The following is a 288,358-nucleotide window of genomic DNA, read 5'->3' on the forward strand; positions in this document are numbered from 1 at the left end:
ATCCAGCCGCCCTCTTGAATGCATTCACAAAAATTCATTCAAATCGATCCGGCCGTTTAGTTGCAGTATAGATAAATAACCTAGGTACCGACTGCAGTGCCATCTGCCGGGCTGATTTGTGAATCTAAATCATCCAGGCGCCCACTTGAATGCATTCACAAAAATTCATTCAAATCGATCCAGCCGTTTAGTTGCAGTATAGATAAATAGCCTAGGTACCGACTGCAGCGCCATCTGCCGGGCTGATTTGTGAGTCTAAACCATCCAGCCGCCCTCTTGAATGCATTCACAAAAATTCATTCAACTCAATCCAGCCGTTTAGTTGCAGTATAGATAAATAACCTAGGTACCGACTACAGTGCCATCTGCCGGGCTGATTTGTGAATCTAAATCATCCAGGCGCCCACTTGAATGCATACACAAAAATTCATTCAACTCGATCCAGCCGTTTAGTTGCAGTATAGATAAATAACCTAGGTACCGACTGCAGTGCCATCTGCCGGGCTGATTTGTGAATCTAAATCATCCAGGCGCCCACTTGAATGCATTCACAAATATTCATTCAAATCGATCCAGCCGTTTAGTTGCAGTATAGATAAATAACCTAGGTACCGACTGCAGCGCCATCTGCCAGGCTGATTTCTGAGTCTAAACCATCCAGGGCGCCATCCAAATGCATACAAAAAAATTCATTCAAATCGGTCCAGCCGTTTATGAGGAATTCAGTGACATACACACGTACAGTAGAATTATACACACAAAGATATTAAAAATATGTACCCCATAGCCGTATGACCGTTCAGTAGAGTACTGTGAAAATTTCAGCACGGATGCGCAACAGGAATCAGGAGCTGCAGAGTGGGGGCTTCATGGGTGAGTGACGCTACCTCAGTAGTGTGTGGCAGGCTGCGAGATTGGGCCGGATGGGAGGTGCGCCAAGATGGCTGAGGCGGATTGAGGCTGCCGCAAGCGCTGAGCAGGAGGTCGGGGTTCGAGTCCCGGTCTGGTGCAAGTTTCCACCTATCACCACTGATTCATTTCAGGGCCCAAATGCGGCTAACATCATTGAGACCTGCGAACATTGCGTCTACGTAGTAGTGTGGATTACGTCTTCACGTCTGTCATCCCCTGGTCGGGTAGCAAAACGGTGGTGAAGCCTCAATTCCTCGATGTCTCTCTACCAGGGCACTGCTGACAGCGGCTGATGTTATCGCTGGAGGTTTCAGATAGCGAGACAACACCTGCGTCAAGTAGCTGGCTGTGTCTTTTTTGTCGAGTCACAGTGAAATTCCACTGTAAAGATAAAATTGCAGACCGTTATCTAATCTACGGTCCGAAAGTGGAGTGCTTCGTCGCAGGGTTTCTCACGGTTGCGCCATCCCGTAAGCCTTTCAGTCGTCCCCACCCATCGGGTGACTGGCTGTCAGCGCGGTCGCTGGGATCCGAGTTTTTGTCAGCGAATTAAAATGCGGACAACTTGAACCACAGCTGCAGCAGGAATGAAGCTGTCCGCTGTAACGTTGCTTCCTTTGGACGCAAACTGAAAATATAAAATAATACCCGAAACCCAATAAAAGTCCCAAAATCCAAGATCCAAATTTCAAGTTCCACTGGAATACCATCACTTGAATAGTAGCAAGTACACTACTGGCCATTAAAATTGCTACACCACGAAGATGACGTGCTACGGACTCGAAATTTAACCGACAGGAAGAAGATGCTGTGATATGCAAATGATTAGCTTTTCAGAGCATTCACACAAGATTGGCGCCGGTAGCGGCACCTACAACGTGCTGACATGCGGAAAGTTTCCAACCGATTTCTCATATACAAACAGCAGTTGACCGGCGTTGCCTGGTGAAACGGTGTTCTGATGCCTCATGTACGGAGGAGAAATGCGTACCATCACGTTTCCCACTTTTATAAAGCTCGGATTGTAGCCTATCGCGATTGCGGTTTATCGTATCGCGACATTGCTGATCGCGTTGGTCGAGATCCAATGACTGTTAGGAGAATATGGAATCGGTGGGTTCAGGAGGGTAATAAGGAATGCCGTGCTGGATCCCAACGGCCTCGGATCACTAGCAGTCGAGATGACAGGCATCTTATCTGCACGGCTGTAACGGATCGTGCAGCCACGTTTCGATCCCTGAGTCAACAGATGGGGACGTTTGCAAGACAACAACCATCTGCACGAACAGTTGGACGACGTTTGCAGCAGCACGGACTATCAGTTCGGAGACCGTGGCTGCGGTTACCCTTTACGCTGCATCACAGACAGGAGCGCCTGCGATGGTGTACTCGACGACGAACCTGGGTGCACGAAACGCAAAACGTCTTTCTTTCGGCTGAATCCAGGTTCTCTTTACAGCATCTTGATGGTCGCATCCGTGTTTGGCGACATCGCGGTGAACGCACAGTGGAAGCGTGTATTCGTCATCGCCATGCTGGCGTATCACCTGGCGCAATGGTATGGGGTGCCATTGGTTACACGTCTCGGTCACCTCTTGTTCGCATTGACGGCACTTTGAACAGTGGACGTTACGTTTCAGATGTGTTACGACCCGTGGCTCTACCCTTCATTCGATCACTGCGAAACCCTACCGCATGTTGCAGGTCCTGTACGGGCCATTCTGGATACAGAAAATGTTCGACTGTTGCCCTGGCCAGCACATTCTCCAGATCTCTCACCAACTGAAAACGTCTGGTCAATGGTGGCCGAGCAACTGGCTCGTCACAATACGCCAGTCACCACTCTTGATGAGCTGTGGTATCGTGTTGAAGCTGCATGGGCAGCTGTACCTGTACACGCCATTCAAGCTCTGTTTGACTCAATGCCCAGGCGTATCTAGGCCGTTATTACGGCCAGAGGTGGTTGTTCTGGGTACTGATTTCTCAGGATCTATGCACACAAACTGCGTGCAAATGTAAAAACATGTCAGTTCTAGTATAATATATTTGTCCAGTGAATACCCGTTTATCATCTGCATTTCTTCTTGGTCTAGCAATTTTAATGGCCAGTAGTGAAATTATTTGAACCCATCGGTATCATTGATACGCGCTCGGCGTGAATATAGTAGAGCAGGACAGATTTTTTTTTTTTTGTTATGTAATGTTCCTCATAAGACAATATTACCGCTAGTCACTCGGAGCATCAACGAACATTTCCAGTATACCTTAACAGGAGCAGTTAGACCGCGCAACGCGCTGCAACACGACCAGGGGCTCATCCACTTCGACATCCGCAAGTGGCGGCACGAGCTGCTGTGACCACTATCATTTAAGGGAACAGGGGGCCGAACGGGGTATTTAATATTTAACAATTTTTGTAAGGTGACGGGACACAAGATAGCAACTCTTAAAGGCATGAAAAATCACACTGGAGTATAATTTCGCGCTCCTTAGTTTAAAGACACTTAAAAATTTACGGTTAGGGTTTTTCACATTTTCTCGAAGAAACGGTTGCGTATTTCCCGTTCTGACAAACTGACGAGACAGAATGGGTTCTACAGGTACATCTACATCTACATGGGTACTCTGAAAATCACATTTAACTGCCTATCAGAGGATTCATCGAACCATGTTCACAATTCTCTATTATTCCCATCTCGTATAGCGCACGGAAAGAACGAACACCTATAAATTTCCGCACGAGCTCTGATTTCCCTTCTTTTATCTTGGTGATCATTCCTCCTTATGAGGTCGGCGTCAACAAAATATTTTCGCATGCCGAGGAGAAAGTTGGTGATTGGACTTTCGTGAGAAGATTCCGCAGCAACGAAAAACGCCTTTGTTTTAATAATGTCCTGTATCATTTCAGTGACTCTCTCTCCTACTTCGCGATAGTAAAAAACGTGGTGTCCTTTCTTTGAACTTTTTCCATGTACTCCGTCAGTCCTATCTGGCAAGCATCCCGCACCGCGCAGCAGTATTCTAAAAGAGAACGACAAGCGTAGTGTAGGCAGTCTCCTTAGTAAGTCTGTTACATTTTCTAAGTGTCCTGCCAATGAAACGCAGTCTTTGGTTAGCCTTCCCCACAACATTTTCTGTGTGTTCCTTCCAATTTAAGTTGTTCGTAATTGCAATTCCTAGATATTTAGTTGAATTTAAGGCCTTTGCAGTTGACTGATGTATCGTGTAACCGAAATGTAACGGATTCCTTTTAGCACTACTGTGGATGACCTCTCACTTTTCATTATTTATGGTCAATTGCCAATTTTCGAAACATACATGCAGTCTGTCTTGATCTTGTCATGACTTTTCTAGTCGATAAACGACAGCGTCATCCACAAACAACCTAAGAGGGCTGCTCAGATTGTCTCCCAAATAACTTTTTTGGGAAATTATTTCGCAGACGTTAAAATAATCAGGAGTTGGGTTCGGTTCGGTTGTTTGAAGGAGACCAAACAGCGAGGTCATCGGTCTCATCGGATTAGGGAAGGAAGTCGGCCGTGCCCTTTCAAAAGGAACCATCCCGGTATTTGCGTGGAGCGATTTAGGGAAATCACGGAAAACCTAAATCAGGATGGTCGGGCGCTGGATTGAACCGTCGTCCTCCCGAATGCGAGTCCATTGTGCTAGCCAATGCGCCACCTCGCTCGAATAATCAGTAGTTCCATCTTAAAGCTGAGACATGGAGTTTGTTAATGAACAGTTTACTGTAATAAATATGCAATCTTCAAGAAATCGTTGTTAAGCAGAACATTTTAATGTCACTTTTAAAAATGCACAGTTATTTGTAATACTTAGGTATCGTCAAACTAGTAACTGCTAACTTGTTGACACTATTCGCAATTAAGAATTTCTTCTCCAGCCTCGCTGTCTGTGCCAAACCAGGAGCAGTGCGCCGCACACTGGAAACACTTGGCTCTTGTTTCACGGCCCCCCCCCCCCCCCCCCGAACGAGAGAGAATGTCAACCCAGTGGAGGCACTCTGCTTCCTCTCCCCCGTATTCACTCCCCTGCACCATCTTACTCCTTTTATTCTTTTCAAGGTCTCTCATCTGCTCTCTTTTGGTTAGATTTATTTGCTTGCAACATTTTCGAAGAGTTTTTTGGCAGTTGAATTTCCTCTCCCGACTTTTATCACCTACACTGAATGTCTGCGAACATGGACAACCGTCAGCTGTACAGTGCGCTGACGACAGTGAGAATTTGTGCTGGACCGGGGCTCGAACCCCGATACCCCGCTTAAAGCGAGTGGTTGCCTTATCATTCGGACATCCGTGCACGACTAACCACGCGATTCAAACTTCCATACATCGTCCGCCATGTGTCTACAACCCATACTCGTATATCCATTGTGTACATTCCAGTACAGGTGAGACATTTCACTTGACAGTCGCTTCCCCGGTGTCGGCGGACAAATAGGATATTGCAGTGCCCGTGTTATTCATAATTGCGACCCAAAGTTCCCTTGGACAAGCAGAGGTTCTGCAATATCGCATTTGTGACCTATTTGCCTCATATTTTTTCCGTTTCTCTGCTTGAGATGGCATCCTGTATCTCATTCTTATGATGACACTTTGTTAATACGACACTTTTTCCTTTTCTTCTTGAAGTCTAATTTCCATTTCGACTGATCACTGGAATTGGTATATCAGCCTGGTCCGATAACTGGAAAGTCCACTTCCACTGTGACCACAGAAACTTTGGTGAAACAGGCGCCCGTGGATATCTGGCCTGGGAGTCAAAGGCTACACTTTGACTGATCTTAGTCTTCTTCGTGAAGATTCAGTGGATACTAGAACTCAGTGGTCGATGTGTGAGATCGTCTGCGAGTAGAGCTCGGAGTAGCACATTCGCAGTTTTCCAACTGACTATCTGTTCGTGCTGCCGGGAGCTAATCTACGTCTCAAAATACATTCAGATCAGATGTCGACGTCCCAGTTCTCTTAAAGCCGTTTGTAGCAGCCGGCATTCTGCCAGCACGTGAAAATGCTCCCCCAAATATCGATGATATCTGGAACAGAGTTACAACTTTTCCTGGATGTCTTCTTACTCACGTTTGTACCTCTTCACCGTAATATCAGCTTACAGGCCTGAAGAACGTTACGCACAGAGGCTGTAACACAGGTGCAGTCTACGGTGATAAGCAAAGTAGGAGTACAACATTGACTCCAGCCATTATCATGCAGCTCCAGGTTTCTTGTGTGAGTTGAATATCCATCACCCGCAAGAAGCACAGATTAATTTTTGTGCCCTTAGAAAATTAAAGACACTCTCTAAACAAAATGGAAATAGTCCAGTAGTGATCCATCTCGAGGAGTGAACTCCGTGGAGACAAACCGAGCCGAAATTCTCGTTTTTACTCTATGAATGGAAAAATAAGCGCTGGCGGCCTGTATAAGCCGTATTCAGACGACTGCTGTAGCTGTTTCTCCCCGTTATGGAGGCGTTAGGGCCTACTGCTCCTGTGGGAACTTTTCTCAGTCCCCTTGTAACACCATAGCTCTACTGCTCTGATTTATTTTGCCTTTTGTTTTATTTAATGTTATATCGTTGAGTTTCTGTAGATGTTCTTGGATTGAATCCATACCATGAGAGTGTGTATTCTTTTCTCTGTTATAAACTTTGATGTCTTTTAGAATGTGGGAAGTATTAAATATGTACAATATGACCAAATGATATGTTTGTCTTTCTCACTTAATATCTTTGGTTATCTTTGATACTGAATAATTTTGCTTAAATAAATTTTTGCAGGAATACCAATATGCGCAAATGTTCTTTTTTAATTAATATGTTTGGCTCTTGTTATGTAATTGCTGATCCTCACTTAGGGTTCTTAGTTATTTTGTATGTGAAAGGTGTTGTGGTTCCCCTAGGGAACGGAACTGTGTAACACGCACAAATTGTGGTTGATCTAGCTAGAAAAGGTGGAACCAAGAGTCAGTTGGGGACGAGCTTCCAAACTGTCAACTGCTCGTGTAAAAGTTGTGTATTGTGCTGGTTCCGAGAGAGGCTTTTCCTGACGCTTTCCAATGCCTCGGATGGATGGATAAAGAGCTGGAACTATTCTGGAATTGGTATCTATCATCGCCACCAAGAAATAACAGAGTCCAGCAATTCTACCTGCAAATCTTCCTTCCAACATGCAATCGCCACCACATTGCGCAAACACTGTAATGGAACAGAAGAACTATAGTAATGTACAGTGAAGGATCAGCTGATAGGATGTTATAACATACTCAAATATAAGGTAAGTTATACTCGAACTCTTATAACTACCTTGATTTTTTATCCCTCTGTCACATTTCCACTTAGGGTCCTTCCCATGCTAAACTGATTACCGAGTGTTCTTACTGAAAGAACATTAAAGCCTAGTGTTTTAACTAATTAATACCTCTTGAACGTTGTAAAAAGAAAGTTAAAGTTAATATGGCAAGAGAGTGAGCCAAAGTACATTATACTTGCTGAAAATAATTTTTCTATCAAAACTGCCAATTAATATGTTGCTGCCGACTTCAAAATTAAAAGTTCTTAAAACTGAGGCTTATAAAGTTTTGCTTAGTAAATGATCACATTGCTGCCTGTTGTAAATGGCAAAAGGTGAGTGAGTTTCTTACAGATATGTCAAGTTGTGTTCTACTGCAGTAAGACTTGAGAACTAATACTATTGAAGGTTACATGTTCATACTTTAGTGTATTGAAAGTGTGTTTAGTATGTTCTGCTACAGTGTCCAAGATTAATGGCCCCCCTCCACTGAAAGTAGTTCAAATGCCCAAAAGTTACTTAATTATAGCAAATTTCAATTACTCTTGCTATTCAAGTGACATTCTGTACAATATTGGGTTCCTCTTGTGTATTAAATGTGCATATTAATGTTGTAACACGGTCCATAGTTTGTCTATTGTGCTCATGCTACATAACGATTAATAGAAAGACAACTGTCTATGAAAACAGTAACTTCTTTATTCAAAAGACAGTGAGAAGTAATCTGTTAGTGAATTCCATTTAATTTTCATTCTCAATAAAAAAAAAAGGTGTTTTGTCGTGAGAGACTTAATCTATGCACAATAACTAATTTTGCTGTACACCATATCTATATTTCATGTCAGACAGGAATATGTTTGAAAAGTAATATTGAACCAATGTCAAATTTTTGATTCTATAGTGCACTGTAATAGTAATATTATTGAAACCACTCAGTTTGACTAATCCCTGAAGATAGTAGTGTGTATCGTTATCTGTTATATTTATGCAAATAGTTTGTTCTGCTCTAACTGTCAACTCCAAACTTAACGTTAGTATATGCTGGTGTCAGAGTTCATTGCACTCGCGTGTGGCAAACTATAGGTTGTGTTTGTCCGTTAAAGTTACTCATACCTACCTTCTTAAACAAGAATATTTATCATTCTCATGCGTAATTAGGCTGGCGACGTTTTTTTTCTTCTTTGAACAGTGTGGATAAGTAAATTATTGTTTGTTACTGTTTGAATATTTACGTAATTCTTTCACTTCCGATAAGCCACCTCCGTTAGGTACAATGAAGTCAACATAACAAAATTCCTCCCGGAGCGTAACAGTGCTCTGTTGTGTTATACCATACTTGCCTTAACAAGATAGTTTTATTTCACGACCTGCCTCCAACTTTAAGGTTATGGTATAGCAATAGCGGACCTTAGTGTTATACTCTAAGTGCCTTTATCCTGGACTGACTTCCAGGATTAACTGACGAGTTCATCACAGTTGACTACTTTGTCAACACTCAGCTTGTGCATAACAATAACTTTGTTAAGAAGAGAAGTGTGGAACTGCTGCTGTAAGTAAACCCACCACTCGTTCATCAGAGGTATTTCCTGGCCTGTGAACAGACAACGTAGGATACCGGATAATAAATCCTTTCACCAAGTCCTGCTCAAGTAGAACAGTTTCTTTGTCAAGTCAGTCTGCTAACCCATTTCTTTCTGCTAGTGGTCTGGCTGACGGTATGGGGCCTTTCATCGTTAGACCACAGAGTCTGCTCCCCATCGACTTCAGGAACACTGTTAGCTCTTCCTCTTGTTCTGCAGTGGACACATTTTTAAAATTTCCGATCTGATTTTTCATCTGTGCACTCAGGATTGTTATTAGCTCTATGAACGTATGTTTCCATCGCTGACTTTCGTAGATTCAACTCATCAGATCCTTTTAAAGTTCCCAATTCCGGATATGAAACGGCTGGAACTGCTATCTCCATTGATTTAACATCCCACTGCTGTCTATCAATCTTCCGAAAGAAAGTTCACACCATCTGTAAAATTAAAGGAAAAAGAGATATATGCTCTGAGATCTACTTGCATCAAAAAATAATGGATCAACATGGGACACTCTCCCATTCTAGCATATCTCGTTCAGCCCAAAAGGACACATTTCAAGTTAACAACACTTATAGAGGATAATAACTGACAAATTTAAGCGTATTATGTAACTAACGTCCAGTGGATGACGTGCAGATTAAGATTACAAGCCATTTGTGGTTGTGCAATTAACAATTAGTGGCTTACGTTGCGTTAAAATTCACAAAAAGTTATAAAAAGTCATAAAAACACGATTCTAAAAGTGAAGGACAACCTTTTGCTTGCAAGTCGCACTCCAAACAAAGTCAGAGTGGCTGCTGCGCCCTCCCTCCTAATCAGAGACACAGTTCCTTGTCACTACAACAACTTCCAGCACTCTCCAGTTGCCACGTACCCAGGTATAGTATTCTGATCTACAGCAGATAGTCATGGGGCCGAGCCATACACGTATGATTTCATGTTCAGCAGTGAAACTCCTTGCAAAATATTGTTTCCTGTGTAATTAAACTAAGCATTAGCGTGTAATGCGAATTATTAAGTAAAAAAAGTTCCAATAATTTTAATAATAATAATAAGTGACAAAGGGTTAAAGTCTAATAAATAAGTGATGAAAAGATTTACAATGAATAAACTGATTCAGTCAGTGAGTGAAACATACAATTTGTTAAGAATGGTGGTCCTACAATGAGTCATTTAAACATGAAATGAAATAATAATAAGTCTGAAATGCTGTTAACTGGAATAGTAGCCCGATCCCCGAATGCTGTGCCAACATCACTGCTATGTGAAAAGCACACTTTCTTTCCTTTAGTTAAAAACAACTTGTTCACTAACTCATAAATATTAGGGTTCACTTTTGGGAATCAACACATTAATGCTCTTGAAATCACGAGCAAATACTATCACTCTAACCAATATGATTTCCAAAAGTGCAATCGAAATAAGTCAAAGTTCAATGTTGCACATCATCTGATGCTCACAAACCGCTGTAGTCAGCTCTGAAAGGTTTAAGTCCAATTTGATTCTATTATTTTATAACTACAGACGAATGTTTAAGTATTCGCGCAGCCGCTTGCCGCCCAGGAACCACCACTTTACCACACTATCGGGTCCAGGGCGCATTTCCTGAAGACTGCTCTACACCAAACGTGACTATGTATCTTACACTGGGTCGGCACAAAGCGTGTCCCAATTTTACTTTTTGAAACCTCCAATGCACCTCAGACAAAATAAATAGCTTAAATGAAAGATCATATTTTCCTGGTTGTTTACAGACCAAACACGACATTCTGTATATAAAAGTTTGGACAAATAATGAAACACAGGTCTAATGAATATATTCTTACAACAAATAATAACGAATACACATTAACACACATAAACTTGTCCTGCTCAACTGATCTGTATCTTCGTACTCAATCTGGAGATGGTATTAAATCTTATGGATAATTTACCATTTTTAATTATCAAATGTTTTTAAAAAAAAAATGGTTCAAATGGCTATGAGCACTAAGGGTCTTAACTTCTGAGGTCATCAGTCCCCTAGACTTAGAACTACTTAAACCTGACTAACCTAAGGACATCACACACACATCCGTGCCCGAGGCAGGATTCGAACCTCCGACCGTAGCGTTCGCGCAGTTCCGGACTGAAGCGCCTAGAACCGCTCGCCCAACCCGGCCGGCCCAAATGTTTTTCATATTAGCCAACTAAACTTTCAGTTAAATAAATCAGAAATAGTTAAAAATTTGGATAAATGTAACGTAGTAACATATGGCAAGATCTGAGAATGACCATACTCCTTTCACTTGTTGTGAAGCTGGGGCGAATTCAATGGTCTGACAAATTTATGTAATAAAAGATACGAAAATGTAATAACTCAATGAATAAATTATGTATGAATGTGTAACTTTCAAGAATGCTAGCAAGAGTCCTATGATATCCTCCAATATCTTGTTTATTCAGGTCATATGAAGCATTCAGCAGTTACTAATTTTCGGATGTGACTGTATGAATATTTATTTACTATTAATTTTAATTTTAATAATCAACAGCCTCAGTTGCACCGTTTACCTGGAATTTACCTAGGTTTCAGTCGGAATACCCCAACCTTCTTCAGAATAACGGTTTGTCCATAGTGATCATCGTCAAGCTAAAACTACAAATCCATAAATTATCGCCAGACTAAAAACTTACCTGAAACTGCCTCGGCCCCACTTCGCGACCGCGATGCGGCAGCCACGAGTGCTGTACTGGAACTGACCGTAGCGTCATGAGGCCTGCCTAGGTGGACACAATACCTTGCGCCTGCGCATTAACTGTGTTATAGTTACTTGTTGGGACAAGACGTGAACTTAACTCCTGACCTTGAATTTACTAGTAAAATGAAATAAAAGGTATAGCTGAGGAAAAGGGCGTATATGTTATCCTGTGGAGAACATATTTAGATCGACTGTCTTAACATTTATGAAGTATTCATTGGTCATGATGTGAGGAAGACATCATGTGCTTACAAGGTATGGCCTGTCTAGGAAAATGTTAAAAACGTCTATTTACTATGACCACCTAACTTCTATAGTTTTTGTGATATTTATATTATTAACATCCCAGTATGTGGAGCTCAGTGCCATGAGTATGATCATGCGATTGGATTTGCGCTACAATGAAACATCAAATTATTACAGAATTAAGAAGCATTTAAATATGGCCACCTTCTGTCATTTAGCGAAAGCCCCTGTTGTACCAGTCTCTGGTCTGGGCGTCAGACCATGCTGGGTCCGACCCAGCCGCTTCTTGTTTCTCAGGAAAAACCTGGCTTCTATCCACAGCTGATGGCTTCTTCGTCGGGGTGCCTGGCTGGAGATGAAAACCCCCTGCTGCAGCCCCCAGCTTTGGCCTTCCATAGCCGAGACAGCTCTTGCACTCCACATCTCAAAACTTCAATCTTGTTGATTACTCGCCAGCATATGGGTTGCACCACACAGCCTGGAAAACAGCTAAATGCTACTGGGTCCCGTTATTCTTTTCTGTCCCAGCTTTCCCTGTCCACTACCCTTTTTCATTCACGAATCGCGTGAGGAAATACTGACAGTCAGCAAACATCCGTATAACCTCTAGTTTCTTTGGCTTTCTCGTAGCGTTCATTTCAGGTGGTTTACAGGGAGGGAGTTGATCGGCTGCCTGACTCTCGTTGGAAAGTACAGTGTAGGAGATTATAAAAGTAAATTTGATTGGGATCCCACGACAGTAGTGTGAATATGGAACCCACTGGTTCAGTAGCGCCACATTGAACGGAATCGAGGGTCTTAGTGATCCCACGCGACTAGCGCACGAGGGACCACACACACTGTTCACTCCGCCGTGCTAGGTGGTACGCCAACGTCACCGAGTCGCGATTTGGGCCTGTTTGCTGCAGGACACGAATCCTCATAGAGAGTGTCGCGATGTCCTGAGCAGCACGGATTGCCAGTATGGTTATCATTGCTACGGATTCCCTTCTAGAGAGAGAGAGAGAGAGAGAGGCGCGCTGATATTCGTGCTCCGACGACGACTACACTGGAAGCGGCAGTGGCATCGCGTCTGACAGATTGCAGCCATGATTGTGATACAGGCGCAGCATCTGCAGTGATGCCCCGTATACGTATATATAGGCAACATTCGTCATCCTCGCAGCATCTACATACTCGTACATCCACCGTGGTGCTGTTCACAAAACCTGCAATGGCTCGAAAAAAAAAAACCGCACGAAAAATTAAAAAAAAGGTTCTGGGTGAACATTTAATATTTGGAATCTGCCTCTGCTACAACTGGCCACCACCTAACCAACAGTCCTACAAGGGTGGCGTCCACTTTGAATTTTCAACTGGCAACGGCCCCCCCCCCCCCGCCCCCCCTCCTCCCAAAAGAATTATTGCGTATTCGGATTCTCCGCAAAAGAACCGGAAGTTTTGCTCAAACCGTAGTTTTCCATTTGTGGAAGATGGCGCTGTAATCGACAAATATCAGGTGTGCCTGTTTTTGTCATTCAGAACCGACGCATTTGATTCTACATTTCATTTACAACATGAATCTGAAGCTTTGTGTGCGGTACGTTACTCTACTAGGGCCAGAGAGTCATTCGATCGCGATTTCAATGGTCAGTGGATCGGCAGAGGTGGTCAGGTAACGTGACCTGCCAGAGCATTCAACCTTACCTCGACGAATTTTTGCCTGTGGGGCTACGTGTAGGACAAAGCGTACGCAGAAGTACTAAGTACTCGACAGAACATGATAAAAATTATCAGAAATGCTTGCGCAAACTTTGCACCAGATAAGCTTGTTAGCTGTGTACGTGCGTTCCACGCACTAGATGTATCGGAATGAAATGTCGTCAATTTGAGCATTTATCGTCAATTACAATTATTGTGAGAATCAGGGGAACTCACCGAAATCAAGCACTCCAGAAGTGACAGGGAAGGGGTCTCATTGAAATCAGTCACTGTCGAACGTCGAGCCCCGTGGCAAACGACTCCCATGTACTCCCAAGTTGACCAAACAACATACTCACTTAAGACTGCAGTGGGCGTGGAATCATCTAGGTTCGGCCATGGAAACGTGTCGTCTGGTCAGATGGTGTGTGAGGCTGTGAAACCTATCAGGATCACTGTAACGGACCTACTCAAACGCCGTCACACTCTCCTTACGACTCCATGTTAACTCTAAATTACACAATGGAATCGATATCTTGAACTGCCCTACCATAGAATCATAAGATGAGAAATAGCAATAATCCTGCTATATCCATGCAGTCAACAGAATAAATTAATCAATTGGAGGGAACTATGCGCTCCTTCAAATAAAATGAAAACGAAACATAAACTGATTATTTATTATATTAAACGGTTACAAACTATTAGCATCAACATTCTATGAAAAACGGAGTTAATCGCTGATGACAGCTGACAAGAAAGACCCGCAAAGGGATGGCTGCGTATTAAGTCATTAATCTTCTACAGCCCAACGGTTCGTTTAGAAACTCCAGTGGTCGATTGAATACCGTATCAAACGATACTAGGGCACGAATCCAGTTTAGCGAAGGTGTGCTTTGTATATAAACATTCAGCTCCAACTGGTGAGCCATGCTGCTCTATACTCTCACCAATGTGCTGTGGTGGTAAATCAGAGGACCGTGGTCGCAGTGGAGACTCAGAATCTCATTCATCAGGACTCAGACACCTCCAAGGGCCACAGTATCTTGAACCAGCGATCTGTCCACTTCCACCAACAAACCAAGAGTGTCTCTTTTTCTTCCACCAGCTTCCTGTGCAACAGTTTGTGACAATCTGTCTGCAAACGCCAGTCAGGAAAACTATTACTCTTTTCCGCCAGTAGCATGTCAATCCCACGTTTAACAAATTCCCATCCCAGAATGTTGTCAGTCACGGTTCAATCAGAACACATCTTCCTCGCTAGTTTGTTCTAGAGGCCGGCCGCTGTGGCCCAACGGCTCTAGACACTTCAGTCCGGAACCACGCGGCTGCTATGGTAGCAGGTTCCAATCCTGCCTCGGGCACGGATGTGTGTGATGTCCTTAGTTTAGTTAGGTTTAATTAGTGCTAAGTCTAGGGGACTGATGAACTCAGATGTTAAGTGCCATATTGCTTAGAGCCATTTGAACCATTTTGTCCTAGAAATTCCTCGTGATGTCAGCCAGCGATGGGTGCCGTTCAACAATTCTGAATTTCCTCAGGCCAAACCGCATTCGAAGGCTTGTACATTTCCGCCATAAATTGTGGTGTTTCAGCAAGCAGATGAAACTGTTGCCGCCAGTCATCTTAAGAGGGGAGTCACGCCACAGGCCACTAACCGCGACTTAGTAAAAATGACCAGTAGGTTCTGTAAGTTACCGTCCACAGCCACTTGACACATGCAAGCCAGCATAAAGCTCTGGGTGGCCACGACACACCTACCACATTCAAAGCAGTGTGCGAGCTGTCCATTTTTCGGGTATTCACGGACTGGAACTATTAGCTCCTTTACCAACGAGCTCCGAAATGTCATAAAATACATTTCCCTGTAATAAGTCAATGTCATGAGATGCACCTAAAGTGTCCTGCCTATCAACAGTCGTGACAAGGGGCAGATAAATGTAATGTAAAAGGAAGGATGCAGACGAGATGGTTTGTAACGTTCCATCCTGTTACACCAGGTCGACAGATGAGTCGGGATATTCAGCCATCCAGCTGAACGGCTGTTCAAAACGTGCAATTCACCTTGGACGCACGCCATTGGGGACAGTATTGTGGTATGGAGGACGTTCACCCGCATCCCATGGCAGTAATTGAAGCCAACGTGGCCGGCCGGTGTGGCCGAGCGGTTCTAGGCGCTTCAGTCTGGTAACGCGCGAGCGCTACGGTCGCAGGTTCGAATCCAGCCTCGGGCATGGCTGTGTGTGATGTCTTTAGGTTAGTTAGGTTTAAGTAGTTCTAAGTTCTAGGGGACTGATGACCTCAGATGTTAAGTCCCATAGTGCTCAGAGCCATTTGAACCATTTGAACCCAGTGTGACAGCTGACAAACATGTGAACATTACATTACAGCAGACCAGCTGCATCCCTTCTTGACTGAAGTCCTTTCCCACGGCGATAGCACCTTCTAGAAGGATAATTATCAGTATTACAAGGCCGGAACCGTGCTACAGTGGTTTGAGGAGTATCAAAGGTAACTCATGTTGATGTCTTTGCTACCAACTTCGACAAATCTGAAACAAAACACATCAAAAAGTTATGCATCACATCGGTTCCGAGAGTTCCGTAACCTGTTCAGAAAACTGGAATATATGAACCAAGAATTTACTTTCAAACCTTTTTGTAATATACTTTATTTACTGGCGATTCATGAAGAACATTGACACATTTAATCACACTAGGTGAGCGTGGAAGTAGTTGCCAGGAAGTAACTGATGGAAAACTACTTTTAACAAATGTGAATTTATTCCTAAAAGCCTTTTCAAAACAGATTTAAAATTATAAGCAGAAAAGCACTCTCGAAATATCAAGTTACCGTTTCATTTAGAGGCAAAGACCAACATTAACAGTAAGAGCCTTCGGGCTGAGAAGCTTGCCTGCTCCCTTTCAACACGGCCGTAGTCATGAACGCTCACAACAACCTCTGAAAGAGTACACTGGTGCAAATCTGCAACTCACCAGATTACTTTAAACAAAACATTTTTAACAACTCACACAAACATGAACCTATGCACCCTGTAAGAGGAATGGAAATGGTACAACCCTCAAATTATTTGCCACCGAATGTGCAATTTTTTTAAACGACTATTACGGTGGAAGGGTGGCAAGCTTATCACCTAAATTAACTATTTAAATAAAACCCATAAACTGCAGACTTACATAAAATGTACAACATTGTCTACATTACACATATACCACCTCACAAGATGATAAGCAAGATAGAAACATATTTCAAGAATTCGGCCTTTAAGGAATAAATTCGTCAACACCGAATCCGACAACCATGACAGAGGCAGCTATTAACGTATGGCAGATTGACGGGGGGGTTACTAAACGCCGGCCGAAGTGGCCGTGCGGTTAAAGGCGCTGCAGTCTGGAACCGCAAGACCGCTACGGTCGCAGGTTCGAATCCTGCCTCGGGCATGGATGTTTGTGATGTCCTTAGGTTAGTTAGGTTTAACTAGTTCTAAGTTCTAGGGGACTAATGACCTCAGCAGTTGAGTCCCATAGTGCTCAGAACCATTTTTGGTTACTAAACAACCTGAACCGCAGATTGCTTTGAACCTCCCCAATTCCACAAGGGAAAACGGACCACCCAATTCACAATAACCACCTTCCTGCGGGTGGGCAAACGAAAAAGAATGGTGACCTCACCAAGAAAACAAGTAGAATTTAACAAGTAAATTAAACAACATATCACCAGTCACTTAACTTCTAATAAACTGCGATTTCTGGTGGAGACCTGGCGCAGCACCCCCAAAAAGCTCTCCCGAACCGTCCGCTGTCAGCCGCTCCAACGGACGCAGGAAGGCGCGCCGATCTCCCGTCTCACGGCGTCGCAGCTCGCGCCGGCCAGACCGATGTCGTGGGCTGACTCCTGTTGCTCTCGTGTCGGCCGCGAAGTCATTACCCTTTTCTATACCTCGCGGCCCACTGGACTCACGTGGCAACCTCACATGCGCCGACGCTCAAGGCGGACAAGTCATCTCGTGTCCCAGTGCGCGACCGACCGACCAATCGATCCAACCGCCAATGCCCATTGCCTGAACAAACTCGAGCAGACTGGCGGCCTAACACATACTTGCACTCCGGACGACAAACAGACACTGACTGCCGCACAAATGCAACTGGTGACGAGTAACTCTCCCACACACACTTCGCCTAACCAACTGACTAGACTCTCCGAGACTGACAGACTGCTCTGGCTGACCAACTGCCTCTGACTGACTGACTCAGATTCCCCGACTGCTGACCTCATAGCGTCCCCTAAATGCACGTGAACAGGCAGCCTTTCCCCTTTTCCACCAGAGTGAGTAACCAAAGCTGCGACTGACAAGGCGGCGCCACCACCAGAAATGGAGGGCTACTTACGCGATGCGGCGCGCTCTTCAAAACAGCAGATTTTACTACGGCTCAATATGGATCAACATACACATAATTTCTGCTCTTTGCATTGCTCGTGAAAACCACACATTGCATGTTGTACCATCATACAGCGAGACCATCAGAGGTGGTGGTCCATATTACTGTACACACTGGTACCTCCAATATGCAGTAGCATGTCCTCTTGCAATGATGCATGCCTGTATTTGTTGTCCCATACTATCGACAAGTTCATCAAGGCACTGTCGGACCAGATTGTCCTATTCCGCAACGGCGATTCGGCGTAGATCCCTCAGAGTGGTTGGTGGGTCACATCGTCCATATACAGCCCTTTTCAATCTATCCCAGCCATGGTCGACAGCGTTCGTGTCTGGAGAACACGTTGGCCACTCTAGTCGAACAATGTCGTTATCCTGAAGGAAGTAATTCTCAAAATGTGCACGGAAGGGGCGCGAATTGTCGTCCATGAAGACGGGTGCCTCGCCAATATGCTGTCGATATGGTTGCACTATCGGTCAGAGGATAGCATTCACATATCGTACAGCCATTATGGTGCCTTCCATGACCACTAGCGGCGTGTGTTGCTCCCACATAAAGCAACCCCAAAACAGCAGGGAACCTCCACCTTGCTGCACTCGCTGAACAGTATGTTTAAGTCGTTCAAACTGACCGAGTTGCCTCCAAACACGTCTCTGGCGATTGTCTGGTCAAAGGCGTATGCGACACTCATGAATGAAGACATCGTGATGCCAATCCTGAGCGGTCCATTCGACATGTTGTTGGGCCCATCTGTACCACTCTGCATGGTGTCATGGTTGCAAAGATGGATCTCGCCATGGACGTCAGGAATGAAATTGCACAGAATGCAGCCTGCACAGTTTGAGTCGTAACACGACATCCTGTGGCTGCACTAAAAGCAATATTCAACATGGTGGCGTTGCTGTCAGGGTTCCTCCGAGCCATAATCCGTAGGTAGCGGTCATCCACTGCAGTAGTAGCCTTTTGGCGGCCCGAGCGAAGCATGTCATCGACAGTTCCTGTCTGTATCTCCTCCATGTCTGAACAACAATGCTTTGGTTAACTCTGAGATGCCTGGACACTTCCCTCGTTGAGAGCCCTTCCTGGCTCAAAGTAACAGTGCGGTCGCGATCGAACCGCGATATTGACCCTGAGGCATGGTTGAACTACAGACAACACGAGCCGTGTACCTCCTTCCTGGTGGAATGACCGGAAGTAATCGACTGTCAGACCCCTCCGTCTAATAGGCGCTGCTCATGCATGGTTATTTACAATTTTTGGCGGGTTTAGTGAAATCTCTGAACAGTCAAAGCGACTGTGTGATACAATATCCACAGTCAACGTCTGTCTTCATGAGTTCTGGGAACTTGGGTGAAGCAAAACGTTTTTGGTGTGTGTATTTGAAATGCTAACGAGTTGCAGCTCCACGCCCGGGTACCACCTGTCCGTAATTCACGGGCACTGCGTGAGCTATGCTTGGAAATCTGGTACCATATACATTGAGAAACCAACCAAGGACTTGACGCATCCAAGTCACGCAGAATCGCTACTGTGTTGCGTTCCTATGGTGGACCATCACGCTATTAAGCAGGTGGTCATAATGTTTTGATTCATCAGTGTATACTCTGTTAACAGACATTACGATATTCATTTATTATATTACTTTGCGTTCACACCTTCATTCATGATAATAACTAAACATACACTGCTGGCCACCGTAAATGCAACAACTTGAAGGAAGCATCCCAATCAAGTGAAATTTACACCATGGGTTTGCAGCGATGAGATATGCAACTGATTAGAATTTCAGCGCAGACGCACATCACGCGCTCCTGTGGCGCCACCTCATAGCGCCATTTAAGGCCTGGCGATTTCGACGAGTGTACGTTCGGCACGTGTGTTTACCTTGTGGTTGTTTCACAAGACGATCAGTTATGCCTCGTAGACAACAGCGAACATCGTTTGATCAAGTATCCGAGTTCGACAGAGGAAGGATGGTGGCTTACCGAGATTGTGGATTATCATACAGAGAAATCGCTAGTCGTGTTGGACGAAACCAAACAACTGTAATGCGGATATGTGACCGTTGGATGCAGGAGGGTACGACGGACCGACGTGGTCGATCGCATTCACCTCGGTGCACCACTGCACGTGCTGATAGGCAAATTTTGCGCATGGCAGTGACGGATCGCTCAGTGACATCCCGAACCATAGCACAGCACACTGCGTCTGTAACGCATCATCCAGTGTCTGCGCGTACCATTCGACGCCGTTTACAGCAGAATGGTCTGTCCGCAAGACGTCCATTGCTTCGTCTACCATTGACGCAGAACCACAGACGTCTTCGTCGCCAATGGTGTGATGACAGACGGATGTGGACGGCAGAATGGAATGACGTTGTCTTTACTGACGAGGCACGCTTCTGTCTGCAGCACCACGATGGTCGGATTCGAGTGTGGAGACACCGTGGAGAGAGGATGCTGGACAGCTGTATTATGCACCGCCACACTGGTCTTGCACTGGGTATTATGGTATGGGGCGGATATTACTCTCGCACGCCTCTAGTACGCATTGCTGGTACTTTAAATAGCCGGCGCTACATATCCGAGGTGCTGGAGCCAGTTGTCCTTCCTTATATTCAGGGCTCGGCCACAGCCATATTTCAACAGGATAATGCGCGACCACACGTGGCACGCATTGTCCAAAGGTTCTTCGTCAATAACCAGATTGAATTGCTTCCCTGGCCGGCTCGCTCTCCGGATCTTTCGCCGATAGAAAACATGTGGTCCATGGTTGCTCAACGAGTGACCCAGATTACATCCCCAGCTGCCACACCAGATGATCTTTGGCAACGTGTGGAAGCTGCTTGGGCTGCTGTACCCCAGGAACACATCCAACGTCTCTTTGACTCAATGCCGAGACGTGTGGCAGCGGTGATCTCCAACAATGGCGGCTACTCTGGCTACTGATTCTGGCAGGAACCACATGTCACAGACGTCTGTAAACGTAATCATTTGATACTTGGTCAACATGTTATCTACAAAATAAATTTTGTTGTGCTACCTCTTGTCTTTCTTGATGTTGCATTTACGGTGGCCAGCAGTGTATTAAATCAGTAACAAATTGTAAAAGACGTAATATTTACAGAAGATATGGTTTGTTTCCAAAATGTACTTTTTCAACAGCTGACGATTTCATAGTCTGTAAGAAGCTGACACATTTCGGCCACGGTAATTACTACTTGTAGCTGGTTCAATCACCAAAGCACACCTGTTACCAGACACCTGTGACTCATAATGAAGTTGTTTGCTTGCTGCCATCCAACTTACATATAGGCATGATAGAAGGTGCTATGTCTCACACTCTGGTTGTTCCTTTCTGTCCTCTATTCTAATCTGAAATCTAGTTATAAACCATTCTTGTGATACCTGCATTTCCCACCCTCTCCAATATTGCGATTTTTCAATACATTGTCCTATACATAATTTCCACTGCATTGGAACCTATCTACTAGTTATTTTGTTAGTATCCAAATTTATGTCTATAAGACACAGCACTTTCTACAAAACCATTCCATGGCCGTTTGATTAACGATTGAGATTTTGTTACTTCTTACCTTTTACATTTTTAACATGATTGTCAACATTAGGACAATATTGTTGAGGGTACGGAGGTTAGTGTCAGCCCATCATTACCTGGCTCTTCAGCATTAGCATATACATTTTTAAGAGGATTCTTTCGATGTCCAGCACATGTGTTATAACTTGCATGCAACAAGCCACTGTAACCAGTTCTAGTGCACTACCCAGTGTTTGCAAACCTTGTTATGTATGCTTGATGCCAGGCAGTAAACGAGTTTTAAGGCTCCTTGCAATGGTTTTAGCAGACAGGTGTTCTGTAGAGGAAAGTGGAACTATATGAATGTGTGGTGTCCGTTTCTTCGAAAGAAAGAGACACCGTGCAGATCCCGCATCTGTGAAACGTTATATGTAAATGGGAGGGGGATCACTGCTGTCAGCTGCAGCGGGTCATTAAACGCAATCAGTGCCGGTGAGCGAAAATGGGTATCAGACCAGGATTCGAACCCAGGATCTCCTGCTTGCTAGGCTTTTGATTGTGTAAATCATGAAATTCTGCTAGACAAGCTCAAGTATTGTGGCATGAGTGGGACAGTGCACAAATGGTTTAATTCGTACCTAACTGGAAGAGTGCAGAAAGTTGAAATAAGCAGTTCTCATAATATGCAAAGTTCAGGACATTCCTCAAACTGGGGAACTATCAAGAATGGGGTTCCACAAGGGTCGGTCTTGGGTCCTTTAATATATATTAATGACTTGCCATTCTATATTCATGAAGTGGCAAAGTTAGTTCTCTTTGCTGATGATACATGTATAGTAATCACACCTGACAAAGAAGAATTAACTGATGAAATTGTCAATAATGTCTTTCAGAAAATTACTAAGTGGTTCCTTGTAAATGGACTCTCACTGAATTTTGATAAGACACAGTACGTACAGTTCCGTACAGTAAATGGTATGACGCCATTAATAAATATAGACCTTAATCAGAAGCATATAGCTAAGGTAGAATATTCACAATTTTTAGGTGTGTCCATTGATGAGAGATTAAATTGGAAGAAACACATTGATGATCTGCTGAAACGTTTGAGTTCAGCTACTTATGCAATAAGGGTCATTGCAAATTTTGGTGATAAACATATTAGTAAATTAGCTTACTACGCCTATTTTCACTCATTGCTTGCATATGGCATCATATTTTGGGGTAATTCATCACTGAGGAATAAAGTATTTAATTGCACAAAAGTGTGTAATCAGAATAATAGCTGGAGTCCACCCAAGATCATTCTGCAGACATTTACTTAAGGATCTAGGGATATTCACAGTAGCTTCTCAGTATATATACTGTCTTATGAAATTTGTTAATAAGAACCAAACCCAATTCAAAAGTAATAGCAGTGTGCATAACTACAATACTAGGAGAAAGGATGATCTTCACTATTCAAGATTAAATCTAACTTTGGCACAGAAAGGGGTGAATTATACTGCCACTAAAGTCTTTGGCCACTTACCAAATAGTATCAAAAGTCTGACAGATAGCCAACAAGTATTTAAGAAGAAATTAAAAGAATTTCTGAATAACAACTCCTTCTACTCCATAGAGGAATTTTTAGATATAAATTAAGAAAAAAAGAAAAAAAAACAAAAAATTATAAAAAAAACAAAAATAAAAAAGTTGTTATATTAACTTAATTATGTTGTTAAATTAACTTAATTATGTCATGTATTGGAAAATTTTACTCGTTCCACATCATTACGAAATATCGTATTCATGATCCATGGAACTAGTATTAATCTAATCTAATCTAAGCACCGCGCCATCCGGGACACAGCACAATGGCAACTGCACGGACTGTCTCGGTATGCTTCACGGCCAACCCACACTCCCACCGAGCGCCACCTATCCACAGACCCTGCCCATTCACTGCTCAGAGAGTCCCACAGGAGGTCGGGCGTCCTTCGTGCATTCATATAATCGATAAGCCGGCGTGGGCAATCGATCAGTTTCCTTCAGTGCGAATGCACGAAAGATGTTTGACCTCTTGTGGGAATCTCAATAGCTAACGGGAATACAATGGACAGCGATAGGACAGATAGGTGGCGCTCGATCGGAGTGTGGATTGGCTGTGAGGCATACCGAGATAGTCCGTGCAGTTGCAATAATGATGCGTCCTGGATGGCGCAGTGATTACCACACCTGGCCAGTAAGTGGGAGATCCCGGGTTCGAGTCCCGGTTCAGTAACATTTTCAATCGTCACCGCTGACTGCGCTTAATGTCCCACTGCAGTTGATAGCAGTGATCCCCTTGTATTTACAAAAGTGTATCTGCTATCGTCACAGAACTTATGTGGGACTGCTTCGAACAAAGGCAACCATCCCGCAAAACCCATTTGGCTGAATATAGGAAACAGGTTTTAAATGTAGAATGTGCATTTGCTAGCTGTTTTGTTTACCTGCACGGCACCTCGAGAAAAAAGATGAAGGACGTAATGCCACATATGGAGAATACAGAGACAATATTTTTCTCTGGCCCTGTTGTGAAAGAAATAAATCAGTAGTGATATGGAGTACGCCCTGGCATTTGTTGTACATTTATCAGGTGATTTTCTGAACGTTTCTGAATCAGCATCTATACTCTGCATGTCACTAAAGTACATGTGAGAGAACTCTTTCCGTGGTACCATCTAGTAAGCTGTTTTCTCGTTTCATTTGGGTGATCTTGTCTTTGCAGTCCCTTGCATAGAGGACATTAATATGGTCCTCTATGCAAGGAACTGCAAAGACAAGATACTGTGCTCCTCAAGTAACACTAGTCCTCGAAGTTTTTTAAGTGTCCTTTCACAGGACAGTTTTTGGCTGTCTTCAGGCATCTGCCACATCAGGCTTTTCAATATTTCCACGATGACCTCTCATTAATCAAACACACCTGTGACCATTCATGCTGCTATTCTTTGTACATGTTTAATATCTCCTGTTTGAGCTATTCAGTATGGGTGTGACATGTCAGAGAAAAAGTACCAGAAAAAGTGTTATGTAAAAAATTTTTCCCAATATTCTGCCAGTGATGGAATGCTTACGCTTACTTTACCTGCAACTGAACCTATATTATCATTCCATTTCATATGTCCACATACTGTTACACCCAGGTTTTTCATGAGTGGGTCTGCTGATTCCAGTTGTTACTCGTTGATACGGAAATCATAGTGTTCTATCTTTTAGCTTCTCGTGTAGTGTACAGTACTGTAGTTTCGAACATATACACTATGTGGTGAAAAGTATCTGCACACCCCAGAAACATATGTTTTTCATATTAGGTGCATTGTGCTGCCACCTACTGCCAGGTACTCCATATCGGCGACCTCAGTAGTCATTAGTCATCGTGAGAGAACAGAATGGGGCACTCCGCAGAACTCTCGGACTTCGAACGTGGTCAGGTGATTGGGTGTCATGTGTGTCATTCATATGCACGCGAGATTTCGACAGACCTAAACATCTGTAGGTCCAATGTTTTCCATGTGATAGTGAAGTGTAAACGTGAAGGGACACTTACAGTACAGGCTGACCTCATCTGTTGACTGACAGAGACCTCCGACTGTTGAAGAGGGTTGCAATGTGTAATAGGCAGACATCTATCCAGACCATCACACAGGAATTCCAAACTGCATCGGGATCCACTGTAACAACTATGACAGTTAGGCGGGAGGTGAGAAAACTTGGATTTCATGGTGGAGCGGCTACTCATGAGCCACACATCACGCCGGTAAGCGCCAAAAGACGCTTCGCTTGGTATAAGGACCATAAACATTGGACGATTGAACAATGAAAAAACGTTGTGTGGAGTGACGAATCACAGTACAGAATGTGGCGATCCGATGGCACGGTGAGTGTATGGCGAATGCCCAGTGAACGTCATCTGTCAGCGTGTGTAGTGCCATCAGTAAAATTCGGGGGCGGTGGTCGTGTTTTTCATGGAGGGGGCCTTCCTCCCTGGTTGTTTTGCATGCCACTATAACAGCATAGGCCTACGTTGATGTTTTAAGCACTTTCTTGCTTCCCACTGTTGAAGAGCAATTCGGGGATGGTGATTGCATCTTTCAACACGATCATAATGCACGGCCTGTGGCAGACTGGTTACACGACAATAACATCCCTGTAATGGGCTGGCCTGCACAGAGCCCTGACCTGAATCCTATAGAACACCTTAGGGATGTTTTGGAGCGCTGACTTCGTGCCAGGCCTCACCGACCGACATCGATACCTCTCCTCAGTGCAGCACTCCTTGAAGAATGGGCTGCCGTTCCCCAAGAAACTTTCCAGCACCTGACTGAACATACGTCTGCGAGAGTGGAAGCTGTCATCAAGAGTAAAGGTTGGCCAACACCATGTTGAATTCCAGCATTTCCGATGGTGGGCGCCACGAACTTGTAAGTCATTTTCAGCCAGGTGTCCGGATACTTTTGACAACATGGTGTAAAGGAAGTATCAATCTTTGCACCACTATCAAACCTTATTAAGGTCTGAATATTTGTCAAGCTTTTTATCAGATTCCACTTTATTACCGATAACTGTGTTATCTACAAAATCCCTGATGTAATTTATATTCTGTGTCATGTTATTAATAAAAATTGTGAACACTTTGTGGGGCACACCTGAAGTTCCGCTTCTGATGATGACTCTCTACCAAGGTAAGATGCTTCACCCTGCACACCAAGATAACATCAATCCAGTCACTGATTTCACTTCGTATGCCATATGACTCTAATCCTGTTAATAAACAGTCCTGTGGCATCAAGTAAAATCCTCTCTAGAAGTCAAGAAATATTGCATCCACCTGACGGCCTTGGTCCATGTTTTTTTTGAAGTCACATGGGTAAGAGTGGGTTAGATTTTACATGAGTGATGTTTTTGGAGTTCATGCTGGTTGGCATGCTGTTCAAGATACTCGTTCAGTGATTACACGAAAGGATGTCAGATTTATAGGTGTCGTCCACGTTTCTTTTTTTGTTAGAGCTTTAGGGCGTAAAAAAGCTGAGATCGTAAGTATCAAATGGTGTTCTAACGAGATACCTTCTGTACATTGCACGCACAAGATCTGATCCATCTTTTTAAATGAAAATTTTTCACCAGGCGTTGAAACAATGGTTGATAACTTACTAGATGAAGGACACTTGTATATAATTATTAAGGTACTGAAGTATGAAAAGCTCACTGCCTGCAGCTGTTGTTGGTTGCACCAGTACAGGGCGTTTCAGACTGGTGGTTTAAAAATTTTGAGACAGGTTCCTTATACAAAAACCAGGAAAGAAAAGTGCATCCCTTGAGAATTATGAGCACTTGTTCATCTTTGGTAAAGTGCGGCGCGTCTCTTCTACTGAGACTGTGTTTATAACCCTTACGGTATGCATTTTAGAGCCCATATTTACTGCACTTTTTTTATTGTTATGCCGTAAGCATCCTGTCCCCAAATTTTTAAAACGTTGTTCTGAATCACCCGCTATGGAACAGCTTATCTTTACCAAAATTCAGAAAAAGTATTCAATTTTAACATCCAACGTAATTTCTATCGATTAAAAAGGTACTCTAGTAAATTATTAAATCCCTGAATGTAAAGAAAAGAATCTAAGCCCCCAGCTCACGCAATTACAGGGACAACGTATGTGACGTAACAGAAGCGGTCATAATAATATACTTCTCGCTTAGATCATTGTTAGATTGTTACTGCGTTTTGCATAGAGTCTGGCAGAAAAGTCTATGCACTTCCAGTCTATTACTAAAACATTAAACGTTATACAGAATGTGTAACTCAGTTCATAAAATCTCTTCTCCGGTCGTTAGTAACGATGACCTAATTTAATACCGTCTCTGGTTTGCGAGCAGTGGTTCAGGTTTCAGCAAAAGTTCACCTCCGTTACAAAGTTGAGATATAGTTTTATTTCTAGAATAGATTTAATAGTGATACAAAGTCATTTTGACTTAATTAGGTACATACATCATGACCACACCAATATCTAGATGACGAGATAGTGTAGACAGATGAACTGTAAAACATAACATATGGCGACAATAATCCTTATTAGTTTCTTCTGACCAGAAGAAAATTTAATTTTGTAGATTAACAATTCTGAATATATTAAAATGTGGTAAACTTTACTGTGAGTCCTACGTGTGGGTGAGCTACTAGAATTTAATGTTTGATAGAAGTTTCAGTACATCAAGATACCAGTATGAACGGTACTACAGACCTCACATTTACATTTGGACAGAACATTCTGAAGATGAAAATTTTTGGAGCAGCCTTTCACTCTGTATTGGGTTAGGCCCGAATTGACTATGCTACACCGATCAAATATTGGTGTTCTCAATGTCACTAGTTTTACACTACTCGTTCTGCAAACCAATTCTCTTCCATGAAGCGTACCTATTAGACATTCTGTAATATTTTTTAAAAACAAGAGATAGACTACAATTTCCTAGTTGGTGCCAGCGAAATCTTACTTTGGTCCACAAAGGTGTTCATTATTCGTAGACACAAATTTTCTATAACTTGCCAGCAGCCATAAAAAGTTTAGTTAGTAACAAACTTCAGTTTAAGAGGAGCCTGAATAATTCATTGGTGGCAAATTCCTTTTACTCCATCGATGAATATCTTAGGAGAACTAAATGATGTGTATATGTTACTAATAATATCAGTTAGTGGGAGTATTAGTACAATCTGACATCTACACATATTCAGCTCAGTAATGCGATCATTGTAAGTATTGGAAAACGATTTTTCTATTTGATGAGGCATGGTTAAAACAGTTTAAGAATCATCATATGCACGTCAGTGCACTGAACATTTACATGTTTTGTAACAAATTATTATTAACTTTTAAATAAAATGTGTTTAAAATTTTGCTCTCATCCTGTAACCACAAGAAAAATTTCACTTGGAATATGCCGAGGTACATTAGCACGTTTTTTTTTTGTAAATATTTATTGTGTATTCATCTTTTTCTGATATATTGTACAACAGGGAGGATGTCCTCACTTTGCATCTATTAAAATGAAAATAACACCTAATTTAATCTGAGGAGGAGGAGGAGGAGATTGTGCAATGTACAAATATCTTATGCATGCCACTAAGTGTATTCTAAGCTGTTTTAATTGCCATTACGCACATTGCAGAAAAAGTTCGAAGTTGTCACTGGGTGAGGATTATCCTAGCCCATAATTTCGGAGACTAGAAAGTGCTAGGAAACGTCAGACTGACTGAAGACACATTCGTATTGCCATCCATAGGAGAACCTTTTTCCACTTAATAAACAAAAGGCATGAGTGGAGCATCCTATATCTGCAAATTTTTTTATTGTGTAGCTATATTGAAGACTTTCTCGTTCAGCACATTTTGATGAACAAATGAGGACACTTCCAGACTAACAGCTTTCTCTCTGGCATCTGTATGCTCTAGAACTAGGCCACATAACAATGTGAAAACGTAGCTGTCATTCTTCGAATAAGCAAGATAATTATATAAATGCTTAATTTATTAATTATAAACACAAATTTCTCTGCTCCTGAAGTCTTGGTATCAGAGACGAGAGGTAATACTTTAATTAATTTCCACTGAAGTCCGACTGCCTTGTTGTAGAATAGGAATCCAGATCCTTCTGCGACTTCGCTACAGTCTGAGGGAGGAGACCACATAATTCCGATGAAAGTATAAAGCAAATACCAATTACGACTTAAAATTAAGCATTAAATTTTCTATTTCATAAAATGAAACACTGTACGAGATTACAGCGTCTGCTGACTACACGTCAAAAAGATTCACATCCAACGTTTGTACTGATTTAGACTTGAGGAGAACTGAGGACACATGAAGTTAAAAATTGAGTATTACCAAGTAGTGGTTGCCAAAGTACTTTTTCAGTGGTCTGTTGAGTAATAAATAGGGAAACAGAAGCTTTAAGTGTAATGTCCAACAATAGCTGGATGATGATCAGTGAGCATCATAGAGGATGAATGTTATTAGAATGAAAATATTAGTGAATGAAGCATGAGCATTTTAATTTCAGAATTGATCAGGTTATTTTATGTGTCTAGAATAAGAAATTTCGCAGTTTGTTTTTATTTGCTTTTAGAAAAAATATTAAAAAATGACTACTAAAGAAGCTGACGTAATTGCCAAGCATAATGATCTTTCTGAAAAAACGGAATAGTTATTAATTAAAAACCACAGTTTCGGAGGAATTTAGCAAAACTGACAGTATTTCAGAAAAATTCAGCAAAATTAAAGAAGAGGTAAATAAAATTAAAAATATTTCAGAAGCAGGAAGCTTATTTAAAAATCTCTGAGAAAATGTTGGCAAAATTAAAGATTGTCAGATAACAAACGCTTCCTTTCGGCAGCAAGGCAGTTCGAACGATGTGTGGTCTATGAATTTCTTAGCTCTTAGCTGTCTAGGATAGCGACTGCACGAGTTACGCTCTGTCCCACTCACGTTCAATGTGTTTGCTTCTAACACATGTGATTATTAAAATATGGGAAGCGAGTAATCAATAACTCTAAGCACCACACCAGAATTTGTTTTAAATCCTATTTAAATAACGAAACAGGCAATAAATATCGGCAGAGCAGGCACATGTGTGTCTAATCGAGCATAATAATGTGCAGGAGTTAGGTTACTTTTCACATATAAGCTGTTGTTTTCGCACAATTTCGCAGATTTCAGCACTGTAAAATAAGCAGACGACTATCATCGGGTAACCAGTATTGTTCAAAGTTCCAATTGTTCACTCTATATCGCTAAATTTCGGTGCCACCGCACGAGAATTCTGCCAAGTCAACTGTAATATGTCACATGAATAATTTGGGGTTTAGTGCCCCTGAATGTTTAGTTTTACTAGCTATGGAACTTACGCTTCCTGACTGAACTGTTTAGAGCTCAACAAAGTGGCATTCCAGCCACCCGGAATCTGTCTCAGTAACTTTAACTAAGCTTTGCAGGTCATATAACATTCGATTCCGAATCAGCTGTCCCCTGGTTCACACATTGCCCACACTCTGCATCTGAGTCACTTACTTTTATCACCCAAATACAAAGAAATAAAAATAGAACCACACCTTACAACCCACATTAAAACTATCGCCCATTTCAGAGCCACATTCACCATACGTGCCCATGTTTGCATTATGTGTTGGTGTTCAGCATTCTTTTATTAATTTTTGTCTTGAGTTACTGTATTTTGATTAATTTAAAAGAGAACGTTAGAACAGTGCAATGAACTCATTCATCTCGGAAGGATTTTTCCTACATTTTCCCTTGATGATGACGATTGGTCTGTAACTTAAATAGTTTGTACTGAATATTCAATTACTTATACCTAAGAGTTGAATTGTAGTTAGTTGTACAAAATAGGCATTACAGTCTCTTCATAGATACATGATGTTTAATGTTACTATGGTGTTCCTTGTTGTTGTTGTGGTCTTCAGTCCTGAGACTGGTTTGATGCAGCTCTCCATGCTACTCTATCCTGTGCAAGCTTCTTCATCTCCCAGTACCTACTGCAACATACATCCTTCTGAATCTGCTTAGTGTATTCATCTCTTGGTCTCCCCCTATGATTTTTACCCTCCACGCTGCCCTGCAATACTAAATTGGTGATCCCTTGATGCCTCAGAACATGTCCTACCAACCGATCCCTTCTTCTGGTCAAGTTGTGCCACAAACTTCTCTTCTCCCCAATCCTATTCAATACTTCCTCATTAGTTATGTGATCTACCCGTCTAATCTTCAGCATTTTTCTGTAGCACCACATTTCAAAAGCTTCTATTCTCTTCTTGTCCAAACTATTTACCGTCCATGTTTCACTTCCATACATGGCTACACTCCATACAAATACTTTCAGAAATAGCTTCCTGACACTTAAATCTATACTCGATGTTAACAAATTTCTCTTCTTCAGAAACGCTTTCCTTGCCATTGCCAGTCTACATTTTATATCCTCTCTACTTCGTCCATCATCAGTTATTTTGCTCCCCAAATAGCAAAACTCCTTTACTACTTTAAGTGTCTCATTTCCTAATCTAATACCCTCAGCATCACCCGACTTAACTCGACTACATTCCATTATCCTCGTTTTGCTTTTGTTGATGTTCATTTTATATCCTCCCTTCAAGACACCATCCATTCCGTTCAACTGCTCTTCCAAGTCCTTTGCTGTCTCTGACAGAATTACAATGTCATCGGCGAACCTCAAAGTTTTTATTTCTTCTCCATGGATTTTAATACCTACTCCAAATTTTTCTTTTGTTTCCTTTACTGCTTGCTCAATATAGAGATTGAATAACATCGGGGAGAGGCTACAACCCTGTCTCACTCCCTTCCCAACCACTGCTTCTCTTTCATGTCCCTCGACTCTTGTAACTGCCATCTGGTTTCTGTACAAATTGTAAATAGCCTTTCGCTCCCTGCCACCTTCAGAATTTGAAAGAGAGTATTCCAGTCAACATTATCAAAATCTTTCTCTAAGTCTACAAATGCTAAAAACGTAGGTTTGCCTTTTCTTAATCTTTCTTCTAAGATAAGTCGTAAGGTCAGTATTGCCTCACGTGTTCCAGTATTTCTATGGAATCCAAACTGATCTTCCCCGAGGTCGGCTTCTACTAGTTTTTCCATTCGTCTGTAAAGAATTCGTGTTAGTACTTTGCAGCTGTGGCTTATTAAAGTGATTGTTCGGTAATTTTCACATCTGTCAACACCTGCTTTCTTTGGGATTGGAATTATTATATTCTTCTTGAAGTCTGAGGGTATTTCGCCTGTTTCATACATCTTGCTCACCAGATGGTAGAGTTTTGTCAGGACTGGCTCTCCCAAGGCCGTCAATAGTTCCAATGGAATGTTGTCTACTCCGGGGGCCTTGTTTCGACTGAGGTCCTACAGTGCTCTGTCAAACTCTTCACGCAGTATCATATCTCCCATTTCATCTTCATCTACATCCTCTTCCATTTCCATAATATTGTCCTCAAGTGCATCGCCCTTGTATAGACTCTCTATACTCCTTCCACCTTTCTGCTTTCCCTTCTTTGCTTAGAACTGGGTTTCCATCTGAGCTCTTGATGTTCATACATGTGGTTCTCTTATCTCCAAAGGTCTCTTTAATTTTCCTGTAGGCAGTATCTATCTTACCCCTAGTGAGATAAGCCTCTACATGCTTACATTTGTCCTCTAGACATCCCTGCTTAGCCATTTTGCACTTCCTGTCGATCTCATTTTTGAGACATTTGTATTCCTTTTTGCCTGCTTCATTTACTGCATTTTTATATTTTCTCCTTTCATCAATTAAATTCAATATTTCTTCTGTTACCCAAGGATTTCTACTAACCCTCTTCTTTTTACCTACTTGATCGTCTGCTGCCTTCACTACTTCATCCCTCAGAGCTACCCATTCTTCTTCTACTGTATTTCTTTCCCCCATTCCTTTCAATTGTTCCCTTATGCTCTCCCTGAAACTCTGTACAACCTCTGGTTCTTTCAGTTTATCCAGGTCCCATCTCCTTAAATTCCCACCTTTCTGCAGTTTCTTCAGTTTTAATCTACAGTTCATAACCAATAGATTGTGGTCAGAGTCCACATCTGCCCCTGGAAATGTCTTACAATTTAAAACCTGGTTCCTAAATCTCTGTCTTAGCATTATATAATCTATCTGATACCTTTTAGTATCTCCAGGGTTCTTCCATGTATACAACCTTCTATCATGATTCTTAAACCAAGTGTTAGCTATGATTAAGTTGTGCTCTGTGCAAAATTCTATCAGGCGACTTCCTCTTTCATTTCTTAGCCCCAATCCATATTCACCTACTACGTTTCCTTCTCTCCCTTTTCCTACACTCGAATTCCAGTCACCCATGACTATTAAATATTCGTCTCCCTTCACTATCTGAATAATTTCTTTTATTTCATCATACATTTCTTCAATTTCTTCGTCATCTGCAGAGCTAGTTGGCATATAAACTTGTACTACTGTAGTAGGTGTGGGCTTCGTATCTATCTTGGCCACAATAATGCATTCACTATGCTGTTTGTAGTAGCTTACCCGCATTCCTATTTTCCTATTCATTATTAAACCTACTCCTGCATTACCCCTATTTGACTTTGTGTTTATAACCCTGTAGTCACCTGACCAAAAGTCTTGTTCCTCCTGCCACCGAACTTCACTAATTCCCACAATATCTAACTTTAACCTATCCATTTCCCTTTTTAAATTTTCTAACCTACCTGCCCGATTAAGGGATCTGACATTCCACGCTCCGATCCGTAGAACGCCAGTTTTATTTCTCCTGATAACGACATCCTTTTGAGTAGTCCCTGCCCGGAGATCCGAATGGGGGACTATTTTACCTCCGGAATATTTTACCCAAGAGGACGCCATCATCATTTAATCATACAGTAAAGCTGCATGCCCTCGGGAAAAATTACGGCCACAGTTTCCCCTTGCTTTCAGCCGTTCGCAGTACCAGCACAGCAAGGCCGTTTTGGTTATTGTTACAAGGCCAGATCAGTCAATCATCCAGACTGTTGCCCTTGCAACTACTGAAAAGGCTGCTGCCCCTCTTCAGGAACCACACGTTTGTCTGGCCTCTCAGCAGATACCCCTCCGTTGTGGTTGTACCTACGGTACGGCTATCTGTATCGCTGAGGCACGCAAGCCTCCCCACCAACGGCAAGGTCCATGGTTCATGGGGGGGATGGTGTTCCTTAACTTTCTTATTAAATTTGTTGTTAATTTACACTAAGACCAATTACTTACCCATAATAACAAACATAAACTTGAATTTTGTACATAGGTCAAACTTTCAATATATCATTCTCTGCCACATGAAACACATCTTCGAATGACATCTTGATTACAGCTGTGATTATTATGAAAATTATAAACTTCCAAAGTAACTGTTAAAATAAAATATTTATAAAATTTATCGTGACTTGCATATTATCCAGCGCAAAATACTCCTTCTTTAAGCAATCAGTATATTTTTTCTGAGTGGATAAATATTACTGGATACTACTAATGTTGGTAAGTTGTTGCGACTTTATACCGACAGGACACTGAAATGGCGACGTTTTGTGGCAGAACTCAGCGCCAGCTGGCTCCCACACTCAAAGTCCTTGCATGACAACATAGTTCTGTTGCACGTCGCTGGGCTGGTCAACTATGCAACACTCACGAACCATTATTCAATGTCATGTCTTAAAAAGTTAAAATTAGAGCTATTTTGGAAGAAATTGGCGAAACTTAACATGTTTTGAACAAAGTGGGCAGTATTTCTACATGTGTTGTATCTAGATTCGAGAATGGACAGAAGAGGCTAAGCAGATGGAAGAGATATTGGATGCGAAATTAAATGCATGAGAGATAATGTGAGGAGCAGAATGGTAAGAGGCTATAGAGAAGCAAAAAACATAAACTGATCAATATATATGACAATTTGTGCATCAGAAATTTGAAGAATATGAAAGCAGTGCCAATAGCAAGGTCAATACGTTTGATATCAAGATAAATGACATCACACAAACTAAAATCAAAACCATGCCTCTTAGTACAGATTTTAAAGTTAACACACCATCACTTTCCGTGGGAGCAATGAAGATTGACATACAGTCCACGTAAAGTCAATTAGACGAACTAAAATATGGAATGAACAGGGCATTAAACAGTAACATAGTTATTTAGATTGTAATTTCAGTAGGTACATCTCCAGGTGACAATCCATGACAGAATTTATTGTTTTTCAGACATGGACAGTGCAATCATTCTTTCATTGAGGTGCCACAACTACAAACCTAACAACTTATGTAATAGAAGATGACATGCTAAACAAACATTCACATTGTGAAGGAAAGGTGTTCATAAAGCCATATTTATCAAATCATTCCATAAAATACTTCCCAGCAACTGATATGACAGCGACAAAATTAAATATTGTAGGAAGATTTCTGCAGGAAGAGCTCCACTGTGGGTTTCCAAAGTCACAGATAGATACAACATCGCGAAATTTTTTCTACAAAAAATACTGGCCTGTGGGAATATAGTAAAGAAAAATGGAGGAGGTAATTTAATTTGTGTGAAGGCAGTCTCCAATGTTATTATGAGAAATATTTGAATAATGTCAGATACTGTGAACAGCAGATTATGCAAACCAATATCCTGAAAATTTTGAAGTACTGGCTCCTCAAAGAGACAAGAGAGAAGTTATTGATGGTACTGGACGAAGATATCGAAACAATCCTCTTCTTTGTAGACTCTTTGGACGTGTTAGAAGACGATCAACGTTTCTTTTTTTAATGGGAAAAAGCAGGGAGCGAATTTCCAGGGAACAAATGATACAACAGTCAGAAATGGCGACCCTGGCAGGTATGACAGACGTTCTATTAAAGCAGAAATGAGAGGAAAGACTTTAACTAAGGAAGAGCATGAAACACACACGAAGACAGAATAGGAAGATGATATGGTAGATGAAATTGGACAGAAACCATACAGTTTTTACCAGTTATTTAAACGATTTGTTGTCTTGTGACATGTGTGAGACTCGAAACTCATTTTAGTGCTGTTACTTGCCTTTGATCACTGCCGTTCCTACAGCTGCATGTCCACTACTGATGAAGATGTTGACTACAGTTGGTTAGTACTTCTTTACTGATGTGGATGCGTGAGCATGTGGCATGCGTATGAGATGTTAACCCCACTTCTCACAGTTGGTACCAGTCAATTACAGAGTTATTTTAATCAGATTACATTTCTCGTGTTGTACTGGTGTCATGCAGCTCACTCGCTACGAAGTAAAGGGAAGTGAATCATCTTAGTGAGCCGGTGTTATGATGGGATAGTGTGGAAAAGCTTTTGACTGGAAAGATTGTCTGTAGTTCTAGCTTATTAAGTATAGGTAGTTGTTTCGTTAGAGAGTGTACAATCTGAGTGAATTAAATAAACACTACCATTCTCACACAGAGGTATTCATTCAAGACGTCTACTTAATATTTAGCACACACCTGGTGGCAGTCATTGTGATTTTTTATATGAAAATACCACATAGCTATTTTTCAAGATGTTTACTTCAATTAGCTTGTGAATTTGGACCTGATGAACAAACTTTGAGCAGACCAACAGCTAACGTTATGCAGAACCTGGAGACGAATATTTAAGAGAAGGTTTCCTACAGTTTTTCTTGACCAAGTTATTCTGTCGTCGTCCTACACCAGGAAGTGAATTTGTGGAGAGAGTACAGAGGTAAATAAATGTACACAAGTGGAGCAAGCATAAGCCGGCCATCTGAGCCCCATGACAGCGTCCACACGTCTGACGTAGCCATACCACTTCATGTGTCTCCTTTCAACTCTCTCTACCAATGGCGTGTATTTCCACCATTCTTTTGATATTTTCATTTCCTGCCCTGTACATTATTGTGGTTCTGCAACACAGTGTCCGGTATATAATTTCGGCTGCATAGATCCTTTCTTGTACTTTCTTTGTCATTGTCGAAGTTCATGCCCCGTATAACAGAGCTTTCCACACAAATCTTCTAGAGTCTGTTTACCTTGATCGTAAGCACATAACGACATTGCGGCTATGCAAGCTGGTGTAAGGATATCCATTATCTAGTTCTTCACCACCAACACAGCATGGGATTCTTAGATTTGTTGGAAGGATTATTAGAAAGTGCGGTCATCTGTTCTGTAACTTGCATACCACAGACTACTGCAACGTACTATATAGCGTTACCCAAAGTTTACAATCCTCAGTATGCAGGCGTGATGCCATATGGTAAACGAGTTTTAAGGCACATTACAATGACTGTAGCTGGTGAGTGCTCTGTAGAGGAGACAGTATCTGGCTCATCAGGGAACTTTTGAAGAGCTGTTTTGAAGAAAGGTAAGTTTTCCGAAAAACTCTTTTGGCTAAATATAGAAAGGCAACGACCTCGCCGCAGTGGATCCACCGGTTCCCGTGAGATCACCGAAGTTAAGCGCTGTCGAGCGTGGTCGACACTTGGATGGCTGACCATCCAGGCCGCCATGCGCTGTTGCCATTTTTCGGTGTGCACTCAGCCTCGTGATGCCAAATGAGGAGCTACTCGACCGAACAGTAGCGGCTTTGATCAACAATACCATCTTACAACCGGTAGAGCGGTGTGCTGACCACACGCCCCTCCTCTCTGCATCCTCCACCGAGGATGACACGTGGCCTGAAGACGGAGTGCTTTAAATATAGAAAACAGCTACTGAAGCTGAAATGTGCAACGCTTTTCTTGTCTGTTCCGTTTACTTGCATAGGTATCTTCAAAACAACAGAGGGACATTATGCCACATATGGAGGCATTACAAACAGAACTGATAAGAAGCAGACCTATGCTGCGGCATTTGCTGTACAGTGCTCAGGTCGGCTTCTGAAAATCTATGTGTCAACATCCATACTCTGCAAGCCATTGAAGTACACGATAGCTGATGCTTTCTGTTGTACCACAGAGCGAGCTGTCTTCCTTTCTGTTCGCGTGTGGAGCTGCTGAAGAATGATCCCATAATTACTTTCTAAGCACCTACAATTAGTCTAACCATGTCTTTGCTGTCCCTTACGAAGAGGGTTGTGGTACATTCTTCTGTTCCTGAACTAATGCCAGTTTTCGAAGTTTTTGTGTGTTCTTTCACAGGACAGTTGGGTCTATTTTCAAGCATCCGCGAGTTCAGGTCATTCTGTGACGCGCTCTTGTGGATGAAACTAATTTGCAAACTTCCCTGCTGCCCCTTCTCTCTACACGTTCATCATCGCCATTTAATTCTGTTCAATGTGGGTTTCACACACTAGAGCAATACTAAAACATACACAAACTAGGTCTTTTGTTACTGTTTTTTCCAGTTTCCTGCCAGTGACCACAAGTGTATTGCCTATTTTATTTACAACTGAAAAGACGTTATCATTCCATTCCATATCACCACAAACTATTGTACCTAGGTATCTGCATGAGTCGACTGATTCCAGTTGTGGCTCACTGATGTAGAAATTATAGGGTGCTATGCTTCATCACTTTGCGGACAGCACAGTATTATATTTATGAACACTTATAGCAAATTATCAAACTCTGCCCCACTTTAACTTGTTATTCTCATCTCAATATTTATGCAGTTTTTTTTGTCAGGTATCACTTCATCACAGACAACTCAATTACCAATGAAACCTCTGACCTTATTGATATTGTCTGCCAAGGCATTAACATAAATACAAAGAACAACAATAACTAAATACTTGTATGGGAAACGCCTGAAGATAATTCTGTTGATGCCTCTCCATCCAATGTAAGATGCCGCTTCCTCCCCTCTAAGAAAACCTCAGTGCAGACGCGAATATCCCACACGACCGTACTTTAATTAATGAACACTGCTCTGGCTATTATCAAAATTGTTTTTTAATGTCAAAGTACACTCTAAGACAGAAACAAAAAAAAAGAAAAGAAAATGACACACTATGAAGGAATTATCCGAATTGGATGGAAATCGATAAATGTGATGTACAATTTTAGAAAAATTGTATGATTTATTCAAGACAAAGACCTTTATATATTGAGCATGTCAGTAACGCATTGGTCCACCTCTGCCCCTTATGGAAGCAGTTATTCAGCTTGTCATGGGTAGACAAAGTTGTTGGACGTCTTCCTGAGGGGTTCTGCTATGAAATGAAGTAGCATACGAGGATGACTCCTGCGTCAGTCATGTTGTTATTCCACCACTGCCTAGGGCATCTCTAGACACGTCTTTGCTGGCCACTGGGGCTCAGTACAAGAGGGAACCATAACGAAAGACAATTCTACTGCAGCCATGGGATTCCAGTCCAAAGACGTGTCTAGAGACGCTGTAGACGGCGATGGGATACCAACCTCACCGTTACCAGCCATATGAATCGACAACCTGGAGTGAAGGTGCCGATTCTTCTGATAGCAGGACCTCTTTTGTATTCATCCACGGCACCCTTAGAGGACAAACTTATGTTGCTGATATGGTTGTTGTTGTCGTGGTATTCAGTCCAGAGACTGGTTTGATGCAGCTCTCCATGCTACTCTACCCTGAGCAAGCTCCTTCATCTCCCAGTACCTACTGCAACCTACATCCTTCTGAATCTGTTTAGTGTATTCATCTCTTGGTCTCCCTCTACGATTTTTACCCTCCACGCTGCCCTCTAATACTAAACTGGTGATCCCTTGATACCTCAGAATATGTCCTACCAATCGAATCCTTCTTCTAGTGAAGTTGTGCCACCGATTTCCCTTCTCACCAATTCTATTCAGTACCTCCTCATTAGTTATGTGATCTACCCATCTAATCTTCAGCTTCCTTCTGTTGCACAACATTTCGAAAGCTTCTATTCTCTTTTTGTCTAAACTATTTATCGTCCACGTTTCACTTCGATACATGGCTACACTCCATACAAATACTTTCAGAAGACGCTTCCTGACACTTAAATCTATACTCAATGTTAACAAATTTCTCTTCTTCAGAAACGCTTTCCTTGCCATTGCCAGTCTACATTTTATATCCTCTCTGCTTCGACCATAATCAGTTATTTGGCTACCCAAATAGCAAAACTCATTCACTACTTTAAGCGTCTCATTTTCTAATCTAATTCCCTCAGCATCATCCGATTTAATTCGACTACATTCCATTATCCTTATTTTGCTTTTGTTGATGTTCGTCTTATATCCTCCTTTCAAGACACTGTCCATTCCGTTCAACTGCTCTTCCAGGTCCTTTGCTGTCTCTGACATAATTACAGTATCATTGGCGAACTTCAAAATTTTTGTTTCTTCTCCATGGATTTTAATTCCTACACTGAATTTTTCTTTTGTTTCCTTTACTGCTTGCTCAATGTACGGATTAAATAACATTGGGGATTGGCTACAACCCTGTCTCACTCCCTTCCCAACCACTGCTTCCCTTTCATGCCCCTCGACTCTTATAACTGCCATCTGGTTTCTGTACAAATTGTAAATGGCCTTTCGCTCCCTGTACTTGACCCCTGCCACCTTCAGAATTTGAAAGAGAGTATTCCAGTCAACATTGTCAAAAGCATTCTCTATGCTAGAAACTTAGGTTTGCTTTTCATTAATCTATTTTTTTAGATAAGTCGTTGGGTCAGTATTGCCTCACATGTTCCAACATTTCTACGGAATCGAAACTGATCTTCCCCGAGGTCGGCTTCTACCAGTTTCTCCATTCTTCTGTAAAGAATTCGTGTTAGTATTTTGCAGCTGTGGCTTATTAAACTGATGGCTCGGTAATTTTCACATCTGTCAGCCCCTGCTTTCTTTGAGATTGGAATTATTATATTCTTCTTGAAGTCTGAGGGTATTTCGCCTGTCTCATACAGATGGTAGAGTTTTGTCAGGGCTGGCTCTCCCAAGGCTAGTTTTGCCAGGGCTGGCTCTCCCAAGGCTATAAATAGTTCTAATGGAATGGTTTCTACTCCCAGGGCCTTGTTTCGACATAGGTCTTTCAGTGCTCTGTCAAACTCTTCACGCAGTATCATATCTCCCATTTCATCTTCATCTACATCCTCTTCCATTTCCATAATATTGACCCTCTATATACTCCTTCCACCTTTCTGCTTTCCCTTCTTTGCTTAGAACTGTGTTTCCATCTGAGCTCTTGATATTCATGCAAGGGGTTCTCTTTTCTCCAAATGTCTCTTTAATTTTCCTTTAGGCAGTATCTATCTTATCTCTAGTGATATACGCCTCTACATTTGTCCTCTAGCCGATATTATACGACCTGTTTTGTTGCCTTTTATGAGAAGACATCCTGGGCTTTTATTTTAGCAAGACAATGCCTACCTGAACATGGCGAGAGTTTCTACAACTTGGCTTCGTGTTTGCCAAACGCTAACTTGGCCATAAAGGTCACCGAATTTCACCCTAGTTGTGAATGTTCGGAAAGAGAAAGGGAAGGGAGATTAGGGTTAACGCCCGATCGACATAGAGGTCATTAGAGATGGAGCATAAGCTCGGATTGTTTCAAGGATGGGGAAGGAAATCAGCCATGCTCTTCCATAGGCACTATCCTCGCATATGCCTGGAGCGATTTAGGGAAATCATGGAAAAGCCGAATCAGGATGGCTGGACATGAATGAATTTTTTTCCAGACGTTTGATGATATACCGCCCATCTCATACATTGTACTATAATAATCGTTTTGTTGCCACTACTTCTAATGAATTCGGAAAGTCCAAGGGAATGTAATCGACCCATTCTGCTTTATTTCATTTTAAGTCTTCCAAAAGTATTTTAAATTCTGATTCTCATAGTGGCTCTCCTATCTCTTCCCTTTCTTTTTCTATGACGTCATCAGAAAAGTCCTTCCCCTAATAGAGGCCCTCAGTGTACTCCACGCACTTATCTGCTCTCTCCTCTGATACCTACACTTTAGTTAATTAAAGTAACACTTTTCCACCTGAAAAATTAATACTGTCAGTTAAAATTAGTTATTTGATCTGTGGGACAAAGTAAAGAAATTTATTTCTTGTACTTTTATGAATTTTATTACTGCCTGACTTGACGATTGTGACCAACGTGCGTCACATCTCGAGTGCAGTGCTATGAAATACGTGCTGTCTTCTTACGGCGGTCACAGTTAACGACATACCTCCTGTCTCAACTGCAACTTCGATTCTCAAGAAAGTTTTCTTTTGATGACTGTTAGTATATATGACAACATTATGAGGATGTAAGTTTTATTTTTTCATCTGCTAGTTTTCATATCTGACATTATATTTGCTTCTGGTCACTTTTTCAACTGTTTTACGGTAAAAAAAATTAATGTTTGGTACATACTGTGTTGCAGTCTGTTTGACTATACCAAGATTCTGCAACTAAATTTATTAAGTTTTGAGTAGGATTATGTAAACTGCTGTTACATTATGGCTCATAAGATAGTCTGTAGTTCCCAGAATGAGATTTTCACTCTGCAGCGGAGTGTGCGCTGATATGAAACTTCCTGGCAGATTAAAACTGTGTGCCCGACCGAGACTCGAACTCGGGACCTTTGCCTTTCGCGGGCAAGTGCTCTACCACTGAGCTACCGAAGCACGACTCACGGCCGGTACTCACAGCCTTAATTCTGCCAGTACCCCATCTCCTACCTTCCAAACTTTACAGAAGCTCTCCTGTGAACCTTGCAGAACTAGCACTCCTGAAAGAAAGGATATTGCGGAGACATGGCCTAGCCACAGCCTGGGGGATGTTTCCAGAATGAGATTTTCACTCTGCAGCGGAGTGTGCGCTGATATGAAACTTCCTGGCAGATTAAAACTGTGTGCCCGACCGAGACTCGAACTCGGGACCTTTGCCTTTCGCGGGCAAGTGCTCTACCACTGAGCTACCGATGCACGACTCACGGCCGGTACTCACAGCCTTAATTCTGCCAGTACCTCGTCTCCTACCTTCCAAACTCTACAGAAGCTCTCCTGCGAAGTTTGGAAGGTAGGAGACGAGGTACTGGCAGAATTAAGGCTGTGAGTACCGGCCCTGAGTCGTGCTTCGGTAGCTCAGTGGTAGAGCACTTGCCCACGAAAGGCAAAGGTCCCGAGTTCGAGTTTCGGTCGAGCACACAGTTTTAATCTGCCAGGAAGTTTCATAGTCTGTAGTTACTACTTTCCTGTTAGCGACAGTCCCCTTGTTGACCATTGAACTGCTTACTATTGTATTTATTTTAGCAAATTGTTCATTAATTCCGCTTGTTGACCATTGCACTGCTTACTATTGTATTTATTTCAGCAAATTGTACATTCATTCCCGTTGATGACCATTGAACTGCTTACTATTGTATTTATTTTCGCAATTGTACATTCATTGTATCTACAGAGTGATTATGTAAAGTGTTACGTTCCCGATGCATAGTACGACATACACTGAAAACTTTGAGAAATGTGAAAAGCTGGAAAGTTTGCTGGAGGGCCCTGTAATGTGGCAATGAAGATAGATTTTACCTCAGAGAAGTTAGTATCGAACTGAAGCATTCAAATGTGTGAGAATGGGATTATCTGAGATGGCTCTTCGATTCTCTGTAATTAAATGTAAACTGATAATACGACTCCAGATTATAGGCCTATGATGTGGAGTGATTACTGTTACCAATGTCACATTGTAAACTAACAAACTATTGAACCATAAGCATGGTAAATTCTGTCTGAGATGCATTCTAAAGACAAAGCTCATATGGGAGTAATCTGGATTTGGTTCAGTTTACACTAGATTAACATAGCACTGTACATGCTCGTACCAAACACATTTCAATAATCATATAATGTAAAGGACTGGTTAGAATAACATACAGGGATCCAAAAAGGTTTAACAGCCATTGATATTTTGCGTTTTTGCGTTGAAAATTGGGTGTTCACTTACCGAATCATCAGAGGCTATTCAGCATCTCACCCAGCTGCATTCAAAAAAGTTACCTGGACATTTTATGTGCAGGGAAATGTTTAAGGTCAAGACAGACAACTGGTGTTTATTGGTATTAAATGGAATGTTTTTCGGTAGTTGATTAATTTTTTGCAAAATTATCTAGAGAAATTAAGCGCAGACTCTTTCCTTAAAAGAAACATTACTTATATTGTTCAGTGACACTCTCGTTGTGGTGTAACTGGTGCAATTACATCTATTATGTATGTAATGATCGGTATAAATGAATGTAGGTAGGATTACTTTTTTGTATTCTTTATTATAAAAATAACGAAAAGTCGTTTACTGAAGCTGTAATTGTTTTATTCCAGATGTTCATACTACAGGACGTTTCGCGTCAGCATCTCTACCAACTGCTGATTGTTTTTCTGCCTGGCGATATGACGTGGGGTGGCCCCACTGTCATCCCTCGCTCCTTTGTCAGCTCCTGCCTCCAGCAGCACAGCCACAACCTCTGGGTGCCCATAGGCAGCGGCCCTGTGTAGCGGCGTCTGCCCATCCTCATTCCTGGCGTTGAGGTCTGCTGAGGCCGCCACCAACAGCCGAACCACAGCTGCGTGGCCATACCTTGTGGCTGTGTGCAGAGGCGTGTTCTGATCGTTGCTCCTGGCGTCCACTTCTGCTCCACCCTCCAGCAGACATCTCACCGCCTCGACGCGTCCCTCCACTGCTGCCCAGTGCAGAGCAGCCATCCCCTCCGAGTCCCTAGCCCCCACGTCTGCCCCTGTTGCGAGCAGTGCCTGCATCTCCCCCACTGCTCCCTGCTTAGCTGCCTGGATCAGCCTGCTACCTCTCTCCTTTCGAGAAAGTGTCCTGCACAAAACATCGAGATTCTTCCACTTTACTGTAATCACACATACGAAATGGAGAAAACTGTATTAGAAGTGACACTGTGTAGTTTTGAATATAGTGAAAAAATTAGAAATCTAGGTTTTTTCCTTCTATTTCATAGAACACTCTGAAAGTCAGTATAGCGGACTCCTCTCATCAAAGTCTTCATCCAACATTCCATCGAAAAAAACTTAAATTTCATCTCATAACCAACATTGCTGTCACATTTCGTCACAGATCATTCTATGTTAATTTTTAATGATTATACGAGCAGCCAACAAACTGGAATTGTTTCTGATTCTCTTAGTGCTTTCCTAAGAGTGATGCTGATGGAGCTAGACCGCCATCATCTGCCTACGGAGTGTGCATTGGTTCACAAAGACCTGCGTTTCACATGAAGTACTAACAGTGGTAATTGTTTTAAATCAACCAAGTCATACAAGTGGTCATACAAGTGTAAGCCAAATCCATGACGTAAGAGTTGGCCAGGTATGGAGCAACCCAAGTGACTCACATACAGACATCGATGTTTGTTTTTGCCACCATTGCTGTTGTAATGGTAATCAGTTGCAAACTTTGGATTAGTGACACCAAAACACATGTAGTCTACATGCTGCCATTTATACTTTGCATTATCTTCAACCAGCACTTTAGTTACCATCTGGTTGTCTCATCAGCATGTAATGGTTTCCACCTTAAAACGACAAGCTCTTGCTATGTATGATGCATTAATAAAACAGACACACTGACTGTGAAGTAGCAGTTTGCAGGAAGTTGCACATCGAGGGCTACAATGAATGAACTGTGAAGGTAAGTTCTACCACACTGCACTTCATTCTTCCCTATACAATCATTGCTTATTTTATCTCTTCTGTAGTTGTGTCAATGTCCTGTCTGAACATCTTCTCTGTAGGCCATGCCTACTGTCATGCAATTTCAAAACATGAACTTTGGCGTGGTGTTTTGGGGGTACTGCTATACTGCTAAAATAAAGTCTCAATACTTGGAATTGCATATAATTCATTAATTCAAACCAAAATGACCGAGACACCACTTAATGATTAATCCTACATGAGAGACAGTCTGAGCTCATAGTCAAAATAACAGAATTAGATGAAACTCTTCTAGCACTGCAATATTTAAAAAAACAACGCAATATATATCTCCATGTTTCTGCAGTTAAAATTGTTGTACTATTCAGAATAAAATTTTACTCTATATATAACGTTCATAATCTATGCATATTCACAATCTGAATGACAGTAATAGACTGAGAAATTATATTTCATATAGATACCAGCAGGGGAGAAGTCTTCAGCATTGTCAGATTGTTTTCTTAATCATTTAAATGGTAAATATTAAGACTGGAAGTTATGAGACTTGGCATCAGATCTAACTGTTTATTGGATACCTACAGCACTGTATGCGTTAATACATCATTACCCATACTGTTGAGCAAATTCCACAATTGATTCGAATGCAAGAACCCCCTCCTCTAGTGCTACACACGGTCTCAATGATTATGTGAAGCCTACATTCAGCATGCTGGGACATTCGCATAGGTGCTTCTGTGGCTCTGTGTAACCTGCTATTGAGAGGAGGGGAACTCTGTGCTTTAAATCTGTAGCTGAACAGCCACATACGTCATCTACAGGAGGAGGCCATTCTTGTACGCATATGGGTGTTAACTATGACTGCCAGTGACGCCAAACTTTGGGGGTGTGCAAGAAGTGTGGATTAAGGACAGCTTCACCCTTCACACTGAGGAATTATGGCAGGAGAAGGCGTACAAACCAGTTTGGTGACCAGCAGTTCTCCCATTCATGGCAGTGTACATAATGGCGACTTATGGATTAGGCGACAAATAAACACATGGATGAATATCGAGACATTCTCAATTCCTGTAACTGAATGTTTCAAAGTATTAAAATTCACTTTCTCTCATCGTTTTCTCTAGTTTTTCTTAAAAACTGCACACGTAAGAACTTCATCAACAACCACGATTCAGTCCAAAACACTGCACTGATATACAGGGTGGTTCATTGATCGTTACCGGGCCAAATATCTCAAGAAATAAGCATCAAACGAAAAAACTACACTGAACAGAACTCGTGTAGCTTGAAGGGGGAAACCAGATGGCGTTATGGTTCGCCCGCTAGATGGCGCTGCCATAGGTCAAACGGATATCAACTGCGTTTTCTTGAATAGGAACCCTCATTTTTTACTACATATTCGTGCAGTACGTAAAGAAATATGAATGTTTTAGTTGGATCACTTTTTTCTCTTTGTGATAGATGGCTCACAATTGTAGACGAACAGTTGGTAACAGGTCGGTTTTTTTAAATTTCGGATGTCCACTGTTCAAAGTGCCGTCAATGCGAACAAGAGGTGACCAAGACGTGTAATCAATGGTACCCCATACCATCATGCCAGGTGATACGCCAGAATGGTGATGATGAATACTCACGTCCAATGTACATTCACTGTGATGTCCCCAAACACAGATGCGACCATCATGATGCTGTAAACGGAACCTGGATTCATCCAAAAAATGACGTTTTGCCATTCGTGCGCCCAGGTTCGTCATCGAGTACACCATCGCAGTGTCAAGGGTAACCGCAAACACGGTCTCCGAGCTGATAGTCCATGCTGCTGAAAACGTCGTCGACCTGTTTGTGCAGATGGTTGTTGTCTTGTAAACTTCCCCATTTTTTGACTCAGGGATCGAGACGTGGCTGCACGATCCGTTACAGCCATGTGGATAAGATGCCTGTCATCTCGACTGATAGTGATGCGAGGCCATTGGGATCCAGCACGGCGTTCCGTATTACCCTCCTGAACCCACAGATTCCATATTCTGCTAACAGTCATCGGATCTCGACCAACGCGAGCAGCAATGTCGCGATACGATAAATCGCAATCGCGATGGGCTACAATCCGACCTTTATCAAAGTCGGAAACGTGATGCTACGCATTTCTCCTCCTTACACGAGGCATGACAAGAACGTTTCACCAGGCAACGTCGGTCAACTGCTGTTCGTGTATGAGATATCGGTTGGAAAGTTTCCTCATGTCAGCACATTGTAGGTGTCGTCACCGGCGCCAACCTTGTATGAATGCTCTGAAAAGCTAATCATTTGCATATCACAGCATCTTCTTCCTGTCGGTTAAATTTCGCACCTGTAGGACGTCATCTTCGTAGTGTGGCAACTTTAATGGCCGGTAGTGTAACTGCAAGTGAGTGGTTCTGATGTGAACTTAATCGAAAGAAGGATGTGGATATGCCTTATCGACACTGACTGAATCCCCATATCGGAATAAGAAATTGTAGAGACGAAATAATTTTTCCTGACAACTGTTCTCTCCGTTTTATCAAGAAATTCAAACGATATTTTCAATACAACAGTTGGTAAACGTCCTGATAGATGGTATTACGAGTGTGAAAGTTGTTCATGTGTAGTGACGTAACTCACCGCAAGCGAGAGACTGCGGCCTCATCAGGTGGAGGGGTGTGGCGGGCAGCTGTGGGTGGAGCAGCTGCGGCAGGAGTCCGGCCGCGGTCGCTGTGGGGCTGGCGGCGGGTGCCGGGGGTGGCCGGCGCACTGTGCAGAGAGGGGCAATGTGTGGGTGAACGTACTCGCACGGGAACCTTCAGGTTGCTTACTACTGACGGCACAGCTGAGGGAGTGCCTCGAAAAGAAAACTGGATACATACTGAAAACAATAGCAGGTTGTCAGTGAACACGAATGACTTAACAGTGAACCAGTTTGTTTCTAAACTCTTTCTCCTGCATTCTGCATACGCATAACTTGCCAACAAACTGTTCAAAATGATGCACAAGCTAAGTGTAATTAAAGAGCCAGCCAAATTGGTGGACTGACAGTTTTACTACATCACTAATAAATAATCGCACAGAAATTACGAGGTCATTCATCAGACTTTCTCACACCTTTAAATGTAGTACTATGCTCGTCAGAGGCTATTCAAACCGTATGTAGTTGATGAGCCAGGAACGGGACTATAAGAGCCACAGAAAAAAAAAAAAAATACCTGGAGGAGAGCAGATTTCAAACTTAGCGTGGATGGTAGTTTCGCTCTCTCACGATGTCTAACGACTACTGAGGTCGCTGGTATGGAGTACCTGGCAGTAGGTGGCAGCACAATGTACCTAATATAAAAGAGGTATGTTTTTGCAGGTGTCCGGATACTTTAGATCACACAGTGTATCTCCAAGTTTTTACATAGCCCATTTTTCCCAGCGTGTCTTCATATCATTTGTGCAGAAGCTTGAGGCCAAAACCAGAGTAACAATAAAATAGAAGTAATGACTGAATAAGGATGGATCATTTAAAGGTCAAAATGGTTTTTGATGTTACGTGATACTTGGTTCTTACCCGATTTTTTATCTAATGTATCAGCTAATAAACACAGTTCAATATAAGAATTGGATGAACCTTTTATGAAAAGTCAGTGAAAGCATTGCCACCTATCAGCCAATTTTAATCAGTGACGGTGTGTTTTACAGGAGAGATTTACCCATGGGCAGTCAGCAGCAAATGCTGTAGCCTTGAAAATACGCACCACGTAGAACCGGGAAACTCAGACGAGTAACTCGTGTCGTGCTAACCTGGGTCCCGGTGGTGCATCAGCGAGCAGCTTGGTCACTACGATCACGTCTTCAACACAGTTCCGCATCGCGTCAGCCCATCCCTCTGTGGCCATCACCTGGATGTTGCGGGCCTTTATGAAGGCGATGGCAGCCGCAGTAAGGTCTGGGCAGGAGTGTCTCACTGCCAGCACAGCCGCGGCTGCCGCGTTCTCGACGGTCAGCTGAGCGACCACCTGCTGCTCGCAGATAGACTTCAAGGCCGACACTCCGTATTTGTCAGCAGCGGCGAGGAGCTGGGGGGCCACGCCGGGCAGCTGGGGGGCCTGCAGGGTGTACAAGTAGCCCAGCAGTTCCCTCAGCACCGGGCCCTCCACGTCTGCAATGCTGACCTGACCGCTGCTGGCCTCCAGCGTGTCGTGCTGGAACATGGCCTGGAACACGGGGCTCCGGGCGGCCAGGACGGCCCGGTGCGCCGCCAGCCGCGTCTCCCCCGCCACCAGCGTCACCACAGCGGCTTCGCCCGCGTCCAGAAGGGCGCCGAGGCCCACGCAGGTGGTCTGTTGAACCTCTTTAACTGCTGCCATTGTGGATGAATCTGAAACACAGCGCCAATGAGCAGCCCTCTGCCCTTCTGCAACACTCCCAGTGCTTGTACGAGGCTACGAGGCTTATGCAGTGACAGTAAAGGCCGGTTCCCACTACAGCGCGGCAGCGTGGCGTGCGGCAACGGCAGCGGCAAGCGTTTTCCGCTTTGACGCGGCAGCTCACAGAACTGGCGTTCCCATCTGGAAGCGGCAGACGCTAGCGGTAGCCAATGACGGACAGCTACTGAGGTACGGGGCGGGACCCACTGAAACGCCCGGTGCATTTGATTAACTGTATCTTGCACTTACGTGAAGGAAAGACGATGTTGGGTGAGGACATACAAATTTTTAATTTTCTGTACAATGTACTCTTTCACATATTTCATTATTCATGTTTTCTCATTTCACCATAAACAGATTTCCTGACTACCGTTCGTGATTGGTCACTATCTCCTAACTCATTGGAACAATGTACGATAAAAGAGATTATTCAGATAGTTAAGTGAGACAAAAATTTAAACTGTGATACGGTAGCAGGTACACGAAAACAGTAAGAACACAAAGGCTAGGGGGAAAGGATGACAGTGGAAGCCTGATAGAATTTCCCACAGAGCATAATGTAATCATCACCAGCACCTTCCTTAAGGATCACGAAAGAATAATATGTATTTGGCACAGAGTTTTCGAAGCCAGATTTTAAGTTATAAGACATTTCCCAGTGCCAACGCAAACCTACAATAATTTATTGGTTACGAGCTGCAGTTTACAGTTGAAGAGACAGTAAACGGTAGCAAATTAAGGAGATGGAACTTGAATAAGTCAAGACCCACAGTTTTTCGATAAAGTTACCGTAAATCAACGACTGACTGAAACAGAGAAAGGAATCCGCTAGAATAAGAATGGATATCTTTGAGGGAAGAAGTGATGAATGCAGCAGAGTATGTGAATGGGAAACAGGTACAGTAGAAATCGTTAGATGAAACGTAATATATTAAATTTGACAAGAGGGAAAAATATAAAAATGCAGCAAATAAAGTAGGCCATGTGAAATAGAAATATCTAAACATGACGTTGACAGAAAGTCTAAAATCGCAACGCGATTTTACAATTGGAAAACATAGGAGAATGAAAATGAGAAAGAAGAAAGGAAACTTTGCTCAGTGGACAAGCAACTGTCAAGAACTCATTTGGCAAGCCAGAACTAAGCAAATAAAAGAAGCTAGAAAGTGGAAGGAATATGTAGAGACAGAGGGGGAGGGGTTGTACAAACTAACATAAGCACAATGTTAGATTCCTGTGAAATGTCTGAACACGCAAAGCAATACTGATCCTACCACTTACCTAAGTAGACAGACTGAAGAACTATGAAACTGTGTTTATAGCATTTGCATGTTCAGAGAAAGGAATCTTAATTAAAACATTCTTTGAAGCTCTGGAGTTGTCATCGATAAAACACAGAGACACGGGATTATTTATAACTTGTCGAGAAACCAAACTACATTTCTAAGACTTCAATGACTTTAAAGGGAAGCAGTGATTGAGAAGGCAGAAGTAGAGAGGATATAAAATTAAGACTGTCAATAGCAAGAAAAGCTTTCTGAAAAAGAAAATGTGTTCACATCGAATATAAATTCTAATGGTTGGGTACTATTTTCCAAAGGTATTTGTGTGGAATGCAGCCTTGTATGTAAGTGAAACGTGGATGAACAGTTCTGTCAAGAAGGCAATGGACGCTTTCAAAACGTGGTGATCAATAAGAATGCTGAAGATTAGATATGAGGATCGCGTAACTAAAGAAGAGGTACATAATTAAATAGAGGAGGAAGAGGAAATTATGGCACAACTTGACTACAAGGGGAGTTAGTGGACAGGACATATTATGAGGCGTCAAAGAGTGAGGACAAAGGGGTTGGGTGATAGTATTCTGGACATATTATGAGGCGTCAAAGAGTGAGGACAAAGGGGTTGGGTGATAGTATTCTGATAACAATCATCCCCTGAAATGCTATTCTAGTATTTTATCTATTAATGTTAGCAGTGAATTTACTCTTCCACGCACTTCTCCACAAAACATTGAAACCAAAACTGAAATCAGCTGAATACCAAATCTTTCAACTGCTGTCTGACAACTACTGTATTCACTTTCAACTTTCTATAACTATCACACATACAGATATAAGGAGGACAGAAATAAACAAAGATTAGTTTTCAGTATATAATTCTTTAGGTTGGCAACATATACATAAACAAACCAAACAGGAAGGGATATGAGATGAACACACTATAGTTACGACTTCAAATCAGAGTTTTCGGTAAAATGTCTACAGCTAATGACAGGAGAAAAAAGAGCGAACATGAAAATGCGCTTATGTTGCATAATCTTAGTTCAACCTCCAGCATGAGACCGGGTGAGGGGAAACGCAGATGTCCGCCAAAAACTCGATTCACTGTAAGTAATCAGTTATTCACGTAAAAAAAGATGTGAACTGCTTTATAATCTGCAAGTATCACATATCAAAACAAAACTGAATCATTCTAGATTCCACCAAAGATGCCTTAAAGTAAAGGGCGAAATGTGTCTTGAACAAATAAAGTATACTGGATCAAGAAAAAAACGTTTGTTACTTACCAAAGGAAATAATCAATAGCTGTAGATACTTAGCAAATTACATCATATGACATACCAGCAAATTAGTTTCGGTTTAACTTCTCATTCCACATGCTATTAAATGCCGTTTAAAAGAATTCATCCATCCCTTCCGAAAAACTCTAGTTACTTTCATATCTCGGTAGATAAATAGATTTTGGATATTTATCATGCGACAAAATACATGACTTTTTACAAATTGCCGTTTGCAAAAAAACACGTTTCGATTTCTTGAACAATTTACGAAATTTGCGGTTGATACAACCATACGATTTACGACGAGCAGGACGCAGTATCGGTCGCATCGCGAGCGACTCACGCGCGTCACCGCAAAGTCTGTCCGCTGACGTATCATTCAATATCTCGTGAACGGTGATAGCTATCGTTCTGCTCTCGGCTTTAAAAACAATTTGGATATATTGACTAAATTTCATACGCAATAATGTATTACCTGAAATGTACTGTTCGCAAAGTCCACACAGTGCGTTTTTACCTCTGCACACTCATTAAAATTTCGTGTAAAGGTTTACGTAAATGCGATACAGCAAGTAACCACGACGAATAACGAAAATAAATTCGATCTTTTATCGAGAGAAGATATTAGGCTGTAACATGCACAAGGATCAATTTTTTCTACCGAATAGTTTTCTTGAAATCGGATGATAAGAATTTCACAGATGCTGCCGCGTCCGCGCCAGCGGTTCGGCGAAAGTTCGTGTGGCCCAGGGTTCCGTACCTGACGTCACGCTCAGCGCGTTCTGTGATTGGCGGCGCGGACCTGGAGCGCGGCACGCGGCAGCGGCAGCGGTTCGACATGGGCAAACCGCGACGCAGACAGCTTTTCCGTGGCAACCACGCCGCTGTCGCGCGATTTTGATGCGCGGCAGCCCTAGTGGGAAACGGCCTTAAATGTTGTCTGTCACAAGTCAGTTGCAATAACATACTGTCCTATCTGTATAAACTTGATGCCACAGGTGAACAGCTGCAAATCTTCAACCACACGATCCTCGAGATTTATGGTTTCCCTTATTTAGCACAATGTACCCTCAGAATGGGTATGAACCTCAATTGCTTAATTTCTTTCAACAGAAGTCTTTCGAAATTAAGTCTTTTGAAATGGAGATACTGAAAAGGTCATACGCAAATATGGCGCTCCTGTACTACACCACTGATCCCTCTAATCTCTCCTGTTAGTGGAACGACATTGTGCAACTAGAATCTGTATTACTCTGCTCTAAGAGCTAGTTCTGCATATTTCCTTGTATGATCTGTTTCACACAGAGCACTGGCCATCCGCTACTTCAGTCTGGGAAGCCTCACCGACAAACACTGCATCGGGGTGGCAGCTACAGTCACACCACAACTCCTTCTCAACATTTCTGACATATTCCAACAATACGACACCAAACTGTGCACAGTGAAACTTCGAGCCAGTGAAAGGGAATATGTGTCCTCGGAGTCTTTCGTGGCAAAATGTTTGAATAAATACTTCTCGGTTTTCAGGCCACATCGATTTGAACAAAATTTTAGAGTTTTTGGTTGGAGATAGCCACCGAAAGCGCAAGAATTTTAGTCGAATTAGTGCAGCTTGAAAAGTGAGAATTTTTATTCAAAGAGAATATGTTTTCCATTTCAGTAAGGCCAGTATTACACTATCAAATTTCTTTGTCAAATATCTTTGTGAAAGATATTTGATGGTGTAATAGGGAACTTTGTCAAATGTCGTCAAATATTTGATCAAATTAGGGTCTCGCTGTCTTCTGTTCGCTGCAGTGTGACATGTTACCACGTGGAGCGCTAGCATCTCTGCAGTGTTCTGTCATCTGTAGTGTTTTTATAAACATTGCCGGTAAATACAATTGGTGTGTGCCGACAACTACAAAATTAATAGAGATGTATGAAGCTGATGAGGTACTTTACAATGTGAGGCACCCTGAATACAAGAATAGATTAAGAAGATTGGAGACCTGACCTGACCTGACCTGACCTAACCTAACCTAACCTAACCTAACCTAACCCTCTCCTGTAGCAAGGAATCGGAGTGTTACAGTGAGCCTGTCTTCTGCAGGTGTAGCAGTTCTTAAGTGAATATTGTGGTTTGTGATATGAGGATACACTTCACTGAGCACATACAGAAATGTATGCTCATCCATTCTTAAGTAATTGATGTACGACTTGACGTCCTTCACTATAAGCTCATGTAACAGGTTTTGTTGAATGCTTTTATCATGTCGTCGTAAAACACAGGGCTTCACCCAGGTACGTTTCCTTTTTTTCCCCCACTTCTCTCCCACATGTGCATACAGTGCAGTTGCGGTACATGTAATTGCTGCGGTTAATAGCAAGTTGATATTGTCAGCCATCTCGAACTTTGACGTAAAATATGATGACAGAGTAATACCCCTTCTAGCGCTAGGTCAAAGATCTTTGACAAATACGTTTGACAGAATATTTGATCACATCTTTGATCAAATCTTTGACAAAGAGATTTGATAGTGTAATAATGGCTTAACACAAATGTTACCTTTTGTTGTGTTCAAGCTCCACCCTCTTCCCTCCCCCCCCCCCCCCCCTCCCGCCACATTCTGTTAGCCGTAATACAAACAACGTTACCAATTCAGAAAACTCATAATAAGCATACTCTCACAGATACTGCGAGATTCCTATTAAAACGAAAAGAGTTTGAGTAACTTCATTCATGTCTAACACTTATCAGCATCGTCCTACCCCCCTAATGTAGAGCATTAAAAAGTGTCAAAGAATATGTAAATATCTTTATTAGTATCAGATAGCTACTGGTTTCATTTCCTACAGTTTTTGTCGGTGTTAGGCACATATGGTTAATTTAATTGGCACTAAAATCTGGTAAAGCAACACACACTGATTGGATGTCTCAAAGCATAGATGACTGAACTGGAGACCTTAATTTTTATCCAGTACCGTACAGATTCCCAGATGATTCAGTCACATAAACACAAAAGTATGTACTTACAATCTGAGAATAGCAGCTGCTACACCGTTTTATAAATTTGAAGTCAGTGTGATACTACGAGTGTCGTTCAATAAGTGACGCAGCACATTTTTCTCGGCCAATTTCGGTTGAAAAATTGGAGAATTTGTTGTGGGAATAGTGGAACATTCCAGTTTCAGCCACTATTCCCGCGTCCGCCCTTGCCGATTTACATTTTCCGTTATTTTCCTAAATCGCTTCAGGCAAATGTCACGATGGTTCCTTTGAAACGGCACGGCCGACTTCCTTCCCCATCCTTCCGTAACCCGATGGGATCGATGACATCGCTTTCTGGTCCCCTCCCACAAATCAAACAACCAACCATCCCCTATACCTTCATCAAGTTCCAGTAAGTGGCGGCTGAGCTGTAGTTGTGTCCGGCTCTTCGAAAAGCGCGCGAGGCGGAGTGCTTTCGCTTCGCGTCTAGTGTTTGCGGTGGCGCTTTCCGCTTGGCGCGCTGTTTGCATCGCTACCGCCCTCTGGAGGGAGGTGGAGCAAGTGTACGGTCGCATGATGATCGAGGGGGACGTACTTGGCGGTGACCGAAGGAGGTGGTGGCGCGAGCGGGGCCCTGCTGTTGAGGGTCGTCAAGTGCTTTGGCTGATCTCTTGGCTGTCAGGGACCAAGTCTGCCTTAGCCGCAAGTATGTGGCTTATGAAGCTTAGAAGCCGTGGTGCAGGAGGCCAGTGCGTGGGACTGTATGTCTTCTTATCGGCCATTGATATCACTGGCAGCAGTTGGCTCTGACAAGCATTTGGAAGTGCGACGTATTCCCAGCGCTGTAGTGGAGTGTGGGAAGTTGAGTACTGTTTTTATGTAACAGAGTTATATATATTACTGGCCATTAAAATTACTACACCAAGAAGAAATGCAGATGATAAATGGGTATTCATTGGACAAATATACTACACTAGAACTGAAATGTGATTACATTTTCACGCAATTTCGGTGTATAGATCCTGAGAAATCAGTACCCAGAACAACGACCTCTGGCCGTAATAACGGTCTTGATACGCCTGGGCATTGAGTCAAACAGAGCTCGGATGGCGTCTACAGGTACAGCTGCCCATGCAGCTTCATCATGATTCCACAGTTCATCAAGAGTAGTGACTGGCATATTGTGACGAGCCAACTGCTCGGCCACCATTGACCAGACGTTTTCAGTTGGTGAGAAATCTGGAGAATGTTCTGGCCAGGACAGCACTCGAACATTTTCTGTATCCAGAAAGGCCCGTACAGGACCTGCAAATTGCGGTCGGGCATTATCCTGCTGAAATGTAGGGTTTCGGAGCGATCGAATAAAGGGTAGAGCCACGGTCATAACACATCTCAAATGTAACGTCCACTGTTCAAAGTGCCGTCAGTGCGAACAAGAGGTGACCGAGACGTATAGCCAATGGTACCCCATACCATCACGCCAGGTGATACGCCAGTATGGCGATGACAACGAATACACGCTTCCAATATGCGTTCACCGCGATGTCGCCAAACACAGATGCGACCATCATGATGCTGTAAACAGAACTTGGATTTATCCGAAAAAAATGACGTTTTGCCATTCGTCGTCGAGTACACCAATGCAGCATCAAGGGTAACCGCAGCAATGGTCTCCGAGCTAATAGTCGATGCTGGTGCAAACGTGTTGTTGGTAGTTGTCTTGCAAACGTATCCATCTTTTGACTCAGGGGTCGAGACATGGCTGCACGATCCGTTACAGCCGTGTGGATAAGATGCCTGTCATCCCTTCACTCACAGCTGCAAGCGGCGCTGACTTCGGTCGCGCAGCTTGAGGCTGTTGGCAATGGGCACCACTGTGGGGGGCCGGACTTGGGTATCACAGGGATGTCAACCTCGTCCCGTCTGTCCCCAAATCGGTCTGCCGCTGTGGTTGACCCGGTTGCTGCCCGCAGTGGGGCTGAGCCCTCGCCTGTGGTCGATTGGGAGGTCGTTCCAAGGCGTGGCAGGCAGTGAAAGACGTCCCCGGAGGCTGATCAGAAAGCCTCCCCGGTGCGTCTGACAAACAGGTTTCAGGCACTGTCTCTGGCTGAGCCAGATGCAGCTGCCTGCCCTGTTTCAGAGGATGATTCTCAGTCTTCAAGGTCCGGGCAATCACAGAGGGTGGGCTTATTGGTAGTTGGGAGCTCCAATGTTAGGCACATAATGGGGCCCCTTAGGGATATGGCGGCTAAGGAGGGGAAGAAATCCAGTGTGCACTCCGTGTGCATTCCGGGTGGAGTCATTCCTGATGTGGAAAGGGTCCTTCCGGATGCCATGAAGAGCACAGGGTGCAGCCAGCTGCAGGTGGTGGCACATGTCGGCACTAATGATGTGTGTCGCTTCGGATCTGAGGAAATTCTCTCTGGATTCCAGCGGCTATCTGATTTGGTGAAGGCTGCCGGTCTTGCTTACGAGATGAAGGCAGAGCTCACCATCTGCAGCATCGTTGACAGAACCGACTGCGGACCTTTGGTGCAGAGCCGGGTGGAGGGTCTGAATCAGAGACTCAGACGGTTTTGCGACCGTGTTGGCTGCAGATTCCTTGACTTGCGCCATAGGGTGGTGGGGTTTCGGGTTCCTCTGAATAGGTCAGGAGTTCACTACACTCAGCTGGCGGCTACACGGGTAGCGGAGGCTGTGTGGCGTGGACTGATAGAAAGAAGAAGATAGATTAGGCAGAATTGCTGGTGGAGTGTTTGTGTCTGTCAGTAGTGGTTTATCTTGTAGTGAAGTCGAAGTAGATACTCCGTGCGAATTGGTATGGGTGGAGGTTATACTTAACAGCCGAACTAAGTTAATAATTGGCTCCTTCTACCGACCCCCAGACTCCGATGATATAGTTGCGGAACAGTTCAGAGAAAATTTGAATCTCGTAACAAATAAATACCTCACTCATACGATTATAGTTGGTGGGGACTTCAACCTTCCCTCGATATGTTGGCAAAAATTCTCGTTCAAAACCGGTGGTAGGCAGAAAACATCTTCCGAGATTGTCCTAAATGCTTTTTCCGAAACTTATTTCGAGCAGTTAGTCCACGAACCCACGCGAATTGTAATTGGTTGCGAAAACGCACTTGACCTCTTAGCCACAAACAATCCAGAGCTGATAGAGAGCATCATGACTGATACAGGGATTAGTGATCACAAGGTCGTTGTAGCTAGGCTCAATACCGTTTCTTCCAAATCCACCAGTGACAAACGCAAAATAATTTTATTTAAAAAAGCGGATAAAGTGTCACTAGAAGCCTTCCTAAGAGACAATCTCCATTCCTTCCGAATTGACTTTGCAAATGTAGACGAGATGTGGCTCAAATTCAAAGATATAGTAGTAACAGCAATTGAGAGATTCATACCTCATAAATTGGTAAGAGATGGAACTGATCCCCCGTGGTACACAAAACAGGTCCGATCTCTGTTGCAGAGGCAACGGGAAAAGCATGCGAAGTTCAGAAGAACGCGAAATCCCGAAGATTGGCTAAAATTTACACAGACGCACGAAATTTGGCACGGACTTCAATGCGAGATGCCTTTAATAAGTTCCACAACGAAACATTGTCTCGAAATTTGATAGAAAATCCGAAGAAATTCTGGTCGTATGTAAAGTACACAAGCGGCAAGACGCAGTCAATACCTTCGCTGCGCAGTGCCGATGGTACTGTTACCGACGACTGTTCCGCCAAAGCGGAGTTATTGAACGCAGTCTTCCGAAATTCCTTCACCAGGGAAGACGAATGGAATATTCCAGAATTTTAAACACGAACAGCTGCTAGCATGAGTTTCTCAGAAGTAGATACCTTAGGGGTGGCGAAGCAACTCAAATCGCTTGATACGGGCCAGTCTTCAGGTTCAGATTGTATACCGATTAGGTTTCTTTCAGATTACGCTGATACAATAGCTCCCTGCTTAGCAATCATATACAACCGCTCGCTCACCGATAGATCTGTACCTACAGATTGGAAAATTGCGCAGGTCGCACCAGTGTTTAAGAAGGGTAGTAGGAGTAATCCATCTAACTACAGACCTATATCAATGACGTCCGTTTGCAGTAGGGTTTCGGAGCATATACTGTATTCAAACATCATGAATCACCTCGAAGGGAACGATCTATTGATACATAATCAGCATGGTTTCAGAAAATATCGTTCTTGTGCAACGCAGCTAGCTCTTTATTCGCACGAAGTAATGGCCGCTATCGACAGGGGATCTCAAGTTGATTCCGTATTTCTAGATTTCCGGAAAGCTTTTGACACCGTTCCTCACAAGCGACTTCTAATCAAGCTGCGGGCCTATGGGGTATCGTCTCAGTTGTGCGACTGGATTCGTGATTTCCTGTCAGGAAGGTCGCAGTTCGTAGTAATAGACGGCAAATCGTCGAGTAAAACTGAAGTGATATCAGGTGTTCCCCAGGGAAGCGTCCTGGGACCTCTGCTGTTCCTGATCTATATAAATGACCTGGGTGACAATCTGAGCAGTTCTCTTAGGCTGTTCGCAGATGATGCTGTAATTTACCGTCTAGTAAGGCAAATCGATTTAGAGAAGATTGCTGTATGGTGTGGCAGGTGGCAGTTGACGCTAAATAACGAAAAGTGTGAGGTGATCCACATGAGTTCCAAAAGAAATCCGTTGGAATTCGATTACTCGATAAATAGTACAATTCTCAAAGCTGTCAATTCGACCTGGGTGTTAAAATTACGAACAACTTTAGTTGGAAAGACCACATAGATAATATTGTGGGGAAGGCGAGCCAAAGGTTGCATTTCATTGGCAGGACACTTAGAAGATGCAACAAGTCCACTAAAGAGACAGCTTACACTACACTCGTTCGCCCTCTGTTAGAATACTGCTGCGCGGTGTGGGATCCTTACCAGGTGGGATTGACGGAGGACATCGAAAGGGTGCAAAAAAGGGCAGCTCGTTTTGTATTATCACGTAATAGGGGAGAGAGTGTGGCAGATATGATACGCGAGTTGGGATGGAAGTCATTACAGCAAAGACGTTTTTCGTCGCGGCGAGATCTATTTACGAAATTTCAGTCACCAACTTTCTCTTCCGAATGCAAAAATATTTTGTTGAGCCCAACCTACATAGGTAGGAAGGATCATCAAAATAAAATAAGAGAAATAAGAGCTCAAACAGACAGGATAGGTGTTCGATTTTCCCGCGCGCTGTTCGGGAGTGGAATGGTAGAGAGATAGTATGATTGTGGTTCGACGAACCCTCTGCCAAGCACTTAAATGTGAATTGCAGAGTAGTCATGTAGATGTAGATGTAGATCTGGACTGCTAGTGATACGAGGCCGTTGGGATCCAGCACGGCGTTCCGTATTACCCTCCTGAACCCACCGATTCCATATTCTGCTAACAGTCATTAGATCTCGACCAACGCGAGCAGCAATGTCGCGATACGATAAACCGCAATCGCGATAGGCTACAATCCGTCCTTTATTAAAGTCGGAAACGTGATGGTACGCATTTCTCCTCCTTACACGAGGCATGACAACAACGTTTCACCAGGCAACGTCGGTCAACTGCTGTTTACGTATGAGAAATCGGGTGGAAACTTTCCTCATATCAGCACGTTGTAGGTGTCGCCACCGGCGCCAACCTTGTGTGAATGCTCTGAAAAGCTAATCGTTTGCATATTACAGCATCTTCTTCTTATCGGTTAAATTTCGCGTCTGTAGTACGTCATCTTCATAGTGTAGCAATTTAATGGCCAGTAGTATATATATATATGTGGTAATTGCTTCTTGGTCGGGCTTTTTTGATTCACACCGCGATTGGGTGATTTAGGGTCGGTGTCGCGGTTCTCTGTGGTTCGGAGACTGTGCAGGCACCGCCCTTGCTCCATCTTCTCGTTTTGAGTAACTCGGGGAGGTAGTGGCTCGTAATGAAAGTTTTGGGGCTGATCTGCTATGGTCCTGTTTACCACCAGTAACTATTTCGCCGCCGGCAGGGGTGGCCGTGCGGTTCTAGGCGCTACAGTCTGGAACCGCGTGACCGCTACGATCGCAGGTTCGAATCCTGCCTCGGGCATGGATGTGTGTGCTGTCCTTAGGTTAGTTAGGTTTAAGTAGTTCTAAGTTCTAGGGGACTGATGACCTCAGAAGTTAAGTCCCATAGTGCTCAGAGCCATTTGAACCATGTTTGAGCTATTCCGCCTATTCTGATTTGGGCCCCTTTACACGTGTCACTCCCTCAGCGAGGTAAGGAAATTTTTTTTTGGGCAGTGCCTTTAATGTGAAGGTTTGTGTGCTGGCTTATTGACATTTATCTTGTAACAAATATAAGTTATGTAACTGGCGAGAGAGAACTATTTTTGCTTAGTACAAGCTAGGTACTTAAAGTTTTTTTCTTGAATTGTTCTCTTATTGATATAACAAGTTTAAAATCTTCTTATTGTTAACGTCAAACCTTGCAATATCCTTTACATAGAGCTATTTTTAAAAGGTTTTTTTAGTTACAATCTCATTATTGGCAAGTTGTTAATGTCATACTTGGTAATCTCCTTTTCACAATGAAAATTGTCAAGCTTTTTGAAATTGTTTTGAAATTATTTTTTTTAAAAATGCCAGGCTTAAATTTTATTATTGAGAAAGGTTAAAATAAAGTGGTATCTTTAGCAGTGTGTGTTACTTCACCAGCACCTCCTGGCCCCTACTTCCACGATAACGTTTTGGGATAACACGTGTACTTGAGTTGTTGGTTGTGAACCGCCCTAACTGCCGGTTCAGCGCTCCAACAGGTGGCCTATAAAATGACATCTGTAATGGAAGCGCGTTCCAAACAGAGAGCTGTCACAGAGTTTCTTTTGTTGGAAAAATTGACCATCGCATATATTCGTAGGCGCTTCCAGAATGTCTGCAGATACCTGGCACTGAACGGTGTGTCGTTGCACGAGGTGTCTGTCACCGTGGCAACAAAATCGCGCGAACATACCCGATCTCCTCCGTGCCGGCGGGTCGCACCCAACCGAGCCTCCCGCCATGTTGCAACGTGCGGTCACGCTCGGCCAATAGTTGGGGCTGCCAGAGGTGGGTGCGCAGTGGGGTCCTCGCTGACTAACACGAGAGCATAAAGAGCAATTAAGCGCCATCTGTGCGTAATAGCTTCTGGGTCAAAGGGCTGATAGTGACAGTATCATGTCGAACATCGCCACAGCCAGAGAAACACGGCTTCATCACTTCGAACCGGAAACAAAGCGGCAATCTACGCAGCGGCGACACACTACCTCTCCTCCGAAGAAGAAGTTGAGAATCGATAAACTTAGGGACACGACCTTGTGTGACTCTGACGGGGTTATTCTGTTTGGTGTCCTGCCTCGTCGTGCTACATGGAACTCGAAAGTATATTGTGATACCCTCAGCAAATTGAAGAAAAGACTTCAACGTGTTCGTGGCCACAAAAATTCAAACCAACTTCTGCTTCTCGGTGACAACGCAAGCCCTCACACGAGCCTGACCGGAGTGGAGGTCGCAAAACTTCAGTGGACGGTTCTTCCTCGTCCATCCCTCAGCCCGGATCTCGCACCTTTACCCCAATGATTGATGAACTCCGGGGGAAGCGTACTTGGATGATAGGGACATTGCCGGCCGAAGTGGCCGTGCGGTTAAAGGCGCTGCAGTCTGGAACAGCGAGGCCGCTACGGTCGCAGGTTCGAATCCTGCCTCGGGCATGGATGTTTGTGATGTCCTTAGGTTAGTTAGGTTTAACTAGTTCTATGTTCTAGGGGACTAATGACCTCAGCAGTTGAGTCCCATAGTGCTCAGACCCATTTGAGCCATTTTGATAGGGACATTATCGATGCTAAAAGACGTCGACCACTAGGACAGAAACGTGTGGGCTTATAAGCACTACCAGTGAGGTTCCACTGAACGGGGATTACGTTGAAAAATAGGGTTTTGTAGTCTGGAGAGTGGGGAATGATATGATGCACCGCATCTCTGAGTGAAACAAACGTGCTTCAAGAAAAAAAATCTTGCGTTACCTACTTGTTGGACGCCCCTCTTATTTTCTTAATGTAGTGAAAGTGGCAGTACTGAGAAGGTAGAAGATGTTCCTATGGTTTTTATGCTTCTGTGGTCTACGTTTTCAGCTACAATTACAGTAACACAAACATACCTGGAACACTGACAGGTTTTCTTGCACATAAACTGACATACTGACTTCCGTTATCATTTAGCTTTTATCAAAGCTAGACATAGTTGTCTCACTGGGAATTCCGCGATCGTTCATAAAATAAAATATGGCGTTTCAGTCTTCGATCGCTATTCTTTAAATAGAATAGCGATCGAAGACTGAAACACCATATTTTATTTAGCTTTTACATTTTTTCGCTATTGTGTTGTGTGAGCTCTTCTGCAGTTCAGTCCAGACTGAAAAATGTGCCTACATCACAGTGTAGGACGTGACGCGTAATGTCTGTTCTCTGCAGAAACATAAACATGTGGAAAGCAAACGCCACGTGTCACGTTCTACGCTGTGCTGTAGGCACATTTTTCAGTCCGAACTGAGACTGCAGAAGAGCTCAGACAACACAGCCTTCCTGGATGACAAAAATTCAAATGAATTTGCTACTGAAGTCAAGGAAAATCTTTCACTGAAAGAGTATAGTAATTAAGTGCCAGATCGGTGAGCTCCCCATCCTAATAACCGTATGCTGCCTGATATCTTCACTACACTGAGGACAAGTTATTATAACTCATATCTTACAGTTTATGAGAACTTTTATTTCAACTTAGATATATGTAACGAGTGGTCGAATACAAAACAGACTTAACACGATGTGTACGGCCCACGGAGGCATAAAACTGTTTCAAACCTTCGACACAATGAGTGCAAACCTGTCACAGGGAGCACTCCGGTAGGTAGAACTGCATATATTATGGTCTTGCACCGCGGTAATCAGCAAATTACACAGCTGTCGCATACACACTTAATCAAGCCTGAAGAGGAATTATTGCCACACAGAGCCTAGTGACGCCTGAAGAAAGAAACACTGGACAAGTGAGTGCGCCGGCCGCTGTGGCCGAGCGGTTCTAGGCGCTTCAGTCCGTAACCGCGCGACCGCTACAGTCGCAGGTTCGAATCCTGCCTCAGGCATGGATGTGTCCGATGTCCTTAGGTTAGTTAGATTTAAGTAGTTCTAAGTCTAGGAGACTGATGACCTCCCATAGTGCTTAGAGCCGTTTGAACCAAGTGGGTGCTGGAGAGTCTCTACTCACCCTTAAGCTTGGGGAGGAGTGACGTCAGGCAGTGAAACCAGCGCAGAAGGCGTCCCAGAGACTGTGCGACCGGCCGTCCTGCCGATACGCTTATGTACCTGACGGCTGATGACAGGGCTGCGTGACGTCACCGCGTCTTGCACTTGCTGCGCGCGTGACCTTCCAAAGGCGGCGCGATTAGATAAGCGGTACCTCGAGTGTGTATTACCAGATGCCACAGCCTTAGTAGTCCGCCCCGATAGCTGAATGGTCAGCGTGACGGACGGCCATCCTAAGGGGCTCGGATTCGATTCCCGGCGCGCAGGTCGCCCAATGTGGCGTCGAATGTAACAAGAGCTGCACCAAGGCGGCCGGACCAGCCCGGCTAATGACGCCAAACGCTCATTTCCATTTTTCCACAGCCTTAGCCAACCAGTGCCCTGTGTGAGCAGGCTTATGTAATCCGTCTACTGACACCTACACAGATATCCGATAACGAGGAATGCGAAACATCAACATGTGTTCCTAAACCGACAGACATTTGGCACTGCGTGACTGAAAATGTTCTCATGATCTCAGTCTCGACAGCATAAAACAGTCTGTTCTGTAATTGCATATAAAATACATCTGACTGTAGTGCTGATGTTGGTTTGTCAGTTGCATTTCACTCGAATCAATAGTCTTATGAGAAACGTACAAAACAGGATACATTTTAAGTGTGTAACATAAAACTTTGTAACTTTAATTAAGATGAAGGTGGCAGGGGTAAATACAGGCGAAAGCTCTTTGCAATTTGTACAGAAACCAGATGGCAGTTATAAGAGTCGAGGGGCATGAAAGGGAAGCAGTGGTTCGGAAGGGAGTGTGACAGGGTTGTAGCCTCTCCCCAATGTTATTCAATCTGTGTATTGAGCAAGCACTAAAGGAAACAAAAGAAAGCCGGCCTGTGTGGCCGTGCTGTTCTAAGCGCTTCAGTTTGGAACCGCGTGACCGCTACGGTCGCAGGTTCGAATCCTGCCTCGGGCATGGATGTGTGTGATGTCCTTAGGTTAGTTAGGTTTAAGTAGTTCTACGTTCTAGGGGACTGATGACCTCAGTAGTTAAGTCCCATAGTGCTCAGAGCCATTTGAACCATTTTTTTGAAACAAAAGAAAAATTCGGAGTAGGAATTAAAATCCATGGAGAAGAAATAAAAACTTTGAGGTTTGCCGATGACATTGTAATTCTGTCAGAGGCAGCAAAGGACCTGGAAAGGCAGCTGAACGGAATGGACAGTGTCCTGAAAGGAGGATGTAAAAAGAAAATCTACAAAAGCTAAACGAGGATAATGGAATGTAGTCGAATTAAATCGGGTGATGCTGAGGGAATTAGATTAGGAAATGAGACGCTTAAAGTAGTAAATGAGTTTTGCTATTTGGGGAGCAAAATGACTCATGATGGTCGAAGTAGAAAGGATATCAAATGTAGACTGGCAATGGCAAGGAAAGCGTTTCTGAAGAAGAGAAATTTGTTAACATCGAGTATATACTTAAGCATCAGGAAGTCGTTTCTGAAAGTATTTGTATGGAGTGTAGCCATGTATGGAAGTAAAACGTGGACGACAAATAGTTTAGACAAGATGAGAATAGAAGCTTTCGTAAAGTGTTGCTGCAGATGAATACTGAAGATTAGATGGGTAGATCACATAACTAATGAGGAGGTATTGAATAGAATTGGGGAGAAGAGAAATTTATGGCACAACTTGACTAGAAGAAGGGATCGGTTGGTAGGACATGTTCTGAGGCACCAAGGGATCACCAATTTAGTATTGGAGGGCAGAGTGGAGGATAAAAATCGTAGAGGGAGACCAAGAAATGAATACAGTAAATAGATTCAGAAGGATGTAGGTTGCAGTAGGTACTGGGAGATGAAGAAGCGTGCACAGGATAGAGTAGCATGGAGAGCTGCATCAAACCAGTCTCTGGACGGACGACCACCACCACAACAACAACAATTAAATAACAAAACTGATAGATGTAAAGGTAATATCCGGAGTAGTACGGGGAAGTGTGATAGGACTGTTGCTGTTTACAGTATATATGGAAATGGAAATTGGCGTCAATGGCCGGGAGGCCCCTTACGGGGCAGGTCCGACCACCTCGGTGCAGGTCTTATTACGTTCGGCGCCACATTGGGCGACCTGCGCGCCGGATGGGGATAAAATGATGATGAAGACAACACAGCACCCAGTCCCTGAGCGGAGAAAATCTCCGACCCAGCCGGTAACCGATCCCGGACCCGTAGGACGGCAACCCGTCACGCTGACCACTCAGCTATTGGGGCGGACACAGTGAATATAAATGAGTTAGTAGAAAGGACCGGAAGCTCTTCAAGGCTCTTCGCAGATGATGCAGTTGTCTATACCAAAGAAGCAACGCCAGGAGATAGTAAGAATTTGCAGAACGACCTGCAGAGAATTGGTGGTTGATGCAGGCTCTGGCAGCTGACCCTGAACGTAAATAAACGTAACATATTGGGCATACACAGGAAAAGAAAGCCACTACTGTACAGCTGCACTATTGAAGACAAACAACCAGAGACAGCGCCTGCCGTAAAATATCTAGGAGTAAGTATCCAGAGCGACCTTAACTGGAATGACGATATGAAACAGATAGAGTTAAAAGCAGACACCTGACAGATTCATCGGAAGAATCTTAAGGAAATGTAACTCATCCACGAAAGAAGTGGCTTATAAAGGACTTGTTCGCCAGATTCTTGAGTACTGTTCATCTGTCTGGGATCCCTATCAGGTTGGACTGACGGAGAAGATCCATCTAAGTGCAACGCGTATCGTCACGGGATGGTTTAGCTGGCGAGAGAGCGTTACGGAGATGCTACACAAACTCCACTGGCAGACGTTACAAGAGAGGCCTTGTGCATCACGGAGAGAGTTACTATTGAAATTTCGGGACAGCACATTTTGGTGGTAGTCGGACAACGTATTACTTCCCCCCCCTCCCCCCTCCCGACAACTATTCTTCCCACGCACTATTTACGAGTGGGACGGGTTTCGAGGGATCAGACAGTGGTACCGAAAGTACCCTCCACCACACACCATTACGTGGCTTGCGGAGTGTGATGTAGGTGTAGATATCTATACATTACCGGCCATTAAAACTGCAATATGAAGAAAGATCACAAATAACAACGTTTGATTTGTTACTTACATATACACAATTAAAACTGTAGGTGATATGAGGGTATGTAAGGTGTGGGATGTGGCACGCAGAGTTGCCACCTCAGTGACAGTCAATAGCTGTGACACGTCTGCGTGTCAAGTCGAAATAAGCTCGACTGACGGACAGAGGTGTGGCTTCAATACTACGTCCGTGTTCACCAGTCACAGAGGACGCGCAGCAGTCGCTACAACAGTCTCTCGGCGACCTGTGAGGTCTGGGGAATGCGCTGACGAGGGCAACAGTCGAATAACTTCCACATCGACGTAGGTGAGGACTGCAGGAGCAACATGTGGTCTTGTGTTACTGTGTTGAAAGATTACAAAATGGAGAGCTCAGTTTCAGCGTTAACGTGTCCTAAATGTAATACCTGCTGTCCAGATTACCTCCTACAATTGTGATCAAAAGTATCCGGACACCGCCAAAAACATACCTTTTTCAGATTAGATGCACGGTGTTGCCACCTACTGCCAGGTATTCCATATCAGCGACGTCAGTAGTCATTAGAAATCATGAGAGAGGAGAATGGGACGCTGCAAGGAACTCACGGACTTCGAACGTGGTCAAGTAGATGGGAGTCACTTGTGACACACGTCTGTACGGAAAATTTCCACACTGCTAAACAGCCCTAGGTCCACTGTTTTCGATGTGATAGTGAAGTGGGAACGAGAAGGGACACGTACAGCACTCAGGTGTACAGGCCGACCTCGTCTGTTGACTGACAAGAGACCGCCAACGGTTAAAGAGGATAGTAATGTGTAATAAGCGGACACCTATCCAGACCAAATTATGGAATGTACTGAAAAACATGGGTGTACCAGATCACCTCATTCATCTGATACAGAGTTTATACCTTGACCAAGAAGCCACGGTGAGAACTACGTATGGAACAACGAAATGGATAAATATTCAGAAAGGGGTCCGGCAAGGCTGCATACTGTCACCGTACTTATTCAGTCTGTATGCAGAACATGTTATGAGGAATGCGAGGCTAGATGAAGAAGAAACAGGAATTAAAATAGCTGGAATAAATGTAAACAACCTCAGGTACGCGGATGATACGATCCTGTTGGCAGAAAGTGAAGAAGAATTGAGAACACTCTTGCTGAAGGTGAAAGACGAAAGTGAAAAGGCCGGTCTTAGGCTGAATGTGAAGAAAACGAATATTATGGCAACTACACCTACCAATTCGTGGGATATAGCAGGAGAAACCATGGAGGTAGTGACCACATTCAGTTATCTCGGCTCCCTGATCTCTGCTGATGGCGACTGCAGCCATGAAATCCGGAGACGCCTGTTGCTCGGTAGACAGGCGATGTCAAACCTTGACAAGGTTATAAGGTCCAGAGATATAAAACTAGCAACAAAGATCCGTATTGTGAGGGCTATGGTCTTTCCAGTTGTGATGTATGGATGTGAGACCTGGACCATTAGAAAGGCTGAACGGCGAAGAATTGACTCCTTCGAATTGTGGTGTTGGAGGAAACTTCTTAGAGTTCCATGGACTGCAAAGAGAACCAACAGATCAATATTGGAGCAAATAAAACCAGACTTCTCCCTGGAAGGTCTAATGTTAAAACAAAAGCTGACCTACTTTGGACACACAATGCGAAGGCATGCCTCGCTGGAAAAAACATTAATGCTGGGGAAGATTGAAGGAACTAGAAGAAGAGGACGTCAGAGGATGAGATGGATCGATGGCATCACAGAAGCAATGTGTTCCAACCTGGAAGGTCTACGGGAGCAAGTGCAAGACAGGAAAAAGTGGCGTGATTTGGTTCATGGGGTCACGAAGAGTCGGAACCGACTAAACGAATAGAGGGAGAGATAGATCCAGACCATCACACAGGAATTCCGAACTGCAAGTACTATGACAGGGGGGAGGTGAGAAAACTTGGATTTCATGGTCGAGTGGCTGCTCATAAGTCAAACATCAGGCCAATAAATGACAAACGACACCTCGCCTGTTGTAAGGAGGGTAAACATTGGACAATTGAACAGTGTAAAAACGTTGTGTGGAGTGATGAATCACGGTACACAATGTGGAGATCCGATGGCAAGGTGCGGGTATGGTGAATGCTCGGTGAAGGTAATCTGCCAGCGTGTGTATTACCAACAGTAAACTTCGGAGGCGGTGGTGTTATGGTGTGGTCGTGTTTCTCATGCAGGGGGCTTGCACCCGTTGTTGTTTCACGTGGCACTATCACAGCACAGGCCTACATCGAGGTTTTAAGCAATTTCTTGGTTCCCACTGTTGAAGAGCAATTCGGGGATGGCGATCGCATCTTTCAACACGATCGAGCACCTGTTCACAATGCACGGCCTGTGGCGGAGTGGTTACACGAGAATAAGATTGCTGCAATGCACAGAGTCCTGACCAGAATCCTACAGAACACCTTTGGGTTGTTTTGGAACGCCGAGATCGTGCCAGGCCTCACCGACTGACATCGATACCTCTCCTCAGTGCAGCACCCCGTGAAGAATGGGCTGCCATTCCCCAAGAAACCTTCCAACACTGATTGAACGTATGGCTGCGATAGTGGAAGCTGTAATGAAGGCTGAGGGTGGGCCAACACCATATCGAATTCCAGCTTTACCGATGGAGGGCGCCACGAACTTCCAAGTCATTTCCAGCCAAGCGTTCAGATACTTTTGATCACGTAGTGGACGTGAACCACATAACATCCTACGTGAACCGCATACCATCAGATAAGGTGTCGCGTCTGTATGATCACGGCAATCCGTCTGTTCTCGTTGATGTGTCCAAACACGCAAATATCCATCTAGACACTGCGCACACATGTCGGACGCCTCAGAAGACAGCACCTTCGTGCGACTCCCGTGTGCAGAGACGACGCTGGCTGCAGCGCTGCTGGTGAGTCTTCCCCAGCTGCCGTGCCTGGGGAGGCTCACAGCCTGTGCTGCTACAGACGACGACACACTGTCCACGTGGACACTCGTCTGGCTATGGATACACGTGACAGGTCTGTACGATGCTGCACGGCTACGTGAACAGCACCTCTGTCCTCTCGGGCGCTAGTTGCGTAGGACTGTCGAGATCCTGAGATCTTGCGTGGCCACGACTCCGCCCGTGAGCTGCAGTCTGGTCGGGACACGACTTCGCTGCACTGTGGGACGTGGCGGCAGGCGTTGCTCATTCTTACACAAAGCACGTCACTACCAGCCACCACTGAAATACGAGCTACGAATGAAGAACGTGGTCCACAAACTGTCCCTACGTAGAGAGTGTGGACTGCGTCACTTGCAATTACTTTGTGTGGTAGCGATGGAACGCCTAACCACCTGTACGTCCAGCGGTGTTGTACAGAGAATGGTTCAAATGGCTCTGAACACTATGGGACTTAATTTCTAAGGTTATCAGTTCCCTAGAACTTAGAACTACTTGAACCTAACTAACCTAAGGACATCACACACATCCATGCCCGAGGCAGGATTGGAACCTGAGACCGTAGCGGTCGCGCGGTTCCAGACTGTAGCGCCTAGAACCGCTTGGCCACTTCGGCCGGCAGGTGTTGTACACTTCACACGCGTGGGCTGAGATGGCAGCGGCGTGCTGCCACACTGGACGCGACTGAGGTGTGTGTCGCAGCTGCCCCGCCACCAACAGGAGCCACACGGCGCCATCTGCGTCGTTCTGTTACTCTGGGCACCACACAGATATAATCCGAATATAAGAGCGACCACGGCCAAACTTGCGGCTGGTCGGATGCGGCCACGGCTGGTCCCGGCGGAGGTTCGAGTCCTCCCTCGGGCATGGGTGTGTGTGTTTGCCCTTAGGATAATTTAGGGTGAGTAGAGTGTAAGCTTAGGGACTGATGACCTCAGCAGTTAGGTCCCATAAGACTTCACACACTCCTGATTTTTATTGTCGGATGCAGCCAATTTTACATGGGAGTGCACCGGGCAACGTGCACGTCGCAGACTGCGGCCAGCCTCTGGCCAGAAACGATACAGGATTTGAGCTGGAAATCATTAAAAGAAAGGCGCTTTTCGTTGCGACGGTATCTTCTCACGAAATTCCAATCACCAACTTTCTCCTCCGAATGCGAAAATATTTTGTTGGGACCGACCTACATAGGGAGCAACGATCACCACGATAAAATATGGGAAATCAGAGCTCGTACGGAAAGATATAGGTGTTCGTTCTTTCCATGCGCTATATGAGATTGGAATAATAGAGAAATGTGAAGGTGATTGGATGAACCCTCTGCCAGGCAGTTGAATGTGATTTGCAGAGTATCCATGTAGATGTAAATGTAGATGTAGATGTCGTGTTCTCAGAATGGTTACGTCATAATCTGTTTATAGCGATACTACGAAACGGTGAATGCCTGGTGGAGAGAGCACTGTACCGAAATAAAACACTTCTTGCTCTGTTTCAATCAGCTGTGGTGGAGCTAGGGGGAAGCAACAGGGTGTAGCTAGTGTGGGTCCCTGGCCACACTGTGACAATGAACAAGCCGATAGATTGGCTAGGAAGGGGGCAACAACTCCATTTATTGGACTGGAACCTGTCTTGAGGCTATGATCAAATTAGAACTACGGAAATGGCTTAGGAAACAGCACGTAGGATATTGGACCCAGGTCAAGGTAATGACGTCCAAGCCATGTTTTAAAAGAAGCTCTGTAATCCTGGGATTGAAGAGGAAAGAGATCAAACTCATGACTGGACTGATGACCGGCCATGGGAACTTCGAAAAACACCTACACACAATGGGTATATCGGAAGAGGACCCTAAATGTAGGATCTGTGATGAGGGCGATGAAACTGCGTCATACCTAATCTTTGAATGCTTGGCATTGGAGAGTAAAAGATACAGAATCTTCGGCACAACTACATCTAAAGAAATTGTGTCTAACAAAAAACTGGTAGAGGAACTCGTTGCACTATTTAAGGGCACTGGTTGGCTTTACTAGATATACAGGGAGCGATACTGCACAATAAACTTAGTTTCGGTGCGGGCAGTAACGGGTCAGACGTAAGCTGTTTTAGGTCTCCTGTTAAAATCAATCAATCAATCAATCTGTTTCATACAAACAGAAAGGAAAAAAGAAAACTGTCCGTGCAGCTCGACACTTGTCGTAGTCACTATCGCCTTGATGCTGGTGTGAGAGACGCACGCTCAGCATAGCAGAATCGTTCCGCAGTCCTCAGCTTGTGCTAAGCCAATAAATGCTGCAAACAATGTTTAGCGAGAAAGGCACCGTCTTTCTTCCAAACGTTCCCATTTAAACCCACAAAGAAATTGCGATGCACTTTCGCACACACTTTTCAAGCAGTAACATTGTACGTCCAAAAATTGCCAAACTGAATTACGATGTTCGCCAGAACAGTTACTTCATTACTTATCACCTGAATAAACATCGTATCTCTAGTACCGCACTCCAGGAAGCAATAGCAATCTTCAGAATATCACAAGTCATCTAAGGAACCGATGAAATGGTAGCACAATCAGAATCGTAATGCTAGTTACAATGTTTGTACAGGGAAAGTTTACTGGTGCGCGGCGTTAAGGTTATATTACGTACCTGCTATAATAGGTATCTCGAATTAAATTTTTTACTAATTATGTAATGAAGTGTAATATTAAAAATGCGGAACCTAATTCAAAATGCTCCTCACGTGTCACTGTTAGAGCGATGGTGCTCCAGTAATAGAAGGAAGATCCATGGAAGGAACAGGAATCCATCCTCATGTACAGTAAATAGACCACAGGAATCTCTCCACAGAAGTTCGACACACAAAGGTCGAAAGAGTGCTCAAGTCTAAGCTAGATTAATGAAACATGGATGCGATTCCAGCTTGTGCAAACTGAAATGTCGTAATAATACAACCTATGAACCCATGAACCATGGACCTTGCCGTTGGTGAGGAGTCTTGCGTGCCTCAACAATACAGATAGCCGTACCATAGGTGCAACCACAATGGAGTGGTATCTGTTGGGAGGCCAGATAAATGTGTCGTTCCTGAAGAGGGGCAGCAGCCTTTTCAGTAGTTGCAGGGGCAACAGTCTGGATGATTGACTGATCTGGCTTTGTAACACTAACCAAAACGGCGTTGCTGTACTGGTACTGCGAACGGCTGAAAGCAAGGGCAAACTACAGCCGTAATTTTTCCCCAGGGCATGCGGCTTTACTGTATGATTAAATGATGATGGCGTCCTCTTGGGTAAAATATTCCGGACATAAAATAGTCCCCCATTCGGATCTCCGGGCGGGGACTATTCAAGAGGACGTCGTTATCAGGAGAAAGAAAACTGGCGTTCTATGGATCGGAGCGTGGACTGTCAGATCCCTTAATTGGGATAGGTTAAAGTTAGATATAGTAGGAATTAGTGAAGTTCGGTGGCAGGAGGAACAAGACTTTCGGTCAGGTGAATACGGGGTTATAAATACAAAATCAAATAGGGGTAATGCAGGAGTAGGTTTAATAAGAATAAAAAAATACGAGTACGGGTAAGCTACTACAAACAACATAGTGAACGCATTATTGTGCCCAAGATAGACACGAAGCCCACGCCTACTATAGTAGTAAAGTTTATATGCCAACTAGCTCTGCAGATGACACAGAAATTGAAGAAATGTTTGATGAAATAAAAGAAATTATTCAGACAGTGAAGGGAGACGAAAATTTAATAGTCATAGGTGACTGGAATTCGGTAGTAGGAAAAGGGAGAGAAGGAAACGTAGTAAGTGAATATAGATTGGGGCTAAGAAATGAAAGAGGAAGCTGCCTCATAGAATTTTGCACAGAGCACAACTGAAACATTGCTAATTCTTGGTTCAAGAATCATAAAAGAAGGTTGTACAGATGGAAGAAGCCTGGAGATACTGACAGATTTCAGATAGAAAAGGTGGGGTTGTCAGCTTCGGTAAATGCTGCTATGGAATACCTCAGACCAGAAATTTCAAGCAACTTCCATAATATGAATTTGACCCTCACTACCTCAACAGAAATAATGTCCATCATAAAATCTTTAAAATCAAAAACATCTAGTGGGTATGATGAAATATCAACAAAGTTAATTTAAGAATGTGATTTTGAGCTAAGTAACATATTAAGCTATCTGTGTAACCAGTCATTTATCAGTGGAATATTTCCTGAATGGCTGAAATATGCTGAAGTTAAGCCACTGTTTAAGAAGGGAGATAAAGAAATAGCATCAAATTTCTGTCCAATTTCACTGTTGCCAGCATTCTCAAAAATTTTCGAAAAAGTAATATACAGTCGGCATTATAACCATCTTATCTCAAATAACATACTGTCAAAGTCACAGTTTGGATTTCTAAAAGGTTCTGATATTGAGAAGGCTATCTATACTTACAGTGAAAATGTGCTTAATTCATTAGACAAAAAATTGCAGGCGACTGGTATATTTTGTGATCTGTCAAAGGCATTTGACTGTGTAAATCACAATATCCTTTTAAGTAAATTAGAGTATTATAGTGTGACAGGAAATGCTGCAAAATGGTTCAAATCTTATATCTCTGGCAGGAAACAAAGGGTGTTATTAGGAAAGAGACATGTATCAAGCTATCAGGCATCATCCTACTGGGAACTAATTACATGTGGGGTCCCAGAAGTTTCCATTTTGAAGCCATTACTTTTTCTTGTGTATATGAATGACCTTTCATCAGTAACATTACCAGATGCCATGTTAGTTTTGTTTTCCAATGATACAACCATTGCAATAAATAGCAAATCAAGTGTAGTCTTAGAAAGATCAGCTAATAAAATATTTGTGGACATTAATCACTGGTTCCTAGCCAATTCTTTGTCACTAAACTTTGAAAAAAACACACTACATGCAGTTCAGAACTTGTAAGGGGTGTCCCACAAGTATATGTTTAACATACGATGACAAGAAGATAGAAGAAGTGGACAGTGTTAAATTCTTGGGATTACAGCTTGATAATAAATTCAACTGGGAGGAGCACACCACAGAACTGCTGAAGCGTCTTAACAAATCTCTGTTTGCAATGCGAATTTTGTCAGACATAGGGGATATAAAAATGAAAAAGCTGGCATACTGTGCTTACTTTCATTCCATATTGTCATATGGGATTATTTTTTGGGGTAATTCATCAAGCCAAGCTAAAGTTTTCGGGGCACAAAAACGTGCAGTGAGAGTTATATGTGGTGTGTACTCAAGAACATCCTGCAGAAGCCTGTTTAGGGAACTAGGAATTCTAACTACTGCTTCCCAATGTATTTATTCCTTAATGAAATTTGTCATTAAAGATATATCACTTTTTCAAACCAACAGCTCAATTCATGGAATCAATACTAGAAATAAAAATAATCTTCACAAGGATTTAAAGTCACTTAGTCTTGTACAAAAAGGTGTGCATTATTCAGGAACACACATTATCAATAACTTGCCAGCAGCCATAACAAGCTTAACATCCAATGAAATTCAGTTTAAGAGAAGCGTAAAGGATTTATTGGTGGCCAACTCCTTCTACTCCATTGATCATTGATGAATTTCTTAGTAAAACCAACTGATTTGTATATATATATAAGTATAATATAACTTCTGCACAATTTCAGTGCAGTAATGTGTTCATTGTAAATATCTGTTTATGTGTGTGTGTGTGTGTGTGTGTGTGTGTGTGTGTATGTGTGTGTGTGTGTGTGTGTGTGTGTGTGTGTGTATGTAAGTACAATCTAACTTCAGGACCATTTCAGTGCAGTAATGTGTTCATTGTAAATAAGTATTATAGTAGTTGTATTACATGTTTATTACCTTATAAATAAATAAAAACTTTTTTATTTTAAATTCAGTGCATTAGTATTTGTAAAATGACTTTCATATAGTGTTCATTAAAAAGTGACGATCATTCCACTTGGGAGCTGTGGAATGGTAAATTAGCTTACTTGTTTTAGTTGTAAATATTTGTCATGTATTGTTGTTTTTCTGACATGTTCCACATCCTGGAGGACCTCCTCACTACAGATCAATTGGAATGAAAGTAAATCTAATCTAATCTAATAGATAATATAATGGTAAGACAGATTTAGGAACCAGGTTTTAAATTTTAAGACATTTCCAGGGGCAGATGTGGACTCTGACCACAATCTATTGGTTAAGAACTGTAGATTAAAACTGAAGAAACTGCAAAAAGGTGGGAATTTAAGGAGATGGGACCTGGATAAACTGAAAGAACCAGAGGTTGTACAGGGTTTCAGGGAGAGCATATGGAAACAATTGACATGAATGGGGGAAAGAAATACAGTATAAGAAGAATGGGTAGCTTTGAGGGATGAAATAGTGAAGGCAGCAGAGGATCAAATAGGTAAAAAGACGAGTGCTAGTAGAAACCCTTGGGTAACAGAAGAAATATTGAATTTAATTGATGAAAGGGGGAAATACAAAAATGCAGTAAATGAAGCAGGCAAAAAGGAATGCAAACGTCTCAAAAATTAAATCGACAGGAAATGCAAAATGGCTAAGCAGGGATGGCTAGAGGACAAATGTAAGGATGTAGAGGCTTATCTCACTAGGGGTAAGATAGATACAGCCGACAGGAAAATTAAAGAGACCTTTGGAGAAAGGAGAACCACTTGCACGAATATCAAGAGCTTTGATGGAAACCCAGTTATAAGCAAATAAGGGAAAGCAGAAAGGTGGAAGGAGTATATAGAGGATATATACAAGGGCGATGTACTTGAAGACAATATTATGGAAATGCAAGAGGATTTAGATGAAGATGTAATGGGAGATATGACACTGCGTGAAGAGTTTCACAGAGCACTGAAAAACCTTAGTCGAAACAAGGCCTCCGGAGTAGACAACATTCCATTAGAACTATTGACAGCCATGGGAGAGCCAGTCCTGACAAAACTCTACCATCTGGTGAGCAAGATGGATGAGACAGGCGAAATACCCTAAGACTTCAAGAAGAATATAATAATTCCAATCCCAAAGAAAGCAGGTATTGACAGATGTGAAAATTACAGAACTATCAGTTTAATAAGTCACAGCTGCAAAACACTAACGCGAATTCTTTACAGACGAATGGAAAACCTGATAGTAGCCGATTCCGTAGAAATGTTGGAACGCGTGAGGCAATACTGACCCTACGACTTGTCTTAGAAGAAAGATTAAGGAAAGACAAACCTACGTTTCTAGCATTTGTAGACTTAGAGAAAGCTTTTGACAACTTTGACTCGAATACTCTCTTTCAAATTCTGAAGGTGGCAGGGGTAAAATACAGGGAGCGAAAGGCTATTTACAATTTGTACAGAAACCAGATGGCAGTTATGAGAGAAGAGGGACACGAAAGGGAAGCAGTGGTTGGGAAGGGAGTGAGACAGGGCTGTAGCCTCTCCCCGTTGTTATTCAATCTGTATATTGAGCAAGCAGTAAAAGAAACGAAAGAAAAGTTCGGATTAGGTATTAAAATCCATGGAGAAGAAATAAAAACTTTGAGGTTCGCCGATGACACTGTAATTCTGTCAGAGACAGCACAGGACTTGGAAGAGCAGTTGAACGGAATGGACAGTGTCTTGAAAGGAGGGTATAAGACGAACATCAACAAAAGCAAAACGATGATAATGGAATGTAGTCGAACTAAGTCAGGTGATGCTGAGGGAATTAGATTAGGAAATGAGACACTTAAAGTAGTAAAGGAGTTTTGCTATTTGGGGAGCAAAATAACTGATGATGGTTGAAGTAGAGAGGATATAAAATGTAGACTGACAATGGCAAGGAAAGCGTTTCTGAAGAAGAAAAATTTGTTAACATCGAGTATGGATTTAAATGTCAGGAAGTCGTTTCTAAAAGTATTTGTATGGAGCGTAGCCATGTATGGAAGTGAAACGTGGGCGATAAATAGTTTAGACAAGAAGAGAATATAAGCTTTCGAAACGTGGTGCTACAGAAGAATGCTGAAGATTAGATGGGTAGATCACATAACTATTGAGGAGGTATTGAATAGAATTGGGGAGAAGAGGAACTTGTGGCACAACTTGACTAGAAGAAGGGACCGGTTGGTAGGACATGTTCTGAGACATCGAGGGACCACCAATTTAGTATTGGAGGGCAGCATGGACGGTAAAAATCGTAGAGGGAGACCAAGAAATGAATACACTAAGCAGATTCAGAAGGATGTAGGCTGCAGTAGGTACTGGGAGATGAAGAAGCTTGCACAGGATAGACCAGCACGGAGAGCTGCATCAAACCAGTCTTAGGACTGAAGACCACAACAACAACATGGAAACAGACAGGATATTTTTGAGAACTTTCGGCAGTTGGAAGATCACAGCAGGCAGCGAGAATTCAGCTGTCGACATGTGAAAAACTGCAACAGAAAACAGATCCGATATGTGACTGGCACAAGAAGAAAAATTTCAAGACTATATTCAGGTGATGGGTGTAACATTAAGGTGCGTCAGAAAATGTTCCTTCATTAGCGCTCTATTGCAGATATGTGAGTGAGGACTACCGTGAAAAAACTGGGATCAGTTGAAATTTTGTTACCTGGTATGAGAGGAAATCATTCGGGAAAGGGCTATACAACACAGCCTCGAATAAAGCATTCAGTGCGATAGCATGTAAATAGCTTCCCTTGTATGCAATCACATTACACAGAGAAAGAAACAAGCAGAGAATAGCCCGAAACCGAACTCAGCATTGCAAAGATGCATAGATTGTCCCGAGAATGAATCAACGAAGGTAAATATGTCTCCTTCAATTCGTGCCACATTAAACCAATACACGGATAGATTCAAACTAGAATAAAACTTCTGATTGTGTCAGTTCAAAATGGTTCAAATGGCACTGTGTACAATGGGACTTAACTGCTGAGGTCATCAGTCCCCTATAACTTAGAACTACTTAAACCTAACTAACCTAAGGACGTCACACACATCCACGCCCGACGCAGGGTTCGAACCTGCGACCGTAGTGGTCGCGCGGTTCCAGACTGCAGCACCTAGAACCGCTCTGCCACTCCGGTCGGCTGTCAGTTCAAAAAGGGTGAGTGTGAAGTACACAAAACAAGTTTTTGTGGAGAAGAAAAGCCAAAGTTGGCAGACAAATACGTCTCTCATTGTCATAGAACTAAAAGAAACACAAGGAAACAAGGTTGACAGTGTGCACAGAACTAAAGGAACGTTATAGAATAGAAGGTGAGCATTCCGTCAACAAAATTTTAACTTGTAATGAAACTTGGGTTCACTGTTATGATCCAGAATCAAAAAGAAAAAGCATTGAGTGGAAGCACACCAACTCACATGTCAAGAAAAAATTCAAAACCCAAACATCAACAGGGAAAGTCATGTTGACGTTGTTTTGGGATAGGAAAGGCCCAGTTTTTTGTGATTATCTCGAAGAGCAGCGTACAATGAATAGTCAATATTACTCGGATTTACTTTTTAAACATGGTGAAGTCAGCCATGAGACAGAGACGTCTTGGATCTCAGAGGAGAGGTGTGATTCTCCAGCAAGACAAAACACATCCTCATAGTGCTCAACTAACGCGTGAAACCATCGACAAAATTGGCTGGGAGGTACTACCTCATCTCCCTCACAGTCCTGATTTAACACCCAGTGATTTCCATTTGCTTGGTGCACTGAAGTAGGTTGCTGTTGTTATTGTGGTCTTCAGTCCTGAGACAGGTTTGATCCAGCTCTCCTTGCTACTCTATCCTGTGCAAGCTTCTTCATCTCCCAGTACCTACTGCAACCTACATCCTTCTGAATCTGCTTAGTGTATTCATCTCTTGGTCTCCCTCTACGATTTTTACCCTCCACGCTGCCCTCCAGTACTAAATTGGTGATCCCTTGATGCCTCAGAACATGTCCTACCAACCGATCCCTTCTTCTGGTCAAGTTGTGCCACAAACTCCTCCCCAATTCTATTCAGTACCTCCTCGTTAGTTATGTGATTTATCCATCTAATCTTCAGCATTCTTCTGTAGCACCACGTTTCGAAAGCTTATATTCTCTTCTTGTCTAAACTATTTATCGTCCACGTTTCACTTCCATACATGGCTACACTCCATACAAATAATTCCAGAATCTATATTCGATGTTAACAAATTTCTCTTCTTCAGAAACGCTTTCCTCGCTATTGCCAGTCTACAATTTATATGCTCTCTACTTCGACAATCATTAGTTATTTTGCTCCCCAAATAGCAAAACTCATTTACTACTTTAAGTGTCTCATTTCCTAATCTAATTCCCTCAGCATCACCCAACTTAATTCAATTACATTCCATTATCCTCGTTTTGCTGTTGTTGATGTTCATGGTATACCCTCCTTTCAAGACACTGTCCATTCCGTTCAACTGCTCTTCCACGTCCTTTGCTGTCTCTGACAGAATTACAATCTCATCGGAGAACCTCAAAGTTTTTATTTCTACTCCATGGATTTTAATGCCTACTCCGAACTTTTCTATTGTTTCCTTTACTGCTTGCTCAATATACAGATTGAATAGCATCGGTGAGAGGCTACACCCCTGTCTCACTCCCTTCCCAACCACTGCTTCCCTTTCATGTCCCTCGACTCTTATAACTGCCATCTGCTTTCTGCACAAATTGTAAATAGCCTTTCGCTCCCTGTATTTTACCCCTGCCACCTTCAGAATTTGAAAGAGAGTATTCCAGTCAAAGTTGTCAAAAGCTTTCTCTAAGTCTACAAATGCTAGAAACGTAGGTTTGTCTTTCCTTAATCTTTCTTCTAAGACAAGTCGTAGGGTCAGTATTGCCTCACGTGTTCCAACATTTCTACGGAATCCAAACTGATCTTCCCTGAGGTCGGCTTCTACCAGTTTTTCCATTCATCTGTAAAGAATTCGCGTTAGTATTTTGCAGCTGTGACTTATTAAACTGATAGTTTGGTAATTTTCACATCTGTCAACACCTGCTTTCTTTGGGATTGGAATTATTATATTCTTCTTGAAGTCTGAGGGTATTTCGCCTGTCTCATACATCTTGCTCACCAGATGGTAGAGTTTTGTCAGAACTGGCTCTCCCAAGGCTGTCAGCAGTTCTAATGGAATGTTGTCTACTCCCAGGGACTTGTTTCGACTGAAGTCTTTCAGTGAAGTAGGTATAATGTGGTAAAATCTTTCAGGGCAACGAGTATGTGAAAAGGTTTGTGGGAAATGGGTTCATACATCAAGATAAAAAGTTCTTTGTAGCCGGAATAAAAACGCCTTTAGCCTCTTGGAACAAGTGCGTAAATGTTCACGGGGAATATGTTGAAAAGTAGAAAAAGTATTTTTTTTTGTAAAAGTAAACGCTTTTTTCCTCCAGACCAACTTGTCTCTTTAATTATTGAATGACCCTCGTATGTCTTCGAAGATGCAGTGAAACTGAGATAAATTTGTACTGTTTATTTAATCTTGTTTTTCTTCTCCTGTAAAGCTGATAAAATGGCGTTACGATGTTAATACTTGGAGCCGTCGATATGACGTATACATCTACATCTACATTTATACTCCGCAAGCCACCCAACGGTGTGTGGCGGAGGGCACTACGTGCCACTGTCATTACCTCCCTTTCCTGTTCCAGTCGCATATGGTTCGTGGGAAGAACGACTGCCGGAAAGCCTGCGTGCGCGCTCGAATCTCTCTAATTTTACATTCGTGACCTCCTCGGGAGTTATAAGTAGGGGGAAGCAAAATATTCGACACCTCATCCAGAAACGCACTCTCTTGAAACCTGGACAGCAAGCTACACCGCGATGCAGAGCGCCTCTCTTGCAGAGTCTGCCACTCGAGTTTGCTAAACATCTCCGTAACGCTATCACGGTTACCAAATAACCCTGTGACGAAATGCGCCGCTCTTCTTTGGATCTTCTCTATCTCCTCCTCCATCAACCCGATCTGGTACAGATCCCACACTGATGAGCAATACTCAAGTACATGTCGAACGAGTGTTTTGTAAGCCACCTCCTTTGTTGATGGACTACATTTTCTAAGGACTCTCCCAATGAATCTCAGCCTGGTACCCGCCTTACCAACAATTAATTTTATATGATCATTCCACTTCAAATCGTTCCGCACGCATACTCCCAGATATTTTACAGAAGTAACTGCTACCAGTGTTTGTTCCGCTATCATTTAATCATACAATAAAGGATCCTTCTTTCTATGTATTCGCAATACATTACATTTGTCTATGTTAAGGGTCAGTTGCCACTCCCTGCACCAAGTGCCTATCCGCTGCAGATCTTCCTGCATTTCGCTACAATTTTCTAATGCTGCAACTTCTCTGTATACTACAGCATCATCCACGAAAAGCCGCATGGAACTTCCGACACTATCTACTAAGTCATTTATATATATTGTGAAAAGCAATGGTCCCATAACACTCCCCTGTGGCTCGCCAGAGGTTACTTTAACGTCTGTAGACGACTCTCCATTGATAACAACATGCTGTGTTCTGTTTGCTAAAAACTCTTCAATGCAGCCACATAGCTGGTCTGATATTCCGTATGCTCGTACTTTGTTTATCAGGCGACAGTGCGGAACTGTATCGAACGCCTTCCGGAAGTCGAGGAAAATAGCATCTACCTGCGAGCCTGTATCTAATATTTTCTGGGTCTCATGAACAAATAAAGCGAGTTGGGTCTCACACGATCGCTGTTTCCGGAATCCATGTTGATTCCTACAGAGTAGACTCTGGGTTTCCAAAAACGACATGATACTCGAGCAAAAAACATGATCGACGTCAGAGATATAGGTCTACAATTTTTGCGCATCTGCTTGACGACCCTTCTTGAAGACTGGGACTACCTGTGCTCTTTTCCAATCATTTGGAACCTTCCGTTCCTCTAGAGACCTGCGGTATACTGACCCGTTATGGCCGTAGCCGCGCGTTCCTCAACTCCGTCGCGTCCTGTTGTCAGTCAAGGTTGGTACGGACTCCAAACACTGGACCACTGTTCTAAAACAGGTCGCACCTCGTTGCCGTCCTAAACTAATGCACTAAAATCTCCCAGACGCACCCGACCTATACAAGTCTTCCATTTAACTCACCTGCTGGCAGTTTCACGCCTTCCTGCATTTCACAGTGATATGTAGTATAGCCGCCAGGTGTTGGCTGCAATGTGGGTAGCTACAGACGTTTGCCCCAAATTTAGCAATCGGATAGTATCAGACTCTTTCCCTTACTTGCAGTTAGTATTAGCTTGGTACGTAAGTTCTTAGCGTTTTTGTTGTGCATGTTGATATTCCGGGTTCTATAGGTTTGTTTCTCGATTATTATTTTTTGTTTGTAGTTGAGTGTGGCTGTTTGAGTTGACATAATTATCATTTTCTCATTTGGAGATGGTGAGTGAAGCTGTGAACGCTAGAAATGGAGTGCCAAGGGCGGAGATATGCTGCCTATGTTGAGTGAAGGGTGACAACAGCGAGGCCAAGCGGAAGCATTTTCGCCGTGTGTAGGGATAGTGACACTGCACAGAGCACGCCAGGAAAATGGTTTTCTTGTTCAAGGAAGATCGTTCCGACGTTACTGACTCACCACGTTCAGAAAGACCTCTGGAGTTTCACGAAGGTCGTTTAAACGCCTTAATCCGCAAGGATCCACGTCTGTGTATTTGAGAACTGGCAAATGTGACGAACTGTCACCATTTCACCCTAGTGCGACACTTAGGGAAGATCTAAAATCGAGTGTGTTGGTGCAGTAAGCTCTAAGCCAAAAGCGCGAAAATCAGCGGGTGGGCCATACGAGCATCTCTGCTTGCTCGTCATCAACTGATTTGTGAACAGCTCCGACCATTCTTATCCTGTGTCGTAACTGGTGACGAGAAATGGTGTCTCACAAGGAAAAGAACGGAATAACTGAGCCCGAACAAAGCAGCAACTCCCCGTACAAAAACCTGCGCGGTTCCTCAAAAGGTAATGTTATCCCTCTGGTGGAACAGCAGCCGTGTGGTGTAGATCGAATTGCTTCCCCAATGCCGACATTTATTTCCCACAACTGAGACGTCTTGCACATGCGGTCCAAGATATCTACCGGGAAGACTGCGTGAAGCTGCACGATAATGCCAGCCTGCATTCTGCTAGACTGACAAAAACCGCTATACCGAAGTTGGGTTGCGAATCATTGCTCATCCACCTTGTTCTCCTGATCTTGCACCTTCAGATTTTCACCTTTTGCGCTCTCTATCGAACAACCTTCAAGGAACTTTGTAGCCTCCCCCTCACTTATCGACCTTAATGTCAGTGAAAAATTAAACCGCGTGTACCTAATGGAAATTTGGGAAAAGCAAATCGTCACTGAAGTTAATCTGTCGGTAAAGAGGGAGGAAAGGGTTGCATCTAAATGAAAGGAAAAATGCATATGAAACTGGTGGAAATTAATTTTGAAAAGGGGTAAAGTTAATAAAGAAAGTAAATGTGCGGCCGTTACGTCAACAATTAACTAGCGGTAATTAGATATTTGAGATTTGGGGGAAATTACGGTCGCCAGTCCTATGGACAATTACTATAGTAACTGAAAAAGAAAGGTTATTACACATATAATTAGCACTAGAAGCGTGGCAACTGAAGGTTGACACGTGTAGTGTGAAAACTGAAAGTTTGTCAGAAGTAATAAATTTCGCTACACTCTGACTTAATTTAGCAAAAGAATTAATAAAACCGGAAAATTGAAAGTTAATTTAGTGACTGAGATTAACAGTGAACTTTGATTCTGAAGCATATCGTAATTCAGTAAAATACAGTTAGTCTTGGGCTACCTCAACAATCATTTCAAAAGCTACTTGAATCTACGCAATTTAGAAATAAGAGATTTAACTTTGAACTTGAATTAAATGATTCTGAACAATTAACAATAGTAACATATAGTAGGTACCAAGCTGAGCTGGAGTCACAGGTAAGCTAAAATATGCAAACAAAAACTCGCACTCTTAATTTGTGCTCATGTAATCTAAATATTGTAGCCAGCTATGAATACCTTAACTGAACTTTGAAATTAAAGCAGTGAAATCGAATGATGCTGGCGATTGAATTTCAACGACACTCGGCTTCATTCCGGAAAAGGAAGGGACCCTGCTTGGTAATGCAATTGGGACAATGAGCAACAAAGGTTCATGCTACGTTGTTGTAATTTAGTTATGAAAGTGGGACAGTTTGAAAAGCTGAGGTCTGCCATACAGTTCTAAAACTTTACGTGCTTCCAGTCTTCCTTGTTGGTTGATTGAACGTTTGAAGCCATCGATCGAGGAGGTGGCGACAGTCACTCATTCTCGGCCGTCGGTGTTGCAGAAGCTGGATGTTGGCGCGCCTTCTTCTCGACACGGTCACCAGGCGAAACGGGGTCTTGATGTGCGCCAGCTAATGCTTCCCGTCCGCGACACCGTGTCGGGAACTATCATCGCAAGTCGAGCGCAATTACATGCTGCCCAACCCCGAAAGCGCGGCAACTCGCGGGAGCGTCACACAACACACCTGGTCCACTGCACCACCCCAGCCAGACTCCCCCTCTGCCCGCGTTCCACGCGACAGAGTTAACACTACCGAACTTTGGTTCTCCACACGACCTATCGATGTATTCGTTCGATAGCATAGTTTTCCCTAGGCCAGACCCAACGTATAAATACAAATAATATTCACAAAACAAACCTACATAAATCCATAAATATATATATATATATACAAACAGAAAAACAATTACAATATATAAAGAGACAAAAATGTCATATCTTCAGGTGACAAAATACGAGGGCGGTTCAGAAAGTAACCTCCGATTGGTCACAGTGCGGGTTGTGGGGGGAGTAGCGACGCCATCTGTGCGTTCACGCACTCAACAGGTCAGTCGGCATCAAGCCGTGGTCGAGTGAACGTCGTACCTGCGCTAGTTTAGTTTTTGTGGCAGTTTGAAATGTGTGCTGCAATAGAAAACCCTGCCAAATGTGAAGTGCGTGCTGTCATAAGGTTTTTTACAGCCAAAGGATATTCTGCAGCAGCTACCGGTATTCATCGTGAGCTTTGTGCCGTGTACGGACCAAGAGATATGAGTGAAGGAGTTGTCCGTGAATGGGTACGTTTATTTAAAAGTGGACGAGAAAACGTTCATGATGAAGAGAGAAGTGGTAGACCATCATTGGTGACTGACGAACTCGTTCAGACAGTTGATGCAAAAGTTCGTGAAAATCGACGTTTCTCAATGTCGGAGTTGTCTACTGGTTTTCCACAGATTTCTAAGACTCTCTTGTACGAGATAGTGACAGGAAGATTGGGTTACCGTAAGTTCTGTGCACGATGGGTGCCCAAAATTCTTACCGACCACCACAAAACTCAAAGAATGGCCTCTGCATTAGACTTTCTGTCACGTTATGAGGACGAAGGAGAACCATTGTTAAACAGAATCGTGACCGGTGACGAAACCTGGATTAAGTACGTGAACCCTGAGACAAAAGAAGAATCAAAGATGTGGGCACATTCAAATTCGCCTACCAAACCAAGAAAAGCCTCGCAAGATTTTTCTGCCAGAAAACTGATGGCAACGGTGTTTTGGGATGCCAAAGGGGTGTTGTTGGTTGAATTCATGGAACGTGGTACGACCATTAATCAAGACGGGTACTGTGAAACAATAAAAAAGTTACGACGGGCTATACAGAACAAACGCCGTGGTATGCTGACTTCCGGTATCGTTTTTTTGCACGATAACGCCCGTCCTCACTCTGCTCGCTTGAGTCCTTCAAGTGGGACGTTATCAACCATCCACCTTACAGCCCAGACCTGGCGCCAAGTGATTATCACCTCTCCATGCATTTGAAGAAATGGCTCGGGTCACAGCGGTTTGATGACGACGAAGAGCTCAAAGATGCGGTCACAGGCTGGCTCCAGGCACAAGCGGGTGATTTTTATGCAGAAGGAATTTCAAAGCTTGTGAAGAGATACGATAAGTGCCTCAATCGCTATGGAGACTATGTAGAAAAATAGTGCAAAGATGTAGTTGTAAGATGTATATATTAAAATATTTTTATTTAACTTGGTGTATTTTTTTTAAATCAACCGGAGGTTACTTTCTGAACGGCCCTCATAAGGAAAAATCTATAGTACAATAGATGGAAATAGAAGGATATGCATTTCCGGCGTTACAACTTCTTTTTAGGATGAAAATCCGCTCTGAACATGATTCGACGAGTTCCTCGCCTGAAAACCACGTGATTTCTACAGTCGCGAATCGGAAAGTACCTCAACGTTGGCAGACTGTTGTGCCTAATAAAATAGAATATACACTGAAGAGCCAAACAAACTGGTACACCTGCCTAATATCGTCTAGGGCCTCCTTGAGCATGCACAAGTGCCGCAACACTACGTGGCATGGACTCGACTGATGTCCGAAGCAGTGTTGGAGAGAACTGACACTTTGAATCGTGCAGGACTGTCCATAAATGCGTAATAGTACGAGGGAGTGGAGATTTCTGAACAGCAGGTCGCAAGCCATCTCAGATATGCTCAATAATGTTCATGTCCGGGGAGTTTGGTGGCCAGCGGAAGTGTTTAAACTCAGAAGAGCGTTCCTGGAGCCAATCTGTAGCAATCATGACGTGTCGCGTGTCGCGTTGTCCTGTTGGAATTGACCAAGTCTGTCGGAGTGCACAGTGGACATGAATGGATACAGGTGATCAGACAGGATGCTTACATATGTGTGACCTGTCAGAGTCGTATTAGGACGTATCTTGGCTCCCATATTACTCCAACTGCATACTCCTGACATCATTACAAGGTCTCCAACAGCTTCAGCGGTCCCCTGCTGATATGCAGGGTCTGTAGATTCTTGAGGTTATCTCTATACCTGTACACGTCCATCCACTCTATGCAATTTGAGATAAGAGTCGTCCGACCAGGCAACATGTTTCCAGTCATCAACAGTCTAATGTCGGTGTTTACAGGACCAGGCGAGGCGTAAACCTTTGTGTCGTGCAGTCATCGAGGATAGACGAGTGGGCCTTCGGCTCCGAAAGCCCATATCCATGATGCTGAATGGGTCACACGCTGACACTTGTTGATGGCCCAGCATTGAAATCTGCAGCAATTTGCCGACGGGTTACACTTCTGTCACGCTGAACGATTCTCTTCAGTCGTCGTTGTTCCCGTTCTTGCAGGATCTTTTTCTGGCTGCAACGAAGTCGGAAATTTAATGTTTTACCTGATTCCTGACATTCACGGTACACTCTTGAAATGGTCGTACGGGAAAATCCTCACTTCATCGCTGCCTCGGAGATGCTGCGTCCCATCGCTCGTGCGCCGACTATAACAGCAGGTTAAGACTTACTTAAATCTTGATAACCTGCCATTGTAGCAGCAGTAACCGTTCTAACATCTGTGCCAGACCCTTGTTGTCTTATATAGGCGTTGCTGGCCGCTGCTCTGCATTCTGCCTGTTTACGTATCTCTGTATTTGAATGCGCATGTCTCTACCAGTTTCTTTGGCACTTCAGTGTATTGTTGATGACTAAAGTCTGTGTTACCTGTACCTATTGTATTTATTAAACTTGCAGAGAAACCTTAGGAACTTATCCAGCAACCTAATATTACTGCCTTGATACGTATGTATACAGAGTTTTCCGCTGTCCCCCTGAGTTGAGTGTCCCCTGTAGACGACGACATCATCTGACAACGCAGCTGCTGGTCTTTAGTGAAACGTTGACGTATGCTGAGAATAGTAGCGCCCTACTGAACCTTGTTTTTGAGCAACTTAGAGGTCTTTAGTTTCCACTGAAACGTTGCCACTGTGTTGTATCAGTGAAAAATTCTCTGATGCAAGAGCATATCTGACAATATAAGCTGTAATATTGTCTTGTAATAACCTCTACACACTGATGTTCCGTATGGAATGCCTTTTTGTAATGTGAGAAAACTACGAGGTGCTATCCAAAATTTTCGAAACTGGTGCTGCCATCTGTTGAAAACCTTACCTTTGGACTAATGATCACCATAACCCTCAAAGTAGTTCCCATCCACACGTACACACCAGTCCCAGAGCTTATCCCACTGTCAGACGTTTTCTGGAAGTCCTGTCCTTTAGCGTGTTTATCTCCACCAGCGATGCTTCTTAAACCCTCTCTAGAGTGTCGAACCTTTCAATTTAAGTTTCAGTTTTGGGAATAGCGCGAAGTTGTAAGGTGCCAAATATGGCGAGTACGGTGAGTGGGGTACAACCGCGGTGTTGTTTTTTACCAAAAAGGTCCTGGCGAGCAAGGACGTGTGACAGGGTGCGTTGTCGTGAGACAGCAGCCAGTTGCCTTGATGCCAAAGTTCGGGCCGTCGTCGCCGAACGTTTTCACGGAGCCGTTGCAAAACGTCACAGTAGTATGCAGATTTCACTCTTTGGTTGGGTGGGACGAATTCTTTGCGCACAATTACCTTGCTATCAAAGAAAACGATGATAATGCCCTTGACTTTGCTCTTCATCTGTCTCGCTTTTTTGGGTCTTGGAGAGCGCTGGCCAGTGTGGCCGAACGGTTCTAGGTGCTTCAGGGTGGAACCGCGCGACCGCTACAGTCGCAGGTTCGAATCCTTCCTCAGACATGGATGTGTGTGATGTCCTTAGGTAGGTTTAAATAATTCTAAGGCCAAGGGACTGATGACCTCAGATGTTAAGTCCCATAGTCCTCAGAGCCATTTGAACCATCTTGGAGAGCCCGGGCTCTTCCATTGGGACGATTGTTGCTTTGTCTCTGGGTCATAACCATAAACCCAGCTCTCGTCACCGGTGATAACCCATGACATGAAGATCGGATCATCAGATGTGGACTGATGAAGGTCCGTGCCAACACACTATGCCTTCTGATTGGCAGTCAAGATCCGTGGCACAAATTTTGCAGCGACACGAAGGATACCCAATTCATCAGTCAACATTGGTTGACATGTCCCATAACAAATACCCACTTCATCCACAAGGTCTCGAATGGTTCGAGGTCGATCTGCAGGAAGCAACTGTTGAAGTTTCAAAAAATGGCTCAAATGGCTCTGAGCACTATGGGACTTAACATCTGAGGTCATCAGTCCCCGAGAACTTAGAACTACTTAAACCTAACTAACCTAAGGACATCACACACATCCGTGCTCGAGGCAGGATTCGAACCTGCGTCTGTAGCGGTCGCGCAGTTCCAGACTGAAGCGCATAGAACCGCTCGGCCACAGCGGCCGACTGTTGAAGTTTGGCAACAGTGTCTGGCGTTGTGCGGCTAATGGGCCTTCCAGTGTGAACATCACCTTAGACGTCAGTACGGCGCGCCCTGAACCGGGCATGCCACTCAAACACACACGTACGGGTCACACTCTGTCCCCCAAACACTTGACGAATCATTGCAAGGGTCTCCGTAGCACTTTTCCCGAGATTCGCGCATAATTTGATACACATGCGCTGTTCTGTTTGCGGATCCATCGTAAAATCGCCACACACGAAACAGCGTATTATGGAAATCACTGTGGACATTCAACACGTCCTCCCAGCTGAATGCCACTCCGCACACTGACTCATCAGATATGCAGCTGTCGCCACCTAGCGGTGCAAAGATCTACTACTCCAACTTTCCAGATGGCAGCACCAGTCCCGAAAATTTTGGATGCCACCTGGTAATGTAGGCACTTTACAAATATGACGTGGGAACATAAGAGAATGGTGCATCACCTGAATGGAGTTCGTGAACAAAATCTCTGAGAGGTATTTATTTTTGTTGAGGAGTTGGTTTACATTCTATTTTAGGATTTAGCTGTTCGATTTTCTACTGAATATCTCGTCTGCCTGCCCCCTGCTCGATCACCCCCCTCCCCCCTGCCACCCCCCCCCTCCCTGTGCACCCAACAGGCAGCCACAGTGAGGGCTGGCCATCCCGTGTAGATGCTGACCTCTTCAGCTGTGTGGTTCTTCTAAGCCACGCAGGGAGCCACACACCTGTCACAGTAACCCTCACTCCCCTCTGACTGACCCTCAGCTGCTCACAAATCACGCAGGACAGAACATTTACCGGCTGATTTCAAAAGTGTGGAGATCCGATAAGGTGAACTTGGCTATCACCTTACCATTTATTTTGTTTGTCAGTGTACTGAAGTTTGTACATAAATCCCTTTTAGTTTGGTAGAAAACTCCGTACATTGTGGACAGTGTATATTAGTCATTTGTTATAAGTACACTACTGGCCATTAAAATTGCTACACCAAGAAGAAATGCAGATGATAAACGGGTATTCATTGGCCATATATATTATACTAGAACTGACATGTGATTACATTTTCATGCAAGTTGGGTGCATAGATCCTGAGAAATGAGTACCCAGAACAACCACCTCTGGCCGTAATAACGGCCTTGATACGCCTGGGCATTGAGTCAGACAGAGCTCGGATGGCGTGTACAGGTACAGCTGCCCATGCAGCTTCAACACGATACCACAGTTCACCGACTGGCGTATTGTGACGAGCCAATTGCTCGGCCACCATTGACCAGACGTTTTCAATTGGTGAGAGATCTGGAGAATGTGCTGGCCAGGGCAGCAGTCGAACATTTTCTATATCCAGAAAGGCCCGTACAGGACCTGCAACATGTGGTCGTGCATTATCCTGCTGAAATGCAGGGTTTCGCACGGATCGAATTAAGGGTAGAGCCACGGGTCGTAACACATTTGAAATGTAACGTCCACTGTTCAAAGTGCCGTCAATGCGAACATGAGGTGACTGGGACGTGTAACCAATGGCAACCATACCATCACGCCAGGTGATACGCCAGTATGGCGATGACGACGAATACACGCTTCCAATGTGCGTTCACCGTGATGTCGCCAAACACGGATGTGACCACCGTGATGCTGTAAACAGAACCTGAATTCATCCGAAAAAAAAAAAAAAAACACGTAACCGCAGCCACGGTCTCCGAGCTCATAATCCGTGCTGCTGCAAACGACGTGGAACTGTTCGTGCAGATGGTTGTCGTCTTGCAAACGTCCCCACCTATTGCCTCAGGGATCGAGACGTGGCTGCACGATCCGTTACAGCCATGCGGATAAGGTGCCTGTCATCTCGACTGCTAGTGATACGAGGCCGTTGGGATCCAGCACGGCGTTCCGTATTACCCTCCCGAACCCACCTATTCCATATTCTGCTAACAGTCATTGGATCTCGACCAACGCGAGCAGCAATGTCGCGATACGATAACGCGCAATCGCGATAGGCTACAATCCGACCTTTATCAAAGTCGGAAACGTGATGGTACGCATTTCTCCTCCTTACACGACGCTTCACAACAACGTTTCACCAGGCAACGCCGGTCAACTGCTGTTTGTGTATGAGAAATCGGTTGGAAACTTTCCTCATGTCAGCACGTTGTAGGTGTCGCCACCGGCGCCAACCTTGTGTGAATGCTCTGAAAAGCTAATCACAGCATCTTCTTCCCGTCGGTTTAATTTCCCGTCTATAGCACTTCATCTTCGTGGTGTAGCAATTTTAATGGCCAGTAGTGTAATTTACTGTGTTTACCGTTAAGGTCGATGTTATAAAGCAATTCAAATGTCTAACTGTCTATCCGTCAGTCAGAGCCGACGGGTAAATTTTCAGGAATGCGAAATGTCGGAATGCCTTCAGTATCCCTTTGCAGCTTGGCGCTTTGTGAGTGAACACTCGAAGCGTCGCTGAATGTGAACGCCAGTCACCAGAATGATGTCTGGAAGGTAGGTGATGAGGCACCGCTGCAGGTAAAGCCGCGGGAACGAGCCGTGCCACGTGCTTGAATACGTAGGTTGAAAGAGCGGTTGCCCGCGAAAGGCAAAGTGCTAGCATCGTACCCCAGTCCGGGGCACACTTTTAATGCGGTAGGAAGTTGCCAGTTCAGTTAGGCAGTTCTGACGGCGTCTGTACAACCTATAAAGGCACATTTGCATGCCGTGCGTGAGTTTCCTCGGAAACGCGAAATCTTAATTAAATAATTAATCTCTGACAAATAAATAAAGCCTATGGCACAGAACTGCAGCGCTATGTCGCTGATAAAACAAAAAACACAATTACGATACTCTTATGTTTCATTAAGAAGAGAGAGGTCTTGGATAAGTGGTGCGGGAAGCACGTATATTTTATTAACTGGCACACCGCCAAATTTGATGTTATATAAGAACACTGCGAGTTGCAATCTTACTAGGCACTCGATTCTGTAAAGAATTTATATTTATGAAAGTAAGTAGAATTATTTAACTGTAGGCTTATTCGTTCAATATATCTGATTTAACTAACTGTGTAAACTTTTTATGTTTAGTAGACAGTCACCTCTGTACGACGTATTGACATGGCTGGCAAAATTACTCTAATATTGAGAATTTAGATCTGAGTCCGCACCTACCGCAGCAGTCTTTGGAAACGATTTAAATACGAAGTCCGATTATTTGAGTCTTATTTCACGGTCAACTACGAATAACATTGCATTTACGAAAAAGCCATTGTCAAGCGTCTGATACCAAATAATTAAACGTCCACGTTCCAGATAAGCAAATATTAATTACAACCAATCACTATCATACAGATAGAAAAATTAACATAATATTTTATTTTATTTTATTTTATTTATTTTATAAACCGGTCTCATTGTAATCCGAAAGTCAAGGCGAATTCGGTTTGACATTTGACGAAAAACATAGAACAGGTGACACCTTTTCAGTAAACAACGTAACAATCTTCTACGTTAAATTCAATGTATTCAAAATTTATAGGTGCACTGTCGGATCGTTTCGCTTTAAACCTTTTCTTTTAATGTTTACGTTCGTATTTGAGATGTAACACTTTTAAGTTTGCGTCTTCAAAAGCCTTTGAGGCGAGTATTACGTATATCAAATTCCAGAACCTGTAATGTTTCCACATGTTTGTCGGTTTTGTTACAAAATCAGAGATACCCTTCATGGAGTGAAAATCTCAGCCACGGGTATGATGGACTTCTTTTCCATTTTCCCAACAGTCTGCAATTAATTGTATACAATCTTGTGGTCCAAAAGTACACAAGATGTTTGCCAGTAGCCTAAACTACTTTTGGCCAGCAATACCCATGTAGGTTACAGGGAGGGATGTTCGCCACCAATTTACAAAACAATATTTGAAATTGTTTTCATTTGTGAAAACATAATAAAATATTTTTAATATGATAATTTTACTTCTACATATGAAATAAAAGCTCCATTAACTATTCTTAGCGACGTATTAAATGAAAGGAAATTTTTTCTGTACAATGTAGCCAACTGGCGAACTTCCCTACCTGGGAGAGAATTTCGCCTGAAATCAAATTCTGTTGCTGTTTATAAAAAAAGACACTTAAAAGTTCTACAGGACATACAAATAAAATTTTAGATAATTTTTGTGATATTTCCGTGCACGTTAATTTGTATCAGAGTCCAAATCATTACAAACAGTACACAAGCCACACTTCTTCACAGACTGATTGTCACAGTCTTCGTGAAACCAGTTCTGGCAACTTACACACTGGTACCACTCCACTTGCCTTGCTCTTGGATCGTAGTAATCTTCTCCATAGTCTTTGCAGGTAGAAGATGGGCACATTTACGTCTCTTGGGATTCACTGTTACTCCACTGCTCTCAGGCTGCAGCTCCTTGTTTTCGCTGTGTCTACTTATTTTTCGAACGGGTTCCGACGTACTTGCTTGTTCATTCCTACTGCTCTCTGTGTTCATTGTGGAATTATTTCCGTCTTCGTTGGAACAGATGAGCTTCCGAGTGCTCAAAACTGCCGACGAATTCATCGGTTGTCCTTTTCCTCTGGCTATTAGGAGTTGACACCAGGTCATGAAAAGAAACATTGTGAATGTCGTTGCTCTCCAGGTCATTTTGAGATGTGCTTGCAGAACCCTGTTCGAGAGGAACTAGATTATCTGAGACAGTGCTTGGTGCCAAAAGCTTCCTTTGGTATGGCTTCCGGATTAAAAGGGTGAATTCCGGTTGCCTTAAAACCGGAAATAGCGTTGATTGGGACAGCCGTCTTCAACCAAGCCTCTGTAAATATTGTAGGAAGAATAGATCTTCGACACAGGGCGTCCAGGGTATCGCCGTCTAAAGTTGTCTCCAGCTTTGTTGCAATAAACTTTGAGTGCTCGGAATAAAGTTTTATCCAGGGGTTGCAGCTCATGAGAGCAATGAGCAGGCAGACAGAGAATTTCGACGTTGGATCTTTCCGCTATATTAAAGACTGTGGCTTTTGTGTCCATCCAGAATGAGCAGTGCTTTTCCTGGCACTCTGTGGCGCTTAAAATGTTCCATGAATCTGCAGAATAAATCGACAGTGATGTAGCCTTTAGGTGTCATTTCAAATATCGAGCCTGGTGGCAACCCATCACCCCAAATGTTCTTCCTGTTCTTTCCCTTGTATAGAATCATGGGGGGGGGGATGAAATTTGTTCCAGTGGCATTGACACAGGCCAAGACTGTCGCAGTTTCTCCCTTTTCCCCGTGTGTTGCCACGTGAACACTCTTTGAACCTTTCAAATCTAAAATTTTCTCCTGTGGATTAAGAGTGAGTTGCAATCCTGTTTCATCCACATTGTAAATCAGCAGTGGGGTAGATGAAAGATTCGTGGCATCATAAACTTTTCCCGGAAGATTATAAAACTGCGATACTCTTTCAGCGTTAAAACGCATCAATGTTCCATGATTCAAACTTCCTCCATTTCAGGGTGGCGTGCACGAAATCCTTGAAACCAAAATTTCCTTGCACGGTCATTTCTAAACATGTTTGGGATATTTCTCTTTGCACGATATTCAGATACCATCGCCTGTAGTTTTTCTTTTGTAATCCCAAATCCCACAGTCTGATGATGCGGGTAACAAGTTCATTTTCTGGATGCACTGAAAGAGTTGGTGGCTTGCCGAACATCTTACTTGGTGATCTGCTACCAACACGTTTTACGTGGTCTTCAAGAGTTTTCCTCGGAATCCCATACAATTTAGCGGCAGCATACACAGATTGTCCATTGTGAACAGCTGTAACAGCACTTTTTAAATCCTCTTCCTTCCATTTACCGTATAGACCCTTCGATTGTCTAACCATATTGCCTCGAAAGTCAATAGAGAACGCCAATTTAGCTATTTTTAAACAGGGTAACAGAATATGAAATGTGCATCAACTTCTAATTTCCCTCAAAATTATTGTCAACATTAAAATTGACGAATATTAATAAACATTAATTAAGTGGTCAATTAAAGGAAAAATTCTCAAAATATAACGTAAGGTAGCTCTTCTACAATAGTCTCTTTTATTCTTCACGAGTCTAGTCTAATAAATTTCGATGAAATGCGCCAGACGTGAACGGGAGGGAAATTCGCCACACTAATGGCGAAATTCCCTCCAGAAGCATGCTTTATTACACAATAATATATCACAACATTGTTAAGTAATTTAAAATTAATTCTTTGTCTTTTCACTCGCAGCACGTACTTATACACTTTACCACTCAAAATACTAATTTATTTATACATAAAGTAGCGAAAACGGATCTCAAATGGTGGAGATGGAAAAAAATGTCCTCTGTCTCAGTACCATTTCTCTCAGGAGATGTGTTCCACTACTGATTGTGAGGACAATACGTAATTTTTCGTGCTACCACCAGATGTCAGGTTACGCGTGCTTGCCATAGAGAACCTGTATACAGAGAGAGTGGCCATAGGTGAAGTTGCCCGTGATTGGTTGATTAGCTTCGGCGCCAAACGTCTCTCGCGCTTCCTATGTTCGCCGTGCTTTTTTGAGTTGAAGTTCAGAGGACGTTCGGAAACGATTAAAAGGTATTTGAATTATTGAGAGACGTGTTATGCGTTGTGCGTACATGATCGATTTAGTTGTATATCGTTTTTAGTACGTAATTAGCGTTTGCGATCTTAAATACGAGTCGAAATAATGAAGTGTTTTGCGATGAAGTCGGTAGGCCTACATGTTTGAAGTAAACACGTTAGTAAATGTACAGTATTGTTTTTAACTTCTGTAATTCGTTCTGCAGACGTTCGTAAACGATGCCAGGTTGTGCTGCATTTGGTTGTTCCAATAGAGGCGAAGATGGATTTCGCATGTTAGGCATTATTTTGGTTTCAGTATCATTGCCTGATTGTTGACGCAGGCAAGTTGTAAGCAAGTTTTCCGCACTTGTCGTGGTTGCTGAAACATTATTCGTAGTAAATAATTGTAGGTACTCTTGAAGACAGTTTTTAATAGGCCTACTTACTGTGGGGTAGAAGGGATACGATAGTTTTCTTGTTATATTTGTTCGTTATTACACTAGCCTACATTTAACATTACCTGATTTTTGTGATCATTTTCGCTTGTTATCTACGAGAGGTATTCAGTATATACATATATATATACATAAGAAAGACGTAAGCAGTTGTTTACTTGTGGCAAGCAAAAAGTTTGAAGACGTGACAAGAAGTACTATTACGTCTCACACTTTTTGCATGTCACAAGTAAACAACTGCTTACAACTTTCATTCATCTGACGCAATACAGGTATGTTAAATCTTTAGCGTTATGCACTTCCGATACAAAACAAATGCTATACACTATATTTTTTTATTTACGTTACTTTTATTGCAATATGTCTAGTAAACGAACTTCAAAGGAGATAAATGCAGGTAACAAATAATTTTTACGGCCACTATCAAATTTTCCTGTGCTGTACGTAGTAGGCTACTGTGAGTGTATTATAGCTGTAAAGAAAGGCATTTAACGAATGATTTCGCCATATTGTCTTGTGCTTTTGATTCGGTGAGTGTGTACTCAACTACTCCACGACTGGCCATTCAAAAGTCCCGCCCGCAGTTTGGCAGAAAAATGGCCGCCGTATCGTCCGGTTGGCCACTCTCTCCCTATATAGGCTCTCTAGGCATGGTTTGAATCAGTATTTCTCATGATCGTCAACAGATGGCAGTGAGTGCTAACAGATCTGTTGCAATAGAAAGGCAAATACGGAGAACTTGCCTCCCTGGCGAACATCCCTCCTTTTATGTCCGCCTTGCTTCGGCCAACAAGTGTTATTTTGCTTCCAAGGTAGCAGAATACCTTCACTTCGTGTACTTCTTGGTCTCCTGTTACGATGTTACAAATGGGTTCAAATGGCTCTGAGCACTATGGGACTTAACTTCCGAGGTCATCAGTCCCCTAGAACTCAGAACTACTTAAACCTAACTAACCTAAGGACATCACACACATCCACGCCCGAGGCAGGATTCGAACCTGCGACCGTAGCGGTCGCGCGGTTCCAGACTTACGATGTTACATTTACCATTCATTTCATTTCTGTTATCCTCGTTACTTTCGTCCTTCTTTGGTTTACTCTCAGTCAGTAGTGTCCGATCATTAGCCAACTTATTGTATTCACCAGTTCCTGCAACGTTTCTTTGCATTGCCCGAAGCTAGTGACGTCATCAGCGAAATTTATCATCGACTTCCTTACATTAAGTCCAGAACCTTCTTTTATTTCCACCACTGTTTCTTCGGTGTATAGATTTAGCAGTAGAAGCGCAAGACTACATCTCTGCCTCATATCATTTCTGATCCGAGCACTTCCTTCTTAGTACTCCGTTCTTATTGTTTCCCCTTGGTTATTGTCCATACTATACACTGAAGCGCCAAAGAAACTGGTACAGGCATGCGTATTCAAACACAGAGATACATAAACAGGCAGACTATGGCGCTGCGATCGGGAAAGCCTATATGAGACAACAAGTGTCTGGCGCAGTTCTTAGAACGGTATAGCTGCTACTATGGGAGGTTATCAAGATTTGAGTGAGTTTCAGCGTGGTCTTATAAACGGCGCACGATCGATGGGACACAGCACCTCAGAGCTACCGATGAAGTGCGAATTTTCCAGTACGATTGTTTCATCACCGAACCGTAAATATCAGGAATCCGGTGAAACATCAAATCTCCGACATCGCTGCGGCTGGAAAAAGATACTGCAAGAACGGGACCAACGACGACTGAAGAGAATCGTTCAGCGTGACAGAAGTGCAACCTTTCCACAAATTGCTGGATTTTTCAATGCTGGGCCATTAATAAGTGTCAGCATGCGAATCATTCGACGAAACATCGTCGATACGGGCTTTCGGAGCCGAAGGCGCACTCGTGTACTCTTGATGACTGCACGACACAAAGCTTTACGCCTCGACTGGGGCCGTCAACACTGACATTGGACAGTTGATGACTGGAAACATGTTGCCTAGTCGGACGAGTCTCATTTCAAATTGTATCGAGCGGATGGACGTTTACGGGTATGGAGACAGCCTCACGAATCCATGGACCCTGCATGTCAGCAGGGACTGTTCAAGCTGGTAGCTACTCTGTAATGGTGTGGGGCATGTGCAGTTGGAGTGATATGGGACTCCTGATACGTCTAGATACGACTCTGATAGGTCACACATACGTAAGCATCCTGTCTGATCACCAGCATCCATTCATGTCCACTGTGCGTACCGACGGACTCGGGCAATTCCAGCAGGATAATGCAATACTGCAAACGTCCAGAATTCCTCCAGAGTGGCTCCAGGAACGCCCTTCTCAGTTTAAACACTTCCGCTGGCCACCAAACTCCCCACACAAGAACATTATAGAGCATATCTGGGATGCCTTGCAACGTGGTGCTCAGGAGAGAACTCCACCCGTTCGCACTCTTGCGGATTTATGGAGAGCCTTGCAGGATTCATGGTGTCAGTTCTCTCCAGCACTACTTCAGACAGTAGTCGAGTCCATAGCACGTCTTTTTGAGGCACTTCTGCATGCTTGCTGGGGCGCTACATGATATTAGGCACGTGTACCAGCTTCTTTGGCTGTTCAGTGTAAATAAATAAGCTTATTACCGCCAGAAATAAAAGTGGTTACTTGGCAACATTTATTAAATATGATCACTTTTCCCTGTATCGATCCCCCCCCCCCTCTCTCTCCCTCTGTGTGTGTGTGTATTTCTCTCTCTCTCTCTCTTTCTCTCTTTCTCTCTCTTCAGTGACTTAATTCATTTTCTTATTTCCTTAGTTGAACGGTTCCTGCGTTTCGTTTGAATTTTATTTTCTTTAAAACTGCGCCTCGTTTAGCGCTTTCAAACGCCTTTATTACACGTAAAAACATAGACCAACCGCCGTCTGAAATGCAAAGAATTTGTAGCGTCCACAAGGCGCAGGTAATGATTTCCATCTATGTTTATTTCTCTCTTTCTAGAAGGAAAACATTGTAACTGGTCCGTACTTCAGATATTTGCTGTGTGAATCGATAACGGTAATGGGAACCACTTGACTTTTGGCTTGTTTATACAGACTTGTTTATTCAGTGGGAATCTACAAACCGCTTCAAAACACTTACCCGATAAGAAACCTAACTACGCAGTTCTTTTGCAGTTTTTCAGGCACTAAGAGATTTCAAATGGTCCGGACGCTCGCGGACATAATTTGATGGCCTTCCACTTCTCTTTGGCAATTTCAACGGAATGGCAGAGCCACTTCTGCCTCTATACAGCAGAATTTCGTTTCTGTGCCTGTTACTAAGAAGGGCGTTGTGCTTTTCATCAGACAAAGTGCCTCTTATTTTACTTACAATTCAGTATTCCTGCACTATAGCAGGTCTGTATGCGCTTCAGTCATGGTACTCGGCTGTGTGAGTACTGGTAATATGTGGGCGGATCCGTTCATTGACTACAATAACGATTTCCGCATGAAGGAAAAAGGAAACAGAAGTTACAAAAAATGGCGCACGATGTGCTTTCGTAGACGGACTGTCGTGCATTCACGTAACATTGTTGTTCTAATTATTCGTGCCGACTGCGTTCATTGACCTCATATGTTCGTAATAAATACTCGTACAACTACGTACAATAACTATCTTCCAATATTTAACAGCTGTTGGCACTCGCCTCACAATAAGCTCTAAATTTTCCTTTCAGTCTCGGATGAAGCTTCAATGCAGAAACGTAAAGGCTACTGAAAAACGTTTGCAGAAGATACACCATGTGATCAAAAGTATCCGGACACCCCAAAAACCATACGTCTTTTCATGTTAGGTGCATCGTGCTGCCACCTGGTGCCAGGGTCTCCATATCAGAGACCTCAGTAGTCATTTGAAATCGTGAGCGAGCAGAATGGGGCGCTCTGCCGAAGTCACGGTCTTCCAAAGTGCTCAGGTGATTGAATGCCACTTGTCATACGTCTGTACGCGAGATTTCCACGCTCCTAAACATCCCTATTTCCACTGTTTACGATGTGATAGTGAAGGGACACGTACAGCACAAAAGCGTAGAGGCCGACCTCTTCTGCTGACTGTCAGAGACCACCGTCAGTTGAAGAAGGTCGTAATGTGTAAGAGGCAGACATCTACCCAGACCATCACACAGGAATTCCAAACTGCATCAGGATCCACTGACAGTTAGGCGGGGGGTGAGACCACTTGGATTTCGTGGTCGAGCGGCTGCTCGTAAGCCACGCATCACGCCGGTAAATGACAAACGACGCCTCGCTTTGAGTAAGGAGCGTAAACATCGGACGAATGAACAGTGGAAAAACTTTGTGTGGAGTGACGAACCACGGTACACTATGTGTCGATCGGATGGCAAGGTGTGGGTATGGCGAATGCTCAGTGAACGTCATCTGCCAGCATGTGTAGTGCCAACAGTAAAATCCGTAGCCGGTGGTGTTACAGTGTCGTCGTGTTTTTCATGCAGGGGCCTTGCACCCCTTGTTGTTTTGCGTGGCACTATCAGAGCACAGGCTTACACTAATGTTTTGAGCACCTTCTTGTTTCCCACGCAATTTGGGGAAGGTGATTGCATCTTTCAACACGATCGAGCACATGTTCTTAATGCACGGCCTGTGGCGGAGTGGTTACACGACAATAACATCCCTGTAATGGACTGGCCTGCACAGAGTGCTGGCCTGAATCCTATAGAACACCTTTGCGATGTTTTGGAACGCCAACGTTTGTGCCAGGCCACACCGACCGACATAGACACCTCTCGTAAGTGCTGCACCCCGTGAAGAATGGGCTGCTATTCCCCAAGAAACTTTCCAGCACCAGACTGAACGTATGCCTGCGAGAGTGGAAGCTGTCATCAAGGCTGAGGGTGGGCCAACACCACATTGAATTCCAGCATTACCGATGGAGGGCGCCACGAACTTGTAAGTCATTTTCTGCCAAGTGTCCGGATACTTTTGATCACATAGCGTATTTCGTTGTTAAGTGGACTTGTGACGATAAAGCGATCTTTTTAGAGGGGAGACGAGTACGGCCGTTAGTGTAGGTCAGGCTCATCCAAGAACTGAGCCCGGCGCCGGGCGCAAGACAGTTTAGTTCAGCGCCCTGTACACGACCGTGTGTCGCTGGTGTCGGCATAGGAGCGAGAGAGAGAGAGAGAGAGAGAGAGAGAGAGAGAGAGAGGGAGAGAGGGAGAGAGAGCTGCGGACCGAGTGAGACCGCACAGCACTGCTCTGCGCTGGAATGTCCCGTGGTCAGATGTAATGTAAACAAAATATTATATTTTAGAAATAATTTTATGTAAGGGATATAGAGTTTCATTCTTACCGTTAGTAGTTACAAGTAAATATTTTTTGTTATACTTCGTGCTACAGCTTTTTGTATCCCTTTTCAGAGTTTAGAAATCGGATCCTTAGTTTGCTGTTTTGTACATAATAATTATAACCGACCAAGTTTGAAAACTTATTAAAAACGGAGTTAATGTTATAAAGCTCTGTAATTCTTACAGTCAACATTGTTAAAGAAGACAATTAACATTTTACACGTTTCTCTTTTTCCTGGAAACGATTTTGTCTAGGTTTGGTACAATATTCCTTGAGACTGCTAACCTCAAAGTATTAGTCAAATTTTTATCGCCAAGTAATGAACGGTTCTCAGTTTTAGCAAGCTTTAAAAGAGAGAAAAAGCGCTCAAAAATATACGTGGAACCAAAGATTGAGAGAACTTTGGCCGCGTGCTTGTGCAAAAGAGGATATTTCTCTCGTGGAAGACAGCTGTAAAATTCATCCAGAGTTTTACACATAAGAAAGCGGTCCTTCAGGCGGATATCGCAGTGAAGGTCAATCACCTCTAGTTGAAGCACTTGTGAGACTTCCTCTGCCCGAAGGGAAAAAAGGCGAACAAATATATCTAAGGCCGGTTGAAGCTCACTTATCTCCAAAAATCTGTTTTAAAACTGTTCTTGTAATTCGCAAATGATTTGAAAAAAAAAATGGTTCAAATGGCTCTGAGCACTATGGGACTTAACTGCTGAGGTCATCAGTCCCCTAGAACTTAGAACTACTTAAACCTAACTAACCTAAGGACAACACACACATCCATGCCCGAAGCAGGATTCGAACCTGCGACCGTAGCGGTCGCGCGGTTCCAGACTGTAGCGCTTAGAACCGCTCGGCCACCCCGGCCGGCAATGATTTGAACATAATCTGAATAATCCACATCTTCTTTAACACTGTCTCGTGCAGGAAAGTGTCCACAATTCTTCTCGTGCGACTGTCTTTACCACAAAATAAGTGTTTTTTTTTAATGCTTGAATCGTCTGCACTAAATCAACAACAGAGTGATTTTCGCCGTGGAGTGAAAAGTTCAAAGTATATAAGTGACCAGTAAGGTCACTCAAAAAAAGCCAAATTCGCTACCCACTTAGGATCACAAAGTAATTTCTCCGGACGTCCTTTCATTTCCAAAGAGGTATTTATTTCACCCCTCAAGGAGAAAAACCGATGAAGCGGCTTTCCTCTGCTCAGCCATCTTACTTCGGTGTGGTAGGGCATGTACAGGTATTCGGCTTCGATATCAGCCAGAAATTCTTTAAACTGGTGATTCGTGAGTCCATGGGATCGAAGATAATTAACAGTTCGAAGAACTGTGTCCATAACATTTTTTATGTTGACAATCTTCGTACAAAGTGCCTCCTGGTGTATCAGACAATGGACTGCCGCGAATAAGGAACAGCCGACTTCAGCCATTTTTGACCTGACGTAATCCAGGAATCCAGTGCGTATCCCTCATAGCGCAGGGGCTCCATCCGTTGGTTACACTGGTCAGGCTTTGATATCAGCCAGAAATTCTTTAAACTGGTGATTCGTGAGTCCATGCGATCGAAGATAATTAACAGTTCGAAGAACTGTGTCCATAACATTTTTTATGTTGACAATCTTCGTACAAAGTTCCTCCTGGTGTATCAGACAATGGACTGCCGCGAATAAGGAACAGCCGACTTCAGCCATTTTTGACCTGACGTAATCCAGGAATCCAGTGCGTATCCCTCATAGCGCAGGGGCTCCATCCGTTGGTTACAGTGGTCAGGCTTCGATATCAGCCAGAAATTCTTTAAACTGGTGATTCGTGAGTCCATGCGATCGAAGATAATTAACAGTTCGAAGAACTGTGTCCATAACATTTTTTATGTTGACAATCTTCGTACAAAGTGCCTCCTGGTGTATCAGACAATGGACTGCCGCGAATAAGGAACAGCCGACTTCAGCCATTTTTGACCTGACGTAATCCAGGAATCCAGTGCGTATCCCTCATAGCGCAGGGGCTCCATCCGTTGGTTACAGTGGTCAGGCTTCGATATCAGCCAGAAATTCTTTAAACTGGTGATTCGTGAGTCCATGCGATCGAAGATAATTAACAGTTCGAAGAACTGTGTCCATAACATTTTTTATGTTGACAATCTTCGTACAAAGTGCCTCCTGGTGTATCAGACAATGGACTGCCGCGAATAAGGAACAGCCGACTTCAGCCATTTTTGACCTGACGTAATCCAGGAATCCAGTGCGTATCCCTCATAGCGCAGGGGCTCCATCCGTTGGTTACACTGGTCAGGCTTTGATATCAGCCAGAAATTCTTTAAACTGGTGATTCGTGAGTCCATGCGATCGAAGATAATTAACAGTTCGAAGAACTGTGTCCATAACATTTTTTATGTTGACAATCTTCGTACAAAGTTCCTCCTGGTGTATCAGACAATGGACTGCCGCGAATAAGGAACAGCCGACTTCAGCCATTTTTGACCTGACGTAATCCAGGAATCCAGTGCGTATCCCTCATAGCGCAGGGGCTCCATCCGTTGGTTACAGTGGTCAGGCTTCGATATCAGCCAGAAATTCTTTAAACTGGTGATTCGTGAGTCCATGCGATCGAAGATAATTAACAGTTCGAAGAACTGTGTCCATAACATTTTTTATGTTGACAATCTTCGTACAAAGTGCCTCCTGGTGTATCAGACAATGGACTGCCGCGAATAAGGAACAGCCGACTTCAGCCATTTTTGACCTGACGTAATCCAGGAATCCAGTGCGTATCCCTCATAGCGCAGGGGCTCCATCCGTTGGTTACACTGGTCAGGCTTCGATATCAGCCAGAAATTCTTTAAACTGGTGATTCGTGAGTCCATGCGATCGAAGATAATTAACAGTTCGAAGAACTGTGTCCATAACATTTTTTATGTTGACAATCTTCGTACAAAGTGCCTCCTGGTGTATCAGACAATGGACTGCCGCGAATAAGGAACAGCCGACTTCAGCCATTTTTGACCTGACGTAATCCAGGAATCCAGTGCGTATCCCTCATAGCGCAGGGGCTCCATCCGTTGGTTACACTGGTCAGGCTTTGATATCAGCCAGAAATTCTTTAAACTGGTGATTCGTGAGTCCATGCGATCGAAGATAATTAACAGTTCGAAGAACTGTGTCCATAACATTTTTTATGTTGACAATCTTCGTACAAAGTTCCTCCTGGTGTATCAGACAATGGACTGCCGCGAATAAGGAACAGCCGACTTCAGCCATTTTTGACCTGACGTAATCCAGGAATCCAGTGCGTATCCCTCATAGCGCAGGGGCTCCATCCGTTGGTTACAGTGGTCAGGCTTCGATATCAGCCAGAAATTCTTTAAACTGGTGATTCGTGAGTCCATGCGATCGAAGATAATTAACAGTTCGAAGAACTGTGTCCATAACATTTTTTATGTTGACAATCTTCGTACAAAGTGCCTCCTGGTGTATCAGACAATGGACTGCCGCGAATAAGGAACAGCCGACTTCAGCCATTTTTGACCTGACGTAATCCAGGAATCCAGTGCGTATCCCTCATAGCGCAGGGGCTCCATCCGTTGGTTACAGTGGTCAGGCTTCGATATCAGCCAGAAATTCTTTAAACTGGTGATTCGTGAGTCCATGCGATCGAAGATAATTAACAGTTCGAAGAACTGTGTCCATAACATTTTTTATGTTGACAATCTTCGTACAAAGTTCCTCCTGGTGTATCAGACAATGGACTGCCGCGAATAAGGAACAGCCGACTTCAGCCATTTTTGACCTGACGTAATCCAGGAATCCAGTGCGTATCCCTCATAGCGCAGGGGCTCCATCCGTTGGTTACAGTGGTCAGGCTTCGATATCAGCCAGAAATTCTTTAAACTGGTGATTCGTGAGTCCATGCGATCGAAGATAATTAACAGTTCGAAGAACTGTGTCCATAACATTTTTTATGTTGACAATCTTCGTACAAAGTGCCTCCTGGTGTATCAGACAATGGACTGCCGCGAATAAGGAACAGCCGACTTCAGCCATTTTTGACCTGACGTAATCCAGGAATCCAGTGCGTATCCCTCATAGCGCAGGGGCTCCATCCGTTGGTTACAGTGGTCAGGCTTCGATATCAGCCAGAAATTCTTTAAACTGGTGATTCGTGAGTCCATGCGATCGAAGATAATTAACAGTTCGAAGAACTGTGTCCATAACATTTTTTATGTTGACAATCTTCGTACAAAGTTCCTCCTGGTGTATCAGACAATGGACTGCCGCGAATAAGGAACAGCCGACTTCAGCCATTTTTGACCTGACGTAATCCAGGAATCCAGTGCGTATCCCTCATAGCGCAGGGGCTCCATCCGTTGGTTACAGTGGTCAGGCTTCGATATCAGCCAGAAATTCTTTAAACTGGTGATTCGTGAGTCCATGCGATCGAAGATAATTAACAGTTCGAAGAACTGTGTCCATAACATTTTTTATGTTGACAATCTTCGTACAAAGTTCCTCCTGGTGTATCAGACAATGGACTGCCGCGAATAAGGAACAGCCGACTTCAGCCATTTTTGACCTGACGTAATCCAGGAATCCAGTGCGTATCCCTCATAGCGCAGGGGCTCCATCCGTTGGTTACAGTGGTCGGGCTTCGATATCAGCCAGAAATTCTTTAAACTGGTGATTCGTGAGTCCATGCGATCGAAGATAATTAACAGTTCGAAGAACTGTGTCCATAACATTTTTTATGTTGACAATCTTCGTACAAAGTGCCTCCTGGTGTATCAGACAATGGACTGCCGCGAATAAGGAACAGCCGACTTCAGCCATTTTTGACCTGACGTAATCCAGGAATCCAGTGCGTATCCCTTGTAGCGCAGGGGCTCCATCCGTTGGTTACACTGGTCAGCCGTTCCCATTTTAAACCCATTGACTCTAACGCGTTTTCCACGGCTAGAAAAATATCCAAACCCGTGGTATAATGGTATAAGATCGAGAAATTCTTCTGTGACGCGCAGATTTTCGTCGACACCTCGAATGAATATGACGAGCTGAGATGTGTCCGCAACGTCCGCGGACTCGTCAAGAGCGATAGAAGGTGAAATGAAGTTTGCCGCTCTCTCCATTAACTGCTGCTCCATATCTTCGACTCGGTGAGCAACAGTTTGGGGCGAAAGAGCTATTTTTTTCAAATTTTTCTGTGAGGTCTGCAGGATAAATACAAGCCGCCGAGTCGACCAAGCAATCCTTGATGAGATTCCCAGCTGCAAAGAGTTTCCCTGCTTTCGAAATTCTCAGCGAGCATTTGTAACTTGTGCGCAAACTTGGCCCACCTGTTTCCTGCTCCTACCACGGCAAGAAAAGAACATACAATTAATTTTGTACAATCCTGTTTTTTAAAACACTTGTCATTTTAACAATTAATTGTTTCATTCATTGAAATTCAAATAAAAAACTAACTAAAAAAGGCTCGTTTTAGGTTCGTTTTCCCCCAGTTCCTCTGAAAAGCGGCCTCAGACGCTAGCAAGGACAGCAAATGTGGTCGCAAAATAAATTTTTATCTATTGAAATATTTGTGTTTTAATTAATTGAAAACATAGATCAAACTACAACATATGTTTTCCCATCCATAAAAACACAAATATACACAAACAATGAATGACTCTTAATGACACTTTGCTGCCCGAGAGAGCGTTTGTGACAACTTTTCAGAAAGTGGCAAAAAATGACGCACACGAAACTTTTCTTATGTCTGTGTGACGCCATTTAATGCAGCCCAAATATAAAAATTAACCGAAAAGAAATGTTCCTTCTGGCTGACAATCTGATATTCGATAACTGGCGCATTGCTAAGTGACATCAAATTATAAAATGTAGTTTTATTTATCATCTTTATAAATAATAAAGAGTCACATGATAGGAAACAATTCGCTGTAGTGCTGCTTGAAATTTACTTTCAGTTCTTTAAGCTTTGACTGGCGTTCCTCTTGCGACAAATTTTCGAACTGATATTTGTGACAGGTATTAAAATGCCATTCAATCGAGTACTTTTTTTTAAATACATGAGGTTCCGATGACATACTAAACATTTTGCATGATTTTCGACAGCAGTACAAAGGAAATTAATGTCCCACTCGGGTTTAAATAGTGCAGACGCACCGCTCCTGTTTCTTTTTGTCTGCTGCTGTTGACCATCCATCTCGAGCCACTGTAGCCTTAAGCCGTCGGCACACGGACCGTGCATCCGAACGTTGAGCGTTGAGCGTGCCGAATTTCTGGCGTCACAGCGTAGAATAGCACGTTCGGGAGTCTTTCCGAACGTGCAGGGCAATATCTGGCATGTCAGATATTCTGAGCGTGCGTCTGAGCGTTGACCAATGAGATGGCACAACGCCACCTACGTCACAAGCACGCCGTCTCCCTTCAGTACAGAGTTGTGAGACGCCATATTGGCATTCATTTCAAGCCTATACGTATACATGCCGTTCCGAGCACCAGCAAATTGAGAATCACTGGAAAACCCATTGTTAACTGTGTGATTCGTTCCAATAAAACAATGAGAAACATCATATTCGCGGCAAAAGAATTATTGTAACTTGTGTATAATGAGAGTAGGCTATTTGAAGGCAGCGACACACTGAAGATCCACCCAAAACGCATTGTTCATGGTACAATTTGTTATAATTAAATTTCAGTTAGTAACGTATCTACGATTAATGTTTTTAGCATGCGCTAAGAAACTATGATCAGTGCCAATATGTGAGGTGTTCGGTTTAGCGTAATGAAGAGCGTCAGAGTTCTTTTTGTTGGGGAGGTGGTTTGCGTCCTGACACAACCATTTTTTTTTCTTAACATTCACGTTTTTATTAGGTTCCGATACTTTATTATTAGTTTAATACAAGTGTAGACTATAATATTTGATGTTATGTAAATACAAGTTCACCTTTTTTTGGGGGGTGACTTTGTTCAAAAAAATGGCTCTGAGCACTATGGGACTCAACTGTTGTGGTCATCAGTCCCCTAGAACTTAGAACTACTTAAACCTAACTAACCTAAGGACATCACACACATCCATGCCCGAGGCAGGATTCGAACCTGCGACCGTAGCAGTCGCGCGGTTCCGGACTGAGCGTGACTTTGTTCGATTGGCTTAATCTAAAGGACAGCTTGCGCTACTTGTTTAAAGATATTTTACTCCTTCTTCTTTTACGCTTCATAATTCACATGTTGCAAAGATTCTGCTACAGTGTAGGAACAGTGATCAAGTAAGACTGACCTTGGAGTTTTACTAAAATGTGGGAATCATGAAATAACGTTTATCTTATGCGGAGAAGTATTCCAAATTTGTAACGCACTGTCTGTAACGGAACTTTTATAAGCCTGTGTCCTTGCTGATTGGACATGGTACTTTCCTTTTCGTGGACGATGGAAGAAATGTGCGTTTTAATAGAGCTAACATGGGAATTACGCGCACCCGTTGAGTAAACAGTGTGATTTACGAACTAGAAACATCCCTCAACTGTCGCTGGAGTGCGTTGCGATCGCGTATACCACGCTGAGGCCCACGTACCGTATGCACGAGTCGCATCGTTCCTGAGCGTTCAGCAGCAGCTTTAGGTCTGTTGATTAACGGCTCTGTGTCGTATCAATGCTTTTGACCGCTGCTGGCGCGATGTTGTTAATGTGGGGAAGACAGGTTGCTCCTCTGTGCTCAGCACACGTTGTCCTGTAGACGCGACCCTCCGCCTGTAGCTGTATATCTGGGAGAGTGGCGGCATAGGGCGAGGCCGGCGCCCCGTAGTAGGGCCGTAGCGGAAGTTCTGGAGGGCTCACAAGGGAACCTCCCCATCACACCCCCCTCAGATTTAGTTATAAGTTGGCACAGTGGACAGGCCTTGAAAAACTGAACACAGATCAATCGAGAAAACAGGAAGAAGTTGTGTGGAACTACGAAAAAAATAAGCAAAATATACAAACTGAGCAGTCCATGCCCAAGATAGGCAACATCAAGGATAGTGTGAGCTTAGGAGCGCCATGGTCCTGTGGTTAGCGTGAGCAGCTGCGGATCGAGAAGTCCTTGGTTCAAGTCTTCCCTCGAGTGAAAAGTTTACTTTCTTTATTTTCGCAAAGTTATGATCTGTCCGTTCGTTCATTGACGTCTCTGTTCACTATAATAAGCTTAGTGTCTGTGTTTTGCGACCGCACCGCAGAACCGTGCGATTAGTAGACGAAAGGACGTGCCACTCCAATGGGAACCGAAATCATTTGATCGCAAGGTCGTAAGTCAACCGATTCCTCTACAGGAAAACACGTCTGATATATTCTATACGACACTGGTGACGGCATGTGCGTCACATGACAGGAATATGTTGTCGACCCACCTAACTTGTACACTTGGCGAATGGGTAAAAAGATTCTTCTACCTTGCCCGATTTAGGTTTCCTTGTGGATGTGATAATCACTCCCAAAAAATGATGAAAACATAAGAGTTTGTCACATAAACTGCAACAATGAATGCAACAGTTTCGCAGTTTTCCCTGTGCTCTGGCAAAACATATGTTTTTAACGTTTTCAAATTTTTCCGTGTGTAGACCGTCAAGTCCTGCATAAGTCCAAGCAAATCTGAACATGTCCTGGAATTTTGGAGAGCGAAGTTGATTATGTGTGAGTGCCTGAACTTTGATAATTGTCTGAAAATAAAAAATTAAACTTCCCACTCGAGGGAAGACTTGAACCCAGGACCTGTCGTTCTGCAGCTACTCACGCTAACCACGGGACCACGGCGCTCCTGAGTTCACACTCTCCATGATGTTGCCTATCTTGTGCATGGACTACTCAGTTTTTACAACAACTTCAGTGAAAAAAGCCTGCTGCTTCATCTTTGCAACGGCGTCCAACTTCACCATAGCAACCAGTGGTTCCAAATGGTTCACTGACAGGCCTTGAGAGGGCAACCCATGTACTGTCAAACCGAAGTTCATTTTCCTAAGCGTTCTCGCTTCCCGCGCCCGGGTTCCCGGGTTCGATTCCCGGCGGGGTCAGGGATTTTCTCTGCCTCGTGATGACTGGGTGTTGTGTGTTGTCCTTAGGTTAGTTAGGTTTAAGTAGTTCTAAGTTCTAGGGGACTGTTGACCATAGATGTTAAGTCCCATAGTGCTCAGAGCCATTTGAATCCAATTTTTTCATTTTCCTACATATTTAAATATTTTTAACGCTTCTTAATTGACAATGGCTGTTTAATAAGCTAAGTTTTAGTGTGTATTTATTTCTAATTCTTGACAATGTTCTTTTAACTAAGAAATTTTAAATTATAATTCGACTTATAACTCATTGGTTAGTAATGACATCATGCAGTCAGAAGTGGGTGGAGCCTCCATTATATATAGTAAGACGTGCACTGGTTTCTCCAGTAGTGATTCTCCAACAGAAAGATGTTCCTACTCAATGGAAATTCAACGTTTTATAGCTTTATAACTTTATGTATTTTCTTTAATGTATGTAGCCCTCTAATTAGAGCTTTGTATACAACTTGTAGGTCTGAAGATGACCACAGTAGTGGTCGAAACCGGTCACCTTGTTAAATAAATCGTGATCAAGACTGTTTTTAATAGTAATTATTGTATATTTTGCTTATTTTTTCATAGTTCCACACAACTTCTTCCTGTTTTCTCGATTGATCTGTGTTCAGTTTTTCAAGGCCTATCCACTGTGCCAACTTATAACTAAATGTGAGGGGGGTGCGATGGGGAGGTTCCCTTGTGAGAAGGGCTTTGCGGCTGCTCGCACTCACCGGTCTGTCAGCGAGGCCTTACAGCGGAGGCGTGCCCGGCTGGCTGCTCCTCCTGGAGAACCACTCACACGCTGGACGACGCGTCATTCTTCTATTTCCAGTGTTGCACTTTCCAGCTTTCACGCATGTCTCTCAGTTCCCTTTCTGTGACATACAGAATGTAAAAGTGATACCACGCAGTAAAGAACAGAAATCTCAAATAACCTTTGGTGTTTACCAGTGGAACATTTAGATGCACAAATCCTATTTTGCTTTTATTAAGAGATCGGCGTTACGTGATCTTCCACCGCTACACTGCCCAATTGTCTACTTAACTCTTCTTGGTCACCACGTAAGGTTCCCACCTCTATAGCTATGAATGTCAGTACCATCTTTGTGTACCACGCTGTAGCGAACAGTAACCTAAAATAATCTGGTTGTGTCAAAAAGAATCAAACGATTTGGCACGTCTATATTTCTGAAACTCATAAACATATGCTCTGAATTTTGTTTTTTCGTGAACGGGAAACTCAAAAAAAAATTTTTCTCATACCTTTCATAGGTGTTCACCACTCTCCCCTTGAGATGCAAGGCGTATGTAAAGGCGGTATTCAAATTGCTCCCACACTGCAGCGAGTCTTGATTTACAGCTTCCTCAGCTGCATTTACGAGATGTCTCAGTTCATTCGTTGTTGTTGGTAAAGGAGCAACATAAACAGTCTTTCATAAACCCCCACAAGAAATAATCACAGGCAGTCAGGCCTGGTGACCTTGGAGGCCAGTAATGTGAGGCTGAATCATTTGGTCCAGTGCGATAGCTCCATCGTCCAGCAATCCTTTGATTTCAAAATTCCTGCACATTCAGATGCCAGTGTGGCGGTGCCCCATCCCGTTGTTGTATGAAGTCGTTCGAATCAGTCTCCAACTGTGGGAACGGAAAGATCTCAAGCATATCGAGATATGTGCTTCCTGTAACAGTGTTCTCGGAAAAGAAAAACAGATCGTACACCTTTCCTCGTGAAACTGCGCAAAACACATTATATTATGGAGAGTCCCTCTGATGTTGTATGACTGTGTGGTTGTTCTGTACCCCATATTCTCACTTTATAACGGTTCACCTTTCCATTTAAATGGAATGTTGCCTCGTCACTAAAGACTAAGCGTGGAAGAAAACTATCAGACTCCATCTCGCCAAGAACGAAATAATAGAACTCCACACGTTGTTGTTTGCCACCTTCATGAAGAGCTTTCAGTAGCTGAATTTCGTACGGTTTCACGTGTGAAGGTCGGCGCAACACACGCCACACGGACATCAGGGTCATGTTGAGCTGTCGAGCTGCACGGCGAACGGAGTTCTGCGGACTCCTTGTGTAGACGCATTCGACGTCTGTGTCAGACACTCGAGGACGACCCGTCAGTTTGACTTCACTGAAGTTAAAATCTTCTGGGTTATTAGGCAGCGTCATGTTTCTTCTAAAATGATCGACGTTTCGACCCTTCTGCTGGGATCTTCCTCAGGATCTTCTGGTGTCCACTACTGCTAGAACACTGTCAAAAAATGGCTCTGAGCACTATGGGACTCAACTGCTGAGGTCATTAGTCGCCTAGAACTTAGAACTACTTAAACCTAACTAACCTAAGGACATCACACACATCCATGCCCGAGGCAGGATTCGAACCTGCTACCGTAGCGGTCTCGCGGTTCCAGACTGCAGCGCCAGAACCGCGCGGCCACTTCGGCCGGCAGAACACTGTCAGAGACGAGTGTCGCGTCCTCTTATAAAGGGGGAGTTTTCACGCGTTCGTGTTGCAGAAGTGATGGTATTGGTTGAAATTCATATGGTTACCATTGGTGGGCCATAGTCATTGGATAGAAAGGCACTATTCCACACTTATGCCGGAGAAGGGTTATTGGTTGGAATGGCTGCTACCGCTATTGGTTGGTCGTCATCAGTGGCTAGATTCGAGACGGGCAGAGCAAGAGAGGGGGAATGTTTACCCAAAATACACTCCTGGAAATGGAAAAAAGAACACATTGACACCGGTGTGTCAGACCCACCATACTTGCTCCGGACACTGCGAGAGGGCTGTACAAACAATGATCACACGCACGGCACAGCGGACACACCAGGAACCGCGGTGTTGGCCGTCGAATGGCGCTAGCTGCGCAGCATTTGTGCACCGCCGCCGTCAGTGTCAGCCAGTTTGCCGTGGCATACGGAGCTCCATCGCAGTCTTTAACACTGGTAGCATGCCGTGACAGCGTGGACGTGAACCGTACGTGCAGTTGACGGACTTTGAGCGAGGGCGTATAGTGGGCATGCGGGAGGCCGGGTGGACGTACCGCCGAATTGCTCAACACGTGGGGCGTGAGGTCTTCACAGTACATCGATGTTGTCGCCAGTGGTCGGCGGAAGGTGCACGTGCCCGTCGACCTGGGACCGGACCGCAGCGACGCACGGATGCACGCCAAGACCGTAGGATCCTACGCAGTGCCGTAGGGGACCGCACCGCCACTTCCCAGCAAATTAGGGACACTGTTGCTCCTGGGGTATCGGCGAGGACCATTCGCAACCGTCTCCATGAAGCTGGGCTACGGTCCCGCACACCGTTAGGCCGTCTTCCGCTCACGCCCCAACATCGTGCAGCCCGCCTCCAGTGGTGTCGCGACAGGCGTGAATGGAGGGACGAATGGAGACGTGTCGTCTTCAGCGATGAGAGTCGCTTCTGCCTTGGTGCCAATGATGGTCGTATGCGTGTTTGGCGCCGTGCAGGTGAGCGTCACAATCAGGACTGCATACGACCGAGGCACACAGGGCCAACACCCGGCATCATGGTGTGGGGAGCGATCTCCTACACTGGCCGTACACCACTGGTGATCGTCGAGGGGACACTGAATAGTGCACGGTACATCCAAAGCGTCATCGAACCCATCGTTCTACCATTCCTAGACCGGCAAGGGAACTTGCTGTTCCAACAGGACAATGCACGTCCGCATGTATCCTGTGCCACCCAACGTGCTCTAGAAGGTGTAAGCCAACTTCCCTGGCCAGCAAGATCTCCGGATCTGTCCCCCATTGAGCATGTTTGGGACTGGATGAAGCGTCGTCTCACGCGGTCTGCACGTCCAGCACGAACGCTGGTCCAACTGAGGCGCCAGGTGGAAATGGCATGGCAAGCCGTTCCACAGGACTACATCCAGCATCTCTACGATCGTCTCTATGGGAGAATAGCAGCCTGCATTGCTGCGAAAGGTGGATATACACTGTACTAGTGCCGGCATTGTGCATGCTCTGTTGCCTGTGTCTATGTGCCTGTGGTTCTGTCAGTGTGATCATGTGATGTATCTGACCCCAGGAATGTGTCAATAAAGTTTCCCCTTCCTGGGACAATGAATTCACGGTGTTCTTATTTCAATTTCCAGGAGTGTATTATTGTCTGCCGAGGTGAGTTGCAGCGCGTTGTTTACACCGCGGCCGCGTATTTACTTCCTTGATGGCGGGGAGCCACGATGCCGGAAGCCTATAGCCGTCGTCTCTATTGAAGTTAGATGCATTTCTAGAAATTTCAAGCGCTTCTTGGACCTTTCTTCTATAAATGTTTGTTTTTTTTTTAGCCAGTACGCGTACGTTTTTAAAGCCGATGTCAGAGCCACAATTCTCATCTCTCTTGACTTCACACAAGCCACCCGTTTCATGGAATTGTTCACGCCATCGCCTAATGCTCTGTGCCGTAGGAGGGTCCACACCGTGCCTAGTACGAAAGTCATGCTGAACAGTTATTACTGACCCGCACTGCTTTCTGCTGTCCCGACATCATTTTTACTAGAACTGACGTGGGCACACACTGCCGCTACTTAGAGGGAACCATGTAAAACTCGAGAGTTTGCTCTTTCCGACAGTACGTTGTTCACGCACATATCTCAAATAACGCAACAGTTACGACTTTTTAAAAATTGGATGATTCTTTTCCATACACCCTTTGAAATAAGGTCTATTTTGCTTCACTTTCCAGAATATCAGCGACACATGATCTTCCGATCAGACAAAAGCCCAACGTCACTGGCAATACTAGTCATATCAACGCTGGACACGTTCCTTAGATGCAGTGCTCTGTTATTGTTATTCTACTGTGGCAGTTCGTGTACCCATCTGCGACTCATTGTTCATGTACAAGTTCAAACTTTCCGTTCCCTGAATACATTTTTTTTTTTCTAGACAGGATTGGCTTCTCCAGAAGAAATTGGATCATTAAGGGGAGGTTTACTATCTTTCGTTAAAAAAAATAGATTTTTCTCAAACTGCGTTTTTGGATCCATAAAGGTATTTAGAATCCACCCCTGAAACGGTTTTTTCCGACTACGACACGGAAATGTTTGTTATTCGCGGTTGAACAAGCAAATGCACCTGTCTGAAATCGGCACTTTTTCACGCACAATCTTTTTTTTTTTTTTTTTGGGAGGACGAGTTATTGTACCGGTGCTTGGGAGCAAACAAGCAAAATACAAATGAAAGTTTGAACGCGTGTGTTTGGAAGTTAGCCCCCAAGCATTTGCATTCTGGTGCGAAGACTGTGGAGATTGCGACTTTCCTGGCAGTGAGCAGCTTCGGCGAAGGGTATTCGGCAGTTCTGAAGACCAAGACAGCGATGGACGTCATCCTGGGACGCAGTTCGCCAAGCATTCGGACGACCACCGGATTCGAGCGGCCGAGAACCGCTTGTCACCGGCCGTACGAGCGGCTCTGGAGCAGCGCAGGATGGCCCAGACGGAGCAGAACGCCCTCTGTGAGGAAGAGGAAGGACTAGTTTATGGACCCGGAGTAGCGGTTTGAACGTACGTTGCGTAATATTGCATTTATATGTAGTCAAAACTTCAAACGCGTTTTCTCGAAATAACTTTTTTTTATCGCGCGGTATGGTAACTTCAAATCTACTGAACCGACTGGCATGATTCTTTGTTTTCGACGAAGCGAACTAAATTGTCTAGGGGTTGTACCACTTTTATTCTGATCCACCAACTATAAATACAGGGTTATTACAAATGATTGAAGCGATTTCACAGCTCTACAATAACTTTATTATTTGAGATATTTTCACAATGCTTTGCACACACATACAAAATCTCAAAAAGTTCTTTTAGGCATTCACAAATGTTCGATATGTGCCCCTTTAGTGATTCGGCAGACATCTAGCCGATAATCAAGTTCCTCCCACACTCGGCGCAGCATGTCCCCATCAATGAGTTCGAAAGCATCGTTGATGCGAGCTCGCAGTTCTGGCACGTTTCTCGGTAGAGGAGGTTTAAACACTGAATCTTTCACATAACCCCACAGATAGAAATCGCATGGGGTTAAGTCGGGAGAGCGTGGAGGCCATGACATGAATTGCTGATCATGATCTCCACCACGACCGATCCATCGGTTTTCCAATCTCCTGTTTAAGAAATGCCGAACATCACGATGGAAGTGCGGTGGAGCACCATCCTGTTGAAAGATGAAGTCGGCGCTGTCGGTCTCCAGTTGTGGCATGAGCCAATTTTCCAGCATCTCCAGATACACGTGTCCTGTAACGTTTTTTTCGCAGAAGAAAAAGGGGCTGTAAACTTTAAAACCGTGAGATTGCACAAAACACGTTAACTTTTGGTGAATTGCCAATTTGCTGCACCAATTCGTGAGGATTTTCTACCGCCTAGATTCGCACATTGTGTCTGTTCACTTCACCATTAAGAAAAAATGTTCCTTTATCACTGAAAACAAGTTTCGCACTGAACGCATCCTCCTCCATGAGCTGTTGCAACCGCGCCGAAAATTCAAAGCGTTTGACTTTGTCATCGGGTTTCAGGGCTTGTAGCAATTGTAAACGGTAAGGCTTCTGGTTTAGCCTTTTCCGCAAAATTTTCCAAACCGTCGGCTGTGGTACGTTTAGCTCCCTGCTTGCTTTATTCGTCGACTTCCGCGGGCTACGAGTGAAACTTGCCCGCACGCGTTCGACCGTTTCTTCGCTCACTGCAGGCCGACCCGTTAATTTCCCCTTACAGAGGCATCCAGAAGCTTTAAACTGCGCATACCATCGCCGAATGGAGTTAGCAGTTGGTGGATCTTTGTTGAACTTCGTCCTGAATTGTCGTTGCACTGTTATGACTGACTGATGTGAGTGCATTTCAAGCACGACATACGCTTCCTCGGCTCCTGTCGCGATTTTGTCTCACTGCGCTCTCGAGCGCTCTGGTGGCAGAAACCTGAAGTGCGGCTTCAGCCGAACAAAACTTTGTGAGTTTTTCTACGTATCTGTAGTGTGTCGTGACCATATGTCAATGAATGGAGCTACAGTGAATTTATGAAATCGCTTCAATCATTTGTAATAGCCCTGTACGTGTTAAGTGTACACACTTTAGTTTATTAATGTCTTATATACCTATTATGTTTTGGAATAGTTAATTTAATTCTGAAGACGACGCTCATAGTAGCGCTGAAACCTGGTCAATTTTGACTTAATATTTGTGACCGAGGGCTTATTTGTTCTAATATAGTTTGGGTGGATTTGGGACGTAAAATTTCGTTGGAATGGTATTCCATTTTAGCAGTCTTCTCCCATCAGCTCTCGTTAACTCCAACTGTGAATCCTCGAAGTGAAACTTTTAAAAAAATCGTAAAAATATAAATTATATAGAAAACATACGCTATTTCAGCTGTAATTCTTTTAACCGATAATTTAGTTACCTCACACAACTTGGAATGTGTTGTTGGCTTCCATTTTATCTCCCCTACAGTTCTGTAACCATTTAGCTCTCTGACCTTTGTCTGTAGGAAATGTGAATAATCTGTTCCTTTTAGACGAATTGCTGCTACAATTCGGTGCAGCATAGCAACCCATTTCTAAATACCACACCCTTTCTGGCGACAAACGCTATACCCAGTACAAAAACAGTCCGCTGCAGTCGGGTAAAAGGCTAGACCCAAAATGGCCGCGATCGCAAAGGATCATGGTAGGGTGGCCAGACCTGTCCTAAAAAATGGTTCAAATGGCTCTGAGCACTATGGGACTCAACTGCTGAGGTTATTAGTCCCCTAGAACCTAGAACCAGTTAAACCTAACTAACCTAAGGACATCTCAAACATCCATGCCCGAGGCAGGATTCGAACCTGCGACCGTAGCGGTCTTGTGGTTCCAGACTGCAGCGCCTTTAACCGCAGACCTGTCCTATATAGACTATGTGACAGAGAAGGCAATGAGCGCACGTCACTGGCCAACTGTCTGATGTCAAGAGTAGTTGTTGTGGTTATTACACTGTCAACAGCGTTCTTACGGTGTTGCTATCGAAGGGACTGAAGTGCACGGAATGTCTACAGAAAAGATCCCCGTCAAACCAGTAAGGGGACACACTTTGTAGCAATGTAGCGCATGCTCTTTAAAATATCTTCATTGGTTATTGTCATTTTCTGAGTCACCTACAGAAGCCATAGAATAAATATTGTGAGTTTCGGAAACGAAAGTCGAAAAATAAGGACATTTCATCTTTGGGCTATTAAGACTATCAAGAAAGAGGACAACATTTTCGCATTAGCTTTATTCATGAATATTAATATTTCTATACATACCTATGGTGTGCGTACTGTAAGACCTTCGGTACACACACCATCAGATTATTTGACTTGTCGCCCTAACGAAGTGGGCGAGTGTCAGCAATATGTCTCGTGGTCTTCTGCCGTTAGGTCAGACGATAGAAATGCCACTTGCACGCTTAGAGTAGCAGATTGACAGTGACCAACTTTAAACAGAACTTGATTAATTTTCACACACATTTATTAAAATAATAAAAAGGCATAGATATTACGTAACTTGATTCTGGATGCTGTTTACAATTGACAATCTGAAGTCCCTTTGGTCTTGGTACGTTAATCTTATTCTCACATATCTCTGATACTTGACTAAGTGTCTATTCATTTATCTTCATGGGTATGTACAGGAATATGATAATCTTATTAGGCGCAGACTGAAACTTGAGTACAGACAATTGCAGACTAATGGAGACAAATGCAGACTGGTACAGACTGCTGCAGACTGACTCATCGGAGGTCTGTACACTCGTTATAATACCTCGAGTGTTCAGGTATCACTGCGTGAGTGTGATCCGCGAGGAGAAAAGGTTCTACGTTAGCAGCAATCTCATTGGCTGCGTTACATATTAATACGCGGATTGGCGGAAGCAGAATTTGGTCGGTCTCTAAGGCAGCGCCATCTCGTAGTGCGGAGACGGACGAGTGCTGCGCCTGCACTGTTGTGGTTAGCGGGGCGCGCTCTAGTGTGAAAGTTGCGTACGCGCTGACGCGGAACTACACTCCTGGAAATGGAAAAAAGAACACATTGACACCGGTGTGTCAGACCCACCATACTTGCTCCGGACACTGCGAGAGGGCTGTACAGGCAATGATCACATGCACGGCACAGCGGACACACCAGGAACCGCGGTGTTGGCCGTCGAATGGCGCTAGCTGCGCAGCATTTGTGCACCGCCGCCGTCAGTGTCAGCCAGTTTGCTGTGGCATACGGAGCTCCATCGCAGTCTTTAACACTGGTAGCATGCCGCAACAGCGTGGACGTGAACCGTATGTGCAGTTGACGGACTTTGAGTGAGGGCGTATAGTGGGCATGCGGGAGGCCTCGTGGACGTACCGCCGAATTGCTCAACACGTGGGGCGTGAGGTCTCCACAGTACATCGATGTTGTCGCCAGTGGTCGGCGGAAGGTGCACGTGCCCGTCGACCTGGGACCGGACCGCAGCGACGCACGGATGCACGCCAAGACCGTAGGATCCTATGCAGTGCCGTAGGGGACCGCACCGCCACTTCCCAGCAAATTAGGGACACTGTTGCTCCTGGGGTATCGGCGAGGACCATTCGCAACCGTCTCCATGAAGCTGGGCTACGGTCCCGCACACCGTTAGGCCGTCTTCCGCTCACGCCCCAACATCGTGCAGCCCGCCTCCAGTGGTGTCGCGACAGGCGTGAATGGAGGGACGAATGGAGACGTGTCGTCTTCAGCGATGAGAGTCGCTTCTGCCTTGGTGCCAATGATGGTCGTATGCGTGTTTGGCGCCGTGCAGGTGAGCGCCACAATCAGGACTGCATACGACCGAGGCACACAGGGCCAACACCCGGCATCATGGTGTGGGGAGCGATCTCCTACACTGGCCGTACACCACTGGTGATCGTCGAGGGGACACTGAATAGTGCACGGTACATCCAAACCGTCATCGAACCCATCGTTCTACCTTTCCTAGACCGGCAAGGGAACTTGCTGTTCCAAAAGGACAATGCACGTCCGCATGTATCCCGTGCCACCCAACGTGCTCTAGAAGGTGTAAGTCAACTACCCTGGCCAGCAAGATCTCCGGATCTGTCCCCCATTGAGCATGTTTGGGACTGGATGAAGCGTCGTCTCACGCGGTCTGCACGTCCAGGACGAACGCTGGTCCAACTGAGGCGCCAGGTGGAAATGGCATGGCAAGCCGTTCCACAGGACTACATCCAGCATCTCTACGATCGCCTCCATGGGAGAATAGCAGCCTGCATTGCTGCGAAAGGTGGATATACACTTTACTAGTGCCGACATTGTGCATGCTCTGTTGCCTGTGTCTATGTGCCTGTGGTTCTGTCAGTGTGATCATGTGATGTATCTGACCCCAGGAATGTGTCAATAAAGTTTCCCCTTCCTGGGACAATGAATTCACGGTGTTCTTATTTCAATATCCAGGAGTGTATGTACACAACAATTCCCTACGACGGTTCACATAGAACAGGAGTGAGCCGTGCGTGGCTCGTGTTCCCACCATCATATATTTTACAGCCTGTTTTTACGTACTTCCACCTCACTACCTTAATTCAAATTACCACTGTCACTGAGTTGCTGCTTTGCCTGACGTGAGCGGCGCTAGCAGCACGTATCGATGTATTCCCTGCCATAGTGTCTTTGCTCGACTACTATTACTTCGTGGTCGTTGTCGGTCGTAGGCCAGTTCGGATATGGAGTTCGAGTCGTGAGTTCGGGTCTGCCAGTCAGTTGGAACTCGTCTGTAGCGCGGTCCGGACCTGCCACTCGGGTAGTTGCAGTGCGGCACTGGTGCAGTCGGGTTGGATCAGCAGTTGAGGCCTGCATCTACGTGGCACGCCCGACCATTGCCGCCACGCATCACTTGTGCCGGGCCACGGTCTTGGTGGATCGTCGGTCGGTCGTCCAACCGGACGACGGGTTTTGGCTCGCCGATCGTTCATGAGTCGGCTGTGTGTGTGTGTCTTCGTGCGTGCTTAGTTGCTGTTGTATCGTTGAGGTCTTCCTGCAAGACATGCCACAGATCACCATCCACCCTACTTTACAGAACGGACGAGCCTTCATAGCCCACGGTCTGCGCCTAGTGGTACTCACTGTCCTTCCATAGATGCTCACGACAGTAGCACGTGAGCATTCGACCAGCTTCCCCGTATTCGAGATACTCGTTCACAGGCTGCGTAATAATAACCTGCTCTTTGGCAAACGCGCTTATCTCAATGGATTTCCCCATTGGCGGTCCATATCTTCGCTGGGGCAATCTCCTTTCCGTGCCTGCTACACTTACGTACATTTGTTACGCGTCACGCGCCCACAACGCCATCAGGCGCCGTCCAACTTCGCCGTGGGCGGTTGTCATAATGCTTTGCCTTATCAGTGTATTGATAAATGTTGAGTATGCCTACATGGTACTTGTGAACGAGTTTTGCAACGGAAACGCTGCTCCTTCCTGTAAAGAATACAGTAGACGATTTAGCGTGTTCAGAGTACCAGATTTAAGTGTGTGTAGTCGCGTTTCCACTAAACTGCGCGACGTGACTTTTGCAGTGCCGAGCTGTGACATCTCACCCTAATGTGCAAATGAAGAATGTGTACACGAAACACACGACGTTGTTAAGCTGGTGCGCTGCAGTCTTTCAGCAAACACACGCGGAATTTCTACACTCCTCAATGTTGCACGTGCTCGATGATGGCTGATGCTGCGTACGCTCAGTCTCTGTGCTGATAATTTACAGCTGATTCAACTCCTTTGAGAAGCAAATGGAGGCAGACGTTTGATTTTTGTGGTTGGAAATCGCAGTGCAATGACTTTAATGCAATCTGCTTACGAAAGCACTTTCACTTCGGACTAATCAGTTAACACTCGTAACCCACATCGGTGGTCCGACTAAGATCCTTGTGCCTTTGTGGAGAAACACTATTGAGCCCTGGTAAAAATTTTCTATTTTGAAGAGTGCGCTGCACCGCGTAGTGTGAAGCAGTCGCCCACCGTTTCTGGTGGTGGCGCCACTGTGGCAATCGCAGCTTTGGTGTCTCCCTCTGGTGGGAAAGCGGAAAGGTTGCCTGTTCACGTGCATTTAAGGGGCGCTGTGAGCTCGGCAGTTGGTTAGTCTGAGTCGGTGCAGTCTGGGAGAGTCTGGTCAGTTGGTCAGCCGGGTCAGTGTGGGGCAGTCAGTGTCTGTCTGTCGTCCAGAGTGGTAGTATATGTTAGGCCACCAGTCTGCTCGAGTTTGCTCAGGCAGTGGTCATTGGCGGTTGGATCGATCGGTTGGTCGGTCGCGCACTGAGACACGAGATGCCTTGTCCGCCTTGAGCGTCGGCGCATGCGAGGTCGCCACGTGAGTCCAGTGGGCCGCGCCGTATAGCGAGGGGTAGTGGCTTCGCGGCCGACACGAGAGCAACAGGAGTCAACCCACGACGTCGGTCTGGCCGGTGCGAGCTGCGACGCCGTGAGACGGGAGATCGGCGCGCCTTCCTGCGTCCGTTGGAGCGGCTGGCAGCAGACGGTTCGGGAGAGCGTTAGGGGTGCTGCGCCAGGTCTTCGCCAGACATCGCAGTTTATTTCAAGTTCAGTGATTCGTGACATGTTGTTTCATTTACTTGTTAAATTCTACTTGTTTCCTTGGTCAGCCTCTCATCCCCAGCTTGCTCGTCTGTCTCTCGTCCGCATTTGTTAGGCAGCTAGTGTCTGTCTGTCTAACTGTCGGTCTGCCGTACGTTAGTAGCTGCCTCTGTCATGTTCGTCGGATTCGGTGTTAACGAATTTATTGCTTGAAATGTAACCACCAAATTCCTGAAATATGTTTTGATCTTGCCTATTATCGTGAGACGCGGTATATGTCTAATGTAGAGTATGTTTATATTTTTATGTAAGACTGCATTTAATGGTTTTTTTTTATTTAAATGGTCATTTTAGTATATAAAGTTGCCACCGTTCCACCGTAAGAGCATTTTTTTTTAAAATCAAGTTGCATCTTCGATGGCAAGTTAATTATTTTAATGTTAGTGTTTTGTACCATTTCCAACCCTCCTACGGGGTGGACAGTTTATGTGCTTGTATGAGTTGTTAAAATTTTTAGTATAAAGTAATCTGGTGTGTTGCAGATTTGCACCAGTGTAGTCTTTCAGAGGCTGTTGTGAGCGGTCGTGACTACGGCCGTGTCAAAAGGGAGTGGCAAGGTTCTCAGCCCGAAAGCTCATACTGTCAATATTTGTTCTTTCTGCCTCTGAGTAAATTGTAACTTGATATTTAGAGGGTGCTTTCTGATTATAATTTTAAACCTATTTCAAAGAAAAGAGGGGGCTTTTAGGAATAAAATTTCCATTTGTTGAAAGAAATTTAATTTGTTTTCATCACTGACCCACTGGCAACTACTTCCACGCCCACATAGTGTGATTAAATGTGTTAATGTTCTTGATAAATCGCTAGTAAATAAAGTAAATTCTTTAAGAAAAGGTTTTGAAAGTAAAATCACGGTTCAACTATCAAGAAAGCTTCTGCACACGTCTGCGTTGAGGTGAGGCAGTCGACCAGTTTAGTGGTCCAGCTCTGTTACCGCATCGTGTGACAGGCGCGCCTTTATCTGAACTTCCTTTAAAAAGTGCTTCCAGCTTTACTGCAAGAGGTTCCTTTGGCTACGAGGATAGGTATTCTCTTCCAGTGTGACAGGGGAGCCCTTGCACCTTCAGTGTATCAGGTAACACATCCTCTAAATCTGACATTACTCGGAAGGTGGATCGGCGGAAATGCTTACGTTTGTTCGACATCGTGACCTTCAAGACAGTACCTATGTACATTTCTGCCCCTGGGGGTGGTTGAAACACTAAAACAGAAGAGTGAACACAAGAGTCATCCTGGTCGTCCGGGTTATGAAATGTGCTGTAACACATAAAACAATGCCTAGAGGAGCTCAAAAGAGCTACACTTGCTAAATTGCACTGAAGTCGAAGGTGGAATTTATGAACGTCAGCCTTGACTAATACCTTCTGTGACAATTTGTTTGGGTTGGATTGTAATAACTGAACCTCTTTAACCAACAAAAATTGGACACGTGTCGTATGTAACGTTTTATTCCAAAAAGATCTATGCTGCCACCTCCTGAGGTACTTGCTGTTCCTGCTGAAACACGCTTTACATATTGCACGTAAAGTCGATGCGACTGTTCGTTAGAAATACTGACAAGGAAATGAGCAATTTCGAGGCGACATTCTGGGTGATACAGTTCATTCGCTCAGCTACGTTAATGTCTGCAGTTGTGTTTCGGCCCACAGGGTGCAGTCAGAGGTCTAGAACCGTGACGCCACCGCCGGCTGTGGCTGTGGATCCGCTCAGGGTCTCTAAATATGGCCGCCACCAGCAGCCGAGACTGAAAATTAACGCTGCGTCGCTTGTGACAGAGAGAAATAGAAAGGCATTTGTTAAGCACACAGAGCCGTGGTAAAAATTGCTGTTTTGAAAAGCGCGCCGCAGCGCGTAGTGTGAAGCAGTCGCCCTCCGTTTCAGGCGGTGGCGCCGCTGTGGCAATCGCAGCTTTGGTGTCTCCCTCTGGTAGGAAAGGGGAAAGGTTGCCTGTTCACGTGCATTTAAGGGGCACTATGAGCTCGCCAGTGGGTAAGTCTGGGTCAGTCTCTCGTCCCCTGCTTGCTCGTCTGTCTCTCGTCCGCATTTGTTAGGCAGTTAGTGTCTGTCTCTCTGTCTGTCTGTCGGTCTGCCGTACGTCAATAGCTGCCTCTGACATGTTTGTCGGATTCCGTGTTAACGAATTTATAGAATCAAGGTAAAGGCCGAATTCCTGAAATATGTTTTTATCTTGCCTATCATCTTGAGAGGCGGTATATGTGTAATGTAGAGCATGTTGTACACTGTATGTAAGTCCGAATTTCATGGGTTTTATTTAAATAGTCATTTTTATAAAGTTGCCACCATTCCACCGTAAGAGCCCTTTTAAAAACAAATTGCACGTCGGTGGGAAACAATTTCTTAGTGTGATTGTTTGTACCATTTCCATCCCTCTTACATAGTTAATGTGTTTGTGTGAGTTGTTAACATTTCTAGTTTAAAGTAATCTGGTGTGTTACAGATTTGCACCAGAGTAGTTTTTTCATAGGTCGTTGTGAGCGGACATGTTGAAAGGGAGCGGAAGCTTCTCAGCCCAAAGGCTCCAAAAAAAAAAAAAAAAAAAAAAAAAAAAAAAAAAAAAAAAAAAAAAAAAAAAAAACTACCTCTGAATAATTGTAACTTCATATTTCGAGGGTGCTTTTCTGCTTATAAATTTTAATTTCTGTTTCTGAAAAGGCTTTTATGGATAAAATTTCTATGGGTTGAAATTTAATTTGTTAAAGGTGATTTTAATTTGTTTCCATCAGTTACTCTTTGGCAACTACTTCCACACTCACATTGTGTGTTAGTGTTCTTGATGAATCGCTAGTAAATAAAGTAAATTCCTTAAGAAAATGTTTTGAAAAGTTAAATTCACGGTTCACACACATTTCACATAATACCTCTACGCGGGAATAAAAGTATTACAGTGCACATTAAACGATTCAAACGTTGTCATACAGCAGCTAGCGAGCCTGTGTGAGAATAGGATATGTACTGTAATCTCCTTACCTCCCTTCTCTCTGTCCATCCCCTCCTTCCTCTCTTTGACCATCTGTTCCTCCTCCCCCTCCCCCTCTCTCTGTCCGGCACCTCCTCTCCACCTGTATGTCGATATCCTCCACAAACACTGAACCTCGAAAAAAACTGGTACAGGCACGCGTATTGAGATGCAGAAAATGGTTCAAATGGCTCTGAGCACTGTGGGACTTAACATCCGAGGTCATCAGTCCCCTAGAACTTAGAACTACTTAAACCTAGCTAACCTAAGGACATCACACACATCCAAGCCCGAGGGAGGATTCAAACCTACGACCATAGCGTTCTCTCGGTTCCAGACTGAAGCGCCTAGAACCCCTCAGCCACAACGGCCGGCCTCAGATGCAGAGATATGTAAACAGGCAGAATACGGCGCTGCGGTCGGCAACGCCTATAGAAGACAACAAGTGTCTGGCACAGTTGTTAGATGGGTTACTCAATGGCAGGTTATCAAGATTTAAGTGTCTCTAACCGTGGTGTTATAGTCGGCGCACGAGCGATGGGTTCCAGAATATCTGAGGTAGCGATGAAGTGGGGATCTTCCCGTAGGACTAGTTCAGAGTGTACCGTGAATACCAGGAATCCGGTAAAACGTCAAATCTCCGAGATCGCTGCTGCCGCAAAAACGTCCTGCAAGAACGGGACCGACGACGACTGAAGAGAATCGTCCAGCATGACAGAAGTGTAACCGTTTCGCAAATTAGTGCAGATTTCTATGCTGGTTCATCAAGAACCGTCTGCGAGAGAACCATTCAACGAAACATGGCCTTTCGGAGCCGAAGCCCACTCGTGTACTCTTGATGACTGCACGACGCAAAGCTTTATGCCTCGACTGGGCCTGTCAACACCGACATTGTACTGTCGATGACTGGAAACATATTGCGCGGTCGTTTCAAATTGTATCGAGCGGATGGACGTGTAAGGGGATGGAGACAAACTCACGAATCCGTGGCTACTCTACATCAGCAGTGAACTGTTCAAGCTGATGGAGGCCGTGTAATGGTGCGGGGCATCTGGAACTGGAGTGATGTGGGACCCCAGATACGTCTAGATTCGACTCTGACAGGTGACACGTACGTAAGCCTCCTGTCTGATCACCTGAATCCGTTCACGTCCATTGTGCATTCCGATGGTCTGTTGTTGAGTGAGAGCACGTTCTGTCAAGGAAAAATGTAAACACTACGCAACTGAGACACCTCATGGACAAGTAAAGCAAACAAAAGCTGCATAATGACTTCCTAATAATCAGGCTCGACTTCCTTATTTCCTGGCAGGAAATACAGACTGTACATACGAATAAACAGCACAGTAGGCGTAAACGTGTACGCATGTTAGTTGTAAATAAGCTGGAAAACACTATTGCTGGACGAACAGATAGGCAAGTTTACTTCCACATCTCATTAAGCTAGCTTCTCCGACTCCAGATTCTCTACCTCAATTTGTTCAATGGAGCATTCTGTATGTCCTATTACATTTTGCGCGCTGTTAGGGTAATACCGTTATTTATTTATACAGTATAACTAGCAGACCCGACAGACGTTGTCCTGCACTATATTTCAAGCGATTAGAATACCAGAAATATCGAAAGACACCGTATAAAAAAATTAAAATGTAAAAATAACGAAAGACACGTAATATAATACACTCAAATTAAAATGTCGAAAAATAAACGAAATCCTATGCACGTAACTTATATCTGAATATTGTTGTTGTTGTGGTCTTCAGTCCTGACACTGGTTTGATGCAGCTCTCCATGCTACTCTATCCTGTGCAAGCTTCTTCATCTCCCAGTACCTACTGCAACCTACATCCTTCTGAATCTGCTTAGTGTATTCATCTCTTGGTCTCCCTCTACGATTTTTACCCTCCACGCTGCCCTCCAATGCTAAATTCGTGATCCCTTGATGCCTCAAAACATGTCCTACCAACCGATCCCTTCTTCTAGTCAAGTTGTACCACAAACTTCTCGTCTCCCCAATCCTATTCAATACCTCCTCATTAGTTACGTGATCTACACACCTTATCATCAGCATTCCTCTGTAGCACCACATTTCAAAAGCTTCTATTCTCTTCTTGTCCAAACCGGTTATATAATACGCTCAATATTGCACACAAAAATGCAACGCCACCTACCGTGCTGATTTAAGAATGCAAATTTTCCAGGCGCCCACTTGAATGCATACACAAAAATTCATTCAACTCGATCCAGCCGTTTAGTTGCAGTATAGATAAATAACCTAGGTACCGACTGCAGTGCCATCTGCCGGGCTGATTTGTGAATCTAAATCATCCAGGCGCCCACTTGAATGCATTCACAAAAATTCATTCAACTCGATCCAGCCGTTTAGTTGCAGTATAGATAAATAACCTAGGTACCACTGCAGTGCCATCTGCCGGGCTGAATTGTGAATCTAAATCATCCAGGCGCCCACTTGAATGCATTCACAAAAATTCATTCAACTCGATCCAGCCGTTTAGTTGCAGTATAGATAAATAACCTAGGTACCGACTGCAGTGCCATCTGCCGGGCTGATTTGTGAATCTAAATCATCCAGGCGCCCACTTGAATGCATTCACAAAAATTCATTCAAATCGATCCAGCCGTTTAGTTGCAGTATAGATAAATAACCTAGGTACCGACTGCAGTGCCACCTGCCGGGCTGATTTGTGAATCTAAATCATCCAGGCGCCCACTTGAATGCATTCACAAAAATTCATTCAAATCGATCCAGCCGTTTAGTTGCAGTATAGATAAATAACCTAGGTACCGACTGCAGTGCCACCTGCCGGGCTGATTTGTGAATCTAAATCATCCAGGCGCCCACTTGAATGCATTCACAAAAATTCATTCAAATAGATCCAGCCGTTTAGTTGCAGTATAGATAAATAACCTAGGTACCGACTGCAGTGCCACCTGCCGGGCTGATTTGTGAATCTAAATCATCCAGGCGCCCACTTGAATGCATTCACAAAAATTCATTCAAATCGATCCAGCCGTTTAGTTGCAGTATAGATAACTAACCTAGGTACCGACTGCAGTGCCATCTGCCGGGCTGATTTGTGAATCTAAATCATCCAGGTGCCCACTTGAATGCATTCACAAAAATTCATTCAAATAGATCCAGCCGTTTAGTTGCAGTATAGATAAATAACCTAGGTACCGACTGCAGTGCCATCTGCCGGGCTGATTTGTGAATCTATATCATCCAGGCGCCCACTTGAATGCATTCACAAAAATTCATTCAAATCGATCCAGCCGTTTAGTTGCAGTATAGATAAATAACCTAGGTACCGACTGCAGTGCCACCTGCCGGGCTGATTTGTGAATCTAAATCATCCAGGCGCCCACTTGAATGCATTCACAAAAATTCATTCAAATCGATCCAGCCGTTTAGTTGCAGTATAGATAAATAACCTAGGTACCGACTGCAGTGCCATCTGCCGGGCTGATTTGTGAATCTAAATCATCCAGGCGCCCACTTGAATGCATTCACAAAAATTCATTCAAATCGATCCAGCCGTTTAGTTGCAGTATAGATAAATAACCTAGGTACCGACTGCAGTGCCACCTGCCGGGCTGATTTGTGAATCTAAATCATCCAGGCGCCCACTTGAATGCATTCACAAAAATTCATTCAAATCGATCCGGCCGTTTAGTTGCAGTATAGATAAATAACCTAGGTACCGACTGCAGTGCCACCTGCCGGGCTGATTTGTGAATCTAAATCATCCAGGCGCCCACTTGAATGCATTCACAAAAATTCATTCAAATCGATCCAGCCGTTTAGTTGCAGTATAGATAAATAACCTAGGTACTGACTGCAGTGCCACCTGCCGGGCTGATTTGTGAATCTAAATCATCCAGGCGCCCACTTGAATGCATTCACAAAAATTCATTCAAATCGATCCAGCCGTTTAGTTGCAGTATAGATAAATAACCTAGGTACCGACTGCAGTGCCACCTGCCGGGCTGATTTGTGAATCTAAATCATCCAGGCGCCCACTTGAATGCATTCACAAAAATTCATTCAAATCGATCCAGCCGTTTAGTTGCAGTATAGATAAATAACCTAGGTACCGACTGCAGTGCCATCTGCCAGGCTGATTTGTGAATCTAAATCATCCAGGTGCCCACTTGAATGCATTCAAAAAATTCATTCAAATCGATCCAGCCGTTTAGTTGCAGTATAGATAAATAACCTAGGTACCGACTGCAGTGCCACCTGCCGGGCTGATTTGTGAATCTAAATCATCCAGGCACCCACTTGAATGCATTCACAAAAATTCATTCAAATAGATCCAGCCGTTTAGTTGCAGTATAGATAAATAACCTAGGTACCGACTGCAGTGCCATCTGCCAGGCTGATTTGTGAATCTAAATCATCCAGGCGCCCACTTGAATGCATTCACAAAAATTCATTCAAATCGATCCAGCCGTTTAGTTGCAGTATAGATAAATAACCTAGGTACCGACTGCAGTGCCATCTGCCGGGCTGATTTGTGAATCTAAATCATCCAGGTGCCCACTTGAATGCATTCACAAAAATTCATTCAAGTAGATCCAGCCGTTCAGTTGCAGTATAGATAAATAACCTAGGTACCGACTGCAGTGCCATCTGCCGGGCTGATTTGTGAATCTAAATCATCCAGGCGCCCACTTGAATGCATTCACAAAAATTCATTCAAATCGATCCAGCCGTTTAGTTGCAGTATAGATAAATAACCTAGGTACCGACTGCAGTGCAACCTGCCGGGCTGATTTGTGAATCTAAATCATCCAGGCGCCCACTTGAATGCATTCACAAAAATTCATTCAAATCGATCCAGCCGTTTAGTTGCAGTATAGATAAATAACCTAGGTACCGACTGCAGTGCCATCTGCCAGGCTGATTTGTGAATCTAAATCATCCAGGCGCCCACTTGAATGCATTCACAAAAATTCATTCAAATCGATCCAGCCGTTTAGTTGCAGTATAGATAAATAACCTAGGTACCGACTGCAGTGCCACCTGCCGGGCTGATTTGTGAATCTAAATCATCCAGGCGCCCACTTGAATGCATTCACAAAAATTCATTCAAATCGATCCAGCCGTTTAGTTGCAGTATAGATAAATAACCTAGGTACCAACTGCAGTGCCACCTGCTGGGCTGATTTGTGAATCTAAATCATCCAGGCGCCCACTTGAATGCATTCACAAAAATTCATTCAAATAGATCCAGCCGTTTAGTTGCAGTATAGATAAATAACCTAGGTACCGACTGCAGTGCCACCTGCCGGGCTGATTTGTGAATCTAAATCATCCAGGCGCCCACTTGAATGCATTCACAAAAATTCATTCAAATCGATCCAGCCGTTTAGTTGCAGTATAGATAAATAACCTAGGTACCGACTGCAGTGCCATCTGCCGGGCTGATTTGTGAATCTAAATCATCCAGGTGCCCACTTGAATGCATTCACAAAAATTCATTCAAATAGATCCACCCGTTTAGTTGCAGTATAGATAAATAACCTAGGTACCGACTGCAGTGCCATCTGCCGGGCTGATTTGTGAATCTAAATCATCCAGGCGCCCACTTGAATGCATTCACAAAAATTCATTCAAATCGATCCAGCCGTTTAGTTGCAGTATAGATAAATAACCTAGGTACCGACTGCAGTGCCATCTGCCGGGCTGATTTGTGAATCTAAATCATCCAGGCGCCCACTTGAATGCATTCACAAAAATTCATTCAAATCGATCCAGCCGTTTAGTTGCAGTATAGATAAATAACCTAGGTACCGACTGCAGTGCCATCTGCCGGGCTGATTTGTGAATCTAAATCATCCAGGTGCCCACTTGAATGCATTCACAAAAATTCATTCAAATCGATCCAGCCGTTTAGTTGCAGTATAGATAAATAACCTAGGTACCGACTGCAGTGCCACCTGCCGGGCTGATTTGTGAATCTAAATCATCCAGGCGCCCACTTGAATGCATTCACAAAAATTCATTCAAATAGATCCAGCCGTTTAGTTGCAGTATAGATAAATAACCTAGGTACCGACTGCAGTGCCACCTGCCGGGCTGATTTGTGAATCTAAATCATCCAGGCGCCCACTTGAATGCATTCACAAAAATTCATTCAAATCGATCCAACCGTTTAGTTGCAGTATATATAAATAACCTAGGTACCGACTGCAGTGCCATCTGCCGGGCTGATTTGTGAATCTAAATCATCCAGGTGCCCACTTGAATGCATTCACAAAAATTCATTCAAATAGATCCAGCCGTTTAGTTGCAGTATAAATGGTTCAAATGGCTCTGAGCACTATGGGACTCAACTTCTGAAGTCATTAGTCCCCTAGAACTTAGAACTAGTTAAACCTAACTAACCTAAGGACATCACAAGCATCCATGCCCGAGGCAGGATTCGAACCTGCGACCGTAGCGGTCTTGCGGTTCCAGACTGCAGCGCCGTTAACCGCACGGCCACTTCGGCCGGCAGTTGCAGTATAGATAAATAACCTAGGTACCGACTGCAGTGCCATCTGCCGGGCTGATTTGTGAATCTAAATCATCCAGGCGCCCACTTGAATGCATTCACAAAAATTCATTCAAATAGATCCAGCCGTTTAGTTGCAGTATAGATAAATAACCTAGGTACCGACTGCAGTGCCATCTGCCAGGCTGATTTGTGAATCTAAATCATCCAGGCGCCCACTTGAATGCATTCACAAAAATTCATTCAAATCGATCCAGCCGTTTAGTTGCAGTATAGATAAATAACCTAGGTATCGACTGCAGTGCCATCTGCCGGGCTGATTTGTGAATCTAAATCATCCAGGTGCCCACTTGAATGCATTCACAAAAATTCATTCAAATCGATCCAACCGTTTAGTTGCAGTATAGATAAATAACCTAGGTACTGACTGCAGTGCCACCTGCCGGGCTGATTTGTGAATCTAAATCATCCAGGCGCCCACTTGAATGCATTCACAAAAATTCATTCAAATAGATCCAGCCGTTTAGTTGCAGTATAGATAAATAACCTAGGTACCGACTGCAGTGCCATCTGCCAGGCTGATTTGTGAATCTAAATCATCCAGGCGCCCACTTGAATGCATTCACAAAAATTCATTCAAATCGATCCAGCCGTTTAGTTGCAGTATAGATAAATAACCTAGGTACCGACTGCAGTGCCACCTGCCGGGCTGATTTGTGAATCTAAATCACCCAGGCGCCCACTTGAATGCATTCACAAAAATTCATTCAAATAGATCCAGCCGTTTAGTTGCAGTATAGATAAATAACCTAGGTACCGACTGCAGTGCCACCTGGCGGGCTGATTTGTGAATCTAAATCATCCAGGCGCCCACTTGAATGCATTCACAAAAATTCATTCAAATCGATCCAGCCGTTTAGTTGCAGTATAGATAAATAACCTAGGTACCGACTGCAGTGCCACCTGCCGGGCTGATTTGTGAATCTAAATCACCCAGGCGCCCACTTGAATGCATTCACAAAAATTCATTCAAATCGATCCAGCCGTTTAGTTGCAGTATAGATAAATAACCTAGGTACCAACTGCACTGCCACCTGCCGGGCTGATTTGTGAATCTAAATCATCCAGGCGCCCACTTGAATGCATTCACAAAAATTCATTCAAATAGATCCAGCCGTTTAGTTGCAGTATAGATAAATAACCTAGGTACCGACTGCAGTGCCACCTGCCGGGCTGATTTGTGAATCTAAATCATCCAGGCGCCCACTTGAATGCATTCACAAAAATTCATTCAAATAGATCCAGCCGTTTAGTTGCAGTATAGATAAATAACCTAGGTACTGACTGCAGTGCCACCTGCCGGGCTGATTTGTGAATCTAAATCATCCAGGCGCCCACTTGAATGCATTCACAAAAATTCATTCAAATAGATCCAGCCGTTTAGTTGCAGTATAGATAAATAACCTAGGTACCGACTGCAGTGCCATCTGCCGGGCTGATTTGTGAATCTAAATCATCCAGGCGCCCATTTGAATGCATTCACAAAAATTCATTCAAATCGATCCAGCCGTTTAGTTGCAGTATAGATAAATAACCTAGGTACCGACTGCAGTGCCATCTGCCGGGCTGATTTGTGAATCTAAATCATCCAGGCGCCCATTTGAATGCATTCACAAAAAGTCATTCAAATAGATCCAGCCGTTTAGTTGCAGTATAGATAAATAACCTAGGTACCGACTGCAGTGTCATCTGCCGGGCTGATTTGTGAGTCTAAACCATCCAGCCGCCCTCTTGAATGCATTCACAAAAATTCATTCAAATCGATCCGGCCGTTTAGTTGCAGTATAGATAAATAACCCAGGTACCGACTGCAGTGCCATCTGCCGGGCTGATTTGTGAATCTAAATCATCCAGGCGCCCACTTGAATGCATTCACAAAAATTCATTCAAATAGATCCAGCTGTTTAGTTGCAGTATAGATAAATAACCTAGGTACCGACTGCAGTGCCATCTGCCGGGCTGATTTGTGAATCTAAATCATCCAGGCGCCCATTTGAATCCATTCACAAAAATTCATTCAAATCGATCCAGCCGTTTAGTTGCAGTATAGATAAATAACCTAGGTACCGACTGCAGTGCCATCTGCCGGGCTGATTTGTGAGTCTAAACCATCCAGCCGCCCTCTTGAATGCATTCACAAAAATTCATTCAAATCGATCCGGCCGTTTAGTTGCAGTATAGATAAATAACCTAGGTACCGACTGCAGTGCCATCTGCCGGGCTGATTTGTGAATCTAAATCATCCAGGCGCCCACTTGAATGCATTCACAAAAATTCATTCAAATCGATCCAGCCGTTTAGTTGCAGTATAGATAAATAGCCTAGGTACCGACTGCAGCGCCATCTGCCGGGCTGATTTGTGAGTCTAAACCATCCAGCCGCCCTCTTGAATGCATTCACAAAAATTCATTCAACTCAATCCAGCCGTTTAGTTGCAGTATAGATAAATAACCTAGGTACCGACTACAGTGCCATCTGCCGGGCTGATTTGTGAATCTAAATCATCCAGGCGCCCACTTGAATGCATACACAAAAATTCATTCAACTCGATCCAGCCGTTTAGTTGCAGTATAGATAAATAACCTAGGTACCGACTGCAGTGCCATCTGCCGGGCTGATTTGTGAATCTAAATCATCCAGGCGCCCACTTGAATGCATTCACAAATATTCATTCAAATCGATCCAGCCGTTTAGTTGCAGTATAGATAAATAACCTAGGTACCGACTGCAGCGCCATCTGCCAGGCTGATTTCTGAGTCTAAACCATCCAGGGCGCCATCCAAATGCATACAAAAAAATTCATTCAAATCGGTCCAGCCGTTTATGAGGAATTCAGTGACATACACACGTACAGTAGAATTATACACACAAAGATATTAAAAATATGTACCCCATAGCCGTATGACCGTTCAGTAGAGTACTGTGAAAATTTCAGCACGGATGCGCAACAGGAATCAGGAGCTGCAGAGTGGGGGCTTCATGGGTGAGTGACGCTACCTCAGTAGTGTGTGGCAGGCTGCGAGATTGGGCCGGATGGGAGGTGCGCCAAGATGGCTGAGGCGGATTGAGGCTGCCGCAAGCGCTGAGCAGGAGGTCGGGGTTCGAGTCCCGGTCTGGTGCAAGTTTCCACCTATCACCACTGATTCATTTCAGGGCCCAAATGCGGCTAACATCATTGAGACCTGCGAACATTGCGTCTACGTAGTAGTGTGGATTACGTCTTCACGTCTGTCATCCCCTGGTCGGGTAGCAAAACGGTGGTGAAGCCTCAATTCCTCGATGTCTCTCTACCAGGGCACTGCTGACAGCGGCTGATGTTATCGCTGGAGGTTTCAGATAGCGAGACAACACCTGCGTCAAGTAGCTGGCTGTGTCTTTTTTGTCGAGTCACAGTGAAATTCCACTGTAAAGATAAAATTGCAGACCGTTATCTAATCTACGGTCCGAAAGTGGAGTGCTTCGTCGCAGGGTTTCTCACGGTTGCGCCATCCCGTAAGCCTTTCAGTCGTCCCCACCCATCGGGTGACTGGCTGTCAGCGCGGTCGCTGGGATCCGAGTTTTTGTCAGCGAATTAAAATGCGGACAACTTGAACCACAGCTGCAGCAGGAATGAAGCTGTCCGCTGTAACGTTGCTTCCTTTGGACGCAAACTGAAAATATAAAATAATACCCGAAACCCAATAAAAGTCCCAAAATCCAAGATCCAAATTTCAAGTTCCACTGGAATACCATCACTTGAATAGTAGCAAGTACACTACTGGCCATTAAAATTGCTACACCACGAAGATGACGTGCTACGGACTCGAAATTTAACCGACAGGAAGAAGATGCTGTGATATGCAAATGATTAGCTTTTCAGAGCATTCACACAAGATTGGCGCCGGTAGCGGCACCTACAACGTGCTGACATGCGGAAAGTTTCCAACCGATTTCTCATATACAAACAGCAGTTGACCGGCGTTGCCTGGTGAAACGGTGTTCTGATGCCTCATGTACGGAGGAGAAATGCGTACCATCACGTTTCCCACTTTTATAAAGCTCGGATTGTAGCCTATCGCGATTGCGGTTTATCGTATCGCGACATTGCTGATCGCGTTGGTCGAGATCCAATGACTGTTAGGAGAATATGGAATCGGTGGGTTCAGGAGGGTAATAAGGAATGCCGTGCTGGATCCCAACGGCCTCGGATCACTAGCAGTCGAGATGACAGGCATCTTATCTGCACGGCTGTAACGGATCGTGCAGCCACGTTTCGATCCCTGAGTCAACAGATGGGGACGTTTGCAAGACAACAACCATCTGCACGAACAGTTGGACGACGTTTGCAGCAGCACGGACTATCAGTTCGGAGACCGTGGCTGCGGTTACCCTTTACGCTGCATCACAGACAGGAGCGCCTGCGATGGTGTACTCGACGACGAACCTGGGTGCACGAAACGCAAAACGTCTTTCTTTCGGCTGAATCCAGGTTCTCTTTACAGCATCTTGATGGTCGCATCCGTGTTTGGCGACATCGCGGTGAACGCACAGTGGAAGCGTGTATTCGTCATCGCCATGCTGGCGTATCACCTGGCGCAATGGTATGGGGTGCCATTGGTTACACGTCTCGGTCACCTCTTGTTCGCATTGACGGCACTTTGAACAGTGGACGTTACGTTTCAGATGTGTTACGACCCGTGGCTCTACCCTTCATTCGATCACTGCGAAACCCTACCGCATGTTGCAGGTCCTGTACGGGCCATTCTGGATACAGAAAATGTTCGACTGTTGCCCTGGCCAGCACATTCTCCAGATCTCTCACCAACTGAAAACGTCTGGTCAATGGTGGCCGAGCAACTGGCTCGTCACAATACGCCAGTCACCACTCTTGATGAGCTGTGGTATCGTGTTGAAGCTGCATGGGCAGCTGTACCTGTACACGCCATTCAAGCTCTGTTTGACTCAATGCCCAGGCGTATCTAGGCCGTTATTACGGCCAGAGGTGGTTGTTCTGGGTACTGATTTCTCAGGATCTATGCACACAAACTGCGTGCAAATGTAAAAACATGTCAGTTCTAGTATAATATATTTGTCCAGTGAATACCCGTTTATCATCTGCATTTCTTCTTGGTCTAGCAATTTTAATGGCCAGTAGTGAAATTATTTGAACCCATCGGTATCATTGATACGCGCTCGGCGTGAATATAGTAGAGCAGGACAGATTTTTTTTTTTTTGTTATGTAATGTTCCTCATAAGACAATATTACCGCTAGTCACTCGGAGCATCAACGAACATTTCCAGTATACCTTAACAGGAGCAGTTAGACCGCGCAACGCGCTGCAACACGACCAGGGGCTCATCCACTTCGACATCCGCAAGTGGCGGCACGAGCTGCTGTGACCACTATCATTTAAGGGAACAGGGGGCCGAACGGGGTATTTAATATTTAACAATTTTTGTAAGGTGACGGGACACAAGATAGCAACTCTTAAAGGCATGAAAAATCACACTGGAGTATAATTTCGCGCTCCTTAGTTTAAAGACACTTAAAAATTTACGGTTAGGGTTTTTCACATTTTCTCGAAGAAACGGTTGCGTATTTCCCGTTCTGACAAACTGACGAGACAGAATGGGTTCTACAGGTACATCTACATCTACATGGGTACTCTGAAAATCACATTTAACTGCCTATCAGAGGATTCATCGAACCATGTTCACAATTCTCTATTATTCCCATCTCGTATAGCGCACGGAAAGAACGAACACCTATAAATTTCCGCACGAGCTCTGATTTCCCTTCTTTTATCTTGGTGATCATTCCTCCTTATGAGGTCGGCGTCAACAAAATATTTTCGCATGCCGAGGAGAAAGTTGGTGATTGGACTTTCGTGAGAAGATTCCGCAGCAACGAAAAACGCCTTTGTTTTAATAATGTCCTGTATCATTTCAGTGACTCTCTCTCCTACTTCGCGATAGTAAAAAACGTGGTGTCCTTTCTTTGAACTTTTTCCATGTACTCCGTCAGTCCTATCTGGCAAGCATCCCGCACCGCGCAGCAGTATTCTAAAAGAGAACGACAAGCGTAGTGTAGGCAGTCTCCTTAGTAAGTCTGTTACATTTTCTAAGTGTCCTGCCAATGAAACGCAGTCTTTGGTTAGCCTTCCCCACAACATTTTCTGTGTGTTCCTTCCAATTTAAGTTGTTCGTAATTGCAATTCCTAGATATTTAGTTGAATTTAAGGCCTTTGCAGTTGACTGATGTATCGTGTAACCGAAATGTAACGGATTCCTTTTAGCACTACTGTGGATGACCTCTCACTTTTCATTATTTATGGTCAATTGCCAATTTTCGAAACATACATGCAGTCTGTCTTGATCTTGTCATGACTTTTCTAGTCGATAAACGACAGCGTCATCCACAAACAACCTAAGAGGGCTGCTCAGATTGTCTCCCAAATAACTTTTTTGGGAAATTATTTCGCAGACGTTAAAATAATCAGGAGTTGGGTTCGGTTCGGTTGTTTGAAGGAGACCAAACAGCGAGGTCATCGGTCTCATCGGATTAGGGAAGGAAGTCGGCCGTGCCCTTTCAAAAGGAACCATCCCGGTATTTGCGTGGAGCGATTTAGGGAAATCACGGAAAACCTAAATCAGGATGGTCGGGCGCTGGATTGAACCGTCGTCCTCCCGAATGCGAGTCCATTGTGCTAGCCAATGCGCCACCTCGCTCGAATAATCAGTAGTTCCATCTTAAAGCTGAGACATGGAGTTTGTTAATGAACAGTTTACTGTAATAAATATGCAATCTTCAAGAAATCGTTGTTAAGCAGAACATTTTAATGTCACTTTTAAAAATGCACAGTTATTTGTAATACTTAGGTATCGTCAAACTAGTAACTGCTAACTTGTTGACACTATTCGCAATTAAGAATTTCTTCTCCAGCCTCGCTGTCTGTGCCAAACCAGGAGCAGTGCGCCGCACACTGGAAACACTTGGCTCTTGTTTCACGGCCCCCCCCCCCCCCCCCCGAACGAGAGAGAATGTCAACCCAGTGGAGGCACTCTGCTTCCTCTCCCCCGTATTCACTCCCCTGCACCATCTTACTCCTTTTATTCTTTTCAAGGTCTCTCATCTGCTCTCTTTTGGTTAGATTTATTTGCTTGCAACATTTTCGAAGAGTTTTTTGGCAGTTGAATTTCCTCTCCCGACTTTTATCACCTACACTGAATGTCTGCGAACATGGACAACCGTCAGCTGTACAGTGCGCTGACGACAGTGAGAATTTATGCTGGACCGGGGCTCGAACCCCGATACCCCGCTTAAAGCGAGTGGTTGCCTTATCATTCGGACATCCGTGCACGACTAACCACGCGATTCAAACTTCCATACATCGTCCGCCATGTGTCTACAACCCATACTCGTATATCCATTGTGTACATTCCAGTACAGGTGAGACATTTCACTTGACAGTCGCTTCCCCGGTGTCGGCGGACAAATAGGATATTGCAGTGCCCGTGTTATTCATAATTGCGACCCAAAGTTCCCTTGGACAAGCAGAGGTTCTGCAATATCGCATTTGTGACCTATTTGCCTCATATTTTTTCCGTTTCTCTGCTTGAGATGGCATCCTGTATCTCATTCTTATGATGACACTTTGTTAATACGACACTTTTTCCTTTTCTTCTTGAAGTCTAATTTCCATTTCGACTGATCACTGGAATTGGTATATCAGCCTGGTCCGATAACTGGAAAGTCCACTTCCACTGTGACCACAGAAACTTTGGTGAAACAGGCGCCCGTGGATATCTGGCCTGGGAGTCAAAGGCTACACTTTGACTGATCTTAGTCTTCTTCGTGAAGATTCAGTGGATACTAGAACTCAGTGGTCGATGTGTGAGATCGTCTGCGAGTAGAGCTCGGAGTAGCACATTCGCAGTTTTCCAACTGACTATCTGTTCGTGCTGCCGGGAGCTAATCTACGTCTCAAAATACATTCAGATCAGATGTCGACGTCCCAGTTCTCTTAAAGCCGTTTGTAGCAGCCGGCATTCTGCCAGCACGTGAAAATGCTCCCCCAAATATCGATGATATCTGGAACAGAGTTACAACTTTTCCTGGATGTCTTCTTACTCACGTTTGTACCTCTTCACCGTAATATCAGCTTACAGGCCTGAAGAACGTTACGCACAGAGGCTGTAACACAGGTGCAGTCTACGGTGATAAGCAAAGTAGGAGTACAACATTGACTCCAGCCATTATCATGCAGCTCCAGGTTTCTTGTGTGAGTTGAATATCCATCACCCGCAAGAAGCACAGATTAATTTTTGTGCCCTTAGAAAATTAAAGACACTCTCTAAACAAAATGGAAATAGTCCAGTAGTGATCCATCTCGAGGAGTGAACTCCGTGGAGACAAACCGAGCCGAAATTCTCGTTTTTACTCTATGAATGGAAAAATAAGCGCTGGCGGCCTGTATAAGCCGTATTCAGACGACTGCTGTAGCTGTTTCTCCCCGTTATGGAGGCGTTAGGGCCTACTGCTCCTGTGGGAACTTTTCTCAGTCCCCTTGTAACACCATAGCTCTACTGCTCTGATTTATTTTGCCTTTTGTTTTATTTAATGTTATATCGTTGAGTTTCTGTAGATGTTCTTGGATTGAATCCATACCATGAGAGTGTGTATTCTTTTCTCTGTTATAAACTTTGATGTCTTTTAGAATGTGGGAAGTATTAAATATGTACAATATGACCAAATGATATGTTTGTCTTTCTCACTTAATATCTTTGGTTATCTTTGATACTGAATAATTTTGCTTAAATAAATTTTTGCAGGAATACCAATATGCGCAAATGTTCTTTTTTAATTAATATGTTTGGCTCTTGTTATGTAATTGCTGATCCTCACTTAGGGTTCTTAGTTATTTTGTATGTGAAAGGTGTTGTGGTTCCCCTAGGGAACGGAACTGTGTAACACGCACAAATTGTGGTTGATCTAGCTAGAAAAGGTGGAACCAAGAGTCAGTTGGGGACGAGCTTCCAAACTGTCAACTGCTCGTGTAAAAGTTGTGTATTGTGCTGGTTCCGAGAGAGGCTTTTCCTGACGCTTTCCAATGCCTCGGATGGATGGATAAAGAGCTGGAACTATTCTGGAATTGGTATCTATCATCGCCACCAAGAAATAACAGAGTCCAGCAATTCTACCTGCAAATCTTCCTTCCAACATGCAATCGCCACCACATTGCGCAAACACTGTAATGGAACAGAAGAACTATAGTAATGTACAGTGAAGGATCAGCTGATAGGATGTTATAACATACTCAAATATAAGGTAAGTTATACTCGAACTCTTATAACTACCTTGATTTTTTATCCCTCTGTCACATTTCCACTTAGGGTCCTTCCCATGCTAAACTGATTACCGAGTGTTCTTACTGAAAGAACATTAAAGCCTAGTGTTTTAACTAATTAATACCTCTTGAACGTTGTAAAAAGAAAGTTAAAGTTAATATGGCAAGAGAGTGAGCCAAAGTACATTATACTTGCTGAAAATAATTTTTCTATCAAAACTGCCAATTAATATGTTGCTGCCGACTTCAAAATTAAAAGTTCTTAAAACTGAGGCTTATAAAGTTTTGCTTAGTAAATGATCACATTGCTGCCTGTTGTAAATGGCAAAAGGTGAGTGAGTTTCTTACAGATATGTCAAGTTGTGTTCTACTGCAGTAAGACTTGAGAACTAATACTATTGAAGGTTACATGTTCATACTTTAGTGTATTGAAAGTGTGTTTAGTATGTTCTGCTACAGTGTCCAAGATTAATGGCCCCCCTCCACTGAAAGTAGTTCAAATGCCCAAAAGTTACTTAATTATAGCAAATTTCAATTACTCTTGCTATTCAAGTGACATTCTGTACAATATTGGGTTCCTCTTGTGTATTAAATGTGCATATTAATGTTGTAACACGGTCCATAGTTTGTCTATTGTGCTCATGCTACATAACGATTAATAGAAAGACAACTGTCTATGAAAACAGTAACTTCTTTATTCAAAAGACAGTGAGAAGTAATCTGTTAGTGAATTCCATTTAATTTTCATTCTCAATAAAAAAAAAAGGTGTTTTGTCGTGAGAGACTTAATCTATGCACAATAACTAATTTTGCTGTACACCATATCTATATTTCATGTCAGACAGGAATATGTTTGAAAAGTAATATTGAACCAATGTCAAATTTTTGATTCTATAGTGCACTGTAATAGTAATATTATTGAAACCACTCAGTTTGACTAATCCCTGAAGATAGTAGTGTGTATCGTTATCTGTTATATTTATGCAAATAGTTTGTTCTGCTCTAACTGTCAACTCCAAACTTAACGTTAGTATATGCTGGTGTCAGAGTTCATTGCACTCGCGTGTGGCAAACTATAGGTTGTGTTTGTCCGTTAAAGTTACTCATACCTACCTTCTTAAACAAGAATATTTATCATTCTCATGCGTAATTAGGCTGGCGACGTTTTTTTTCTTCTTTGAACAGTGTGGATAAGTAAATTATTGTTTGTTACTGTTTGAATATTTACGTAATTCTTTCACTTCCGATAAGCCACCTCCGTTAGGTACAATGAAGTCAACATAACAAAATTCCTCCCGGAGCGTAACAGTGCTCTGTTGTGTTATACCATACTTGCCTTAACAAGATAGTTTTATTTCACGACCTGCCTCCAACTTTAAGGTTATGGTATAGCAATAGCGGACCTTAGTGTTATACTCTAAGTGCCTTTATCCTGGACTGACTTCCAGGATTAACTGACGAGTTCATCACAGTTGACTACTTTGTCAACACTCAGCTTGTGCATAACAATAACTTTGTTAAGAAGAGAAGTGTGGAACTGCTGCTGTAAGTAAACCCACCACTCGTTCATCAGAGGTATTTCCTGGCCTGTGAACAGACAACGTAGGATACCGGATAATAAATCCTTTCACCAAGTCCTGCTCAAGTAGAACAGTTTCTTTGTCAAGTCAGTCTGCTAACCCATTTCTTTCTGCTAGTGGTCTGGCTGACGGTATGGGGCCTTTCATCGTTAGACCACAGAGTCTGCTCCCCATCGACTTCAGGAACACTGTTAGCTCTTCCTCTTGTTCTGCAGTGGACACATTTTTAAAATTTCCGATCTGATTTTTCATCTGTGCACTCAGGATTGTTATTAGCTCTATGAACGTATGTTTCCATCGCTGACTTTCGTAGATTCAACTCATCAGATCCTTTTAAAGTTCCCAATTCCGGATATGAAACGGCTGGAACTGCTATCTCCATTGATTTAACATCCCACTGCTGTCTATCAATCTTCCGAAAGAAAGTTCACACCATCTGTAAAATTAAAGGAAAAAGAGATATATGCTCTGAGATCTACTTGCATCAAAAAATAATGGATCAACATGGGACACTCTCCCATTCTAGCATATCTCGTTCAGCCCAAAAGGACACATTTCAAGTTAACAACACTTATAGAGGATAATAACTGACAAATTTAAGCGTATTATGTAACTAACGTCCAGTGGATGACGTGCAGATTAAGATTACAAGCCATTTGTGGTTGTGCAATTAACAATTAGTGGCTTACGTTGCGTTAAAATTCACAAAAAGTTATAAAAAGTCATAAAAACACGATTCTAAAAGTGAAGGACAACCTTTTGCTTGCAAGTCGCACTCCAAACAAAGTCAGAGTGGCTGCTGCGCCCTCCCTCCTAATCAGAGACACAGTTCCTTGTCACTACAACAACTTCCAGCACTCTCCAGTTGCCACGTACCCAGGTATAGTATTCTGATCTACAGCAGATAGTCATGGGGCCGAGCCATACACGTATGATTTCATGTTCAGCAGTGAAACTCCTTGCAAAATATTGTTTCCTGTGTAATTAAACTAAGCATTAGCGTGTAATGCGAATTATTAAGTAAAAAAAGTTCCAATAATTTTAATAATAATAATAAGTGACAAAGGGTTAAAGTCTAATAAATAAGTGATGAAAAGATTTACAATGAATAAACTGATTCAGTCAGTGAGTGAAACATACAATTTGTTAAGAATGGTGGTCCTACAATGAGTCATTTAAACATGAAATGAAATAATAATAAGTCTGAAATGCTGTTAACTGGAATAGTAGCCCGATCCCCGAATGCTGTGCCAACATCACTGCTATGTGAAAAGCACACTTTCTTTCCTTTAGTTAAAAACAACTTGTTCACTAACTCATAAATATTAGGGTTCACTTTTGGGAATCAACACATTAATGCTCTTGAAATCACGAGCAAATACTATCACTCTAACCAATATGATTTCCAAAAGTGCAATCGAAATAAGTCAAAGTTCAATGTTGCACATCATCTGATGCTCACAAACCGCTGTAGTCAGCTCTGAAAGGTTTAAGTCCAATTTGATTCTATTATTTTATAACTACAGACGAATGTTTAAGTATTCGCGCAGCCGCTTGCCGCCCAGGAACCACCACTTTACCACACTATCGGGTCCAGGGCGCATTTCCTGAAGACTGCTCTACACCAAACGTGACTATGTATCTTACACTGGGTCGGCACAAAGCGTGTCCCAATTTTACTTTTTGAAACCTCCAATGCACCTCAGACAAAATAAATAGCTTAAATGAAAGATCATATTTTCCTGGTTGTTTACAGACCAAACACGACATTCTGTATATAAAAGTTTGGACAAATAATGAAACACAGGTCTAATGAATATATTCTTACAACAAATAATAACGAATACACATTAACACACATAAACTTGTCCTGCTCAACTGATCTGTATCTTCGTACTCAATCTGGAGATGGTATTAAATCTTATGGATAATTTACCATTTTTAATTATCAAATGTTTTTAAAAAAAAAATGGTTCAAATGGCTATGAGCACTAAGGGTCTTAACTTCTGAGGTCATCAGTCCCCTAGACTTAGAACTACTTAAACCTGACTAACCTAAGGACATCACACACACATCCGTGCCCGAGGCAGGATTCGAACCTCCGACCGTAGCGTTCGCGCAGTTCCGGACTGAAGCGCCTAGAACCGCTCGCCCAACCCGGCCGGCCCAAATGTTTTTCATATTAGCCAACTAAACTTTCAGTTAAATAAATCAGAAATAGTTAAAAATTTGGATAAATGTAACGTAGTAACATATGGCAAGATCTGAGAATGACCATACTCCTTTCACTTGTTGTGAAGCTGGGGCGAATTCAATGGTCTGACAAATTTATGTAATAAAAGATACGAAAATGTAATAACTCAATGAATAAATTATGTATGAATGTGTAACTTTCAAGAATGCTAGCAAGAGTCCTATGATATCCTCCAATATCTTGTTTATTCAGGTCATATGAAGCATTCAGCAGTTACTAATTTTCGGATGTGACTGTATGAATATTTATTTACTATTAATTTTAATTTTAATAATCAACAGCCTCAGTTGCACCGTTTACCTGGAATTTACCTAGGTTTCAGTCGGAATACCCCAACCTTCTTCAGAATAACGGTTTGTCCATAGTGATCATCGTCAAGCTAAAACTACAAATCCATAAATTATCGCCAGACTAAAAACTTACCTGAAACTGCCTCGGCCCCACTTCGCGACCGCGATGCGGCAGCCACGAGTGCTGTACTGGAACTGACCGTAGCGTCATGAGGCCTGCCTAGGTGGACACAATACCTTGCGCCTGCGCATTAACTGTGTTATAGTTACTTGTTGGGACAAGACGTGAACTTAACTCCTGACCTTGAATTTACTAGTAAAATGAAATAAAAGGTATAGCTGAGGAAAAGGGCGTATATGTTATCCTGTGGAGAACATATTTAGATCGACTGTCTTAACATTTATGAAGTATTCATTGGTCATGATGTGAGGAAGACATCATGTGCTTACAAGGTATGGCCTGTCTAGGAAAATGTTAAAAACGTCTATTTACTATGACCACCTAACTTCTATAGTTTTTGTGATATTTATATTATTAACATCCCAGTATGTGGAGCTCAGTGCCATGAGTATGATCATGCGATTGGATTTGCGCTACAATGAAACATCAAATTATTACAGAATTAAGAAGCATTTAAATATGGCCACCTTCTGTCATTTAGCGAAAGCCCCTGTTGTACCAGTCTCTGGTCTGGGCGTCAGACCATGCTGGGTCCGACCCAGCCGCTTCTTGTTTCTCAGGAAAAACCTGGCTTCTATCCACAGCTGATGGCTTCTTCGTCGGGGTGCCTGGCTGGAGATGAAAACCCCCTGCTGCAGCCCCCAGCTTTGGCCTTCCATAGCCGAGACAGCTCTTGCACTCCACATCTCAAAACTTCAATCTTGTTGATTACTCGCCAGCATATGGGTTGCACCACACAGCCTGGAAAACAGCTAAATGCTACTGGGTCCCGTTATTCTTTTCTGTCCCAGCTTTCCCTGTCCACTACCCTTTTTCATTCACGAATCGCGTGAGGAAATACTGACAGTCAGCAAACATCCGTATAACCTCTAGTTTCTTTGGCTTTCTCGTAGCGTTCATTTCAGGTGGTTTACAGGGAGGGAGTTGATCGGCTGCCTGACTCTCGTTGGAAAGTACAGTGTAGGAGATTATAAAAGTAAATTTGATTGGGATCCCACGACAGTAGTGTGAATATGGAACCCACTGGTTCAGTAGCGCCACATTGAACGGAATCGAGGGTCTTAGTGATCCCACGCGACTAGCGCACGAGGGACCACACACACTGTTCACTCCGCCGTGCTAGGTGGTACGCCAACGTCACCGAGTCGCGATTTGGGCCTGTTTGCTGCAGGACACGAATCCTCATAGAGAGTGTCGCGATGTCCTGAGCAGCACGGATTGCCAGTATGGCTATCATTGCTACGGATTCCCTTCTAGAGAGAGAGAGAGAGAGAGAGGCGCGCTGATATTCGTGCTCCGACGACGACTACACTGGAAGCGGCAGTGGCATCGCGTCTGACAGATTGCAGCCATGATTGTGATACAGGCGCAGCATCTGCAGTGATGCCCCGTATACGTATATATAGGCAACATTCGTCATCCTCGCAGCATCTACATACTCGTACATCCACCGTGGTGCTGTTCACAAAACCTGCAATGGCTCGAAAAAAAAAAACCGCACGAAAAATTAAAAAAAAGGTTCTGGGTGAACATTTAATATTTGGAATCTGCCTCTGCTACAACTGGCCACCACCTAACCAACAGTCCTACAAGGGTGGCGTCCACTTTGAATTTTCAACTGGCAACGGCCCCCCCCCCCCCGCCCCCCCTCCTCCCAAAAGAATTATTGCGTATTCGGATTCTCCGCAAAAGAACCGGAAGTTTTGCTCAAACCGTAGTTTTCCATTTGTGGAAGATGGCGCTGTAATCGACAAATATCAGGTGTGCCTGTTTTTGTCATTCAGAACCGACGCATTTGATTCTACATTTCATTTACAACATGAATCTGAAGCTTTGTGTGCGGTACGTTACTCTACTAGGGCCAGAGAGTCATTCGATCGCGATTTCAATGGTCAGTGGATCGGCAGAGGTGGTCAGGTAACGTGACCTGCCAGAGCATTCAACCTTACCTCGACGAATTTTTGCCTGTGGGGCTACGTGTAGGACAAAGCGTACGCAGAAGTACTAAGTACTCGACAGAACATGATAAAAATTATCAGAAATGCTTGCGCAAACTTTGCACCAGATAAGCTTGTTAGCTGTGTACGTGCGTTCCACGCACTAGATGTATCGGAATGAAATGTCGTCAATTTGAGCATTTATCGTCAATTACAATTATTGTGAGAATCAGGGGAACTCACCGAAATCAAGCACTCCAGAAGTGACAGGGAAGGGGTCTCATTGAAATCAGTCACTGTCGAACGTCGAGCCCCGTGGCAAACGACTCCCATGTACTCCCAAGTTGACCAAACAACATACTCACTTAAGACTGCAGTGGGCGTGGAATCATCTAGGTTCGGCCATGGAAACGTGTCGTCTGGTCAGATGGTGTGTGAGGCTGTGAAACCTATCAGGATCACTGTAACGGACCTACTCAAACGCCGTCACACTCTCCTTACGACTCCATGTTAACTCTAAATTACACAATGGAATCGATATCTTGAACTGCCCTACCATAGAATCATAAGATGAGAAATAGCAATAATCCTGCTATATCCATGCAGTCAACAGAATAAATTAATCAATTGGAGGGAACTATGCGCTCCTTCAAATAAAATGAAAACGAAACATAAACTGATTATTTATTATATTAAACGGTTACAAACTATTAGCATCAACATTCTATGAAAAACGGAGTTAATCGCTGATGACAGCTGACAAGAAAGACCCGCAAAGGGATGGCTGCGTATTAAGTCATTAATCTTCTACAGCCCAACGGTTCGTTTAGAAACTCCAGTGGTCGATTGAATACCGTATCAAACGATACTAGGGCACGAATCCAGTTTAGCGAAGGTGTGCTTTGTATATAAACATTCAGCTCCAACTGGTGAGCCATGCTGCTCTATACTCTCACCAATGTGCTGTGGTGGTAAATCAGAGGACCGTGGTCGCAGTGGAGACTCAGAATCTCATTCATCAGGACTCAGACACCTCCAAGGGCCACAGTATCTTGAACCAGCGATCTGTCCACTTCCACCAACAAACCAAGAGTGTCTCTTTTTCTTCCACCAGTTCCCTGTGCAACAGTTTGTGACAATCTGTCTGCAAACGCCAGTGAGGAAAACTATTACTCTTTTCCGCCAGTAGCATGTCAATCCCACGTTTAACAAATTCCCATCCCAGAATGTTGTCAGTCACGGTTCAATCAGAACACATCTTCCTCGCTAGTTTGTTCTAGAGGCCGGCCGCTGTGGCCGAACGGCTCTAGGCACTTCAGTCCGGAACCACGCGGCTGCTATGGTAGCAGGTTCCAATCCTGCCTCGGGCACGGATGTGTGTGATGTCCTTAGTTTAGTTAGGTTTAATTAGTGCTAAGTCTAGGGGACTGATGAACTCAGATGTTAAGTCCCATATTGCTTAGAGCCATTTGAACCATTTTGTCCTAGAAATTCCTCGTGATGTCAGCCAGCGATGGGTGCCGTTCAACAATTCTGAATTTCCTGAGGCCAAACCGCATTCGAAGGCTTGTACATTTCCGCCATAAATTGTGGTGTTTCAGCAAGCAGATGAAACTGTTGCCGCCAGTCATCTTAAGAGGGGAGTCACGCCACAGGCCACTAACCGCGACTTAGTAAAAATGACCAGAGTAGGTTCTGTAAGTTACCGTCCACAGCCACTTGACATATGCAAGCCAGCATAAAGCTCTGGGTGGCCACGACACACCTACCACATTCAAAGCAGTGTGCGAGCTGTCCATTTTTCGGGTATTCGCGGACTGGAACTATTAGCTCCTTTACCAACGAGCACCGAAATGTCATAAAATACATTTCCCTGTAATAAGTCAATGTCATGAGATGCACCTAAAGTGTCCTGCCTATCAACAGTCGTGACAAGGGGCAGATAAATGTAATGTAAAAGGAAGGATGCAGACGAGATGGTTTGTAACGTTCCATCCTGTTACACCAGGTCGACAGATGAGTCGGGATATTCAGCCATCCAGCTGAACGGCTGTTCAAAACGTGCAATTCACCTTGGACGCACGCCATTGGGGACAGTATTGTGGTATGGAGGACGTTCACCCGCATCCCATGGCAGTAATTGAAGCCAACGTGGCCGGCCGGTGTGGCCGAGCGGTTCTAGGCGCTTCAGTCTGGTAACGCGCGAGCGCTACGGTCGCAGGTTCGAATCCAGCCTCGGGCATGGCTGTGTGTGATGTCCTTAGGTTAGTTAGGTTTAAGTAGTTCTAAGTTCTAGGGGACTGATGACCTCAGATGTTAAGTCCCATAGTGCTCAGAGCCGTTTGAACCATTTGAACCCAGTGTGACAGCTGACAAACATGTGAACATTACATTACAGCAGACCAGCTGCATCCCTTCTTGACTGAAGTCCTTTCCCACGGCGATAGCACCTTCTAGAAGGATAATTATCAGTATTACAAGGCCGGAACCGTGCTACAGTGGTTTGAGGAGTATCAAAGGTAACTCATGTTAATGTCTTTGCTACCAACTTCGACAAATTTGAAACAAAACACATCAAAAAGTTATGCATCACATCGGTTCCGAGAGTTCCGTAACCTGTTCAGAAAACTGGAATATATGAACCATGAATTTACTTTCAAAACCTTTTTGTAATTTACTTTATTTACTGGCGATTCATCAAGAACATTGACACATTTAATCACACTAGGTGAGCGTGGAAGTAGTTGCCAGGAAGTAACTGATGGAAAATTACTTTTAACAAATGTGAATTTATTCCTAAAAGCCTTTTCAAAACAGATTTAAAATTATAAGCAGAAAAGCACTCTCGAAATATCAAGTTACCGTTTCATTTAGAGGCAAAGACCAATATTAACAGCAAGAGCCTCCGGGCTGAGAAGCTTGACTGCTCCCTTTCAACACGGCCGTAGTCATGAACGCTCACAACAACCTCTGAAAGAGTACACTGGTGCAAATCTGCAACACACCAGACTACTTTAAACAAAACATTTTTAACAACTCACACAAACATGAACCTATGCACCCTGTAAGAGGAATGGAAATGGTACAACCCTCAAATTATTTGCCACCGAATGTGCAATTTTTTTTAAACGACTATTACGGTGGAAGGGTGGCAAGCTTATCACCTAAATTAACTATTTCAATAAAACCCATAAACTGCAGACTTACATAAAACGTACAACATTCTCTACATTACACATAAACCACCTCACAAGATGATAAGCAAGATAGAAACATATTTCAAGAATTCGGCCTTTAAGGAATAAATTCGTCAACACCGAATCCGACAACCATGACAGAGGCAGCTATTAACGTATGGCAGATTGACGGGAGAGGGGGGGGGGTTACTAAACAACCCGAACCGCAGATTGCTTTAAACCTCCCCAATCCCAAAAGGGAAAACGGACCACCCAATTCACAATAACCACCTTCCCGCGGGTGGGCAAACAAAGAAAAATGGTGACCTCACCAAGAAAACAAGTCGAATTTAACAAGTAAATGAAACAACATATCTCCAGTCACTTAACTTCTAATAAACTGCGATTTGTGGCGAACACCTGGCGCAGCATCCCCAAAACGCTCTCCCGAACCGTCCGCTGCCAGCCGCTTCAACGGACGCAGGAAGGCGCGCCGATCTCCCGTCTCACGGCGTCGCAGCTCGCCCCGGCCAGACCGACGTCGTGGGTTGACTCCTGTTGCTCTCGTGTCGGCCGCGAAGCCACTACCCCTCGCTATACGGCGCGGCCCACTGGTCTCACGTGGGGACCTCACATGTGCCGACGCTCAAGGCGGACAAGTCATCTCGTGTCTCAGTGCGCGACCGACCAACCGACCGATCCAACCGCCAATGACCGTTGCCTGAACAAACTCGAGCAGACTGGCGGCCTAACACATACTTGCACTCCGGACGACAAACAGACACTGACTGCCGCACAAATGCAACTGGTGACGAGTAACTCTCCCACACACACTTCGCCTAACCAACTGACTAGACTCTCCGAGACTGACAGACTGCTCTGGCTGACCAACTGCCTCCGACTGACTGACTCAGATTCCCCGACTGCTGACCTCATAGCGTCCCCTAAATGCACGTGAACAGGCAGCCTTTCCCCTTTTCCACCAGAGTGAGTAACCAAAGCTGCGACTGACACGGCGGCGCCACCACCAGAAATGGAGGGCTACTTACGCGATGCGGCGCGCTCTTCAAAACAGCAGATTTTACTACGGCTCAATATGGATCAACATACACATAATTTCTGCTCTTTGCATTGCTCGTGAAAACTGCACATTGCATGTTGTACCATCATACAGCGAGACCATCAGAGGTGGTGGTCCATATTACTGTACACACTGGTACCTCCAATATGCAGTAGCATGTCCTCTTGCAATGATGCATGCCTGTATTTGTTGTCCCATACTATCGACAAGTTCATCAAGGCACTGTCGGACCAGATTGTCCTATTCCGCAACGGCGATTCGGCGTAGATCCCTCAGAGTGGTTGGTGGGTCACATCGTCCATATACAGCCCTTTTCAATCTATCCCAGGCATGATCGACAGCGTTCATGTCTGGAGAACACGTGGGCCACTCTAGTCGAGCAATGTCGTTATCCTGAAGGAAGTAATTCTCAAAATGTGCACGGCAGGGGCGCGAATTGTCGTCCATGAAGACGGGTGCCTCGCCAATATGCTGTCGATATGGTTGCACTATCGGTCAGAGGATAGCATTCACATATCGTACAGCCATTATGGTGCCTTCCATGACCACTAGCGGCGTGTGTTGCTCCCACATAAAGCAACCCCAAAACAGCAGGGAACCTCCACCTTGCTGCACTCGCTGAACAGTATGTTTAAGTCGTTCAAACTGACCGAGTTGCCTCCAAACACGTCTCTGGCGATTGTCTGGTCAAAGGCGTATGCGACACTCATGAATGAAGGCATCGTGATGCCAATCCTGAGCGGTCCATTCGGCATGTTGTTGGGCCCATCTGTACCACTCTGCATGGTGTCATGGTTGCAAAGATGGATCTCGCCATGGACGTCAGGAATGAAATTGCACAGAATGCAGCCTGCACAGTTTGAGTCGTAACACGACATCCTGTGGCTGCACTAAAAGCAATATTCAACATGGTGGCGTTGCTGTCAGGGTTCCTCCGAGCCATAATCCGTAGGTAGCGGTCATCCACTGCAGTAGTAGCCTTTTGGCGGCCCGAGCGAAGCATGTCATCGACAGTTCCTGTCTGTATCTCCTCCATGTCTGAACAACAATGCTTTGGTTAACTCTGAGATGCCTGGACACTTCCCTCGTTGAGAGCCCTTCCTGGCTCAAAGTAACAGTGCGGTCGCGATCCAACCGCGATATTGACCCTGAGGCATGGTTGAACTACAGACAACACGAGCCGTGTACCTCCTTCCTGGTGGAATGACTGGAAGTAATCGACTGTCAGACCCCTCCGTCTAATAGGCGCTGCTCATGCATGGTTATTTACAATTTTTGGCGGGTTTAGTGAAATCTCTGAACAGTCAAAGCGACTGTGTGATACAATATCCACAGTCAACGTCTGTCTTCATGAGTTCTGGGAACTTGGGTGAAGCAAAACGTTTTTGGTGTGTGTATTTGAAATGCTAACGAGTTGCAGCTCCACGCCCGGGTACCACCTGTCCGTAATTCACGGGCACTGCGTGAGCTATGCTTGGAAATCTGGTACCATATGCATTGAGAAACCAACCAAGGACTTGACGCATCCAAGTCACGCAGAATCGCTACTGTGTTGCGTTCCTATGGTGGACCATCACGCTATTAAGCAGGTGGTCATAATGTTTTGATTCATCAGTGTATACTCTGTTAACAGACATTACGATATTCATTTATTATATTACTTTGCGTTCACACCTTCATTCACGATAATAACTAAACATACACTGCTGGCCACCGTAAATGCAACAACTTGAAGGACGCATCCCAATCAAGTGAAATTTACACCATGGGTTTGCAGCGATGAGATATGCAACTGATTAGAATTTCAGCGCAGACGCACATCACGCGCTCCTGTGGCGCCACCTCATAGCGCCATTTAAGGCCTGGCGATTTCGACGAGTGTACGTTCGGCACGTGTGTTTACCTTGTGGTTGTTTCACAAGACGATCAGTTATGCCTCGTAGACAACAGCGAACATCGTTTGATCAAGTATCCGAGTTCGACAGAGGAAGGATGGTGGCTTACCGAGATTGTGGATTATCATACAGAGAAATCGCTAGTCGTGTTGGACGAAACCAAACAACTGTAATGCGGATATGTGACCGTTGGATGCAGGAGGGTACGACGGACCGACGTGGTCGATCGCATTCACCTCGGTGCACCACTGCACGTGCTGATAGGCAAATTTTGCGCATGGCAGTGACGGATCGCTCAGTGACATCCCGAACCATAGCACAGCACACTGCGTCTGTAACGCATCATCCAGTGTCTGCGCGTACCATTCGACGCCGTTTACAGCAGAATGGTCTGTCTGCAAGACGTCCATTGCTTCGTCTACCATTGACGCAGAACCACAGACGTCTTCGTCGCCAATGGTGTGATGACAGACGGATGTGGACGGCAGAATGGAATGACGTTGTCTTTACTGACGAGGCACGCTTCTGTCTGCAGCACCACGATGGTCGGATTCGAGTGTGGAGACACCGTGGAGAGAGGATGCTGGACAGCTGCATTATGCACCGCCACACTGGTCTTGCACTGGGTATTATGGTATGGGGCGGATATTACTCTCGCACGCCTCTAGTACGCATTGCTGGTACTTTAAATAGCTGGCGCTACATATCCGAGGTGCTGGAGCCAGTTGTCCTTCCTTATATTCAGGGCTCGGCCACAGCCATATTTCAACAGGATAATGCGCGACCACACGTGGCACGCATTGTCCAAAGGTTCTTCGTCAATAACCAGATTGAATTGCTTCCCTGGCCGGCTCGCTCTCCGGATCTTTCGCCGATAGAAAACATGTGGTCCATGGTTGCTCAACGAGTGACCCAGATTACATCCCCAGCTGCCACACCAGATGATCTTTGGCAACGTGTGGAAGCTGCTTGGGCTGCTGTACCCCAGGAACACATCCAACATCTCTTTGACTCAATGCCGAGACGTGTGGCAGCGGTGATCTCCAACAATGGCGGCTACTCTGGCTACTGATTCTGGCAGGAACCACATGTCACAGACGTCTGTAAACGTAATCATTTGATACTTGGTCAACATGTTATCTACAAAATAAATTTTGTTGTGCTACCTCTTGTCTTTCTTGATGTTGCATTTACGGTGGCCAGCAGTGTATTAAATCAGTAACAAATTGTAAAAGACGTAATATTTACAGAAGATATGGTTTGTTTCCAAAATGTACTTTTTCAACAGCTGACGATTTCATAGTCTGTAAGAAGCTGACACATTTCGGCCACGGTAATTACTACTTGTAGCTGGTTCAATCACCAAAGCACACCTGTTACCAGACACCTGTGACTCATAATGAAGTTGTTTGCTTGCTGCCATCCAACTTACATATAGGCATGATAGAAGGTGCTATGTCTCACACTCTGGTTGTTCCTTTCTGTCCTCTATTCTAATCTGAAATCTAGTTATAAACCATTCTTGTGATACCTGCATTTCCCACCCTCTCCAATATTGCGATTTTTCAACACATTGTCCTATACATAATTTCCACTGCATTGGAACCTATCTACTAGTTATTTTGTTAGTATCCAAATTTATGTCTATAAGACACAGCACTTTCTACAAAACCATTCCATGGCCGTTTGATTAACGATTGAGATTTTGTTACTTCTTACCTTTTACATTTTTAACATGATTGTCAACATTAGGACAATATTGTTGAGGGTACGGAGGTTAGTGTCAGCCCATCATTACCTGGCTCTTCAGCATTAGCATATACATTTTTAAGAGGATTCTTTCGATGTCCAGCACATGTGTTATAACTTGCATGCAACAAGCCACTGTAACCAGTTCTAGTGCACTACCCAGTGTTTGCAAACCTTGTTATGTAGGCTTGATGCCAGGCAGTAAACGAGTTTTAAGGCTCCTTGCAATGGTTTTAGCAGACAGGTGTCCTGTAGAGGAAAGTGGAACTATATGAATGTGTGGTGTCCGTTTCTTCGAAAGAAAGAGACACCGTGCAGATCCCGCATCTGTGAAACGTTATATGTAAATGGGAGGGGGATCACTGCTGTCAGCTGCAGCGGGTCATTAAACGCAATCAGTGCCGGTGAGCGAAAATGGGTATCAGACCAGGATTCGAACCCAGGATCTCCTGCTTGCTAGGCTTTTGATTGTGTAAATCATGAAATTCTGCTAGACAAGCTCAAGTATTGTGGCATGAGTGGGACAGTGCACAAATGGTTTAATTCGTACCTAACTGGAAGAGTGCAGAAAGTTGAAATAAGCAGTTCTCATAATATGCAAAGTTCAGGACATTCCTCAAACTGGGGAACTATCAAGAATGGGGTTCCACAAGGGTCGGTCTTGGGTCCTTTAATATATATTAATGACTTGCCATTCTATATTCATGAAGTGGCAAAGTTAGTTCTCTTTGCTGATGATACAAGTATAGTAATCACACCTGACAAAGAAGAATTAACTGATGAAATTGTCAATAATGTCTTTCAGAAAATTACTAAGTGGTTCCTTGTAAACGGACTCTCACTGAATTTTGATAAGACACAGTACGTACAGTTCCGTACAGTAAATGGTATGACGCCATTAATAAATATAGACCTTAATCAGAAGCATATAGCTAAGGTAGAATATTCACAATTTTTAGGTGTGTCCATTGATGAGAGATTAAATTGGAAGAAACACATTGATGATCTGCTGAAACGTTTGAGTTCAGCTACTTATGCAATAAGGGTCATTGCAAATTTTGGTGATAAACATATTAGTAAATTAGCTTACTACGCCTATTTTCACTCATTGCTTGCATATGGCATCATATTTTGGGGTAATTCATCACTGAGGAATAAAGTATTTAATTGCACAAAAGTGTGTAATCAGAATAATAGCTGGAGTCCACCCAAGATCATTCTGCAGACATTTACTTAAGGATCTAGGGATATTCACAGTAGCTTCTCAGTATATATACTGTCTTATGAAATTTGTTAATAAGAACCAAACCCAATTCAAAAGTAATAGCAGTGTGCATAACTACAATACTAGGAGAAAGGATGATCTTCACTATTCAAGATTAAATCTAACTTTGGCACAGAAAGGGGTGAATTATACTGCCACTAAAGTCTTTGGCCACTTACCAAATAGTATCAAAAGTCTGACAGATAGCCAACAAGTATTTAAGAAGAAATTAAAAGAATTTCTGAATAACAACTCCTTCTACTCCATAGAGGAATTTTTAGATATAAATTAAGAAAAAAAGAAAAAGAAACAAAAAATTATAAAAAAAACAAAAATAAAAAAGTTGTTATATTAACTTAATTATGTTGTTAAATTAACTTAATTATGTCATGTATTGGAAAATTTTACTCGTTCCACATCATTACGAAATATCGTATTCATGATCCATGGAACTAGTATTAATCTAATCTAATCTAAGCACCGCGCCATCCGGGACACAGCACAATGGCAACTGCACAGACTGTCTCGGTACGCTTCACGGCCAACCCACACTCCCACCGAGCGCCACCTATCCACAGACCCTGCCCATTCACTGCTCAGAGAGTCCCACAGGAGGTCGGGCGTCCTTCGTGCATTCATATAATCGATAAGCCGGCGTGGGCAATTGATCAGTTTCCTTCAGTGCGAATGCACGAAAGATGTTTGACCTCTTGTGGGAATCTCAATAGCTAACGGGAATACAATGGACAGCGATAGGACAGATAGGTGGCGCTCGATCGGAGTGTGGATTGGCTGTGAGGCATACCGAGATAGTCCGTGCAGTTGCAATAATGATGCGTCCTGGATGGCGCAGTGATTACCACACCTGGCCAGTAAGTGGGAGATCCCGGGTTCGAGTCCCGGTTCGGTAAACATTTTCAATCGTCACCGCTGACTGCGCTTAATGTCCCACTGCAGTTGATAGCAGTGATCCCCTTGTATTTACAAAAGTGTATCTGCTATCGTCACAGAACTTATGTGGGACTGCTTCGAACAAAGGCAACCATCCCGCAAAACCCATTTGGCTGAATATAGGAAACAGGTTTTAAATGTAGAATGTGCATTTGCTAGCTGTTTTGTTTACCTGCACGGCACCTCGAGAATAAAGATGAAGGACGTAATGCCACATATGGAGAATACAGAGACAATATTTTTCTCTGGCCCTGTTGTGAAAGAAATAAATCAGTAGTGATATGGAGTACACCCTGGCATTTGTTGTACATTTATCAGGTGATTTTCTGAACGTTTCTGAATCAGCATCTATACTCTGCATGTCACTAAAGTACATGTGAGAGAACTCTTTCCATGGTACCATCTAGTAAGCTGTTTTCTCGTTTCATTTGGGTGATCTTGTCTTTGCAGTCCCTTGCATAGAGGACATTAATATGGTCCTCTGTGCAAGGAACTGCAAAGACAAGATACTGTGCTCCTCAAGTAACACTAGTCCTCGAAGTTTTTTAAGTGTCCTTTCACAGGACAGTTTTTGGCTGTCTTCAGGCATCTGCCACATCAGACTTTTCAATATTTCCACGATGACCTCTCATTAATCAAACACACCTGTGACCACTCATGCTGCTATTCTTTGTACATGTTTAATATCTCCTGTTTGAGCTATTCAGTATGGGTGTGACATGTCAGAGAAAAAGTACCAGAAAAAGTGTTATGTAAAAAATTTTTCCCAATATTCTGCCAGTGATGGAATGCTTACGCTTACTTTACCTGCAACTGAACCTATATTATCATTCCATTTCATATGTCCACATACTGTTACACCCAGGTTTTTCATGAGTGGGTCTGCTGATTCCAGTTGTTACTCATTGATACGGAAATCATAGTGTTCTATCTTTTAGCTTCTCGTGTAGTGTACAGTACTGTAGTTTCGAACATATACACTATGTGGTCAAAAGTATCTGCACACCCCAGAAACATATGTTTTTCATATTAGGTGCATTGTGCTGCCACCTACTGCCAGGTACTCCATATCGGCGACCTCAGTAGTCATTAGTCATCGTGAGAGAACAGAACGGGGCACTCCGCAGAACTCTCGAACTTCGAACGCGGTCAGGTGATTGGGTGTCATGTGTGTCATTCATATGCACGCGAGATTTCGACAGACCTAAACATCTGTAGGTCCAATGTTTTCCATGTGATAGTGAAGTGTAAACGTGAAGGGACACTTACAGTACAGGCTGACCTCATCTGTTGACTGACAGAGACCTCCGACTGTTGAAGAGGGTCGTAATGTGTAATAGGCAGACATCTATCCAGACCATCACACAGGAATTCCAAACTGCATCGGGATCCACTGTAACAACTATGACAGTTAGGCGGGAGGTGAGAAAACTTGGATTTCATGGTGGAGCGGCTACTCATGAGCCACACATCACGCTGGTAAGCGCCAAAAGACGCTTCGCTTGGTATAAGGACCATAAACATTGGACGATTGAACAATGAAAAAATGTTGTGTGGAGTGACGAATCACAGTACAGAATGTGGCGATCCGATGGCACGGTGCCCAGTGAACGTCATCTGTCAGCGTGTGTAGTGCCATCAGTAAAATTCGGAGGCGGTGGTCGTGTTTTTCATGGGGGGGGGCCTTCCTCCCTGGTTGTTTTGCATGCCACTATAACAGCATAGGCCTACGTTGATGTTTTAAGCACCTTCTTGCTTCCCACTGTTGAAGAGCAATTCGGGGATGGTGATTGCATCTTTCAACACGATCATAATGCACGGCCTGTGGCAGACTGGTTACACGACAATAACATCCCTGTAATGGACTGGCCTGCACAGAGCCCTGACCTGAATCCTATAGAACACCTTAGGGATGTTTTGGAGCGCTGACTTCGTGCCAGGCCTCACCGACCGACATCGATACCTCTCCTCAGTGCAGCACTCCTTGAAGAATGGGCTGCCGTTCCCCAAGAAACTTTCCAGCACCTGACTGAACATACGTCTGCGAGAGTGGAAGCTGTCATCAAGACTAAAGGTGGGCCAACACCATGTTGAATTCCAGCATTTCCGATGGTGGGCGCCACGAACTTGTAAGTCATTTTCAGCCAGGTGTCCAGATACTTTTGACAGCATGGTGTAAAGGAAGTGTGAATCTTTGCACCACTATCAAACCTTATTAAGGTCTGAATATTTGTCAAGCTTTTTATCAGATTCCACTTTATTACCGATAACTGTGTTATCTACAAAATCCCTGATGTAATTTATATTCTGTGTCATGTTATTAATAAAAATTGTGAACACTTTGTGGGGCACACCTGAAGTTCCGCTTCTGATGATGACTCTCTACCAAGGTAAGATGCTTCACCCTGCACACCAAGATAACATCAATCCAGTCACTGATTTCACTTCGTATGCCATATGACTCTAATCCTGTTAATAAACAGTCCTGTGGCATCAAGTAAAATCCTCTCTAGAAGTCAAGAAATATTGCATCCACCTGACGGCCTTGGTCCATGGTTTTTTTGAAGTCACATGGGTAAGAGTGGGTTAGATTTTACATGAGTGATGTTTTTGGAGTTCATGCTGGTTGGCATGCTGTTCAAGATACTCGTTCAGTGATTACATGAAAGGATGTCAGATTTATAGGTGTCGTCCACGTTTCTTTTTTTGTTAGAGCTTTAGGGCGTAAAAAAGCTGAGATCGTAAGTATCAAATGGTGTTCTAACGAGATACCTTCTGTACATTGCACGCACAAGATCTGATCCATCTTTTTAAATGAAAATTTTTCACCAGGCGTTGAAACAATGGTTGATAACTTACTAGATGAAGGACACTTGTATATAATTATTAAGGTACTGAAGTATGAAAAGCTCACTGCCTGCAGCTGTTGTTGGTTGCACCAGTACAGGGCGTTTCAGACTGGTGGTTTAAAAATTTTGAGACAGGTTCCTTATACAAAAACCAGGAAAGAAAAGTGCATCCCTTGAGAATTATGAGCACTTGTTCATCTTCGGTAAAGTGCGGCGCGTCTCTTCTACTGAGACTGTGTTTATAACCCTTACGGTATGCATTTTAGAGCCCATATTTACTGCACTTTTTTTATTGTTATGCCGTAAGCATCCTGTCCCCAAATTTTTAAAACGTTGCTCTGAATCACCCGCTATGGAACAGCTTATCTTTACCAAAATTCAGAAAAAGTATTCAATTTTAACATCCAACGTAATTTCTATCGATTAAAAAGGTACCCTAGTAAATTATTAAATCCCTGAATGTAAAGAAAAGAATCTAAGCCCCCAGCTCACGCAATTACAGGGACAACGTATGTGACGTAACAGAAGCGGTCATAATAATATACTTCTCGCTTAGATCATTGTTAGATTGTTACTGCGTTTTGCATAGAGTCTGGCAGAAAAGTCTATGCACTTCCAGTCTATTACTAAAACATTAAACGTTATACAGAATGTGTAACTCAGTTCATAAAATCTCTTCTCCGGTCGCTAGTAACGATGACCTAATTTAATACTGTCTCTGGTTTGCGAGCAGTGGTTCAGGTTTCAGCAAAAGTTCACCTCCGTTACAAAGTTGAGATATAGTTTTATTTCTAGAATAGATTTAATAGTGATACAAAGTCATTTTGACTTAATTAGGTACATACAGCATGACCACACCAATATCTAGATGACGAGATAGTGTAGACAGATGAACTGTAAAACATAACATATGGCGACAATAATCCTTATTAGTTTCTTCTGACCAGAAGAAAATTTAATTTTGTAGATTAACAATTCTGAATATATTAAAATGTGGTAAACTTTACTGTGAGTCCTACGTGTGGGTGAGCTACTAGAATTTAATGTTTGATAGAAGTTTCAGTACATCAAGATACCAGTATGAACGGTACTACAGACCTCACATTTACATTTGGACAGAACATTCTGAAGATGAAAATTTTTGGAGCAGCCTTTCACTCTGTATTGGGTTAGGCCCGAATTGACTATGCTACACCGATCAAGTATTGGTGTTCTCAATGTCACTAGTTTTACACTACTCGTTCTGCAAACCAATTCTCTTCCATGAAGCGTACCTATTAGACATTCTGTAATATTTTTTAAAAACAAGAGATAGACTACAATTTCCTAGTTGGTGCCAGCGAAATCTTACTTTGGTCCACAAAGGTGTTCATTATTCGTAGACACAAATTTTCTATAACTTGCCAGCAGCCATAAAAAGTTTAGTTAGTAACAAACTTCAGTTTAAGAGGAGCCTGAATAATTCATTGGTGGCAAATTCCTTTTACTCCATCGATGAATATCTTAGGAGAAATAAATGATGTGTATATGTTACTAATAATATCAGTTAGTGGGAGTATTAGTACAATCTGACATCTACACATATTCAGCTCAGTAATGCGATCATTGTAAGTATTGGAAAACGATTTTTCTATTTGATGAGGCATGGTTAAAATAGTTTAAGAATCATCATATGCACGTCAGTGCACTGTACATTTACATGTTTTGTAACAAATTATTATTAACTTTTAAATAAAATGTGTTTAAAATTTTGCTCTCATCCTGTAACCACAAGAAAAATTTCACTTGGAATATGCCGAGGTACATTAGCACGTTTTTTTTTTTTTTTTGTAAATATTTATTGTGTATTCATCTTTTTCTGATATATTGTACAACAGGGAGGATGTCCTCACTTTGCATCTATTAAAATGAAAATAACACCTAATTTAATCTGAGGAGGAGGAGGAGGAGATTGTGCAATGTACAAATATCTTATGCATGCCAGTAAGTGTATTCTAAGCTGTTTTAATTGCCATTACGCACATTGCAGAAAAAGTTCGAAGTTGTCACTGGGTGAGGATTATCCTAGCCCATAATTTCGGAGACTAGAAAGTGCTAGGAAACGTCAGACTGACTGAAGACACATTCGTATTGCCATCCATAGGAGAACCTTTTTCCACTTAATAAACAAAAGGCATGAGTGGAGCATCCTATATCTGCAAATTTTTTTATTGTGTAGCTATATTGAAGACTTTCTCGTTCAGCACATTTTGATGAACAAATGAGGACACTTCCAGACTAACAGCTTTCTCTCTGGCATCTGTATGCTCTAGAACTAGGCCACATAACAATGTGAAAACGTAGCTGTCATTCTTCGAATAAGCAAGATAATTATATAAATGCTTAATTTATTAATTATAAACACAAATTTCTCTGCTCCTGAAGTCGTGGTATCAGAGACGAGAGGTAATACTTTAATTAATTTCCACTGAAGTCCGACTGCCTTGTTGTAGAATAGGAATCCAGATCCTTCTGCGACTTCGCTACAGTCTGAGGGAGGAGACCACATAATTACGATGAAAGTATAAAGCAAATACCAATTATGACTTAAAATTAAGCATTAAATTTTCTATTTCATGAAATGAAACACTGTACGAGATTACAGCGTCTGCTGACTACACGTCAAAAAGATTCACATCCAACGTTTGTACTGATTTAGACTTGAGGAGAACTGAGGACACATGAAGTTAAAAATTGAGTATTACCAAGTAGTGGTTGCCAAAGTACTTTTTCAGTGGTCTGTTGAGTAATAAATAGGGAAACAGAAGCTTTAAGTGTAATGTCCAACAATAGCTGGATGATGATCAGTGAGCATCATAGAGGATGAATGTTATTAGAATGAAAATATTAGTGAATGAAGCATGAGCATTTTAATTTCAGAATTGATCAGGTTATTTTATGTGTCTAGAATAAGAAATTTCGCAGTTTGTTTTTGTTTGCTTTTAGAAAAAATATTAAAAAATGACTACTAAAGAAGCTGACGTAATTGCCAAGCATAATGATCTTTCTGAAAAAACGGAATAGTTATTAATTAAAAACCACAGTTTCGGAGGAATTTAGCAAAACTGACAGTATTTCAGAAAAATTCAGCAAAATTAAAGAAGAGGTAAATAAAATTAAAAATATTTCAGAAGCAGGAAGCTTATTTAAAAATCTCTGAGAAAATGTTGGCAAAATTAAAGATTGTCAGATAACAAACGCTTCCTTTCGGCAGCAAGGCAGTTCGAACGATGTGTGGTCTATGAATTTCTTAGCTCTTAGCTGTCTAGGATAGCGACTGCACGAGTTACGCTCTGTCCCACTCACGTTCAATGTGTTTGCTTCTAACACATGTGATTATTAAAATATGGGAAGCGAGTAATCAATAACTCTAAGCACCACACCAGAATTTGTTTTAAATCCTATTTAAATAACGAAACAGGCAATAAATATCGGCAGAGCAGGCACATGTGTGTCTAATCGAGCATAATAATGTGCAGGAGTTAGGTTACTTTTCACATATAAGCTGTTGTTTTCGCACAATTTCGCAGATTTCAGCACTGTAAAATAAGCAGACGACTATCATCGGGTAACCAGTATTGTTCAAAGTTCCAATTGTTCACTCTATATCGCTAAATTTCGGTGCCACCGCACGAGAATTCTGCCAAGTCAACTGTAATATGTCACATGAATAATTTGGGGTTTAGTGCCCCTGAATGTTTAGTTTTACTAGCTATGGAACTTACGCTTCCTGACTGAACTGTTTAGAGCTCAACAAAGTGGCATTCCAGCCACCCGGAATCTGTCTCAGTAACTTTAACTAAGCTTTGCAGGTCATATAACATTCGATTCCGAATCAGCTGTCCCCTGGTTCACACATTGCCCACACTCTGCATCTGAGTCACTTACTTTTATCACCCAAATACAAAGAAATAAAAATAGAACCACACCTTACAACCCACATTAAAACTATCGCCCATTTCAGAGCCACATTCACCATACGTGCCCATGTTTGCATTATGTGTTGGTGTTCAGCATTCTTTTATTAATTTTTGTCTTGAGTTACTGTATTTTGATTAATTTAAAAGAGAACGTTAGAACAGTGCAATGAACTCATTCATCTCGGAAGGATTTTTCCTACATTTTCCCTTGATGATGACGATTGGTCTGTAACTTAAATAGTTTGTACTGAATATTCAATTACTTATACCTAAGAGTTGAATTGTAGTTAGTTGCACAAAATAGGCATTACAGTCTCTTCATAGATACATGATGTTTAATGTTACTATGGTGTTCCTTGTTGTTGTTGTGGTCTTCAGTCCTGAGACTGGTTTGATGCAGCTCTCCATGCTACTCTATCCTGTGCAAGCTTCTTCATCTCCCAGTACCTACTGCAACATACATCCTTCTGAATCTGCTTAGTGTATTCATCTCTTGGTCTCCCCCTATGATTTTTACCCTCCACGCTGCCCTGCAATACTAAATTGGTGATCCCTTGATGCCTCAGAACATGTCCTACCAACCGATCCCTTCTTCTGGTCAAGTTGTGCCACAAACTTCTCTTCTCCCCAATCCTATTCAATACTTCCTCATTAGTTATGTGATCTACCCGTCTAATCTTCAGCATTTTTCTGTAGCACCACATTTCAAAAGCTTCTATTCTCTTCTTGTCCAAACTATTTACCGTCCATGTTTCACTTCCATACATGGCTACACTCCATACAAATACTTTCAGAAATAGCTTCCTGACACTTAAATCTATACTCGATGTTAACAAATTTCTCTTCTTCAGAAACGCTTTCCTTGCCATTGCCAGTCTACATTTTATATCCTCTCTACTTCGTCCATCATCAGTTATTTTGCTCCCCAAATAGCAAAACTCCTTTACTACTTTAAGTGTCTCATTTCCTAATCTAATACCCTCAGCATCACCCGACTTAACTCGACTACATTCCATTATCCTCGTTTTGCTTTTGTTGATGTTCATTTTATATCCTCCCTTCAAGACACCATCCATTCCGTTCAACTGCTCTTCCAAGTCCTTTGCTGTCTCTGACAGAATTACAATGTCATCGGCGAACCTCAAAGTTTTTATTTCTTCTCCATGGATTTTAATACCTACTCCAAATTTTTCTTTTGTTTCCTTTACTGCTTGCTCAATATAGAGATTGAATAACATCGGGGAGAGGCTACAACCCTGTCTCACTCCCTTCCCAACCACTGCTTCTCTTTCATGTCACTCGACTCTTGTAACTGCCATCTGGTTTCTGTACAAATTGTAAATAGCCTTTCGCTCCCTGCCACCTTCAGAATTTGAAAGAGAGTATTCCAGTCAACATTATCAAAATCTTTCTCTAAGTCTACAAATGCTAAAAACGTAGGTTTGCCTTTTCTTAATCTTTCTTCTAAGATAAGTCGTAAGGTCAGTATTGCCTCACGTGTTCCAGTATTTCTATGGAATCCAAACTGATCTTCCCCGAGGTCGGCTTCTACTAGTTTTTCCATTCGTCTGTAAAGAATTCGTGTTAGTACTTTGCAGCTGTGGCTTATTAAAGTGATTGTTCGGTAATTTTCACATCTGTCAACACCTGCTTTCTTTGGGATTGGAATTATTATATTCTTCTTGAAGTCTGAGGGTATTTCGCCTGTTTCATACATCTTGCTCACCAGATGGTAGAGTTTTGTCAGGACTGGCTCTCCCAAGGCCGTCAATAGTTCCAATGGAATGTTGTCTACTCCGGGGGCCTTGTTTCGACTGAGGTCCTACAGTGCTCTGTCAAACTCTTCACGCAGTATCATATCTCCCATTTCATCTTCATCTACATCCTCTTCCATTTCCATAATATTGTCCTCAAGTGCATCGCCCTTGTATAGACTCTCTATACTCCTTCCACCTTTCTGCTTTCCCTTCTTTGCTTAGAACTGGGTTTCCATCTGAGCTCTTGATGTTCATACATGTGGTTCTCTTATCTCCAAAGGTCTCTTTAATTTTCCTGTAGGCAGTATCTATCTTACCCCTAGTGAGATAAGCCTCTACATGCTTACATTTGTCCTCTAGACATCCCTGCTTAGCCATTTTGCACTTCCTGTCGATCTCATTTTTGAGACATTTGTATTCCTTTTTGCCTGCTTCATTTACTGCATTTTTATATTTTCTCCTTTCATCAATTAAATTCAATATTTCTTCTGTTACCCAAGGATTTCTACTAACCCTCTTCTTTTTACCTACTTGATCGTCTGCTGCCTTCACTACTTCATCCCTCAGAGCTACCCATTCTTCTTCTACTGTATTTCTTTCCCCCATTCCTTTCAATTGTTCCCTTATGCTCTCCCTGAAACTCTGTACAACCTCTGGTTCTTTCAGTTTATCCAGGTCCCATCTCCTTAAATTCCCACCTTTCTGCAGTTTCTTCAGTTTTAATCTACAGTTCATAACCAATAGATTGTGGTCAGAGTCCACATCTGCCCCTGGAAATGTCTTACAATTTAAAACCTGGTTCCTAAATCTCTGTCTTAGCATTATATAATCTATCTGATACCTTTTAGTATCTCCAGGGTTCTTCCATGTATACAACCTTCTATCATGATTCTTAAACCAAGTGTTAGCTATGATTAAGTTGTGCTCTGTGCAAAATTCTATCAGGCGGCTTCCTCTTTCATTTCTTAGCCCCAATCCATATTCACCTACTACGTTTCCTTCTCTCCCTTTTCCTACACTCGAATTCCAGTCACCCATGACTATTAAATTTTCGTCTCCCTTCACTATCTGAATAATTTCTTTTATTTCATCATACATTTCTTCAATTTCTTCGTCATCTGCAGAGCTAGTTGGCATATAAACTTGTACTACTGTAGTAGGTGTGGGCTTCGTATCTATCTTGGCCACAATAATGCATTCACTATGCTGTTTGTAGTAGCTTACCCGCATTCCTATTTTCCTATTCATTATTAAACCTACTCCTGCATTACCCCTATTTGACTTTGTGTTTATAACCCTGTAGTCACCTGACCAAAAGTCTTGTTCCTCCTGCCACCGAACTTCACTAATTCCCACAATATCTAACTTTAACCTATCCATTTCCCTTTTTAAATTTTCTAACCTACCTGCCCGATTAAGGGATCTGACATTCCACGCTCCGATCCGTAGAACGCCAGTTTTATTTCTCCTGATAACGACATCCTTTTGAGTAGTCCCTGCCCGGAGATCCGAATGGGGGACTATTTTACCTCCGGAATATTTTACCCAAGAGGACGCCATCATCATTTAATCATACAGTAAAGCTGCATGCCCTCGGGAAAAATTACGGCCGCAGTTTCCCCTTGCTTTCAGCCGTTCGCAGTACCAGCACAGCAAGGCCGTTTTGGTTATTGTTACAAGGCCAGATCAGTCAATCATCCAGACTGTTGCCCTTGCAACTACTGAAAAGGCTGCTGCCCCTCTTCAGGAACCACACGTTTGTCTGGCCTCTCAGCAGATACCCCTCCGTTGTGGTTGTACCTACGGTACGGCTATCTGTATCGCTGAGGCACGCAAGCCTCCCCACCAACGGCAAGGTCCATGGTTCATGGGGGGGATGGTGTTCCTTAACTTTCTTATTAAATTTGTTGTTAATTTACACTAAGACCAATTACTTACCCATAATAACAAACATAAACTTGAATTTTGTACATAGGTCAAACTTTCAATATATCATTCTCTGCCACATGAAACACATCTTCGAATGACATCTTGATTACAGCTGTGATTATTATGAAAATTATAAACTTCCAAAGTAACTGTTAAAATAAAATATTTATAAAATTTATTGTGACTTGCATATTATCCAGCGCAAAATGCTCCTTCTTTAAGCAATCAGTATATTTTTTCTGAGTGGATAAATATTACTGGATACTACTAATGTTGGTAAGTTGTTGCGACTTTATACCGACAGGACACTGAAATGGCGACGTTTTGTGGCAGAACTCAGCGCCAGCTGGCTCCCACACTCAAAGTCCTTGCATGACAACATAGTTCTGTTGCACGTCGCTGGGCTGGTCAACTATGCAACACTCACGAACCATTATTCAATGTCATGTCTCAAAAAGTTAAAATTAGAGCTATTTTGGAAGAAATTGGCGAAACTTAACATGTTTTGAACAAAGTGGGCAGTATTTCTACATGTGTTGTATCTAGATTCGAGAATGGACAGAAGAGGCTAAGCAGATGGAAGAGATATTGGATGCGAAATTAAATGCATGAGAGATAATGTGAGGAGCAGAATGGTAAGAGGCTATAGAGAAGCAAAAAACATAAACTGATCAATATATATGACAATTTGTGCATCAGAAATTTGAAGAATATGAAAGCAGTGCCAATAGCAAGGTCAATACGTTTGATATCAAGATAAATGACATCACACAAACTAAAATCAAAACCATGCCTCTTAGTACAGATTTTAAAGTTAACACACCATCACTTTCCGTGGGAGCAATGAAGATTGACATACAGTCCACGTAAAGTCAATTAGACGAACTAAAATATGGAATGAACAGGGCATTAAACAGTAACATAGTTATTTAGATTGTAATTTCAGTAGGTACATCTCCAGGTGACAATCCATGACAGAATTTATTGTTTTTCAGACATGGACAGTGCAATCATTCTTTCATTGAGGTGCCACAACTACAAACCTAACAACTTATGTAATAGAAGATGACATGCTAAACAAACATTCACATTGTGAAGGAAAGGTGTTCATAAAGCCATATTTATCAAATCATTCCATAAAATACTTCCCAGCAACTGATATGACAGCGACAAAATTAAATATTGTAGGAAGATTTCTGCAGGAAGAGCTCCACTGTGGGTTTCCAAAGTCACAGATAGATACAACATCGCGAAATTTTTTCTACAAAAAATACTGGCCTGTGGGAATATAGTAAAGAAAAATGGAGGAGGTAATTTAATTTGTGTGAAGGCAGTCTCCAATGTTATTATGAGAAATATTTGAATAATGTCAGATACTGTGAACAGCAGATTATGCAAACCAATATCCTGAAAATTTTGAAGTACTGGCTCCTCAAAGAGACAAGAGAGAAGTTATTGATGGTACTGGACGAAGATATCGAAACAATCCTCTTCTTTGTAGACTCTTTGGACGTGTTAGAAGACGATCAACGTTTCTTTTTTTAATGGGAAAAAGCAGGGAGCGAATTTCCAGGGAACAAATGATACAACAGTCAGAAATGGCGACCCTGGCAGGTATGACAGACGTTCTATTAAAGCAGAAATGAGAGGAAAGACTTTAACTAAGGAAGAGCATGAAACACACACGAAGACAGAATAGGAAGATGATATGGTAGATGAAATTGGACAGAAACCATACAGTTTTTACCAGTTATTTAAACGATTTGTTGTCTTGTGACATGTGTGAGACTCGAAACTCATTTTAGTGCTGTTACTTGCCTTTGATCACTGCCGTTCCTACAGCTGCATGTCCACTACTGATGAAGATGTTGACTACAGTTGGTTAGTACTTCTTTACTGATGTGGATGCGTGAGCATGTGGCATGCGTATGAGATGTTAACCCCACTTCTCACAGTAGGTACCAGTCAATTACAGAGTTATTTTAATCAGATTACATTTCTCGTGTTGTACTGGTGTCATGCAGCTCACTCGCTACGAAGTAAAGGGAAGTGAATCATCTTAGTGACCCGGTGTTATGATGGGATAGTGTGGAAAAGCTTTTGACTGGAAAGATTGTCTGTAGTTCTAGCTTATTAAGTATAGGTAGTTGTTTCGTTAGAGAGTGTACAATCTGAGTGAATTAAATAAACACTACCATTCTCACACAGAGGTATTCATTCAAGACGTCTACTTAATATTTAGCACACACCTGGTGGCAGTCATTGTGATTTTTTATATGAAAATACCACATAGCTATTTTTCAAGATGTTTACTTCAATTAGCTTGTGAATTTGGACCTGATGAACAAACTTTGAGCAGACCAACAGCTAACGTTATGCAGAACCTGGAGACGAATATTTAAGAGAAGGTTTCCTACAGTTTTTCTTGACCAAGTTATTCTGTCGTCGTCCTACACCAGGAAGTGAATTTGTGGAGAGAGTACAGAGGTAAATAAATGTACACAAGTGGAGCAAGCATAAGCCGGCCATCTGAGCCCCATGACAGCGTCCACACGTCTGACGTAGCCATACCACTTCATGTGTCTCCTTTCAACTCTCTCTACCAATGGCGTGTATTTCCACCATTCTTTTGATATTTTCATTTCCTGCCCTGTACATTATTGTGGTTCTGCAACACAGTGTCCGGTATATAATTTCGGCTGCATAGATCCTTTCTTGTACTTTCTTTGTCATTGTCGAAGTTCATGCCCCGTATAACAGAGCTTTCCACACAAATCTTCTAGAGTCTGTTTACCTTGATCGTAAGCACATAACGACATTGCGGCTATGCAAGCTGGTGTAAGGATATCCATTATCTAGTTCTTCACCACCAACACAGCACGGGGTTCTTAGATTTGTTGGAAGGATTATTAGAAAGTGCGGTCATCTGTTCTGTAACTTGCATACCACAGACTACTGCAACGTACTATATAGCGTTACCCAAAGTTTACAATCCTCAGTATGCAGGCGTGATGCCATATGGTAAACGAGTTTTAAGGCACATTACAATGACTGTAGCTGGTGAGTGCTCTGTAGAGGAGACAGTATCTGGCTCATCAGGGAACTTTTGAAGAGCTGTTTTGAAGAAAGGTAAGTTTTCCGAAAAACTCTTTTGGCTAAATATAGAAAGGCAACGACCTTGCCGCAGTGGATCCACCGGTTCCCGTGAGATCACCGAAGTTAAGCGCTGTCGAGCGTGGTCGACACTTGGATGGCTGACCATCCAGGCCGCCATGCGCTGTTGCCATTTTTCGGTGTGCACTCAGCCTCGTGATGCCAAATGAGGAGCTACTCGACCGAACAGTAGCGGCTTTGATCAACAATACCATCTTACAACCGGTAGAGCGGTGTGCTGACCACACGCCCCTCCTCTCTGCATCCTCCACCGAGGATGACACGTGGCCTGAAGACGGAGTGCTTTAAATATAGAAAACAGCTACTGAAGCTGAAATGTGCAACGCTTTTCTTGTCTGTTCCGTTTACTTGCATAGGTATCTTCAAAACAACAGAGGGACATTGTGCCACATATGGAGGCATTACAAACAGAACTGATAAGAAGCAGACCTATGCTGCGGCATTTGCTGTACAGTGCTCAGGTCGGCTTCTGAAAATCTATGTGTCAACATCCATACTCTGCAAGCCATTGAAGTACATGATAGCTGATGCTTTCTGTTGTACCACAGAGCGAGCTGTCTTCCTTTCTGTTTGCGTGTGGAGCTGCTGAAGAATGATCCCATAATTACTTTCTAAGCACCTACAATTAGTCTAACCATGTCTTTGCTGTCCCTTACGAAGAGGGTTGTGGTACATTCTTCTGTTCCTGAACTAATGCCAGTTTTCGAAGTTTTTGTGTGTTCTTTCACAGGACAGTTGGGTCTATTTTCAAGCATCCGCGAGTTCAGGTCATTCTGTGACGCGCTCTTGTGGATGAAACTAATTTGCAAACTTCCCTGCTGCCCCTTCTCTCTACACGTTCATCATCGCCATTTAATTCTGTTCAATGTGGGTTTCACACACTAGAGCAATACTAAAACATACACAAACTAGGTCTTTTGTTACTGTTTTTTCCAGTTTCCTGCCAGTGACCACAAGTGTATTGCCTATTGTATTTACAACTGAAAAGACGTTATCATTCCATTCCATATCACCACAAACTATTGTACCTAGGTATCTGCATGAGTCGACTGATTCCAGTTGTCGCTCACTGATGTAGAAATTATAGGGTGCTATGCTTCATCACTTTGCGGACAGCACAGTATTATATTTATGAACACTTATAGCAAATTATCAAACTCTGCCCCACTTTAACTTGTTATTCTCATCTCAATATTTATGCAGTTTTTTTTGTCAGGTATCACTTCATCACAGACAACTCAATTACCAATGAAACCTCTGACCTTATTGATATTGTCTGCCAAGGCATTAACATAAATACAAAGAACAACAATAACTAAATACTTGTATGGGAAACGCCTGAAGATAATTCTGTTGATGCCTCTCCATCCAATGTAAGATGCCGCTTCCTCCCCTCTAAGAAAACCTCAGTGCAGACGCGAATATCCCACACGACCGTACTTTAATTAATGAACACTGCTCTGGCTATTATCAAAATTGTTTTTTAATGTCAAAGTACACTCTAAGACAGAAACAAAAAAAAAGAAAAGAAAATGACACACTATGAAGGAATTATCCGAATTGGATGGAAATCGATAAATGTGATGTACAATTTTAGAAAAATTGTATGATTTATTCAAGACAAAGACCTTTATATATTGAGCATGTCAGTAACGCATTGGTCCACCTCTGCCCCTTATGGAAGCAGTTATTCAGCTTGTCATGGGTAGACAAAGTTGTTGGACGTCTTCCTGAGGGGTTCTGCTATGAAATGAAGTAGCATCCGAGGATGACTCCTGCGTCAGTCATGTTGATATTCCACCACTGCCTAGGGCATCTCTAGACACGTCTTTGCTGGCCACTGGGGCTCAGTACAAGAGGGAACCATAACGAAAGACAATTCTACTGCAGCCATGGGATTCCAGTCCAAAGACGTGTCTAGAGACGCTGTAGACGGCGATGGGATACCAACCTCACCGTTACCAGCCATATGAATCGACAACCTGGAGTGAAGGTGCCGACTCTTCTGATAGCAGGACCTCCTTTGTATTCATCCACGGCACCCTTAGAGGACAAACTTATGTTGCTGATATTGTTGTTGTTGTTGTGGTATTCAGTCCAGAGACTGGTTTGATGCAGCTCTCCATGCTACTCTACCCTGAGCAAGCTCCTTCATCTCCCAGTACCTACTGCAACCTACATCCTTCTGAATCTGTTTAGTGTATTCATCTCTTGGTCTCCCTCTACGATTTTTACCCTCCACGCTGCCCTCTAATACTAAACTGGTGATCCCTTGATACCTCAGAATATGTCCTACCAATCGAATCCTTCTTCTAGTCAAGTTGTGCCACCGATTTCCCTTCTCACCAATTCTATTCAGTACCTCCTCATTAGTTATGTGATCTACCCATCTAATCTTCAGCTTCCTTCTGTTGCACAACATTTCGAAAGCTTCTATTCTCTTTTTGTCTAAACTATTTATCGTCCACGTTTCACTTCGATACATGGCTACACTCCATACAAATACTTTCAGAAGACGCTTCCTGACACTTAAATCTATACTCAATGTTAACAAATTTCTCTTCTTCAGAAACGCTTTCCTTGCCATTGCCAGTCTACATTTTATATCCTCTCTGTTTCGACCATAATCAGTTATTTGGCTACCCAAATAGCAAAACTCATTCACTACTTTAAGCGTCTCATTTTCTAATCTAATTCCCTCAGCATCATCCGATTTAATTCGACTACATTCCATTATCCTTATTTTGCTTTTGTTGATGTTCGTCTTATATCCTCCTTTCAAGACACTGTCCATTCCGTTCAACTGCTCTTCCAGGTCCTTTGCTGTCTCTGACATATTTACAATATCATTGGCGAACTTCAAAATTTTTGTTTCTTCTCCATGGATTTTAATTCCTACACTGAATTTTTCTTTTGTTTCCTTTACTGCTTGCTCAATGTACGGATTAAATAACATTGGGGATTGGCTACAACCCTGTCTCACTCCCTTCCCAACCACTGCTTCCCTTTCATGCCCCTCGACTCTTATAACTGCCATCTGGTTTCTGTACAAATTGTAAATGGCCTTTCGCTCCCTGTACTTGACCCCTGCCACCTTCAGAATTTGAAAGAGAGTATTCCAGTCAACATTGTCAAAAGCATTCTCTAAGTCTACAAATGCTAGAAACGTAGGTTTGCCTTTCATTAATCTATTTTCTTAGATAAGTCGTAGGGTCAGTATTGCCTCACGTGTTCCAACATTTCTACGGAATCGAAACTGATCTTCCCCGAGGTCGGCTTCTACCAGTTTCTCCATTCTTCTGTAAAGAATTCGTGTTAGTATTTTGCAGCTGTGGCTTATTAAACTGATAGCTCGGTAATTTTCACATCTGTCAGCCTCTGCTTTCTTTGAGATTGGAATTATTATATTCTTCTTGAAGTCTGAGGGTATTTCGCCTGTCTCATACATCTTGCCCACCAGATGGTAGAGTTTTGTCAGGGCTGGCTCTCCCAAGGCTAGTTTTGCCAGGGCTGGCTCTCCCAAGGCTATAAATAGTTCTAATGGAATGGTGTCTACTCCCAGGGCCTTGTTTCGACTTAGGTCTTTCAGTGCTCTGTCAAACTCTTCACGCAGTATCATATCTCCCATTTCATCTTCATCTACATCCTCTTCCATTTCCATAATATTGACCCTCTATGTACTTCTTCCACCTTTCTGCTTTTCCTTCTTTGCTTAGAACTGTGTTTCCATCTGAGCTCTTGATATTCATGCAAGGGGTTCTCTTTTCGCCAAATGTCTCTTTAATTTTCCTTTAGGCAGTATCTATCTTATCTCTAGTGATATACGCCTCTACATTTGTCCTCTAGCCGATATTATACGACCTGTTTTGTGGCCTTTTATGAGAAGACATCCTGGGCTTACATTTTAGCAAGACAATGCCTACCTGAACATGGCGAGAGTTTCTACAACTTGGCTTCGTGTTTGCCAAACGCTAACTTGGCCATAAAGGTCACCGAATTTCACCCTAGTTGTGAATGTTCGGAAAGAGAAAGGGAAGGGAGATTAGGGTTAACGCCCGATCGACATAGAGGTCATTAGAGACGGAGCATAAGCTCGGATTGTTTCAAGGATGGGGAATGAAATCAGCCATGCTCTTTCATAGGCACTATCCTCGCATGTGCCTGGAGCGATTTAGGGAAATCATGGAAAAGCCGAATCAGGATGGCTGGACATGAATGAATTTTTTTCCGGACGTTTGATGATATACCGCCCATCTCATACATTGTACTATAATAATCGTTTTGTTGCCACTACTTCTAATGAATTCGGAAAGTCCAAGGGAATGTAATCGACCCATTCTGCTTTATTTCATTTTAAGTCTTCCAAAAGTATTTTAAATTCTGATTCTCATAGTGGCTCTCCTATCTCTTCCCTTTCTTTTTCTATGACGTCATCAGAAAAGTCCTTCCCCTAATAGAGGCCCTCAGTGTACTCCACGCACTTATCTGCTCTCTCCTCTGATACCTACACTTTAGTTAATTAAAGTAACACTTTTCCACCTGAAAAATTAATACTGTCAGTTAAAATTAGTTATTTGATCTGTGGGACAAAGTAAAGAAATTTATTTCTTGTACTTTTATGAATTTTATTACTGCCTGACTTGACGATTGTGACCAATGTGCGTCACATCTCGAGTGCAGTGCTATGAAATACGTGCTGTCTTCTTACGGCGGTCACAGTTAACGACATACCTCCTGTCTCAACTGCAACTTCGATTCTCAAGAAAGTTTTCTTTTGATGACTGTAAGTATATATGACAACGTTATGAGGATGTAAGTTTTATTTTTTCATCTGCTAGTTTTCATATCTGACATTATATTTGCTTCTGGTCACATTTTCAACTGTAAATAAAATTAATGTTTGGTACATATTGTGTTGTAGTCTGTTTGACTATACCAAGATTCTGCAACTAAATTTATTAAGTTTAGAGTAGGATTATGTAAACTGCTTCCTGTTAGCGACAGTCCCCTTGTTGACCATTGAACTGCTTACTATTGTATTTATTTTGGCAAATTGTACATTAATTCCGCTTGTTGACCATTGAACTACTTACTATTGTATTTATTTTAGCAAATTGTACATTCATTCCCGTTGATGACCATTGAACTGCTTACTATTGTATTTATTTTCGCAAATTGTACATTCATTGTATCTACAGAGTAATTATGTAAAGTGTTACGTTCCCGATGCATAGTATGACATACACTGAAGACTTTGAGAAATGTGAAAAGCTGGAAAGTTTGCTGGAGGGCCCTGTAATGTGGCAGTGAAGATAGATTTTACCTCAGAGAAGTTAGTATGGAACTGAAGCATTCAAATGTGTGAGAATGGGATTATCTGAGATGGCTTTTCGATTCTCTTTAATTAAATGTAAACTGATAATACGACTCCAGATTATAGGCCTATGATGTGGAATTATTACTGTTACCAATGTCACATTGTAAACTAACAAACTATTGAACCATAAGCATGGTAAATTCTGTCTGAGATGCATTCTAAAGACAAAGCTCATATGGGAGTAATCTGGATTTGGTTCAGTTTACACTACATTAATATACCACTGTACATGCTCGTACCAAATACATTTCAATAATCACATAAAGTAAAGGACTGGTTACAATAACCTACAGGGATCCAAATATGTTTAACAGCCATTGATATTTTGCGCTTTTACCTTGAAAATTGGGTGTTCACTTACTAAATCATCAGAGTGTATTCAGCATCTCACCCACCTGCATTCAAAAAAGTTGCCTGAACGTTTTATGTGCAGGGAGATATTTAAGGTCAAGACAGACAACTGGAGTTTATTGGTATTAAATGGAATGTTTTTCAGTAGTTGATTATTTTTTTGCAAAATTATCTAGAGAAATGAAGCGCAGACTCTTTCCTTAAAAGAAACATTACCTATATTGTTCAGTGACACTCTCGTTGTGGTGTAACTGGTGCAATTACATCTATTATGTATGTAATGATCGGTATAAATGAATGTAGGTAGGATTACTTTTTTGTATTCTTTATTATAAAAATAACGAAAAGTCGTTTACTGAAGCTGTAATTGTTTTATTCCAGATGTTCGTACTACAGGAAGATTCACGTCAGCATCTCTACCAACTGCTGATTGTTTTTCTGCCTGGCGATATGACGTGGGGTGGCCCCACTGTCATCCCTCGCTCCTTTGTCAGCTCCTGCCTCCAGCAGCACAGCCACAACCTCTGGGACCCATAGAAAGCGGCCCTGTGTAGCGGCGTCTGCCCATCCTCATTCCTGGCGTTGAGGTCTGCTGAGGCCGCCACCAACAGCCGAACCACAGCTGCGTGGCCATACCTTGTGGCTGTGTGCAGAGGCGTGTTCTGATCGTTGCTCCTGGCGTCCACTTCTGCTCCACCCTCCAGCAGACATCTCACCGCCTCGACGCGTCCCTCCACTGCTGCCCAGTGCAGAGCAGCCATCCCCTCCGAGCCCCTAGCCCCCACGTCTGCCCCTTTTGCGAGCAGTGCCTGCATCTCCCCCACTGCTCCCTGCTTAGCTGCCTGGATCAGCCTGCTACCTCTCTCCTTTCGAGAAAGTGTCCTGCACAAAACATCGAGATTCTTCCACTTTACTGTAATCACACATACGAAATGGAGAAAACTGTATTAGAAGTGACACTGTGTAGTTTTGAATATAGTGAAAAAATTAGAAATCTAGGTTTTTTCCTTCTATTTCATAGAACACTCTGAAAGTCAGTATAGCGGACTCCTCTCATCAAAGTCTTCATCCAACATTCCATCGAAAAAAACTTAAATTTCATCTCATAACCAACATTGCTGTCACATTTCGTCACATATCATTCTATGTTAATTTTTAATGATTATACGAGCAGCCAACAAACTGGAATTGTTTCTGATCCTCTTAGTGCTTTCCTAAGAGTGATGCTGATGGAGCTAGACCGCCATCATCTGCCTACGGAGTGTGCATTGGTTCACAAAGACCTGCGTTTCACACGAAGTACTAACAGTGGTAATACTTTGTTTTAAAACAACCAAGTCATACAAGTGGTCATAAAAGTGTAAGACAAATCCATAACAAGAGTTGGCCAGGTATGGAGCAACCCAAGTGACTCACATGCAGGCATCGATATTTGTTTTTGTCACCATTGCTGTTGTAATGGTAATCAGTTACAAACTTTGGATTAGTGATGCCGAAACACATGTAGTCTACATTCTCTCATTTATACTTTGCATTATCTTGAACCAGCACTTTAACTACCATTTGGTTGTCTCATCAGCATGTAATGTTTTCCACCTTAAAACGACAAGCTCTTGCTATGTACGATGCATTACTAAAGCAGACACACTGACTGTGAAGTAGTAGTTTGCTGGAGGTTGTACATCGAGGGCTACAATGAATGAACCGTGAAGGTAAGTTCTACCAAACTGCACTTCATTCTTCCCTATACAATCATTGGGTATTATATCTCTTCTGTAGTTGTCTCAATGTCCTGTCTGAACATCTTCTCTGTAGGCCATGGTTACAATCATGCAATTTCAAAACATCAACTTTCCAGTACTTTTTTGGGAACACTACTATGATGTTAGAATAATGTTTCAATACTTGGAATTGCATATCATTCATTAATCCAAACCAAAATAATAAAGACACAGCTTCACAACCAACCCTAGATGAGAAACAGTTTCAGCTCATTACTCATAGTCAAGATCACAGAATTAGATGAAATTCTTATAGCACTGTAATATTTAAAAAACAATGCAATATATGTTCCATGTTTCTGCAGTTCAAATCGTGCACCATTCAGAATAAAATTTTACTCTATTTTCGTAAGTAAAATGTATCCTTCATGATCTATGCGTGTCACAATTTGGATGACAGTAATAGACTGATAAATTATAGTTCATATAAATACCAGCAGGGGAGAACTCTTCAGCATTGACAGATTGTTCTCTTAATCAGTTAAATGTTAAACGTTAATACTAAAAGCATACCGCTTGGCGTCAGATCTAATAAGGTATTGGATACCTACAGCACTGTACACATTAATATGTCATTACCCGTACTGTTGCAAAAATTCTACGATTGATTCGAATGCAAGAGCCCCTTGCTCTAGTCCTAAGCACACGGTCTGGATGGTTGAGTTATGGGAAGCCTACATTCAGCATGCTGGGACATTCGCATAGGTGCTTCTGTGACTCTGTGTATCTTGCTATTGAGAGGAGGGGAACTCCATGCTTTAAATCTGTTGCTGAACAGCCACATACGTCATCTACAGTGGGAGGCCATTCTTGTACGCATATGCGTGTTTACTAGGACTGTCAGTGACGCCAAACTTTGGGGGTGTGCAAGAAGTGTTGACGAAGGACAGCTTCACCCTTCACGCTGAGGAATTATGGCAGGAGAAGGCGTACAAACCAGTTTGGTGACCAGCAGTTCTCCCATTCATGGCAGTGTGCATAATGATGACTTATGGATTCGGCGACAAATAAACACATGGATGAATATCGAGACAGTCTCAATTCCTGTAAGAGAATGTTTCAAAGCATTAAAAATTAGCTTTCTCATATCGTTTTCTCTACTGTTTTGCTTAAAAACTGCACACATACGAACTTCCTCGACAACAATCATTCAGTTCAAAACACTGCACTGATATATATTACTATGACATATATTTCTACTATATCTAAATTACTGTGTCTATGAATTCGTAAAAAAGTACTAACAGGAAATGGCTGAAACTCAGGAATTCAAAAGAAGAATAAAGATTAACTGGTCCAATTCAGATGAAGAGTGTGCCTCAACTGGATGTGTGTGTATGTTCATATAATCTCAGTGTTTCCCTCATGCAGTTCCATGTAGCCTCTTATCTACTAAATGTCTTGATGAGCATTGCAGACATGGAGTTAACTAAATCTTGTATAATTTCTCTCTGATTATGATCATATTACTAATTGCTTCCTAACAACTGGCTGTGATTTCTCTGGTCAGCATGCAATGCTATGTTAACAGCTGATGTCCACATAATACCATCAAACATAATCTAGTTGGTGATTTATATGACCTACGTTGATTCGAATCTGTTTCCTAGAGGTATACTGTGTCACACACAGACACACATCTGGATGTAGAGTTACATTTGTTTTGAAGTACTTTCAGCAGTATGTGGTGCACTATATTAAGTTATACTTATGCAAGTGTGGCTGACTGTCGCGTAATTTCTGGAAACTGCCTAAAAAGTGTAATATATGGTGAATCTCCTGTTACCATTTGTACTCCAGGACAGTCATTGCGACGAAATCGACCGTGGCTGCTTAGGCAGATCGTCATGTCCAGAAGATCTGGGAGCAGCAACCTCTCCCTCCACCTCCCCCCCAGATGCCACAGACATCTCCCCACCTGCCTCTTCTGCTCCCCCCTCTCCCTCCCCTTCCCATAAATACCTCCTGTCCAATCTGGACCTGACCATCCCGGAGGCCCAGAACCTCACCCTACTCTTAAGCAAACACTTCCTGGGAGCCACTATCTCCCTCCTCACCCCCCGTAGGTACTCCGTCCTCATCACTTCCCCTAGCCCCACCCTCCATACCCACATCCCCTCCCGAATCCCTATTGCCTGTTTTGGCCCCAATGCCTCCCTCACCCCAGCTCCTCCACCTTCCTCTTCCTGCCAACCGCAACCCCCGCATCACCTGCTGACACTCACCGCTGTGATCACTCGGCTTAGTCCGATGATCACAGAGGAGGAGGTGTTGGTGGAGCTCCAGGCACATCCCTACCTGGACGTGTGTGCCGCCTGTCGAATCTACAATCCTACCGGCCCCACCCACCTCATGCGGGTCTTCTCTGAGCACGCCCCTCCATCGACATTCTCCTAAAAGAGGGTGACTCCTGTTCCACCACCGGCATAAAGTTGACCCCTCCTGATCCCCTCCCCAATCTGTCCGTTGCCAGAGGTGCTTGAGTCATAACGCACATCAAACATCACAGTGCCGCAAGGTCCCTGTCTGTCCACACTGTAAGGAAGTGCACTTACTCCGGAAGTGTCCCAACCTACAGTCCCCCCTTCCTGTAACACTGGGAGTAGGTGGGGTGGGGTAGGTGCAAGGCCTGACCCCCCCTCCACTCTTGAACCCACCATCCCTGTCCACCCTCTGGATGCCCCCACCCCTCCTGAGAACTCCCTCCCCCCCCCCCCACTGCCGAGGACATCATCAGATTTATTACCATCGTCCTTCAAAACGTCCATCCACCATCCATTTTAGCGGCCCCACACCCTCCAACAAATTTCCCTCATCCCCTGCTCCACCTTAATACCTATGCCACCTACTTCCATAACCAGACCCACTTCACCTTCTACCACCTCAACACCCTCGTCTAAGTTCCCACCATGGCGTGAGAGCACCATATCTTGCTCAACAATATCCGCTCCCTTCCTGTTAACAAGAACCACCTCATGCATACCCTCACGACCCACCACGTGGATGCCTTCCTCCTGAATGAAACCCTTCTCCAGCCCCAACATACCGCACACACGACACCCTACCTCCTTCACCGCTCCGATAATTCCCTCCCGATAGTGCGTGGTGGGGTAGCCATTGGCCACCACTGCTAGATCCCTGTTCGGCTCCGACCCCTCCTTCCCAACACCATGGAACACCTGATGCTAAGTCTCTTCTTCCCCGGCCTTACCATTACCTGCGCCACCATGTATGTCCGCCCCTTGACCTCTGTTCCCTTCGACTTCCTTTCCCACATGGTGGCATTGCTGTCAGGGTTCCTCTGAGCTATAATCTGTAGGTAGCGGTCTTCCATTGCAGTAGTAGCCCTTGGGCGGCCAAAGCAAGCCGTGTCATCGACAGTTCTGAACAATGTCGCTTTGGTTTGCTTCGAGATGGCTGGACATTTCCCTTGTTGAGAGCCCTTCCTGGAACAAAGTAACAATGTGGACGCGTTCGAACTGCAGTACTGACTGTCTAGGCACGGTTGGACTACAGACAAGATGAGCCATGTACCTACTTCCTAGTGGAATGACGAACTGATCTGATGTCGGACCCCTGCCGTCTAGTAGGTGCTGGTCATGCATGGTTGTTTACATCTTTGGGTGGGTTTAGTGACACTACTAACTAGTACTAGTCAAAGTGACTGTGCTTGTGATACAATATCCACAGCCAACGCCTATCTTCAGGAGTTCTGGGAACTGGGGAGATGCAAACTTTTTTTGGTATGTGTATTTATTACACGACATTCATACTAATTCTCATTTCAAAATTACGACTCCGGCAGACTAAGTTTCTAATAATTGTAACAGGGCGATTTCACTTACTAACGCATGGAGTGTAAAAATAAAACAACTATTCCGTTAATTAAGTAGAAAATAACGGAAAACAGACACCCTTACGACACATGTGACTGACTGCTTTCTCACTGTTTGGAGCGTTAATGTCGCTCCAGTTGTTAAACGGTAACAACTTTCGCACCTGGGTGTCGTGAGTGTAGTTATTAGACTGTGGCGTTGCTTTGCAGGAGATTTATCGGTAGATAAAGTTAATCGTTAAGCGCCAATACTTAATAAGTATACTTTATGTCCTGGGTGTAGCGAAATGAGCAAGACAAAAGAAGCATATGACCATTGCTTAAACGAAACCGTTCGGTTGGGGAGGTTATTGTAGGACATCAAAGATAAATGAAGAATAGTTTAATTATATTATCACTTAGTTTTATAATTATTTACTTATCAAAGTTAAATCAGGGGAGAATGAAATACAGGAGACGTAAGGTGCATATTTACCTTCATGACGCTCAACACTTTTATCAGAGAACGAGGCTCGTTTTGGAGACAAAATGTCTTTACTCGCAGCAAAAAAAGTCGTTTGTCTGCAGCACTCGAGGGTACAGAGGTATTAGATTTGAGAAATAAATTCACTATCCTTTACCTTCCCGGGTAATTTTTTTTTTTTTTGTCACACTCTGTCCCAGGTGACGTCTGACAGACCGCTACATTTAAATAACTATAAAAACTGCATTTAGCAATTTTCAGTAAAATAACTCAGTTTTTAATGTAACAGGTTACATTAACATCACACAAAAATATGCTCAAATACGTTTTCCACTTTATTTTTAAAAAAAACGCATTTGAACAAAAAAAAGCTGCACAAAATGGAAATAATGTTAATGATATAAAAACGCAAATGCCCTGCACACTAAATTTTACTTCTTGCCTTATTTTTGTTGTTTGTCGTACCTGTAAAAATAAAAATATAAAAACTCCCATATAACATTCCAAAATATCAAAGTTACACTAGTACTTTTCAGGTTTTTGGTTTCCTTCTCAGAGACTTCCTTTGCACTCGCTGGAAACTTTTGTAGAGAAATCAAGCTATACTAGCTCCCTGCAACAATGACAAATATAAGACGTCTTTCTCTTCTCTTTTGGGTCACAAGTGGAGCATGTTTTACGTTCTTCAGTGACTTCTAGTCTTGGTTCTGCTACACTCAAAACGCAATGAATGGATGCACGAAGCTCATGGGGTATACCTTATTGACGACTTGCTTTTTATCTGTGGAGTCACCAACGAGTTCGCAAGCTTCTTCAAAAAATTAAAGCAGCTCACCTGAGTATCGTCTTTGTAGGAGCTGTCAAGGACAAACGTATTCACCCCACTTATATCCAACATGCACAAAAAATGAGGAAAAGCACCAGCATGGCTGTATCTTGAGAAAGTCTTTACTCTGTCATACGATCAGTTTCGGCGGCACATTACCGCCAACCTCAGGCCCCACCACTGCCAAAAGAGTATTAGTTTTCCTTGCCAGATATACTTTAGGATCCTTGTCACCTGCACACTTGTGCTAGCTGTGATCAGGAGTCAATACTCGACACTATTTTATCTCCAATGTCAATGGGGACTTTAACAGCTTACTGTTGTTGTTGTTGTTGTGGTCTTCAGCCCTAAGACTGGTTTGCTGCAGCTCTCCATACTACTCTATCCTGTGCAAGCCTCTTCATCTTCAAGTAACTACTGCAACCTACGTTCCTCTGAATCTGCTCACTGTATTCATTTTTTGGTCTCCCTCTAGGATTTTCATCCACCACGCTGCCCTCCGATACAAAACTGATGATCCCTTGATGCCCCAGAACATGGCTTACCAACCGATCCCTTCTTCTAGTCAAGTTGCGCCACAAATTCCTCTTCTCCCCAATTCTGTTCAGTACCTCTTCATTAGTTATGTGATCTACCCATCTAATCTTCAGCATTCTTCTGTAGCACCACATTTCGAAAGCTTCTATTCCCTTCTTGTCTAAACTATTACTCGTCCGTGTTTCACTTCCATACATGGCTATGCTCCATACAAATACTTTCAGAAAAGGACTTCCTGACATTTAAATCTATACTGGACGTCAACAGATTTCTCTTCTTCAGAAACGCTTTTCTTGCCATGGCCAGTCTGCATTTCATATCCCCCCTACTTCAACCATTTTGATTCCCAAACAGAAAAACTCGTTTACTACTCTAAGTGTCTCATTTACTAATCTAATTCCCTCATCATCACCTGATTTAATTCGACTACATTCCATTATCCTCGTTTTGCTTTTGTTGATGTTCATCTTATATCTTCCTTTCAAGATACTGTCCATTCCATTCAACTGCTCTTCCGAGTGCTTTGCAGTGTCATTGGCATACGTCAAAGTTTTCGCCATGGATTTTAATTCCTACTCCAAATTTTTCTTTTCGTTTCCTTTACTGCTTTCTCAATATACAGACTGAATAACATTGGGGAGATGCTACAACCCTGTGTCACTCCCTTCTCAACCACTGCTTCCCTTTCTTGCCCCTTGACTCTTATATCTGCCATCTAATTTCGGTACAAATTGTAAATAGCCTTTTTCCCCCTGCCACCCTTAGAATTTGGAAGAGGGTATTCCAGTCAACATAGTCAAAAACTTTCTCTAAGTCTACAAATGCTATAAGCGTAGGCCTGTCTTTCCTTATTTTCTACAGGAAGTTGTAGTGTCAGTATTGTCTTGCATATTCGTAGATTTCTCTAGAATCCAAACTGATTTTCCCAGAGGTCGGTTTGTACGAGTTTTCCATTCTTCTGTAAATGATTCGTATTAGTATTTTGCAGCCATGATTTAATAAACTGATAGTTCAGTAATTTTCCGACATGTCAGGATATGCTTTCTTTGGAACTGGAATTATTATATTCTTCTTGAAGTCTGAGGGTATTGCATCTGTTTTGTCATGGCTGGCTATCCGAAGGTTATCAGTAGCTTAAACGATACATTGTCTACTCCTGGGGCCTGTTTCGGTTTAGGTCTTTCAGTGCTCTGTCAAATTCTTCATGCGGTATCATACCTCCCTTCTCATCTTCCTCTATGTCCTCTTGCATTTCCATAATGTTGCCCTCAAGTACATTGCCCTTGTATAGATCCTCCTTATACTTCTTTGTGTGGGACTGGTTTTCCATCTGAGCTCTTGATATTCATTCAGGTGGCTCTCTTTTCTCAAACGGTATCTTTAATTTTCCTGTAGGTATTATCTATATTACCACCTAGTGATATATCTTCTACATCCTTACATGAATGGCATCCTTACAGGAATGGCTAGAGGACAAATGTAAGGATATAGAAGCAGCTTACTGTAGCAGCGATTTTGTGCTTTGTAGTGTCTGTCAGAGTCATGTGGTCTATTACGTGGAAGTGTCATTCAACAGACGATGCAAAAGTTTGTTCCTGAACGATGTGTTGTAAACAAAAATAAGGACCTCAAAATTATGAAGTAAAGTCTTCGAAAAATTCTACCATAATTAATTTCTGGTGTTCATTATGCTGTGAACATTTCCTAGATCTAAGAACATTTGCCTATACACTGAAGAGTCGAAGAAACTGGGACACCTGCCTAATATTGTATAAGGGCCCCGTGAACATGCAGCAGTGCCATAACACGACGTGGTATGGACTCGACTAATGTCTGAAGTAGTGCTGGAGGGAACTGACACTGTGAATCCTGCAGGGCTGTTCATAAATTCTTAAGAGTACCAGGGAGTGGATATCTCTTCTGAACAGCCCATTGCAAGGCATACCAGATATGCTCAATAATGTTCATGTCTGGGGAATTTGGTGGCCAGTGGAATTATTTAAACTCAGAAGAGTGTTCCTGGAGCCACTCTGTAGCAATTCTGGACGTGTGGGGTGTCGCATTATCTGGCTGGAATTGCCGAAGTCCGTCAGAATACACAATGGGCATCAATGGATGCAGGTGATCGGATAGGTTGCTTATATACACGTCATCTGTCAGAGTCGTAACTAGCCGTATCAGGGGTCCCACATCATTCCAACTGCAGATGGCCCACACCATTACAGAGCCTCCACCAGCTTGAACAGTTCCCTGCTGACATGCAGGCTCCATGGATTCGTGAGGTTGCCCCCATACTCGTACACGTCCACCCGCTTGATACAACAATTTTAAACGAGACTCCCCGAGCAGGCAACACGTTTCCAGTCATGAACATTGCGATGTCGGTGCTGACGGCCCCAGGACAGGCATAAAGCTTTGTGTAGTGCAATCATCGAGGGTACACAGCGGGGCCTTCGGCTCCGAAAGCCCATATCGATGATGTTTCGTTGAATGGTTCGAACACTGACACTTTTTGATGGCCCAGCATTGAAACCTGCAGAAATCTGCGGAAGGGTCGTACTTCTGCCACGTTGAATGATTCTCTTCAGTCGTCGTTGGTACCCTTCTTGCAGGATTTTTTTCCGCCGCAGCGATGTCGGAGATTTGATGTTTTACTGTATTCCTGATAATCACAGTACACTCGTGAAATTGTCGTACTGGACAGTCCCCACTTCATCACTATCTCAGAGATGCTGTGTCCCATCACTCGTACACCGAACACCACGTTCAAACTCACTTAAATCCCGATAACCTGCCATAGTAGCAGCAGTAACAGATGCAACAACTGCGCCAGACACTTGTAGTCGAGTATAGGCGTTGCCAACCGCAGCACTGAATTCTGCCTGTTTACATATCTCTGTATTTGGATACACATGCCTATACTAGTTTCTCTGGCGTTTCAGTGTAGTTTAATTCGCACCAAGCTCTCTCTTGCCCCCCCCCCCACCCTCTCTGTCTCTTTCTCACACACTCTCACAGACGCACATACACACACTCTTAGCATCTAGAAATCTGGCCCAGAGTTATCTTCACGAAACGACACTCTTTGGCAGCTGTAGCAACATAAGCTGGATACACGATAGCAGTAGCTCACCTTCTCACCGTGTAGATCATTTCCGGCTATTGATGACTGGCACTGCAATAAGCTTGTGTCTCTTGACCTGAGGTAAATTATTCGATGAAACTACGTGAGTCTGTTATTCTTTTATCTCCTGTAAGCGAACGAGGTCCTACCCCTATCCTTGCTTTCCAAGCCTGACGATGAACGTTTGAAGGTACAAAAGGTGCCTGAATTGCACGACACAATGTAGAAAAAAAATCGTGTGCCTTCTTAATGTTGGAAAATCCCTGTATGTATCGAACACTGAAGTAACAGGAGGTCGTGAAACCACATTATAGAGAAAGCTATCTTGAAAACCGGTCCCAGCTGTAGCAAGGAGTGTCGAGTTAAAGTTGTTGCAGTACAACGCAATAAGTAGATAAAAAATGGCAACTACCTTTAGGTTGCTATGGTTGTCTGCAGTTGGATACAGAACGACAGTCGACACGATGAGTGCATGCACCAATCACAGCTGGGCTAGCGAAGGTCGGTTTCCGATCGCAAAGCTATATATGTTAGTGAAGTGGGTCCCACATTATTGGAAGAAATTACGTTTAGCTTTTCGATAAAACTCTTGGGATGGTATCAAGAATTGTGATCCGAACTGTCATCAGAATACTAGGGAATTCGTATATTCTCTGTAGTGATTGGAATTATCTCATAAACTATTATCTGCACAAAAAACTCATTAAATTTTGTGTAGAATTCTTCGGGAGCTATTTAGAATCGTGATTATTAATGTTTGTTGAAAGTCTGGCAATTAATTTTTTTGTACAAGATTAAAATTTTCCCAAGTATTGCGTTCTTCGCGAAATTCTGCAAACTGTTCAAATTACGTACAGGGAACTCTAGAACAATAGCACTCGGAAAAAAATATTCTCGAGAGTCGGGTGCCAAACTCCACCAGACTCAGCGCCGCGCCAAACGTGGAACGCCCTGGGTGACATCACACCCAGCGCGCCGCGGCGTTGTCTTCACACGCTGGCGGTCGAAGGCGTCGTTCACCGAGCTCTGTGATAAAACCGTGTCGGCTGCCTGCACTGCAGCAAGCAGCGTGGTACCAATGTGCCAGCGCGTCGTGGCGACTGCTGAGACAGGATCCAAGACAGACTCAAGGAACATAGAATAAAAAGACAGGATCCAAGACAGACTGAGGAGGGTGGCGAGCGGCGCATGTCGCAGCCAGTGCCATCTGTCGGACGGGTAGTACACTGAGTAGCCGCGAGGTCGTGCCAGCAGCGGCACTCCGTCATGTCAGGTGTGCGCGTGTAGGGAACTGCTATACCGGCATCCGCAAGTCGTATACGAGGTGTGGCTAGAAAAAAACCGGACTGATGCTGGAAAAAACATTTATTTACAATTATTTACAATTTCATGTTATCTCCTTCAATGTACTCTCCTCCTCGGTCTCTACACCGCTCCATACGAATTTTCCACTGTTCATAGCAATGCTGCAGATCGTTTTCGGTAAGTCCATACATTACTTCCGTCGCTTTTTCTTTTACTGCTTCAACAGTCTCAAATCTAGTTCCTTTCAAAGCTGACTTGACTTTAGGGAAAAGAAAAAAGTCACAGGGGGCCAAATCAGGTGAGTAGGGTGGATGATCTAAGATGGGAATGTTGTGTTTTGCCAAAAACGTCTTCACTGACAACGCACTGTGAGCTGGGGCATTGTCTTGGTGAAGGATCCATGACTTTTTTCTCCACAAATCGTTCCGTTTTCTCCGTACTCGCTCACGTAGGGTAGCCAGGACGCTAATGTAGTAATGCTGATTCACTGTTTGTCCCTCTGGTACCCAATCAATGTGCACAATCCCTTTGATGTAAAAAAAAAAACAATCATCATTGCCTTGAATTTCGATTTTGACATTCGTGCTTTTTTTGTCGTGGAGAACCAGGAGTTTTCCAATCCATCGATTGGCGTTTAGTTTCGGGATCGTAAGTAAAAAACCACGATTCATCGCAAGTAATAACATTTTGTAAGAAGGGGTGGGATCACTTTCAATGTTTTCCAGGCTGTCAGAACAAATCATTCTTCGGCGTTCCTTCTGTTCAATTGTGAGACACTTTGGAACCATTTTTGAACACACTTTGTTCATGTTGAAACTTTCATGAAGAATCTGCCTAACACTTTCCTTGTCAACTCCTGTTAACTCAGACACTGGTCTGATTGTTAAACGGCGATCTTGTCGAACAAGTTTACCGATTTTTTCAATGTTTGCATCAGTTTTTGCTGACAATGGTCTGCCAGTGCGAGTGTCATCACTGGTGTCTTCGCGGCCATCTTTAAATCGTTTAAACCACTCAAACACTTGTGTTCGCGATAAACAATCGTCGCCGTACACTTGTAACATTACAAACGTTTCACTTGCAGATTTTCCTAGTTTTAAACAAAATTTGATGTTAACACGCTGTTCTTTCTGTACACTCAACATTTTCCGACGCTCAGACAAAACGTCAACTACTTAAAACAGACGCCATGGGCAGACTGAGTGCAGGAGGCACATGAAACTCGAGCAGTAGGCGGAGCGAGAGTCACGTGACAGGCCATGCGACTTTCAGCCTTATTGCATTCGTTTTATTGTTTCACCAGTACTAGTCCGGTTTTTTTCTAGCCACACCTCGTACACTCACTCGCATGTACGAAACCTTTCCGTACGCCGGGAACTCTTCACTGTTGGTGTCCACCAGATCTGACGTTTGGTCGGGAGACGGCGGACTTCGTAATTAGCATTCCCAGGGACGGTTGGAGAATATTTCTCTCAACAAGCAAGAACATTTCATTTGGCTTCAAAGTTCGTCTCCCTCTGACACAAATTTTTCGCCTCATGGTAAGACCTTTAAAAATAATTACAAATCTAGTGTTCGTCGAAGTGGGTTGTTTCTTTCTTTTAGAATAGCTACCACAAAGACATTTCTCCGTAACAGAAATGAATTTCGAAAATTTATTGCGTTACGAAATACTAAGAAACGAAACAATCCATTGCCATTTAATGTATTTGCTAAGACTTCTAAAAACTGTTCTAAAAAATGTTTATAATCATACATACAGGGTGTATCGCAATGGAAGTAAAAAGTAACACTGTCTAACTGCACAACTAAAGCAAAAATGATGGAACAAACATGGGTCGTAAACAGGACATTTGCGAGGTAACTGCAGAAATGTTATTATGAGCCATCACTGACTCCAATATAAAATAATACCAAAAAGAACAACTTCGAGATGTAAATTTCTCCATCAGGTGGTCATTTACACTACCCAATCACCAATATTCCAACGTCTACTACAGTCCGACTAGTCCGACTGAAATTACTTGACACTTGACACATTGTAGCTGGTTTGCTGAAATCAAGAGATCTGAACGTCACGCCCGAACGCTTTGCCGTTGCCGAACTGCCTCAACAATTAGTCCACATCCATTTCCTTGTCTGGATTTCTTACTTGATGATATGTTTGTATCCCGAATCCTGCATCCGGCTCTTTATACACACACACGCGCGCGCACACACACACACACACACATGCACGCGCGCGGATTTTGAGAGAAAAAGATCAGTACAAATGTCCTCAGGGACGGAGGAAATACAATCTGATCCATTAAATGCCGAATAAGCACTAACAGTGTTCGGCCGTGGCCGCCAAAGAATGCGCCACGAACTTCTCTTAGACGCTGGCTGATACTGGACGAAACAGCTGCGTAGTAAAATCACATGTGTCATGAATAGCAAAAAAATGGTTCAAATGGCTCTTGAGCACTGTGGGACTTAACAGCTATGGTCATCAGTCCCCTAGAACTTAGAACTACTGAAACCTAACTAACCTAAGGACATCACACAACACCCAGTCATCACGAGGCAGAGAAAATCCCTGACCCCGCCGGGAATCGAACCCGGGACCCCGTGCTCGGGAAGCGAGAACGCTACCGCGAGACCACGATCTGCAGGCTGAATAGCAAGGGAAGTGATCTTCAAATGAAACACGGCTACTAAACATCAAAGTACCGTCATTATTCAACAAAAGCGTAGAGTTTACACAAATGGCACGTGCACAGCATATCTCGGTAGCGGAGGACAGAGGAGAGAAAGAGTGAACAAGCCGCGTTCCGCTTTTTTATATCGCTAGGGAAACGAATGTGCCTCCTTCATTTTGTTTCACATAATTTTCTTTACACATTTAACTCTTAGAAACTTCTTCACAAAAAAAAATTCACGAAAATTAAAAATTAGTACAACGTTTCTTTCAATTAATGTACAGTTTAGGGAGCAGCCTGATGAAACATCGGATACTGTTGTCGATTATTTGAAGGAACTATTATCGTCCAATGATTTAAAGTGAGAAAATAGTGGCATTTTGTGAAAATAATACTAACTGCAATTTTGGAGGATAGAATAGTAAAGGGAGTTATAATGTTTAAGCAAAATTCAATCTATCACTCAGTCGCAACTCACCGGGATTGGATATGGCGCCCATATAGTTCACGACGCGATTAGAGCAGCTGCAGATTGTCTCCCTGCTGACTTTGAAGGTATGATGGCTCGCGTTAATGGCGGCGCTTGAAACAATTTTCTAAATATTTATGCCATGAAAAACCTATCTTCTGAACAAAAAATTTCATTCTCCTGCAAAAAATAAAAAAAATTAGAGACGACTGTGCAAAACTTTTTGAACGCCCTTTGTTTTTAACCGCTCATATCTAGTAGATGATGGGGTTAAAATGGACTTTTATATAACGAATTATTGCTGATTTATTTAGGAACAACGTACGAAGTCTGGTCAAATAATTTTGGAACATTCGTAACTTCACACCAATGGTATGTTGGAGCGAAATGCGGTTGACATCCAGGACATGCCTGTGTTTAAGGGGACCTCACATCGCCTATCTAACCCATGTTCATTTAGTCAAGTATTTGACCCATTTCTGAAAAAAATTGTTTGATGCAGGACCTTAATATTTTCTAATAGAGTCCACTGTACTAAAATCCACTTTTTCCATTTTATAGCTTTTAAGAAATACTTTTTTTTAATTTTATACAAAAAATAATAAGTTTTTCTTCAGAAAATATTTTTTTGCGAACTTCCTATTGGGGGAATATTAATGAATGTAGCACCAGAGGTGGATTTTTGTGTTGTGCAGAGTCTGAAATTTTCATTCATTTATCTATGATAGATTCTGATATAATGAGGTATATGTACTGAAAATTTTATTTTGCGGGAAATTGACTTTAAAGAAGAAACTTCGGAAATTTGTTAGTTAATTAAAACTGTCCTGCTGCATATGATGGCTCTTCTTTGGCCTCTTACAGGTCTTCCAGGTTCTTTTTCACCTTCCTGGATGTATGTCTTGTTTTCTTGTCCGTATTTGATGCAGACCTGTATGCATCGGCTATCCTCATTTTATCGCAGTGTTGCAGCCCAGTGATCATATTTTCACCAGGATTAATTCCCAGCTTTTTCAGTACCCAACTCTTTCCAATATTACCACAATTGAACGTAATAACAGCATCATGAACTCCTAGTTTCATTGTATCCATGCCTACAAATACAGTTTTAGGAAGGCGGTTGCAAATTATGCTGTTGAAACATTCATTTGGGTTCTGTGTCATTTCCTTAGAAGGTTAGGATGAGCCAAGTCTCTGAAAATAGGTTTAAGTGCTGTAACAACAGCAGCAGGAAGAGAATGCTGGTGAGAATAAGATTTTCCAGTTGCCTGAGCCCTATTGTATTTGCACCAGGAATTTTTTCCTGATGGACACAATCCATGACGTGCTTTATCATCAGTAGAGGACTTATGGAAGAATTTGGCCCAAACATCTCTCTTCATTACCTCCAGATTTCCTTTATTTCTCCTAATTGCCAGCCCATAGTATACCTGCAAGTTTTCTATTTCCGTTTTAGTTAACTGACCCTGTCCAGTCAACAAATCTTCATCTTCTAATTTTTTTCCTCTCATATCAACAGTTAGTTTTCTCATCCTTGTTCTCAAACGTTTTTGAACATGGCCTACACATTCTATTTTACTAATAATGGCATCTCCATATGGCTTAGAGTTCACCACATTCACCTTACTGTCACCATCGCCAAAATATTTGGTGTTTCTTATGCCTCTTGTTTCTACAGAGCGATGAAATATTTGTTGTACTCCATGAACTACCATACCAGCACTTGTTCCTCTAAAATTAGCCACACTGTTGTGTTCTTTTTGCTGGCCAGGGTGGCTGAGCGGTTCTAGGCACTACAGTCTGGAACCGCGCGACCGCTACAGTCGCAGGTTCGAATCCTGGGATGGATGTGTGTGATGTCCTTAGATTAGTTAGGTTTAAGTAGTTCCAAGTTCTAGGGGACTGATGACAGAATTTAAGTCCCATAGTGCTCAGAGCCATTTTTGTGTTCTTTTTGTTCATTGACTTTACAATATTTGCAACATTTAGACATTATCTCCACATCAAGCATTTTACTGGTGCCTACACTCGTTGCAGTCACTACGCCATTCAGAGAAGTATGTCCTCTTTTCTGCCAACTTCCATCAAGTGCAACTGCAATATCCAAATATCCATCAGTTTCTTCCACTGCTTCCCTAGCAGCCAGTTTCATACTTTCCTCCCTGACCTCACATACAGCTTTCTCTAATATTGCAGTCAGTTTTTCAAATTTATTTGGTGGTTGATGTAAGTTCATCACTGAACAAAATGTTCTCCCTGCAGCCATGCCCTTTGAAATGGATCGTAAGGCATAAACTAATATAGTATTGATTTCATAAGGGACACTTGCATCTGGTTTTGAAAAACTCATAAATGAAGTCACAGCTGAGCATTTAGTGCAAATTAAATCCAAATCAATTGCTAGGCCTTTTCTCCCACTAGCACTCGCACAATTTTTCACACTCTGTGACTCACCACACTGTCTACATTGTACAAATTTAGAAATTACGTCAGACAATGTTCTCAAATTTATAATAATGTTACTGCACCCATTGTCACTTACAGTAAATTAGTTGTAACTCTCTTGAAATGGTGAGAGCTTCTTTGATGATGCACTTGTTGAAGAATTACAATTAGAAACATCGTTGCCAGGCTACATAACCTCTTGTACAGAAAGCTTTCTAAACTTGTTTCCTCTAAATTGTCGTTTTGAAAATGCCTTTAAGTTTCGTCATCTTTGAAAACACAACAAAACACACGTAAACGAGCACTGCATATGTAACTGTAACAACTACTTGCAATCACACTTGAACAACACTAACCATGTGTTTGAAAGCGTGTTGTTTACAAACAGCAGAAACAAAGGAATACCGACCGTTGCATTCCAACGATAGACAACACACTCGGGAATACAAAAAAATCCCTAACATGCAATGTAGGGGATACAAAGATCTAAAATATATGCAGAAAAGTGGATGACATAAAAGTGGGCATTGCACATAAACACACATGGTCGGGAAATGCTCTTTAAATGCTCGAAAAAAATTTTTTTCAGCAAAATTCTTTTCAAAGCACTTAAATAAAACCTTAGTCTATCGAAATATGATGAAAACCGAAAATCGATTTTTTTCGACCTGAACCACTGTGTGGTCCCTTAAAGGGGCCTTCACTCTGAAAACCAACTTAAACAAACTCGGCTGACAACTGTTATCAGCTCGAAGTTTGACTTAGTTTTCAACTGTTGTCAACAGTTGTTTAAAGTCGCGAGTCTGAACAACTGCTTGAGGGAAGTGGTGTCTCGAGTTTGTAGTTGAAGGTCAGTGAGCAAAAACACGTCAGAGTTGTGTGACCTGAGCATGTGCATCTGCTGTATCGTCTGCTGTGTTCCTTTCTTCGTCTGCTGCGTTTGTTTCGACAATGGCAAACCAGGAGCCGTCAACAGATCTAACAATTCAGTTCTTGTTAGAAATTGAAATGCACAAATCTCTGTAGGACGCTTCTGATTCTGCATATAAAGACAGATATAAAAGGAAAGATTTGTTGAAAGACGTTTCGGATAAAATTGATGTGCTGCTTGTGGAGTGTGAAAGGAAATGGACAAATATGAAGACACACTACAATCGTGAGCATTGTAAAATGGTCAAAACTAAAAGTGGGTCTGGGACAACAGAGATCTACGTTCCAAAATGGATATTTTACGAGCATATGAAGTTTTTGCAAGGTGTGGACAAGCCAGGGAGAAAAATATTTACAATCGTAAGTAAAATATCAATCACTAACTTAACTGAGGCTGTAAGACTTTTGGTCGGAAATTCTGTAATTACACCTGTATTTTCGTGCGGAAATTTATTTATTTCTCTTGCCATTTCATTTTGTTAACATCTGATACAAAGTAATTTGCGAATTAATGGCTTATATTGTTAATAACTAAAGCTATAAGGGTTTTGTTCAGAAATTTTTAATTACATTTGTCTTTTCACTTGATATTTATTTATGCATATTTCTCTTGCCATTTCACTTTACCAACATCCGATACAAAGTAGATTGCAAATTCATGCCTTATGTTCTTTGCAGTTCTTCCTTCGTTGCCTCCCTTTCTCTGAAGTCATTTATTTTGCGGAGACATCCTCCAACTGCCATCTGAAACCCTGCCTGTTTCTGGATCATGCATGTCGAAACTGCTAGGTGGTGAGTAAACGGTGGCACTTTCTTTATTTCTTCTAAGATAACTGTGTAAAGACACAGTTGCAGAAGTCACATGGGAAACATAGGTGAACTGGATAACGCTGACCACTATCTTTTATCTCCACTTTTGCAAAACTCTATGAAATGACAGTAAGTAATGGAATTGTAAGTTTTATAATTAAATTTTTAGTAGTATACTTTTCAGAACTTGATGTCAGAGAAAGGAAGTGAATGATAGTCTCATTAACAGATTTAGCTGAACATATTCTGAGCTCTTTTGACTGACAACAGAAGACTTGGGATCTTCATGGTTCTTTCTAAATCATCCTGATCTAATGGAGAAACTTTACCAGAATGGGTTTCAAAGGAAATACAAAGAATAAACGAAAAAGTTATAGTACATTATGAGTTGGAAACAGCACATAGAAATCAAATTACTAGAGGGGGTTAGTTGGTTGATTTGCGTGTAGGGGACCAAACAGCAAGGTGATCAGTCCTATCGGATTAGTGGAGGATGGGTAAGGAAGTCGGCCATCCCCTTTCAAAGAACCATTTTGGAATTTACCTGAAGCTATTTAGAGAAATCATGGAAACCTAAATCTTGCCATATCCAGGTCTGAAACTTCGTTCTCCTGAATCTGAGTCCAGTGTGCTAACCACACCTCGCTCAGTAGTAGAGGAAGAAACAGAATCAATCACAGACCTGAATTATACTGTCCAACATGGTGTGCTACAAGGTTCCATAGTCGAGTCAATGGGATTTATTCCCTACATAAATGATTTAACTCTCTCAGTCATTGCGGATCATGTGTTCCTCACGAGTTTGTATACCTGTGTTTCGACTCTGAATGCGGTAACTCTGCTTGTTTTGTAAAGTATTTTAAAGATGCATTTTATGGTACAACCCTTCCCCAGCGAAGAGTACATATTCTTGTTGAAAGACTACAGCCTACAGGAAGATGGATAGACGTATCAACAGAGTGCTGCACACGTTGGCAACAGTGTGTTTGTTATATGTCGCTGCTTTCATCAGTGGGCTGTAGAACATTCCAACACCTGTAGAACACGAACTTATCTTCAGCTTTGTAGAGATCGACATAAATGTCGATAAAGTGTGTGAAGAGTGGTGGCCAGCCAATCATCATTAAGGGAAGAAATCTGGGCTCATGTTGCATGTGCTGTGTCATAAGGGCATCATTGGGAACCAACTGCTTGCAGCAGGATAAAGCCAAATATGCTGCTGGTCAGGTTACCACAAACTCCATGAAATCACCAATCATGCCTACTAGTACTCAGGTGTCATGAAGGTGTTGACTGGAGAGTGGAATGGCACTGTTGTCTTCAGTGATGAGAATAGGTTGTGTCTGTATGCAAGTGACAGACATACACCTGTAATGTACAGGTCTTGTGACACACAACGTCCCTTTCCAGACTCCATGGTGGGGGTTGGGGGAGGGTGATCAGTTACAATTCATGGTCATAATTGGTGTTTCTGTTGGATAAAATAATCAGTGCCCAATACATTGCATAGGCGCATTCCATTTCATGCTTTTCTTCAGCAGGACGATACATGTCCACATAAGGCTTCTTTGATGCAACATGCTCTTCGTGGTGTGGAACAACTGCCCTGATCAGCAACATCACCACATCTCTCGTCTTTATTAGATGTGTAAGATATGATGACACAGTAATTTACTTATTCTCCAGGGCTTGCAAGAGCCATTGCCGAATTACAATAATAGGCAAAAGATCATTAGGACAGTTTATTGCACCATACCATGTGGCACCTTTATGATCGTTTGCATGTGAGAGTTCACATCTGCGTGTCTGCCAGAGGGGGACACATTGTGAATTGATGCCACTGTTTGCCCACCCTTTGCTGTGACATGTGTGTTCATTTGATCAAAAGTTGTTATCATATACTCCTACAGTGAATAACTAACTACCTGTCAACTCACTTGTCATTAAAAAGATTTTGTCCTTGGGGTGCTGCATTTTTGTACCATCAGTGTATGTCGACAATTTATTTACTGTAGGTATATATATAAAAAGCACCTGGAACACAAATAAATAAAGATTGTACAAGAAAAACACATTTCAGACTCTAAAACCAATATTTATATATTTGTTGTGGATAATAGCCACACCAACAAATTTATTTTCCAGGCAAAACCTGTATTTTTTCACCTGTCGTCATAGGTTAGAGGAACTATCACTTCACTTAGTTGATCAAATGACAGGAAACGCAGATTTCGGCCGGAAATAGGAAGAAATTTATTAATGTAAAAACTGTGGCGTGTATCATTTACCGATCAATCAGTATCTTATATAAAAGTAAAACTGTGTTGTTCCTTAATGTAAAAGGCGAAACTAGACTGGAGTATAGTTAGATATAGATTGCAGCAAGAAAAATACGTTTCAGTATATAAATTGGATGTCGGAATATTATGGCTCCTATAAAAAGACATACATGGACATAACACAAGAAAGTATTACACGAGACAGCCAAAATTGAAACTAACGATGAGTGTACCAAGTGAAACAGTCAAAAGACTTAAATAAGCAACCGAAATCAGTTATTAGATATGTCTGTAACATGAGCAAGTATTTAAAATTAGACTAAATTTTAGAGATTACATTGTAACTGAAAATATTTAATAAATTTTTATGTGCATGTTACGTGTAATTCTGTTTTCTGTAATTGTACATTTGCTTTATTCTGGATATATATTGTATTTCAGTCTTGTTATAATATAACCTGGTACATGCTGTCAGAACACATATATTACAACTGTCTGAGTGTGTCTGCCTTTAAATTTGTATAATGCGTCCAACACTCTTATTTGAAAATTATCAGGTGGCCTTAAAACAAAAAACCAAAGATGTATGTATTAGTTCGACCATATAGGAAAGAAGTTGGTAGCAATTCGCATTGTAGAAGACACTCTGGTCATTTCCTCGACTCTCGTGTTCATTTGTTTTGCGGTCGTCGATTTGAGTAGCAGAAGAGGAGTTTCTGTTTGGCGTTCGTTTTTCGCTGTCTGTATTTCTTCATTCATTGTAACTGGTAAGTCCTAATGGTTTTAGTCGCGCTATTAACTTTTTGTTTATGACGCGAAAAAGTGTTTCAGTGTTCTGCTTGCAATACATTGTAGATTAGTTCGCCGCAAAAATATTGTGTGCGCATGAAACAGTATGCTTGCCCTCAGTTTCACGTGGTAGTAACTGTAGATGATGTGATGTAAGCTTCAAGGAAGCTGTGCATTCTAATAGTAGGCTTTGGAATAATTTGTTAGTTCATGTGTATTTTTCTTTAATTGCAGATATTGTATTGACCATTCTAGCAAGTAAGAATATTTTCTCGCCATCGGTAACGTTGTGAGTGATTGAGAACAGTTACTGTTGAACACATTTTGCAGCCCAACTGTTTCGAACAGCATGTGGTATTCCAATTCGTGTTCGGGAATGAAGTTGAATGTGTGAATACGGCGGATTTTCGTTAAGATTAATAATCGTAAAAGAGTGAAGTTAGCTGCAATGTTTGCTTAAGGCATTGCATTCATATACAGCTTTTTATGTCTTGATTTCTTAAACATTGGCAGTAGTTGTAATGGACCCTCTTGCATTTCTCGTAGTTTTAGTTGTACGTACATTATATGCGTAAAAAGAGTAGTTGGGGTCTTGTCCAGTATTTACTGTGAGTTCTCTGATTTTGCCACGTAAGTTTTTTGAATAAAATGTTAAATAGGCTATGCTGCAGAGTAGTGTTAGCACTTGTTTTCAATACACAAGACTGGTTTGGTGCAACTCTCGATGATACTCTCTCCTGTCCAAACTTTTCCATCTGAGTAACTACTGAAATCTATATCATTCTGAATCTGTTTACTGTGTTTATGCCTTAGTCTCCCTCTACGATTTGTATCCTCTGCGCTTCCGTCCTTTACTAAATTGGTGATCCCTTGATTCCTCAGAACGTGTCCTACCAACCCCTTCTGTTGTAGTCAAGTTGTGCCACAAATTCCTCTTCTCCCCAGTTCTATTCATTAGTTCATCAGTTATGTGATCTACCCATCTAGTCTTCAGCATTCTTCTATAGCGCCACACTTCGAAAGCTTCTATTATCTTCTTGCTTAAACTGTTAATCGTCCATGTTTCACTTTCATGCACGGCTACCATCTATACAAAAACTTCCAGAAAAGACTTACTGACAGTTAACCTGTATTCGAGGTTAAGAAATTTCTCTTCTTCGGAAATGCTTTACTTCCCATAGTCTAAATTTTATATCCTCACTTCTTCGACCATCAACAGTTATTTTGCTCCCCAAATAGCCAAACTCATTTACTACTTTGTCTCATTTCCTAATCTAATTCCATCAGCATCACCTGATTTAATTCACTAATTCCATTGTCCTCGTTTAGCTTTTCTTTTTGTTCATCTTACATTCTCCTTTCAAGACACTGTCCATTCAGTTCAACTGCTCTTGCAGGTCCTTTGCTAATGGAATTAGTGTCATCAGCAGACCACACAGTTTTTAGTTCTTCTCCTTAGGTTTTAATTCATACTCGAAATTTTTCTTTTGTATCCTTTGCTGCATGCTCAGTATACCGATCTAATATTGGGGACAGGCTACCCCCCCCCCCCCCTCCCACACACACACACACACACACACACACACACACACACACACACACACACACACACACACACGTCATTACTGTGTGTGCGTGCGTGCGTGCGTGTGTGTGTGTCTCGTGTGTGTGTGTGTGTTTCCGATAGGTGTTACTGGTTTGTTGTTTGTACTATGGTAAGACGTTCAATATGCATGTATATGTGGGGGGGGTTTGCCGATCTAGTCTCAGTGCAGGAATTTGCTGGTGGTAAGTAAATGGTTTTGTTGTCTATTCTTCTCGAGTTGTGATGTTTTGTGTATTAATGGTGTATTGATTTGTTGGATGTTTGATTTTTGGATCTTTGAGGTTTTGATTTTATTTCTCGTAGTTGTAGGTGCTGATTTTTTTTGATATCAAGTTAAGATTAACTTATATGGGTCACTTGAAATGACTGATTCCCGTTTTTGTAATTGTAGGTGTTGTTTTGGTATCGTCATTTGTGGTTGATGTATATTGGTAAAGGGAAATGTCCGATGCCAATTTTCATTGTTTTAGTTGTAGGTATTGATGTTTTGGTATCTTCACCTTCATAGTTCAAGGGAAGTGTCAGATTCCTGCACATTTTTGTTGTAGTGAAATGTAGTAAATATTTTCTTTTCGTTTATAATTTTGTCTTTTGGGATCATGGTGTTCTTTTTACTGTTATATTTAGCTTGCCCTCACCCTAAAACCCTCAGTTTCCTGTGGTTGTCCCCTTAGTATGATTGTACTTTTGGGGAAATGTAATTGTCTTATTTATATGTATTTTCGTGTTTGTTGCTGTGTGTATGTAGTGGCATCATAGGCGCCACATTGGAGACTCTTGGAATAGCTATTTCTGCCAGGTTCATGACGTAATGGGTCAAAGCAGATGGGTGGAATCGCTCTTCTATAATATCCCCTCTAAAACCTCTTGTTCTTTCAGTTAATCCAGGTGTAATCTCTGACCGTAAATTTCTGGCTTTTTGAAGTTTCTTCAGTTTTTATGTACAAATCAAACAACTGTGGTCAGTCCACATCTGCCCCTGGAAATGTATTAAAATTTAAAACTTGGTTCCTAGATCTGTCTTACCATTATATAATCTATCTGAAACCTTAGTGTCTCCAGGCCAGTTACAGCTACTAGTGCAAATATTTCATTGTGGGAGGGGGGATTGCGGTGCAGCAGTGGCAGTATCACACTATAGTTCACTTGCTGAGGGTTCTGCTGGTTATTTGCAGATGGTATTCTGGATCCTACACGTGATGCAATGTATCATAGTTTACTCACAACCAGTAATTCCTTTATTATCGAGCTGTGGGTAACAAATGGGTTATCTTCTGTGGCATAGCATCATTGTAAATTGAAATAAATGAATGTTTGTAAAGATAGAGCTGGACATTGTGTAAGATTTTTGCCACTTGTATTAAACCATCTGTTCATTCCAATTCTTTCAGTACACATTTTCATTCTTAGTGCACATGAGATTTTTACGGAGACTGTTTTTCATTCTGAGCAATTTTTATTTTTTGTTTTTGTTTGTAGGTTTGGATTTTATCTGTTCCTATCAATATGGAAGACTTAGGGTAGGGTGCGTCAACTGCAATATGGAATACGAATTTTACAGCTGAAGTTTTTCACCTATGCTAGTATCTTATTCTTTAGTTGACCTAAATAAACTGAAATACGGGCTACAAATTTTACTGTTGGTTTTTTCACTGTCACTAGTACCCCTATGATAATTTTCATCTGATAATATTAGTATCGAAGGTCGAAAAAATTCCTACCACTTAACTTCAGCTTAGCTGTTAAGGTCAGTTGAAGTGTGGGATACAGATTTTATGTATCGCTTTTTTTTTTTTTTTTTTTTTTTTTTTTTTTCCCTTCGCGGTTTTCAACTGAGATACAGGATGCCAATGTTACTTACATAGATTTTTTGTCTTTGCTAGCATTAGCAACCTGGGATACAGATTTTACATATGTCGATATTTTCACTTCTGCTGCTACTAGTATCAGCTGAAGAATAGGTTGCTAGTAGTAGCAGAGGCGAAAAAAGCAACACCTGTAAAATTTGAATCCCATGCTCCAGCTGACCTACATAGGATACTAGTGCTAGCAAAGTCAGAAAAGTTGCAATGCGTCTAATTTGATACCGCACTGCAGTTACTCTATGAAGATCAGCTCAAGTTCGGGATACAACTCATATGTCAACAGAGGTTAATGTTACTTGTCTCTTTTCTGTTTTGCAGTAGTATCTCATTCTTCAGTTGAGTTATGTAGGTCAACTGAAGAATAGGATACTATAGGTTCGTATGAGCAGTGCCTTCCTCCCGCTTGTGGCTTCTTGAAGTGTGGCTGTTTGCCGTATGAGCAGCAGCAGCAAGGAGCCAGATGCTGGTGCACCCAAGCTGCCAGATTTGCACATGTGCAGTGTGTTACAGTGGGGGGAGGGGGTCCTTCCACACATGACCCGTGTATATGTTTCGTGTCTTCGTAATGTTGCTGGTCTCTTCGTTTACAGCTCCCACGTCAAATGAAATCAAAACAGATTTCTGTGGCTGGGAGCCATCAAGTGAATTATTATACATTCTCATAAGCATGAAAGACCAAAATAAGTTAGTAGTTTCGCTTTTCTTATTTTATATTATTTCCACGTTATTAGCAATCAACCATTAATGTCTTAAAGAAGCTATTTGTCTGTTTTATAGATAAATTTGCTTCTACTAATTTTTTTCCGCTGAGGCAGTTAATTTGAAATGAAGTGTTTCATTCAGCGCTATTGGCTACTTTCAACCTCGTTCAATTTCAAGTGGAAATTTTCATTTTCTGGGATGAATGACATTATACTGTAAAAAGAACCAAACATGAGAATACAGTACTGGACCTCCAAGAAAATTGGTATCGCGAAAACCACATGAAAAGCTGAAAATCAGGTACTTCAGAGTGCATCTGGACATAGAAACGTGTAATTAGAGTGGAATGAAGCATTTTAATAGGGTTTATGAAATTCCGATGTTGCTGGAGTAGTCTCTGAAGACCTGTTCCTTTCATGACACTGTAAGATCTCTTAATGCTATATACGTACGAACATGGTAAACATTGACTTGAAGCTGACTAATAAGGCAAATTTGGTCAGTAGTTTTGAACTAAATATTTTGTTTCAAATATGACAGCTGTAGCAGAATTGTACAAATCTTCCTTCTGTGAAAGGGTGTTTGATCACTAGGCACTTGTCTAGTACTTCCTCGAGGCCTGAAGTTTTCTTAATTTGTGTTTGTCTTAAATTCTTAGAATGTCATTCTATGCTAAATTGTAGACTGGCAGCATATTGTGTTTTATTGTTTTAACTCCCCACATGGCTTCATATTTATTCCTACAGAAGAATATAAACTGCCAGTTGTACAGTTCCTTTGCCTCACAGACAACCATGTTAATTTTTTTACACTTTTTGAAATAGTTATGAAATGTATTGTCCATTATTGTGGTGTAAGCTACACAAGAAACATTTTTTCCCAAGAATTTTGTATTCAGTCCTACTAGCTTTTTGCAGTACTGTGTAGATGTAAACCTGTTGGAAGTGCTACATAACAATATTGCAGAGTACGAATTAAAAATCTGTCAGTCACCCTATAGACAGACAATATACAGACAATATGTATATGTGCTGATGGATGTGTGTGGTTTTTTTTTTATATATATATTGTCTCTATCAACATACCAACACTTTCGTTTAGTAAGTTACAGCATCTGGTATGTTGATAGACAATACACACACACACACACACACACACACACACACAAATTTATTTCAAGCTTGGGGGACTTAAACCCCCCTTAACCCTTTGTTGGGTGGATTGGTGGCAACAGGCAGAGGCACTGTCACTGAGAAAGTGTTGGCACAGCTCGACCTTTCTCTATTAATGCCTCCACACATTTCAGTGTGACACACGGCATGTACTCGGCCATCGACCTTTGTCTACAGCCCCAGCCTTCTACCGTTTGTCCATTGGAGTGTGCATGACAACTTGTGCGGTAGTGACCACTTTCCAATCTTTCTGTCACTGCCCCAGCGCCACTCACCTCGGCGCCTCCCCAGATGGGCTTTGAATAAGGCTGACTGGGACTGGTTCACCTGCATTGCCACTCTTGAGCCTCTTTCTCGTAGTGACATTGATGCGGTGGTTCTCACGATCGCCACCGGCATCGTTTCTGTCACGGAATGTGCAATCCCCTGTTCTTACTCTCGGGATCATTCTGAACGATGCTCATAACCGTCTGGCTGCAGTGTTTTCACTGCCAAGCTGGTCGCCATCTCTCGCGCCCTAGAGTATATCCGCTCCTGTTCAGGTGAGTCCTTAATTATCTGTAGTAACTCGCTGAGTAGTTTACGGGCTATCGACCTGTGTTTCCCTTGCTCTCGACTGGTGACGGCTATCCAGGAGTCCGTCCACTCTCCTGCCCATTCCGGCCGCTCCGTGGTTTTGGTGTGGACCCCAAATTGTGTCGGCATTTCGGGTAATGAACACTGGCCAAACCGTCTGTCGGTGCACCAGCTTTGGAGATCGGCCTTTCGGAGTGTGATCTCTCTTCAGTTTTGTGGCAGAAGGTTCTCGGTACCTGAGCTTATGAGTGGCGCACCCTGCCTTCACTCGGCAAACTTCGGATTGTCAAGCAGACTACCGGTGGGTGGCACTCTTCCTCCGGGTCTCTCGCAAGGACTGTTGTGCTCTGTCGGCTGCGCATTGGCTACACCTGGATGACGCACGGTTATTTATTGTGACGCGAGGATCCACCTCTGTCGCTACGGTTCAGCATTGACAGTGGTCGATATTTTGTTGGACTGTCCACGTTTAACTGTGCTCGGGCAGACATTTGCACTGCCTGATGTGCTCTCTGCACTTCTAATGAATGATGCTGTCATGGCAGGCTTAGTTTTGAGTTTTATTTGTGCAGGGGTTTTTTATCGCTCAATCAAAGGGTTTCTCTCTTTTGTTGTATCTCACCTTTGGGTTATGCTTTTAGATTGGGCTTTTTAGTTCTTGGTGGTTGGCTTTTCCCCTTTTTTTTGTTTCTGTGGTTGGCCAACTACTGTAACACACTGTGTGTTTTTAATTCCTATTTTCTGGTCGTTGTCTGTTTTCTTGTTCTGTCATCCCTTGTCATCTCTGTTGCTTGTTTTTGTTCCTTGTGGGTGTTTCATGATTGTGGAAAAAGGGACCGATGACCTTTGTAGTCTGGTCCCTTCAACCACCACAAACCAACCATCTTGACAGGCTTGTGTTGACTCCAGTTCATTGTAGATCTCACGTTATATCTGTTACCGTGACAAAGATTTTGTTAACTCCCAAACAACTTTGGGGGGGAGGGGGTATCGTTTCTGATTAAATCCTTGACGTATGGACTCTAGTTTAATGTAACATTTAGTTTGCATGTCAAACCATTGTGAATAGGTGTCACAATACATAGTGCACACAGTCAGCTGCACTTATCTTGTGAGGTAGTGTATTGTTCCCTGTGGAGAATCCTGCATGAATGCCAGACGCACACAGCTAAGTTTCTGTTTGATGAATGGGTGTGTTGTATCCCAGGCTATTTTCTCAAAATCTTTTTGAAAAATATATATAGCTGGGTGTCAATGCAGGATATGACGTCCTGTCAGTTATGCCACGAGTCATTAATAACAGAGATAGCTTAAGGTTATTTCTAGGAACCTCCACAACATTTTAAATAAACTATGAACACCATTAGAGCCAACACAGTTACAACACTCTGTTTATCTATTGTAATTTTGAGACTACATGTGGGTAGTACGTGCCTTGTGTCAAAAGTAAAATTAATGCATCTGCATTTGCCAGTTCATTATTGGTACCAATGCTTGCTGCTATGTTGAAGTAATTGTTAGTTCGCTGGTCCGTGATGGAATTTTCACTGCTGTCGGCAGAGCTTTTATCTCGGTCAGATTGTTGTATCACTGCTTTTGTGTCTTGTTTAAGAATGATCTGAACTGCTCATGCCTAAAGCCTGGAGTATTATAGATATTGAGTATAATGTAAACATTTCGCTTTTTAAAAGTAAGGCTGGAGGATTTTTTATATTTGTGGTGGCAGTGGACTTTCCTCAAAACTACAGCTTGTTCTCTAGCTCGGATATCACTGAGACCTGTGCAACCTGCTTTCTGTCTTTAATTGTATTTGTTTATAGGTGCTGAAGGTAAAGTGGTGAAATTGAAGTGTTTGTTCTAAACAAACTCGAATTGGGATTATCGAGTTGTTGAATTACTGTATCAGAAACTGGGCAGCTTTTAATTTGTCGTTTTTACCTCCCAATTTCAGTTGCTAAATATGGCCAGTAACAGAGGCAGTTTGGTTCACGCTATGTCCGAGCTCCTGACGAGGGGCACGGGTGCCGACGTTACGCTGTGTGTCCGAGATGGTGAAATAGAGGCGCACAGCTTAATACTCGCCGCCAGGAGCCCGGTCTTCGCAGCTATGTTACTGCAGCACGACACGGAGGAAGCTGCCAGTGGCCGTGTCCAGATACCGGACGTAGAGGCTGCCACTATGCGGCAGCTCGTCCGCTACGTGTACACGGACGAGGTCCCGGAGGGGAAAGAATCTGCGGCAGAGCTACTCTCGGCTGCAGACAAATACGGCCTCCTCCTGCTGAAGGAGGCTTGCGAGGACCGGTTGCTGCAGAATTTGTGTCTAGAAAATGTGGCGGAGTGTGCGGTGCTGGCTTCGCAGCACTGTTGCTCGCGCCTGCTCGGTGCCGCCGTCGAGGTGATCTCCCGGGACCCTCTGGAGGCCCGCAAGACGGAGGGCTGGCGAGAGGGAGTGGCCTGCTGCCCGCAACTGATGACGCAAATCTCTGAGTTGGTTGAAGCGAAAATCAGGTTAGCTGGAATTCTAATTTCGTTTGTCTTTGTAAGTAGCACCTACAAAGTAGTGAGCCTTCTCCTGACACTTCCAAAGGAATGGCTGGAGGTATGCATTTCACTAGTGTAAATCTCGCATATTCCACATGATCTGCACTCAGGACTCAGTGTGCATATTCTGTAAGGAGACACTCAGTAAGCATTTTTGTGCTTTGAAGATATAATGGAAATTTCACATCCTTCTGCTGTAATTTTGAAGGCAGTGTTGCAGTTTACAATCAGTTGCGGAGAAAATTTAGTGCAGATTTGGGACATAAATGTATACTTGCCTAGTTAGACCCAAAAAAATTTAGCAGAATTGTGCTTCCTTATATACAGTAATATTATTAACCTGACTGCTGTGAGTGCTATGTATATTTTGCATGTGCACTTTTCTCCATTTTTGTTTTAACTGAATGTAGTGATTTAAAATGTTACATTTGTCATAGAAAACCTTGTATACAAATGCAGTATACTGTGCTGGAATTAAATTTTGGATGACATTAGCTCAAATGAGCAGTTGGCTAAAAGGTTTACAGGGCTGGATATTTCAATATAAAAAATACTTCCATATAAGATAGGCTTCAGAATAACATGTTCCCATCTACCACAATTGCTGCTGTATACAAACCACTTGCTTGATATGTTGCCAGGAGAAGTGCGTGCTGTGGGTGAATACACCAAATAGTTCTTCCTGCTCATCTTTCGCTTACTTTTTGCTGTGCTTCTTACTTAAATCTCTCAAAAGGTGCTCTAATACTGTACATTGCCAAACAATTTTCAAGAAACAGCGGGAAAGTTTCACGATCCTGTCGAATACCGTCGGATGTCGCTAGTCATCGGGCAGCAGTATTTGCAAAATTAGAGGTGGTGGCAGCCAACAGTCTTGATATTCATTTCTTCTTCTGGGCTTTTATTTAACAAATGTCTTCTTTTGTTATGATGCACATTTGTTTCTAAGGGGGAAAATATTATACCAATAATCATTGTGGTATATTTGTCGACATCTATAGTCGACCAAATAGATAACAATGGAATGAATATTTATCTGTAAATCATGTAGTCAGGTATAACTTGAGTGTGATATGCTCAAGTGCATTGAGAGAAAAATAACTGTCACAACTATTTATTTAATCTTGATAGTACCTTCCCACAGGTGTATTTTTATTATGTAAGGTTAAACATCTGTCACAGCAACGAGTGTTCGGTGAAAGGGTAGCGTGAAGGACTGGACTGATAAGCAGTACGAGGACACGCTGCCGTAATCGGTAGCATTAATGTAACTTGTCAGATGGCTGGCTTTCTTGTGTGGTACCTCACAGGCTAGTGAGATTTAGTGCCAGTTTCTCAAAAAAGGCTGAGCAGCACTTTGTACCAGAGCAGTAGTTGTCAGATCTGTGTATCTGTCTGGTTTCTGCTTCTTGTCAGGTCTAATTTGGTACACCACCCTCTGACGTTTCTTAGAGTTATAAAAATGTCAAGTAATTCTGTGTAACCTCAAAATCTCCTTCCCCATCTTGGAGCAAACTTACAAACCTTAATACACATTTCTCACTGATCGTGTGGGCTTATAGCATTCAATTGGTATAGTTAATAATTTTGCGACTATCTACTGTGACAGTAAATTTCTGTGGAAAGTACTCTCTCTCTGTTTTCCAGTGCCGCAAAGGACGTCGCCTTGAAGAAGTGGCTGCACGAAGCTGCAGAATGTGGAAATGTGGACGAACTCCCAGACATACTGGCACAGGGAGTGGACATAAACTGCCGGTGTGAGAACGGTTACACGGCACTTCACAAGGCGGCGAAGGGTGGCGACGTCTTGGCCGTAAACTGGCTGTTGGAGGCGGGTGCCGATGTCAGTGCACGGAATAACTGGCAGCAGACGCCCCTCCACGTAGCAGCGGGACAGGGCAGGCAGGGAGTCGCCATGACCTTGCTGTTTTACGGGGCAGACAAAGACGCGTGGGATGGCAGCGGGCAGACAGCTCTGCAGGTTGCTGCCGCGTGTGGTGAAGCGTCCGTGGTCAACCTGTTGTTGCGGCTGGGAGCAGACCGATCTGCTGCCGGATACGGTATGACGCCTCTACAACTTGCCCAGGCGTACAACAGGAGGACTGTCGTCGGTATTCTGAGTGGGATTTGTCCGGTGTAAGGTGGACCTTTCGTACCATTTTTGATAAAGCTAATAAACTTCTGGTTTACTGTGAAACGTGTCATTGAATTCAAATATTTACCTGCTCTTCCTTCCCACTTCTAGTGGTCCTCCTTCCGCAGGTGAGACTTCCTAAACTACTACCATCAACTACCCTGAGATTCCCAAACAGTAGTGTTTTACACTTACTCTACTGGCAGTAGATCAAATGTTTGACTGGCACACGAGAGCAGAGTTCTATTGAAACTGCTCCAGAGCAGCAATCATTAACATTTGATCTTGGCTATGTTCCGAATACACATCATTTTCAGTGAGCTTCCAGTGTGGTATTCTTGTAAACCAGTTTCAAGAATCGTACACCACATGCTCTTCCCAGAAGCGTCCAGTACTTCTATTAACACAGCCTGAAATTTGTGTGTGTACTGTTAATCCAATGGTTAGTGGTGAGAATATAGGCGCCCATACTTCTGCCAACACTTCATGAACTATGGAGTTGCTGCAAACTTCAGCATATAGGACACTAACGTACTGAAATTACATCAGGTTACTGACAATGTCCCAGGCTGCCTAGTTTGTCAATCTAATTTTGTAATGGTAAATGTAAATACTGCTGACGAAGCATACTGCCGTGGGACGTTGTGACTGTGTTGCTGGAAGGTTAATCAGCAGATTGGGCATAATACATTCAATTGATCATTATATTTATCAAGAGATGAGTTATGGCCAACCGCAAACAATTCAGTTACTGGAAATCACAAATGTCATGAAATTTACTCACAGACTGTAGAGAAGTTTTAAAATGTGAATCAGTTTGCCAACTTGCTTAACATACTAAATACATTTACACAACAGAATGAAGAGTGGAAGGTAACACCAAAGATAACATGTCAAATTTAAGAGCTGTTATAATGATATGATTCTAAAGATTGTAAATCATAATGCAGATCTCAATGGTTGATTGCTCGTGAGGCTCTGACACGAGCAGGACCTGGTACTCCTGGAAATATTTCCCATCGGACAACTAAATCAGTAATTATGAATGTTTAAATTTTTTGGTGAACTGCAGTCACTGCGACACCACATTGTGCGCTTGGAGACATCCTTAATTTCACTGAATCTGACAGTTTGATCAATTGAAATGAGGACCATATGGATTGAATACAATTTTAACCCTTACACGAATCACATCTTAAATGTGCGTAAGTAAAAAGATGAGACTTCTCACAGACCTCGTAATATTTTCATCAGGTAACTACATTAGCTGAATAGTAAACAATTTAATATTAAGAGCAGATTAAATCCTGTTTAGCTTTTAAGACAGGATTGCCACAGGTTTTGTAAATCAGGAAATTTCAAATGTGTCAGGGAAATTTGAAAAAAATAAATCTCATCTTCGTCTCAGTAGATAAAATGGTTTGTTCACCGAGATGTCGTGCATCGTCGCTGGCTAGGTGCTGCTTCCTTACCCCCTCATACTTGCTGCTTCTCCCCTTCGTACCCATTCCCTCAGGAAGCAGTCGGAGCTGCCACCATTTACTGCTAGCTTAGCAGCTGCCAATGAGAGGCAGGCAGACATGAGGAGTGGTTTGTCTCGATCTGATTCTCGGAGACTGGCCCTCGAATCATGAAACGATGCAGTCATGTTTTCGATTCATGAGGGTCAGCAACTGATAAAAAAATGGGGCCCCCCCAGGGGTCCCAAGGTCGCGATGGCGGCGTCACTGTCCCGCCGAGATAATTTGTCCTTTCAGGACAATTATCTGAGCAAGCACCCACGCCAGCAAAAGGTTGCCCGACACGTGCTGTTTGATAACGTAATGTATATAAAAGGTGGTAATAATTTAGTGTAGTCAGCAAAATGTCTTGGGTAAATCTATATTTAAGCATGGGCAACCATGGCTCTATACAATACGATGGAGGTGTTTTATATCCGGGACCTGAGGAAGACATTGAAATGGCAGAAAGAATTCCATTAACAAATGTTAATCGTTCACGTAGCAGTAATAATATTCGAACAGTGCAAAGAGAGGATGCTACTACTCGTATACGGTATGGAGATAATCCAACATTCGACGATTTGGATACGAGTGGCGAAACAGCTGAATTTGAACGGGTGCCAGAACCAAGGCCAGAAGAAAGTAATCTTGGCGTGCGACAGCGCCGCCCAAATAGACCACGAAATCGTGGCCGAGGTCACCAGAGTTCAGATATAGAAACTGCTAGCGAAACAGTGCACTTGTTATCTGAGAGTGTCACGGACGGGGCCGCAATTAGCACAGCTGGTGTTAAAAGTTCAGGGCAGATAGCGATAGCGGCTGGCGCGACAACTGCTGCCACCGCAGGTGCTGCTTACGGCGTTAAAAAAGTAGTTGAATGCGTACAGAATAAAGGATATACTTTACCTGGCAGTGATTACGTAGGACCGGGAAATCCTATAAATATAGACGCACCGCACAGTGGAGCAGATTGCTCAGACAATTGTCCTAAAAGGACAAATAATCTCGGCGGGACAGTGACGCCGCCATCGCGACCTCGGGACCCCTGGGGGCCCCATTTTTTTATCAGTTGCTGACCCTCGAATCACGAAACGACGCAGTCACATTTTCGATTCATGAGATGGTAATGTGTGCACGAGTTGTCCAAGTAATTGTGTGTATGTGTGTGCCCGCGCTCATTTTCTGACATGAGCTATGGCCAAAAATTCAGTTGTGAGAGTGCGGTTTGTCTTTCCTACGTGCCTGTCTGTAGCTCAGTGGCTGTCTTCACAGTGAGTTACTACCTCTCCTCACCAGTACTGATTCTCAGAGTATTTGCTCCAGTTATCTGTTGCACGGATTCAGCACTGCGGTCTCATTTCATCGACATGGTGTCTGACACACGAATAGCTGGCTAAACGAGTGGACTTCTGCGACGGGCCAAAACTGCTGGTCATTTCTGAGGGTATCTGTAACAGATTAGGCCTGCCGATACGAAGCGCGTCATTTCCCGCTGACGTGTGAGCCCTTCCCTTCGGGTCTAGTCTCACCGATCCGGCCGCAGGTCCGGGTCTGTTCGTGTGTGGCATAATGGAGCAGATTTACACGGTTTATCCGTGGACCGAGTACTGGGCTCCTCGGTGGGTGAGAGGCCACACACGATGGGTTTCAGGAATTGACTCTCATAACAAGTACATTGTACAGTGCAGTGTTTCTTAAACTTTTTATACTAGTATATTTTGGCACCACAAAAGTAGTTTAGAAAGTATCAACGATAAGAAAATTGTGTTAGTCACTGGTGGTTTGTATGTTATTGAGTCAGATATCTCGAAGAAAGATTACGCAATAACTGTAAAATGAGACAAAGCACTGTGGTAATAACTGACAATAATGAGCCTAGTAGAACCAACATCTTACAGGTGTAGTGTTGGTTTACACAATTCTTCCACACTTTACACTTCTTTCTAGATGCCTACATTTTTCTGAGGTTTTTACTGAAATCAGTGAGGGTATTTTAAATCTGGCTTGCAACTCCAAGGAAATGCATATTTTTATCACCAAAGGTTTTGTTTTATTGAAATAAGTGGTTTTGATGAAACACGTACCATTTGGGTTGCTTTCTCCATCTAAAAGCAGTTCATTACAAAAGATGTTGATGTTAGTACTTAAGATTTTTGCTCACACAGGAGAGAAATACAGACAACCTTACATATTTTGTCAACTTGGGTCTTTACTTACCCTTGAGATCTCAGAATGTCAGGGAAAAATCGGGTAATTTCTCTTCAGGATACTTGCGGCAACCCTGTATAAAGACTTCGTTGATCACGTTAATCAAAATGAGCATATGAAAGAGTGTGTGTGTGTGTGTGTGTGTGTGTGTGTGTGTGTGTGTGTGTGTGGTCACTTAGTACTGGTCTTGAAAGACTGAATATACTATGATCCCCTACTTATGTAATTTAGGGATCATATAATTGGAAACATGGCATTCAATCACTCTTCCTGCACTCCATGGGAAGAAATCCAAATAACTGGTGCATTGGGATGTATCCTCTGCGGTGCTGGATGTAGCTGTAGAATTAAATGAGACTGCAGAAAGTGTAAACGTCGGTAATAATCAAATGATCTGAAAATACTAATTTGCACAACTTTTGCACAGTGGACGCACATCTTTCTACTACATTCCAGACAATTTGAGTGACCCTGTTTGGTGCATTTATGTGCTGATTTCTTTTTCTATGATGCACAGCACTTCGTACATATATTCTTTTCTGTTCTATCAGTTGATATACATGCGACATGTTGTCAGACGATTCTCCTATATGAGATTTGATAGGCATCTGTACCAAAATTCAACTTTTGCCTCTAGTCAAAGCATTCCTCCTTTCGAAATATTGTGTTGTGTTTTTCTTGCTGTAACACAGCAGATTTGAATGTCTTCACTTGTAATTATTTTGGCTATAAAAGACTATCCCTGATATGAGTAATTATCTGTGGAACTGGTCGTATCAGAAAGAAATTATCACCCTGCACTAGAGTGTGTGCCAATACGAAACTTCGTGGAAGATTGTGTGGTGGACCGAAACTTGAGCTCGGGACCTTTGCCTTTGTCTGCCAGTACCTCGTCTCCTGCCTTCCAAACTTCACAGAAGCTCTCCCGTGAAACCTGCAAGAGTAGCACTCCTGAATCCAGCCAATTGACCAACTGGCACTCCCTGAAGTTGGGAAGGTAGCAGACGAGATGCTGGCGGAAGTACATCTGTGAGCAGCACAGGTTGTGAGTTGTCGGGTAGCTGTCAGTTGAGCCCTTTCCCACAGAAGGCGAAGGTCCCGACGAACTATTGGACTGACAGCCTGTGTTAATCTGCCTGGAAGTTTCAGGTCACAACAGCCTCTTTTACCAAAAAACCATTTTCTTTGCTAGTATCCCTCTGTTTTGTGGTAACCATCAGCTGCAACAAAATCCGAATCGTCAGTCGTCATTCCAGTGTTAGATTTCACCTAAATAATAACTGATTTGCTCCTGAGCTTCAAAATCTTGATAAACTGAAGACGTCTTATTCGTCTTAGAAAGTCACCCCATGCTATAGCTGAAAAATAAGTTTCATGCACATAATATAATACCTGTTAGGCACCTAATTTCACAGTGACTTCTGAACAATATACTTTATCGTTAGAATGACGGTCAAATTAATTGCTGAATGTTACTTTACTCGCGGCACATATTAAAATGAAGGTACTGAAAGACTATTATTTCTCACAGTGCTATGACAGTCATTGTTCGCAATGAGTGACGGGCATGAGAGATCGCTGTATTGGTTTGAGGGTTAAGCCAGGTTTGTGGTTAAGAGGAGACTGGTCCTGAGAGCATGGTGTACAGGTTAGAAATGAATTGCAGTGTCATACTTCTAGCCAGTGTTGGCAGCTATCAAAGCTGAGATACAGCGGGCGTGACGTGCTGTCGAGAAGTGAAATACGGTGGCACTGGGTAGCAATTAACCTACTTGTCAGACTGGCAGGGTAGGTGTGAGTAGACAGTGTGCCCATTTCCTAATGGGAAAATCTGTGCAACTGAGTCTTTTTGGGAGGGGGAGGGGTGATTTGATCACTTAAGGACTTGAGTATTTATTGGGACAGATTCATTTCTGAAATCTCTGCTTGCTTACTAACTGCAGACAACATGAATATTATTGAAATGGGAGACTTGTCTGACTCGGGTCACTACATCTATTGCTTCCAGACTGTTGTCACTTAAGGCTTTATGGGAATGAACAGTCTACAGCTGCACAGTACTGACAATTCTTCTTCTATAGGCCACATCGACACAAGACCAACAACAAAATGCTGATGTTTAAACCTTGTGGATTTATCACAGAGCAGGAAACACATGAAAATAAGCAGCAATAAAACATGTTCAAGCTAAGAATAACCATCACACACATTTAGATACAGCAAGAGAATGTATTTATTAATTTGGTAGGAATTCGGAAAGAGATGTGAACGTCGAACATACGCTGCACATGTAGAATGATAGGTCTTTAAATGGAAGTGGGCTTCATATTAAGCATGAGGAGCACTGCACCAAATTCTCTTTAATAATGTTTGTTTGGAGCAATTAATGACTTTTTTCTTCAATATAATGAGGTGGTTGGGCAGACCATTCTTCTATCAACTGATGAGCACTGCATCTCAACCCGCACAGTCTGGAGAAATATATGTAGAACATAAAAGTGACAGTCTTCAATTTTGGAAAAGATAAACTGTGTAACATTTATTTAGATCTTAAATCTGAGCATTTAAAATACATGTATAATACATGGCTACTCCGCAAATCAGTTAACTGCCTGGCAGAAGTTCATGAAACCCACCTTCACAATAATTCTCTATTATTCCACTCTCGAACAGCTGTATCTTTCTGTGCAAGCCCTGATTTCTCTTATTTTATTATGATATCTGTTTCTCCCCATGTAGATTGGCATCAACAAAATGTTTTTGCATTTGGAGGAGGAAGTTGGTGATGGAAATGTAGGGAGAAGATTCTGCTGCAACGAAGAATGCCTTGTTTTAATGGTGTCCATCCCAAATCCTCTATCACATCCGTGACTCTTTCTCCCTATTTCACGATAGTACAAAATGTACTGATCTGTGAACTTTCCCGATGTACTCTGTTAATACTTCCTGGTAAGGATCTCCCAGACTACACAGCAGTACCTAACGGACAAGTGTAGTGCAGGCAGTCTCTTTAGTACATCTGTTACATTTTCTAAGCTTCTGCCAACAAAGCACAGTCTGGAGTTTGCTTTCCCCACAACATTAAGGCATATTAATCCACATGTTTTTGCTAAATGTATGTATAAATTTAGAATAACAAGTTTGTGTTCAAACGGTAACCAAAATTTTCTTTTGTACCCAAAATACAGAAAAATGTTAAGTGGCCATGTTTAAATTTGTTCTTCATGTGGTTGGTTACAGAATGAAAAATTTAGAAAAACTATACGCCGTCTATTCAAAAGAGATTTAGGTATGCGCAGTATAAAAGTTCCTTCGCGTACTGAAACCATTCATCTTTTGTTCCAACTGAAATCCCAATGAAATGCATCTATAAGACCCGTACATGCAACTTGATAGTATGTCATACTGCCAAAAGTTGCTCTCTACACCTGACATAACATATGCAGTTCAGAATTTTGTTATAGGGCAGGAAGAGCAAAGGTGTCAAGTTTTGGTTGCTTTGACTTTTAGTAGCTAATGCAAAAAAAGGAAATGAGTTAATTCTGGCATAGAAATAGTTAGTGGATTGTCATTTTTACTCTCGGCTGCTTTCACATTATCTCTATGCAGCCACATTCCCGTATGTGAGTGGTCTTTGGGTACGCTTTAAATGACAATGCATACTGCAGTTAATTTGTAAATAATTCTCTCCATAACTGCTCACTAAATTTATTTTCATTTCCCTATCCCACACATTAATATGCCCAGAGTAGTTACCTGTAGGATTGTATTACTTTTTCTACAATCTTAAACATTTACATTGTAGCGGTTCCACCTGCTTTGAATTTCTTTGTCTGTCTTCGGTGTCGACGTATTGTGTTGCTACACTGGCTCAAAATGGGTTGTGGATTCTGACACACACTACTGTAAATCATGTAGCCGACAGGTGCACAGTTCCGTTTCACAGTACTTTAATATTTGGTGTTATACAAAAGGAAAATTAAAATTATACAGTCAGTGCACTATTATTTAACCTTCGATAAGCCTCATTAATTGTAAGCAGGCGAAACTCCACATACTGCTTCAATCGTTTCTTGTTGAACATCTACGAGCAGTAAAACCTAACCACAAAGTTCACAGTTCTTGAAGAATAATCAGGTACGTATGAAGCATACACTGTCACTGTTTTTACACGTGGCCTAATTGTTTAACAATTGTTCCACAGTTAATTTGAAGCATTGTTGTTCTAACCAGCACAGGTTACTCATCTGAAACTCTGCTGTGGTCTGTCTCATGACCAAAAATCGGGCCCTTATACAGGGTGTTACAAAAAGGTACGGACAAACTTCCAGGAAACATTCCTCACACACAAAGAAAGAAAATATGTTATGTGGACATGTGTCTGGAAACGCTTATTTTCCATGTTAGAGCTCATTTTATTACTTCTCTTCAAATCACATTAATCATGGAATGGAAACACACAGCAACAGGACATACCAGTGTGATGCCAAACACTTTGTTACAGGAAATGTTCAAAATGTCCTCCGTTAGCGAGGATACGTGCATCCACCCTCTGTCACACGGAATCCCTGATGCGCTGATGCAGCCCTGGAGAATGGCGTATTGTATCACAGCCGTCCACAAAACGAGCACGAAGAGTCTCTACATTTGGTACTGGGGTTGCGTAGACAAGAGCTTTCAAATGCCCCCATAAATGAAAGTCAAGAGGGTTGAGGTCAGGAGAGCGTGGAGGCCACGGAATTGGTCCGCCTCTACCAATCCATCGGTCACCGAATCTGTTGTTGAGAAGCGTACAAACACTTAGACTGAAATGTGCAGGAGCTCCATCATGCATGAACCACATGTTGTGTCGTAAAGGCACATGTTCTAGCAGCACAGGTAGAGTATCCCGTATGAAATCATGATAACGTGCTCCATTGAGCGTAGGTGGAAGAACATGGGGCCAATCGAGATATCACCAACAATGCCTGCCCAAACGTTCACAGAAAATCTGTGTTGATGACATGATTGCACAATTGCGTGCGGATTCTCATCAGCCCACATGTGTTGATTGTGAAAATTTACAATTTGATCACGTCGGAATGAAGCCTCATCCGTAAAGAGAACATTTGCACTGAAATGAGGATTGACACATTGTCGGATGAGCCATTCGCAGATGTGTACCCGTGGAGGCCAGTCAGCTGCTGATACTGCCTGCACACGTTGTACATGGTACGGAAACAACTGGTTCTCCCATACCACTCTCCAAACAGTGACGTGGTCAACATTACCTTGTACAGCAGCAACTTCTCTGACGCTGACATTAGGGTTATCGTCAACTGCACAAAGAATTGCATCGTCCATTGCAGGTGTCCTCGTCGTTCTAGGTCTTCCCCAGTCGCGAGTCATAGGCTGGAATGTTCCGTGCTCCCTAAGACACCGATCAATTGCTTCGAACGTCTTCCAGTCAGGACACCTCTGTTCTGGAAATCTGTCTCGATACAAACATACCGCCCACGGCTATTGCCCCATGCTAATCCGTACATCAAATGGGCATCTGCGAACTCCGCATTTGTAAACATTGCACTGACTGCAAAACCACGTTTGTGATGAACACTAACCTGTTGATGCTACGTACTGATGTGCTTGATGCTAGTACTGTAGAGCTATGAGTCGCATGTCAACACGAGCACCTAAGTCAACATTACCTTCCTTCAATTGGGCCAACTGTCGGTGAATCGAGGAAGTACAGTACATACTGATGAAACTAAAATGAGCTCTAACATGGAAATTAAGTGTTTCCGGACACATGTCCACATAACATCTTTTCTTTATTTGTGTGTGAGGAATGTTTCCTGAAAGTTTGGCCGTACCTTTTTGTAACACCCTGTATATCATCACAATAATACGTGCTGAAACAGCACATTGTTCGAAGTTAAATTTACAGAAATTACAATTAAAACTTAACTCATTAAATTAACTGAATATACCAAAAAAATTGGTTCTTTTTAGCAGTTTCTTCTACTACGTGGTTTAGGCCCAGTTATTTGTTTAAATTATGGAATTAACAAATATAGTTATGCAAACAATACCTTTGTCAAAACTTATAATTACTTTGGAATTAATGAAAGGCTGGGTTTGCTAACATGTTTTTGAATAGAGCTAGATAAATACTTTAAGATTACTGGTACTTCATCTTCCAAATGTTAACGGTTATTATATAATTTATATTTGCTTATATGTCAATAATAGAATTTAAGTTACAAAATGATCACTGATTTCACCCTATAACATGATACTAACTATGAATAGACAAAATAAGTTAGAACATCAATTACATGCATAAAACTAAGCACAAAATTAGATCAGTTGTTATTTGCTTTAAAACTGAGGGCCAGTCTTTATCTTTCATGGAAATGCAGATTATGTTCTGTATGTTAATGATAATTAGTTAAGAGTAACAAAACGAATTTAAGGAGGCAGATGGCTAAACAAGAGGTGAATTAAAATTATCCCAGCTTGCTTCGTCACATCAGTGTACAGTATACATTTTCTTGCCCGATTTGATAGGTCCAGTACATCAAACCATTAATCGGGTTGATAATATATATTGGCAGTGCGCCACTGGTTGCCAACGATTATGACTCCTATCATAACTAATATGCACTTTTGCATTGTGTTAATTGAATGGAAATGAATTGTCAAGAGGAAGGAGCCTAGTAAATGGTGGAGTAGCTGGCAAGACAAATTATATCGGCTACTTATTCTATCAATCAATCAAGGCTCCATTTAAAATATCATGGGCTTCATAGGAATGCAGGGTGCTACAAATCAGCTTGCTACACAGACAGCGCTGTTACACACCTTTGTTGCAAGAGCTTCCAGCTGCAATGTTCAGGGCCACCTTGTACACTGCAGTCCCCCTGATTGTTGACTAATCTGTTCACAAGAGCCCCTACCTCTACTCTCACCTGGACCTTCTGTGTAGACTTGTGGAATATATGGAAAACTAATTCTGAAAATTTAACATCTAAAGTCAATAACTATCATAACGCAAGTGTGTGCATTTACATCACTACTAAAAAATCCTAAATTCTCATCCAAGTGATTTGTATGGTTAGTGGCAACTGCAAAACCATTACTTTGCGTTTGTCATTTCTCGCCGCACGTAAAAACCACGCTGTCTCAGTGATTTCCATTCCTGGCTAATAGACATTTTAAGGCTTGTGCCTGTTAGTGAAACTTTCCTCATAATAATCATATAAAGGTGACTGATCAATGAGTATGTAGTGTCGTCACTTAGCCAACATAGGTCATAAATCAGTTATTTAGCAACAGTTTCATTACGAAGTGTAAGTCTTTCCAGTATGAACACTAACTTACAAAAGATAACTGTTACATTAAACGTTAAAACAATATATACTGCCACAAAAAAGTTTAGATTTGTTCACAATTGCCAAAAAGAGACACTACAAACAACTGATAGTTTTGTAAACCAGGAAGTGACAAAATTGATACCTACAGAAATGCTGTAATTCGTACCTTAAACTGTGACTTGACTATTGTTGAACAGCACTTTCTCCCCATATCTCATTATTTAATAGAGGTACTCTTGGCATTCAAGTACATCAGTATTACTGGAAAAACTAAAACGTTTAAAATGAAAAGGTTGAGGAATGCTGTGTCAAGCAATTTATTATGTTTAGGAATATTTCGATAATGTTAAGTCATTCCTTGTGCTAAGAAGTGCATCTGTAATTGTAATGGTTTTAAAGAGAGTTACAATCCTTGCAAGTTGTTACTGGCATAAGTTCAAAATTGTCGAAAGATACACACTGGATGAGATTTGCCTTGTGATTTTTTTTTTGAAACCATCTGCGGAAATAGTTAGGAATTGAAAAGCAAATTATAGTTTAATGCCGAGGTGTCAATATTTGCTGCTCTGCACACAAGCTAAAACCAACATGCATGTTAAAAGTGGAACATCAAAAATTGTTGCATGTACCACACATTAGATTTAAGTCTTGTCAGATGTCAAGTGCGGATCAGAGCAGCCGTACATACTAGACTTATGCGCGGAGTGTTTTCTTATATGACTTGGATTACAGAGAGCCACAAATGCCGCAGGTCCCAGCTGTTGTCGCTGCACGGTCCTCAGTCAGAAATGGCAGGTGATGAATCGGTGGCGGTTCATCTCATGTATTCGGCAAATTGCCTTTTACAGTACTCGAGCTCTGTTACAGTCCTCCAATACTTCTTCCACTGCATTTGTTATTTTGAGCATTTAATGGGACCTTTCTCTACCCATATGGTGTACATGTTCCTTCATTTGTTCATTTAGGTCATTTATACCTAGACAGCCAGACGGGTGGACCGGTACTGCCCTGGATTTCTCACTTGTGTTGTCACCACTCGTGCCTCACTTCTGTAACTTAGGCTCAGTACTACTGTGGTGCTTTTAATGCATTTTCCATCTCCAGTAATACTTAGGCTAACGAGATTTCTAAGAGAAAACTGGGACACTTTGGTTTACAAGTAACTTCTTTACTACAGTTATATTTACCACTGTAAGTTGATGTGATATTTTAAAATCAACAATATGACAACGCTGTGGGTGAAAGATCTATAGTAAGAATGCATCTTCATTTTGTGAATTGGAAAGTAAAATGTTGGTACATAACATAGAAACAAAATTCTTTTCTTCAGAAACAATCACTGGCATACTATTTTATTTTAATAGCTTGGATATATTTTTCTACAATGTTTCGTCACATACTTCGTACAATTTGTTAATCCTAAAAGCTATGTAATGTAATTGGTAATCGGATACAGATTATATCTTCTTACTAAAATTTTACATATTGTTTGACCGCAGATTGTCAAGGTAAGTGTGTATACATGCTGAACAATATTTGATGAGCACTGCTAACACACTCTGCATTACTCACATAATTCACAAATTTAACTTCCATACGGATGCAGTCACATTAGGAGAAATGTAAATCAGGCTCCTTTACGCCTTTGGTTTTGCTTTTACTTGTCTTGAAGGTCATAAAGTGGATTATCAGTACATTAGAGGTGGGATAGGTAGTACCCACTTTTGTTTTGAGCATCTCCTACTCTTTTTTCTGGGAGAGGGCTAGTAAAACTAAATGTCGTAGGCCTATGTATTGTGAAAATATATATTTCTATAATGTTGTACTACAAAATTTGTTTTCAGAAATGCTTAAGTGAGAAATATTATTGCACTCATTTTGTTTCTCAATTAAAAAGCAGGACAGCTGTGTCCCAAATGATTTTCTGGGGGTAGCAGGACTTCTGGTCAGCCTAATAATATTAGTGTAGTTGAACCTGATGAGTACCTCTGTTAATGGAAAAATGCTGTTTAATAATGGGGAAGTTTTAGTTAAGGTATGAATTACAGTATTTTGGCAGTTGCCAGTTTTGTGTCATTCGACTGTCCGCAAAACGATTGAGTTTTTGTCCATTTATCTCTTGTGCTGGTTGAAAAAAAAACTATTTTATGCAACCATTATATTATCTTTTGTAACTTTTAGTACTGGAAATAAAAATTACTGTAGAGAACTGTTGCTAATATTGGCTAGGTGATATTAGACATTCTTACATTTCACTTGCCAATTGACTTTAAATGAATATTCTAAGCAAAGTTTCGCCAACAACAGTGACAAAACAGAGAACTGTCAGTTATGAGGGGAAGTCATTGAGATCGGCATGGTTTTCATGTGGGACAAGGAGTGACCGACAAAATGTAATGAGGAATGGAAATGAAAGTTTACATAATGGGAGCAAGGAGTGGTGGTGGTGGTGGTGATCTTCACAATTATGTTGGTTTGTGGGGCGCTCAACTGCATGGTCACCAGTGCCCGAACAAAGTCCTAATTTTGACAAAGTCCAATTTTTACACAGTCCAATTAGCCACCGTCTGGGGGGGGGGGGGGGGGGGGTGAAATGATAACACAAACTCCCAGTCCCAGGGCAAAGAAAATCGCCAACCCGGCCAGGAATCGAACCCGGGACCCAGTGGTATAGAGGCAGCAACACTAGCCACTAGACAATGAATTGTGAATGGGTGCTAGGGAGAGAACGATTTACAAGTGAACTGGTGGACACCCTATGTCTTTCAAATCACGCGCAAAGGTCACTTGTAGGTGGGAAGAGGTTCCACAGTAATCTGGAAACAGCTGAGGTTTACAACAGGAAGGACAATCCACTGACTTTTCTACACTTGACTACATTTAGTGGTTTCTTTGTGTGAATATGCAGCTGCATCTCTTTCTCAGCTTGCTTCTGAAATTTATTACTGTTGTTCCACATATGGAAATTAATTTAATTTTTGGTAAACATTGTGGTTGTATTCCTATGTGATGTTTAAAAAGATTAATTTGCTCCAATATTTTATTTTTGAAGACTAATTATGCTCTTACTGGTTGTATGTGCAGGAATGTGTATCAGTTTTAACCATCAAACTAGGTGAGTCGGGAGTGACCTTCAAGAGAAGTCACTGAGCCTGAGCCGTTCATTCCAGACTTCGGGTCAGCAGCACCAGTTCACACTGAAATCTCGTAGAGTGTAACAAGACAACAGACCATTGACATACTGTCAGCTATATGACTGGCTACTGCAGCTTCTTCACGGTGAAACTTCGTTACGCACGTGCTTATTCCTTTTCTACATTGAGGCACAGCTGCCATTATTAGCCTGTGTGAACTCTCAGAACAGTCAGTTTGAGTTTCTCAGTATTCTCATCAGCTACATCGAGAGACTACGAGATGTGGAAACACGGATGTGACATGCCATTAGTGTGACAGGTATTATTGTTCCAAACACTCTCCACCAAACTTATTTCTGACATATGACACAGGACAGAAAGTTGGTCAGCATCAGTTGTAATCATCTTTTTTAGTGTAGATCTAGTATTTTAACAGCGCAAAATCAGTGCTATATATGCGAATGCTACAAGAATCAGCTAAACAGTACACTGAACAAAAGCCATCTCACAATTGTGCGTAATTCCAATTCCGTGATTACATACTGTTATAATGGTGTAGAGTCAATGTAATTATACCACACATTGCCAGATAACTTTGGCATGTACGAGCGTGAGTCCAACTGATGCTGCTCTTATTGGTACATTCACACAGCTAACCTGTTTTCACACTGGATAGCAAACATCGATTTTACTGCCCATCATAGAACCTCAGATTAAAATTGTATATAAAAATGTAATGAATTCAGAAAACAATTACAATAAAATGCTATTTTATCTATAGCCACATAAATTCAAGAATCCTTAAAAGTGTTACATTGCATGGAATCACTTATTCCCATGAAATTCAACATGAGATATTTTTATATACTAAAACCTTTATTGAGAGAACCAACCAAACAACTAAGCCTGTTCACACACCACTAACATGTAGGACAGTACTAAAAGCTGTTATCCACACACGGGTAAAAGATACATCCTGTTTTCCCAAAAATTTTGGTGTGATTTAGAGAACACAAAATAACTGCAGGACATTCTTTACGTCCCGCAGATCTCATCAATGAGGATGTACGCATTAACGAAAGAGAAGCAACCCTACCAGATTATCCTGCACATTGCATTAGCAGTTATGGCAGAAAAAAGGGGTGGTTGGTAGTACGTCATAAATCATATAGTGGTGTACTTCACCTGCTGTTTGTGTTTGCTATGCTTTGCCCTGTTGGGTCTGCCACACACTATATTATTTTGGATTGTTTGCCTTTATGAATTTTTCTAACAGTTCCACTGCATTTTACGAACTTTAGAGAGGAAATGAAAGTAGCTTTCTCCACTAACAACAACAGAACTTAGTCTGCACCTTAAACAATAAAAATGTTAAATTATGGACTCAGGAACATAAAAAAGCACATTTAAAACCTTTAAGCTACTACATAGGGGGAACTGTCAGGAATTAGCTACAGTAAACACAATTGTTAACATACATAACCAATTTACAAAATCAGCAATAGAAAAAAAAAAAAAAAAACCACACACACACAATTTAATGGAGCAGCTTAAAATTTTTGTGCACCACAGAAAGCAATGAGAAAAATTTTCAATGACAAATTGGAGAGTTACTTTTTCTCATGTTTACAATAATTATAATCCATATCATCAATATGTATTTCCACATATGTATAAAATTTAATGGCTAATTCGGTACTTAGTAGTGCTAAAATAAATTTCATAACTGACAACTCTATATAGCCTATGTAATGTAATCCAAAAACACTAACACCTCTGAACAAACACTCTGTGGAACCATAGTATCTTTGTAGTATGTTTCGTTTCCTAAAACAAAAAGTGTAAGTGATGATTTGCACATGTGTGACATTCTGTGTAATGGAGGTAGCACAATACCTCTAAGAAAACAAAAATGCCATTTCTAACATCAGAATTTAAAATACTCAGTTATTTTGTCTAATTTTGCAACTGCAGTATAACATCTTAAGACACCTGCAATGGGAGGCAATCAGAAAATCATACATGCAAACATCAAAAATATTCATGCAAATAAATGAACTTTAAATTGAGAACACATTCTCAAAATGAATTGCGCTAAGCATAAAAAAGTAAGTACAGTAACTGGTGGAGTTTTTCCACAATTTAGATCATCAATGACAACTACAGACTTAACATGAAACATTGAATATGATGAACGAAATTAACTCAGATGACATTTTGAATTCCAAATGTCTTTCCTTTTACACACAAACATCGGAGGTTCTGGCATTTATTTTTGCACATGGACTTTGCGAATCCTTGTCCAGTCCCTGTACAATTCCAAATTGCAGCTGACCTGAGAAGTAAATGTGAACTGGTGTACAACTGCATTAGAGTTCTGTCTTGGTATCCTATATATATATAAACCATAATTTGTCACAACAGCAAAAATGTAGTAAGCATTCCCACAACCTTAATTTAGGAGCACGAACTCTGATGTAGATCCTTTCTTGATAAATTGCAATTCTTCACTTTCTCCTGACATATTTGTTGATCAAACAGTCCACAGGTGTACTGCTGATTCGTAGTGTCCATTAGGCACTGAACCGCCAGTATACCCACGGACTGTTCGATCACACTTGTAATGCCGGTCTTTCCAGTATCGTGTAAAAATCATTCTTGGAGTTTGGTATTTTAATAATGTACCCTTCTAGCATTTGTCACTGCTATTTCAGAACATATCTGTCCTGCTTAACCAAAAGTTAGATGAATAAAAATGTAAAAACATTGTACAAGGCTTTTCAGCTGTCCACGTCTCAGGCTTATCGTATTCTCTCTAGGTGTAGATCAGTTACTGGCTCTGAAATAACAAAGTGAAAATCCTTCTGCACACTATCGTTGCACAGGGTTTATTCCACATGCTGATTTATTAGAACAGTAAAAAATGAAATTGTTCCTCTTCTAGAATCAAAGAGAGTACCCCCACATGTGCCGTCATACAAAACAAGCACTACCTGCGCAGTTTATGAACAAGAAGTGTCTACTGAAGTCTTCTCTTTTGACACAAAACTCAAATAATAAGTTAAATCACGTTCATCCCAAAAGCATTGAAAAGCTTCTCTTAGTCAAACTGATAAAATAGAGCAGTTTCTGCTTTTAACAATACAGACAAATATAAATGAACTTACATTTTTATGATTTCAAACTTCTGAGACATAAAAGATATATAGTTAGGAAAATAACTTTAATAATTTTGAAATGTGCAATGAGTAAATGACAGTGTGTACTTAGTTGTTACAAAATAAATACATTATGATTAAATGACAGTGCACACTTAGTTTTTACAAAATATAGAGATGTTTATGAAAAAGCTAAACACATTTTTGAAATGTAACAATTTTGTTTTATTTATTTTATGAAAAATTGCATTTGGAAAAATATTTGTAAAGTAGAATCTTCAGGGCAACTAATTTTTATGACCCAAAAATAATTTTTTAATATATTACGGATACTTTGGAAAAATGTATTTTCATATATATTTTTGTATCTTGAATTAATCCATTAGTCACACCTGTATTCTATACAAGGGGCACTCAGTAAGTAACACAACACATTTTTTTCTCGGCCAATTTCAGTCAGAAAAAATGCTGATTTTGTTATGGGGGAATTGTGGAATATTCCCGCTTCAGCCCCTATAGTTGCATGAAGGTCTGATAGGTGGTGGCACTATACATAGCCTTCAAAATGGCATCTGTAATGGAGGGGCCCTCCAAGCAGAGAGCTGTCATCGAGTTACTTTTGCCGAAAACCAGAGGATAGCCGGTATTTACAGGCACTTGGAGAATCTCTTCGGAGACCTGGCAGTGAACAGAGGCACAGCTAGTCACTGGGTGAGGCATCCACCGTCATTGCAACGAGGTCACGCAAATATCCTATCTCCCGTGTGCCAGCCAGCCACACACATCTGTGACTCCTGCAGTGTCGGAATGTGGATACTCATTTGAGGAGATCGACAGATCACTATCAAACACCTCGCTGCACAACTGGACATCTCAGTTGGTAGTGCTGACATTCTCACCCACCAGTTGGGGTACTTGAAGGAGTCTGCCCACTAGGTCACAAATAGTCAATTGCGTGTATTTGTGTGTCCACAAGGGAGCATTTTGAGAGAGAGAGAGAGAGAGAGATAGATAGATATGCAGGAATGCCTCCACTTCCTATGGATGAAGTGGTGGAGTGAACTGCAGCCACTCTACAAATCAGCAAACAATCAGTGATAAGGATCTGCAAGAACAAATTTATAGAAGGATCAGGTGGGTCATCCAAAATGGAAAAACCTGGAAGAAGAGGGACCTCTAGAAGCGGGTCACAAATCTCAGCTCTTTCTCGGGAAGTGCGATTTGTCAGCAGATATATCCATATTATTCTTGGAAGGAGTACCTGACACAAAAAGCCACATGCTACCATTGTAGCAGCGGATCTATTTCAGGATAGTTTATCATCCTTATTAAGAGTCACCATCAGGTTGGTATTCCACTATAATTCAATTTGTGGCCACGTGCTATTAATGGAACACCAAATTATTGTAGCCTGGCAATGCCATTTTCTTAGAGAATTAGTAGGGACAAATTTAAACTGTATCTTTTGGCTTTTTGGAACATGGGTAAACATGGGACACAGTTTCAAAAAGCTGAAGAGATGATATCAACGGTAGCATGGCAACTCCAATTGGCAGAGGAAAAACAATTGTAGCACACGCTGAGAATTCAAACTGTTTCATTTCTAATTGTTGACTGTTATTCACTTGATAAAAGACCTCTGACTACCATGAAGACACTAACCAAAATACTTTTGTGAAATTGTTGCAAGAACTGTGCTTCCAAACTTAATGAAAAACTCATTGCCATGGATAACACTCCATATCATTCTGTAGGCAAGACAAACTGCCCACAAAGGCAACAAATAATAAGACATTGTTTACTAGTTAGAAAATGTAAGCTACCATTTGACAGTAGATTGATAAGTGCAGAATTATTAGAACCTGAGTCACAACACATGCCACAGAGCACAATTTATATTGTGGATGAAACATCAACATAATATGGGTATAAAGTGCTCAGATTTCCTCCCTGCCATTACGACTTCAATGCAATATGACTGACATGGGCTCAGATTTAATGTCATATTTCTGCAGAAAATTTAAAAAAAAGTTCATTGACTGAGGTGAAATGACTTCCGAAGGAAGCAGTTGTAAAAGAGACACCAGAAGACTGGCAAAAAGTAGTGCACCGTGTGAAAGGAGTGACAGCAGTGTGTCAAAGAATTGATAATATCTGCCACTACAAGCAGTGACTCCGATAGTTCCACTGACTGAATTATGTGGTGCCTCCCCATCGTACGATTGGTACTTTAATGAGCATCTTACTTCCATTAATTCTTGTGTTTGCAACTATTACGATCAGTTTCTCATTCCTGTTGTCAGACTACGGAATACTGTTCAGCCACCTCTCATCATCTCCTTATGGTAAGGCAGACTGCATTTTAAATATATTTCACTTCATGTAGACACCAAGATGTTGTTTCATGTGTGTAGTAGTTTTACAGATATGCAATGATAGGAGAAATTTCAGATCCGGGAAAGTTTCCTTCTATTTCAGTAACCAATGTAACACTGTTTCCAATGAAACTTAAGAAAGAGATTTCTGCTGTGTTTAGAGAGACTACCGAGACCAATACTAATTCTAAATTTCAGAATCCTTACATTATTTTTGTAGAGGATAGAGACTTTAAACTTCCTACTTGTTATGAGTTAAATAGCAAAACAATTGCGTAAAAACACCATTTTCAGTAAAAAACGTATTGCTCATAGAGCATTTGTTTTTGGGCTTATGGTGTGTTAAGTTCAAAGCTGCTTGTGAATGTGAAAATTTAATCTATTTCACAAAATTTAATGTAACTCTTTCCCTCACTAAAACTGAAAACAGAATTTTGACATGCTGAGGTCTACGTAAATTTTAGATTTTTTAAATTTGATTTTTGTGAAAGATGCAGGCTTTAAAGTGATTTTCTGTCACTCTGGAGATCAATGTGGTTTGGCGGCTGCCTCCGGACTGTACTTGACACAACAGAGCTACAACTTTGGAGCCTAGATGTCGAGTGACAACTGGTTTAAACCAGACTGTAATGAGGTTTGTACTCTGTGTCCTTTTGAACTGGTAAGGATTCCCACCTCCTTGCTTTATGTAGAATGGCAAATTGTGGAATACCTTTCCACAGAGTACGTGTCTACACTCTGAAACCTAAGAGAAGGGCAAAGTCTACACGGAAATTGTCTTGCTCTGCAATTTTGACCATCATCACTGTTCTACCACGAAATTGCTATAATTGACAACTAGCACTGTTATGGAGAAAATGTGTTGGGAAATGAAAGAATTGCAGGATTCTTAACAAGGCCTCTGCAAGCATAACCGTTATCTGCTTTACACAGTAGTCTTTCTGCCTAATAAATGCTTTTACACCAGGTGCACTACCCCAGAGGATAACTCCACAAAACAGGGAGGGACAATGTGTAAAATGTCAGAATGCTCCTCTTTAGGCCAAAACAATGATATGCATCTAAATATGAAACAGCCTGAACACAGCTTCTTGACAAGTTTGTGTTGACTCCAGTTCAGTGTATATCTCATGCTACACCTGTTACCAAAACAAAGATTTCATCAAGTAACAAAGAACTTTGGGGACCCTGTTTCTGATTCTCAATCTCTTGACATACTGATTTACATACAACACCATCACTCTAGGTCAGTGGTCATCAGACTTGTTTGCTCAAGAGCTTACACACACATTGTGGGACAGCACCTCTGTGTCATGAGCCCCCAACTGACTAGCTACAGTAGGGGCAAACAAGGTGGTCCCCATCCTCCCCATAGTTCACAGCAGAATTCCCCAGCCAACCAATCATCTTAAAACACAGGTATGACTGCCCCTGTATTTTTTATTGTCAGTGAGGAAGAAAACTACAGTTTTCAGAAGCCGTTAGGGTCACTTGATACTATTCAGTTTGGTGGTTTTGTGTGTGTTGGTGCTCCAGCATGCCGGCAAGTGGCGTATGGTGCTTAAACCGTTTAATTTATATGCAAGTGGTGATATTCAGTCACCTATAGTTGTTCTCTGAATTTTAATCACAACTATAGACAGTAACTCAAAGACAAAATAGCGCTACGCCAAACAAGTTGTCCGTCTTTCTTTATCATCCCACCTGGTAAGTCTCCCCGACCCGTGGTTCTGGGTGACTTTTCCAAAATCTACCCTCTTTCATAAACCTCTCCAGTCATCTTCCTTCCCCTTCGACCCTTCTGCCAGAAGAAGAAACCACTGGCTCCAAAAGCTTGCATAAGAATAACCTTTTACATGCACGTTCTGCTGCCTCCTGGTGAGTAAATTACATTATATAGACAAGTTGTCTGGTTGTTGATAGTTACTGCTACCTGTCCAAAGTCATGGCAGGTCCTAGTCTTAATATAAAATACCATGGGTCACACAAGCATTTCATTCAGGCTGCATGTGGCTCATGGTTTGATGACCACTATTCTATGTTATTAATATACTACATATCTCCCATGTTAAACAATAATGAAAGGATGTACACACTATGTCTGTCAGCACTTAACTTGTAAGTCATGTGTTGATCCCTGTGGAGAATCCTGTATGAAGGCCAGCCCAACAGACAGTTATGTTTCTGCTTGATGAATAAGCCTGTGCTTTACCACAGGCCATTTTCTCAAAATCTTTTCAGAAGATTTATAGCTGTGTGTTACTACATAATATTAAAGCCTCTCAGTTATGCCTCGAGTCATTGATAAACATAGCAACCCTTTCAGATCTGGTGGTCTCAACTGTGTACATGAAGTTTGTTCACTAATATTTCTCTTGCACAAAATATCAGGTGCATCCAAACCCATTGTACAGATTTGTGTACATTCGTTTTAGCTATGTTCAAGCAGCTGCTGCACTCATGTGAGCAGTCTGTGAACTACATAGTGAATTTTACTCTGGCATTTTCTCTCTGTGGGAAGCCATTACTGCTTCATTTTATTGCTATAATAGGCATGTTTAAAATTTTGTTTATGGATGTTTTATATAGTTTACTTCTTTTGTAAACACTTAGCAGTAGTTTAGTGGAATTTTCAGCAAATTCATTCTGTCTGCATTTAAATACAATGTAAACATTTGTGTACAACCTGGTCCCTAGTTGTTTAAAATAGATATCATAATCTAAAATGTGGATCAGATGTGTTTGCATGCCAGTGGGAGTTTTGTTTGTTTTTTCCACTTAATTTCAAGATCAGCAGCGGGGAGGAGAATAACTGGCATTTACATATGATTTTATTTTCTATATTGGTTCTGTCTGACTTACAAGTATGAATAAGAAACATCTCTCTGGGACTTGTTTTTAGGCGTGATTGAAAATAGCAAAGTTTCTGACATTAGTTTGGAGGGAAGATGATAATGATGATGATGTATTGCTTATTCAATGCCATGTCCCACAAATACCAGAATGGAGAACAGTGTGAAAAATTTTGGAATACAAAACTGTGCTTATGTTTCAGAAATAAGGGGGTAGTGGGACCTCCAGACCAGATGAGAGGAAACAGATTGCAGCAAACTGTAAGAGATTACTTATTTACATAAAAAAAAGGCAATGTGAGCAGTCTGATAATCTAAAAGTAACAAAACTGTATAGTTATAGGTCTCACTGAAACAAAACAAGTAAAAACAAAATGTGTTTGAGTAGACAAAGTGGATAAGAATGATATATGTACAGACACCATATCTGAAGATGACGAATGGTGTCGAGTACCGAAATGAACATTTTATGCAATGGAAACAACTCAGAATCAGATAATCAGAGACAACATAATGGTTACACCTGAAGACTCCATAAAGTGGAAAAACAAGTATAAGTATCATTGCAGAAACTTACAAAGCTCCAAATTTTGAAGAATTTGTTGTGTGTTCACCAATACAGTACTTCAAAAGATATGTACTTGGTGATCTGTTCAGTAGCATGGCAGTGTATACCAATACTTATGCATTACAAGGCAAAGCCTCATTCAAATAGACTGGAGAAGCCACCTGAAAATAAGGACAACTTTTACAAAGTCAGGCCAATCTATATAGCCATTTGGAAACACTGCAATGAACTTAATACAGAAGAAACAAATTGTGTGGATGAAGGAATTATTCTTTTCACTGGGAAGTACATCAAGGCCAAACCAAGCCCATTGGGAATCAAAGTCTCCATGCTGTATTGAAATAGTGAACAGTGCACCATTTCTTTTGTATCAAGGTGCTACAAGTGAACTAAATACTACATGCTATAGAGAATTTGGATTAGGTCATGCTGTTATAGGATTTTTTGTTCCACTCTCAAAAGGTGAAGGTCATAAATTGTAATTTGCCAACTCCTTGTCTTGTAATCATCTGTTTCAAGTTCTGAAATCTCAAGGTATCTAGGTGTCTAACAAAACTGGTTTGAAAAGAAATTGCCATTTTCAGATGATAAAAAAAAAATGAAACAAAGCAGAGGTTTCTATGAAGAAATCAATAGTGCTGATGCCATTACTATATGTAAGTGGGCAGACAGTACACTAGTTGTATTGTGTTCAAAGGTGTTGGTAAAGGCACAGTGAGTGAAGTTGAGAATTTGGATACAGGCCATAAATATGTGACAGTCAAAAGACCTGAAAAAGTGAAAAGATAACCATGCAATGGGGGATGGGGATCTGTTTCTTTTTTCTTTTTTTCCCTCAGAAGATAAGCTATTACTGAGTGTTTATTACAAATTTATTACAAATATTATTGCAAGATGATTTTTCATGCTGTTGACCTTGTGCCATTGTACAAAGTTGTTTGGTGTATACACAAGATGCAGAAAACTTGCCCATCCACAAGAAAAAGCAGTTGGACCTTCTCCCCTTTATTGCGAGGGTAGCAGATGGACTCACACTATGCCAGGAAAAAGTTCCTGGGAGAATGAGTGAGAGGGGGGTGCCCTTATGATAAAGGATCTGCCTCAGACTTCAGAGCCATACCTAGAAAAAGAGGAGAATTACACCCAGCAGAAGAAATACAGTTTTATTGCACTGATTATTTACCATTCATTCATTTAACGCAGAAAATGTGAATCACATTTCTTTCTCCAAAAGGACAAAGTGTTTTGTGCAGTTACATATTAAACCCGAAGTTCAAGGTGCTGATCATACTTGTTTAATTAATAACTGTAATTTGGAATGATTTTTATTATTTCTTCTGTTTAAAGTGAAATAAAGATTGGCTAATTTGATCCTTAGTGCTAACCTCATTAAGGTGTGACAATGCTTGAGATGTGATGTACACAACTGTGTTCATTAAATATCTAGAAAAGCTGGGGTCACATAAAAAAATGTTCTTAGAAAAAATATTTTCAAGAGAATCTCCTGAATTTAGAACTTATTTTTATAGGTAAATGAAAATAAAGATCTGAAAGTGTTAAGGAACACGATCAGAGCCAACAGAATTGCAACTCTCTCATTGCACGATGTAATTTTGAGACTACCTGTTGGTAGGTTATGCTTTTGCCAAAAGTAAAATTTGTGCATCCACCCATCTACATTTGGCAGTTTATTATTGGGTCCAATGCTTGCCACCATGTTTGAAGCAGGAGTGTTCAATGACCAATTATCTGAATTTTCACTATTTATGGCAAAGCTATTATCTTGATCAGTTTTATTTTTGTTGCTGTTTTTGTTTCTTGTTTAACGTTCTGGACTGCTTGTGCCTTAAGCCCGGAATATTAAAGGTGTTGAGTACAGTGTACACATTTCACTTTTTTGGTAGGACTAGAAGATTTTAAGATTTTTGGTGGCAGTGGACTTTAAAAATATTACATCTTGTCTTCTTAGCTCCAATATTACTAAGATCTATGTAATCTGCTTTTGACCTTTCATTTTATTTGTATTAGGAATGTCATAGGTGTTTTAAGTAAATTGGTGAAATTGAAGTGTAGTACTAGTAAATAAAACTGAGTTGGCATTACCAAGTAGCACGAAGTGACTTTATCGGAAGTTGAGAAGCTTCTGATGGGCTCTTTACCTCCCAATTTCAGGTGCCCAAGTATGGCCAGCAACAGAGGCACTTTGATTCGTGCAATGTCAGAGCTCCTGGCATTAGGCACAGGTGCTATTTACCCCTTTGATGCACAGTGGCTTTGTTTGAGTTCACCTAGCCTTTTCAATTTTTTGTTCAGCTGACTGACACGGCTTGAACCAAATCCACCTTCTCTCAGTCCTACACAGGGCTGCCATTTGCAGGAATACGAAGAGAAGAGACGTGCGCCGCCTAGCCCAGGTAGGTTAGTTTGTGTTGACGTACACTGGAAAAATAGATACAGATGAGGTTAATGTAGGACAAAGAGTGGTACTTTATTTGTGTGAGGGTCTGGAAAGGAAAGGTTATCATATGTTTGCCATTAGCAGAAAAGTTAAAACAACATGACATAGACAGTTACGGTACTTTCAGGTATGATCGCAAAGGTGTGGCACAAATGAAGCACGGTAAAGAACTCAGTTGAGTGGAATTTGATTGGTCAATAAGAAGTGATGCAATACCCTGTTTAAAAATCAAGGACTTTTTTTTAAAACTACTATCAATTTTCAAGGTGATTTCTCTGTTGTGAACAGAAAGGAGGCTGATGGTAGCATAAAGCATATTGCTTATCCTAACACTGCTAAGGCATATCATGGGAATACAGCATGCACTGTCAACTCTTATGTCTTATAGAACTGGTAGGAAAGCAGCAAGCAGGTCCTCGTTGAGACTGTTTTGGTATTTTGTCGGTGTAGCAGTTGTGATGTTGAGTGAAAGGAGTTTATGACTAAGAATTTAGAAGTTATGTTTTAACTGGTTTGGTACATACTAGAAGTGTGACTGGCTTATCAGGTTCATAATGTAATACATCACACCCTGAGAGATAGAAACCACAGTTTCCCACTGGTAAGAGAAATTCAGAAGCAAAACACATGCTGCAGCATGGGCCTCCAAAATGTTGCGCATATTGTGGTGCGGAAAAGCCCTTCGTAGATCCTGTGGAATTGTAAAATGTGATGCTTATGCTTGTTACTGGTAAGACTTGTTTCATTCCTTTCCGTAATTAGTTATGTTGAGTCCCTCCAGGGTATATTGCCTGTCGTGTATTTCGCCAAGATTTGCCACAGTATATGAAAAAAGTAATAAATTGTAATTTTCATTTCCTTACTGCGTATTTGATTTAATTTAATTGTGCTCCGTTCCTCACACAGTTGCCAGAGATGGCAAGATGAGGGCACACAGTGTAATACTGGCAGCCGGGAGGCCCGTCTGCTGCAGCACGACACCGCAGAAGTTGCCAGTGGCTGTGTCCCCACACCAGACACTGAGGCTGCCACTATCCACCATCTCCTCCTCTAAAGCATGTACATGGACTAGGTCCCAGAGCGCAAGGGAAGTTGGCAAAACTACGCCGAAGTTAAGCAACATCGGGTCCGGTTAGTACTTGGATGGGTGACCGCCTGGGAACACCGGGTGCAAAAATATAGAAGACCAAAGGAAATAATTCCATGGACACTAACAGAAAAATAAAAGCACAGAACGGAATGTCTTATCGAAACAAGTAAACTGTTTTTCTAAAACGAAAATTCCTATTATGTAAATAAAAGTTTATAAACATAAAAAAAAGGCTCCTGTAGGCTCCCCTTAATTTTTTCCTTTTTATGTCACTACCCCTGCCAGCCCTCTTTTCATACTACTTTTCTGTTGTGACAAAGATGCTTCCTTAAGCATTTTAAACTACTGTAACGATACGAAATTGCAGTAATTAACTCAGTTTGAGGGAGAAGGTGCTAACGAAGTTTGCGAGAAAGTCTTTGAAAATGGCAAAACAGTAGAAATCGGCAGATACGTTCTGAAATACGTCAGCGCCTAATGTTGTGCATTATTGTACAGTTCCAAATTCGATTTGTAATCATAAATTTATTCTTTAGTCGTCTCGTCTCCTCTCGCAGACGTTTCTCGTGCTTGCGCTGTCATATGGACCACGGCAGTGAGCGGCAGTTGAGCAAAGTCGGGACAAGTCGGGACGGGGATAGGGATAGGGATAGGAATGGTGCGAATACACTGCAAATGACGCAAACATTTCGTGTGAGGCGAGGAAGCTCACATCGCTAGCAGCGGCGCCTTCCAACACGACACTGCCACACCCCGCACAGGCCATATGCCGGTCGGCCGCGTGCCAGCCATCCGCCGGACACCAGGGACAAGATGCGTCTTCGGCGAGTGTTGAAGGCTGCACGCACCAAGCGAAGACAGGACTAGAATCTAGCGACAGCGAAACACAGTAAGTGACGTAGTTGACAGACGTTACCCCAGTTGAAGGCGTTGCAAGTATTATCTTTGAAGACGAAATTTTTGGTGGGCAGAAAGATTGTGTTTGTTATTGTTTTGTCGAGGTGGTATATGCCTTGTTGAACTTTTGTAGTAACTAAGTAATAGGCCTTGTGGTACTGTGATTTCTAAGAGACAATGCCAGAACGCAAAATTGTTGGAGAAAAAACAGCAAACGTAATATACATTTGCATTCTGGTAGGCAAACAAGCTGATCGGTTAAAATGATTGTGATTTGAATATTGTATTTTCACATAGAATATAAATGTATAGGAGTTATTTAATACTGAGATGTATGGTCTCAAGCTGCATGTGTAGTGTTGTCCTTATGAACGTTATAAACGGCAGATTCAGTTTCATAGCTGTGTTGTATGCAACCTAGTACTGTTGTAGTGGCTGGTGGAAGGCTTCTTCAAAGGTAACTCTCGTAAAACATGTTGAGATATTAAGCAATGGAGTTGTTGAACTTTATTTTTAGTCACTGAAGTATATAGCGATGAAACTCGCCAGAAACAGAAAGAGAAATGTTGCAATACTGGAGATACTGTGGGAAATTTGCATTTGCAAAACAAGATGCTGAAATAGCAGGTAAGGATTCATATGAATGTCTCATCCTACATCCAGAAAATTTGTAAATCAAATCAGTTTCTAGTAAATTCACTCTTCATTATTAATCGTAAGTACCACTAGGGAGTAAATGGTTCAGGATGTAAGTATGAGAATTTCAATGCTAGAATGGACAATTTTTAGTTCTAGGTGCGCTGCTTAGAAAGAAAATGCTGTAGGACAGACTGAATAAAAATATGCTGTCAGTCCTGTTTGTGGGTCAGTACAGTGAGAAACATCTCTGAAGTGCAAAGCAGGCAGTTCTGGCGTTCTTGGGTTGAACCAAAAACATGCAAACTCTGAACAAATGTTCCAACAGTAATTAAGTTTCGTTCTTGATAATTTAGTTCTGTTTTTTTGTCAATTGGCTGTCATGGCCTCATTACTATTTTCTACCCGAGGCCAACGTGAGGTTATTTGCACAAGGTCAGGTGCTGATGCTACACCCATCTGTTTTGACCTGTAATGTCGTGGTGAGCCTTGAAGTTTTTGAGTCTTTGTGTTTGTAAATTGTGTGTTGTAGTATTTGGTGGCTCTCTGTAATGCTGTATGTTTTTTAGTTAGTAGTTTGAGATAAACTGAATGTTTGATGTTGGTATTGAAAGAATTTGTGCTGGCATTCCAGTGAGTTACTTTGAATTTGCATATTTTGACTGATGGATTCATTTTTATGTCTGGAAAATTAGTGCTGTGTGTTTCTTGTGGTCGGAGATCTAATATTTTTCTTTTTTTTCTGTGGTGAAGATGATATAGATATTTATGAGTAGCTCATTGCTTGTTGCAATGGGCAAAGTTGTTTGTGTATATTGAAATTGGTGGTGGTGAAGGTTTTCATGAATTTTCGGGATTTCCTTGTTAATGTTCGGTAATTTTGGATTGTTAGTGGTAGGTATGATGGCTACTGATGTACCATCATTGTTTAGGATACATTTCTGATATTAGTCATGTGAACATGGTTTGGTATGTTGTGCTGAGAACTTTGGTTTAGATAGAGTAAGTGAAAATGTTGTATCTAGGGCTTTGCTTCAGCTATGTGGATGGAGTGAAATTTACATCACCATTTTTTAGAGTAGTCGGTTCCTGGTATCGAGGGCTTTGTTGCAGATGTGTAGCTCAAGTGAAAATTGTGTTGAGTTTCTGAGTTCTGTGTGGGTTAATGGTATTGAGGTCTTCATTTGAGATATATAGGTCACGTGAAATTTACCACTCCAATGTTTTCATTTCTATAATTTTTTTGTTAAATTTTGAGGATTTTGTTTGCCTGATTTTTGGGTGAATATTTTTTTTTGCAGTAATGTCGTTATTCTTACTGTCGTTTATTAGTTTGTCCTCTTCATTTGGTTGTTCTGTTAGTTTCATTCTGTTGCTGGAGTTAAATACTTCACATGCTATTTGTTTGTTCTCAGGTGTAATGAGTGATGTCGTGGGCTCCATATTGTATGTGTTTGAAATGGTGTACACCATGTTGATGGCATTACTGGTAAAAACAGGCAGGTGGAGTCATGACTTTACGCCAATCTACCTTTTATAATTGAGAAGTAGATCACTTTATATAAACTGATTTTGCTCTTCGGATATAGTTTTTGTGTGTTTTGATTAGTTAAAAATAATGCTGTGTTCCAAGGACCATTGGTCTGCTTCTATCAAAATGGTGTAGATTACTTTGGATTTACACTCTGTGTCTTTGTTTATGGCTACATACTGGCTATTTACAGATTACCAGCTAGCTTATTGGCTGAAAAGTAATGATAATGAACATATTGGTCTCTGTCACTGCTCATGTTACTGTTACAGAATGCTTACATCTACTTTTAAATAGCACAAGCGATCATTGTAGTCTTTTTATACCATAAGGTTTTTGTTAAATATCCATCTTTAGAGCAGAAGTTACCAGAAGAAACAATTTCAGTTCAGATTTAAAGTTTTGTAAAAGTTTACAGCAGCCAGTTGTCTTTGGTGTTATTCTTCAATTTCTAATTACCATGACTGGTTTTAAGTTAACAAACGATTTATCATCATATGGTACATATTTGTTGCATATTTGCAGTATTATTGTGGCGGGTCGACAGAAGCGTCCGATCCCACGTGTCGGCTTTGACCTGTGACGTAAGGGTGTTGTTGTGTGTGACGTCATGACGGCGCGGAGTTTGGTTTGAGTGTGGCTGTCTCCAGTTCTGTTTTATCTTATTTTATTTACTTTTCTGATCTGTTAGCTACTGAAGCATCTTTATCTTCCATGGGTTGCAGGGGTTACGACCCCTGGGGAGGTGGGTGGGTATTCATGCATGGCTGTCTTCACTTACGCAAGGCATCTAAATTTGTTTATATTTAGTTTGCCCCCCACCCAAAACACCCCATTTCCTGCGCTTGTCCCGTTAGTGTCATTAGGTTTCTTGTGGAAAGTGTGTGTGTTTGTTTTTGTTTCCGCCATATTTGTGATGTCATGGGTCAAAGCAGACGGGCGGGATCGGACGTTTCCGTATTTCCTATTGTGGCTTATGTAGTTATGGCAAGAGCACGAAACATATACACACCGAATGTGGTGCGAAGTATGTACAGTTCACACCTGGCCACAGCTTCACAACTCAACAAAGCTACAAACATGCAATAAATATGTGCCATCTGATGATAGTGATTCAAAACTGGTCTTGGTAAATAAAGATCGAAAAATAATACAAAAGGTGGCTTACAGTAATTTCTGGAAAGTTATTTTAAGGATCTCTCAGATTATATTAGTAGATAGTAATAAAAAGCTTTTGTGCCCATTGTTGAACACTTTTGTGAACCTATGGCAGACTTAGTAATAAACAATTATTATGTTTTCTTCTAAATTTTGATTAAAATAACCTCTTGGTTGACAGACAGCTATGATGGCACAAGGTTGTTTGTTATATACATCATTCCACATACTTAGAATGAGCAAGAGCTGCACATGCAATTCAAATAGAGCAAAATATACATTCAGATTACTTTTATTGTTGTCATTGTCAGCAGCAGTGGGAAGTACATCAGTGGGGATGGTGGACAGAGCAACAGTTGGCTCTCGCCTTCCTGTGCATCGTACTGCAGCTGAGAAAGCTGTGTGGTGCCTAAAAAATCAGGCATTATAGCGGACACATGGGTGTCAAGAAAGAATGGCCATTGGCTGACTTAGCCACTGCAAAATAACATAGTTATTTTAATGAAGGTGTAGTGTATGAAAAAAATCAGTTCAAGCTGAAATTTGATCTGCACTATCAATACAAGACAGAAATATAACTTTTGTGTAAACTTTGCATCCTTAACTAGGATTTAACAAAATTATGTACTATGGTATGAAGATATTTGAGAAGTTCCCATCTAACATACAACAAGTAGTTAGTTATCCCAGCAAATTCAAAGGAAAATTTAAAACATATCTCATTAATGACTCCTTCCACTGATTATCTTAGTGCAAGGATTTGATTCCTTCTTTAGATGGATGGCAGGTAGTGTGTTGTAAACTATCCTATGTAGCCTAATTACATATTTAGGTTACGGTTTTCTTTGAAAAGATACTTGATTAATGAAGTAAATATTAAGTTTCTTATGAGACATCACTCAGCTACCTGATATAACTGAAGTAGCAGCAGGTTTCTTTCTAATTCACTAGAACACATTTAACTGGCACAAACAGAACTAGCATTAAGCAGTATTGTGATAGTTTCTTGTCAATATAGTGTACAGCTTAAGCAATGTTTGGTTGTCTTTTGCTAATGTTTACCTTTGTGGCATAGAGCGCCATAAATATCGATATTTGTTCTGTGCACAAGTGTGCTATCTTTGAGGGGAGGGCTTTGGGGAGGATGTTGGACGCTAACGGCAGTTAGCCTCCGGACTTGTATCGGTGTAGAAGCTAAGTGTGAATAAATCTGTATATGAGAGAATTCTAGTTGTTTACCTACAACTATACCATATTCCCTCACTGGTGACCCCGTTTTTGTGTAATACGCGTCCGAGTTACCGCCCGAAGGTTATTTACGCGCCTACCGCGCCAGGTTTCTCCGCAATCGCGAGGGCCTTTGTTCAGCTCCAGACAATGGCCTTTCAACATTCACTGCCGCCTGGATTCCAGCAACATCTCTCCAGCACTCCTGCCGTCGTAGTGGACATGCCGCAAGAATCTTCGGAATCCTTCAGCCAGAACATGCAGTGGAATTCATCGAGTGCCGCCAGTATCTTCCAACCACCAACGGTCGTGGACTCTGGCTTTGTTAGCATGGACCTTCCCACGTGTTCTCCACAGCGTGTTGGTCGGAACATTCCTACTCCTGTGTCGAACACACAATTCAATACAGTTCGTGGCGTCAAGCGAGGTTTTGCTACTTTGGAAAATCCTGTAGTAAATTCAAACTCGAATCAGTTCCCGCCACGTGTGTATCCTTCCGTGCCGGCTAGTCAACAGGTGTTCAATGCTCGGCGTCAAGTGAATTTTGCGATTCCCGCATTACGGGACGCCAATAATTCGGACTCGCTATCTTCTGCATGCTCTACTTCTGTCCAAAGTAATAGGCGCACCTCCACAGTGACTGCAGTGCCAAATCTGCCGAAATTACCAGACTTCAAACCCGCTCACCCGGAGTTCTGGTTTAACCTGGTTGAGCAAACATTCAATGTCTGTGCTTTGGATGACAACGCACACATCGCCTGCCTCATGAACCATCTTCACGCCCGCGTCGATTTAATTTACGATCTGGTCAAAGCACCCCCCCTAGCAGGGAAGTATGCTGTGGCGAAACAGACGATACTGGAGCGCGTCTCTAAAACCAGGAGAGAAAACGTGCGACAGCTCATCTACGAAGAGCGTCTCGGCGACAGGTCTCCGTCCCAGCTGTGGCGGTGCATCCGTCTTCTCATCGATGAGTAAGTTATTCCTGATGATACGCTCGCAGAAATCTGGACTGAAAAGCTGCCTTTGCCTGTCCAGACTGCAATCTCTGCATATGAAGATAGGCCAGTACATGAACGTTTACGCGCCGCCGACAGAGCATACTCCGCCAGGCAACGTGAGCTCCGTGCACTGCATTCTGGACGTGACCGCACTAAGACACTTTCTGACGCCACGCCCTTGTCTGGTGCTGCTAATAACAAGTTTGTTAAACTTGCCGCCCAGCCTGCACCTTCAACTCCTCGCAACGACAGTGCATCGGCCTCTGTGGAAGACTCTGGGGCACATACTCCGTCACCTAGCAACTACCCACAGGAGCACAGGCCCGCTCAACCTTACTGTTTCTTCCACGCGAGATTCAGGGAGCAAGCTCGCAAATGCCAGTCACCGTGTTCTTACCCAAACTCCAACCGCAGGTAGGCTACGGTGCCACCTCCTGCGATGTAAACAACGGGCACCATCCCACGTTGCACTCCGTTTCGGACAATAACAGTAAGTGTGGTCGAGTCTATGTTCGCGATTTACGATCAGGTGTATGTTTTCTGGTAGACACTGGCGCAGACGTCTCTTTGCTGCCGGTTCGCCTAGCAACCAATAAAGTGCAACCACACAAAACAGTACTTCGTGCAGTGAACTTGTCTACCCTACAGCGTTCGGGTTCCACTTTGTATACAGTGAAACTTTCGCCCGAGTGCAAGCTGGAGTGGACGTTTCTAGTGTCAGCAATTGAAGAACCTATTCTCGGAATTGATTTCCTCAAGCACTATCAGTTGTCACTAGATTTTGTGCAAAATGCTGTGTTTTACCCCGCCCTTAACAAACATATTCCTTTCGCTTCGCCGAGTGACAGTTCGGCTAACACCAAACATGTCTGCTGTGCTAAGAAGTGTGTAAACCTATCCTTGGAGCTGCAATCTTGGACAAACAAGTGGCTAGTGGAGTGCGCCAAGTCTTCGAAGTTGCGGATGGAACGTATGGAAATGCTGCTGCATCTCCGCGACGTACACCACGAGTTGGCCTCCACACAACAACGCCTCACGGCACTACAAGCAGACGACTCGTCGGCTACAGACGAGGTCAGTCCGTGCCAATCTGGTGTTCCCGTGCCCGCGCACGTTAACGACAATGTTGTGAACTCTGTAAACTGTGTCAGCACCCCCTTTTGTAATGATAGGGTATGCCCGAGTGCTCATGCTCCTTGCGTTCCGAATGGACATTTAACTTGCCAAGCTGGTGGCAATGAACGACAGCCATCTGCTGTCCGGCCACACCCACTCGTGCCTACAGCGCTCGTAGCGGCACGGCCCGCTACCAAGAACCAGTGTACCAACCTCGCCCATGTTAGCACGTGTGCGGCCTTTACACAGCCTACGAGTGGGTGGCACACCTGTACTTCCGTGCCCTCAGCGCCACAGCTTGGCCGGTCCGCCACTGCCTGCTCTGCTTCACGGACATCTGACTGTCGTGCCGCGCCACATATTGCAGTAGTCACTAACGGCACAGTTCATCGGTTCAACCGATGGGCCGCCCATATCGCAACGTCCACGCCGCCTCAAGCCGGAATTTATGAAAGTTGCAAAGGAACAATTGGACAATCTGTTACAAAAGGGAATAATTGAACCTTCTTCCGGTTGCTGGGCTAGTCCTTTCCTGTTTGACCAAAAGAAAGACGGTACTTGGCGTATGGTTGGAGACTATAGGTGTTTAAATTCCCGCACCATCATTGATAAATATCCGGTCCCACACATCGCAGAATTCAATCATGCGCTCGCAGGCGCAAAGTACTTCTCTGTTTTGGACTGTAAGCACGCATTTCATCAGATTCCTATGGCTCCGGAGGACATTGAGAAGACTGCCATAACCACTCCCTTCGGGCTATTCCAATACAAATTTATGCCGTTTGGGTTGAAAAACGCCCCCCAAACTTGGCAGCGTTTCATCAGTCAAACTTTATCCCATCTAGACTTTTGTTTCGTATACATGGACGACATATTGGTTTTTGCTTCTACTTTGGAACAGAGTGAGGAGCGTGTTCAAGTTGTGACAGATATTTTAGCGGCCGCTGGTATTGAACTGAACAATAAAAAGACTCAATTGCACCAGTCATCCGTCACATTCCTAAGTTATGTTGTTGATCGGACGGTCTGACACCACCATAGGACAAGATCAAGCCTGTTCTCGAGATGCTACGCCCTCAGACCTTTAGGGAATTACGCAGGTTCATCGGAACAGTTAATTATTACCGGAAACATTTGCCAGCCGCTTCTGCGGTGCAGGCTCCTCTCCCAGATGCTCTCGCTGGCCCACAAACTTCTGGCACCCGCCAGGTACCATGGACACCAGACATGGACAAGGCATTTAATGAACTCAAACAGCTGTTGGCCTCCGCTGTCACTATTGCTCACCCACGGGCGGACGCCACAATGTTTATCACTACTGACGCTAGTGACAATGCTATCGGCGCAATACTGAGTCAGACATACAACGACGTTATGACCCCCCTGCAGTTTTTCTCAAAAAAGCTAAACAAGGCGCAGAAGAAATACTCAGCATTTGACAGAGAATTACTTGCAGTTTACGAGGCCATAAGACACTTCAGGACTGATGTTGAGGGACGAGATTTCTATGTGCTCACTGATCACAAGCCGTTGGTTCCTGCCATAAAAAATCCTGCGGCTGATCCGCCCCCACGACACTTTCGTCACATCGATTACATCTTGCAATTTACAAATGACATTCGCTACATCTGAGGAGCGGACAATGTGGTCGCTGATTTTCTCTTGCGTGTTGGTGCTGTCACAACCTTAATTGACTTAACAGACCTACCTCGGTTGCAATCGGCAGACCCTGATACCATGCAGTTAATTTCAGACCACAGCTCCTCTCTCCAACCGGTACGCTCTACTTTCCCTGGCATAACTGACTTAGTGTGGTGTGATGAATAGACTGGTACGTTGCAGCCATTCATTCCTAAGCCCCTTCAACGCCAGGTCTTTGACAAACTACACACATTAGCACACCCCGGTGTCAGAGCTTCCACCCGTCTGGTAGCTGAATCGTTTGTCTGGAGAGACATGTGCCGTGACTGTCAGTATTGGGCAAGGGCATGCATGGTGTGTCAACAGAACAAAGTTTCCAGGCACAGTTCTCCACCCTTTGGCTGTTTTGCCCAACCGCCAGGCCGGTTTCACAACGTTCATGTCGACCTCGTAGGCCCTTTGCCCCCCTCCGAGGGTTTCCGTTACTAGTTTACAGCTATTGACAGGATGACTCAGTGGGCTGAGGCTGTGCCTATTCTGAACATTACCTCTGAGACAGTAAGTCGAGCATTCTTAGATTCGTGGATCTCTAGATTTGGCTCACCTGTTTACCTCACCACTGACCAGGGGCGACAATTCGAGTCTTCAGTTTTCTCTGACTTTATGTAAAATGTGTGGTATTGTCAAAATTCATACTTCTGCATACCACCCCCAAAGCAATGGGCTTGTCGAGCAATGGCATCGCACCTTAAAGTCTGCGCTGCGTTGCCATGACTCACTATGGACAGAGGCACTGCCCTTCGTGCTCCTTGGCCTTCGTGCGACTTTCAAGGAAGACCTCAAGGGTTCCGTAGCCGAGTTTGTGTATGGCCAACCTCTGGTTTTGCCTGGAGAATTAGTCACTCCGACCCCACTTCCACGGCCCTCTGAACTCCCTTCACTTCTCGAGCGGGTGCGCTTGCACTGCAGCAAAATTCAGCCGCCACCTCCGGCTGCTCATACACCTCCGCGCGTGTACGTACCACGCACGCTTGACTCTTGTGATTACGTGTTTCTCAGAGACGACTCAGTCAAAGCCCCGCTTCAGTCGCGCTACACAGGTCCTTACAAGGTCGTCAAACGGTCTGAGAATAACATGGATCTCCTCATAAAAGACTCTGTAACCACGGTCTCACTCAACTGAGTGAAACCAGCTTTCATTGAGCCTCAGGTGAACCTCCCTGATTCTGCCCCTATTTCTCCCACTCCTGCTTCGAGCGGCCATCCATCTTCCCACACCATGCATTGGGGTATTGATTCTCCACAGCGTGCTTCTCTGCCGAGCACTGCTCCTTCTCCGTGTTCATCTAATTCGAGTGGCCAATCTTTTCGGGGCTTCACTCCTCACCGCCCTCGCAGTCGAACTGCCAACCACTCGGATTCTACTATTGTGTTACCATCTTCGTGTGACAGCTCTTTGTCACACCGTTCAATCCAAGCTGGCTCCTCGTTGCCTTCGGTCACGCTCTGTCGTCTGTCAGCTGATCGCCCGAGGTTGTCTCCTGCGCAGTCCAGTGCACCTGCCACCCCACTCTTAGCAGATGCTTCCCCCTGCCATGGCTTTCCCACACCTCCCTGCCTCCCTACCATTGCTCGTACAGGTGCCATCCAAGAATTCACAACACATGTGCACCCTGATGACATACATAAATTATCTGTTGTCGTAGATGGCGATATGGTGTGTGTGGTACTCGCGTGTGACAATACTGAGGGAGGAAGTGCAGAATCTCGTGTGGTGCACCGCTTTAAATAGAGCAGAAGTGCTGCATGTGGCAATTTGCGTGCCTTTGTTAGGCCTTCTGGGAAGGTGATTCTCCGTCTGCCGGCTGATGAAGTGCTACACCTCCACTCCAGGACGGTACATCGTCTTCAGCCGCCGGCGTCGCTTGCTGACTTCACTGTCGACGTACCGGGTTTCACCCCCCGGTCTCCTACCAGTCGACCGCTTCTGCCTGACGCAGAAGAACTGTGTGTTACCTTCCTAACTTCTCACCCCCCCCCATTCACAGGGACGTACTCCATACTGGACGTGTTCACCTTCTTGGTGGGATGTACAGAATATGATGAATGAGTAGACAAAATTTCTATTCTTTTGAAATTGTGATGGTTTACTTATGTCAAGCCACATTAGTAAATGTATATAATGTGAATGATCTATTAGAATGCTTAATGCCTTGAACATGCACCTACGTAATTACTGTCGGTAAATTCGTATCATCACTATCTTCAGCTGCCCAGTTGCAATGTGACTGCAATACATGATGAGATTAGCTGATTATATGTTCCACCATGTAAAAACTTAATATGTACTCAAATGTAGGAGTTTTTACTCCTAGGTACTTCATTTGAGATTGGTTGGCACCTCATTGGTGACAGAGTGGTGTGTTCTACATACAAAATTCATTTTACTGATCTCTACATACTTCATTCTTTTCTTATTTGACATGTGGTGATGTTATTCTAATTTGACATCTAGTGATGTTATTCTACTTATGTTAGTTCATTCCATTACTGCTAGGTTCTATCAAAAAATATTCAATAATTCATTCAATATATCTTTGATTTATTTTCAGAAGCACATTGCAAATCCAGTACCACAACAGAGTAACTACAGGATTGCACAACCAAATGTTCTCTGCCACCACCCTATATTTTCTGTGGTGGTTACTACAGATGGGCAACAGCCAGTATCCAAGATCATTGTTTTTATTTTACCATCTGTGCCAAATTAATGTGTCTAGTCGAGGTGGCGCAGTGGTTAGACACTGGACTCGCATTCGGAAGGACGACGGTTCAATCCCGCGTCCGGCCATCCTGATTTAGGTTTTCCGTGATTTCCCTAAATCATTCCAGGCAAATGCCGGGATAGTTCCTCTGAAAGGGCACGGCCGACTTCCTTCCCCATCCTTCCCTAATCCGATGAGACCGATGACCCCGCTGTCTGGTCTCCTTCCCCAAACCAACCAACCAACCAATATATTAATGTTATGTCCCTGTCTGTAGTAGTATCATACATACACTTTAAGAAAATGAAATGGTTTACATTCCACTGTGAAAACCCACTGTTATAAAATGTTTATTGACATGGATAACGCTTGTTGGAGTTACTGTTGCAATGAATGTGATTTTTTTAGTATGACATGTTAAAAACAACTGCAGTAAAATAAATTTGTTTATTGCAAAAGGAGTTATGTCTTTTACATATGTTGTATTGTCCCATTTTATATGTGTGTTGTTCACAATCCCTGCTCCCATCCCCATCCAGAGAAAGTTATTACAGAATCAAGACTCATTGCATAATGTGTGTGTGTCCTGGAAAAAGGGGGGGGGGAGGGAGGGAGGGGAGGAGCACGCACTTTTGAGAAGAGTTCAATGGTCATCCATTAATGATTGTAGGGCCAAGGATAATATTTTTTGGCTGACTTGCTTACATTTCTCCAACTGTAAAACTGTGAAAAGTATGAAATTAAAATATTTTGTAATTGCTTCTGTATGGAATGTTAAATGTTTTGTTATAATATATTCAATTATTCAAAATTTATTCGCTTACTGTGAACTATTAGACATCAGCTGTATTAGGCATATTAGGTCCGCTGCTCGTGGTCTCGCGGTAGCGTTCTCGCTTCCCGAGCACGGGGTCCCGGGTTCGATTCCTGGCGGGGTCAGGGATTTTTCCTGCCTTGAGATGACTGGGTGTTGTAGTGTTGTCTTCATCATCATCATTCATCCCCATTACGGTCGGAGGAAGGCAATGGCAAACCACCTCCACTAGGACCTTGCCTAGTACAGCGGTGCAGGTATCCCGCATCGTTCCCCCACGCTCTGTCACGGAGTATGGGACTTCATCATCATCATCAGGTATATTAGTGACATCTGAAAATTTCTGCCAGACTGCAACTTGAGCCTCACCAAAGATTCACTGTGTATATGTTCAGAATAAGCTATAATGAGCCAATTGTAACACATTTGGCCATTGATACACAGCTTCTTATTTGTCGTGTGTTCTATTCTTTTCCTTTGATTCTTTCCACACATCACCTCTCCTCTGCTTGTAACTTCAGATTGATCAGTCTGTGAGAGTACATAATGGGCTATGAAAATGAACACTTGTTTACAACAATTTCTTCTGGATATGTTCAGTTTGGTTTGACATTTTGGATGCGACATGATCTTGAAGGAATAAAACAAGTAGAAGTAGTAACTGTTATGGCCAGTGCTTGATTTATAAAAATGAAGAGGTAGCAATACCAGAGGTATTGGTACGTCATACCATCACAAATCGAGCACTGGTTATAACAACAAAAGCAGTTTGGTTTAAGATAGTGATGCCAGTAATTGTACCTGGATTGCTTTGTCTTCTCACAGCAATGAAAATGGAAGATTTATGTTTGACAGTATTATGAAAAGGATAGTTGCTACCCACCACATAGTGGAGTCACTGATTCGCAGATAGCCACAACGAAAAGACTGTCAAACACAGCTTTCGGCTAAACAGGTCTTCATTAGATTTAGACAGCACACAACACAACACACAAGCGCAACATGTACAGACGTGGCCACAGTCTCTGGCTGCCAAGGCAAGACTCTGAGCATCTTGTACTGCTGCTCACATTCTCGCAGTGGCAGCCAGAGACTGTGGTCAGGTATATGTGTTTTGAGTTGTGTTTACACACCCTGCCACTGCCACCCAAAGAAACTGATAAACAAAATTGGTCTTATCAATTTCTGTGTGGTGGAGGGGAGGGGGGGGGGGGGGGGAGGAGGAGTGTTGGAGGCAGAGGGGAAGGTTTGCACTGCTCACATGGAAAAGTGTATCTTAGTATGTGTTAATTAAGAAATCCCAACCTAATCATGGATCTGCCATTATAGATTTATCATTGAGTCAACATAGCATAATTAAAAAATAATTTGAAAGTGATGAATGAAATCAAAATATTTTGTGATTGGCTCTGCATGGGATCTGAACCTTGTCACATTTGTCTTTTTTTGTTGTAATATATTCGGTTACACTGAGGCAAAACTTCGGAATGAGTACACGGGATGAAAGCTCCATGAAAACAAGACTGATGGAAAAAAAGTAAGTTAACTGTTTAGTATTTGAAAAGTAATCACCATAGCTGTGAATACATTTTTGCCCCTGTGAGTCAAGATGGTTAATTGCTTCATGGAAAAATGTTTGCTGTGTTCTACGAATCCGTGATTGTACCATGTGTGCACCTCTTGGTGTGAACCAAACAAATGGCCAAGAATGTTTCTTTAGGGCTCCAAAAATATGGAAATCATATGAGGAGAGATTGGGGCTGTATGGAGGTTGTGTGAAGGCTTCCCAGACAAAACTCTGCTGCATAGTTTAAGCAACCTGCCAATAAAACGCCTGCCAAGGCTGTGTAGAGTACACCGTAGAAGTTTGACTGGGAAACACATATTCTCCATAAAGTCCCAATCTCTCCCCATGTGATTTCCATATTTTTAAAGTGCTGAAGAATGACATTCATGGCTGTCCCTTTGCTTCAGATGAAGAGGTGCGTGCCTGGCAACATTTTTCCACAAAGGCGTTGACCATTGTAAGGCAATTACAGTGGAATAAATGTATTAACAACTATGGCAAGTACCTCAGTATTAATGAATAGTTTACTTACTTTTTTTCCACCTTTTTCATATTAATTTGACTGCCCTTGCGTGCACCTCTCTTAAGTTTGCTTTTGTAGATCTGTATACTATGTACACAAGTGCTCTATTATTATTTTACATCATTTTATTTTTTTTAATACCGTGTTCCCCTCAGAAACTTGCAGCTGTGTGCTGGGTTAAAGATATCCCAAATTCGGTAGGTTTTCATAATCCAGCTAGATTATCTGCAGTGCTAAAGCAATCAAGAGTAGCTTCATAAACACTGATTGACATGCAACAATTTGGATTTGTGAACTGTACACTTCATTTTTTAAGGTGGGGACAGCAGAATACATACTTCCATAGTACAGATGAGGAACTTGAAACTTAGCAAGTTGGAGTAACTCCATTTGCCTTAAGTCTACTTCTTAGACTACTTTCTTACTTCATTTTTATATTTTGCTGGCAGTAGATGTACCACCTTTACATAAAGCACCAAAATTTGTATTTAGGTAATGTTTCAGTAAAATCCATTATCTATCAGTTTAACTGAGTTCTGCTAATTGCAATGGTATAGTTAATTTTTCCTGTACATGTTCTTTTAAGAGAAATCTGTAATTTGCTTTATTCAGAAGCCATATGCTCAGGAACATATTGTGAGCTATTGTTTATTTCCAGAATGACATAAATAATTTGAAAGCCGTCATTTCACTCTATTTTATTATTTGTGAAAAGTCATTAACTAAAACGTTATTCATCATTAGAGTTTCCACACCCAGAAAATAATATTATTATTTGGACCTTTATGTTTATAAAATCATAGGTGTAGTTATAATTTTCTTGCTGTAATTTTTCTGAACTAGAAAATAGCTTTGGTTATCAGATTAATTTGACAATTAAGGAATGGAGACAACTACTATCCTGTTAAATTTGCAAGAGGCTCAGTAAATTCCCACGGCACTGCGTATGATATGAATAAAATAATCCACCAAACTTTTTTTATTTCCCAATCATCTATCACATAGATAAACCAAATTATTAGTTGCTTCCCCATAATGTCATTGCCACTAATTTCAAAATTGTTCTCTTTATAAAACAATAGGAATTTAGGTCCTAGTAATCATTACAGTAACTTCTCCATGGCAAAGTCATGATAAGCTATTTTCATCTTAATATCTCAGTGTAAAAATCTGTAGAGTGCACTCATCCATTCGATATTTCAATGACAAAGTCACTAATATGAGCAGATCTTACTGTTACCGTCACTCAGTGTAATTATTTAATGAACTTGTTTGGAAAATCTGTCTTTAGTCATCCACATAACTTCTCTGTGTTAAAATGTTAGCAAAGCTTCAGTGACTGAGTTCTTTCAAACTCTATTTTCTGAAGATTTTCATTTTTTTTTTAGACTTGGATGACGACTTTGCCATGGAAAGAACCTGCCACTGTTTAGAGTTCAAGTGTAGTAGCTGACTTGGTCTATTTGAACTATAAAAATAGTTATTGCAGAAGTTAATCTTCATCATTGTGTGTTTTGGCACTACGAAATGTGAAGTAATCTCAAGTTTAAATCAATGATGTCATGTCCATCACTGAACTAGACTACATCTTCAACCAACTTCAGAGAATGGGACTTAAAAAGTTTAGCATTACGAAAGAATACCAGCAATATAACCAGGTCAGTAATGTTACATATTGTGGTTAGCTTTTCACCGGGCAAATGTGGAATCCCTGATGATGATGAAAAGTTTCCTAATGATGCACTAAACATAAAATGTGGCTACGCATACAACTAAAATGAGAGGAGTGCACATTAAAAAAAACATTTTGTAAGCAACTTCCTTTCCAACTGGAAAAACAGGCTGCCCCAAACTCCAATACTAAATGCTATACTGTACATTGTACTCATTGACACTTGAAGTGTTTGTTTCCATTTCGTGAAGTAAACAAATCATATGAGGAATGAGTCCATTTTGTAAATATTTCTATTCTTCATATACAAGATATGCCTGTATGAGTTTCTGTTACGTCAATTATAAGTTCATCAGGCAAATTTAGGAAAACTAAAATTACAAATGGGGGCTAGATACCCATACAAAGTGTTAATATGCACACCTTACAATGAAATTATGGAGTAGTCTACATACTAATGCAATGAGTTTGTTGAGGTGATGAATCCATAAACAATAAACACATTCCAAGTACAGGAAACCTTGGCTAAATAGTGTTATACTGCTGAAGGCTAAATAGAATAAATAAAAAGGTACATGAAACCTTTCACTGCATTTGCGTAACTTTCTGGATTAAAATTATCTTTCACAGTTGAATAATATTGAATTCAGTTTGTGTTAATCACCAAAATTTTAATTAATTCAGGGATAAGCATTACAGCTCTTGGATCAAAGATAATTCCTTCCTTTTGACAGAATGGTAGAATGTTCTAATAATAATATTTCTTTGGGTTAGTACACACAGTAACAGAACACTGCTGTTGTAAATAAGAGCAGTAACGCTTGCAACAGATCTACATCCACGAAGGTGCTATCTAGCATAAATATTTTGTGATATGTACCTAAAACAAAGAGCTACAAAAAGGACTCTGGGTTAAGTAGGTATAATCTTGTCTAGGAAGGACCTCATGTCAGGACATAATACAAGAAAACATAAAAAAGGTATTTACTTTCACAGTTACTTTTTATTTTCTGTGTACCATTAAGATTAATCAAATATGTGTAATAAGATATCATTACTTCAGACAAACAAAAACTTATGAATAAACACAACTGGTAGAGCAGCCTGCCGAGATATTTTAAGAGCAGTAACTGAAATTTGTACAGGCAGTGAACAAGCAACATGGATTGTGAACTCCTCATTACTGTACGGCATAGTCCAAAATAAAAGAACTTTGACTGTACAATTGAGAGATAGCAGAATCCAAAAACTGAATCTTACAATTCTGCAAGCGGCACCAGTTGCACTCCTATTGCAGTAAACTATACATTACATCATGATCTCAGTTTCAGATATCACTATGAGTGATTGACACTTATAATGAAAATCAAATTATGTGCATTTTATGTACTCATGTAGAACTGACAAAAATTGTTCGTGTAAACATTTTGAAATCCCACTTGTGAAATGTGAACAACAATATTTTAGAGTCATTGGCAAATCTAGAAAATGGAAAACGGAAACTGAGCAGGCAAGAGAGAGTGTGGGAGCATGCTGGGACATAGTAGAGACAGGATAGCGAGCTGCTAGTTGCAGCATCAACAGGCTATGCTGGGGCTGTGGGGGAAGTGGAGAAGAGAAAAGGATTCTGCCAGTGTGCCAGTGGGGTAGAAGGTTGTGTAGGGCTGGGGAATCCCAGTGGGAGCAGGGAAGGTTAGAATCAGAGTGGTGGTGTGGGTGGAAAGAATCCAGTCACTGAAGAAGTCATTGAATTCAAGCATATCCTGTTGAGTGGCATGCTCAGCAAATGGATGATCCTGCTGTCTCTTGGCCAGTTTGGCACTAGCCACTCATGTGGCCACACAACTTGGCAGTGGTCATGACCGTGTAGTATGACAGAATGTGGTTGCAGATAACTGGGTGGAACACATGACTGCTTTCACATTTGCCCCTGCCTTTCATGGGATGGGAGATGCCTGGGATAGGACTGGAGCATGTTGTAGTAGGGGTCAGGTTTTGCATCTATTACAGGATAAGCCCCATGGGACAATTGGTTCAGAGCGGGGGTGGAACAGGGTCAGAAAAGGATATCGCATAAGTTGAATAGGCAGCGGAATACCTCTGTATGTGTTTGTGTGTGTGTGTGTGTGGGGGGGGGGGGGGGGGGGATATTTTTCATTTCAGGACATGATAGGAGGTACCCGAAACCCAGCCATTCTCTGAAGTATCATTAATGAACCCTGATGATGACAGAACAATTGTTATGAACTATCATTAATGCAGTGCAAGTCATCCAGTCTTAGCATTTTAAGAAAACTAAATTGTGTGGTTGCCTTAGTCTTAAATCAGTATTTATGTCTCCAAGAATATATATCCTTTCCTTAGACCATTTTGCAAAAAAATTAGTTAATTTTTCTCCAAGGACTGCCCAAATGCTTCAGTATTAGTGTCTGGCATACAGTAAAAAAATATAGTTATGATTTTTAACATGGGCTATAACAGTGCAGCTGCTTCCATTGCATTTTTTAGGCTTGTATCATCCACACTGAGGACACTGTATTGCACAAGTACTGTAAGCCCACCAACCTGATTTATGTAGTCTCTTCTATGATGTCTCTTCAGTAGCACATCATTCTGAAGTCATAAAATGGAAAATCTTAATGAGTTCAGGATGGTGTTTGCTCAAAAATTTACACACCACCACAACTTTGGTTTCGCTTTTTCATATATTATCTTCAAGGTCCCATTGTTGGATGATGAATAATGTCTTAATGTCATATGAAAAAAATACTACTCAGGATAGACTGTAATTATTAATAATAATTTGGTTAGTAAAAAGTGTAGTGATCTAGGACTTTTGAATAGTATATGGAATCATTTTATGCATCTGCATTGGCACTAATCTGTTTATGGGTACGAGCACAATACTGAACATTATGGGAGATCACACAATTTTCATAACTAATGGCTCAATCAGTTAATGAAGTAAGCCACCATGTGCATAAAAATTGGAGTAACAGAAGTACAGCACTCAAAGATGAAATCTAATAAGCACAGAGTAAAAATTTGCAATTTAAAATGTGTCTACATCAGAACTTTAATGATGATATCTTGTAAGTTAATTTTTTCCACAAAATTTTAACTACGTTAATGAAAAGTAGGAATGCTAGTCTTTACAGTGAATGGTTGTCATCCTTACCAGATCTGTTTATTAGCCCAGAATATTTTCACTGCTATTTACTATAGTAAAATTTTTAATCAGATATAACTTTTAGTTACCATTGTTTTAAACAAAACTAATTGTATTTTTACTGTCAGATACTGAGACTACAACTGTACTAATGAAACCTGAACTAAATAATAAATGGGGAGATTTATGCCTACATCACATACAAATATTACTGAAAATCAGAATCAGTAGAGACAGAAGAGAGAGAAAAAATTATTGGTAGTAGTTGGGGTGTAATTAGAGCAGGTGGTGGATGCCAGCTTGATATGCTGCGGCATGCCAGGACCATCCCCCGTGATATGTACAGTTGTAGCTTATCTTCACTGAGCCAGTGCTTATTAACACATAATGTAGTCTTCTTGTTTACACCTAACAGAATACTAAGAATACCAATTTTATTTTTTAATGACCTGACATCTATATGTAAGAGTAATCATGAGTCATCACCACAAAGGGGTAAAGGTGGATTCTTAGGCAGCAGCACATCATTGTCTTCACATTATACACAGTCTTCTGTTATAAGGACATTGCACACATACAACAGCAGCTAGCTCCTTGATTGCATTGAATCCAGATGCTCCCAGCAAAGTAATTTTCTCAGAACCACCCATAAAAATATCACTGTTGCTTTCTTGTTCTGGTAGACTCTCATACAAGACTTCTTTGTTTTTATCCATATTCTGTGCATTTGTTTTTTTGCAATGTCCTACTAATATAATTGAACATTTGTAATACTGTCCTATGAAAGAAATGTATTGTTTCCTTTTTCATAGATTTGTCTATGCATTTGTAGCACTAACAGTAAATATGAAAACATGACCAAAGAATGAAATATTTAAGTTTTTAGTCATTGCATGGAATATAAACAAACAGTGATATACTGAAGTGATTTAATAATACCAGTTACATCTTATAAACTATTTATCATGAAATAGACTACAACTATTTATTGTATGTGGTTAAAACATAGTATGACATTCCCCCACTGCATTTTTTTTTTGTAGATTATGTACAATGCATGTCGTGCACTCACGAGATACATGGTTGTAATCCCGTATGTGCTTTCTGAATTTACCTTGCAGTTCATTTTTATAACAAAGTGCACTAAATAGGGCATGAACATAGACATCATGCTGCTCTACAGATCAATATGTTACATCTAGCTCCAAATAGCTTGGCAGCCACACAGCCCCAGGTGTGTCAACCTTTTTGTTACAAAGGAGTGACCATCTTAGTATGCAGTAATCTGCTGAGAAGTGTGCTTAGTACACTATCAGCAGTTGTATTAATTGTTAATGGGGTGATTTTATTATTATCCACTTCAGTCAGTTATATTATTAGTCATACTGGGATAAGCTGTCAGTATGATCTTTTGCAGACTCGCTAACTGAAGCTTAGGAGTTCTGCTTTTGAGTAGGCCTCATTCATTGAACTGAATCCCAACTACCAAATAGTGCTCACACACAACGAAACCCCCAGCACTTCTACTGTACCCACCCATACAATACTATCTGCACAGGTATGGGGAAAATACTTCACTCTTAGCACTCTGCTTTCATATTCAGCTTAGCCACAAGTAACAGAATTGTCGCCTAGCCACCCTAACCAAATCCTCTGGTCACACTACAGATCAGTCGTCACAACAAAACGCCTATTCAATCTTGTTATGTCAGTGTTAGGGTGATAAAGTAGGTATTTACACAACCTGAAAATTAATTTGCAATAGAATAAAGAGTCTGAAATGTAGTGTTACAGAAGAATGGTGAAGATTACATGGGTATACCAGATAACTAAATAGGTGGTACTGAATAAATTTGGTAAGAAGAGAAATTAATGGCACAACTAAAAAATGGGACTGACTGTTAGGACACATCCTGAGGCATCAATGAATCATTAAGTCAATTTGGTACTGGAGGGAAGTGGGTGGGATAAAAATTACAGAGGTGCACCTAGCTTTGACTACAGTAAGCAGATTCAAGTGGATGGAAGTTGTGCCTTATAACAAAATGTAATGGAAGCTGTGCCTTATAACAAAATGTATCCAAGTTTCCTGAATAAATTGATTACAGTTACAGCCAATTCAATTCAATTCAATTTTTATTATCACATAACATGCCTCATACAATCAAAGATTGTGGCATAGGTGACTTGTCAGTTTTTACACTATATATAACAATACTAAAAATAGACAATAAACTAATAATATACATGGTGTAACATCTTCAAAGAGGTATGCTTTTAAGTGTGATATCCTCGCAGATTTGTGCTACAGTACAAATTGTCAGTATTGCTTCTAAAGGGTATAAAATATACATTTGTATCATTATTATTTTCAAATAACTATTCTCATTCCAATATTTACTATCAACAAACATTTGATATAATAGACAGTGAATGTAGACCCATTTATAACATGGTTCTAGCATGTTCAAGAAAGTACATAAAAAATGACCATCCGAACAGCCCTGGAAAGTCCAACGGTACTGACTGGCTGCTGTGTCATCCTCAGCCCTTAGGCATCACCAGGTGTGGATACAGAGGGGCGTGTGGTCAGCACACAACTCTCCCAGCCGTTGTCAGCTTTTGTGACCAGTGTCGCTACCCCTCAGTCAAGCAGCTTCTCAGTAGGCCTCACAAGGGCTCAGGGAACCTTCTTGCCAACAGCACTCGGCAGACCCAGATGGTGACCCATCCGAGTGTTAGCCGAGCCCAAAAGCTCTTAACATTGGTGATCTGACAAGAACTGGTGTTACCACTGCACCAAGGCCACTGGCCAAGAAAAATATTGGTTTCAGCTTTTATTGTGTTCTGACCAAAGTGAAACTAGGGTGCAACTGTCTTGCACATGTTCCTTGGTGTATTACATAACTCAGACTTCAGCATGTTTACACAAAAAACATTAAAAATTATTTTGTATTTAAGCATTATGGGCTACAAATATTTAGGTTTTCTGTGTAGTATTATCACTCCTAGCAGATTTGTATGTTTGTGATATTTTTTATTTCAGTGTTACACAATCACTGACTAAACAACTGGCTATTTAGAAATTGCTTTCCCACGAATAAAGAGTATTAGATATGTATTCCAACACAGGAAGGAAGCTGTACAGATTACTCCCTGAAGGCAAAATTCACATCCTTTGGCAGTACTTTGTCAGTGGTGTTACTAATGCAATATACCTTATGCCCTTGGTCCCTGCAAACCAAGCTGAACCTGGAATATTAGACAGTGAATGCCAGTGCAATAAAATCTCAATCAATATTGTAATGTTTAATACAATTATAATTCCACATTTTGCTCATCTTTACCCTCGGTGCATTTCCTTTGCCACAACTGAATAATAAATCTTTAAAAATGTAATTGTAACGATCTCATTACAGTGTGCAGATATGCTATCAATACTGTACAAATTACAGTGAGTACTGTTATTAGCTAACAAAAATAAACATTACATTAACCATTGTTGATTAGCATGTTTATGACTTTAATGTAGAATAGAAGCAAATTGTTCAGAAAATGAGGCACTAATTCAAAGAAAAATCTTTATACACATGTCAAAATAAGACTTTAAAACTTCATCAGTATAATGGCCACAAAGGATGAAACTCAAGAAATGTACCAAAAACTGTTCTTCACTTGTTGCTAGGTAAAATAAAACTACCTTAAATGAGCACATTGTAAGCTCTTCATTCTACAAATCTCATATATTTTACTTACCATCCCACGATTGGTATACAGTCATTTTTTGAGCACTGCCGTAACGTACTCTTCCTGCCCACGTATCTTAAATAGGCCAAAAATCTGTAGCCATTCTTAAAGCACTTAACGATGTCTTCTGCTGTATTTTATGCACATTCCTCATGTATCCAGCATCAGTATTTGGGCAGAGTCTGACAGCATTGAGACAATACACAGTAGTTGAAGTGGTCTAAATGATTAATGGAAAATCTCATATAAGATGTGAAACAAATACTAACAAAGAGATAGAGGGGCTGGCCAGTACTTACCTCAGCTCAGTACAGCCGATAGATACACATAAAACAGAACTGAAAATTTACACTCCTAGCTTTCGGAACTTTGTTCCTTCATCAGGGAGGAGAGAGGGGAAAAAAGGGAAGAAGGGAAAGTGGATTCAGTTACTCACAACCCAGGTTATGCTCCAGTATCTGCTCCAGTGACGAATCCCTCAACAACTACACCAATAACCTGACCAGTGCTTCCTCTCCCGCAACTATCCTGCAGACCTTGTCCACAAACGGATTTCCCGAGCAATACATTCCTCCCCGTCCAACAACAATGTTCCTACCCCCAGACCACACAGAAGCATCCCCCTTGTCACCCAATATTATCCTGGCCTCGAAAACATCAACAAATTACTCCGCCAGGGATATGACTTTCTCAAGTCAACCCCTGAAATGAGATCATCCCTTGACAAAATTCTCCCCACACCACCCAGAGTTGCCTTTCGTCGCCCCCCTAACCTCCGTAACATCCTTGTTAAACCCTACAATATTCCCAGACTACCTTCTCTACCCAGCGGTTCCTACCCCTGTAACCGACCCCGCTGCAAAACCTGCCCCATGCATCCGCCCACAACCACCTACTCCAGCCCCGCTACTGGTAAAACATACACAATTCAAGGCAGGGCTACGTGTGAAACTACACATGTCATTTATCAACTGACGTGCCTGCACTGCACAGCCTTTTACATCGGCATGACAACAACCAAACTGGCTGAGCGAATGAACGGACACAGACGAACTGTCCGCCTAGGAGATGCCCAATACCCAGTAGCGGAGCATGCCCTCCAGCATAATTCTAGGGACCTAGGAACCTGCTACACCGTATGTGCCATTTGGCTTCTCCCACCCAACACCAGTCCCTCTGAACTGCGGAGATGGGAACTTGCACTCCAACACATCCTTTCATCCCGCCATCCCCCTGGACTGAACCTACGTTAAACAACCTCACTCCCATTCACTCTTCAGTCTTCTCCTCTTTCCCTTTCCTCTTTAGCCATTCACGCATCTTTTCATCCTACATAGTTGTGTTTATCTTTATACTTTACTTCTGTATGCATCCTCTTTGGTTTGAAGCTGGCACAGTACTTACAGTAGAATATCTTTGGCTTCCCTCTGACAACCATGCCTCCATCCTTGCTACCCTCCCTGTTTACCTTTCCCTGTTGCTTCATAACCTGGGTTGTGAGTAACTGAATCCACTTTCCCTTCTTCCCTTTTTTCCCTCTCTCCTCCCTGATGAAGGAACAAAGTTCCGAAAGCTAGGAGTGTAAATTTTCAGTTCTGTTTTATGTGTATCTATCGGCTGTACTGAGCTGAGGTAAGTACTGGCCAGCCCCTCTATCTCTTTGTTAGTAGTTGAAGTGGGTCGGGTAACTTCTGTGAATGATGTTACTGCCTAAGTTTTGGTGTGGAGACAGTCTCGTGTTGATTTTATATAGTTCTGTCGAATCGTATTTAAACTAAGACACCTCTTTTAAATTACATATTTCTAGTTCGTTAATGAAGTTACTATAGGTGAACATGGATTTGAAATATTTACAAGAATCATCACATTCGTTGACGTACTTCATGGGAATCCTATACAATTTCATTGTGAGGAGCATACGATCTGCTGAGTTGGAAGCAGCCTGACCCCTACTGAAGGAGGCTCGCCACCTACTGAGCAGCCCACCACTGGCGAGCACAAGCAGAATTGTGATCGATGCAGGTCAGTGCGCAAATGGCTTTCACAACAGCCTCCCAAATTAAAGATCACTCTCAACAAAACAAGAGACACTGACACCCCAGGGGACATCCACAATGATCACTCTGATATCAAAATCAAAAAGGTGATGTTGGCCAACTGCACCACATGAATGATGGGGGCTACCTGAGAGGATAGTCAGATCAACTTGAACAGCGAAGATTGGTGAAACAGTGATAACTGATGAAGTAACGCACTACAAAGGGTAGCTGGCACAGCAGGTAGAACTGAATCACAATATTAGCAATGTTGAAGAAGATAAAAAAAACACCGAAAACTGAGTCATCTGTGAGACACCATGGCAGACCATTTTGTCTATCATACTGGAAAGGAAAAGATTAGTCCCAGCGAAGGCTGGAACCCAAGAAAAAAACCGCAAGGTGTAACATTATTTACTTGCCATTTTCTTATATTATTTTCTTTAGCTATACATATACCACATATAAATTCATTGTTCTTGTCTTTTCTTTAGCTATATGTATTATTTGTGTGTAAAATTTGTAACAGCAGTCTAAAGAAATAACTTAAAATGGTAAGATTGAACAAGAGAAATTACCCGCTAATTTGCAAGAAAAGGGATATAAATGCAATGAAAATAAAAGTTGTTAAAACCTTTGGCTGGAAAGCGTAGTTAGCATGCTCTCAAACAGCTTGCTCCTCCCCCTGATGGAGGAGACTGGTGGGGGTGGGGGGTAAGGATGATAATGTCCTTACCTTAAATTTGGGGGGGAGGGGGGGGGGGCCGGTTAGCAATGGAGCAATTTGTGTTTGCTATCAATAAAAGTACAATACAGTGTTAAGCTAGGTTGTTAATGACATGCCATACCCATGGTTCTAAATTTGTGTTACTCAGGGAATATAGTTGATAGTTATTTATCTGTGTTATTTCTTTGAGATAACATTATTCTCCCCCCCATGAACCATGGACCTTGCCATTGGTGGGGAGGCTTGCGTGCCTCAGCGATACAGATAGCCGTACCGTAGGCGCAACCACAATGGAGGGGTATCTGTTGAGAGGCCAGACAAACGCGTGGTTCCTGAAGAGGGGCAGCAGCCTTTTCAGTAGTTGCAGGGGCAACAGTCTGGATGATTGACTGATCTGGCCTTGTAACATTAACCAAAACAGCCTTGATGTGCTGGTACTGCGAACGGTTGACAGCAAGGGGAAACTACAGCCGTAATTTTTCCCGAGGGCATGCAGCTTTACTGTATGGTTAATGATGATGGCGTCCTCTTGGCTAAAATATTCCGGAGGTAAAATAGTCCCCCATTCGGATCTCCAGGCGGGGACTACTCAAGAGGACGTCGTTATCAGGAGAAAGAAAACTGGCGTTCTACGGATCGAAGCGTGGAATGTTAGATCCCTTAATCGGGCAGGTAGGTTCGAAAATTTAAAAAGGGAAATGGATAGGTTAAAGTTAGATATAATGGAAATTAGTGAAGTTTGGTGGCAGGAGGAACAAGACTTTTGGTCAGGCGAATACAGGGTTATAAATACAAAGTCAAATAGGGGTAATGCAGGAGTAGGTTTAATAATGAATAAAAAAATAGGAATGCGGGTAAGCTACTACAAACAGCATAGTGAACACATTATTGTGGCCAAGATAGACATGAAGCCCATGCCTACTACAGTAGTACAAGTTTATATGCCAACTAGCTCTGCAGATGACGAAGAAATTGAAGAAATGTATGACGAAATAAAAGAAATTATTCAGAAAGTGAAGGGAGACGAAAATTTAATAGTCATGGGTGACTGGAATTCGGTAGTAGGAAAGAGGAGAGAAGGAAACGTAGTAGGTGAATATGGATTGGGGCTAAGAAATGAAAGAGGAAACCGCCTGGTAGAATTTTGCACAGAGCACAACTTAATCATAGCTAACACTTGGTTCAAGAATCATAAAAGAAGAATGTATACATGGAAGAACACTGGAGATACTGACAGATTTCAGATAGATTATATAGTGGTAAGACAGAGATTTAGGAACCAGGTTTTAAATTGTAAGACATTTCCAGGGGCAGATGTGGACTCTGACCACAATCAATTGGTTATGAACTGTAGATTAAAACTGAAGAAACTGCAAAAAGGTGGGAATTTAAGGAGATGGGACCTGGATAAACTGAAAGAACCAGAGGTTGTACAAGGTTTCAGGGAGAGCATAAGGGAACAATTGACAGGAATGGGAGAAAGAAATACAGCAGAAGACGAATGGGTAGTTCTGCGGGATGAAGTAGTGAAGGCAGGAGAGGATAAAGTAGGTAAAAAGACGAGGGCTAGTAGAAATCCTTGGGTAACAGAAGAAATATTGAATTTAATTGATGAAAGGAGAAAATATAAAAATGCAGTAAATGAAGCAGGCAAAAAGGAATACAAACGTCTCAAAAATGAGATCGACAGGAAGTGCAAAATGGCTAAGCAGGGATGGCTAGAGGATAAATGTAAGGATGTAGAGGCTTATCTCACTAGGGGTAAGATAGATACTGCCTACAGGAAAATTAAAGAGACCTTTGGAGAAAAGAGAACCACTTGTATGAATATTAGGAGCTCAGATGGAAACCCAGTTCTAAGCAAAGAAGGGAAAGCAGAAAGGTGGAAGGAGTATATAGAGGGTCTATACAAGGGCGATGTACTTGAAGACAATCTTATGGAAATGGAAGAGGATGTAGATGAAGATGAAATGGGAGATACGATACTGCGTGAAGAGTTTGACAGATCACTGAAAGACCCGAGTCGAAAGAAGGCCCCGGGAGTAGACAACATTCCATTAGAACTACTGACGGCCTTGGGAGAGCCAGTCCTGACAAAACTCTACCATCTGGTGAGCAAGATGTATGAGACACGCGAAATTCCCTCAGACTTCAAGAAGAATATAATAATTCCAATCCCAAAGAAAGCAGGTGTTGACAGATGTGAAAATTACCGAACTATCAGTTTAATAAGTCACAGCTGCAAAATACTAACACGAATTCTTTACAGATGAATGGAAAAACTAGTAGAAGCCGACCTAGGGGAAGATCAGTTTGGATTCTGTAGAAATACTGACCCTACGACTTATCTTAGAAGCTAGATTAAGGAAAGGCAAACCTACGTTTCTAGCATTTGTAGACTTAGAGAAAGATTTTGATAATGTTGACTGGAATACTCTCTTTCAAATTCTGAAGGTGGCAGGGAGCGAAAGCCTATTTACAATTTGTACAGAAACCAGATGGCAGTTACAAGAGTCGAGGGACATGAAAGGGAAGCAGTGGTTGGGAAGGGAGTGAGACAGGGTTGTAGCCTCTCCCCGATGCTATTCAATCTGTATATTGAGCAAGCAGTAAAGGAAACAAAAGAAAAATTCGGAGTAGGTATTAAAATCCATGGAGAAGAAATAAAAACTTTGAGGTTCGCCGATGACATTGTAATTCTGTCAGAGACAGCAAAGGACTTGGAAGAGCAGTTGAAAGGAATGGTTAGTGTCTTGAAAGGAGGATATAAGATGAAAATCAACAAAAGCAAATCGAGGATAATGGAATGTAGTCGAGTTAAGTTGGGTGATGCTGAGGGTATTATATTAGGAAATGAGACACTTAAAGTAGTAAAGGAGTTTTGCTATTTGGGAAGCAAAATAACTGATGATGGTCGAAGTAGAGAGGACATAAAATGTAGACTGGCAGTGGCAAGGAAAGCGTTTCTGAAGAAGAGAAATTCGTTAACATCGAATATAGATTTAAGTGTCAGGAAGTCGTTTCTGAAAGTATTTGTATGGAGTGTAGCCATGTATGGAAGTGAAACATGGACGATAAATAGTTTAGACAAGAAGAGAATGGAGCTTTTGAAATGTGGTGCTACCGAAGAATGCTGAAGATTAGATGGGTAGATCACATATCTAATGAGGAAGTATTAAATAGGATTGGGGAGAAGAGAAGTTTGTGGCACAACTTGACTAGAAGAAGGAATCGGTTGGTAGGACATGTTCTGAGGCATCAAGGGATCACCAATTTAGTATTGGAGGGCAGCGTGGAGGGTAAAAATCGTAGAGGGAGACCAAGAGATGAATACACTAAGCAGATTCAGAAGGATGTAGGTTGCAGCAGGTACTGGGAGATGAAGAAGCTTGCACAGGATAGAGTAGCATGGAGCGCTGCATCAAACCAGTCTCAGGACTGAAGACCACAACAACAACAACAACAACAACAACAATAAAAGTATGATACAGTGTTAAGCTATGTTGTTAATGGCATGCCATACCCATGGTTCTAAATTTGTGTTACTCAGGGAATATAGTTGATAGTTATTTATCTGTGTTATTTCTTTGAGATAACATTATTCTACTAAAACAGTTAATAATCAGTGGACAACCTGTAGCTTGCCGCCTTTCTTATACCCCAGGCAAATTAAGAAAAATAGGGGAAATAATTTATAAGCTATTGAAACTTTAGGAAAATAGTCATACTGGATGTAGTAGTGAGAAACAGAAAAGTTACCTCCTCTAATGGATGAGAGTCTGCCTCCACCACCCCTTAATTCAATTTTTTGATCTTTATTTTTCTGTTTTTATGAAAAACAGTTCATCTTTCGAAGACATCTATTATGACAAAAAATATTTCTAGTGAAATTCTTCTCAAAGTAGTTCATATGCATGCTTTAACCAAGATTAACATGTTACGATTACAGGAGACCACTCACTGAAAAACAGAAGTATTGAGTTGTTGATAGGCACAAACAAAAGAAAGAAAACTTGCTAGCTTTAAGATCTATCCTTTGACGAGCTAGACTAACAAAAACAAACTCACTCACTCTCTCTCCGTTGTGCCAGCTAGGCTGACAGTGCCAGTGCTATTTTGATTTTGTGGCAGGTGGGCTGATTGTGGTGCGGTAGTGTCAAGCAGGGTGTATAGAGGGAAAGGAGGTGGGAGGGCAGGGGGATGAGCTGGTAACGGGTAGCTAGTAGCTCAGACAGAGATGGCCAGTTTGCCAGCTAGGAATGTGGGAGGAAGGGGTGGCAGGTACATGAGCTGGCACAATTGTAGGGGCCAGTGAGGGGGGGCACATGCTGAAAGCAATTTAACTTGAGAGGGATGACAGGATGGAGTGGACAGAAATTGTTGGGTTGAGGCTGGGAAAATTGCAGAAATAGAGAATATGTTGTAAGGATAACTCTGGTCTGCGTGGTTCAGAAGAGCTAGTGGTGGAGGGGAGAATCTGTATAATCTGGGTTGTGAACCAGCCATTAAAATCAATCATTTTATGTTCAGTTGCACGTTGTGCCACAAGTATGGTCTACTTTCCTTTTGGCCTTAGTTTGGGGGTGGCCATTCATCCTGGTGGACAGCTGGTTGATAGTTACACAATACAGAAAGCTGTGCAGTGATTGCACCAGAGCTGGTAGATGATGGCTGCTTTCACAGGTGGCCCAGCCTCTGATGGGGTAGGGTAAGCCAGTGACATGACTAGAGTAGTAGATGCTGGGTGTGTGGATTAGGCAGAGCTTGTACTTTGGCCTGCCACATGTATATGATCTCTGTAATAAGCAGGTGAGAGTGGGAGTGGCACAGAGATACACTAGGATGATGTGTAGGTTGGTTGGGCAATGGAACACCACTTTAGGAGGGGTGTGAAGGATCTTGGTAGGACGTTGTAAGGTACCTCTTACGTGAGGAAGACATTTTTACCAGTTTTAATAAATTATTGTCTCTTATTGATGTATTCACAATAGTTAGGAAGTGCTGTAGTCCATAGCCGGCCACGAATCGGAGAGCATTTCCCACGCTGGCTGGCTAGGTGACGAAGCGACCATATGTCACACGTAGTGGGGTGGGGCTCGGCGCTGGACCGTAGCAATGAGCGTCAGCCTGGGAAATATACGTGGCAGGAAGTACCGCCATCTTGTTGCCAAAGTCACCGATTTTGTTTATTTATATTTAATAATTAAAGTCATTTATGGCAACATTAATACTAGGAGGAGCCTCTGGATGTTTAAAACTATTTATCCTAATTTTGCCTCATTAAAATTCACACCCATTCATTAACAAATGCATATCTTAGTAAGTACGAACTTGATTGGAAATCCACGAACTGTGACGAAACTAGTAAGAGATACGGACTGCGCGCCAAAGTCGGCGTTAGAGATCTTCCTGTCTTGGTTGATGGTAGCCGTGCTCTTGGTTACGAGTAGTTTGTGACACGAGTGATTCATTATTGACCTAATAGGAATAAAAGTGATATTACGGCATTCTGAATGTTAATTTCGAGTAAATAGATACCTCAAAGTTGATCAACAGCAATTTCTGATAGTTAGCTTCCACCGACAGAGACATCAAATGCGCCAATGAAGAATCTGTACGGGACAACGTTTATGACAGCTGCACCGCACACAGGTAGGAGGAAATCCGACGACACGACCCACCGAGGTGGATCGAGCAAGGTCCGACTTACACTCGCAAATTCCGGGTGGAAATGCTGACCAGTCGTACTGTATGTCACATATACCACCCTCTAAGGACTCGTGGCTAAGCTGAGTAATAACAGTATCAGTTTAGAAGCGAGGGGATCTTGCAACATCCCTCTTTCAGGGCAGGAAGAGAGATAAAGCCCTGGTGACATTATGGTTCACTTGTTCCAGTCCAGAGTGATATTGGGTGATGAGGGGTGCTCCTTTTAGCTGATTCTTGGGGATGGTGGGAGGATTGGTGGTGTGAGGATACAGCATTGGAAATTTGTTTGTGGACTAGATAGGGGGAACGTTGCTGTCTGCTAAGGCCTTTGTGGGCCCTTCAGCATACACAGCAAGAGAGTTCTCCTCAGAGCAGATATGTCGTCCACAGGTGGCTAAGCTGTATGTGGGGGAAATTTTTTTTTTTTTGTGTGTGGGATGGCAGCTGTCAAAATGCAGGTACTGTTGGTGGTTAGCGAGTTTGATGTTGACTGAGGTGTGGATGGAGCCCTCAGAGAGGTGGAGGTCAGCTTCCAGGTAGGTGGCACATTGTATAGAGGAGGACCTGGTGAAGCAGATAGGAGAAATGGTGTTGAGGTTCTGAAGGAATGTGGATAGGTTGCCTCGGCCCAGAGTTCGGATATATCATCAATGAACCCTAACCAGACTGGGGGTTGGGAGATAGATCATAGAATATTTGTGGAATGACTCCATAACTGTAATGTTCAGTCAATTTGTATTCTAAGCATTTTTATTGTAATTGTATCTCAGTCTGGGAGTCATTCATTGGCATTCTGCAATAAATCCTACAGTGAAAATTGGAATTTCTCTGAAGAATCTAGAAAAGTGCAAAGTGGCATCAAACTTGGTACCAAGAGTGTGGCCCCCATTTCAAACAGTGGAGGGGTTTGACATTAATTTAGCATAGCAGTCTCAATGATAACAGTTTTCTGCACCTACTGAACACAAAACATTGTTGATATGTTCAGCAACTTTTCTGCAAAAATCATAATTACATTTCTCTGCTTTCTCAGGCAGTGTGTGTTTCAACATTAATTGTACCATTGCCGTCAATATCTTAGTGAAACTCTTGTGAATGCGGTTCAGCGATCTGGAAAAGTGCTGAACACCAGCAGCCAGATGCGTGTCAAAAGATGTTGCTGAGGTCTCCCGTCACAGCACTGCATAGCTGGAGAGCTATCAGTCAGACATTGAAACCCTGTGGCTGCATCATGTTTACTGCAACAAATAAACTACAGTGGTGCTATCTTTTTGTTTGGTCATCAGCCTACTCAGTTACAGATATGAGATGACAGTGTAGACTTTCACACAAGACACCCCCACCCCATACACCATGAAGTGAACTGTCATAACCATCTCTCAACCACATCATTTACATTTACAATAGCTATGGCTTAAGTTACACAATCAATTCAGTGCCCCCAACTAGACATTTCCATTTCAATGACAGAAATTTTGTCATTAATATTGTCTTGTTAAATACACAGAAGCAGAGTCTCTATTAAGAAGTCATTTTTCCCAAACATGTTTGCAGAAAAAAATAAAATATTGCCCATATCATCCTAAAATGATGGATTTATTTTACCAGAAGACCTGAAATTCTCACAGCATTTGCTACTGAAGCATAAACCAGGTAAGTAACATAGCTGTATGATATGTTACATTATTTTAAACTGTATTCATCCAAGACAAAATAAGTGACTTCATTCTTGTAGGTTTATGTCCAAATCAGTTGATGGCCTCGGATAAAGAATTTACATCATTTTACTATGCACCTGATAAACAAACAAATTCACAGTCTTAGCAACAACCCATTTCATATTCTATAACTCTCTCACTGTAATGTTACTGGAATCTTATTACCTACAGACATACTGTCACTGAAGAAACAAACACAACATAACTGACTTTGCTTTTGCAAAAATTCAAAAATGTGCACAGGCACAGGTCATTGTTATGTGGAGAGTAGTTCTTGTACCAAGACTTCAGCTGATGGAAATTGGAATGATCTCTTCAGTGACGAACTGTTGCTCTCTAGAAAGTGGTGCGTCAACATGGAGATCTGTCTTGACATTTATTCACAGTGCAAGACACTCCACCAATTGTTGATTCTCTGCAAGCCTTCCTGCACTTCACTGCAGTCTTCCAGCTTCTCAGCCTCCATACAGACAAATAGCCTCATATATCTACTGAAGCTCCAGTTATGCAGTATTTCATTCTTTTGCAGTTACATGGAATTTCCAGATTTTTTTACCTTGTTTGACTAAAGCAGTATATTTTCCACCTTCATTTGCATTGTTAGGAAATGAAAGCCCATCATTCTGGCAGAAACAGCTGTGCCACGTATGGCAGCTGAAGAAAATCAGGAAAGGAAAGCTGATAAATGGAAATAAATAATAGCCATGAAATCAAACTTACTATACTTCAGTTGCCACTAAAATCTTTTTTATATATATATTTACTTTGGGAATAATTCTCAAACATACTGATGAACAGAAAGTGTCATGCATTTCAATTAAGAAGAAAACTTCTACTGAGAAAACAGTGTGTGTAGTGTAAGCCAACTTTTGGACAAAGAATCTGTCAATTGAATATCAGTTTCAAGTTTATGCACTGAACAAATTTCCTCTGTTTATTTTCTTTACTTATAACTAATTTAGTTTGAGGCAACATTCAGCTGGCTGCTACTCAGCCACAGATCTGATGCGAAAACCTTTGAGGATGATTGTGTCCACCTTGATGGAGACCACATGGTAAGAGATAAGCTCTGTCTGTTGGTAGAAACCTAATAGTCTGTCATTACTACTGTGGTTAATGGTACATTAAACACTAATCTTCACACAGTGGAAAATCCATTACGTAGTAATGACAATGTTATGGAAAGGGTAGTTGCTACTCACTACATAGCAGATGTACTGTATATATGTTGTCTAGTTGTGATGAATGCCTGTTTGGCTGAAAGCTTTGTTTGACCATCTTTTTGTTGTGCCTAACTGTGAATCAGCATCTCCACTATATAATGAGTAGCACCTATCGTTTTTATAATATTGTCAAACATTAATCTTCCTTTTTTTTATTGCTGTGAGACGACAAAGCAATCCGGATACAGTCAGTGTGACTATTTTAAACCAGGCAATTGCTTTTGTTGTTATAACCAGTGCTTCATTTGTGATGGTATATCATACTGATATCTCTGATACAAAATCATTAAAATAATTTTTTAAGAAATTAATTAAAAAACATTCCATGGTAGGTCACAGTACTGGTACTACTACTTTTTTACAAATCAACGGTTGCTATTTCTGCTAGTTCTATTTCTTTAAGATCATGTCATATCCAGAATGACAAACCAAACAACATATCTAGGAGAACTTAGTGTTCATTTTCAGAGTGTTAAGTCCCATAGTGCTCAGAGCCAGTTGAGCCATTTTCAGAGCCCATTATGTACTCTCACAGACTGATGAATCTGAAGTTACAAGCAGAAGAGAGGTAATGTGTGAAATGAATCAAAGGAAAAGGACAGAACACACACGAAATAAGAAGCTGTGTATCATTGGCTGAGTGTGTTACAATTGGCTCATTATACCTTATTCTAAACATATACACAGTGAATCTTTGCTGAGGTTTCTAGGACAGATGAATATTCAGTATTGCTTCATCCCATTCACACTGCTGGAAGTTATGCAGTCAAAAGACTGGTTCAGTAACATCTGACTGCAAATGCAGAACTTCATGGAACATTTCCTTACAAGAGAGAAATGTAGGTACAAGTTGCAGTCCGGCAGAAATTTTCATGCCTCTAATAGCTATTACATTTGTACCAAATACTGCTGATGTCTAACAGTGCACAGTAAGCAAATAAATGTCGAGTAATTGAATATATTATAACAAAACATTCAACATTCCATGCAGAGCCAATCACAAAATATTTTAATTTCATATTTTCCACAGCTTTACTTTTGAAGAAATGTAAGCAACTCATTCAAAAAATATGATCCTTGACCTATAATTATTAGTGGATGGACCAATAAACTCTTCTCAAAAGTGTGGGCACTCCCTCCCTCCCCCCTTCCAAGACATCACACACATGATGTAACATTATGCAATGATTCTGTAAATACTTTCTCTGGGTGCGGATGGGAGCAGGGATTGTGAACAACACGCATATAAAATGGGACAATACAACATACGTAAAAGACATAACTCCTTTTGCAATACACAAATTTATTTTACTTCAGTTGCTTTTAACATGTCATACTAAAAAAAAAATCACATTCATTGCAACAGTAACTTCAACACAAGAGACAAGTGTCAACCACTTCCATAAACATTATATGACAGTGGGTTTTCACAGTGGAGTGTAAACTGTTTCATTTTCTTAAAGTGTATCTGTGATACTACTATTGACAGTGACATAACATTAATATATTACCAGACACATTAATTTGGCACAGATGGTAAAATATAAAATAATGATCTTCAGTACACACCATGGCCTATCCTTAGTAACCATCCCAAAAAATATAGGGTGGTGGCAGAGAACGTTTGGTTGTACAATCCTGTAGTTCTGGTGTGGTACTGGATTTGTGATGTGTTCCTGAAAATAAATCAAAGGTATACTCAATGAATTATCAAATACTTTTTGATAGAACATGGCAGTATAGAAAAGATCAAACATTAGTAAAATATCATCACTACCTGACAAATTAGAAAAGTATTAAGAATGTGCTGACTAGTAACATGAATTTTCTATGTAGAGTGAACCACTCTGTTAACAATGAGATACAAATCAACATCCAATGAAGTATACATGAGTAAAAGCACATATCCAGCTAATCTGATCAGATATTGCATCAAATTTTAAGTGAGAAGCTGGAGATAGATGCTAGTTGTTAACAACTGTCATTTTGTGGGTGCATCTTCAAGGTATTAAGCATTCTCATAGCACCTTCACAATATATACATTTACTAATGTGGCATGACATAAACAAACAATCACAATTTCAAAAGAATAGTGATTTCTGCCACTCATTGGCTATAATTACTTCACTGGAAAACAAGTATTCACACAAAAACCAAGCACACACAATACTCAAAATTTAACAAAAAAATTACAAAAATGAAAACTTTTGGTGTTGTAAATTTCACGTGACCTATATATCTCAAACGAAGACCTCAACACCAGTAACCCATACAGAATTCAAAAACACAACACAATTTTCACTTGAGCTACACAGCGCCAACAAAGCCCTTGATACCAGGACCCAATCACTCCAAAACATGGTGTTGCAAATTTCGCTTCGCCTACATAGTTCAAACAAAGCCCTAGATACAACACTTTCACTTACTCTATCTAAACCAAAGTTCTCAGTACAACAAACCAAACCATGTTCACATAACTAATATCAGAAATGTATCCTTAACAATGATGGTACACCAGTACCCACGACACCTACCATTAAAATTCCAACAATTACCGAACACTAACAAGGAAATCTCGAAAATTCATGCAAACTTTCACCACCACCAACTTCAGTATACATAAACAACTTCACCCATTTCAACAAGCAATGAGCTACTCATAAATATCTATATCTTCTTCACCACAGAAGAAAAAAGAAAAATATTGAATCTCCAACCACAAGAAACACATGGCACTAATATTTCAAAACATAAAAATGAATCCATTGTCTAAAATATGCAAATTCAAAGTAACTCACCAGAAAGCCAGCACAAGTTCTTTCAATACAAACATGAAAAATTCAATTCATGTCAAACTACTCACTAACAAACATACAGCACAACAGAGAGCCACCAAATACTACAACACACAATTTACAAAGATAATGACTCAAAAACATCAAGGCTCATGATGACATTATGGGTCAAAGCAGATGGGTGTAGCATCAGCACCTGACCTTGTGCGAATAACCTCACATAGGAAATAGTGGTGAGGCAATGACTGCCAATTGACAAGAAAACAGGATTAAATTATAAAGAATGAAACTTAATTACTGTTGGAACATTTGTTCAGAGTTTGCATGTTTCTGGTTCAACCCAAAAAGGCCAGTACTGCCTGCTTTGCACTTAGGAGATTTTTCTCACTGTACTGGCCCACAAACAGAATACTTTTATTCAATCTGTCCTACAGCATTTTCTTTCTAAGCAGTGCAGCTAAGATCTAAAAACTGTCCATTCTAACACTGAAATTCTAATACTTACATCTTAAACCATTTATTCCGTAATGGTCCTTGTGATTAATAATGAAGGATGAATTTACTAGACACTGATTTGATTTACGAATTTTCTGATAGTCAGGCGTATTATTCATATGAACCCCTACCTGCTATTTCAGCATCTTATATTGCAAATTTCCCACAGTATCTCCAGTTTTGCTGCATTTCTCTTCCTGTTTCTAGCGAGTTTCATCGCAATATTCTTCAGTGGCTAAAAATAAAGTCCAACAACTGCATTAATAAACATTTCATGTTTAAACGAGAGTTACATCTGAAGAAGCCTTCCAACACCCACTCCAACAGTACCAAGTTGCATTCCACACAGCTATGAAACTAAATCTGCCGTTTATAACATTCATGAGTACAACACTACTCGTGAGCTTGGGTACATACGTCACAGTATTAAATAAATCCTACAGATGTATATTCTATGGGAATATACGATAGGTCTGTTCTAAACACAGTCATTTTAACCGATCCGCTTTTTTGCCTCCCAGAATGCGAGTATATATTACGTTTCCTGTTTTCTCTCCAACAATTTTGCATTCCGCTCTTCATCTCCCAGAAATCACGATACCACAAAGCCTATTTCTGAGTTATTACAAAAGTTCTGCACTGCATCTACCACCTAGACGAAAACAATAACGAACACAGATCTTTCTGCCCGCCAAAAATTTCGTATTCAAAGATAATACTCACGACGGCTTCAACTGGATGTGGTAACTTCTGTGAACTACGTGACTTCCCGTGTTTCGTTGTCGCTAGAGTCTAGTCATGGCGGAGAGCCGCTGCTAGCACAATCCCGCGGCTACTCAGTGTATTAACCGTCCGACAGATAGCACTGGCGGCGACACACGCCGCTCGCCACCTCCTCAGTCAGTCTGGCTTCCTGTCACCACAGTCGCCACGACGCGCCGGCACATACGAACACTTGGTACCACACTGCTTGCTGCAGTGCAGGCAGACAGACAGCCGACACGGTTTTATCACAGAGCTCGGTGAACGACGCCTACGACTGCCACAACCTGAAGGCTGCGGCGCGCTGTGTGTGGCGTCACCCAGGGCGTTACAGATTATGCGAGGCGCTGAGTTTGGTGGAGTTGGCGCCCGACTTTCGAGAATATTTTTTTTCAGAGTGCTATAGTTCTAGAGTTCCCTGTGTTTAATTAGAACAGTTCTGCAGAATTTCGCGGAGAACGCAATACTTGGGAAAATTTTAATCTTGTACAAAAAAAAAAATAATTGCCAGATGACAGTTCGGATCACAATTCTAGATACCACCCCGAGAGTTTTATCGAAAAGCGAAATGTAATTTCTTGCGTACGTATTTCCGTTACTGACCATTAAAATTGCTACACCAAGGTGCAGATGATAAACGGGTATTCATTGGACAGATATATTATACTAGAACTAACATGTGATTACATTTTCACGCAATTTGGGTGCATAGATCCTCAGAAATCAGTACCCAGAACAACCACCACTGGCCTTAATAATGGCCTTGATACACCTGGGCATTGAGTCAAACAGACCTTGGATGGCGTGTACAGGTACACAACACGATACCACAGTTCATCAAGAGCAGTGACTGGCGTATTGTGACGAGCCAGTTGCTCCACCACCATCGACCAGATGTTTTGAATTGGTGAGAGATCTGGAGAATGTGCTGGCCAGGGCAGCAGTCGAAGATTTTCTGTATCCAGAAAGGCCCGTACATGACCTGCAACATGCGGTCCTGCATTATCCTGCTGAAATGCAGGGTTTTGCAGAGATCGAATGGACGGTAGAGCTATGGGTCGTAACAAATCTGAAATGTCACGTCCACTGTTGAAAGTGCCGTCAATGCGAACAAGAGGTGACCGAGACGTGTACCCAATGGCACCCCATACCATCACACCGGGTGACACGCCAGTATGGCGATGACGAATACACACTTCAAATGTTCGTTCACCGCGATGTCGCCAAACACGGATGCGACCATCATGATGCTGTAAACAGAACCTGCATTCATCTAAAAAAATGAGGTTTAGCCATTCGTGCACCTAGGTTCGTCGTTGAGTACACCATCGCAGGCACACGTGTCTGTGATGCAGCGTCAAGGGTAACCGCAGACATGGTCTCCGAGCTGATAGTCTGTGCTGCTGCAAACGTCGTCGAACTGTTCGTGCAGATGGTTGTTGTGTTTCAAACGTCCCATCTGTTGACTCAGGGATCGAGACGTGGCTGCACGATCAATTACAGCCGTGCGGATAAGATGCCTGTCATCCCGACTGCTAGTGATACGAGACCGTTGGGATCCAGCACGGCGTTCCGTATTACCCTCCTGAACCCACCAATTCCATATTCTGCTAACAGTCATTGGATCTCGACCAACGCGAGCAGCAATGTCGTGATACGATAAACCGCAATCGCGATAGGCTACAATCCGACCTTTATCAAAGTCGGAAACGTGATGGTACGCATTTCTCCTCCTTACACGAGGCATCACAACAACGTTTCACCAGGCAACGCTGGTCAACTGCTGTTCGTGTATTAGAAATCGATTGGAAACTTTCCTCATGTCAGCACGTTGTAGGTGTCGCCACCGGCGCCAGCCTTGTGTGAATGCTGTGAAAAGCTAATCATTTGCATATCACAGCATGTTCTTCCTGTCGGTTAAATTTCGCGTCTGTAGCACGTCACCTTCGTGGTGCAGCAATTTTAATGGCGAGTAGTGTATAAATCAACTAATGTGAGACCCACTTCGCTAACATATATAGATTTGCGATCGGAAGTCGAGCTTCGCTGCCCCAGCTGTGTTTGGTGCATGCACACATCATGTCAATTGTCCTTCTGTATCCGACTGCAGACAACCCCAGCAACCTAAAGGTAGTTGCCATTTTTTATCTACTTATTGCGTTGTACTGCAACAACTTTAACTCGACACTCCTTGCTACAGCTGGGGACCGGTTTTCAAGATAGCTTTCTCTATAATGTGGTTTCACGACCTCCTGTTACTTCAGTGTTCGATACATACAGGAATTTTCCAACATTAAGAAGGCACACGATTTTTTTTCTACATTGTGTCGTGCAATTCAGGCACCTTTTGTACCTTCAAACGTTCATCGTCAGGCTTGGAAAGCGAGGATAGGGGTAGGACCTCGTTCGCTTACAGGAGATAAAAGAATAACAGACTCACGTAGTTTCATCGAATAATTTACCTCAGGTCAAGAGACACAAGCTTATTGCAGTGCCAGTTATCAATAGCCGGAAATGATCTCCACGGTGAGAAGGTGAGCTCCTGCTATCGTGTATCCCGCTTATGTTGCTACAGCTGCCAAAGAGTGTCGTTTCGTGAAGATAACTCTGGGCCAGATTCCTAGATGCTAAGAGTGTGTGTATGTGCGTCTGTGAGAGTGTGTGAGAAAGAGACAGAGAAAGGGGGGGGGGGCGAGAGAGAGCTAGGTGCGAATTAAACTACACTGAAACGCCAGAGAAACTAGTATAGGCATGTGTATCCAAATACAGAGATATGTAAACAGGCAGAATTCAGTGCTGCGGTTGGCAACGCCTATATTCGACTACAAGTGTCTGGCGCAGTTCTTGGATCTGTTACCGCTGCTACTATGGCAGGTTATCAGGATTGAAGTGAGTTTGAACGTGGTGTTCGGTGTACGAGTGATGGGACACAGCATCTCCGAGATAGTGATGAAGTGGGGACTGTACAGTACGACAATTTCACGAGTGTACCGTGATTATCAGGAATACAGTAAAACATCAAATCTCTGACATCGCTGCGGCGGAGAAAGCTCCTGCAAGAAGGGTACCAACGACGACTGAAGAGAATCGTTCAACGTGGCAGAAGTACGACCCTTCCGCAGATTTCTGCAGGTTTCAATGCTGGGCCATCAAAAAGTGTCAGTGTTCGAACTATTCAACGAAACATCATCGATATGGGCTTTCGGAGCCGAAGGCCCCGCTGTGTACCCTCGATGATTGCACTACACAAAGCTTTATGCCTGTCCTGGGGCCGTCAGCACCGACATCGCAATGTTCATGACTGGAAACGTGTTGCCTGCTCGGGGAGTCTCGTTTAAAATTGTTGTATCAAGCGGATGGACGTCTACGAGTATGGGGGCAACCTCACGAATCCATGGAGCCTGCATGTCAGCAGGGAACTGTTCAAGCTGGTGGAGGCTCTGTAATGGTGTGGGCCATCTGCAGTTGGAATGATGTGGGACCCCTTATACGGCTAGTTACGACTCTGACAGATGACGTGTATATAAGCAACCTATCCGATCACCTGCATCCATTCATGTCCATTGTGTATTCTGACGGACTTGGCCAATTCCAACAAGATAATGCGACACCCCACACGTCCTGAATTGCTACAGAGTGGCTCCAGGAACACTCTTCTGAGTTTAAATAATTCCACTGGCCACCAAATTCCCCAGACATGAACATTATTGAGCATATCTGTTATGAAACTTCCTGGCAGATTAAAACTGTGTGCCCGACCGAGACTCGAACTCGGGACCTTAGCCTTTCGCGGGCAAGTGCTCTACCAACTGAGCTACCGAAGCACGACTCGCGCCCGGTACTCACAGCTTTAATTCTGCCAGTACCTCGTCTCCTACCTTCCAAACTTTACAGAAGCTCTCCTGCGAACCTTGCAGAACTAGCACCCTTGAAAGAGAGGATATTGCGGAGACATGGCTTAGCCACAGCCTGGGGGATGTTTCCAGAATGAGATTTTCACTCTGCAGCGGAGTGTGCGCTGATATGAAACTTTCTGGCAGATTAAAACTGTGTGCCCGACCGAGACTCGAACTCGGGACCTTTGCCCTTAGCAGGCAAGTGCTCTACCATCTGAGCTACCGAAGCACGACTCACGCCCGGTCCTCACAGCTTTACTTCTGCCAGTATCTCGTCTCCTACCTTCCAAACTTTACAGAAGCTCTCCTGCGAACCTTGCAGAACTAGCACTCCTGAAAGAAAGGATATTGCGGAGACATGGCTTAGCCACAGCCTGGGGGATGTTTCCAGAATGAGATTTTCACTCTGCAGCGGAGTGTGCGCTGATATGAAACTTCCTGGCTGATTAAAACTGTATGCCCGACCGAGACTCGAACTCGGGACCGCGAAAGGCAAAGGTCCCGAGTTCGAGTCTCGGTCGGGCACACAGTTTTAATCTGCCAGGAAGTTTCATATCAGCGCACACTCCACTGCAGAGTGAAAATCTCATTCTGGATATCTGTTATTCCTTGCAATGTGCTGTTCAGAAGAGATATCCACTCCCTTGTACTCTTAAGAATTTATGGACAGCCCTGCAGGATTCACGGTGTCACTTCCCTCCAGCACTACTTCAGACATTAGTCGGGTCCATACCACGTCGTATTATGGCACTTCTGCATGTTCACTGGGGCCTTATACAATATTAGGCAGGTGTGCCAGTTTCTTCGACTCTACAGTGTATAGGCAAATGTTCTTAGCTCTAGGAAATGTTCACAGCATAATGAACACCAGAAATTAATTATGGTAGAATTTTTCGAAGACTTTACTTAATAGTTTTGAGGTCCTTATTTTTGTTTACAACACATCGTTCAGGAACAAACTTTTGCATCGTCTGTTGAATGACACTTCCACGTAATAGACTACGTGACTCTGACAGACACTACAAAGCACAAAATCGCTGCTACAGTAAGCTGCTTCTATATCCTTACATTTGTCCTCTAGCCATTCCTGTAATGTTGCCATTCATGTAAGGATGTAGAAGATATATCGCTAGGTGGTAACATAGTTAATACCTACAGGAAAATTAAAGATACTGTTTGAGAAAAGAGAGCCACCTGAATGAATATCAAGAGCTCAGATGGAAAACCAGTCTCAAGCAAAGAAGGGAAAGCAGAAAGGTGGAAAGAGTATAAGGAGGATCTATACAAGGGAGACACACTTGAGGGCAATATTATGGAAATGGAAGAGGACATAGAGGAAGATGAGAAGGGACGTACAATACCGCATGAAGAATTTGACAGAGCACTGAAAGACCTAAACCGAAACAGGCCCCAGGAGTAGACAACTTTTCGTTTAAGCTACTGATAACCTTCGGATAGCCAGCCATGACAAAACAGATGCAATACCCTCAGACTTCAAGAAGAATATAATAATTCCAGTTCCAAAGAAAGCAGATGCTGACATGTCGGAAAATTACTGAACTATCAGTTTATTAAATCATGGCTGCAAAATACTAATACGAATCATTTGCAGAAGAATGGAAAACTCGTACAACCCGACCTCTGGGAAAATCAGTTTGGATTCTAGAGAAATCTAGGAATACGCAAGACAATACTGACGCTACAACTTCCTGTAGAAAATAAGGAAAGACAGGCCTACGCTTACAGCATTTGTAGACTTAGAGAAAGTTTTTGACTATGTTGACTGGAATACCCTCTTCCAAATTCTAAGGGTGGCAGGGGGCAAAAGGCTATTTACAATTTGTACCGAAATTAGATGGCAGATATAAGAGTCAAGGGGCAAGAAAGGGAAGCAGTGGTTGGGAAGGGAGTGACACAGGGTTGTAGCATCTCCCCAATGTTATTCAGTCTGTATATTGAGAAAGCAGTAAAGGAAACGACAAGAAAAATTTGGAGTAGGAATTAAAATCCACGGAGAAAACTTTGAGGTTTGCCAATGGCACATCAATTTTGGCAGAGACTGCAAAGCACTTGGAAGAGCAGTTGAATGGAATAGACAGTATCTTGAAAGCAAGATATAAGATGAACATCAAAAAAGCAAAACGAGGATAATGGAATGTAGTCGAATTAAATCAGGTGATGATGAGGGAATTAGATTAGGAAATGAGACACTTAGGGTAGTAAACGAGTTTTTCTGTTTGAGAATCAAAATGGTTGAAGTAGGGGGGATATGAAATGCAGACCGGCCATGGCAAGAAAAGCGTTTCTGAGGAAGAGAAATCTGTTGAAGTCCAGTATAGATTTAAATGTCAGGAAGTCCCTTACTGAAAGTATTTGTATGGAACGTAGCCATGTAAGGAAGTGAAACACGGACGAGCAATAGTTTAGACAAGAAGGGAATAGAAGCTTTCGAAATGTGGTGCTACAGAAGAATGCTGAAGATTAGATGGGTAGATCACATAACTAATGAAGAGGTACTGAACAGAATTGGGGAGAAGAGGAATTTGTGGCGCAACTTGACTAGAAGAAGGGATCGGTTGGTAAGCCATGTTCTGGGGCATCAAGGGATCATCAGTTTTGTATCGGAGGGCAGCGTGGTGGATGAAAATCCTAGAGGGAGACCAAAAAATGAATACAGTGAGCAGATTCAGAGGAACGTAGGTTGCAGTAGTTACTTGAAGATGAAGAGGCTTGCACAGGATAGAGTAGTATGGAGAGCTGCAGCAAACCAGTCTTAGGGCTGAAGACCACAACAACAACAACAACAGTAAGCTGTTAAAGTCCCCATTGACATTGGAGATAAAATAGTGTCGAGTATTGACTCCTGATCACAGCTAGCACAAGTGTGCAGGTGACAAGGATCCTAAAGTATATCTGGCAAGGAAAACTAATACTCTTTTGGCAGTGGTGGGGCCTGAGGTTGGCGGTAATGTGCCGCCGAAACTGATCGTATGACAGAGTAAAGACTTTCTCAAGATACAGCCATGCTGGTGCTTTTCCTCATTTTTTGTGCATGTTGGATATAAGTGGGGTGAATACGTTTGTCCTTGACAGCTCCTACAAAGACGATACTCAGGTGAGCTGCTTTAATTTTTTGAAGAAGCTTGCGAACTCGTTGGTGACTCCACAGATATAAAGCAAGTCATCAATAAGGTATACCCCATGAACTTAGTGCATCCGTTCATTGCGTTTTGAGTGTAGCAGAACCAAGACTAGAAGTCACTGTAGAACGATTGGAAGAACGTAAAACATGCTCGACTTGTGACCCAAAAGAGAAGAGAAAGACGTCTTATATTTGTCATTGTTGCAGGGAGCTAGTATAGCTTGATTTCTCTACAAAAGTTTCCAGCGAGTGCAATGGAAATCTCTGAGAAGGAAACCAAAAACCTGAAAAGTACTAGAGTAACTTCGATATTTTGGAATGTTATATGGGAGTTTTTATGTTTTTATTATTACAGGTACGACAAACAACAAAAATAAGGCAAGAAGTAAAATTTAGTGTGCAGGGCGTTTGCGTTTTTATATCATTAACATTATTTCCATTTTGTGCAGCTTTTTTTGTTCAAATGCGTTTTTTTATAAAAATAAAGTGGAAAACTTATTTGAATATATTTTTGTGTGATGTTAATGTAACCTGTTACATTAAAAACTGAGTTATTTTACTGAAAATTGCTAAATGCAGTTTTTATAATTATTTGAATGTAGCGGTCTGTCAGACCTCACCTGGGACAGAGTGTGACAAAAAAAAAATTACCCGGGAAGGTAAAGGATAGCGAATTTATTTCTTAAATATAATGCCTCTGTACCCTCGAGTGCTGCAGACATACGACTTTCTTTTCTGCGAGTAAAGACATTTTGTCTCCAAATCGAGCCTCGTTCTCTGATAAAAGTGTTGAGCGTCATGAAGGCAAATATGCATCTTACTTTCTCCTGTATTTCATTCCCCCCTTGTAACATTACGAGTCAAGACAGCTGTAAAGGAACTTGAATAGCGTAAAGTTATCGTTAAAAACGCACGCCGCGCGATTTGTTACGATTTGGTCGGTCATAATAGTAGTAACATGCTTTTGAATACAATTAAAATATAACGGCGATACCTGTTTAGCGTTGTTGGAAATAATATGTAATAAATTAATGAGTAAGGTAGCCGATCCTATAAGAAGAGGTAAAATTGGGCATATTAAGGTGTTTTGCTTTATATCGACTAAGCCGATGATACGGCGTCTTTTTTTTCCGTTTACTCTTAGAAGAAAAAAAAAAAAGGAAACAAGTAACGAAGTGCTAATTGTGCGTTGTAAAAAATATAGGGGCGAATTTTAAATAGATACAGTGTATAATCAGACTAACAAATGGACATTCAGTTACGCGAAATAGCGGACAGCGAAGTGTGGTCATTAAATTGAGTACACCTACAGGGCGGTCAATTCCGGGATAAGTCTATTCGCATCTCACGAGGGACGCAGTATTGAGACCGGTTTTTTTTTAATTATATCGCGGAGAGCGGGCTTCAATTTATAAAAAGGAGAAAAGCTGTATCATTATCATTGACTGTTGGTCTTATGCAACCAAAACTGTTCATCAAAGGGTTTCGGTGAATGAGTGGTGAATGCGAAATGAAACTGTGAACGAAGTTATGTTAAATAAAGTAGAAGAGACAAGACAGTTTGGTCGTATCTGTTATTATTCCATAAAGCGTAACATTTATTCTCGTTGTACGAAGCCTTTATAGACGATCGTTATGACAATTTGCTTTGAAGGGATCTCGTTACGAGTTAAGTTTTGTGGACCTGGTCAACAGGGGATAGTTCGTAGATCTTAACTACTGCAGCTATTCTGGAATCAGGTGCTACCGTGACCATTGTGTGTTGTCTATGGCTTAAGGTCATCATATCTCATGCTCTAAGATCGACGCGCCTTTCCTCTTGGTATAACGGTGTCTCACGGTAACCACGACAACGCCGACGGCGAAGGAAGATACGGTAGAAGTGGCGCCACAACGTGCGGCTCGATCGAGGAGGATTGCTGCATCGAGTCGAGTGTCATCCGGATTCACGAACCCTAGAGTTGGAAAAAATTGTAGCAGCCAGGAGTCTGTCCAATGAAAGAGGTATTCTTCAATAATCGCTAAAAGTGAGCGATACTACCAGGTATGATTAAAATAACAGTATAATTATAAAAAAAAGGAAGTTGAGACTTGTGATTTCGGTAGATAAATATATATAAATACATATTGAAAATAAGTGTATGCCTTGGTAGTGAATAATCATGTCAAAACGAACGAAAAGAATACATGATAATGTGCAGTTGAGTAGAGTAATGAGTAGAGAGGGAGAGGAAAGTGAAGAGGATAGGGATGATGCATCCCATGAGCTCAATGTGGGACAGGAGACATGTACAGATAATAATACAGTTATTGATTTAGAGCCGTTAGGAGATTCAAATACAATGATAAGCAAGGTAAGCAGCGTGGGAGAACATAAAGATCTTGAGGTTTCGGAAGTAGATCAGCAAGTTGATCCTCAAAATGGAAATATTAATCAAAAAATGTTTGATATGCTGGTATCAATAAATATTCAAATGGGTGTAATGAATGGAAGACTTGGTTCACTAGAAAAAGATAATAAGCAATTAAAAGAGGACAATCAAAAGTTAAATGAAAAATTTGAGGCCAAATTTGGTTCACTAGAAGTTAAAATGGATTCTTTGGAAAGCAAACTGAACACCTTTGATTATAAACTGGAAAATACTAAGAAAGAATTAAAGACGGACTGGGAGACTCAATTAAATTCGAAATTTGGAGAACTAGATGTAGAGTTTTCTAACACCTTAGAAAGGCAATATAATAATTTAATGGGAAAACTTCATGACGTAGAAAAGAAATATGAGGTAGTTTCGAAGAGTTATGATGGCCTGTCCAATAGGATGGTTAAGTGTGAAAGCAGCTGTTTCAATGCTAGCGCACAGATAGAAGAGCTTTCGAAACAAATAGTCGAGT

The 288,358-nt window shown here is 42.4% G+C and overlaps 2 protein-coding genes across 2 annotated transcripts; one reads left to right on the plus strand and one right to left on the minus strand.

Moving 5' to 3' along the window:
• Positions 1 to 44,287: 44,287 nt before the first annotated feature.
• Positions 44,288 to 191,759, minus strand: LOC124719689 (protein VAPYRIN-like). Its single transcript, XM_047244897.1, has 5 exons — positions 191,717 to 191,759; positions 191,459 to 191,594; positions 180,562 to 180,807; positions 48,272 to 48,400; positions 44,288 to 44,780 (listed from the first exon to the last, which is right to left on the minus strand). The coding sequence occupies exons 1-5, from the start codon at positions 191,757 to 191,759 to the stop codon at positions 44,288 to 44,290; spliced, it is 1,047 nt and encodes a 348-aa protein (XP_047100853.1).
• Positions 191,760 to 202,066: 10,307 nt separating this feature from the next.
• Positions 202,067 to 212,804, plus strand: LOC124719690 (poly [ADP-ribose] polymerase tankyrase-2-like). The gene is made up of 3 exons (XM_047244898.1): positions 202,067 to 202,177; positions 210,072 to 210,631; positions 212,312 to 212,804. Exons 2-3 carry the CDS (start codon positions 210,081 to 210,083, stop codon positions 212,802 to 212,804), a joined length of 1,044 nt encoding a protein of 347 aa, XP_047100854.1. The 5' UTR covers positions 202,067 to 202,177; positions 210,072 to 210,080.
• Positions 212,805 to 288,358: the final 75,554 nt, after the last annotated feature.

This window comes from Schistocerca piceifrons, chromosome 11, assembly GCF_021461385.2.
Source record: "Schistocerca piceifrons isolate TAMUIC-IGC-003096 chromosome 11, iqSchPice1.1, whole genome shotgun sequence".
NCBI classification, from domain to species: domain Eukaryota; kingdom Metazoa; phylum Arthropoda; class Insecta; order Orthoptera; family Acrididae; genus Schistocerca; species Schistocerca piceifrons.

Excerpts from the sequence above, each read along its gene's own strand:
- LOC124719689 (XM_047244897.1), bottom strand. The coding sequence starts at position 191,759 with ATGACGGAGTGCCGCTGCTGGCACGACCTCGCGGCTACTCAGT. Across the intron at positions 48,401-180,561 it reads CCTCTGCACACAGCCACAAG|TGCGCCGGCCACCCCCGGCA; the intron begins GTATGGCCACGC and ends CTCTCTGCACAG. Across the intron at positions 44,781-48,271 it reads GCCGCAGTCTCTCGCTTGCG|GACACTTTCTCGAAAGGAGA; the intron begins GTGAGTTACGTC and ends TGTTTTGTGCAG.
- LOC124719690 (XM_047244898.1), top strand. The coding sequence starts at position 210,081 with ATGGCCAGTAACAGAGGCAGTTTGGTTCACGCTATGTCCGAGCTCCTG. Across the intron at positions 210,632-212,311 it reads TTGGTTGAAGCGAAAATCAG|TGCCGCAAAGGACGTCGCCT; the intron begins GTTAGCTGGAAT and ends TCTGTTTTCCAG.